Here is a 279,014-nt window from a genome sequence, read left to right as displayed (position 1 = left end):
TTAATTATTGCAGTCATTTTTCTATTTGGGTCTATATTGATGTGTTATCATTTAATTGTTTTAAATAATAATAATAATAAATAAAACATCAATGCTAACTAAAAGAGATAAAATCATGTAAAAAATCAAAATAAAATAATTCATATTAACGTTTTATTTAGATATTTAATGAAAATTGATCAAAATAAAATAAAAATATTAGTGATATTTTCACTAAAAAAATTAATTTTATGATCAAAATAAAAAAAACAATGGGCGGTGACTACTTGTACAATTTGCCCTTTTGTCTTTACGTCCAAAATACACCGACCAATGAAGTTGAAGCGGATCTTTTCACCGTTTTGCTATGCTCATGAATCAATACAAAGGGACAATTTAGAAGATTATCATGAAAATAAATAAATTATACAAGCAATTTATAATATGAGTTTTATTTTTAAAATGTTTATTCATATTTACAAAGGATTAATTCGAGTTTATTTTCAGTTCATTCATATTATTTTTTATTTTCAAAAAATATTTACTATATTCTTATTTAATATTTAATAATTTTATTTAAAAAATATTCTTTATTCACGAATAAATTGATATATTTTTACTACTTATATTATAAAATTATGCATTATTATAAATTTAAATTAAATATAATATATTAAAATAAAATGATAAATATATTATAAAAATATATAATGAATCGGGCCGAGCTAGACCCTTTGAAGCGGAAGATACTAGAATGCATGCCACATACACCATTAATTTTTATGATAAAATTTTTAAATGGTCATTAAACAATGTTAAAATAATCTTTTTGAACATTTAACTTTTAAAAGTTATATAATAGACATTAAAATTTAAATTTTATTACAAAATGGATACCACATTTTTATCTACCATTAAAGGTGTAACATAATACGTTAAATTAATAAAAAAATCTTATTTGATCTCTCAATTGTAACTAAAATTTTATTTTGATTTTGTTCAATATTTCTAAGTAATAATTCTAAAAAATCAATTATATATATAGTAATTTACAATTTATTTTTAAAATTATAAAATTATTTTTTAAAAATTAAAAAATTGTTAATTTATAATTAATTTTTATTTATTAATGATCATATTTGTAAAATTTATAATTTTTGACCCAAAAATTATAATATATTAAACACGGATTTTCACCCAAAAAAACTGAGTCAGGTGGAAGCTTCCTAAATTCGGATAAAGTAGGGTGCGAGCAGAAGAATTTACTTTCTAAGACGGGTTCGGGTGGGGGAAAAATCCAACTCAATCCCACCCATGATCATCCCTAACAGGGACAGTGCAGAAAAGAATATACTAAATACACATTAAAAATGCAAACTAGACAAACATGTCAACCTTTTTCCTATTAGAAACAATTATCTCGTTAATGGCCGGTTTGGTGTGAAAATCCATTTGCTGGCCAACACAATGCAATGGGCCTGGATATGCCCTATAACTTTGTCACAAGTGTACATCTAGTCGGTACAAATAATCTACCTACTTCAACAGCAATCAATTGAACCAAAGGTTTTAAGATTCATAAGTCTGTTTCTAATGGCATAGAAGGAAGGAGGTGTTGTGAAGAAAGGCCATGAAGAGGGAATGGAAATGGCCATTGCTATTCTCCAAGAGTTTGGCCTCCCATTGGGACTTCTCCCTCTTGCGGATGTTATCGAGGTCGGTTTCGTAAGGGATACGGGCTACATGTGGATTGTGCAAAAGAAGAAGGTTGAACATAACTTCAAGATTATCAAGAAATTGGTCAGCTACGACACTCAAATTACAGGTTTCGTCGACAAGAACCGGATCAAGAAGCTCAAGGGAGTCAAGGCTAAGGAACTCATGTTGGCCCCCGGTGAATGAGATCATAGTCGATGACCCACCTACCGGGAAAATCCACTTCAAGAGCCTTGCAGGTGTCACCAAGACATTTCCCGTCGATGCATTTGCTGCTGGGCAGTAAAAATTGAACCATCTTGGTCTCGAGATTCGAGAACCACCTGCAATGTATGCAATTCACTCTATATGAATAGTTTCATAATCATGCAAGTACTCAACAAAGAACAATAAAAACTGTTAGGATTTATGAAGCTCAAATTAACAATCGAAAATAAATAGGTGAATTGGCTTTTTGAGAGTTTAGGGAGTAAAGAGTAAAAAGATAGGATAATTTTATATAATGATTTATAGTGGTTTGACTTCTCAACTAAGTCTACATTCACTACCTAAACTCATCACTTAGGATTTTTCAATAAATCCACTAATTTATTCTTTCTTTTTCAATAACAAAGAGAACATTTACAAGCTCCCTATCTTTCCAATGGTTAAGATAAACAAGAAAACCTCATAAGGTAGGTGTTTACAAAATTAAGCTCACAAAAACACTAATATTTACAAAAGAAAAAAGAATATAAACAAGAAAACCTCATAAGGTAGGTGTTTACAAAATTAAGCTCACAAAAACACTAATATTTACAAAAGAAAGTAAAATTGGAATGAAAAATCCTTCTCTTGTGTTTGATTTCTTGGATAGGTGTTCTAATCTTTTTCAAGTGTCTTGATGTATTTATAAGTTAGAACGAATTTGTGGTCGTTTCTATCCGTTAGGGATGTTTTTTCTGCAAAATAAAGCTGACCAAAATATAGGGTATCGGTACTATCTTTGTAATATTTAAATAAAACTAGTCGTTGAGTCTGATGGTATCGATACTGTGACCATGATATCGATAGTAAAGTAGTATTAGTACCCTTTGGGTATCAATACTTATTTTGCATTTTGGAATTTGAGCAAGTTGGTAGTATTGATACTACCTAGAGAGTATCGATACTTCTCTTACTTTTGGTATCGGTACCTTATGAACAATATCGATATTGTTCATACAGTATCAATACTGTAAGACATGTATCGATACTACGTACGAGAAAATTTGTTTTTGTGCTCAAATTCAAGGTGAGCTTTGAATTATTTTTGAAATCTTTTGAAAACTTTGAACAAATTCAATTAAGTCCAAAAACATTTTGTCATAATTTGTTATATCAAAATATTATAAAACTTGATTCAACAAAAACCAAGTGACCTTTTTTCACTCAATGGCTAATCCAATCTCCATAAATTTAATTTTCATAATACAAATTCAATCATTAAAATTCAGTCCCTCTCATTTATCATCCAAGCTCGAAAGTGATTATCCAAGACTTCCATGTTAGAGAGTGTACTCGTATCCGGATATGCATTGTATACACTTCAAGAAACACGAGGAATCGGAGTAACATAAAGAAACAGAAGCAGCAATTAATAGAAATAACCATCCCTTACAACCTGATAGCAGTTTATTGGTTATTGAATAATCTACGGATGTTAATCTCCTACAACAAACTACCAAATTCATTCATGGAATTTACTAAAATTAGTTCATCAAGCAACATAACAATCCTGGTTCTTTAATTCCTTTTTTCACATATAGCAATCATCTATCTTATTCTTAAGCAACTGAAAAGCAGGATTCACCCAAGCTCCACAATTGCATTGTATACTTGCCCAGTTAAACGAACCCAGACGAGCTTTACACCCGATACACTGAAGCTTCTCTTCGACGTACCCATCTTGAACCGGATGCATCCAATTCAACGGCTCGACGAATATGGAGCAACATTGGGTCGGCTCCTTCTCTTCGTCCCCAACGTTATGCCCACTCCTTTTTCTCCACTTAAAACATTGCCCACCTTGCCCTCGTTCGTGTGGAACTATGCTTTCCTCTGAGGCAACGATCCTTCGACATCTTTTGCAGCGGTAGATCAGTTGTGGCTTTGAAACGGGCTCCGAATTGGAATCATTTGTCGACTCCATCTGTTAGACAAACGGAAAATTCAACATTGAAACAGTGTCTTATTATTAAGAAAAAACTGGGTTGTATTACAATACATTCCAGAACATGAATCGAAGCAAAAACAAGTAATAATTTAGGGTTTGAGAAGGATGAAATCAAATGGTAACCTTGGCAGAGAATCTTCAATCAATCGTTGGCTCTCAGGCGTTTTGGTTATTTATATGCGATCTTGAGACGCGGCAGATTAAAGCGGTGACGTTTGAAGATGTTGGGCTGGTTGGCCTTGTCTAGGTTTTCAAATTCGGTCCAGTGGGTCAAGCTGAGCTCAATTTGGATTTTGGTATGGATTTTTTTAAGAATGGATAAATTTAACATTTAGGCCCTAAAGGCTTTTTTTCTAACTGGTCTCTGAACTTTTTTTTGTTAATATTAGTATAGGACTTTGACAACTTTTTAAATTTGATCCCTCAACTTATGTTTTTAGTCCTTTTGATGATATGGTATGAAATTTTTAGTTTGGGTAAAGAACTATTTTCAAATGATTTTTTAGGTTATTGCACTTTTAAAAGTTATAAAGCGATCATTAAATTTATCAAAATATAACAAAATGATCACCGTGGTGTTATAATAATAATAAATTTTGATAAAATTAATAATAATTTTTATAATAATTTGACAATCTTAATGACTATTTTGGAACATCGTAATGACAATTCTATAACAATGCGACTAATTTAATTATCATTTTATAACTTTTGAAAGTTTAATAACAAAAAAATCATTTGAACATAATTCAATGAATAAAAAATCATTTGTAACTTTATTTATTCGAATTTTATTCTAGATTTATTTTTTTGAATCGAATCAAATTTTATTTACCCTAAAATAGATTATTAAAATCTCATAGCTTCGTCCATCGAACAATAAAAAAAAGAGAGGAATTTTAAACTTTATTTCAAAGGTCAAGCAAGTGGATATATAATATGAAGTGGTTATAACGATGATTTGAAAGAACACAATTTGTACCTAAACCATGTGTTAGATGGGAGAAGAACATAAAGAACGATGTTTACAATTTGTATAATAATGTATTCTTCAAGTGGCCCTCCACTTTAACACTACAATTCGTCTGCTAAATTGTATCACAACCTTATCCAGCTTTATATTATTTATTTATTTATATAGATGTATAAGAAAAATTTGAAATTCAAATAACAGATAATTACGATATTAAAATTTGAATTAAGATCTATGTTTTATATTGACCAAATTATAATTAATAGTTAAATCGGAGCACATTTTATTGATAATGTCCACCCTATAATGTAATTTGTATTTTCCATCAAAAAATTTATATTGTTAACATATGTATACTCGTCTTCAAAAAATGTGTGAATCCACAACTGAGTACGCATTGTTTAATGCGTGATCATATAAGATTGTGATTTGAGAGACTTGTCTATAGCATTGGATCTTGTTCTATTCTTAAGTCTGAGTTATGTGTTATTTCTTATGAGTTGCGAGTTATTTGACTACACATTTTTTTGTCTATCGGTGCTCTGTTAGATCGTTATTGAAACTTTCTATTTATGTGTCATATGAATGTAATAAGGTTAAATTATATAATAAAGTGATTTGATTATAACTGAAAAGGTTAGCATCCATTTTATTGTTGGTATAATGTAAAAAATAATCCATAACGTTTATCAAAATAGTTATTTTGGCATCTATTCTTTTATTGGAATATTTTAACATCTAAAGTTTCATTTTGGGTAAAAAACACTCTCAATAAATGAAAACTATTAGTTAACACATAATTAACACTCCACAATAGGAACCTTTTTAACATAAAATGAAACGTTGAGTGTTAAAATACCTCAGGAAAAAAAAAGAATAAGGGACAAATTGATTATTAAATCAAATGTTAGAGAACTTTTTGCCCTAAAATCAAATGTTGAGGTCCAAAATGCTCCAAAAAATAGAATAGAGGACAAAATAACCATTTTAGTTAACGTTGGGGGATAATTTTGACATTGTGTCTTTATTTTTAATGGTAGAGTGATTTTTTTGTCGCAATCAATTAGTTGAATGATTTATTTATAACTTTTTGAAATACAATGACCCATTTGTAATTTTATTAATTATTAAAAGACTTTATGATGCAATCTAACCAAAAATCATTTTGTTTCCTTTCTCCTTTTGACCACTTTCACTTTGTAATGATATTTCGGGAAACCCAAAGTTTTCTTTGGCTGTCCCTTTTTTCCCTAGGTAGGAGGAGGTAAGATATTAGGCTGTCCTAAATACCAGGTTGAAAGTAGCTTTCATAGGAGACCTCCGAATTATGAAATACCCTTCGTGAGACTCGATCTCACGACTTCAAGTCAAGAACTTTGTGTTCTACCAAATTAAAAGTTTTCAAATTGCAATAAGTTGCGAAACTTAGCGAGTGCATCTTCATAGTTTTCAAGTGCTTTTTCGGTAAACAAAGGTGGGCTGGTAGGATAGATTCAAATCTTAACTTTTCTTGAAAACAATTGAAGGAGTTCTTTAAATTAAAATTCGAGTTTAGGGATGAGGTTTATTTTTTTTACACGTCACAATTATCTGTTTTTTTTCTTTCTTTTTTTTACAAAAGGATTATTGTAATTTGAGTTCTACTTATTTTAGGTGTATGGAATTTAGAAGATTGTATTAATTTTAAAGGTAACATCCACTTTTAAAATAACATCAATCTAAATAAATTATTTATAAGATAATAATTTACACGCCACAATACTTTTATCCTTTATTTTTATTTGTTATAGTTATTTACTTTTTAATACTAATATTTTGTTTTGTAGTAATATTTTTATTAACATATAGAACCAACTGTATCCTCAATGATTGCATCTAAGATGCTTTCAGTTCTGTGAATCATCCATAACTTTCAATAAAATACTAGACATAAATGTTATTACAAAAATGATATCTTTAACATCGCGATCTAATTAATTATTTAACAAACTATACTTTCCAAAAAGAAAAAATCAGAAGAGTTAGCGATCTTAACAAAAACTAATAATTAATGGAAGTATTACTCGTTGGAAAAGCTTGAAATTAAATAATGAAATTGGATGATTTTCATTTAAAGAGAATCCTTTTGTGCCTCCACAATGGACTGCCGACCTGCCCTAATAATGCGACGACAGTCCACCACTTTTTTGAGGCAGGACCCCTCGATTAGGAACCGAGGTGCCCCACATAGCCAGTCGAGATCCATTAAATAGAATGTCGATTTAAGCTCAATGCCAACCGCAGAAGTGGTGGGACTCTTCGCATGCGGTGGTGGCTCAAAAAGAAACTGATTTTGATAATGTTTTTAAAGGGGAACACCCTCTTCGTTACAACAGCTTTGCCACCGCACTGCCATCAACAATAGGGTTGAGGGGGGGGGGAAAATTAGGAATCGATACAAGACTCGAAATTAATAGATTTCGATCTGATCTATTTATAAGATTGATTTTTCTAAAATTTAAGATCAAGTCAGTTTTAGGGTAAAATGTTTTTAACTTGATTCGATCCAAAAATAATAAATTTATTTTTATATATAAAGATAATTGTAATAATATTAATCTCTATATATACGAGTATTAATTTTTACCCAAAAAGTCAGATTTATTTAGGTAGACCAAAAATCCGAAAAATAATTTTGGTTAAGGAACCCACAATCTTGGTATATTCTAAAAGCAAGTTTTCTCTATCAGGCTGCTTTTGATTCACTTGTCTTCTCATGAAAATAGTTTTGTTTTTATTGTAAAAGGCAATGTGCCAACGTTGACTTGAGGTCTTCACATAGGCCATACTATGGGACTATGAAAGGGAATTATTACCCAATTCATAAGCTGAAACGGAGCTTTCTTCAATTTTGTTGGCTAACCAATTCATCATTTGCCATTTCTCTTCCACAAATTCTCATAAATATCAATTTATGTAAGTTCTCTATCATTCGACATTACAAATTACGATTTTAATATATTATAATTTCTTTGAAATAGATGTCATTATCCTAACTTTTGAAATAAATTAAATTAGCTTATCCTATTCTCATATGTAATGGGGTGAGGAGGAGGTAAGATAGTAGGCTACCCCAACGCCAGGTTGAGAGCAGCTTCCGTGAAAGACCTCCGGCAGTCAGAATTATTCTAACTTTTGAGATGTTAACAAAGAACTTCAATCATTCATTATCATTAAAATAAAATCTCACGAAATCGATGTTATATTTTCTTCTCACTTAAACTTATTTTTAAGAGAAAATAACATCAGTGACCAAAAATATCTTATAATATACGATTTTAACCAACTTTTTTTGGATTTGCCAAAATGACCAACTAAATCGCAATGCGATCGATAATTCACAATGCGATCTCCGGTATCGCAAATCAGTTTCCAGATTCGCAACGCGAACTTCGACTATCGCATTGCGATTTACATATTCACATTGCGATAGTCCAAGTTCGCGTTGCGATTTATTCGAAATTCGTTGCGATAGTCCAAAATCGCAACGACGGTATTGCATTTGTTTCTTAATAATTTTCTCTAAAAAGATAGTATTCGCGCGGACGTGTAGAAGACACGTATTACCACGACCACGACCACGACCACGACCACGACCACGACCCGACCCGAGACGAGACGACGGCGGCGGCGGCGCGCGAGAGTCCCCCTTGTTCTCTATCACTCAACAAGGAAGTGGGAAAGCCAAGCCTTAAATATCATTCCCAATAGTGTTTCCAATACTATATGGGATTGAGCATTACCAACACTTGTTCCCAATACTATGTGGGATTTAGCCTTAAATATTGATATTATTTTTGAATGTTTTGCTTAAAATTGCAATAATCGCGATTGATTGTTGATTGACTTTTAATTATGACATATTTAATCGTATAATACTAATGTAATTGGTTGCTGATTCAGTTGTTTTAAGGTGCATGATTGTTAATTGTTTCCTGAATAATCACATTGTATTGGAAACAAGTGTTGGTAATGCTCAATCCCACATAGTATTGGAAACACTATTGGAAATGGTATTTAAAGCTTGGCTTTCCCACTTCCTTGTTGAGTGATAGAGAACAAGGGGGACTCTCGCGCGCCGCCGCCGCCACCGTCCGTCTCGGGTCGTGGTCGTACGTGTCTTCGACACGTCCGCGCGAATATTATCTTTTTAGAGAAAATTCTTAAGAAACAAATGCAATACCACCATCGTTGCGATTTTGGACTATCGCAACGAATTTGGAATAAATCGCAACGCGAACTTGGATTATCGCAATGCGAATATGTAAATCGCAATGCGATAGTCGAAGTTCGCGTTGCGATAGTCGAAGTTCGCGTTGCGATAGTCGAATTTGGAATAAATCGCAACGCGAACTTCGACTATCGCAATGCGAACTTGGACTATCGCAATACGAATATGTAAATCGCAATGCGATAGTCGAAGTTCGCGTTGCGATAGTCGAATTTGGAATAAATCGCAACGCGAACTTGGACTATCGCAATGCGAACTTGGACTATCGCAATGCGAACTTCGACTATCGCATTGCGATAGTCCAAGTTCGCATGCGATAGTCCAAGTTCGAATTGCGAATCTGGAAACTGATTTGCGATACCGGAGATCGCGTTGCGAATTATCGATCGCATTGCGATTTAGTTGGTCATTTTGGCAAATCCAAAAAAAAGTTGGTTAAAATCGTATATTATAAGGCATTTTTAGTCACTGAGGTTATTTTCTCTATTTTTAAAGTTAGATCGGTGTATTTTAATTCCTTCTCACATAATTTTACGAGTATTAGAAAATATGATTTGAATTCTATTTGACCCTAAATTCTTCGTTTCTTAAATGGTGTAAAACTCAAGCTACCCATCAAACACTAAATTCTTCGTTTCTTCGCATTAACTCGCCTTCTTATGAAAGCAAAGTGCATTTCTAGATAACTTAATATATAATACAAATAAGATAAACTACTCCTAACCAACCTACGTTGAGTTATATAAATATATAATGTTATCTTATGATAGGAATTTGTCTTTGCAAGCAATTGGAAATATATAGGGTTAGAATACACTTACACAATATAAAACTCTTTAGTTTTACACAGATTTAGGACTGTTGGACGTGTGAAAATAGATGGTTGAGATTATCTCCTTGTATTTTTTCCTCCGTGAATATCTTCTCATTTTCCAATGTTAATATCAGTCATCTATTTTTACTCATCCAACGGTCTTAAATCTATATAAAACTAAAAGAGTTTTACATATTATAACAAGATTATATCCTATATATAATACCGTTTATAGGAATACCATCACCCTTCACATCAATTAATACTTATTGTTTCAAAATTTAGAATAAAAAATCAATAATTATATATTTTTATACAAAAGAGATCAAAATCCAAGATCATGGTTACATTTACTTGAATTTATATTACAAATTTATTGCACGAATCAAGAGATTTCTGTAATTAAAAGATTTATTATTATCTATTACAATCTCAAGTTAGAGCATTGCGTATGTAAGGGTATAAACATTCCTTTATTGAATGATTGAGAATCTTGAATTCAAATGATAAAAAGACTTTTGAGATCTCTCAAATATTTAAAATGTTATAAAATAAATAAGTACTTTGCACGTTTCTTTAATGATTTTTTTAACACACGTTGTAGTAAAATTTTCAAATATTATAAAATAAACATTTGATTTTAATTTTAATTTTAATTAAAAAATTAAATACTTATTTTATATTAAAATAGAATAATTTACTCATTCGTAGAATTGTAAAGAAATTCTTAGTTTTATTTAATGATTCGAATTAAATTATCATTTTCTTACCAGATTCACAGTCAAAAAAAAAAAAAGACGTGCGCTTTTGGATAACACTACATTAATAGCATTCTCCCGTGACATAATGGCAATAGCATTTAATCCACAAAATACAATTAAAATAATTATGTGATCAAATTTTATCATATTTTAATCAACATGTTAACATATATTTTAGACGGTGACCAATTTTTTAATGAAAAATAAAGAATTTAGAACATATTAATAACCGAATGATTATTTTATAACTTTTAATAATTTGTGAACTCAACAAATTAACATTTTATAATCAGATGATTGTTCTATAAATTTTAATAATCATTAGACTTAATAAAATAATACCATATAATTAAAAGATCATTTATAAACCTTACTTTAAAATAAAATAAATTAAAAATATTATTAGATAACTGCTTTTTTTTCTGTACCTAAATCCGGATTTTTCAACTAATATATATATCCACTAGCTGTGATACGAACCCACCAAGCAGCCTCTTGCCTTTTTTTTTTTTTCCTTTCTCCATTTTTACAGTGCCCCTCACACAGTGTTAGTTGCCTCTCCCACTCTATATAAGCTCTGGGAATACAACAAATTTTTATCGTTTCATATCCATGCTTTTGCTGAAATTCCCAGATGGGTTTCAGCTACCAAAGCATTCTGCATTTCTTTTTCACGGTTTCGCTCGTGTTCTTTCACCGAGCAAACGCGAGCCAACAACAACAGTATTACAACGAGAGTGCATTATCGAGAGGTAGAAACCAAGCGAGGGGATGCAATCTGTTCCAAGGGAAATGGGTTTTCGATCCTTCGTACCCGTTCTACGATTCCTCGAAATGTCCCTTCATAGATCCCGAATTCGATTGCCTTAAACACGGCAGACCCGATAAACAGTTTCTTAAATACGCCTGGAAACCGGATGCTTGTAGTTTGCCTAGGTAAAATTAACTGATTGCAATCTTTGAACTGTGGATTTCGATCTCACATTGGGGGTTTTCTGTTTTGTAGGTTTAATGGGGTGAGTTTTCTGGGAAAATGGAGGGGAAAGAAAATCATGTTCGTGGGTGACTCACTGAGTTTGAACATGTGGGAATCATTGGCGTGTATGATCCATGCGTCGGTGCCTACTGCCAAGACGACAATTGTCAGACGGGACCCTTTATCTTTTGTTATTTTTGAGGTGAGTTATTTCCATTTTTAGTTATCTTTTCCATATTATCAGAAATATATATTTTTTAAAGTATACACATATGTTAATATTATAATTTTTTTAATAAAATGGACATAAATTAAACTCTAGAGTAAATAATTAATCAAAATAATTTAAATTTCAGGATGAACACATACTAAAAAAAACTATAATCGAACATTGTATTTGATTTTATATATAAATATATTCACACACATCTATTGACTAAATTGTTCAAACTTGAATCACTAAGAGACATATTATCCTCTATCTCTGAAATCACTCCTTAGATTTATTGGTATCGAAAAATATTACATATATTATTTTTTTAAAGTTAATTACATGCTTTGTAATTAGAATTAATTCTAGATTTTGGGATTTCCAATTTTTAATAATTTTCAACATGCCATATTTTATAACTGAATTTACACATTCAGGGGCGGATGATAAGAAGGGGGAGACTTGACACTCTCAAAGTTTTGAGAAATTTGTATTATAATTTTAAAATACTTTTAAATTTTCGTTCAAGTCCTCTAGTTTTTTTTTTAATTTTTTTAGGAAATCTCAAATTTTTGAATATTTTTTAATTAAGCCCCTTTATATTTGTTAAAAAGAACCATTAAGTCTTTCAGAATTTTTGAAAATTTTAATTAGACCCTCACATTTTCAAAAAGTTCTCACTAAATCCTTTAAGAGTTAGTTTAAATATATCAAATCTTTTACTAAACCTACCATTTTTTTATCATTATGTTTTTTCCCTTTTTTTATTAAAGTTTTTTATCATTATATCCAAATCTTTTATTAAACCTACCATTTTTTTATCATTATGTTTTTTCCATTTTTTTATTAAAGTTTTTTATCATTATATAATAATGATGTCTTTTTATTTTTTATTAAAGTTTTCTATTAAGGTCTTTTTCATTGTTAAAGTTTATTATTAAAGTATTTTTCATTTATTTCTTCAATATGGTAATAATTATTTTTTTATTTTTGTTATATTTTTACTGATTTAATTATACATATATGTATAAAAAAAGCAAATATTAAAACATTCATTGATAAATATTAAAGGGTATAGGCGTGGTGAGTGGAGCAAGGCGTGGTAAGTGGGAGTATGAGTGAAGTTTGCTTGGTTGTGGTGCTAGTGTGGGGAACATGGGTGGTGCTCCAACTTTTTGCAAAAAAACAACTCTATAAATAATAGTTTGACCTGGTACGTTTAGTAAATGGTGCCAAAAGTTGGTTTGATCTGGTACATTTAGTAGTACCCAATCAAAATCCATATATATAATATTTACATACGCTACATCGACAGCGCGTACAGTGATATATCTTAACAGTATAATTTGGAGATCAATCAAAATTTTCAAAACATTGGGTACCATTTACTAAACGTACCATGTCAAAATCCATATATATAATATTTACTAAATGCTAGCACCACAACCAAGCAAACTCCACCCATACTCTCATTTACTCACCACGCCCTGCTCCACTCACCATGCCCATGCCCTTTAATATTTATCAATGAATGTTTTAATATTTTTTATACATGTATGTATAATTAAATCAGTAAAAAATAACAAAAATTAAAAAATAAATAATTATTACCATGTTGAATAAATAAATGAAAAATATTTTAATAAAAAACTTTAATAATGAAAAAGACTTTAATAGAAAACTTTAATAAAAAATAAAAAAAACATCATTATTACATAATGATAAAAAAAATTTAATAAAAAAATAGAAAAAATATAGTGATAAAAAAATGGTAGGTTTAGTAAAAGATTTGGACATAATGATAAAAAATTTTAATAAAAAAAAGGAAAAAACATAATGATAAAAAAATAATAGGTTTAGTAAAAGATTTGATATATTTAGACTAACTCAATTTGATTTGATGTTTTATTTACTTAGTAATAAGTAAAGAATGTTTCTATATATAGAGTGGGCAAACCTTTTGCATCCATTTATTTCTTCGTTTATATGCTTGTCTTCGCAAGTAGCAAAAACAACTGGGGAAATAATGTATTCTACTTTCTTGTTTTTTTTTCTTCATATAAGTGGAGCACTGCTGAAGTTGAAGCTTATTATTGTCAGTCCAGATAGATTATTGTGTGTGTATATATATAATATTTAAAACCATCTATGAAATCATGGCAGCTTCATATTTTAAAATAGGGTAAATTATACTAATGGTCGATGGATTTTTAGGGTGTTTATACTTTGGTCACCGCACTTTTATTATGCTTCCATTTCACCACACTTTAATGTTATAAGATTATATCAATTATCTTTAATAAAAATGATTAAAATAAAAATCTGGTGACTTTAATATAACTTTTAAAACTCAATGGTTAAAGTGAAAAGGTCTTATGTAAATTTATATATCTTATGTGAATTTGTATTCTTTATTTATATTAATTCTTTTCGTGTCATGTTTATTAATTATTTGTGACATGTGGGGAATAAATGTGAGAAAATCAAAGCTTGAATTCTCTGCATGATTGGTAGTTCGGTTCCTTTAAAGGACCACTGACTTACAGCTGTTTTTAAAGGACCTATTATAATTTCATGCAACTAATTGAACAACATTAATTAGTAATTTATTTGTTTAATAAGTTTGAATAATTATATATGTAGGTTTTGAATGTTGTCTATAGTTACGAATGATTGTGAATAGATATTATTTTATAATCATCTCATGCTATTTAATTTTTTTAATACGAGTTTTGTTTATTTAAATATAATTTAATTATCAAAAGGATGTTATGTTTGTAGGGTTATGGAGTAACCCTGTATATCTATCGAACACCATACTTAGTTGATATAGTGAGAGAGAGGGTTGGTGCAGTGCTTCATCTGAACTCCATCAATGGCGGCAATGCATGGAGAGGGATGGACGTACTGGTTTTCAACAGTTGGCATTGGTGGACTCACCAGGGAAAATCTCAAGCGTAGGATTTTCTTTCTTTTGCTTTTGGTTTATCAAAAACATTTTACCTACTTAAATGAAAAGTGTGAATACTTTAAGTATTTATTTTTAATTAAACCTTTATTATCATAAATTACTTGTTATTAAATTAAATTTGAAAAATGTTTTGCAGATGGGATTATATTAGAGATGGGCGTGGATTGTACAAAGATATGAACCGGCTTCAGGCGTACTACAAAGGACTTGCTACTTGAGCTTATTGGGTTGACACCAATGTTGATCCTACCAAGACCAGAGTCTTCTTCCAAGGCATTTCTCCCACCCACTACGAGTGAGTTTCAAAACATACCTTTATATGTATATATATTACTTTCTTCAAATCTTCAACATAATCCTTTGACAAAATTACTGACAAACCTATATAATCTGTTAGAGTTTAACATATCTAATTAACTTGTTAGTCCAGAAATAATCATCATGGTATGATGTTTAACACTAATACTAATATCAAATTAAAAAGGGTGAACTGTCCACGACTAGCACAACTCATATTTTACCATCAACATGTACATTTATCGAGTCAAATGGTAAAGAATTTATCAAATCCTGGTTCCATTCATGTATTCAGTTAATCGGTTAAATTTAGAAATTGGTTGGTTAAGTCGGATCATTCGATTTTTTAACTGAATCGATCGTAAAAACTAATTATTATGTTGAATGAAAAAAATAAAAATAAAACAGGGGCCGGGAATGGAACCATCCGAAAGGGAGCTGTAATGGAGAACTGCAGCCACTATCAGGGTCAAAGTACCCAGCAGGAGCACCACCAGCGGCTGCAATTCTGAACAAAATCCTGGGGAACATGAAGAAACCTGTGTATCTGCTTGATATCACCACACTATCTCAACTCAGAAAAGACGCCCATCCTTCCACTTACAACGGCCAACATTCCGGCAACGATTGCAGCCATTGGTGTCTCCCCGGTTTACCCGATTCATGGAACCAGCTCCTATATGCAGCTCTTGTTATGTGACCAAAATGGTCCAATCAGTGATGGCTTTTATTTTTTATTTCTTATAATTTGTACATTTAGGATTAAGTGCGGCCAAAGATCAAATGTAAAGTGATTAATTCTTTAAACCCAAAAAAAAATGTTCAAATTTGGATTGTTGCTTACTCCCACGGTGTTTGGATGTGTGATTGCTCTATTATCATGCAACAAGTTCGAACTTAGAAATCTATACGAAATATGTCATGTATCATCCATTCCAATCGATTTTGTGGAAAGACTACCCATACAAAGAAGTTTATCTATAAAATCATGGAAATTCTATGAACTCGCATCTTAGAGAAGTACCCGGTAATGGCCACATCCCATGATTTCGTATCAAGCTCTGAAAAATCCGGCAGTCGCTCGTAAACTACCGATGCAACCTTGGTCAAAACGGCGGCGGTGAAAGCCCATATCAGATACTTGGCATTTTCTATTTCATATTCAAAGTAATGGATTATAATATTTTGTCCCATCCATTTCATCTTCTCCGTCCTACGGTTTTCATCCTGTATTCGGTACAAAATAAACTCGAAAACGTAACACGATTCCTTGGACCAATAATGACAACAGAATAGTACCTTGAGAAACATCTCCAAAGGAGCATCAAATATCGCTTCCACTTCATCTGCACATGGACATGGATCGAATGCCTTCGCATCCGATAATATACCCACCACGGGGACGACTATAGTTCGATGCTGCGATTGGAAAAAACCGGCTCTAGATTAATGTTACGTATACCTAGAAAATTGCAGCTACCAATTTCATTTTCATGCAACCTAAGATGCTTAAGGACCTCGATGAAGCAATCTCGACACATGATACGATATGTCATGATACAAAGAAAAACTGACAAGCAAGGCATGAGTACACGAACATGTCGAAATATATAGTTATACGGATTTCGATTAATGAAACAATAAAAGTAACCTTGTTGAGCATTGGTTCGAGGACAGCAACAACATTGACAAGTGAAGGGTCCAAGCCAATTTCTTCATTGGCCTCCCTCAAGGCAGTGTCTACATCAGTTTCATCACGTTTCCCTCCGGGCAATGCAACTTCACCTAAAATCAAACAATTTGTAAACCCCGGGAAAAAAGTTAATATATGTTCAGTCTTTATACTTTTCACATATTTTGAATTTAGTCTCTCTGCTTTTATTTTTAAGCATTTAGTCCCTCTGTTTTTCGGATTCAAATATTCAAACCTGATTGTTAATATTGTTAAATTTTTATTATTAAATGAATTTAACAAAAAAATTATCACGTTAAAATTTGAACTCGAATTTTTTATTTTGAGAAATGGAGTAGGGGTGGGTGACCAAAATACTTGAATTCGATACATGTCGAGACAAGCTTTGTGAAGGAGAGAGTCGAGATTGAGATTGAGATGAAACCGGTTTTAGGGTAAAAAATCTCTAACTCGATAATTACTATAATACCCCTCTACATATATATTTAGAGATAATTACTATCATTTATTTTTGTATATTTTTTCAATTATCTCTCTATCTTGCTGGAAAAAAAATGAAAGAAAAATATTTCACCTAAAGTTCGGGATGGATTAGAAGAGGGTGAAACATCACCAAACATTAGGGCGAAAAAGGATAAGATGAAAGCCTTCAATTTTCAGGTTGAGATCAGGACCGTCAGAAAATCAACCAGCATCACCCGTACTCGTTCATAAAATAGTACTAAATTTCTGAAAATAAAAGTATAGACTAAATTCTAAATGCATGAAGAGAACACGAACATGGAGTATATTTAACCAAAAAATGATGACATACTGAGGGTCTAATTACGAATTTCATCCCTCGTGTTTGAAAAAAAATGATGAAATCTAACAGTTGAAGAATCTGGACTCACCGGAGTGAGACGACAGAGTTGAAGAACGTTTGGTGAGTATGAGACGGAGATGACCATTGTTTCCTTGGAAAATACAGACAAGAACTGCGGATCTTCTGAGGTTTTGAGGATGTTGGTGATCTGATTTTGAATCGGAACAGAGAGGAAGTGAGCCTGTGATTCGGTGAAGACGAGTTGATTTATAAAGGCGAAGCCTTTGAGCCGAGTTTTCAAGGACATCAGCTCCATGTTTGAGATTGTCGTAAGAACCCCTCATGTCTCCGTTTCTCACTTTTGTTCAATCTTATTTATGGTTTTACAGCACCCATGTCCGACCTTTCCATTATGAAAGGTAGTAAAGGTAAAATTTTACACTGACAAAAAAAAAAAACGTTTTAATATTTGATTGAATTTACCACTTTGATTATATATTAGTATTTTAACTCTGAATATTTTCTTTAGGACAAAATAATTTTGGTTTGATAAAAATAGCTAGTTAATTATCGATCAATGTTTTCGTTGACGTAATAAGTTTTGTGTGTCTAAAATGATGACGTGATATTTGTCATATATCATCACTTATGTACACATGACATATGTAATATCATCCCTTTGAAAACGTAAATTTATCATGTCAACGATAAATATTGATTGTTAGTTAACTACTAATTTTCACCAAACTAGAAATATTTTACTCTAAAATAAAAATATTGAAAACCAAAGTAATTTTTTTTAAGTAATGATCAAAATGACTATTTTATCGAACAATACGATGAATTTTGATATTATGCCTTTTGATTTCAATCCTTTTACTACGTTAAAATTTAAGATTTAATTCCTCTATGTTAATATAACATAATTTAGTCCCTTTACTTTTATAATGTGATTAATTAGTTCAAATTAAACATGCTTTTTAAAGTAATAAAGTGATTTATGTACTCACTGTAGCAATAGCAACCAATAATAATTATACCGAATAACAATAAAAGAGCTTATTTATATATAAAAAAAATAAAAGAAATTACGCATTACTAAAATTGTAATTATACCAAATGGATTAAAAGAGGCACTAAAACAAGTCCAAATGCACCACGTGGATTAACCTTTTTGGCTAAAACTATAATTAATTAATATGCTAATTAATCCTGCCATTCAAACATACCTAACTACAATTACAAATATTTATTTTTAATTAATTATCGATTGGTCTAACAATATGAAGTATTAGATGTCTTAAGTAAAGGTAGAAGATCAAGTATTGGCATTATAAATGGAAAAAAAAATTAGATTAAACGGATCAGTCTATAACAAGTTTTTGTCATATTCGATCCAAACTTAATTGATCAACCGATCAAATGCGAGTAGTTATACAAAAAATGTTTATAGCTAACATTTTCTAGTTATTCTTCCATTTCTTAAAACGTCAAATGATACAGAGGTATGGAAAAAACACAAAAGGGCACATGAACTGCCGCAACCGCAATTTAATACTATGCTTGTGCCCGTCTTTCTAAATATAGAATGATTTAATATTTTTCTTAGGAATAAAAACCAAACCTTGTGAATCATGGGACTTGATTTACCGCATAACAGTGTTTTTGTCGACAGCCTCAGGGAACTTGAACTTAGGGTTCTGTTCCAAGAAAGCCGGAGGTCGCCGGTAAACTAACGATGCGGCTCTTATCAAAACTCCGCTGGTTAAACCCCAGATTACGTACTTCTTCTTCTTCTCGGTTTCGTATTCGAAGTGGTGAATCAAATACTTCTCCCCCATCCACTCGCTCTCTTCCTCGGTCCGGTTTTCATCCTGAATATGTAATTCATGTGCGGTTTACAAAAGGGTAAACGATTATACGAGCATAAAGCGTTGAAAGAGACGAACCTTAATGAACATTTCCAGGGGGGCATCAAATACTTCATCGACTTCCGCAGCATTTGGAGTCGGCTTGAATGCCTTTTTATCGTAGAGTATGCCGATGACCGGAACTACTCTAAGGAGATGCTGCATGGAAAACCATACAATGTGAATTGCAGCTATGCAATACCTATTAAAATGTTTTTAACGTGTCAAATACACCTTTGTACCTGCACTCACCCTTGAGTCAGAGTGGCGTAGATTAAAACCGAAAGATTAAGACAGGTATGTCATATTTCTATAACACAAGTAATCAACAATTTTAGGTCAATAAATTTGCTGCCACCTATGAACTAACAGTCTACCTCGAATTAAAGAGAGTGTTCTTCGCTTTTAAGCTAAGGTTTGGAGATCGAGTTGTAAGACATAGAGACAGACAATACCAATCAACAAGAATTTGAGTTTGAGATTCCAACAAACATTACCATTGGTGCATAGAGGGGAAAATGTCATGATCACCGAAAAGGGAACACAAGAAAATCAAACAAATGTCATTAATCAAGAGGATCAACGGTCGATGAAGACACTAGAAGAGCTTTGAAGAAATATTTCACTACCTTAGACAAAAATGGTTCGAGAAGAGTTACGATATTCACAAGCGAAGGGTCCAATCCAATCTCTTCCTGAGCCTCTCTAGTAGCAGTCTCAGCATCATCTTTGTCCCCCTCCTCCGATTTCCCACCCGGCAATGAAACTTCACCTGCAACAGATTACACAAAAGAACAATCAATTAAGTCCCACAATATATCATCAATCACACCAAAAAGCACACATTTGGTAGTCACATAGAAGGGGGGGGGGGAAACAAGACAAACCGAAAAATCACAATCTTATATTCATCAACTCAAATATTGATAAAAACTCGACTTATGAGCCTGAAGCAACCATGTCGAGTGAAGGGAAACACAGGCACCTCCTAAGGATGTCAAAATATAATATACCCAACATCATATTCGTTTTCGTTCTATTTACGAAAACCATTTGATTGAAGTCCCACAATATATCATCAATCACCATTAAGGTCACCTCAAGGAAAATTAAGAGAAACCAAAATCCCGAACTTAGTATCACCTCAAGTTTGAATAACGCCCAGCTTGACTAAAATTGAAGCAACTAAATGAAGTGAACACCATCACCTTCATAGTATGCCAAAATATAGCATAACCATCTTTATATTTACTAAAACCACTTGACTTGATTATAACTCAATCAAAGACACAACTTCATCTTAATTTCTCGCCTTAATAACCTTAGTTGATTTCCAACGCTGAAAAGAGAAAATTTACTGCAGAGAACCTCACAATCACATATGCAGAAAACTCAAATGATTAAGGTTAGATACCTTTGAAAGGATAACACTCTCTTCAATGGCTTGAATTTTCTTTCTAACCAAACAAGGTGTTACGAAATAATGACAAGCAATCGATCGTATAAGTAAAAAGAGAACGAACATACAATGTCGAGTTCACTATGATCGACGACAAACTATAGGAGAGATGTGAAAAGCACATAAAACACACACAAACACTAGGTACATGTTGGAGAGTAAGTTTCAGCAGGAAGGTGTGCCAACTGGATTGGTTTGTTGCTGCATTTTATAACTGCTTTCTGTTAAGGTTGTTAGGTGGTTAAGCCAGCTGTATATTGGGTTAATCTCACAGTGATAACTCAGCAACCAGCGTGGCTATATTAATAGATCTTCGGATCAAGGCTAGATAGATTTTTTCGTTTAGCCTACATTCTGTTTTTCCCTTTTCTTTCTCTCCTTTTATTTCTGGTTTTGAACTGTGTTCATAACAGTTTTAACAGTACATATGTAAAAGTGAGAATTTAAACACAAAAATTTACGCAAAATCCACCAATAAGTAATTCTATTTTCCTCAGAATTGTCCAATTAAACCAATCAACTCATTCCGAAATCCAGACAATTCAAGGAATCAAAAGGCAAACGTTTCGTTAACCATTAAATGTAAAAAATTTAACAAAAACTAATAGAGAATCAAACTAACCCGAATGAGTGGACATTCTGGAAGACCTTTTGGTCAATATGACACGCAATTCCCCAGCATCACCTTCAAAGAGACAGATCAAAACAGCAGCTCTTTTGGGTTTAAAATTTTCCGGGTTTTGGGTAATTGGGGTCGCAGATTCTTGAAAACCCAGTTGGGAAACAACTTTCCCTGTGGCTTCCTCGATGATTCGTTCCTCGTTGTCGTCGTCCTCCGAGGAACAAGGTGGAGGCTTGTACTGACTCAGCTGCTGAGCTAAGGTTAAGAGTCTTTGTGATGAAAATGAAAGAGATGAGCTTTTCAAAGATCTTGATGAAGCCATCTATAGTGAAGACGATTGTTGAAGAAACTATATATATATGGGTAAGTACGAAGTATACAAGAAATCACCTAAATATACTAAAATAATTATTTTCATCAATAAATTTTTAAAACTTATTAAATAACCATTATAATTAACAAAATATTATAAAATAATCATTACAATATTATAATAAATTTATTTGATTTATTCTACTATCAAAATTATTTAAATCTAATCTTATAAAATAATATATATTAAGAGAAAATTTAACCAATTAATAACGCATATACACTCTATAAACGCAATTGCTTAAACATAAGATCTCTAGAAAAAAAATATTTTCTTTTACCATTGAAAATATTTGTTAGGTTCACATATATATGTATACTTAATTGCATCATACATATATTTAAAGAATTAATTGCATCATTCATCTTCATATTATGATATTTATTTTAAATTAATTTAAATCTTTCAAATATTTTAATTTTATCTTCAAATTATGATTGTTATTTTAAATTAGTCATCAAACTTTTAAATATTCTAATTCCATCTTCAAGTTACAACTCTCATCCTAAAATGGTCCCAAAATTTTGAATAATTTAATTTCATCGAAATATATAATTAGTTTCAATCATAGTTTAACCTACATTTTATTTTTTTAGACATATATTAGTATAGCTTGACTTATTAGTTTTACCAACGGAGATATGATTAGCATATATTGATAGTTTGAAATAAAATTAACATATTTAAAATTTTGGAACCAATTTAAAATGAGGGTTACAATATAAAATTGGGACATTAAAAAATTTTGAGGTTTAAATCAAGGTGAAAATCATAATTTGAGGGGAAAAAAAGATGAACAAAAGTTTAGAGACTAATTTAAAATAAGAATCATAGTTTAAGGAGGTGGGATGAAATTAACTCATGTTCAAAAGAAAAGTTGGATATATCTACTGAATTTTAGCTTATAAGGTTAATTGGGCAATTTAAAAATGGTAAGAGATTGATTTATGTCAAAATTGTATATCTAACATGTTCGTATACACGTGTTGTGTTCATGTTAGTTTTGGTATCGTGTCGGGTTTTACATAATTTCATCTGTGTGATTCAATATATTAAAAGTTTGAATTATCACCTTGAAGAAATTAGTTGTGTTTAAGATATAACATTGAAAGGACTGTTAAAACAGCATGCAATGAACTAGAATACCCAACTCTATCCCCATCCGACTTTAAAACCAATCTGTAGAGGACTAAAATGGCTGTTGTTAGTTCAAAATGAATCTACTCGGCACCGTCTTTATTGAACAAAATTTTCCCTGAAATGAGAGTAGGATTTTAACATGTTAATGACTTCTCTTCGAGGCAAAAACAGATCCTTAAAATCTAAGTCTTGCTCCGTGCATCAAGCTACCAGTAGCCTCTTCCTCTTCCACGTCTTGTCCAACCCCTCCCACCATATGATATGCCTTCCAATGCTCTATTAACAAGCTGGTTTTGCATGCCACTGCCTCCACGACCCTTCTTCGTGGCTAAATGATTGGACCCATTACCAGCGGCACTTCGCTTCACCCTGCACAACAATTATTCAACAAAAATCGATTTGCTTCAGGGGCACATTCGACACATATGGACTTCGGTTTTATTCGCGTGTTTTCTACTTCTCAGTAAACCCAGAAATTTAGAAACAATTTAATCACAAGTCAAAAATAATGGTTAAAGACCGAACAGGTGAGTTACCCAGTTGCAGTTGCACCGGAGGGCACAGAAGGTTTTAGTGCGTCTTTCCAAGAAAGGTTGACACTTTTATCTCCGATAAATGCAGGTGTTTTTGAATGTAAGGGCTGTATAGGTAAATAACAAAAGATAAGCAAAGGAGGGTTTAGGCAAACGAGGTAAACACTATATAATTCGATGAAAATTTTCAACCTTACCTTTGTCATACCTAAAATGTTATTGCAGGTACGCAATTCGCTTTTGTGTTTTCTGCTTTTGTGTTTTCTGCATGTGGATAATGAAAGGTAAAGTCAAAAAGGAAACTGAAAATAAACTAAAACATGGAGTTTTTAAGAATAAACTCACAATGTTATCCTTTGCTTCATCGGATTGAGCAGCTGCAATTGCTTTATTATGCTCGGCCTTTCCCTGAGTTAATTTTTTAATGGTGGCCCTAGTTAGGTCTTCAATGCTACTCAACCTGGACCGCACCATTCATCTAAAAGTTAGCAAGAACAGTAAGCACACAGTATTATCAACAATGACAACAATAATTAGATCAAGGATTAACGGTTCAAGGGCATTTCGAAGTTTATTTTCCCTCGGGGTATATTAGGCTGATTAATGGAAGTTAGCTTGCAGTCATCTGGACCTTTGTATTGAAGTTAAACAATGGATTACAGCCCTACCTTAGGCATCTCTAAAGTGATTCTTTGTTCCTCAACCAATTGCACATGTTTGTTCGGAAGATGGTATCATTTTGTTTTCTCTTTAAAAATAGGAATGGTCGCTAAACATCTCAATTAATTCATTGATGTAACATATATTGTGTTTAAGGACTTCCTCAAAGCTAGGAACAAAATGCAAGCAAGAAAGAAATAGGTCATTAGCAGATGTCTGTTTATTCATATAAAATCCCTATTGCTCAACTTCTTTTAACTCATAAAGAATTTTGAAGATCAGCGTATTAGTATGTACTTCACCGATAAACGCAAACAAATTATGACTTATAAACAAAGCAAAATTTCATGAAGTAAGAAGAAAAGAATTCATTTTTTAAAAAACTTATAGCATAAAGGAGAAGAGATGCAATGATACTTTTCAGTGAAGTCCTTATAATTCTCTGAGAAGTCCTCCCCCAACCTATCTGATGGTTGACCAGTCACGATCTTGTATCCACATAGACTATTTGTGGCATTAGGAGCCTATTTAACAATAATAATCAAATAAGCATAAAAAAATAATACAATTTTGTGCAAAAGACACAGCGAGAAAGGATTTAAAAAAAAAGATTGGGGAAAAGAAAATACCTTGTGAGCTAAATGGTGAAATGAAAACAATAAGCATTCAACATAAGTAAAGTTTGTCTCTTCACCAGTCTTCCTCCGAGGCATATACTTCTGAGGAAAAAAGAAAAGACATAAATAGTCAACATAAATATAAACCTACATGAGACAATTACTATCACGAAACTCCAAGAATCCAACATGATAAGAAAATGAACGCTCATACCTTCAAAAGCTGAACAACAGAAGGAAGAACCTGGCACGAATCCTGTGGTGTTGTGTAAGGAGAAATTTCTGCAACAGCTTTAAGCAAATCCAGCTTTCGTTCCTCGGGAAGCTGTAAGATTCGACTATTTTAGAAGATATCCTTTACCAGAGTACTAGACACTCAATAGAACAAACAGAGGGTCGTGCCCAACTCTTCATAAAACAAAGTTCCACAAGAATTTCCAGTAAGGTTTTTCCATTTTCAGGGAACAATCAGATATAAATGACCAAGAGACATCTCATCATATTTAAGAGGAATTTCTAGAACTTCTAAGGTATTAATACACAGGATGCTCGTAGATCTTAAGGTATTAGTAAACTTTATAACAGCAATAATATGGTTGCCCGCAAGTTTATTTCCAGTGAATTCTGATGCTTTTCAAATTTTAGCCAGAAGAATATAACATGCAACTTTTCATTAACACTTCCACACCTTCCGGATTTCCAGCCAATAAGGAATTAGACTAAAATAAACATATTGTTTAACCAGATCAATCCCGACTTCAGAAGCCAAATAAAGAAATTTAAGGACTTGAAATAAAAATAATTTTGTAAGATAAACAAATAAATGCAAGTTCTAGAGCTCAGAGAAAACTTATAAGATTCATTCACATCGAATACAACATGCAAATTTTTATAACCATAAGCACTTTTCATTCAGTATTCAAATAAGTAAATAACAGTGCTAACAGCAAAGAAGAATGAACTAAGTGGACTTACATGTATATATATACAGTACTTAAATAAAGTTTAACACAAAAAAAACTTAGATTACACGTGTTGCAGTAATTGACGACACAAAATTGTATGTCACCTTATCAACAACAGGAATAATGTGTTTGTTTAGGTAGTTCATGAACTTGCTGCCAGATGCACCCCTCTGTAAAATGATTTAGAGGTGAGAGACAGCTCAAAGAGCTCATACATCAGAAGAATATTTCATGGATAAAAAACAGATTCAGTAATATAAAATGCAGTCCTTACCACAAAAAATGGAAGAGCCATGAACAAGCATGATAGCAACCTATCTATATGATCTTTATCTGAGACCTGCATCCAAAAGCAATTCAAAGAGTTTTATGATTCACAACAAAAACAATACAATGGTGAACCTCAGAGACAATGTTGACTAGTAGAATTATTTTTAATATTTTATGGTACAACATCCCTTCTAATGAATATCCAAACTAATTTATGTAAAAGAGGTAAAGTATTGTAGCTTTTGCAGCATTAAGAAGAGATCTAAAAATATTCAATGAACTCACATCAAATTGTGTATCTAAATCAGCCTGTCCTTCAATTATTCCAATAAGTTCCGTCAAGCGCTCAGGAGGAGCTTTCGCCCCAAATATGCTCAAACTTTTTAAGAAGTCTATAAACAGTCTGAATTCGGCTCCAGTTACATCTCCTAAACTCTGCAATGGAATTGAATAAAATCAATTCTGCATCTTCCACTCCAAGCTCAAAATTGGAAGTTCACTATGCTGGATGGAAGAAGGACTAGGAGAGACCAGGTCGATTATGAATGCTTAAGTAGAAAATCAAAATACATTACCATTTTAATTAAATCAGTTATGTGCATTTCCATTTCATCTTGAGGTCTCAAGAGTTCATCTTTAAGAGGAAAAACCTACAAATATAGTGAATTCCCCCTCAATTATCAGCACAGAACAGAACACAAGAATAGCAACAACAGGTAAACAAAGAAGCAGTCTTCACCTTATCTCGTATAAAGCACAAAACCTTGTCACGAATCGTGTCATCTTGACTTGATTCCTCAATATTCCAAACGTGCTTGAATAGTGCTGTCAAGGACTCTGCATTCACAAGACAATCTAATCAATACGGCTAAGGACTCAAACATGTAATACTACCCATAACTTGTACTAAAATTTCCCCATTACTAAAACCTTAAAAAGACCTCATGAGAATGCAACATTACCTTTCACATCCTGCCTCAATACAGACATCACAGCTTTATGAACAGCATCACGCTCCACAATCTCATCTATAAGTAACAAAGCAAAGCCAAGGTTAAATACAGAGTTGAAACACATTCTTCGAAATAGTAATAGTACAAAAAAATTATTAAAAAAGAATTATAGTTTTACCAGCAGTAAGTAGTTGCCCTAAAATGTCTACTATTTTAGAAATATACTCCTTCTTATCCTTGCAAAATAAAGGGAGCCGAATAGCTTGAACCCGAACCTAAAAGCTCGAATTTAATTAGATTGAAGAGAGATACTAAAATTCTACTATAATTCACCAATCCTTGTATTGTAAAAGTTCTTAGATTATATATGAACTAACCGCCAATTCTTCTTCTTCAATCAAATCGAAATGTGCATAGAGAGCACGGCTGGAGAGGTTAGGGAAGAACTTGAAGAAGCGAGGAATTAGCTGAGCGGCCAATTGTTTTGCCTTTAAGCTCGTTTTAGTGGCGTCGATGATTCCTTCGTAGTCTTTCACATTCTGAATTAGAAATTAAACAAGTTAGAGACAGAGAGAAGTAAAAACCCAGGAATAGAAAGGAAGAGGGAGGAAGGGCGAACCTGAGACTTATCCTTGGCCTCGTTGAGGCGTTCGCCGAACTCGTAGAGCTTCTCGATTTGCTTGGCTTCTTCCTCGGAAGCGTCAGTCATTTGGTGGATTTGAGGATCGAAAATAACTGAGAGACTCAAATTCAACAATCTTAACACCGTAAATAGGGAATTTAAATGAAGAAATTAGTGTTGTGCATAGAGAGAGATTGAAAATACAGAGTACTTTGAGTGGGCTTTTCTCTTCTCTGTTTGGCTACCTGAAAACACAGACATTACGAAACAGTGGAATTTGAACTTTTGGCATAACGATTTGGTACATGGCTTCAAAATTTAATTTGCCATTTAAATTCTTTTATCATTGAATACTTCTATTTAATTTTTTTTATTCAAATTGATATTTATTTTTTTATTTAACCGGATACTTAGTTTCTTAAAATTTAAATTAACATTTAAATTTAATTTTTCTGATTCAATTATGATTATTTTAGATCTAAATTTATTTGCATCAAATACACTTATATGAATTCAAATGATTTTAAAATTAAATAAAAAAAATCAAGTCAAATTTATAAAATCAATAATTAATTTTTTTTAAATTAAATAAAAATAATAATTTTATTCATCCTAATACATCTCTCCCCTGAACATGTGTATATTAATAAATATTTTTAAACACGTTAGACATAAAATGGCATCATCGAACCTGAAACTTAGACCGATAGAAATACTATAATAAAATAAGACTTTAATTTGAAGATTTGATAGGGATTTTTGAATTTCAAGATTAATTTATAATTTTCCCATAACTTAGGGATGTGTTGAACAATTAACCCTACACTTGTTGACACCAAGGGTAAAAGAAACTTGTAAAGTTATTCCGGGTGTAATATATATATATATATAGATTTGGGCTAAATTATTAATAAAATAATTTTTTATTAATATAAAATAAATACAAGACAACATCTATTTAAAAATAATTATTAATATCTCAACATTAAATGATCACACACCCGTGACATATATAATATTCGAACCCGAATCTAACAATTTCTTTACGGTCACTTTGTTTGTACTATTAATAAAACAATGAATGTTAAGGATTGTCCTTTTTTAATACTAAATTGGATCACACTTTTAAATGGGTCATTTTTGGCTCATTCCACTTCAACTTGGGTCTCTGTGCGAAACCCCAACAAAGACCTGCCAAATCATTGATGATTTTTTTAGGTTTAATGGTACTAGAAGTCTTTTAATGTTGAAAAATTAATTATTTTTTATATTTGATTTAACTATGCATTCTAAAATTTCATAATTTAACTTTTAACTAATGTTGAAGTTAAATATAACGATTTTTTATAGATTAATATAATGTTTTAGAAAAATTCTACGATGCTCGTCGAGCGTAAATGAGCACCATTAAATTAATTTATAAAACGTTAAATTATAAAGTACTAAATATATAATTATAAATTAGTTGAAAAATTAAATATAATTTAATTAAATATAATATTTATAAAACATTAGTTTGTATAATCTTATTTTAATTATAATTATATCAAATATTAATTTAAGAAGTTTATAAATCTTAATTTATTTTCATGGCTTTGAAACTCTCGTCGCCGCCATCGCTGTCACCGTTGTCGCTGTCACCACCACAGGTATCGTCTTTGTCGTTCGTCAGCGGTGAAAGATGATATCGATGCGATGGTGGTGACGACGGCGACGGCGACAACAAGAGCTTTCAAATCTATGAAAATAAATTAGGGTTTATAAATTTCTCAAATTAATATTTGATCTAATTATAATTAAAATAAAGTTACAAAAACTAATGTTTTATAAATATTGTATTTTAATTAAAGGGTAAAGCATATAAATTGTCAATGAACTTTTCATACGCTTGCATTTAGGCCCCCTAACTTTTAAAACTTGCAACACAGTTATCAAACATTTAGTTTGTTTTCAATGTGGTCCTCGACGTAACTGATCGTTTCACTTCCGTTAGAAGAGGATGACGTGGCACGTGAGGAAACCGTTTGTAGCTAAATAAAACCTCAATTGAATCAATCTAAAAACAACAAATTCGATTTTGTTCCCCCAAATTGAAACCTTATACCCTAAAAAACAAAATTCCTCTTATTCTCTTTGTTTTGTCAACAATTACAAGCAATGGATACACCACCAAATGCAATCCCAACTTGTTTTTGTGGAATGTCAGCTATTTTACGCACAGAATGGACAAATAAGAATGCTGGAAGGAGATTCTTTAGATGAGTTAATTATGGACGTTCTAAGAGAAATTGTAATTTCTTTGTTTGGTATGATCCCCTATTGAATCCACATTCACGTACTGTTATTGTTGGTTTGCTAAGGAAGACGAGAACCAAGAAAAGAGGAAGAAGGCTTGAGTGAGTGATTTGGGTAGTTTGTTTGGGGGAATTTCTTGTTGTTGATTATGTTGGGTTAAGTGGTGGGGAAATCTAGCATTTAAGGTTATGTTTTGAGGGTTTAGGGTTATTGCTTCAAGTTTAGTTTGATATAATAGATTTTGATAATATATTATGAATTTAGGATTGATCATGTAATTGAAGTATTTTGGAATTTGAGGTTTATAATATAATTGAAGTATTTTGAAATTTAGGGTTTAGAATGCAATTGATGTGTAACACCCCCAACCCGTATTTGACCCGGATACGAGTCCGAAGTGTCACATTGACTTTTCAAACATTTATTCGTATAAAATATTGAGTAATTTAAAAACTTTTATAACATTTAACTTATTCAAAACGATTACAAAACTATTCAGAGCTTATACAATATATCTTTTTGAATACATGCCAACTAGAACTTTATATATTAAAGTACATATTAATCACCTCTTTTCTGATCTGACATTGAGTAAGGATAATTGACATGTCTTACTCCACATCGCTCTTTACTCTTCTCCATACCTACGTGTAAATCACTTACACGCTAAGTCGTTGACTTAGTGAGGCATATAAAACATATAATAAAACCACAAACCATTTCATATAACATAATGCATACTTATACATATATCATTAATATACTTATCAGTACTCATATCATTATTACTAATTTCTTTCTATCATGTAAGCATATATTGAACCTTTCTATACTCACCATCGAGTATCCATGTCATTTCACAACAAAGCATATATATAGTATCATAACAAGTTATTTATTATCTTTAAAGCCCTTGCATTAGCCCATGTATACATTTGATAACTTAAGGTATGTGAGTACATTGAGGTTGTGCACTAATGCTGTCACCACAACTCGTATTAATTCTCTCATGGGGCACCGAACCTTAGTTCAGTATTCGTCCCGAAGGACCAGTCCATAGATCCCGAAGAACCTAGGTAAACAGTCCATATGTCCCGAAGAACATAGGTAAACAGTCCATATGTCCCAAAGAACATAGGTAAACCCTCGACCCTTGGCATGCCAACTATACCACTAGCTCTCTTATCACATAACATGGGCATTAACATTCATAATAGTTCAATTTACTTATTCATATCCTTTCTCTTATGAACATATATCTTTTCTTTTCAGTCACGTACCAAATATACGTGTAATCATTGATCTTATAATCACATGTTCATTCTCTTCGGTCACATACCATATGTATGTGTAAACATATATATAATATCATATAACACGCATCACAAATGCATGTATTCACATAAATCATTTCTTATAGCTTTATTCATATCACATATTCATATAAGCTCATATCTTATTTCACATATACTTTCCATATAACTTATATATCTCATAATCACACAAATCATAACATTGATCACCAATCAAATAACATTTTAGGAGTTACTTCTTACCATAGTAACTCCATCAATGGCTCATCGCAAGCCAAATGTTTATTCAATAATATAAGTATAAATTAAATTGCACTCACCTTAGCTTTGTTTTGATTCGATTATAATCCTTCAATTGATCTGGAACGGGATCACGTTCTATATCTACATCATCATACATAGATCTATATTAGTATTATAACTAATATACTCTAATGGTTCACTCTTTAGACTAAGAGAAAAGGCAATTTCATCTTTTAATGAAGGTATGCATCAATGCACTACTGATGCATCGGTGCATAAAATGCATTCGATGTTGTATTATTACTGGGATGCATCGATGCACTACTTATGCATCGATGCACGAATTGCATTCGATGTATTTATTTTAAAAGAGTGCATCGATGCACTTCCTGTGCATCGATACACCTTCAAACGATTTCTGGGTTTTAACCTTGATGCATCGATGCACTATGAATGTGCATCGATGCACTCTGTCCAGAACCTCTTTTTGAACCCGAAAATTCATTCATTTTGGATTAAATCATTCATGTTTCATCCCCTTTTTCCTTCTTAACTCTAGTACACATACTTAAACCAATATATACTCATTTATTTCATCTTAAACCTTAATATTCTCCCATCTTTATTAACTTCAAGATTCATACCAGATTTTTAACATGTTTTAAATCTAATTCTAACACTCCATATTCCTTAATTAGATTGATGACAAGTCAAATTCCTTCTCAAAATTCACTTACTAACTCTTTTCCAGAATTTCCTTAAGAAACTCATTTTCTTTAATCATTCATAACTTCTTTATCTTTTGATTTTAGGACAACTTAAGCTTTCCATAAGCTTAAGTATTACCTAATGATCAAAACCCACTCTTAAAATTAACAAATAATCAGCTAACAGGAATCTTACCTTTGCAAGCTTGGTTCTTCTCTCTCTCGTACATGAAGAAGAAGAAGAAGAAGAAGATGAAGAGAATATCTCTTCATCCTTATCCCCTCTAACATATATATCCTTATCATATCTATTTTTAATTCATTTATTAGTCAAATGACCATTTTGCCCTCTACTTCATTTGATAATTACTAACAATTTTTAGGATTTATTTCTAGATAAATCATTGAACTAATCCATTCTTCTACTTTAATCACCAAATTTCTAAAACTTTACCATTTAGTCACTAACTCATAGTTTGGGATGTTACATGATGATTGTGTTGCAAGTTTCAAAAGTTGAGGGACCTAAATGCAAGCGCTTGAAAAGTTTAGTGACCATTTATATATTTTACCCTAATATTTATAGCTACAAAGGGTTTCCTCACGTGCCACATCATCTTCTTCTAACGGCCAGTTACGTCATGGACCACATTGTAAACGAACTAAATGTTTGATGAATGTGTTGCAAGTTTTAAAAGTTGGAGGACCTAAATACAAGCGCCTGAAATGTTCAATGACCATTTATATACTTTACCCCTAATTAAATTACATTTAAATTTTTAACTAATTTATAATTATTCATTTAATACTTTATAATTTAACATTTTATAAATTAATTTAATGGTGTTTATAATTAAAGGTACTCATCTGTGCTCGACGAGCGTAACATGATCATCCAATGTTTTATATTACGATGTTATCGAATGATAATTTTAGAATTTTTATTTCTAATCTTTACTTTTATTTTTATTTTGGAATGAATATAGTATCAAGATTTTTTTTGTTGAAATAAATCACTAATTTTATACAAAATAGGAAATATCCTAAATTCAAAATATCTACAATTATAATTGTGAATTAAGTACATAATTAGGATAATTTCCTATAATAATTGAAACAAAATTAGCAACTTAAGATCACATAAGGACCATACAAGAAAAGATTAAAATCTAACCAAGAAAACTCGAACAAAAATATAGATACAAACAAAATTGATTGCATCGACAAACGAACCACAAAAATGAACTGAAAGACCACCGAAAAACTGCAAATCAGACTCGAGCGACGTGAAAAGCTATCCACAAATGCATAACAGGTATTCAAATTCAATCTGAAGGTCCAAAGCGGAGAAGATAAACAATATATCAACTAAGCGTCATCTTCATCAGTCGTGGCGATATCTAATCAACCATAAGAAAAAGATAAAAGCAAACAATGACCAAACGACATAAAAATATGCCATAAAGACAAAAAAAGAGTATCATAAAGTATAGGAAAACAATATAAAATAAAAGGATAATAAAGAATACTGATGGTCGACAACCAAAATTAAAGTTGATGTCGCCGCTGATCAACAAAGACAAAAAGAAAAGAAGATGAACGACTTACTAATGAGAAAAAATTAGAAGAGAAAACTAAGAGGACAAAGAAATAGGGAAGAGTTGTAATGAAATAGTAATTTAGTATTAAGACTAAAAATTAAACATTGAATCGTAAATAATTTCGTTATCAAATTAATCGATAATCAAAATTTTATTTCTTTTAATTGTTTTCTAATCAAATAAATTTTGATAACCAACTTCCTAATTGAACTAGTTCGATTCAATTGAACAATACACTATCACATACCATAAGAATGAAAAAGATATCTTTGTTTAAAACAACCAAAAACAGCTTTAATTATAAAATCAATTGCACGGGCTCCATGTTGAAAAGGAACCAACAACAACCATCCAACGAGATGCCCCGGTGGGTAGAGTCATGCTTGCCTCCAACGCCCCCTGGGTGCGTAGAGTCATGCTTGCCTCCAACGCTTCGGTGAGTAGAGTCCTGAAAGTCTTGAATTCGAATACAATATTTATAAGAATGTTTGAACGTTTATTATCAAACGATTGAAAGTCTTTTGAATATATATACTTTGTAATCATCCCATAATAATAAGAAAAATCATTTTTAGGGATAATTTTTAAAATTCAAATTTTAATTCCTTAATTTTCATTTTAGTTCTAAAACTACAAAAACGAAAAAAAAAATAGAAAAAGTCGTTAGTGGGACAAGTCAACTTTTGTTATATTGTCGCCGGGAGGTGACGATTTCGACTTTTACTATAACAATAATTCTGTTTTCCTAATTAATTTCTCATCATCCCCATTTTTTTTATTTTTTAAGAGGATTATTTCCCTAATTTACTGATCGAAGAGAGTAGTCAAAAGATTTCAATTCTATGAAATTCAGTAGTACCCATTAACTTTTCACTTACCAGCCGTGGTACTATATAAGCAATGTCAAGGATTGCAAAAGGCACTCAAATTTATCTTCTAATTAGAAGCATTTGTATTGTTGGAGCATTTGCAGCAACACCCATCCATTATGGCAGAGACAACCTTCCACGTTGCAATGTACCCATGGTTCGCCCTAGGTCACATTACTTCCTTTCTTCATATGGCCAACAAACTTGCCAAGAGAGGCCACAAAATTTCCTTCTTCTTGCCTGCCAAAACTCTAAGCAAGGTAAAGGCTTTTAATTCTCATCCGGATCTCATAACCTTCATTCTGATCACCGTTCCGCATGTCAAAGGTCTTCCCCTCGGTGCCGAAACGACAAACGATGTTCCGTTCCCTTTGCATCACCTCATCATGACTGCCATGGATCTCACCGAAGCGGATATAGAAGCATCCCTCCGCAAACTCAAACCCCAATTCGTTTTCTTCGATTTCACTTGTTGGTTGGCTGCCTTGACTCGCAAGCTAGGCATAAAGTCCGTGCACTATTGTGCCATCAGCTCCGCGACTATCGGCTTTCTTCTTAGTCCTTCAAGAAAAATTCTCGAGGGAGGTTTCAATGAACTTGATCTCCTTGAACCTCCCGAAGGTTTTCCATCCTCGAGAATAAAGCTACACGCACATGAAGCTCGAGGATCAGCCGCCGGTGCAGCAAAGGAATTCGGGAGTGGTATTTCATTCGTAGAGCGCCAGATGAAGTCATTGATTGATTGTGATGCTATTGGTTTCAAGACATGCAAGGAGATTGAAGGGCCTTATTGTGAATATATCCGAAGCCAATTCAAAAAGCCGGTGCTTTATGCTGGTCCGGTCGTGCCGGAACCACCGAAAACGACGTTGGAAGAACAATGGGAAAAGTTATTAAGCAAATTCGGAGCCGGGACTGTGATATTCTGTGCCTTCGGAAGTGAGTGTGTTCTCAAAAAGGATCAGTTCCTAGAACTGGTTCTAGGGCTCGAGTTAACAGGTCTACCATTCCTGGCTGCCCTGAAACCACCAATGGGAGCCGAAGCAATCGAGTCAGCCTTGCCGGAAGGGTTCGAAAAAAGGGTACAAGGAAGAGGGTTCGTCCATGGAGGCTGGGTGCCACAACAATTTATCCTGAGGCACACTTCCTTGGGGTGTTTCGTGACCCATTGTGGCTCAGGCTCGCTGGCTGAGGCTATGGTGAATGACTGTCAACTGGTGCTGTTACCCCACGTCGGGGATCAAATAATTAACGCAAGATTAATGGCTCGAGAGTTGAGAATTGGGGTGGAGGTTGAGAAAGGCGAAGAGAATGGGCTGTTTACAAAGGATGATGTTTACAGGGCAGTGATGACCGTAATGGACGACGGCAATGAGTTGGGAAAAGAGACGAGGGCTAACCATGCTAAATGGAAAGAGTTTCTTCTAGCACCGGGGCTTGAAAATTCTTACATGAATGACTTTATCATGAAATTGCATGCCTTGCTGTGAAGAGGGTGCTTCATGAGTTGAATAGTTCGTGAGTTGTTCGAATTCGATTTAGGTTCATTCAACTCAAGATCTTAATAAGTTGAGTCGAATATAGTCCAATTCGACTCGATAAGTTCGCGAGTAGCTCATTAATATTTAATATATAATTTTTTAGTAGTTATCTTAAAAACTATTTCATTCAAAAAAATTATTAATTTACTGATAGATAATAAAAGAGATGATAAATTGTTAATTTATTAGTTTTCTAATAAACAATAAAAAAATATTAAATTGTTAATTAATATTTTACTACACTCAAAAATCAAACCTTATTTATTATTCTAATATATTTGTGGATTGTTACTTTGGAGTTTAGACTTTAAAATTGTTTCATACACTCTTTTAATAATTTTTTGGTTAAATTTATTAATTTATGTTTATATTAATCTCTATATAGTATTATAGTTAAGAAAATAAGATAAAAATTTTAGTGAGCTCAATGAGCATTGAGCTTAACGAGCAACAAGTTTTTTTAACAAGCACAAGTCGAGCAAAATTTTAATGAGCTTAACAAGCAATGTGTCGAGATGAGCAACAAAAATTTTTAATGAGCACAAGTCGAGCACTGCTCAACTCGTAATCGACTCGGTGGACAAGCATCCATGGGTACGAGATTTATTTGGTTTTCAAGTTGAACTTTCTTTATGAAATTTGCTTGTAACCTAGGAAATAATTGAATTCAATTCAAAAAGTTATAATCCGAAACCCTTAATTCGGAGATAATTATGTTAAATACATTTTTAACTCATGTCATTAAGAGTTGTCAATCAAACTAAAATTCAGTCGATCGTTATGAATATATAAATTTATATTAATTAAGACGGTGTTTTGTGGAGGAAAATTAAAATTTTGAAGATATATAATCAACATGGATTGGTTCAAGTGGTAAGCAAATTGATATTGCTTAAGTAAGGTTTCGAGTTTAAGTTCTTCTGTATGCACAACAAATTCCTACTGGGAGACTCACCTACCAAAGCCAGGGGTGTGACGCAGGTTGATCCTGATTAGTCAAGACGAAACCTTTGAATCGGGAGGGAAACCAATTTTTTTTTCTTTTAAAGATTTATAAAACATCATCATTTATATAGTGTAATATGTGTCATATCAAGTTTTTAACACATGGACTATGTTACAATATTATTTTTATACACATGATAGTGTTATGTCAACACGTTGGGCACATATGATATGTCACGTCAAAAACAAATATTGATCATTAGTCAATTAAAGACTTTTATCCATTTAAGGGTCATTTTGATCTAAAATGAAATGTCAAAGATTAAACTACTTCAAAAAAAAAAGGAAATATAGTAATTGTTCAATCAAATGTTATGGGTGAATTTTAGTATTATGCCTTTAAAAAAAATATAAAGTTAGACTAATATTTAATTGATAATGAGATGAAATACTAAATTTATTAAATAATATCATGTGTTCGAGGTTTAACGTTGCGAATTGACTAAACTATATTGGAAGGTTACCCTATAATAGGTCCACGGTACTTGATTAATAGTGACACAATTTTTTTCTTTTTACTATTATTTTTTTATACAACTCATATTATATTATATGAAAATCTAATCAATCAGACGTATAATAAATTTCATGCTACAAATGTTAAAAGTTATTTAAGAGAAAAATATTTCATTAATTTAACAGCTGCAAATTACGTGTTGTGAATTTGAACGTGCTTATAACATTATAATAAAAAATCAAATTACGATAAATTACAACAGAAAAAATAAATCTTAAATTCAAATATTAATGGACTAAAATCGTAATTAGACCTTTCGAACTATGTCCCATCTCCTGGGACAAGTTAAATAATTAGAAAGGTTATCTTAACGTAAAGATGAGTAAATATGCCGTAAACATCACTAATTCCATTGTTTTCCCCCGCTTCTTTGTTTTTGAAGATTCAAAAGATTGGTGGGGTAGCAAAAGAGCAAACTAATATGTGGTAAGTCGTTATAAAGCACAAAGGATCAAATATTGTTTTCTTTTATATCCGATATTTCATTCATTGATTGATTAATTCAGAAAAGATATTGTATAGACTTATTACAATAATGATCGTCCTAACTTATTATTTTCTATTTACAATATAAAAATTCGAATATCTTACTTAAAGTATTTAACGTTTTATTCCGTTAAACCGACACTGATTCGTGAAAGGAAAAATGTTGAGTTTTTCCTTTGTCCATATATCCCTTCTTCAACACTTAAACCAACTAACACACCAACACCAAACTCCACTTTAATCACCCATTATTGTTGTGTTTTTTTCATAACCATGTTCTTCCTCTTGAAGGAATCAAAAGGTCACCCATTTTTCAATCATTCTAAAGTTTTCATTTCTTTCTTCATATAAACCTCACAATCCCTCAACATCTTCTTCGTTGAAAATTGTAGTCACGAATCGAGTTTAGGGTCGTTGAGAAGGCCGCCGCCACGGAGAAAATGAATACGGCGAGGTTTATCAAGTGCGTCACCGTGGGCGACGGAGCAGTTGGGAAGACTTGTATGCTTATTTCGTATACTAGCAATACTTTCCCAACGGTAAGCGTGACCCCATTTGGAATGTTATTTATGAATATGAGCAATTTGTTTTATTAATCGAATTCCGATATTATAATAATATTTTTCTCTTGATACAGGATTATGTTCCTACAGTGTTTGATAACTTTAGTGCCAATGTGGTGGTGGATGGAAGTACAGTGAACCTTGGCCTATGGGACACTGCCGGTAAGTTCATTACCCTACAGCTAGGGATCGAGGGGAAAAAATTGAAAATCGTTTCGAATCATAGTGTTCAGCTTAGTTTATGTTCGATTTTGACTTAGATAGTAACAGAATGTTTTGAAACAACAGTTATTTGAACTACACCTATTTTATAGTCTATTCGGTTCGATTCGATTCGATTCAATTACAATTTATTTTATATAATAACCGGTGAAATCCGAACAGATCGCTTCGGCTTTTTAAAATTAAAATCTGTGAATTTCAGGACAGGAAGATTACAACAGGCTGAGACCTTTGAGTTATAGAGGAGCCGATGTGTTTCTGCTGGCCTTTTCTCTTTTAAGCAAGGCCAGTTACGAAAATGTTCACAAAAAGGTGATTTATTGGTTTTCATTTCCGTTTATCGTTAAAGTTTATGATTTGAATTTTGTTTTATCCAGTTCACAAATTTACGATATAATTCATTTAATAATAATAAAATAAAATAAAAAAGAGAATTTACGGTGGTCAGGGATGAAATCTTCATTGTGTGGTATCATTTTCTGTTGATTATAGTAAAAATTTTCTTCTTTATTGATGATTTTTTTTAGAATTTAAATGTCTATTCTTATTTTTTATCCTTATTACTTTACAATCGTTTGCTCATTATTATACGTAATATATATATATATATATATAATCAAGTTCTTTTCTTCGACTTTTAACATAAATTTTATGTTTGATTGCTAGCAGTGGATTCCTGAGCTTAGACATCATGCTCCTAATGTGCCAATTGTGCTTGTCGGAACCAAGCTTGGTAAGCTTAATCCGACTTTAAATTATTACATAGACGAAGTAAATTAAACCTATCCAAAAATCAGATGATTGATCCCGTTTGATAGATTCTACTTATTAAATTAGATTCTGGATAACTTCTTTTTTACTTTGAGCTAGCTCGAGAATGTAATTTTATTTATGTATTAACTTATAATTTTTTTAAAAAAAATAAATTGCAAGTTTCTCATTTGTAAGGATTAAAAATGTAATTTTGCCAGATTTACGAGATGACAAGCAGTTCTTGAGTGACCACCCAGGAACGACATCAATAACAACATCTCAGGCAAGTTAAATTAGCATCTAAGGTTAAATAATTATGTAATTTTTACTAATGCTTATGGTTCATTAGCTGGTTCAATAATAATAATGGTGAACAGGGAGAGGAACTGAAGAAGATGATAGGTGCAGCCACTTACATGGAATGCAGTTCGAAAACCCAGCAGGTACCCCATTTCTACTATTGTATTGATTTAGCTTTTTACGGTTTTTAAAGGGATTAAATTATAAATTTTTCATAGTTTAGAGGACCTAAAGTGTTTAAAAAAAGACTAATCAAGCTTGATTTGTTTTTCAGAATGTGAAGGCAGTTTTCGATGTTGCAATAAAGGTAGCATTGAGGCCACCAAAACCAAAGAGAAAGCCAGCAAGGAAACGAAGATTATGCGTTTTCCTTTGAACAACCAAATGCTATTCGCTATGCTTTTATTATTATTTACATAAATTCCCCCATGAAACTTTGAAGGATCTCTTAAAGGGGATTGGACACACCGTCAAGATGAATTCAATTACAATGCTTTCAAATTTTGTTCGTTTAGGTCACTTGGCGTTAATTTTTTTTAATATTGTTTAATTTTTTTATAAATTTATACCCAAAAAAAAAACTTCAAAAAACTTTCCTTTTAGACCCATATTTTCATAATCTTTTTCATTAATTGATGCTATAGTACTATCTTCTAAATTTAAATGGTGGAGAAATTGAGAAAAAAAAGAGAAAAATAATATATTTTAGATTTATATTGATCAAGTAGTGGAAAATATAAATTGTAGCAAGATAAAAGTGTAAGTTTTGATTTAAATTTTGTCGATCTTAAGAAAAAAATAGACTGAAAATTAAAAAGAGGAGAGAATAGGGAACATTTTGATATCATACATATCATAAACGATGATCAGTAGTGAAAACTAGCTAGGAGGACTATATCAGGATATGTATAGTGAGGGATTATAGGTTTTGGTTTGGTTGATTTGTTGATTGTTGCCGCTGAATGTTATATTTTCTTTGGATTTAATACATACATTTTATCCAAAAATGATGACCAGTAGTAGAAAAGGACATTGACTACCAAGAAAAAGGGTGAAAGTTTAGGATATTTTCATAAATAAAATGCCCTAAAACTCAAAATTTTGGTGTTGGTATCAAAGATTTAATATGCAAATGACTTAAACAAGTACAATTTGAAAGTTTAGTAATTAAATTGAATTTTTTATAATTAGACGATTAAAATAGAAAAAGTAAATTGAATTTTTTATAATCAGATGATTAAAATAGAAACATGATGAAAGTTGAGTGACTACACATGGGTTAACCCAAAATTTCACTATAGTGGGTTTTTAGGGTATATTATGCTAATCATCATTAAACTATGATTGGGTTTTTTTATTTTGGTCACATAAAAAAATCTATTAAGGCACATATGTTAGAAAAATTGATCAATCAAATCATCAATCACTAAATCAATAATGATAATGATAATGATGGTGTGTCTCAAATTTTTAATTGGGATTATGTCAATTTTAATCTTTTATATTTATACATTCAATCAATTTAATCTTAGTTCTAAATAATTTAACAAAATTAACACCCATATTTACAAAATCTATCAAATCAATCCTCAAACACATCCTAATCATCATTCCTACCAACCCACCAGAACTACAGTCACAACCACCGCCGCTCCCACCCCACTCTTCAAAGTCGCCACACAATACTTTATATATTTAAAGATAATTGTAATAATATTATTTTCTATTTTTTTCTCAATTAGATACATTTTTTACCTAAAAATATAATTATATATATTTGTGTCGGATCGGTGTGGATACGTGATTTCACCCCAAGATTCGGTTTAGATGAAGTCTCCATAAACTTGGATCGAATCTAGTGACAGGTAGAAAGGTAGAATGTCCAGATCAGGTTCGGATAGACTAAAAAACCTAGTCCGACCCGATCCATCTCTATCCCTAACTATAACTGATTTAGATTAATAAATCTAAATTGAAATTAACACAATGCTAGCATGTCAATTTATTGTGCTATCGTGACAGTCCACATGTAAACGATTATACGAGAGAGGGATTGAATTAATTTTTTAACTGACTTTGAAAGTATAATTAACTTTTATCCTAATTCAAAGATGGTATTTATCTTAATTAAAATTTTGGGGAATTATTTAATCTTTAAACTCGTATTAAACATATTCAATTGTAACTGATTCCAACTAACATTATTGTTTAGTTAATCTAAATTAAGATTCATAATAATGAATAATGTATAATATAGACTAACCCCAAACGTAAACCGCATGCTATATGTAACCTTGTAAAATATTTTGTAAGTTATTAATATCTCAACACACAAAAACCATTCAATATATTAGAGGGTTAGAACAAAGTAAATTTTGCCCACACAAAGTTGTTTCCAAAATCTCGTGAAAAGAGGTTAGTTTTGGTTTAATCATAGCCATTTGCTAAGCTTTCTACCTATTTCTATTCTTTTTTCTTCACACCAAACATCCCAAACCCAGAATCAAAATCAACCAAAGCAAGGAGAAGAAGATGCTAAGAATAACAATTAAGATACCCAAATAACATTGGGTTTCTTTTTTGTTTCTCGTTTTCTGGAAATTTGTATTTGACGCCAATCGAATACAAACAAGCATACAGAGACAGAAATGGGAGCTTACAGGGCTGATGATGATTACGATTACTTGTTTAAGGTTGTCTTGATCGGTGATTCCGGGGTCGGGAAATCCAACCTTTTGTCTAGATTTACGAAGAACGAGTTTAGCTCCGAATCGAAATCGACCATTGGCGTTGAGTTCGCAACTCGTAGCATTCATGTTGATGATAAGGTCGTTAAAGCTCAAATCTGGGACACTGCTGGGCAAGAAAGGTAAATAGTTTTGTTTGCTGTTTTGATCTCTGCTTTTATGATTTAACGCTTTGTTTTATGTTTGCTTCATTTATGGATCTTTGGGATTCTTTTCAGGATTCATCCTTAATTTTGCATGTAAAAATTTACACGTAAACTTAATGTGATTCATAAATTTACACGAACATTGAGAATTTTTATTTTATTTTTTTATAATGTTACTAGTAAATTAAAAATAATGATATTTAAATTTTTATTGTTATCTACGATATTAGAGTCATATGAAAACCTAATTAATCATATTTATCCACTCATAAATTTACATATTAGTTGAACGCTTAAAGTTGTTTATGGTCGTTATTTTAATGATATCAACTGATGATATTATCGGTTTAGATATACCGATAAATATTATTAAAGTAGAAGTATCAAACTATGTCAAATTAAAGCAAAGGGATTAAATCTCAAGTTTTAGTATAATAGAGGGATTCAAAACCATAATTAGATCAGGTGAAAATGTGCAATTTGAATTTATTGCAAAGACATTAAATTTTCAAAAAGTTGGTCTAACGTCCCTGTTTTTACCCTGTTTTGCCAAAGATATCGTGCAATTACCAGTGCATATTATCGAGGTGCCGTTGGGGCTCTACTAGTCTACGATGTTACCCGTCGCGTTACATTTGAGAACGTACAGAGGTGGCTTAAGGAACTCCGAGACCATACCGATCCCAACATCGTCATTATGTTAGTCGGGAACAAGGCTGACCTGCGTCATTTGCGAGCCGTCCAGGCTGATGATGCCAAAGCTTTCGCGGAACGGGAGAACACCTTTTTCATGGAAACATCTGCACTCGAGGCTATGAATGTCGAGAATGCTTTCACTGAAGTGTTGGCTCAAATTTATCGTGTTGTAAGCAGGAAAGCTCTTGATATCGGAGATGATCCAGCAGCTTTACCTAAAGGTCGGACGATTAATGTCGGAGGTAAAGACGAGGTATCAGCTGTGAAAGGAGCTGGATGTTGCTCGTCTTGATTACGGAGACGTAGTCTTCAAGATGATTCATATTTTGAATTTTTTCATGCCCTTGAAAGCACAAACAAATGAACATCATGTTTAAATACTAAAAATAATATATACAGTAAAGTTTGTTTAATTTGGTTGGTTCGATTGTAAAAATTCGTAAACGATAAATAGCCACCTTAACTTGTTTTAATAGCATATAAAACATAATTAATCATTATACTCGACTCGATCAATATCTATCTATTAATTCGATTAAATTGATTTTTCTCCTATATCATTCACTAATAATTCCTTTAATGACATTAGATTTTGATTGTATAATCGATCGTGTGATTGTCATATATGTGAATTTTTGATTTGTAATGAAAGTGAAATTCTTATTTTAATTTACTTCTTTCATATCGTTAAAATTCAAACCTCTTTATTTTTGTCAACAATCTTTAGAGTATATGACTAAAAGCTCGCAGTTGACACCTACTGTTTATCATAGGTTATGAGTTTAATACTTATTAGAGCAAAATTCCCTTTCTCCCTCTTCTAGATAGGAATTGTTTAATAAAAATCCTTTATTTTGTTAGAACAACTAATAATTAATTTAAAGTATTTTTATATTAACTTATATATCGTTATAAGATTATATAATATCACCTATTAAAAATAAAGTTTTTTTTGGATAAACAAAATTTTATTATTCAATGAAGAAAGTTTAACAACAAAACATCCCAATTGGGAGTATAAACAGCTACTTACAACAAAAAATGTTCAGTCTATACCCCAATAATTACATAAATTAATATTAACATTGTCAGTTCTATTGAAGTTTCTGTCACTGAGTTTGATTCGAACAAGGTCCTTTATGGTCTTTAGGACTTGATCAGGTGATATTGACTCTCTTCTGAAAATTTTTCGATTCCTTTCATCCCAGATCGAGTATATGTAAGTTGTCCATGAAAGTTTCAGAATGGTGGAAAGAAGAGATTTACCCTTCCATTGACCATTGTTGAGAAGCCAATCCAATCCTTGATTCCCAAGTACTATGCATGTTGCACATGTTAGTAAGACTCATGATAGAGTTCCACAGTGAAGTAGCAAAATAATAGTCTACGAACAAATGGTTTCTTGTTTCAAGCGACTCGTGACATAATATACATAAATCATCTTAAACAATTCTCATTCTAGAGAGCCTATCCCGAGTAGGAAGTCGATCAAGAATAGCCATCCATGAGATAATATTTAGCTTAGGGATTTGGAGTGGAAACCAGATAACTTTGTGCCATGGGACCTTTGCTTTGTGGACTCTCATTTACTCCCATAGTTCTTTGGTCTTCGATATTCCATTGCTAAGGATAGGGAGGACTTCACTCCTTAGCTTAATAAGTTTCCTGAAACACCAGCTATAAGAAGAGCATTCTCTGATGTCAGTGAAGTTACTGCTTTTAATCACATAGCAGTGGATCCATGCTACCCACAATGATCCTTCACCAGCAAGTATTTTTCGAATGAGATGAATCATGCAGGTTTTATTCCATGATCTGATATCTTTTAAACCAAGACCTCCTTCAGATTTGGGACAACATATTTTATCCCAACTGATCCTTGCTCCTGTAGTAGCCTTATCTGATCCTTTCCAAAGAAATCTAAAATAAAGAAATTTTATTAATTCAAATACTTGAAAAATTATTATTTATTGATAACGTGGCAGATTTTTGGCCGATTGAAATTTAATTTGAGCAATGTACCTCTCATTCGACCCAACATAAATACTAAATATTTTTATTTAGGATCTCATTGACCTAAAATTGATTTTTTTTAGAAAATGACCCTATAAGATCAAGTCAGAACCCATTAAATTCATATAAAACGTCATTTATGTATATATAAATGAGTTATGATCCACTTTCGTAGTCTAAAAGTTTTAAGTTTTACACATTTTTTTAGATTGTCAAATTAGCTAAACTTTAAGGTTGATCGCTTTTAAATTGAGTATAATCTAATTTATTTCGTAAAAGTCTCATCCTATCGTAATATTAATCTCAATCATTAAAATCAGTTAATCTAATAATTCAAAAAATATATAAAATTTAACGGATCTTATCCCTATAAAAATAATATAATATAAATTTAAAACACCAGTCGGGTCAGCTGGGATTTTGAATATTAGAATTCGAGTCCGGCCTATATTTAGAGTTCGAATTTAGACGGATACAAAACAAGCAGGTATAAATGCAGACGGACTCGACGAGAATACTATAAATATCCATTAATAAAATCCTCTGTTTCATTTGTAAAGCATCGGAGCTCCCAGTTGCTACTCTTAACGCTAATTGGAATCAACCTCTGGTAATTTCAATTACTTTTGCTCGTTTATGATATTCAAATCTTGTTCTTTGTCATTCGTTTTTCCAAATAAAAATTGTATCTATGGATATTGTCATCGATCGAATCGACCAGCCTTTGAAATGCGCTTTACATTTTATTACTTTTTTTTTTGCGAATAATTAGATAAGAATCTGTTTTTGATTGAATTGATCAAATAATTCGTTAGGTTTTCAATCGAAGAATCTGATTTTTGGTAAGGAATTTAAATTTACCGTGAAATCTGGAAATTTTAATGCCGGTTTTGATCGTAAGTTGACCTATTGAATGAATTGAAGCATGGGAAAGAGGAAATCAAGAGCAAAGCCTGCTGCTAAGAAGCGAATGGATAAACTTGATACTGTTTTCAGCTGTCCATTTTGTAACCATGGCGCACCAGTGTCGAATGCCGCATGTAAGTATTTGTTTTATGATAAGGATTCGATCCTTTCAAAAAGCTGTAAAAAATAGAAAATCTTCTTGTGTTAATACGTCTGGGTCTAATGAGCCGGATTTTCTTGCTGAATTGAGGTGTGTAATGGGTAATGGAAATAAGATTGATTTTTGGACAGAAAAGGCTTCTCTAAAAAATTCTTTTCCGAGAATATATGGTTTAGCTGTTAAAAAATGCAGAAAGATCAGGGAGTTCGGGTGTTGGGTACACGGAGTATGAGAATGGAGGATTGAGTTGAGAAGAGCATTTTTTGAACAAAGCTGTCAGTGCAGAACAAGGTCTTGACAGATTAGTATGGTTTGGTGTGCAGGATGGTAGCTATAATCCAAAATCATTTTGTTTAAAAGTGGCTTGCGTTGGTAAGATGAAAGACCCAATTTGGAGATTGGTTTGGTTTAAATTTGCACCTCCTAAAGTATCCGCCTTTGTGTGGAAAGCAGTTTATCATAGATTGCCGGTCATGTTAGAGCTGGAAAAGAGAGGAGTCATTTGCAATGATCAGTCTTGCTGCTCGTTTTGTAAAAGTGAACCGGAAGCAATTAACCATGTTCTGTGTCATTGTGATGTAGTTTGGCAACGTTGGTGTAGCATGCGGAAAGTAAATTTGGTGTTCCCCAAGAATGTAAAACAATTATTAGAGGCATGGTTTTCACAAAGAATAAGGAGGAGAGTTCGGGCTCTATGGCAAATTGGTTTTTTTGGTATGATTTGGGTAATTTGGATTTACAGAAATAAAACCAGATTTAATGGAATTTTATTTTCGGCAGATCAGATTTATAAAGCTATGCTCCAGATAGGGGTTTGGGCGAATTACTTATGGCCGTTGTTGATTTCATTAGTGAATGACTTTGTTCGTAATTCGGAAGCTATCGTCCGTGGCGTATGATGACTGTGAGCTCTAGTGTTGTGAGTTTTAGCTCAGGTTGGATTTATACTGTTAGTGCTTCCGAGTTGTGTCTGTAATTTGCTGTTTGATGCTGAATTATTATTCCAGTGCTTGTTTTGGCTCCAGTGAAAACTGGTGTCTGTTTCTAAGGTTTGTTTAGGAGTTAAATTTGTTGGGTTGTGGTCTGGTCTATGGATATGGTGTTCCTTAGGGTGGAGCACTCTTTTTCCTCCGATTTGGTTTAGGGAGATTTTTAATAAGGTCTTTTGGGTGATATACTTTGTAATTACATTAATACAAGGTACCTTTTTCAAAAAAAAAAGTATTTGTTTTATGAGAAATTTTATCCTTATTTGATCTTGAGATGATTTTGAAACAAAATTCTTCCTATTAGATGATTAGAAAAGGAATGCATTGATGTTTATCTATGATCACTGAAATTTGTAGACTATCCTTCTGTAGATTAAACGGGAAACAGTTAATTGAACTCTACGTCTCCATACTATAAATCATATTTTAAATTTGTCTTTGAACTTAAAATTTTTGTTTTAATTGAATCTCAAAAATATCATTTTCATGTTATTCAATTATTTATATTAGTTTGAGCATTAAATGCATGAACAACTTATATTGGTGTAACAAACAGTGGCATTAAAATTTAAGAGAACTATTTTTAATATTTTATATTCTAGCTGACAATGTGATACGTACAAATGTATATAAAACGTGATCCACATATTTTAAATATGCTCAACATAGATCCGAACAAACATCTAACGCCTATGCTGATAGATAAGTTGAAGGAATGACCTGATTGATACAATATTGATATAACAAGGATTCAATTAGAATGTTTAGGACTACTTTGGGATCAGGGCAATAGTTTGGAGACATCTAGTGCAATTAATCAAAAAATTAATTAAAGATGGTATTGCTTTGTTTTAATAAGTTGGTGGTGTTTTATCTGTTCCAGTGATATGAACAACTTGATCGGTGAAGCCTCGTGCAGGATTTGCCAAGAAAGTTTCAGCACTGTTATAACAGGTACTTCTGATGATGTTGACTCGTTATCATGAACATCTCTGTTACTGGGACTCTTCAATATTCATGAACTTGGTTTTCTGATAATGAAAACCTGCAAAAAGGACCAGAGAAAATACAGAATCTTACTCGCTGGTGCCTCTTAAGCCCGTAATCGAGCCCTTCACTCGTTGGCGCTGCCACATTGAGAGTGGGATAAGGATTTCCAGCACCAACCTTTGCCTTACTCTTATCCCTTCCTTTTACAGAGCGCTTGTTATCGGATGTGAACTCTGCCGTGAGTCTTCCCATCGGTGTCTCCAGATCAGCAACCATGTCGTTCGCTGATTTCCCTTTGCAATTTTCTTACCATCAACAAGCTTCAATTCCGAACTATGCAAGGCACAAGCATCCCATTTGTTGATCTCGCATTCATGAAGGTGGCACTCAAAATGGTTCAGTGGCTGTGGATCCATGTAGTATGATCTCGTCAGTTCTCCGAATTCATTTATCACTTGCTGTCTCGACTCATGCCCGCTGTAATCGGGCAAAGGCCTCTCCTTTCATGTATTCTGTACTAAAATTCCAGGGCTCAGTCTTACCACCTCAGTTAGATAAAATAAGATGGCAGTAAAGCTATTAATTTGATAGGTATCGGACGGTAATAATGAAATCCGACACCACCAACACCTTAATCAGCTCGATTCAGATTCTCAATGGAGATTTTTAAAGGAACGACAATTCGTCTCAGTCATACAAGAGAGAAGTCACCAAATGCCATCAAGCAATAAAGAAATCTCATCCCTTTGGACGAAAAACTTAACTCGAGGTTCATCCTGGCTTAGGTGTGCTAAAATAAAACATGTACGCTTATTTAAATTCAATTCAACATAAAATATGTTTAAATTCAACTCAACACAAAAGACGAAGCTTAAACATTTCAAATTTGAATGAATAATTCATTTTTAAAATAGATGTCATGCCTATTGATAGATTCAAATTTTGATATCTAAATTTGTTCTTCAAAAAAGTACAACGAATTCGAATAATAAGTAGATATTTGAGCATTATTATACGTATCCGTTACAGATCCAAAACAAAGAGCAAACTTCAGCCATCTTACTTTACACACATGTAGAAGGGAATATATATATATATATATATATAAACAGAATCTCTAATTTTTAAGTCTGTATTTTCAAGAAGCCTTTGGCTACCAAACTGTCCACGGTCTCACGAACAGCATCTTCAACCGGGGTGAAGACTAAACCCAGATCGATTAATCGCTTGGCCGCGTCTTCGCAAGAAACTAAGCCCGGTTGTGTTTCCCCTGTAAACCTGGAATGTTCAATGTTGTTCACCTATGTTAGAAATTCCCACCAAGTCTAACACAATAACAATATGGGGGTTTGGGGGGTTAAAGAACAAGCATGAAAATCTTGATAGCAACCATCGAAGGGAGTTGCTGAAAATTTCACTGTCGGAGTTGCAAAATCATTGTTCTGTCGGCATCATAAATAAGGGTTCGAATCTTGTAACAACCATAAGACAAGCTATATAAACAACAACGGGGTTGCCAACGAAGTCACAGTTGCAATGGTGGCATCACTGATCAGGGTTTGGGTCCCGTGTCCACCATCTCCTACTCAAATTAGTAATGATCCGAAAAGAAAAAACAATGGAAATCTATCAAGACAAGGAAACATCAGCTCTCAACAATCCATTATACCTTCCTCCAAATACATGGATAGCCTTCAAAAAGTCTAAACGTACTCACGTCAGATAACATACTCGTATTTGACACTCACAATAGGAAATCTATCAAGATAAGGAAACAGAAGCTCTCAACAATCCATTATTCCTTCCTCCAAATACATGGAGAACCTTCAAAAGGTCTAACCATACCCATGTAAGATAACATACTCGTATTCGACACTCACACCCGAGAGAATTACCATGAAAATTTTGAAGAAAACATAAGCCATAAACTATAACCAGAAATAGTTATGATACCAAAAGCACGTATAGGTTTAGTACAACGAGTGAAAATTAGAACATAAATCATAGTCAAGTGAAACGAATTTCAATAGGGTAACCTTCTCTAGTTCGTTTTTACCCAAGAATTCTATGATAAACTATATGTTAATAGAATTGTTAATGATCAAATTCGTACGAACTAATTCGAAAATCGATTCTAGAATTGTGAATTTAACAATGAGCACGTGATAATTGCTAACCTGTGGACAGGGTATTGAGGGAAAAGTTCAGAGACAGTTTGAGCAAACTGAGAGAACTGATAGATGCCATTGGTGCAAAGGTATCTACCGGAAGCAAATGGAGACTCGAACAACAAAATGTGTGATTTAGCAACATCTCTAACATGAACAGCTCCCAACCAATGATACTCCTGAGTATCTTTCGAGCCCTGCAACAATTGTAGCAGCACGGCACAACTTGCATTCAAAATGGGTTGCAACAAAGGCCCTAAACAAGTGGATGGATTGATCGCCACTACATCGATGCCGTGTTTCGCGGCATATTCCCACGCCGATTTCTCGGCTAAAGTCTTGGAAACCGGATACCATTTATGTTGATTTCTGCAGTATTCCAAGTCTGTCCACGATGACTCGTTGAAAGGTCCTTTTGTTCCATGATCCCAATTGGGGTTAGGCACCATTGCCGATATCGAAGAAGTGAGGACAACGCGACGTACCTTGGCTTTTCTCGCGGCTTCGAGCACGTTGAGGGTGCCCTGCACGGCTGGTCTGACGAGTTCGGTCTCTGGGTCTTTGGGATCATCGAGGCTGCAGGGGGAGGCGACATGGAAGATGCCTTGGCAACCCTCGACAGCCTTGAGGATGGCGTCGGGATCCAAAACGTCGGCCTCGTGGACGTGGAGATGCACGAGTGGGGAAGTGGCGCCCGGTAGAAAGAAGAGGTGGGTGGGATCGGAGGACGGGTAGATGGAGGCGTGGATGGTGGTGTAGCCTTGTTCGACTAGGGTGCGGACCAACCATGAGCCTATGAACCCATTGGCTCCGGTCACGCAAACGGCTTCTTTAGGTTTTGCTGCTGCCGCCATTTTTTTTTTTTTTTTGTGGAGGGGCTTGGGAGTGTAGGCTGGAAAAAACTTAAATAAGGATTTTTTTTTCATTATAAACTTTTAAGAGTTAATTGATTCATTTTATGATTAGAGTAAACTATAATGTTAGTCACTAAACTTTTAGGATACTTTTACTCCTGTCATTAAAGTTTTAAACCTTGTAATTTGCTTTGTTTACCGTCATTGTGGTTAGTGCAATTAAGAAATGATGATGTGACACATTAAATTTTTTTTTATAAAAAAGTTAATTTTTTAAATTAGTAATTATCGTAAAGACTATTTTTTAATGAACAAAGCGATCATTAATCAATCCAAGCAGTGAGAAGGTTTTATTTGACCAAAATATTAACATTTTTTAATTTTAAGTTGACCTGACGGTTAACCTTGACAAATAAAAAAGTTTTACTTTTTAAATTTTTAAAGGATTGTTGCCTCCTTTTGCCATCATAGTTCACTTGATCAAACGTGTTAATCAAACTACTCATTCTTTCTTCTTCTTCTTTTTTTCAGTTCAAACTCGTCGAAAAACACTTTAATCTCCTCAAATCTCAATTGAAACTAAAAGTTAAAACTGTATGATATGTCATTGTTAATTATTGGACCAACTTAAATCAAATCATGTTAATTTTTTGGTCAAACAGAACCTTCTCACTATTGAGACTAACTGACAATCCCTCTGTTTATCGAAAAATTAACCTTTACGAAGATAAAGAAGAGAATTTGAAAGAGAACTTCAATATATCACGTCAGTATTTCTTAACAACAACTAACAATAATATTTTGCAATGAAAGTGAATTAGAAGTATAATGATTGTAATATAAGTTTTAAAAGTTCATATTAAAGTGAAAACATCCTAAAAATTCAATGACTATCAATATAATTTACCCTTAAAATTATTTTTACTATTATTATATAAATAATAATGGTAAACTATCTATTTTTGTCACTCACTTATTTTCTTAATTTCTATTTTGGTCACTCAATTATTATTTTTTTACAAATCATATCTAATGTGATGTTTTGGTTCTATTTTGATCACAACATCAAAAAAATTAATGGTGATGCTGACATGACATTACCTTATGGTGACATATCAGTGTCACTGCTAATTGTTTAACGACATGTTATCAAAATAAAACTAAAAGTAGTAACGTTAAGTGTGATTTTGAAAGAAAAAAATTGTTGAGTGACCAAAATAGAAACTAAGCAATAGGTGGGTGACCAAATAGATCATTTACCCAAAGAGAGACCTAACATTATAAAAATTCAGAAGTATGATATCACAGTGTGAAAGGATGATTCTTTGAAGTAAAAGATGGAAAATCATGGGCAGCTTTTGGTTGTGACGCCGACTTAACTCCTTTAAAAGCAAAAGGAAAGCTAAAATTGGATGGAAATCATACGAATAATTTTGTGAAAAATTCAAGTGAAGTAATATTAGATAAGAGGATACTCACGTGTTTTGTTGATGAAACAAACACGAAGGGGAAGGTAAACTCACTCTATACTTTAAGTGTTTTTGCCATATATTTCGATTTTATAGAATCATCGTTATTTCTTTCGTATTGGTTTGACAATTATTTTTGCCTCATTTTTTTAATTTTATATATATATAATATATAGTTTTGAAAATATGTTTCAAAACATTTATATATTATATAGTTTTTAAGGCATTTTGAAAATTAATATAATATATAATTTTCAATTTTTTTTTGAAAATATATATATTATATAATTTTTAAAAACATTTTGAAAATTAATATAATATATAGTTTTTAAAACATTTTTGAAAATATATATATTATATAATTTTTAAAACATTTTAAAAATATATATATAGTTTTAAAAAAAACATTTTGAAAACATATATATATATATATTATATAGTTTTGAAATCATTTTGAAAACATATAATATATAGTTTTAAAAACATTTTTGAAAACTATATAATTTTGAAAATATTTTTAAAAAAAATATTTAATATATAATTGTAAAATATTTTTAAAAATATATATTATATAGGTTTTGGAAAATATTTTTTTATATATAATATATTATTATTATTTCTTTTTTTTCCTTTTCTCTGTTTTATTATTATTAACATTTTATTATTTTTTTTGTAGGTCCAAAGTTTAGGTCCGAATAAAAGGGTCCAAGTCAGAGTCCAACAGGCCCAACCAGGTAGCCTGATCCAGTTGACCCGGTTAGGCCCAAGTGCATGAAGATTACACAGCAAGACTAGGGTTTCTGGAACCCAAAACGGTCAGCGCTGCATAGAGGGAAACAGGGAGCAAGTCAAGGAACGTCATGAAAGGCCGAGATATCCGACCAAGGGAATCGGTACTGACCCATCTCGAAACCCCCGGCCAACGATGGGGTGGTTACCGCGAAGATAGGAAAAGAAGAGCACCGGTGGGGTATAAATACCCTACCACAAACACTGCCAAGATCATCAAGTATCATAGGACACAACCAACAACAGTACACACGGAGAACGAACCATCGAACCCAAGAAACGGTCACAACAATACCAACAATACCAACACAGTGAACGAGTAAACCAAGTACCATCAACACAGAAAGCCAAACAATCATTCAAACCACAAAACCACCATCATCAAGCCACGGTGAGTACACCGAGAACAATCGAAGCAACAGGAAGCACAAAAACAAATAACCCAAACACAGTCAAGCCAATAGTAACATCATCAAATCGTACACAAAAAAAAACCAAAAAAACAACCCGATCTAAACTCGGGAAGAAGTCGCCGGAAAAGCGAACAGACGCCAGAGAAAGGTAAAAAACCGAGACTTGTTTGCTAGATCTACGCCGGGATGGCTCGAGTTTGATGTTTTGGGGTTCAGATTTAGAATATCGACAGCGGTGCGGTGGAGAGAGGTCACCGGACGGTGGCCGGGCTACGATTGGCTTAGGAGAGAGGGGAGTGTGTTTAGATTTTTTGTGTTTTGGTGTTAAATGATAATTTTGGGGTTTAAAAGGGTATTTATATGCGAGGAGCTTGTGTGTAATTAGAAAATAGTATAATTCTTTTTGTGGTCCCTATACATTTGAGTCCCAATTCGATTCAGTCACCTACTTCAATTTTACTTCTAAATTTTCAATTTAATCAATTTAATCTCTGCTTATATTTTTATATCTTGTGAATGTCTATTTTCTTTATTATTATTATATTAACATATATATATATATATTTATTTATTTATTTATCTAACACATTTTGTTTCAGTCGTAATTCTAACTAGTCAAAAGGTAAGTAATTCGAATTTAATACTTTTAAATTTTAATTTTAATTTTAAATTTTCGTAATTAAAGACAACCAACATATTAATTGATATCGAAAGGACGGTTCAAGGGTGCTAATCTTTCCTTGACCATAACCGACTCTCGAACCAAACACATTTCTGGTAAAGCGCAGATCAGGTAAGATGGTCTCCGATCTACCTAAATGTTTTTAAAATGATCAGTGACGACTCCAATTCGTTTAATCCAAGTCGAAGCCTAATTCTGGGACCCAACCGAAAGACGGTCGCGACAATATGAATAATCATTTTATTAATTCTTGATATTTTATAATATTAACATCATGAGTGTTATAGTTGAGGATGCTGCTGCTAATGTGATCAACTACATGTTTCACCGACGCCTCGACTTATTTGTGGTGAGTTTTCACTAGCAAGAAGCTCGAAAAGGTCTGTTACTTCCAAGAAGATGGAGGCATCGTTTGACACCCAGAACTGTCGAATTTGCAGCTTTTCATGTTCTTTCACCGGAGGGATTAACAATTCTAGAACTTGCAGATAAGATTGGGGTGAGTTTGGATTACAGTCACAGAAGCCAAAGCCTGTCAACAAACATGTATGCGTCCATCCGACCAAGTCGAAAATGAAATCCCACGAATTTTATCATGAGGATAAGTTGTTAATGCACATACTGGACATGAATGCAAATATCAGAAACAACTTCCCTACACAAAACTGATACGAAAGTTGCATCCTGGGATTGTTTCTTACTAAACCGTAAACCAAGAACATCTCGAGATATATATATATATGCAGCATTTGTGGACATTAAAAAGTGAATTTGCAATGATATATTTAAGTTCAATGTCATTAAGTTCGACACTCCAAAGCAAACATTTTGATGAAAGAACAAACGAGAATGAATAAAGCAAGGAAGAAACAAAAACATCAATGCTAGAAGGATTTTACTATCATCACTTGAATATTCGGAAGCAGTTTCACGAGATAGAAATAGTATTTCTTCATAACTAAACCATTTGATGTAAGAACAAGGCATAAAGAGCAGCAAACCGCAACATTTGTATACCAAACCTGAGACTTTCGCAGTGAAAATTTGTTCCGAAACAGCACCACCACGACACTATGGAGATGAAAGAATCATTAGGCCAACATGATAAGAACTCCTTCAGGATCTAATCGCGGAAGTCCATGCATGTCTCTTATCATTCTTCGACAACGTTAACCAACTCATACTCGATGAGTGATAGATTGTTATCTTCTTTGACAACAAAGTTAGCAGGGTCGGTGACCTCGATACGGCCCCATTTGTCGACAGCCAACCTCATGGAACCCTTAAACATATCGATCTTTGCATTACGAAGAATTACAGTACTACCAGGCTTCATCAACTCAACTGCAAAATGATTCAAGCATGATTATCATCAAACTCCATTGATAAATCAAGTCACCTTCTCAAAATAATTTCTTCAGGCAAAACAAAATCGAAAACCCGAAAACAGTTTCCGGTTTTTGTCAACGAGTGTGGGCTATAACATATAGAATAGTTCATTTCACGTAACAAAGGAGAGATCAAAGCTTTTGGCATCAATGACAAAAACAAAATGTACCCTTTTCGAGACGAATTAAAATCAGAATGGTAAATTACTCAAAAAAATAAAATAAAATAGAACAGTAAAGCATGAATATCCTTAAGAAAATTTAAAAACAAGGAGGGGGTTTGTAAATGGACCTTGATCGTTACGAGCAGTGAATAGGATGGTGCCGGTCTCGTCTCCGATAAGACACTCGGCGATTCGGTTTTGTCGGAGATTTTGAGAAGCGGGTCGGTCTTTTTGAAGGACGGTGTTAGAAGACAAGACCTTGGCGATTAAGGTATGGCCATTGGTACCTGGCTTTAATTGGTCCACTTTTACGAACACTGGCTTTCTCTTCTCTGTCGTTTTGTTCTGTTGCTGTTGTTGCTTTGGTTGTCCGCTCGTCGCCATTGATTTCGATGGTGTTAAGCTCTTTTCTTCTCTGCTCGGTTTTCTAAAGATGGTGTGAGAATGAGAAAATGGGGAAGCCCTAGAACAGAAATCGAAACTCGTCAAAATCGGTGTCGTTTTGTACTTTAGAAAATTTGTGACATCAATGATTATATTTAGGGCTAATTACATAGACATCCCAAATTATAATATAAATTTTTCAATTTGTCTTAAAATTTCTAAACATTTTAATTAATTTCTCAATTATCAATACCATATCAATCAACAATAGGTCCTTGTTATATAATCACTAGTACTTAATTTATTAATCGAACTAATTTGAATAAGACACTGTAAAAATTTATTATAAATTAAATAAATCTCTGACCTTATTTAAAAAATGTAACGTGTCATTTGTTATACCAACTAATAGTCGATGAATCATCAACCAGGCCCTGATATTATCGTCCTCTATATATATATATATATAACATGTTACTACTATTCCAACATACGAACACCTCTATTAAAAAATTAAATTTTGAGAAAAAAATCACCTTATAATTTTGATTAAAGGAAGCAAATGGTAACATTTACAATGACACAAATAATGCATGTTAACCAATGAATATTTGAGGAGAATGGCCTCACAAGCATCTGTTTTTTCTCACATTAACATCATACTTTCTTCTGACATTATTGTTAACAACGAATATTTTGCTTTGATTGAGATTCTGCCACCTTCTACACTAAGTTTGGCCCCGGTAATAACCCAATATCCCGGTGAGTCCTCCGGTTCCCTAACCGTCTCGTTTGTGTCTACAAAGTTCGTCATTTTCGGTGCTCTCAGTGGTGAAGGCAGACCTCCAGGGAAAACAGCTGAATTTAAATCCACTTTCGTTGGCTTCTCTGGTTGAGTCAGCCCTGAACTAAACCTTGTGCTGATCAGCGTCGAGAAACCCCCCGATTTCCGTGACAATGTCGCGGGGCCATCCCATTCGGATTGACGGATCTTAGCGAAGGCGACCATGGAGAACCCGAGCCTCAGGAAAAGAACTTTCCTCATCCCGACAACCTTTACCTCAAACCAAGCCTTGGTTACAATAGCAGCTGTATCATCAAAGTGGCTTCCATTGTATTGCATAGGTGCGGTGAATACATGTGAGAATATGCTGCACTTGACAGGCTTGATGTACCCACGTTCGGACTCGTCGATAGGCTCATAACTGTGATCATCCGAGAGTAGGAGGATTGTTGGAAGAGTTGAAAGATGCTGAAGATGGATTGCTAGATGGTCACTCTTCTTACCTTCCAAGTATAAGCGTATTCCCGTCACGGGTCGATTTCCACTATCAACCTGCAAATGGAGGATTCAAGAACAGGTCGGCAATTTGGGACTAACGAATGAAAAAGGTAATCACAAGCATGAGTTCCGGTAGAACAAGTTCAGTAACAGTGAATGTAAAACTTCAATAAGCAGCAAGCAATCATAAATAACTAAAATATCAAAACGAATAGAACAAGTATTATTGAGTGTTGCAATACGATACCCGTGTTGTATTAACATAAAGTTTAGGCCCCATGAAAGTGAACTGAAGCGACGGGGATGCTTGTTTTCTTCGCTTGAGACCGAGAGGAAGATCGCCGTACACAGGAGCCCATTGTCGAGGTAATTGAAACTCGAGAAAGACATGGAGTTCCTCTATTGGTGGTTTATCTGCAAGATATTAGTATATCACCATTCGATGCCAGTGCTCACATATGCCTTCACCATACACTCAAAGGGGATACAATATGTATCTAGATGTTTAGCATCGGAAAGATCAACCGGAACGTACGATTATGCGAACTCACATCGTAAGTATAAGTTCACGGCATGGCTTAAAAATCCATTTCCCCGAGCACCACTCAGTAGAGAAGTAATAGGCACAAAGGACATTGATATAACTTTGGGAGACTGATATCGTCGAGAGCCACCGGCTGTGACTTTGACTGAAATCAACACCTCCCCTTCGAATATAAACAACCACAATATCCTGCAAAGTTAAATGAGAGAGTCAACATTACCAAATGCAGGTTGCTTCTTAATTGGTGCGGTTCCGGAATAGCAGCTAAAATAGACACTAAGAAACTTACATTATTCTTCGAGCGAGTAATAACAGGTGGTCTAATTGATGCAGCAAGCATTCCTTGAAGGTCCCAGGGCATATAAGGCTCATCCTGAAGCAATAAAATACAGTGCAAAGTGAGCATTCCCCGGAAATTCATCGAAAAACATAGTTTTGCCTACTCTAGAATGCAAAAAACAATAACAGACTAATAAGTATGCATCATTTGTACCTTCGGTTTTCCTGAGAATTCAGGAGTTTCGCCGTTTTCGGAGAACCTCTCATCAGCTAATTGCTTTAAAGTTTCTTGCACTTCATTCGGATCAAGATTTGAATTCTTTGATTGCTTTATGTGTAAAACATCTTTACCTCCCATTTTAACCCCAATGATAACGTGAGTACCATATTTTTCAATGAACCTGGAGAAGGAGAAACATAATCGGTAAGGATAAATTTAAGAAAATCAACACGAACACACATGGTTAACCCAAACGGAGACACTAAAGTTATAACTGCAGCCATCGTGCTTGTGTTATAATCGGAACAGAGAGGACTGCAATTCATTACAATATAAAATCTTGATTCCAAGCAGGCCTTTTACTCCAAAACGTACTCAAGCATATGTAAAAAAAAAAACTTACTCGGCAATGGCGGCAGGGTCCCATGTACTAGGCACCTCTTGCCTCACTCGCTCGGACAAAGTTATGTGAACCCTTTCAAGCTCGACATTGTACAGAGTTATGAACCAACCATCGTAAGCAAGAGTTTTTGTGGCGCCGGCATCCTTCGGCCAGCAGCCCTTGAACTCGAACATGGCATTGAATAATCCTGACGGAATCTTGCCGGATAAAGAGAGATCCTGATTGAACTTTTCCGAAATCAAAGCACACAATGAAACCGACAAGTTAAATTCAGCGGAAGTGAAAATTCCACGAGGCAAAGACTAAAGAAAACACTTGAATTCGGAGCTCGTTTATTTTTGGATTTCTGTTACTTTCTTTATACTACAAATGTTTATGGACAAGTTAAACTGCAAAAAAACTTCATTAGAACAAAGAAGCACGAAAACCAGCTAAAACAGAAACAACATATACATAGGCATACTTAATTTGCAAAACAACCTACCAAAGAACAAAGATGCACAAAAACCAGCAAAAATAGAAACAATACATACATACATACACAAAGCACGCAAAATAGATAAAAATTACCTGATTGAAAGAAAGAATATCAGAGCGAAACCTTGTACGTTCTCCTTTATCGCATTTAATCAAATTGGGAACGTCTTTAACAACAACCCCACCAGGAAAAACCAGGTCACGACTCACTGCTGTATCAAGTTCGATCAATCTCGAACCATAAGGACCCGGCTTGCAAGCGGATAGTCTTATATCCTTGGATATATCGTACCCGAACCCAATAACCGAAACCACCTTTTCTGCCGCCGTTTGAGGGTCCAATTGAAGAAGATTTCCGGCCATGGATTTAGCAGTTGACGCTGACCGGGGTTGCTTCAAGGTTTAATGGAACTGAGTTTGGATTTGTGGGGATTTTAGTCCATTGCTGATGAAGGAGACGACAACCCATTGAAGTGGTCTACGGGTCGATTAATTATTTTATTCTGAAAATTAATATATTTGTCTGAAAACTGTGAAGTTTGACTTCAGACTAAAGTCTAAAATGTAAAAGAGGAACGAAAAGGCGGCTGATCCGAAAAATGCTTACACGTGGCGACTTGTCTAATAGCTTCGCGTTTTTTAATTGTTATTTTGCTAAAGAATAATACGTCATATGTCATTAGAGAACAAGTAAGACAGACCAAAGAGATGATCAAAGCGTCCACAAAAAATCAACATATTTCACGCCAGTTTTGATCCATAATCTTGGAGCATAGAGATCATGAATATCAATATCCGTATCACCATAACCATAGAGCTCTTATGTTCCATATTGCAACCCACCTAAAATTTTCTTGAAAACTGCAAGGCACTATGATATAACTCTATACTTTTTAACCATTCCTACCTTATATCCATGAAAAGTGTTGCTTAGCGTACAAGTAACCTCGCAACTAACTATCTGTTCCATTTTACTTCTAAAATGTTCAGCTTAAACTCCAATGGAAATCTCCCAACATGCAAGCTAAGAAGAATAACATATTCTCCTAGACTTGACAACTGTTAGGAAGACACGTGTCTTGCAGAAATTCGTTCTACATACAGCTAATAAAGAAAACAAAAACGAATATTTACGAAAACATTTCATGAAAAATCCAGAATTTCATGATACTCGGTTTAAATTGTATACGACTTTCATTAATAAAAATGTGCAAAAGATACATAAGCACTCTACCTAACATCTCAAGATTTTCTGTATTTATCGATATATCCCTGCAAAATAGAAAAAATAATGTCAAATTATGAATAAATTACATTAAAAAAAATACATTACTAAATAATTGTTCACTTAATTGATAGAGAAAAGCAATGTTCACACTTTGGGGATGTGGATCTATTTTAGTTGGATGAAGGGGATTGGTAGAAGAAACAGAGCATTTATTTTATAGAACTTGCACAGAATAGTGCCTCTGGAATCAAAGACTCTCTCCTCAACAAGTCTTGCAATTTTTGGTTGGGCTGAAGAAAGATATTGCTTAACTGACTCGAAGGTAATTGGAACCTGACGAGGTTGTATGCTACCAAGAACTTTGTCAACTAATTTTCTGACTATAGTATTATGAGCATCTTTACTGAGATGACCCTCACGCCAAGTTGGTTTCAACAGTTCTTTAATTGAATCTACAAGAGCAGCATGAAAATGCCTCGTTGCTTTGAAATGTCTGCTATCATGATCTGTATCAATTTTATTTTCCTTATTTTCCCTACAACTGTCTACTTCTAAGCCTTTTTTGCATCTAGTCCCGCCTCTTCGATGTCTGCTATCATGATCTGTATCAATTTTATTTCCCTTTGAAATGTTTTTGACACGAGAAGCAACCGAGGAGATCTCTTCTTTCAGCAGAGTTCCATTTTGCATCTCAGCTGCAGAAGTTCCATCATTTGCAACAGTTGCTAGTGAATCTTTTCCGGAAGGGTAGCAATTATTGTTGACCCAATTTTCATGGTATCCATTTTGACAAGATGCTGTTCTTTTATCATCATTACGTTCAGGGATCATTGGCCCTGTTGATGTGGAATCACCATATGCTAGGAAGGGGGAACCAACTTGCAGCAAACAAGCTAACCTTGATGTACAACGCTCGCTGTCATTGTCCAACATCTTTTGAGCACCAAGAGAGCATGCACTTGAAGAATAATTTAAAGGCAGTGATGCTAGGCATGTCGAGACATGGTGAGATTGATTCTCATTATATGCATTGCCCAATGACGTAACTGAGCCGCTTAATGATGATATATTCTCAGGAATAAAACTATTCCTGAAGGTACCTTTATCACCCAGTGAAGCAGGCTTCGCATAATTATCATCAGGAAAATTCTGACCTATACCATTTTCCCTTACATCCTTAGGTGGTCCCAAACCATTTATAGATGCAGAAAACCGCTGAGAGGCAGGGGAAGTGTCCATGGATTTCTCCTTACTCTGGAGCAAAGGGAACTTATTAATTCCATGAATTTGATGCAATCTTTGATTTTCATCATGCCCCAATGGCAAGATTCTTTCTGGAAAGAACTGAGAAGATATTCCGGCCTTATTCACAACTGACGAAGGCCGTGTATCAATAGAAGAAGGAGAATTTGATCTTTCAGCAGCATTTCTAAAACCTGATGCATAAGGTTCTTATTAAAATAGCACGTAGAGAAGATTCTGGATCTCTTTAATGCAGAAGATATTTATTACCTTCATCAAGCTCAACGGTTCTTTTCCCATATGCTACAATTACATCTTCCTCGGGCTGTTGTCCAGGATTTTCCCCATCTTTTATGTGAAGAAATCTACATGAACTCCCTTTGATACACCATCCTCTAGAAAAGAAGTCACATATAAGCGCAGGGGTTTGTTCTCACTATTAATGCCAGGGGTAGACTCCCAGCACTAGTCTGAGAAGCAGCAGACCCGTGAAACCTATTGATTAGTAAATCAATGGATGTACAATCTTTGGAAGGCAAAATTTTCATGATTCGGAACTTGGATTCATTTTATGTTATAAAAGGCATATAGGTCTCCACCCACCTTGATTTTATCTTCCTCTTGCCATCCTCTGTTTGCACATCCATTTGCTTACTTTTTTCCTCAAAACCTAGACCACTCTGAAATCCTTCACCTGAGTGATTTCCGACCGGAATGGAATTAACCTCATTGACAGCAAGCTCTTTAGTATGCTGATCATGGTAGTCTTCAGGGGATTTTCTTTCTAAAATGGCTTGGGTGTCTTTTCCAAGAACCATATATTCTTGAATTGCCTTTTCCTTTGCAGGCTGTTTTCCAGATACTGAATACTTAGAACCATCATATTTTGTGCATAGATCCTCCTTTTGAGTTGTCAACAGTTCATTTGGAAGACTAGAAATTTAATATTAGCACTACCCTGTCCTACATCAAGGGTTTTAGATGATATTCTTGTTCCACAATTTGCAGGAGTATTAAACGAATCTGACCCAAATTGTCCATCATGCTCACTGGACTCCATAACAATAGTAGCATCTACATGGAAGAAAAAGACCATCACGATGGCAAGAAACATCCAACATTTCCAGTCACACAATGAAATAATATTGAATAAAATACGAAGTTTTTACATTTTCTTTTATTGTAATCTGGGGACTTTTAACATTTAATCACCAGCCAAAAGAAAGCGAAAATATATTCAAGTGCCTGCACTGATGTTTCAATTGCAGTACTGCAGCAACAAGATAAAGATAGACCAACCTGCTGATGCAAAGAGGTCACAGCACTGTGTAACAGTGTGTTAAAGCTAACTGCAAATCACAAAAATGGTTACAAAATTTCTCAAAATACTAAAATACTTAGGTTCAATTGTAAATCCAATCTTGTTGAATGAATGCACAGAAAGGAAAATATATAAATCTTTTTCCACGTTGAAAGTCAATGTCATTTTTCTTTCTTTTTAATTTCCTTGCTCCCAAAACAATGCAATCTTCTAAAAAAATCAAAACTTCGAACAAATGGAAGTATTTGATCTCCTACTAGAAAACTAAATTGTCATAAATACTGAAACAATTCAAAATCAATCCACCCAAAATTCGATAGACTAACCATTTCGATTCGAAGAGCTGTTAATTTCAGGCTCGGCGGTCGAGGCAGCGCGGCTTTCATCATCGCTCCCGGCGCGTGGGGAGGCGTTGTAGGCTGAAAGGGACATCGACGGAGGAGACCGGGGTGGTGAAAGTCGAGATGCGAATTCTTGAGCTGCGCGTGAGCTTTACTCTTGTTTTGCCATCTGGCCGTCGATCGTTCACCTGGACGAAGAAGACCCTTTCCCGCTTACTTATTCACGCGCGTGCTTCGAAGATGATAAATTAATTAACCCGTCTCTTTGGGCAACTATTGGATTTTAGTAGGCTATTATCTGCTCTTTGGGCCATATGTTATTAAAAATTTATGGTCAAAATTTCTTTTAAGTCCCTCTTATTCTTGAAATTATATAAATCGACCCTTTCGAAAAAGGAAACTCTATTAATTTCGAAAAAGATAAATTATGGAATATTAATAACATGTTTGCCCGATGGTCTTGATATTACATGGAACCATGACGTGAAACTTTTGAAGTGGAGATGGATAATTTAGAAGATGTTCGAAGATTTAACTCCTTTATTCAAATAAACGAGATAATAATTATCAAAAGAATTCGGAATTATTTTCAGCGATCAATAGATACTCACGATAAAATACGCTTCACATGAAGTCAATAGCCTTGTTGATGCCTTGGCTCGACTTGGACGCAAGACAAACCTGGGTCTCTCGATCTTACAACCACCCCATAAAGAAATCCAAAACATTCTCACTCTAGACAAAACTATTCCGAGAAGAAATGTGGACACTGTTTATATAATGACTCTCTCTTTACGTGTACATAATTTTGGTTTACATAATAAAAAAAATTATCCTTCAACATTTACGCATCATAATTTTGGTCATTATTAGTACACATTAACGATATTTATAAGATAGATATAAAATAATTATATTTTTAATATGTTTGATATATATTTCGACAATGAACTAATAGATAATGAACATATATTTGTCCAGATTACTATATGATTCTCAGTTTTTTTGACCGAGTATTGTGTACTTAAGGATGGTATAATTATATATATTTATATTTATTTTATACAATAAAAAATAAATATATTTTTATATTTTGATAAATCAGATAAATTTTTGATCCCTTTGAATTGTCATTAAACAATTTGATTCGAGATAATTTGATTCAAAAAGGAAATTTTTAATCCCCGATTGAGTTTTTTGGAGCATAAAATCGGATTGAGTTCATGTTTATGGTAAAAAATCAGATCTGATTCGAGAAAATAGTGTAAATTATCTCTTATATATGTCGAGACAATTATAATGATATCTCTATATTTTTTAATTATGTTCTTATTTTATCAAAATAAAATAAAAATTTGTGTTGAATCCGATGGGTGTGTGAGTTTTAACCCAAAAATCGAGTTGGATAGAATTTTCTTAAACTTGGATTGGATCGTAATAGGTGAATAGCATAATACTCGAATCAAATTTGAGTAGATAAAAAACTAATCCGATCTAACCCGTATTTATACATAAGTTGGGTTCACATTCGAATTAGAGGCATTGATAAATGAAGGGCGTAAGAGATGGAAAAGCCCTAGAAGAAATCAACTTTCTATAAACAAAAACTGTAAACCACGAATTAACCCTCTAAATCTCTCCATCTTGACTCTGCTTTTATCTCTTTTCCCTTCCCTTATCAGGAATGCCAAACCTTTGGCCTCATCAACCTTCTCCCTCTCATCACATTCCACTAACTTTAACATACATTATTTTCATTCTAAAACGTCCCCGAAATGGGTTTCAGAGTCTTGCTTATGTTGATGCTTTTGTCCATGGCGACGGCTATCGACGAACCCTCAATCACCACGGTTAACAGGGCTGCCTACGATGACTATGTCCATTTCGAAAGTTGTCGCGGCAACAACATTTCGGAGTCGAAGCGTCGGGTACTTCTAACGAGAACAAAGCACATTGGCTATTGTGTACTGAATGCTAGATATATCCTGTGCAGGAAACGAGGCGTGTCATACTACAACTGCTAGCATGGGAATCAAGTAGCCCTATTACTTTTAGACAATATATTTCTAGAATAGAGTCGGACACAGGCAAAGAGTATAGAGTCGGACAATATATTGCTAGATATATCTCTTTTTGGTAGGAGCTCCTTGAGTTTGTAAGTTGTAACATCCTCAAATTCGTGATGTTTGTACTTCTGAAATTCCATAAATACGGTGAAATAAAATTTTAAAAAGAGTTCGAAATGTTAAATTTGTGAGTACGTGAGATACTTAATTGAATAATTTGAAATGTCAAAGGTCCAAAACTGAATTTAAAAAAAATGAAAAAACAAAACTCTCTAAAAAAATATTTTCATTTAAAAGGTTTGAATTAAACCCAACATTTAAGACATTTTTTGAGTCGTAATTCCATCAATTCCAAGCATAATTTCCCATAATTGACGAGCACCAATCAATATAAATTATTGAAAAATATAAAATTGAAATATATTATAAATAAAAACATTCATTCCACCCCAAATATGATTGAAGCATAACGTGAGCCGGCAATTTTTTTTTATAAATTTTCTGCACTAAAAATATAAATTTATTTTTAGAGTAATATATTTAATTAAATTTCTTTGAGCTATGTGTTTTAATCGATTTATGAATATATTAATACATTTTCTTAATATTATTTTCATTTGAAATAATATCAAAATGTTATCCATCAATTTTTAAATTTGTATTTTGTGAGATTATGGATTGAATTATGATTTTAGGTTGGAATTGATTAATTAATTTCATAATAAATTTTTATATTATTTTATCAAAATTAGTTTAACAACGGATATAATAATTATAAAAAATATTCAACTAAAAATTGAAATTAAAAAAGTAGAAAGACAGCAATCATTTTCATTTTTCAGTTCACATACTGTTGCAATGTTCACTGAAAATTTGTTTAGTCGTTTGGCTTTTTTTAGGGATAAAATAACTTCTAGTCCTTATATTGAATAAAAACTTAATTTAATCCCTAATTTTCTTTATCCACAATCCGTAGACTCGATAACCTTTTTTTATTGTCATTTTTAATATTGAAACATTCCAAATTGTGCCGCATAACCACTCCAAAAGTGACATATTATTATAATGACAAAAAATTTTAATAGAAAAAATTGAGGGATTAAATTAAAAATATTTAAAAACCCTTTATTTTTATTACAAAAGCGAAAGGTGAGTCATCAGTGTCCGACGCAAGGACATCATGCGCACATGGAGGTGAATTAGCCTGTCAGGGTTTAATTACACGTCACATTCATGTCATAAATTTTTCATATATAAATAAACTTCGAATTTTCCTGACCCACCAATCAAAAACTTAAAAAAACCAGATTTTTGCCCTTCAAAGTAGTCAACTAAGTTTTAATCACTGGGATTGTTAACAAAGAGACAATGAGTGGGGGTTCATTGGGGATTCGTTCTGGGAGTTATGGTTCTTTAGACAAGCAGCAGCAAAATGGAGTTTTGCCGATTCAAGCCCCTTCAACGACGACCAGGACCAAGCCTTTTAAACTGTTCAAAGAAAAGGAATCGTTGGTTCATTGGATCTGCAAATTCGCCGGTCGCCAGAACATTGGATTGCTCATCCTTTTTCTCATCTCTGCTGCTGTTTTTGTTCGGGTCTTATACGTTGGCAAAGGTTCGTTTTCTTACCAGTGGAATTAGTAAGTGTTTCTGGTTTTGTTTACTGTCTGAAACTTTGATTTGAATTGAAGAATGTGATGATTGTTAGATTCCAGTTTCCAATTGGCTTTAGTTGTTTGAGGATGTGATGTTGAAATCGGGTGTGTTTCGGTTGGTTTGTTTAAAGGTGAAGATCAAGAAAATGACAATGCTCCCAAGGTAGATGATAGCTTGCCTATGAACAATTCGGTGACTCCATTGATAAATGATGTGCAAAGTGTCGGAATCGAGAATCGGGTATCTTTACCGGTCGACGACGAAGGTACCGAAGTTCGAGTAATGCCGCCTCCGCCTCCATCACATTTTCTAGGCTACACTCTTCCTTCAGGGCATCCTTGCAACAGTTTTAGTTTACCACCTCCACCGGCGGACAAAAAACGATCTGGACCACGCCGTAAGTTCCCTTTCTCGGTTCGAATTCGGGTTTTCCATGTTCGAAACATAGTTTCTGAGTTTGCTTGCTTGTATATGTAACAGCCTGTCCTGTATGTTATATTCCTACTGAGGAAGCTATCGCCTTGATACCGAAAGTCCCGTCATTTTCTCCGGTAGTCAAGAACTTAAAGTATATTTACGAGGAAAACTTGAATAAAGAGACGGAGTTCGGTGGTTCCGACTTTGGTGGATATCCTACTTTGAGGCAGCGGGATGATTCATACGATTTAAGAGAGTCTATGGATGTACATTGCGGGTATGGTTCACCTCTTCGGATTCCTTTACCCCTAGTGAACATGGTACGGTATCATCGATTTAGTTTATGTTCGATTCGTGTTGTGCATTTGACAGATTTGTCAAAGGAAGCAAACCTGGTCGCAGGACGGGATTCGACATCAATGACAACGATCTTCTTGTGATGGAGCAATGCCATGGAGTGGTAGTTGCATCTGCAATATTCGGTACCAAACTGTATTATACTTGTTTTATTGTTCAATTCCTATGCTGGAGCCAATGAACTTTCATCGAATGATTCGATTACTTTCTCAGGAGCTTTTGATGTCATACAACAGCCAAAGAATATCAGCGAATACTCGAAGAAAACCGTATGCTTCTTCATGTTTGCGGATGAAGAAACTGAAGCTGATTTGATAGCTAACGGTGGTCTGGACGAGACTAAGAAGATCGGTGTATGGAGGATTGTTGTCGTGCACAACCTTCCTTACACCGACGGAAGGCGCAACGGAAAGGTAACTATTTATATCGTGGACAGACATATCGTTTGCGTTTAGATCAGAGTTAGAGAATCACAATTAATATGGTCTGCATTGCTTGATACATTCTGTGCCTGTATGACAGATTCCAAAGCTTCTAACGCATCGGCTATTTCCAAATGCTCGTTTTTCTTTGTGGATTGATGGGAAACTTGAGCTTATTTTTGATCCATACCAAATTCTCGAGAGGTACTCGGAATTTCCGCCCGGTTTCGTGTATGTTAGGCAGGTTCCGGGAACAATTTGTTTATTCCAACTCTTTCGATTCTTTCTTCAGGTTTCTGTGGAGAAAAAACGCCACTTTCGCGATCTCTAGGCATTATAAACGCTTTGATGTGTTCGATGAAGCCGAGGCAAATAAAGCTGCTGGCAAATACGATAATGCCTCCATCGACTTTCAGATCGACTTCTACAGGAAGGAGGGTTTGACACCGTATTCCGAGGCTAAACTTCCTATTACAAGTGGTAGGGTTGCATGATAACTTGCTCCGGTTAACTTAAGTTTCGACCCTGCCTCTTTCGGTTTTAACGAGTCTTTTGCTTTAATGACTGCCGACTGGATCTGCAGATGTTCCCGAAGGATGTGTGATAATAAGAGAGCACATTCCTATTAGCAACCTCCTTACTTGTCTCTGGTTCAATGAAGTCGATCGGTTTACTTCTCGGGACCAAATCAGCTTCTCGACGGTTAGAGATAAGATCGCGGCCAAGACCGGTTGGACCGTGAACATGTTCCTGGACTGCGAACGCCGCAACTTTGTCGTTCAGGTATTCATTTTCCGGCTTTCGTTTATGTTCTGCATTATGAAATATGCCGGAAATTTAACAATGCCACTAACGTCTCACTTTGTGTTTTGCTGAACTTGGTGTGTGTATATACTATATAACAATTTTAAAATCCAAGGGGGACAAATATATTCTAGTCCCTCCAAAAACTTAATAGTTCAATATGATCCCTATTAACCCTTTAATTAAATGGAAAAATTACATTTTGGGATCCTCATTTTTTTATTTTTACCTTGACCCCAAAGAAAATTCCAGGGTCGACCCTTTCTCTCTCTCTATAGCTTCTATCTTTACATGATGACAGGCCAATGAAATCGCCGTTGAATCTCCGAATATTTGTTGTTTTCATAGTGTCAAACTGTTGGCAACCCGAGTATCGAACATGCTTCGATTATACTACATGATAACCGATTCTTTTTCTTGCAGCAATATCACAAGGAAGTTTTAGCACGTTTGGCTCAGAAGGCCGCTCCGGTCATCAATCCGCCACCACCGCCAGTCTTTGTCCGATGATCCGCCCAGAATTTTTGCACTCGAAACTTAAGATGAAAAAACCATCAATTTCTGCCAAGTAAATTCTTACCGAGACATGGAAGGGATGGAAATCAGGTGCAAGGCATTATGACAAAGTTGACAACAAAATGAGTTTAAGTTGGCAAATTACCATTCTTTTTTCAACCCATTTTCATTAATTTTTTGTTGTATATATATATTATAAATTATAGTTCCAAATAATAAATAAATAAATAATTATAATTATATATGGGATTACCACATAAATCTTCACTTGGTAGCCCTTTTTGTTGTTTTATTGGATGGGACTGAAATTATTGTAATTTAATAGCCTTCTTCGGATTCACTTAAATATTATTTTCTTTTGATTTGCTGCTTTTTTTTACTTGAACATCTAATTGGTTAAACTACATGGCAAGTACTTGATCTCTATATCGAAGAGCAAAATAGTCTCTTTAAAATTAAGGAAATATGTTAAATTGGAGAGGGGGAAACGATTAAACGTTAATAATAGAGATAATTGCACAAGAGATCTTCAAATTAATACTCTCATTTTAAATTGATCCCTAAATTTTAAATATTCTATATCAATTTTCAAATTATGATCCTATTTTAAACGACGGCAGTAGGCCTGTAAACAAACCGAATGCACATGAACGGATGTATGTTTATGTTCATTCATTTAATAAATAAACGAACATAAACGAACAAATTTTTTTTGTCCATGTTCGTTCATTAAGGAATATAGTTTATTCATGTTCGTTCATTTAATAAATAAACGAACACGAACATAAACAAACATAAACCTTGGAGACCCTACCTTCCATTGTTTTTTCATGAAAAATAGTCGACAATTGAAATCAACCAAATCTACAGTGATAAATAGCGTAAGAGATGATTAGCAGTGTTGAAATGTTTGAAGATATAAGATATTTCGATCGATTTTTTAAAGATATTAAATGATTCACAGTACTTTAATTTAACGCTATAACATTTATCTTAGTGGTCCATGATTACATATGAACAATCATTTTCCACTACGTTATTCTAATAAATTCGTCGACTAAAAATTTTGTGACATCAATGTCAGACTTTAGTTAGATTTGTTAATAATGGTACTTTCCGTTGGCAGAGTAGAAAATTTAACAGCATGAAGATTTTGAACGGTACAAATTGGACTACAAGGCAATAACATAGATTTGAAATTCCTCCGATGCTATATATCGTAACTGATATTATTGCTAAACCACCATTCAAAATTTTAACGTACCTAAAGTCTACTTCACAACTAAATGTTACACAAGAACTATGAAAACAAAAGTTCATTGTCAAAGTGCATTTTCTACTTATTAATGGGTTCTTCTTGGAAAACCCATTACTTCCGCTATTACACTCTTTTTCCGAAATTGCATAGAAGATTGAGTTAAACATAAATGAACGAACATAAACGAACATAACCGAACGAACATTCACGAACATTCACGAGCGTAAATGAACGAACGAGACCTATGTTCGCGTTCGTTCATTTAATTAAACGAACACAAAATCTTGATCATGTTCGTTCATTTAATAAATAAACGCACATAAACGAACTTCCCACCGCACGGTTCATGAACGTTCAGTTCATTTACAGGTCTAGACGACAGTGAGTACGATCCACAACTAATCGACAGTGAGTACGATCCACAACTAATCAACGACGACGAAGAAGACGAGGAGATAATGCAGGAAGATGCGTGGGCGGTCATCTCTGCTTACTTCGAAGAGAAAGGTTTGGTGCGTCAGTAGCTTGATTCGTTCGATGTGCTTATCCAAAACACGATGCAATAAATCGTTGACGAATCGGCCGAAATCGAGATCAGGCCCGAGTCACAGCACAATCCTAGTCACCAGTCTGGCTTCGCTGAGGTCCTCTTACTTTCTTTTCTTCCTCTACGTACCTATTTTGGATAGGTAAACTTCATTTGTCCAAAAACCAGGCCCGTATTTGAGCATGGACAGGGCCCCTCTTGCCCGGGCTCAAAACTGTAAAGTTGAAATATAATTTAAAAAAAGGATAAATTATCTATATAGTCACTTACCTATTATTTTATTTTTATTTTGATCATTCATTTTTTTAAAATCATACTTAACATTACATTTTATTTCTTTTTTATTTGTCCATCATTAAAAAATTAACAACGATGTTGGTGTTGTATGTTTTAATTATTTTTCACGTTTCATTTAATTATTCTTTTATTAGTTTTTTGACAAGATGGAGAAGGTTAAATTCAAATACGGGCCATCTTAAAAGAGGATCATACTTATTTTGTGTGAGTAGTTGGATGTTTAATAAAATTTATTGATGTTTTCTATTTAAAATTTGATGTCTTTGTTAGATAATTTATTAAACGTAATAAAGAAAAAAATTTACAAACAATTTTATTTATCTTTTCTTTCTCTTATAATTCATTTTTTTCAATACGTAGAGACCTAATTTCTATGTTTATCCGAGGCCACTAAAATCTCATAAACAGGCCTCCAATTCAATTTAACTACTAGTACTTTAATTTAACTAAGCGAATGGTTCAAATATGAAACCAATTCAAACTGAATGCTTCTATTTTTTTTTTGGATAAGTAACTGAATGCTTCTATTTGAAGAGCAAATTATGCAAATATTATATTGAGGCTTAAGTAATACCTTGAAACTATAAAATTTTAGAAACAGATGAAGAGCGGTCGTGTATTTTACTGATTGCTTAAGTAATATACAAGTCTCCGGAAACAAATGGATGAAATGGAACTCCTAAACAATAGAACAGAAAACAGTAACTAAAGAATAGGTGAAAACTAAGGGATAAAAATTTGCTGTTCGCCGCTTGTTTGAGTGTTTCCATATGACACAATTTGCTTTTTGCAGGGAATGACTAATGAGGCATGGCTCTGACGATAAATTGGATGATGATGGTCTTGCACCTCCTGTAAGTGCAAAATTTAGCATGCTGCTTCTACTTTCATTGCTTTGTCGTACAAAAGTAGTTGACTGTGCTTTCCTGAATTTAAATTATTGTTGTCCGTTTGGGAACAAGAGTTTCAGGTGAGGACGTCATCATTGGAAAGACCACGCCTATTTCACAGGAGGAAGCTCAGGGTCAAGCATCGCGCTATACAAGACGTGATCACAGCATAAGCTTACGTCACAGTGAAACCAGCATTGTGGACCTTTTCAAATTGTTGTTACTAATAATTTTTAGTGGAGGTTATTGCACTCTCCTTTGTTAATCCATGCAAATAGATTAGGTGCATTTGTTTCAGTGATTTTGTTATTGAACCGACTTTCTGTTCTTGTGTAGGTTCTGCTGACAACTAATGCTGATGGGTTGCGATTTGTGAAAGTAAGAGTAAGATCCGTTCGGATTCCCCAGATTGGAGACAAGTTTAGCAGTCGGCATGGTCAAAAGGGGACAGTTGGCATGACTTACAACCAGGAAGACATGCCTTGGACTGTGGAAGGCATCTCACCTGATATCATTGTGAACCCACATGCTATTCCTTCCCGAATGACAATCGGTCAGCTTATCGAGTGTATCATGGGGAAAGTTGCAGCTCACATGGGCAAGGAAGGGGATGCTACTCCGTTTACAGATGTCACTGTAAGTTGCACTCCTTAATTTTGGATTCTTGAATCAAATTTCTCTGATGTTCTTGGACTACACTAATTGCTTATACCCGCTTTGGGACTATTGATGGTGGGCACTGCTCGCGTGAAGTTTAACGTTTAGAGACTATATATATACATTTTAATCCCATTCGGTTTGATGTTATAGGTGGACAATATCAGCAGATCACTTCATAAATGTGGGTATCAAATGCGTGGTTTTGAGAACATGTATAACGGGCACACAGATATTCTTGGGGCCAACATATTACCAAAGACTGATGCACATGGTCGACAACAAGATCCATTCGCGTGGTCGTGGTCCTGTCCAGATTCTAACAAAGCAGCCTGAAGAAGGACGATCTCGTGATGGTGGTCTTCGTTTTGGAGAGATGGAAAGAGATTGCATGATTGCACATGGTGCTGCCCATTTCCTCAAGAAGAGATTGTTTGACCAAAGTGATGCATACAGAGTCCACGTTTGTGAGCGGTGTGGGTTGATCGCCATCGCCGATCTAAAGAAGAACTCTTTCGAGTGAAGAGGATGCAAGAATAAAACCGATATCGTTCAGGTAACCCATTTCTATCCCTTGAACAAGTCAAAGCTTGAAATCAGGATCGGGATTATAATTACTATCCCTTGCAGGTGCACATTCCTTATGCCTGTAAACTGTTCTTCCTAGAGCTAATAGCAATGCCAATCGCTCCGAGAATGCTTACGAAGGAATTGCCTGAAGACCAGAAGAAGGGTGGGTGAGATGCGCGTGATCGACGCTTTCTCAGACATGAGTGTTGCTTTTACCCTTGATCAAATAGTAATGTGCTCTGTTGATACAGTGGTTGGACTGTCGTATTCAGAGACCAAAGGTTGAACCCTATTCTTGAATTTCTTTGTACCTTTACCAAATCTTGTAAGAAGATATGTACGAACTATACTCACATTCATCCTTTTAAATTTTGTTTTAGTTATTGAAAAACAAGTTGATATAATGATACGAAGTTTGCATTTTCTCGATCTAACTTATTTCATTTACAATATCTGAAGATTTAGTATGGGAATGATTTTAATATGAAACACTTTAATATTTCAATTTATTAAATCAATCTACTATTGGTTTATACAAATAATATTTCGTGCAGTCATACGGAATTTTATCATTTTGTTCTCGTTCTAAAAGTATAAAGATCAAAATGTATTATGTACCATAACGTAAGGATTTGTAGAGTGATTTTACCAAGTTATTTATACTTTCCTGCTATCTACCCTAGATCCTCTCTCCTAGGCGAGAGGTCTTAATTTCATACTCCCAAATTCCTATATTTGTCCAGAATACCCTTCTCTTCATTTAAGGTCAAAGCCGAGTTAACGTCATCGCAAAGGAGGCTCGGCCAGGCGACCATGATCGTTAGAACCTACGGCCGCCGCAACCGTGGTTTAACCAGGACGTTTTCCGACTCCCCATACGACGACGTCTCCGACTCCCCTCCACTCTCCCAAGAAACGGTTCCGTCTGAGGACACTTACAGCTTCCCTTTCTCCACTCAAGAGTCCTCTTCCTTCTGGCTCTCCTCCCAAGAATTCAACGACGACTTTTACAAGGACAGCGCAGCAGCAGCCTTCGAACCGTCTCTAAGTGATTTCGGTCTTGACGACCCGAGAAACGGCGTCGTAAGGAGATCCAAGAAGCAGAAGCAAAGGCAGAGCAAGAAAGAGGTAAGGGATTCTTCTATTCCCTGGATTTCTCCCAATTCGACTTTGATGGAAGCTCAAGAGTTTGGGGAAATGATGGAACACGTTGACGAGGCTAATTTCGCGCTTGATGGGTTGAAGAAAGGTCAACCGGTGAGGATCAGAAGAGCGAGTCTCCTGTCTTTGCTTTCGATTTGTGGCACGGCCCAACAAAGGAGACTTTTGAGAACCCAGGGGTATGTTTGGATTCTTGCTGAGGTTCGTTTGCCCTAATTTAGTGATTTGGGCATCTAGGTAGTGTTAATTATGCGTGGATTTTTGAATTTTGGATTCTAGCATGAAATTTGCGTGGATATCTATACTCTTTAATGCTCCATTCGGAAACATGAATTTGAGAATTAGATTTGGATTTTATTTGTAATGTAAATGGAATAATGAAATGTATACATTATGAGTAAATATGTAGCATTCAGTATAATTTATAGTTGAATAGTATAGAAACATGGATTTACCAAATCCAAATTTATATTAAGAATTTCGAACTCATTAGTAATTAAGCATCTAATAAATCCATGGATTTAAGATATAATCATGAACGTTGCACTTCGAAGTATTTTATTAGTCATTTACACTATATTTGAAAATCCAAGTTCCCAAACCCGACCTGAAGTAGGTTTAGCAATTTGGATTTCAGGATATGAATTTATTTTAAAAACAGTGTAAATTTTGAAAGGTAGCTTAAGCAACTTCAACATATAAGGTAATCCCTGATTAAGCTTTTCTGCTTGTTTATTTTTCCAACTTTATTCATAAAGTTTTTACAGTTAAGTACTTGCTTCATTATCTTTCTTAAAGAATGATATAGATGAAAGATTGAGTGGTTTTCCGGAGTAGCTTTTGTCTTATTTTAGTCCATGGATATACATGATTGTACTATTGTCTTCTGGAGGGTAGATTTACTGTGATCCACTCTGTAATCCTTACTCTGGCCTTGTAAAAATGTTCATTTCAGAATGACAAAGACAATAATTGATGCTATTTTGGGTCTCAACATTGATGACATCCCAAGTAATCTTGCTGCTGTTGCCCTTTTCTATGTCTTGACTACTGATGTAAGTTTTTCAGCCCTTGAAGTTGCGAGAATACATTATATATCATTTATGCATCTTAATTGGGAGTTGTAGCTATATGTTTTTTCACTTATTTGCATCAATTTCTTTTAGATCACTATTTACATATAGGTGAAGCGAATGTTTTAAACATGTTGATAATAGTATTAATCAAGATTTGTATGAATTTATTATATTAGGGTCAAGATGAGTGTCTCCTGGAATCACCTAGTTGCATTCGCTTTCTACTTAAATTGTTGAAGCCAGTCATCCCCATTGCTAAAGAGACCAAAACAGGAAAAATAGGGTATAAGCTTTTGGCATTACACAAGGATGTCGGCATCTCACGGAATACGACTAAAGTGTTGGATTCAAGCTCTGCTGTCATTGTTTCCAAAGTTGAGGAAATTCTTGTTAGTTGTAAGGAAATGAAGTCAACATGTGGGGATGATAGTGGTTTAAAAAGGTCTGAGTTATGCCCGAAATGGATAGCTTTGTTGATTTTGGAGAAAGCTTGTTTGTCAAAAATTTCTCTTGAAGGTATCTGCTTGAAATATCCAGGAGTTTTAAGCATTTATATATAAACTGTCATGTTGGAACTGTAATGGTAGCTCAAACCTGAACACAACACAACCACATAATTATGTACATATAATACATAATCATATAGTTGGGTACTTTTTTCCCTATTTGCTGACTACTTCCATGTTTTTACATTGGTTTATTTTTCAGATGCAACTGGCATGGTAAGAAAAACTGGCTGCAATTTGAAGGAGAAATTAAGAGAGCATGGAGGACTTGATGTTGTCTTTGAAGTGGCCATGGAGTGTCATTCTGGTTTGGAGGTGTGAGCTTGTATGTTATATCTCATTTCTGTTCTATTGCATTTCAACTGAAGGAGATTAAGAAATACCACTTTAAATAATGAGTCATATTTTCTACCTCTTTTACATGAATGAAGCATTCACCCGGAAATGGGAATTAACAAATTGTTATACATATATATGTTTGAAATTGTTCATTGTTAGTATTGTATAATGTATTGCATTAACTTCTCTGCAGGGTTGGGTGGAGCAGAGTTCATCTTCTCCTCTTATAGAAGATAAAAAGGATGTGCAGAGGCTTGCGCTGCTTTTAAAATGTATGAAAATCATGGAAAATGCTGCATTCCTCAGTAGCGACAATCAGGTACTAATTATGATTTTTAGTATTTTGTATTTTATTTTCATATTTCCAACTTGGTTTCTCCAACTTAACACTGCCATTTATATAAGCTCCAAGACTCTAATTGCTTTCTTTTTCTTTGATCGTAGAGTCATCTGTTAGAAATGAGAGGGAAATTGAACTCCAATGGATCTAGAATATATTTTGTGAAGCTTCTTATAAGTGTAATAAAGATTCTTTCAGGTAACTGGTGGTGCAATTACTACTTCAAAACACCTTTTTTCGTTATATATTTTCTGTTTTTTTTTTATAGAAGTTGGAGGTCTCATTAAAAACTCTCTTCGTATTCGTTCACATACTAAGAAGTATGTTAACGAACATTGGAAGGAAGAAAAGAGTACCTCAAAGTTTATTAATAATAATACCCAATACAAAAGATAACACCGGATTATCCTCCTATGGTGATATACACCATTACAACAAAACACCTTAACCTCATATAACCTCTTCCAAAATCACAGTTGAATCACCTATTTCTAATTACACCTCCATCAATAGGATTAAAACAGCGCAAGAGAACATAATAAAAAGAGAAGCAACACCTACAACCATATAAACTAAATCAAACCACAATTGGAGAGACGAGATCTATTGGGATTCGTCTTCTTCAGGAGCCCAAGAGTTTGGCTTGAATGAAGGCTCTATCTCATGCACCATGATCTTGAAGGAGTTGTCACCAACCTTCAATTCCAATGTCGCATCAATTCTCGCTCCAACCTTTGCGAGGACTTGAATTTTTGCCCGATCAAAGGATAATGGTGACTGACAACTTTCATCGATTGCTAGCAACTCCAACTATCAACAATGTTCTTGAAAGTATCCCAATTCCATGCGTGAAACGGAACACCCTCGCAGACTAACCATACTCGGTGACACTCCAAAACCAAACTCTCTGACCAAGCTTCTACTATGGAGAACCACTCTGCGAGAGTCTCTGATTTATCGTTCTTCACACTTCTCAATGAAGCAGAGTCTTCGAAAATCATTAATACTGCATTTCCAGCAGCTCTCATTAAGGAGAAGCCAGTGAGGCACTTCGCATGCATTTGTCTAGCGAGATGACCGATTTTGATAAAGTCTTTGCACCACCCCACTAGACAATTGCCCAACACTTGAAGTTTTTCTTCATCTATAACGCCTTCAACTTTATAATGATTCTTACTCGAATCATCTTCTATCTCGGACTTGCGGAGAACCCCTGTCGAAGACTTTCTCCAATAGGAATGACGAGGTTTGAATTTAGCCAAAAAAACACCAATTTTGCTACCGTCGATGTAAGAGCCATTCATTTTTGAGGTCGCTCTCCTTGCTTCTTCGATAGAAGCGAAGCAAATGAAACTAAAGCGAACTCCTTTTGAATTTCTTTTATTTGGAATAAAAGCATCAAGTACCCGATCGTGGGAGCAAAATAAAGATCCAAACCTCTTCCAATGGATCTTTTCTGGTAAATTTTCAACAAATAACGTGTAGCATCCATACTTGTCATTACTGAAGCCCTTTGTGATGGACTCCTTGGTTCTCTCGAGGACACCATCTACTGCAGATTTTCCATTGCAACACCCATTTTTACCAGACACATGAAAACTAGGAGATGCTACAGAAGCTGAATTTGGCATTGACAGTAATGGAGGAACATGATCACATCCATACTTGTCTAAACCATCAGAAGCTGTAACTAATCCACTTTTAACAACAAGATTCTTCCTTGCCATTTCAATGTGCAGAAAAGACTTCAACTTAGCATCAAAAACCATTTTCTGAAGGGCATCCTTGGCAGCAACTGCAAATTCTGCATTTGAGAATAAAGCGAAACCCTTAGGCTTTTCTCCCTTGTAGCTCACTTGCGAAGCTTCAAAACCTGGAAGCCATCTCAATAGATTCTGCAGCTCTCTCTCTTTGACATCTTCAGGCAGACCCATAATGAAGATCGTACGAACCACGTCATTATGAGGAGGGTGAGATGATGGAGAAAGCGCAACTGCAGAGGGCGGAAGAGCTTGGACCGAAGGACTCTGCTGAAGAAAAAGTTCAGCACCCGGCATGAGAATATAAACTGTTTTTTCTGCACCTTCTGGAAAATCTCTTAGGCAATTGGAATTTCGAATGTTTCAATTCTTGAATGGGACAGTCCTTGAACTTCCGGAAAAACTTAGGTCTGAATTTTCCTTAAACCACAATGAGAGTCAAGGTTAAACACATCAAAACAGCCATGCTTTAACCAACTCGGTACGTGACAGAGTTCATGGCGCGCGCCCGGCGGTGATGAATGTAGTGACTGCCGGCAAAGAAGAGAAGGGTGGAGATGATGAAAAGAGTCCAACAGGTAGAAACTTGAACCTGAGGAAAGATGAAACTACGTAGTTGTCTTTCAACCAAACCCTCAGAAATGGATTAGATCGGGAGAACAGCTTGACAGACCCATGACTTGTTCTGTTTTGACAAAACTTCTTGCATTGTGAGTTACCAATGTCATTGTTTTTAGGGCTTTATATCAAGACTTCTTCTGCATCGTCTAGTACTGAAAGAGCTTGCAATAGTTCTGAGGCAATTGGTGATGCTGATAAGTTTGCTCTAACTGCAGACTGTAAAGGTATTTATGCAGTCTGATGTCATTAAATATACCTTTCAAGTGGCTGTAATTACTGTTTTGATTGCTTTAACTTTGCAGTGGATAGACATGTTGCTGTCTTGACTAGTTCGTGTGAGAAGTCCTCTAGCTTGGAGTTGTCCTTCCCTGGAAAGAGCTTCAATACATCCCAGAATGATCCAGGACCGTCCACGCAGTGGCCAGATCATTCTGTATCTAGTTTTCAAACCGCAACTTCATCTTCGAATGATTGTGGTTTACTAAAGACGAGAATCCATTCTTCTAGTGGGAAATCAGGAAATTTGTTTGATGGAATACCTGGAATAAGCAATGGGTCAGGGACCTTTTGTGAGAGATCTGATCGCAGTAAAAATGGCAATCGACAACTTTTAGAGGATAGCCAAGATCCTTTTGCATTTGATGAAGATGATTTTGTGCCTTCGAAGTGGGATGTACTATCTGGGGGAAAAAAGATACTCCGAACTAAAAAACATGAGAAAATTGAGCCAAGAAATAGAAAAATCCAAGTTGGGCATCGTTACCAATTTACGATGAGCCAACAAGAATCAAGTCCTGAGGAAATTTTCCAGACAGAATTTATCGATGAAGAATATCATCATTCTAATGTAACTTCTGTTTCTCACAGTACCGAAGAATATTTTAGCCTTGTCTCAGACTGCCTTCTTGCTGCTATTAAGGTATTATTGAATATTTAGTAATCATTCCATCCAACCATTGGCAGTGCTTGTTTCTAGCTTCAATTGGTTGTTCATACCTTATACTGCTTCTTGAATCATTCTATAGTATTGGTTGGATTGAATGGCCAGTGCGTTTTGATATACGAAATAAAACTGGATTTGCTGTGTACATTTTGATATCCTATATGTTTTCTCTTACACTGGTTTATATCAAATAGTGGGGTGTTATCTTGGCAGGTTTTGATGAATTTAACGAATGACAACCCTCTTGGCTGTCAAAAAATTGCTGCTTCTGGGGCCATAGAGACCTTGTCTACATTGATTGCGAGCCACTTCCCTTCATTCTGCTCATATTTGCCTTGTGCCAGGGAAATGGAAAAGGCTTCTCTTAGTGTAGATCTTGATGACCGGAATGACGTACCTCTTAATGATCTGGAATTGGATTTCCTCGTAGCCATACTTGGTCTGCTTGTAAACCTAGTGGAGAAGGATGAACAGAACAGGTTAGTTTACCTTTTTTCGTACTTAGCGTAGTGCCTTACAAAGCAGTCTGGAAGTCTTTTCTTTTCTTACACTTTTTGGCACTCGGTGACTGGCATGTAACGGTTACATGTCACGTTTCCATGCAGATCACAGCTTGCAGCAGCTTCTGTTTCTTTACCATATTCAAAAGGATCAAGAGAAGGGAGTCGAATGGCTGTAATTCCATTGCTGTGTTCCATATTTCTCGCAAACCAAGGAGAAGATGATGCGGCTGAGGAAGTTCTTCCTTGGGTGAGGACTACTCTGTGATTCAGAATCATGTTTTATGCTAGTGGGTTGAATATTTTATCATGTTTGATATGCCTTAAATCTTCCTATCTGTAGAATAATGAAGATGTCTTGCTACAAGGAGAGAAAGAAGCGGAGAAGATGATTTTAGAAGCCTACGCAGCTTTACTACTTGCATTTCTTTCTACTGAAAGGTTGGTGTGTATTCTTTTATCTTTCCCAGTACTTCTTTCGATGCTTTATAACTAAACTGTTTTTCTCTACTCTGTCATTGACAGTAAGAGCACGCGAAATGCAATTGCCGATTGTCTTCCAAATCGCAGTTTGTCGATTTTGGTACCTGTGTTGGAGAGATTTGTGGTATGTCTTTAATTTAAAAATACCATCAAATACTGAAAGTAGCAGAGCAACATTAGCAGTAGGTTGGCATCATCTGAGAGTTGATTGAAACTCATTCATTCTGCCAAAAGTTAAAAGGACTTGAACTTTGAGCTCTTCATTTTCTTTAAGTGCTCATGTCCGACACAAGTATCGAGATATAACCCTCCTTGCATTGTGTAAATACATGGGAAAACTTGGACAAAAATGAACATACCCGTGTTCAGTGTTCACATCCGAGTCCGAGTAATAAATTTTAATTACAATCGACTTGAAAGTAATTTACTGCATTTAGGCTTTTGAATCCCGATTTCGTAACCGGTAATGCTCTTTCATCTCTCTTGGTGCAGGCATTTCATTTGACGTTAAACATGATTTCTCCGGAGACTCATAAAGCTGTGAGTGAAGTGATCGAGTCGTGTAGGATACCATGAGAAACTGATGAAACATCTTGTACAGCCGAAGTCCTCATTTTAGGTTAGCAGTTTGTTTCCACACAATGCCGGTGACATCCACCGATGAGGATGGGAGTGGCCGGCAAAACTTATATCAAACTGAACAACAGATCCATTGACCCGTTTATTCTTTGTTTTGTTTTCCTGATAATGTTATTCTTTGTAAGCCTATTTCATCGTCTAGAAGCATGCCAAGACTCTTGTATATTAAGGTCATCTCCAGTCCTCATCTCTACTCTATAGCATCTCTATCTCTACACAGAAGATGAAATATTAATTTATCTCTGTATTACCACCAACTCTACTTGATTTTAAAATTTAATCTACTTGAATTTATTATATTATATTTAATTTTTATTTTATTGTGTAGAAATTATAATAAAAAATATAAAAGTTAGAATAAGAGAAAATAATGTAATAAAGAAAAGAAAAAGGAAAAGAAAATAACAAAAGAAAGTAAAAAAATAATAAAATCAAAAAATTAGAAAAAAATATAATATGTAGCGTAGTTACAATGCATCGTCAGTTATAACGTATAACTGTAACTGTCGTCACAATTCAGCATTAAAATAGCTACGGACTGAAGTTAAAATTCATCTTCAAAGTGGAAATTGTAGTCACTCTAAAAATGCGGAGTTGGTCTAAAGTCAAAGTATCTTCAACAAGTTCTCATATCCCTGTGTTATACAATATTATGAGATATATATATATATATATATATATATATATATATATGCATTCGTACATACATTGAGACACATGTATAGAAATAATTAGCATTTTTTAATAAAAATAATCTTTAAATATATTACAATTATTATTTTAACATTTTATAATAATCTGATAAATATAATCACTATTTTGAGATTTTTAAAATTTTGATGGTAAAATAATTATTTTAACATGATTTAATGATCATTTGTTTATTTTATCTAATGTGATAGTTATATTTATTTTTAGTGATTTTATAAATTATTCAATCTATTATTGATGTGTTAATTGACTACATATGAATTTCTATACTGATACAAATCAATTTATAGGATCATAATTTAATTTTAATTTGACTAGTGATTTTAATTTGTTGTCATATATTTTATTTGATTAGATATTAATTAAAGATATTGAATTAAATTAAAGATATTAGATTGAATTAAAACCACTATCAAATAATTATAGAATATATACATACATACGTACAAGCATAGTTGAATCCTAAATTTGATGATTTTCTCGAACTTGATCCCTATATTTTCTTAATCCACATTAGTCTCTGAATTTGATAATTTTTCTTATACTATCAAAATGGTACATTATCAAAATGATTAAAATTTTAAATTTAAGATTAAAAAATATTTAGGAGCTAAATAAAAAAAAATAGATATTGCATTATCATGGCTATTATTTGATACGCAAATTATATAACATTGATTTTACATAATTTATTTATTTCCATTTTAAATCATACAATCTAAAACTTACCCAAACCACCCTAAACTCTAAATAACAACTTTAAATTCATATTTCACATATATGAAACTCAGAAAATCAACATTTTTCCCTAGAAAATAACACAGATTTTCTCAAACACCAAGCAATAAGTGACTAATTGGCGGCTCAATCTTGATCCCGCCAATCATGATATTACCATTTCCACATTTCGGCACCAAAGTCACGACAACACTATCATCATCTTCAGCTCCCAAATCATTCATCAGTTCATTCAACCAATGTCAAACATGTCTTCAATGTCTTCCCATGTTTATGCTTGTGTGGGACATTAACAAAACTTCCCGTGAACTCGGTGTTGTCGTGTCCGATGTTTGAATCTTCCTCCTCGTTCACATAAACATCGAATTTCACGAACCTATCTCCCTTCAACTCGATGGTAATTATCAGTATTTCCTCTTCGTCTTCCTTTTCCTTTTCGCTCCTCGATTTCTTCGGCCTTTCGACTTTTACCCTCACGATTTTATCCAAAACAATCGGGAAATCGTTGCTGGAAACAAGATTTTTGTCGTTGTTTTCTGCTGCTAATGCAATCCCTGAAGTACCCTTTAATGGCGGCCTTCGAGCTGGCGTCGGCTTTGCTTTCAGCCATGGAAGCTCAACATCTTGATAAACATAACCCAAGCTTCGAGTCTCGAGGCAATCGCGAACTTTAACACGGACGAGATTCGCATTCTCATCGTAGAAAAGAAACGAAGAGTTAAGCCAATCTTGGTCGTCATAATCCTTCCGATTACCGTTTCCGATCATCTTCCAAATACTCCACATCCGATCGACATTCGAGTGATGAGCGTAAAACATGGGGTCTCTTCCGGCGGAGTGAAAGGCTCCCATGTCTTCACCATTCGGCTGCCTAAGATCACCACACCATACATGAAGTGGTTCATGAGGCACGTTCTCGATCGAACCTTACTTAGAGATAAATAATAGTAATTTTAATTAATTAATAACTCTTGTATATCTTATTATATTCATTAACATATAAATACTTTACTACCTGGACCTGGATACGGCTCATCGCCGGCCCGGAGCGGGCCGCCGAGGAAAAGACTAGTCGTTTTGGCATTCGAAACCATTTGTCTATACATGATTCTAAGATTGCTCTGTATCCGTGCTTCGTTTGTTGTTGTTTCGTCAATGCCATTGTAATCAAGGTCCACCATTGTTGGTGGATAATGCCTTGAGTTCCGTCGCTCATCGTATAAACTCGATTTCGTATCCGTATACATATGGGGTATAAGCATACCGGCGGGTGAATCCCAGTTCCAAAACGGCAAACCGAACGTCGGATCATCGATCAAATGAGCCAAAATTCTCTCAAAATAGTATAGATAATATCTATGAAAGGGGAAGAAGAGCCATGAATAATGAATTTGGAGCTCAAGACCAGGGAACCCTACTTGATCATAAGCACCTGCACAATACGTACAATGGATATTAGCTTGTTGCGTGAAGCTACGTGGATCATCATCCGGTAGAGCTTTCATAAGCTCAAATGCTTTCGAATATTTCCTTATATAGTCTTCGTCCACTAAATGAGCTGCCGGCCGGACTTGTAATGGGGAGTTCGATGTTAGGGATGGTTTGAAATCGACGATCTTTCGTGAAACCGTTGGGCAACAATTGGTCTTTACTGAACCCTCTGGGATGTTTGCTCAGCAGCATTTTTCTAGATCCGGTGCTGATACCGGTGCCGCCATCACATCGCAGAGGGTAGTTGCTCCATAGTAAAGGCCACCAAGGCCCATTAGAACATCTCTTCGACCAAAATTGTTAAGATTAGGTTTTCTCTTGTCACCATCATCAATGGCTTTGCATGACACTGTTAAAAGTTTCAAAGTTTGGCAACCAACTTTGGAAAATATTTTTTCAAAGTTTGGTAAATGTTTCTTTGAAAGTTTGGTAAAATTTTGGTAGATGTTTGTTGAAAATAGGAATGGGTAAATTCACTTTAGTCATTGCACTTTAGGGTATTTTCAAAGATTAGTCCCTAAGTTTCTACTATAAATACCCTTACCCATTTAGCTTCAAAATCATCCCAAAACATTTCTTTCTTCCTATACTAGAGAGCTTTCTTGTGAGTAGTGAGTGTTTTGTAAACACCTGTAAATTTTCTCTCTTAATAAAAGATATGCAGCAGCCCGGAGACGTAAGCACAATTGGCTGAACTCCGTTATCAATTTTCGGGTATTATTTTTCCGCTTTTAATTCGCATTCTCACTAATCTGGTTATAGGGAAATTACTTGTACTCGGTTTATTTTCCTAACAACTGGTAATCAGAGCTTTTGGTTGTGAATTTTGTCAAATTATCTACGAGGTTACTATTCATTACTATTCATGTGAATAGTGAATTCGTGAATAGTGAAATTCGGTCGACGATACGAGTTTGTCGACGGTGGTGTTCTAATACACGGTGATTCGCAAGAATTGTCAGAAACGCTCCAAACGAAGCCAGATTCGAGTGGGAGCGATGGCTGCAGACGAAGGGAAGGTGAAAATTGAAAAGTTCGATGGTGCGGACTTTGGCTTTTGGAAGATGCAGATTGAAGATTTTTTGTACCAGAAAAATCTATATCAACCTCTCTCAGGAAAGCAACCAGAGGGCATGAAGGATGAAGATTGGGCTCTTCTCGACAGACAAGCCCTCGGAGTTATCCGACTGACGTTATCCCGCAATGTTGCTTTTAACATAGCAAAGGAAAATACCACAGCGGGTCTTATGGCGACTCTCTCCAGTATGTATGAGAAGCCATCGGCCTCAAACAAAGTTCATTTAATGAGGCGATTATTCAATTTGCGGATGACGGAAGGAGCATCGGTGGCACAACACCTAAATGAACTCAACACAATCACAACCCAGTTGAGTTCAGTGGAAATTGAATTCGATGATGAAGTTCGAGCTTTAATTCTCTTATCATCTCTACCAGACAGTTGAACTGCTACTGTTATAGCAGTTCGTCAGGAAACAGCAAATTAAAATTCGACGATGTTCGGGATCTGGTATTGAGTGAAGAAATTCGACGGAGAGAATCGGGTGAAGCATCAACCTCCTCAGCCTTGCACATGGAGTCTAGAGGAAGAACTTCAAAAAGATATTCAAATCGTGGCAGATCAAAATCCAGACGAGAAAAATCCAGAACGGGAAAGAAAGATTTTACCTGTTATAATTGTGGCAAGAATGGTCACTTTAAAAGAGATTGTCGAGCACTGAAGAAAGATACCAGTGCACAGAAATCTGCCAACGTGATAGAGGAGACAGGTGATGCCATGATTCTAAGCGTCAACAGTCCGATTGAATCATGGATCTTGGATTCAGGGGCATCATTCCACTCCACCCCATGCCAAGAAATCATGGAGAACTATGTCAGTGGTGATTTTGGGAAGGTTCATCTTGCTGATGATGAAACCTTGAAGATCGTCGGAAAAGGAGATATCCGATTAAAGCTGCCAAACCAGACCACCTGGAAGCTGACAGGAGTGAGACATATTCCTGGCCTCAAAAGAAATCTGATTTCTGTTGGACAACTTGATGGAGAAGGATATAGTACAACCTTTTCAGGCTGTGAATGGAAGATTACCAAATGAGCACTTGTCATTGCTCGTGGTAAGAAGACTGGTACTCTCTATGTAACCTCAAACTTAGAGAATATCATTGCAATAGCAGATGCTGATGGAAAATCAAACCTATGGCACCAAAGGCTTGGCCATATGAGCGAGAAAGGAATGAATATACTTCTGTCAAAAGGGAAGCTGCTGGATCTAAAGAATGTAGATGTCGGACTATGCGAGGATTGCATCTTTGGCAAACAAAAGAAAGTCAGTTTTACAAAGATTGGCAAGACTCCCAAGGCAGAAAGGTTAGAATTGATTCATACTGATGTATGGGGACCATCCCCAGTTTCATCTCTTGCAGGCTCACTATATTATGTCACCTTCATCGATGATTCAACAAGGAAGGTATGAGTTTATTTTCTAAAGAAGAAATCAGAAGTCTTCGATACCTTCAGAAAATGGAAGGACATGGTGGAAAATGAGACTGGTTTGAAAGTCAAGCGGTTAAGGTCTGACAATGGAGGAGAGTACAGAGACAATAGATTCAGAGATTTCTGCGCAAACAATAGGATCAAGATGGAGACAACAGTTCCCATAACACCGCAACAGAATGGCGTAGCAGAGCGCATGAACAGAACTCTGAATGAACGTGCCAGAAGCATGAGAATACATGCCGGATTGCCCAAATTTCTATGGGCTGAAGCTATCAACACTGCAGCTTACCTGATCAACCGTGGGCCCTCAGTTCCTTTGGATGGCGGAATACCAGAGGAAGCTTGGAGCAAGAAAGAAATAAACCTTTCACACTTAAGAGTGTTTGGTTGTATTTCTTATGTACACATAAACTCTGCTGAAAGAAGTAAACTTGATGCCAAGTCCAACAAATGTGTCTTTGTTGGTTACGGTGGTGATGAGTTCGGTTACCGGTTTTGGGACTACGAAAATCGGAAGATCATCAGAAGCAGAGACGTCATTTTCAATGAGAATGTGATGTACAAAGACAAGTTAACCGCAGAATCAAGTAATACCGAGGCTGAAACAAAGGAATTTGCTGAGTTCGAGGAGATTTCTGGAAATGATGTTCAGATCAGTCCAGAAGCAGTTCAAGAAGAACCAGGCACACCAGAACTGAGACGCTCCTCCAGATTTCCTAAACCAACCCAACGGTATTCGCCTTATTTGCACTACTTGTTGCTGACTGACAATGGTGAACCAGAGTGCTATGATGAAGCAATGCAAGTGGAGGATTCAGTCAAGTGGGAGTCTTCCATGAAAGATGAGATGGACTCGCTTATGTCAAATCAAACATGGGAATTAACTGAGTTACCACCAGGCAAGAAAGCGCTCCACAACAAGTGGATTTATAGGATCAAAGAAGAGCATGATGGGAGCAAACGCTACAAAGCAAGATTGGTAGTCAAAGGTTTTCAGCAAAAAGAAGGTATTGACTACAATGAAATTTTCTCTCCAGTCGTAAAACTGTCTACAATCAGACTGGTGTTGAAAATTGTAGCTGCAGAGAATTTACATCTTGAGCAGTTAGATGTAAAGACAGCTTTCCTTCATGGTGATTTGGAGGAAGAAATCTATACGAGGCAGCCAGAAGGCTTCATAAAGGCAGGAAAGAAAAACCTGGTATGCAGGTTGAAGAATAGCTTGTATGGTTTAAAACAAGCTCCTAGACAGTGGTACAAGAAGTTCGATAGTTTCATGGGTAGCAGTGGTTTTACTAGATGCCAAGCAGATCATTGTTGCTACATCAAGAGGTTCGACAACAGCTTCATTATTTTATTATTGTACGTTGATGACATGCTCGTTGCAGGTTCAGATATGCAAGAGATTATAAACTTGAAGCAAAAATTGTCGAAGCAGTTTGCTATGAAGGATCTGGGCGCTGCAAAGCAGATTCTTGGGATGAGGATCAAGAGAGACACAAAGTCGGGGACTTTGATGTTATCACAGGCTGAATACATCAACAAAGTACTCTCCAGGTTCAACATGCAAGATGATAAACCAGTAAGTACACCTTTAGGTGTTCATTTTAGACTTTCCAAATAACAGTCACTAAAGACGGAGGAAGAACGTGCACACATGGTGAAGGTGCCGTATGCCTCAGCAATTGGAAGTCTAATGTATGCCATGGTTTGTACCAGACCAGATATTGCTCAAGCAGTGGGAGCTGTTAGCAGGTACATGAATAATCCAGGCAAGGTACACTGGGAAGCAGTCAAATGGATCCTCAGATATCTGCAGGGTACCACAAACAAAGCACTTTGTTTCAAAGGTGGAGATACGATATTGACAGGATATGTAGATGCTGACTTAGCCGGAAATGTCGACATCAGAAGAAGCACTACAGGGTATGTCTATACTCTAGGAGGAACCGTAGTGAGTTGGGTTTCTCAACTACAGAAGATAGTTGCTCTCTCCACAACTGAAGCAGAATATTTCGCTGTTAAGGAAGCCAGCAAGGAGATGTTTTGGCTCCAAAGTTTCTTGGAAGAGTTAGGCAAGAAACAAGAAAACAATGTCTTGTATTGCGACAGTCAAAGTGCTATCCATCTAGCAAAGAATCTGTCTTTTCATTCCAGGACGAAACACATACAATTGAGATATCATTTTATCCGGTCTCTTCTGGAAGGTGGGATTTTGAAACTCGAAAAGATTAGTGGAGCTCAAAATCCGGCAGACATGTTGACAAAGACGGTGACTACGGACAAACTGAAGTTGTGTTCAGCTTCAGTTGGCATGCTAGAATAACAAGACCAGACATGCTGCTGCATTGATCAAGGTGTGAAGACATATTAAAATCAGTCTTCAAGTGGGAGATTGTTAAAAGTTTCAAAGTTTGGCAACCAACTTTGGAAAATATTTTTTCAAAGTTTGGTAAATGTTTCTTTGAAAAATGTTTTTCAAAGTTTGGTAAAATTTTGGTAGATGTTTGTTGAAAATAGGAATGGGTAAATTCACTTTAGTCATTGCACTTTAGGGTATTTTCAAAGATTAGTCCCTAAGTTTCTACTATAAATACCCTTACCCATTTAGCTTCAAAATCATCCCAAAATATTTCTTTCTTCCTATACTAGAGAGCTTTCTTGTGAGTAGTGAGTGTTTTGTAAACACCTGTAAATTTTCTCTCTTAGTAAAAGATCTGCATCAGCCCGGAGACGTAAGCACAATTGACTGAACTCCGTTATCAATTTTCGGATATTATTTTTCCGCTTTTAATTCGCATTCTCACTAATCTGGTTATAGGGAAATTACTTGTACTCGGTTTATTTTCCTAACAGACACTGCGTGCTTTGGGTTTCTAATTATAGAAAGTTGGGATCTTTTCGGAAAGAACGAAGAGATGATCTGTGTGGGAGTGGTGGCGGTTGACGATGAAGATGGGAAAAAGGATGCCATGGCTATTGATATTGCCACTTTGGTGATGAACAGTGCTATTGCATGCCTTTTATTTATAAAGGATCAATCAACTTTTCAGTCCCTAATTAGTTTTATAACTTTTTTTTAATTTGGTCCTTAAATATTTTCATCCGTATTGATCTTTGAATTTGACATTTTTCTCAATTTATAGTATTATATCAGTGTCACGTCATAAAAAAACTAAAATTAGAAAGAAAAATATTAAGTTTATGGATTCAAAAATTAATTGGATGTCAGAATAGTCGTCTACCTAAAAATTTCATATTCTCATATACTTTAGTTCTTTTTTATATATTTTTTATTGATAATCTAATTTCACGTTCCTAAATTTATAATATAACTTCTTAATTAGAAAAACTTAGTTTCAAAAACTAAAAGGTATACTTTATCTTATTTTATAAACTAAAATTTGAGTTAAAATTTTCTATGAACAGAATTATAGAATATCACACACGCGAAAGTTCATAGTTGACAAATATGAGAAATGACAAATTACAATAGAAGTTACCAACTTGGTAACGATTACTGCTTTTATATTGTTGTATAAATTTCAACTTATCTTGTGCGGCTTCAAATTCCTTTATTTAGTTTATTGTATTAAATGAAAATTTAATATGGGATGATCGGTCGAGAACTCCACGACGTTAATGCCTTAAGAGGAAGAGTGAGGAGCGGATGACTATGGGAGGTTACAAGATATTGAGATTTAGGAATTTAATTTTTTTTAAAAATAAAATAATTTTTTTAGAATTTTTCAGATAAAAAATCAAATTAAATTAAAATTTAGATCTCATGTTAAATGATGATTAATTGATATAATCTTTTAATAGATATTAACGATTTAACTTTAAAATATAAAATTAAACATAAGACATCTAATTTAAAAAAAAAATTCTATACACCTAAAGAATAAAAAAAATACAATTTAAGCACTTATTTTTCATTTGAACTTAAATGTAAAATGCATATTATTATAATAATATTTTATATTTTCATTCTTTTAAATAATCTTTAAATAAATCACATAAAAAATCATTATTTAATAATATGAAAATATTACGTTTAAATTAAATTATTATTTTAATCAAGAGTGGATGTACGTTATAGGTGTGATGTCATTGATAGTTATAAAACCATTATAATTAGGTATTTGCCCCTTCTAAATTTATTTGATAAAATTACTCTTAGGATATTGTAACTTTTAAAATTAATGGAATTAAATCTTTAGCCCGAATTTATGCGATTTAATTATTTTTTAAGGCCTTTAAATTTTAGATTTAGTGAAACTAAACCCCTCACCTTTTAATTTTATGGTTTAATTATTTTCTAAGACCCTATTTATTTTAAAATCAAGCAATTTACCTACTCATAATACAATCTTAGTTCCATCCTTGATTTTAATTGAATATTGGAAAATAAGTTTGATAAGTTATTATGGTCAGTTTGGGAATGCTTATGGCAATAAAAAATGATTTTTCGCTCCATAAATAATTTTTTTTATTCAGCTAAGGTGATTAAAAGTAATATATATTCTAAATTTCATAAATAATGTTAAAAACTCAAAAATCGGTTTAAAATTATGGTTAGAAAATTGATTTTCAACCTAACCTCAAAAAGCTCAAAATTCTAGTTTTTGCCGTAGAAAATTAGTTTTTTAATGAAATTACATTTTTATCCTTAAAAAGTATATTTTAAATTTATAATATAATGTATAAAATCAACGTTTTGTCTTTTCAAAATTAACCTTTTAGTAGTAATTCTAAACAATTAAATTTTAGAATTTACTTTTTAAAAACACTTTTTAAAATATTTTTTTAAAAATCACCTCTCAAAGTAATATCAATCTCGTCCTAAATTTTAACAAAAAGTACAGTTGAAGTGTATAACATCTTCACCTATCTACCAATCAATATATATTATAATATCAAACTTGTTAGGTGATGTGAAGCAAAAATGAGCAAACGTGCGTATTCTATGTAGAACCGGTAGGTCCGGCCTATTTGAATAAATACTTCACAAATTCAAGTCATTTTCATTGTTGTTTGATAATATTTTTAAATATTATTTTATTATACAAAATGTTTTTAATTTATTTTTTATTTAAATAAAATTTCAAAATTACATTCAAATGCATGATTTTTATTGGTTTTCAACCTATTCATTAACTAATATAGACTAAGTATTGCAAATGCCAATTATGAATACGTCATGTATAATTTCATTTTACAATGTCCAAATTACACAAATCTTTTTCATTCATAAATTAAAGGGTTTTAATTGAAATGCAACTGCAATTGCATGTTTCCAATCCTTCTAATATATTAAACTGAACGTATTTCACTGCAAATGTATTCTTCGGCTGAGAAATTCAATGGCATATATCTTACATGTGATGTGAGAAAAACAAATCCATATTTCACTGTACAAATTTGAAACTGAGTTCAGATAGTATATTCAAATCTTGAATAATAGATATTCGAGTTTGTTCATGCTTATTCCAATCTAAATATTATCGGACTTTACTATATCCGGAAAAAAATGTTGACGGACGTCAAACAAATATCAATACTCATGCCATCGCCATCCCTAATGGTTCTTGAGCAAAGTTATAATCGTTGGCAGCAGTGGCAAAAGGATAACGATTATCAAAATTATGGCAGCAATGATCGCTATACACATCCATTTCCTGGAGCTCTTTTGCTGTTCCCTCGCTTCTTGAAGCTGCTCCGTCCCTCGTCTCACGAAGGAGCTGGCATGTGCGACGTTGCTTTCGATGTCGTTCAGCTGATGACCCTGAGCTTCGACGAGTGCCGCCATGTCGAGAAATATCTGATGAAGCTCGAGCAAATTCTTTTCGATCTCTTTAACGGCGTCGTGTCGCTCTTGAATCTCGGAGATGGTGTCCAAGATTTGACCTCTCCCTTGTTCTTGGATCGCCCTTTGGAGGAAGCTCTCGCTTTCGCCGCTCGATATCAAATTCTCGATCGTGTCTTCGTCGGGTTTTTGTCCGGTGATGGTGAAATAGCGTCGTTCCACGGTTTCTTTGTACTCCGCTTGCATCCTAGCTCTAAAGCCTTGGAACTCATCCATCATCGTCTTCAGTTTCTTACCCAACCCGCTAACGACCGAGGTCCGGGTCCTGTCAGAGGACGATCCGGGTCCGCAACCCGGAACAGTACGGGCGGCGACGTTGGATTTCTCAAGAGCTTCGAGCTTTCCTTTAATGGCTTTCACTCTCTTGAGAACCTGTTCGACGTCGGAGTCCATTCGGGCACGTAGCTGCTTCATGGTTTTGGCATTGTGCGTCGTCTTGCATTCCTCGTTGGCTTGCTGTAATGCTTTATAAAGCCCCTCGACGACTTTCATGTCTTCTTTAACATTCTCGACATCCTCGAAGAATTTGTCGAGGTTAACGGTTTCGGTGCCGGCTTCCACATCGTCCATGTACGCCTGTTGTTTCAGGTCCGTGTATTTCCTGAACGAACTCGAGATTAAATCGTTCATCTTGACTCAAATTCTCAATATAATTACTCTTTGCGAAAAGGGTTGATGTTGGCGTGTGATTGACTAATCTAAATATTTTATTTGTAATGACTTTTTACTGGTTGGGTTTAAGGCTATCTTCCCCTTCATTGACTGCTAACTGGTGGGTGATTAGCAATCTAGGAGGAAGACAAGAGGAAAACAAAACTGTCGGAAATCAAAGGGAAGCAAGACAAGAGGAGTTTCCCTAGTTTTTTTGTAAGGAAAAAGATGTGAGAAATAGTTAATCCAAAAATGGACTTCCTTTTGTTGTTCGCCATTGGTGGTTGACCTGGTCATCCCTGTTTCTATCCACCAATCAGCCATGGCTAAAATAGATATGCTGCAATTCACGCATATCTTACGGGAGGCTAATATGACGACAGACAAGAAGACATGAAATATCAGTTCATGAAGTTGCACCAACTGAACTACTGCCAACCAGTGTTGGGTTAGTGGATAACTAAGTTTTGATTTTTTGTGTGGTTAAAATCTTGTTTAGAACCTCCGAAGAATGCTCATTGTTCAGTTAGGTCCCCAGCAACTCAAGTACATTACAGGCGGCCCTAGGAGCTAGGAGGCTCTTCTGCGTGCTTCGGCTTCTCGTTCTTTGCAGTCTCTGAAACCCCACTTTTTATCATGTTGCAGAACCCACTTGTTCGATTCTACGACTATGACGAAGAAGAACAGCAGGAGCCATTGAAAAGCCTCCGAAGAATACTAGACTCTTGCAACAAATATTGTCTTCTCAATTACAAATCAAAGCATAAGAAAACTTGAGTTTCTTGATCACTTCTGTTATGTACAAAACTGTGTGAAAAACTAATTAAATTGTCACAAAGGTCCTTTAGAAGGCATAAAGATTGGATTAATTCCCACAAAGGTCCTTTAGAAGGCATTCTTTGTACCAATTAGCCATAGCCAGTCCAAAGCAACCCCAGCAAATATGCCACCCAGTAAGCATAGTACTAATAAATTGCCCAAGGCATTTTGCTCAGGTCCCTGCAAAAAAGTTCAAATGAAGCCCTTAATTTCTCATAAATTACTACAGACTTGTAGTAAACTTCAATGAAAATCGAAGAATCGAGTACAGACCTTGTAACCTTTAGGAGCTTCTGTAAGAACGCATACGGTAAGGTGGCCGTTTGTTAATCCGAGGAGGGAGACAAGCATTATCATCCATCCTTGGTCACCATACTTGGCAGTGAAGTAAAAGGAGGGGATAAGTAAGAAACGAGAAAGTATCGCGATCATAAGACCTTTCCGGGATTCAATCTTGAGGAATTTCAAGAGGGGAAGATATCTTGATACCAGATCCCACAAATTGTATGCTGCTATAAGTACAAGTGGATACCTAAAGAAAATACCAATCATAATGTTTAACATTCAATTACTTGGACAACAAGTAATGCTTATTTCATTCAATGAATGAACGCTTACCATGGACCCAACTTATGTTTGCCGGTGTTTTCGAACAAGAATCCTGGGAAAATCGACAGTGACAAGACGTATATCAGAAAAAGGCCGAGCGCGTAATCAATATTCTGGAAGAACAGCTGTTTGTTGCTCAGCCTGTTACTCCGTTCAGCATTGTCTTCATGCTGTGGAAATGCCAAAACCTACGAGTTTTTATGGAATTCCTAAAAGCAAAGTTTGATAAATCATAAATATTATCCTAGAACAAAGTTGCAGTACTCTTTGGTCTTCTTTTGTTTGAATTCCAGCTGCAGCAAGATCGGCTTGAACCGTTTTCGCTCCTTCGGAAGCTGCCTTCGAGCGAAAGTACTTAACTATGGGCAATTTGGGGAAGATAAATGCATACAACAGGACGCAAAGGAACTCGATGAATGTAGAAATGGCTAGGAACAACACTGCAAAACGAAAACAAAACTCGATCAAAACCGAATAAATCATTTGTTCTGATTACAGATAAGCATCAAAAGACAGAAATTCTAAGATGTTTTTGTAAAGAGAAATCACTTACTTGTCCCCTTGCGAAGACCATTATTGGAATTTTCGAATGCTGCTTCAGTGACAAGCCTCAAACCAGAGGTTAGTGCACCAGATGCAGCCAAACCAGCAAGGAAAGACTGAAACACGAGATTAAAGATTCAGTTGACTGCTGAAAAACATTAAGACAAATCAACAACTTTGCAAGAAAACATCAAAGAACTCGAAGATAAACCAACCTGGATAAATTCGGGTAGCATGAAAGATATTTCACCAACAACTCCACCTTGAACGAGCGCATCCGCAACTCCGAAACAACCAACAATTGCACATAAACCGATAAAAGATCCGACTCCTCCTTTCCCTGATGTAGCTAAATCCAACTGTCGACAAAATCGAAACCGGCAATGAGAGAATCGAATGAATGGGGTGAGTTCTGCCACATGGGATATTAATGCAAAACTTACCACTATGAGCATGAAAGAACTTGCAGTGAAAAGCAGGTATCCGACTATGTTCCGCAGTCTGGTATTGATCTTCGATTCATTGTATGCGAGGATCGCCATTGTTCCAATGGCGAATGGTTGGTAAACAAGGGTAAGCACCCTTGAAGGATGATATTTCTTCAAAAAAAAAACATCATCATCATCATGGAGAAAAACTATGTTTATCGTAAAAGCAAGGTAATTAACGTAGTAATGTGTCTGAAAAGAAAGTAAGATTATGTTACGTACTGGGAACAAATTGTAATAATAATCACCAATCGTGAGCATGCTATTCCAAGCGACAAGAGATCCAAGTCCAAGAACCCAACAAAACACCATGGCACTGAGCTGTCCCTGATTAATTTTCAAAGAAAACTGAGTGAATCTTTACATATTAAGAAACAGAAGAGAAGGAAACGCGAAGCACCAACCTCAAGCCTTGTAGGCAACTCTCCTCCGTCAGAAATAGTCATGGGGATACTGAAGTTTAAAACTCTGGGAATTTTAATATGAGAAAGAAAGAAAGGAAGGAAGAAAGAACTGTTGATGGAGAAGAAAGAGAAGTTATATCTGCTTAAAACACTTAGTAGGTATCGTTTTAACAAAGGATTCATTTAATATATATATTATACCGTTTTGGAGTAGAAGGATTTTCTTAAAAACGAACACCTTTGTGTTTAGATTATCCTACGGTTGTCTTAGCAATAAGTGTTGGACCAAAAGCCCTAGGATCTAGCGTGGGGAACGAATGGGCTCAAGCAATCAACATGCCCAAATTCAAGCATCTTGATCGAAGCCCATTTCTCAAAGTTTTAAGGGTCTAAACTAGTGATGGAAACAAGATGTGACCGGTCGATTTTTTCCATCCCGATTCTGATTCAAAAATTGAAAGTTTTCATTCGATTTCAATTTATTTCAGCATTTGATTGTTTTCAATCCGCTCGAAATTCAAAAAAACGATTGTCCTCACCTGCCTCCTTTCGATCCATCCCAGCCAATAGCTCGTCTTTTGTAGATCTCCAACCACACGCTGTATGGTAAGCATCCTTAAAGCATTAAGAAAGTGATTTATTATATATAAACTAGTGTATTTACATACAAGGTTAAACTAATTCGTATGTTATTAAATTTAGGGTTTGAATCTATTTCATCACCGAACTTTAAATTTTTTTAATTTTAATACAAGTTTCGGTGTAAACATTGAACCATTAAATTGTTAACGATGTAATGATCGGATTGTTTTCTTTCCTATTACTTTTAGTTTGTGTATATATTTTGTCACAAAACAATAAAATATTTCAGTTTAAACATTGAACTTTAGCTTGTATATCATTTTAGTCTCTACAGTTATGGTCGAATCCTCCAATCATCATTGTCGGTCAATCTTTCTCATCATCAATCGTCACCCACGATAAGATCGATATAAAAATATTTGTATTTCACTCATCTTTATTTTTCTTAAATTGGTTTTCCACAAAACCCAACCAAATCGATGAAAAACTACATAAATAATCAATATTTTATTACTTCGATCTCCTCTAGTGATCGTTCGATAAGGTTAGTTTAGACAACTATCCATCAAACCCTTCATAATCTACTCCCACGATCTCACCATTTCCGAGAGGGAGAACATCTTGATTATGGTTTTTTAAGGTAAAGGGAAACAAATTTAAAGAAGGGAACAATTGGTGGGAAGCTACACCGAATCGATGGTGTAAGCTGAATTTCGATGGAACTTGTAAACTGGACACAGATATAACGGCATGTGGCGGAGTGCTGCGAAATAATAAGGGCAACGGAACACGAGTTTTACCAAAGCTCTAGGACGATGTTCGACCTTCGATGCTGAACTCTAGGGGTAGTCGTCGGGCTTGAAATTGCTTGGAATATTGGCATAAGAAACATTATAGCGGAGACGGATAGTAGAGAGACGTTTAAACTCCTTTCACAAGGCATGCCAATGGATAGACTATCACTGATAGTGTCGCATATTGTACGTTTAATTCAGCTAGAGAGAGGTTTAAACTCCTTTCACAAGGTATGCCAATGGATAGATGCTTTTATTTTTTATCTTAAAATGGTTGATGTCGATTTTATTTTAATAAAATATATACATCTTTTAAATAAAAATATTTTTAAATCTGACAATAATTTTAATAAAATCAGTTTAAAATTCAGTGATGACATTAATACAAACCCAAGACTTAGTGCATTTGAGATAGTTCAAATTATGAGGTCAATATGCATTGAAGACAAAGGTCATTATGTTGGGAAGAAAAATAAAGAATTTCAGCCACCGGCCAAGCTACCTATAAAATATCGACAAGTCCTCTCCACCGTCCACTCTACCGTCCACTTCTACTTGCCTAATAACAAAATAATACAATGTCATGCTTATGCTATTATTTGTTCTAGGGCCGGATGTATTAAATTCTTTATCTATTATTTAAAAAATAATTAAATTTAGTTTGATGTGTTAAAGAAAAAATAAAAAAAATTTATATACTCATTATTTTTGGAAAATACTATTTAAATTTTAGACTCTCTAAATTTTTAGATCTGTTACTAATTTATTTAAAATTATATAATTAGTTTAGCTAATAATCTAATATACTTTGTGGTCCATTAATTCAATAATTTCAACTTGCTATTAAGATGTATTATTTAGTGCCATTTCAAGTCTTAAAAAATACATCAATTTCTCGTAATTATCTGATTTATATATTGAATTGAGTTAAAATATCATTAGGATGAAAAATATATAATGGCATAATATTTTCTTTCTTTTTCTAAGATAATTGCAATGTAATATTTGTATGGATGACAGTTTAACCTGAAATCAACGATTCCGACCTGATTCAATTAGATAGTTTCATTCTTTAAAAAAAATGAGTTCTGGTCGACCCGGGGTCAGGGTCGGGTGGAGGGTGAAAATTCCCTGACCCGACCCAACCCCAAAGTAATAGTGTAATTTTTCATATAAATTTATGGATAATTGCTATAATACCCTCTATATAGTTTTTTTAATTAGGTTCTTATTTTACATCGGGTTCAATCGAGTCGGGTCGGATTTATACTCTAAAAACTCTTGTCGATTTGATAAAAAATTGACCCAACTCAACCCATTGTCATCCCTAAATATATATTTTTAAGATTCTCAACCATTTTAAAAAAATTAAATATCCTTACAGTTTTTGATACTGAACTTAGAACCTTTAGGAATAATAACAATCCTTTAATACGATTTGTGCAATGGTATAACAATTTCAAGAATGCATCATGCAAATAAGAATAATGCATGCTTATAATAATTAAAGGTACACTACTTATATTACAGACGGTAATGATAATATATATATATATATATATAATGAAAATTATGAAAGAAAAAAGTTACAAGAAGAAAAAAAAATTAAAGATGATTTATGGTTATAAGGTTTCATATAGAGCCACCTATTATCTATATACAAGGTTAATTATTTAATGAAAAATTAGTATTACTATGAATTTTTTTAATATGGATTTCTATTTAAATGAAAAGTATATTTGTATATGATTGGATATACGGATATCATCACATCCATCATATATATATATATATATATATATATATATATATATATATATATATATCTTTCAATTTATTTGTTCTATTAAACGAGTCGTATCATGAATTTTTTAAATCGAATTAAATTAAAATTTAATTATAAAACACTAATAGTTACAATTATAATATAAATCAATCTAGTTTAATCAAAATTCAAACTCAAGTTTGAATTTATATTTGATTTTAATTTTATTTTTAACTTGAAGTATATTTAAAGTGAAGTGGGATCGTAATTCAAAATAAATGATAGATTTTTATTATTTTTTGATCCGTGAGATTTTAACCCTGTTTGGTAACATAGGACAGGCAGAAGCCGATGGGTACTGAGAAATGTTTTGTTTTGTATTGTCTAATTCTGAAGAATCATTTCGTCATCAACGTTTGGTTTACAAAAGCAATAAGTTACGTGGAATGATTTGGTTCCACGGCGGCACGGCCTACCACCGCCGACTAAACCATCTGTTTTTGTTGCATTGCATGCTTTTGTCTTACTCCCGCAATCACTCTCACCATTACATCCCTTCATCCACATCATCTGGGACAATCCCCATACCTAAAGTAGATTAAGGGTCCAGATTCGACTGTCGTATCTGATTTCTCACAGCCACGTCTTATTTATTCAGTATTCCACTCGCACACATTAACTATCAGCTCAACAAACATGTCATCGCACCACCTCTATGAGCTCGACTCCACCACCGATTCCGTTGCTTCCTCGCCAAGATCCGAACACCATGCTCCTCACGATGCACTTGCTTGTGTACGGTTCGTGTGCAGTTTCGGCGGCAAGATCCTTCCTCGGCCTCACGATAATCAGCTGCGGTACGTCGGAGGCGATACTCGCATCGTCGCCTTCCATCGCTTCACCCCCTTCTTATCGTTCCTAACCAAGCTCTCCAAACTCTCAGGCAATCCGCTAAACCTTAGTTTTCTTTTAATAATTTCTGAATTCATATTTACTTTTTGATTTATTTGGTTCTTTGATTAGGAATTGGCAACGTGAGTGTGAAGTATCAATTTCCGAACGAGGATCTTGACGCTTTGATTTCAGTGACGACCGATGAAGATCTGGAGAACATGATGGAGGAATATGATCGGCTAGCGCAGAATCAAAACCCTCGGCTGGCTCGGCTTCGGCTTTTTCTTTTCTCCAAAGGCGATGACGATTCACGAGCCAGCAGTATCAGTTCACTTCTCAACGGCTCCGTTAATAGTGAAAACTGGTTCTTCGACGCGCTTAACGGAGGCGCCGGTGCTTCAAGGCTCGAACGCGGTCGTTCCGAGGCTTCCTCGATAGTATCCGAAGTGCCTGACTATTTATTCGGATTGGATAACTCCGATGAGACCCAACCTCCTGATCCGAAATTAAGGACACGTCAGCTTATGTACGAGAATAACTCGGTTTCGGACCCCGGTTCTCCTGCCCCCGTTTTTTCTTCTTCTTCTTTCTGTTCCACGTCATCAGTTCCTATCGTACCTTCCGTGAGTAAATCGGATAACCCCAAACCGGTTTTGAAGTCAAAGCAAAATCAAACCGACAGTTTCGTGGAGCAACCCGTTTCGCAGCCAACGACATATTCTGGTAATGCTCCTACGTGGCATTATGTTCACGATTCTCATTATTCTGTTCCTGCTGTACAACCAATACCCGTTTATTATATACCGGGTCATGCACAACCCGGAAATCCTCATGCTCAAGTTCAACAACAACCCGTTCAAATCCGTGCACAGTATGTCCAACAGTATCCGAGTTCATCGGGTCAAACATCCGTCGGGTATCATCAGCAAGTTCCTGGTGTGGGTCAAGCATACGGGGCGGCATCGCCCGTGGATCCTTATGATCCGACGTGGAGAGTGGGTCCTGATGGTGCGACACAACAAGTATATTATGGAGTTACAAATACGGGTCCGATGGGAGTTTACCCACGTATGGTGGTCCCCGGTGGGTCGGATATGACACAGGTTCGGAACTCCCAGTCAGGGCAGTGATTATTAGTTATATATATTAAATACGGGTGATTATGCTTTTAAGTTCACCATGTTGATTCAATTATATAATGAATTTTATGGAGAATTTTATTGAAAAGATAATTATAAATTTGAATATAAATTTTATAAATAATGTATTTTTTCGATCAGTAATTTATCATTTTATAAATAAGAAAATCAATTGTTTTATTGATTCATTGGTTGAGTTAGGTGTACATAAGAACTGTCTTTGTTTATGCTTATTTTGTATTCCCTTTGATGTTATGTTATTTTTAATAAAATTACCTCGTCGCTGGGAAAAAACACGTCGCTTCGAATAACAATTTTATTAATACAAATATAAAATAAAAACAATTCAAAATTTTAATGATGAAATTGAACATTCTTAAAGTTGAATGCAATAATATAAATGCAAACAAGGGTGTGAGTAGGGATGGCAACTCAACCCGAATCCGACGGGTTCCGACCCGACCCGATCGGGTCGGATTTTTTAAAAAAAATTCGGGTTCGGGTTCGGGTCGGGTCGGGTCGGGTTTTTTTAAAATGTACTGTTCGGGTCGGGTCGGGTTTAGGGTGAAAAAAATCCGACCCGACCCGACCCGAAAAATATATATAATTTTATCCTATATATTTAGGGATAATTACAATAATGTCCCTCCATATATAATTTTTTTCAATTGAGTCACTGTTTTCATTGAATAAATTTTTTTTATTATTATTTCGGGTCGGGTCGGGTCGGGTCGGGTTTCTAAGTCATATATTCGGGTCGGGTCGGGTCGGGTGAAACCTTAATTTCGTCGGGTCGGGTCGGGTCACGGGTGAAAAACCCTTTCTTCTCGGGTCGGGTCGGGTGGCCCAAAAACCCGACCCGACCCGACCCATTGCCATCCCTAGGTGTGAGTGACAAAAAAAGTAGTTTACACTTGTTATAAACTTGCATGAAAGAACAAGTCGCGAAAAGTTGACGACAAACAAGGGCTTTGATGGTATTTCCTTCTTTTTCTGTCTTGGTTAGAGTATGTTCACGACCCTGCTTCAAAGATGTTGGTTTAATTGGGTAAAAGAATATTTAAGAAATTAATTAATTGTTAAAAGAAGTTTCATGTACTTTTAAGCTTATTTTTAGTATAATATTTATTTAAATTATTATAATCTTACTTTACCTATAAATAAACATATTTGGATGCATTCAAATTCACATTATCTCAAATAGTATACATATCAATTAAACTAAAATTCATTTCTACAGCGTGGAATTTGTATTTCTTAATGATTGACAAACGATGACTGATCATATATTTGATATTATACATTGAACATTCTTTTTACTAGTGCTTCATTATAAAAGAATTATTAACAAAGCCCAAATAGTACACCTCACTACTTTCACTTGTTTGTTCTTTTAATTTGGTCAGAGTTTAATAATAATTATTTCTTAGGATCAACTTAATTTTTTGGTATATGTTTATTAAGTTAGTTGTTAAAAGATAATTTTCAATATATTATTATTAAACTTTTATATGAAATAATAATTCTATTAAGTAAGTTCCTTTATTAAGTAAGTTGTTTGAGTTGTACTTCAAAGAGATTAGGGATGGTAATATGACCCGAATCCGACGGGGAAATCCGAAACCCGGTCAAGTTCGGGTCGAGTCAAGTTGAATGATATCGGGTCGGGTATCGGGAATTTTTTTGGGGATTTTTTCGGGTCGGGTTCGGGGCAAGGTATCCTAGCCCCGACCCGCCCCGATTATATATATATATATATATATATATATAATATTTTATATTTTTTATATTAATTATATATATATAATATTTTATATATTTTATATTAATTATATATAAAATATTTTCGGGTTCGGATATAATATTTCGGCTCAAGTTCGGGGACGAGGTAAAAAAATCCCCAACGGGGCGCCCGATAAAAAACCCGTCGGGGATCGGGTCGGGGTCGAGGATTCATTTCGAGTTCAGGGACGGGGTGAGCAAAACCCGCTCCGAACCCGACCCGTTGCCATTCCTAAAAGAGATTAAATTTCAGGGATTAAAAATAAGGATAAATAGTTTAAAAAGTCGTTAGTAAATATAGGAGGTTGGTTTAACGTATCTATTATAAGCATTTGCTATTTGAGAAAACAACTGATTTGTTATATGAAAAATAGCCAACAAACCCTAAAAAAGAGCGCAAACAAAGGCATTAAACAATGTTAAAACCCCCCATCTTGCTCTTCTTCTTCCACACCGAATAAAGCTCAAAGCATTTCCCATTTACTTCTCTCGTTTCAAGCATCCCTCAAATGGAGTCCAAGGTAAGGGCGACGTTGGGTCTCATCCTAGCCTTGGCAATGGTGGTCGAATGCATCAAATGTCACACGGTCAACCGGGATTCATGCAGTCGGGACGGTAACGGTAGCATCGAATGCGAGACTGATGATTTAATGGATACCGAGATGTATGTTCGACAACTTGCAGGGGGGAGGAAAGCCATCAGCTATGAGGCAATCAGACATAATTCAATCCCATGCAGCCGACCTGGACAGTCTTACTACAATTGTAATGGACGAGGAAAGCAGGCTAACCCTTACACTCGTGGTTGTACTACAATGACCCATTGCCGCAGGATATATGAATGAAGACAACATTGCCCAACACCGAGGATCAAACATATATATATATATATATTCATACGTATAATATAGTTTTGTAAAATCCTTCAATAATGTTCATTTGAAATGTGAAAAAAATGGGAGAGAGAAAGAGAAATAATGATATGATTACTTCTATCTTGCTTTGAATGTAATTTAAAGTTGTATGGTTTTTATATTTCAATCCAATCCATGAATCATTGAATTTCCAAATTGTTGTTAATAAAATATCAAGCAAAAATCTTTCATTTATCGTATTCATCGATACATTGAATCCATGTGTACCATGAAACGTTATCGATTTCAGTACATCTTCTATATCCAATCCCACTACAAAGGAAGCAAAAAACACATTCTAATTATTTGGTGATCAATTGAAAAATTTTAAAGTTGGGTGATTAAAATAAAAATATATTAAAAGTTGAGTGACTTTTACCTTTTTAAGTTAGGTGATACACGTGTGTGATCTGTTTACTCCAACATCTAACTTGGAATATTTCATTTTCAACTGCTTTAAATTTTTAGCTTAATGAAAAAAACCTCTTAAAGTATAATTTTTTTATAATTGTTTGGAAAGTTTAATAGCTATTTAGTGATTTTTGAAAGTTTAGTGAACAAAAAATTTGTATAGTCATTTTGTTAAAAAAGTATTAAAATTTTTAAACTCTTATGTTTAAATTTATTGATCCACCGTTAATTTATAGTTAAAAAAATTCTGAATAAATATTACGTTATCAATGGTTAAGAAATAAGGCTGTGGATGAAAAATATGTAATTTACATATTATATTAGACACCTAACATATATATAAGGGGTATAATTTTGATACACAGTTTGATCAAGAAAAGCTTAATATTAAAAATCGTGTTTAAGCTATACATCTTTTCTCATTTACGTGTCTAAAATTTTGGGATTAATTTAAGTGTCTAACATTCTAATGTTATCATTTATGTGCCTCGATCGTAACAGATGTTAAAAAATTCCGTCAACTACTCATAATGTGAAATGTGACACCTTTATAAATTTTAAAAAGTTTTATTTTTTAAAAAACTTAAAATTATTATTATTAAAAAACCAAAAATATTTCTAAAATCTTAAAAAATTCTAAAACCCTTAATCCCAAAACATCCATCCCTCCCGTTGGTCATCCACCGCCACTGTCGTTCCTACTGACCGCCTACCCACCCGTTGTTGCCTACCCACACATTATTAGACGTCAATCTAAACCTTATATCCTTAAACTCAAACTCCTAAATCTAAACTCTAAATCCCAATACGTATCCATCCCAATCGACGTGGAATGATCAGAGGGTGGTCGACCAGTGAGTGATTGGTGAGTGTGTGGGTGGCCGGCGACGGGTGAATTGAAGGTCTTGGGATATTTTATGGAAAATAGGAATTGTTAGATTATTTTTTGTTGTTGTTGAAAATTTATGAATTTTAATTTTTTTTTAAAATTACATGAAACAAAAACTCAAAGCACGTGTCAAATATTGAATGATTAGCTTATTTTTAATATATTTTTTAATGGTTGTTAAGTCTTAGACACTTAAATGATGACATTGAAAACGTTAGACATATAAATTGAAAAAAACACTTAGACACCTAACTAGAACAAAATATATTATTTGGATATTAAGCCATTAAAGAAAACAATCTAGATACTTGTATGAAAAATAGAGTTTAGGGGGTGGTTGTGGAATTAAGCCAAACTTAAAACCCAGTGGAGAATAAAATTCTGACTCAAAAAGGTGTTACTTTTTGACATTTTAAACGGTGGAAAATTCGAATAGCATTTTGAAGTTGATAACCTTTAGTTTCTCGAGGTTGATTCAAATTCACCAATTAAATTCCATGGCCACCCTTTGAATATTCTTTGCTGAAATTCATACAAATATTCCAACAAGTAACAATCTCTGCACTTCCTCTAACGATATGGAAACCAACAACAGAAACAAGAACCCAGTTTCTGTTTTTCTTTCTTCGTTATTCTTTCTTCAATGTTCTTTACCTCTGTTTTGCCATGGGGTTGACATAATCCAACCAGGTGACACCGTTAAAGATGGAGAGACGTTATTGTCTGAAGATGGGATTTTCGAACTGGGATTTTTCAGCCCTGAAAATTCCAGTTCGAGATATATCGGAATATGGTACGAGGTTGATGTAAAAGCAGTTGTATGGGTTGCAAACAGAGATAAACCGATATCTGATAGAAATGGAGTTTTGAGGATTGGATTTGATGGTAACCTGGTTGTTCTTGACGGGAACAGCACTTCAATTTGGTCCTCTAATGTTTCAGGCTTGTCATCGAACAACACAGCTGCGATTCTCCGAAAATCTGGGAATCTTGTGCTATCAAACAATGATGGTGGTGGAACCATTTGGGAGAGCTTCAATCATCCAACTGATTCATTTTTGCCTGGTATGAGAGTGCCAGTGAATTCTGCAATAGGAGAGTTTCGATTTTTCAGATCATGGAAATCGGCTAATGATCCTTCGCCGGGAAACTACAGCGTCGGGATCGATCCTAACGGAGGTCCTCAGGTTGTGATATGGGATCAAACGAGAAGAAGATGGAGAAGTGGACAGTGGAATTCGGTGATTTTCACAGGTGTTGTCAATATGAGTAATGTGGCTAGTTTCTTATATGGATTCAAGCTTTCTCAGGCTGATGAAAATAGGACTCGGTACTTCACGTATGATCTGTTGAACCCTTCGGATCTATTGCGGTTCCGAATCGGTTGGGATGGAATTGAACAACAGTTGAGGTGGGATGATGGTGAGAAGAAATGGACTACTGTGCTATCACAACCTGACCCCGCTAACAGATGTGATCTTTACAACCATTGTGGGAATTATGCAACTTGTGATAACTTTGTTTCTCAAAGTACTTGCAATTGTTTGCAAGGGTTTAGGCCAAAGTTTCCAGATCAGTGGACAAGAGGGAACTGGTCGGCCGGGTGTGAACGGATGGTCGAACTGCAGTGTCGAAGGACTAATGGAACTGCAGGGGGAAATGGAGATGATAAACCGGATGAGTTTAAGCGATTAATGTGCATGAAGTTTCCTGATTTAGCAAACTTGTGGTTATCAGCAAGGAGCTTAGATGCTTGTAAACGAAGTTGCTTGGGGAATTGTTCATGTACTGCATATGCATTTGTTTCTGGCATAGGATGCATGATATGGACTGGAGATTTGGTTGATGTTCAGCATATCGAACAAAGTGGACGTTTACAGTTCTTCTACCGCCTCCATCATTCTGAATTAGGTCCTTTTCGATACCCAAAAGTCGCCCTTTCTTTCTTAATTGCTTCAAATTTGCAGAATCTACATCATGTTGGTGACATGATTCTTTGATTTATTAGTGAAATCCCATCATTTAGAGGCTGAGCTAAACCAAACTCAAATCTTATACAGGAATTTGATATTTCATGTTAGATCTTTAAACAAATAATGGACATGACATAATTGTACAATTATTTCGATATTAACACCTTTGATCTTCACTTCAAACACAGATGACAGGAGAAAGATACCCAAAGTTGTGATTCTTATAGTGTCTCTGGTGGGGGCATGCTTCTTGGTGGTGTCTCTATGGCTGCTAAGGAGATACAAGAAGGATCTTAAAGGTATGAAACTTTATGTTAACACCGGACTCTTCGAAAATATACCCGTATTTGCTACTCATCCGAGTTTAAAGTAGGCATGATTTGCAGAGGAGGCAGCTTAAAGCTGTCTAGTGTGTCATTTGGTATTAAATTGTGAGCTCTTTCCTTCAGGTTTGTCTGCAGTTTCATCAATGGCATGTTGCAAGGAGAAGGATGCATCGGTTTTCGATGAGTCCAAATCGAAGAGCAAAGAATTCTCAGCAGATCTTTCAGGAAAATCTGATATCCTTACAGATGGGAATCAAGTTAATGGACCAGAGTTACCAATTTTTAATTTCAGCAATGTGGCAGCTGCAACAAACAACTTTTGTGCAGAAAACAAACTCGGGCAGGGAGGTTTCGGTGCCGTATACAAGGCGAGTCTATACGCTAATATTGAACTGCATATCAGGATTTGATGGACATCCTGATCTTAGGATGTATTTTCCATGTTGAACTGCATATCAGGATTTGATGGTCATCCTGATGTATAGTGCAACACAGGGAAAGCATCCTGAAACCCGAGTCTATACGCTAATGTTGTCGAGTTTAAAGTGATAACAGTTGCTGTTTGTCTTGGTAAAACAGGGAGAGCTTCCTGGAGGTCAAGAAATAGCTGTAAAGAGGCTTTCAGGACAGTCAGGTCAGGGATTAGAGGAGTTCAAGAATGAGATTATCCTGATAGCCAAATTGCAACACAGAAACCTTGTTAGATTATTGGGATGCTCCATTCAAGGGGAAGAAAAGATGCTGATATATGAATATATGCCCAATAAAAGTCTGGACAACTTTCTTTTTGGTATGTTTCCCCGATATTGCTCCGTATTTGATTCATATTCGAAATTCATACCTGATAAAACTCTTTCATGGTAGCCAAAAAGGCACGGCTTGACTGGAGAACCCGACTTAGCATCATCGAAGGCATTGCCAGAGGGCTTCTTTACCTTCATCGAGATTCGAGACTTCGAATAATTCATAGAGATTTAAAGGCCAGTAACATCTTGTTGGATGCCGAAATGAATCCGAAAATTTCAGACTTCGGAATGGCCAGGATATTCAGGGGTAACCAAAACGAAGCAAACACAGTTCGAGTAGTTGGCACATAGTAAGTACTAACATGCTCAATTTTCTGACAATTTCACTGTCAAATCTAACGTTTGTCTTGAATTGCAGTGGATATATGTCTCCTGAATATGCCATGGAAGGCCTGTTTTCAGTGAAATCAGATGTTTATAGCTTTGGCGTATTGTTGTTGGAAATTGTTAGTGGACGTAGAAATACCAGCTTCCGCTCATCTGAATATGCAAGTCTTATAGCATATGTAAGTGAAAAGGCCAACTGTGAAACAATATAATTCTATGGAATTTGTTTGAATCGGTTTGTTCTTTTTTTTTTTCAGGCATGGCAACATTGGAACGAAGATAAAGCCATGGAAATCGTCGATCCTTCGATCCGGGATTCGTGCTCTCCGAGCCAAGTGTTGAAATGCATACATATAGGCATGTTGTGCGTGCAAGACTTGGCAACGCATAGGCCGACGATGGCTGCTGTGGTGTTAATGCTTGAGAGTGAAGCTCCAACACTTCCAATGGCAAGGGAACCCACATTTAGTTCCACGAGAAATTCCATTGATGGTCAAGACGTTTTGAATGGTCAAGAAATTGTGTCTTCTAATGATATCACGGTGACGATGATAGACGGAAGATAAATTAATTTCAAGATCCAATCGTACTCCTACCAGATATATGCATATTATTGATACCAAATTGTAACACAGTATGTGTACATACAAACTTGAATAGAATTATATTTGTAATTATGAAAGTTTTGTTTTTGTTTAAAGAATAGAATTATAGTATAGAAAATTGTTATATCTATTTTCAAATACAAAATCTAACAAATTTAAAACATGATTCACAATTCAAGAATTAAATGTGCTTGGATTCTAATTTCCAAATATAATTCATAATGAAAAATCTATCAATCTCCACCTTGTCTAGGATTTTTGCTGCCATAATTGGCAAAGTTACAAAGAATTCTTCTATAAAACTCCACATCACGAGACGCTTTGTATATCATCAACATCTACAACACAAAGCTACAAAGAATTCGATCTCATCATCTTCTCCCATCAGCTTCAAAACTATATCTACAAAGAGATGAAGATGTCTTCTTGTCATCTTGATCATAGCTTCCTGTCAGTATGAAATACATACAATTTTTCTCCCCTTTAGTATCTGAACAAGTTGTTTACAAATGTAATTTGATTAAATTTGCAGGTGTATCGAACTCGGTAGCACAAGAAACAACATTGGGGTGTACGAACGACAAAGAGTGTGCGGATATATGTGCAGGTGTTGGTATTGGGTATTGCGAACGTGAGCCGCAAATGCAGGTGTGATCACCCGATCATGGGTGCTAAATGCAACAACAGACGCCAATTGTGCCAAGGTTGGTCCACCGAGTCGCAAAATCCATAATTGTCACTCTTGTATGTTGAAAAATAAATAATAATAAGTGAAAGAGATAATTTACATACTATTTTTACATCTTTTTCAATAGATTTGTCAAAAGGACGAGTCTGATGAGGGTTGATTGAATTTTTGTCTGCTACGGAGGTACCCTTTTCTGACCGCTATTAATTGCTTACCAATTCCAGTCACTTGTTCATATTATTACGGATGTAACAAATGTTATAGCAAACAATCAAGATAAATATTAAAATAGAAAATTGATTAAAAAAATCAAACTCGAAAAGTATTATGGTTCGAATTGGATTTCTCTGTTTTTGCTCCGCTCTAGCAAGGAAGATCCAGAGGTTATAGACTGATCGGATGCAAGAAACCCTGTTCCGGTCCCGTCCTGATAATTGAAGATTGATCCGACATTGTGACAAATCTTGCTGCCGAATAGGGAAGTGTTGATGGCTGAGGGAGATTGATCGATTTGCTCTCGAGCATGAGAATAACCGATGACATTGTAGGTCTGACTGCAGGGTCATCCTGAACACACAACAATGCAATGTGTGTCCATCTTACAACCTCGGAAACCGGACAATCATCTGCGATGTTTGGATTGATCAACTCGTCTCCTCCGCCTTCGTTCCATACTATCCATGTCTATGTAACACAAAGTCCTAATTAGGGACACAAGGCTTAAGTTCAGGTGCCCCAAAAATAAGGAAATAAAGAGAGAATGCATACATATGTGACAAGGGTTTGTCCACCGTCCAGGTAATGATAGAATCCCCTGTTTCTTTTATCACTTATTATTTCTAGCATTAGGATACCAAAGCTGTAAACATCAGTCTTGTTTGAAAACAACCCTTCTAGTGCATATTCCGGTGCCATGCATCCGCTGCACAATACATAAATTTAGACTCCTTTCTCATTTCGGTTCGAATTCGGTTAAGGAACCAAAATGAGGTACTTACTACGTGCCGACGACATGAACCGTGTTGGCTTCGAGTTGATTGCCTCCAGCTATTCTTGCAGTGCCAAAGTCTGATATTTTAGGGTTCATGTCATCGTCTAACAAAACATTGCTCTCCTTCAAGTCCCTATGGATTATTTTAAGTCGAGAATCCTCGTGTAGATATTGCAGCCCCCTTGCGGTTCCAATAATGATGTTGGCGCGTTTTTCCCAGTCTAGCACTGCCTTGCTTTTCTGTGGATCTGCCTTCGGAAACATAGCATAAGAGCAGAGCAACATTCTTAGCTATTGGAAAACTTGTATCGAACCAGGTTCGACACATATTCGAAAATGAACATAGGAAAACATGATGTGTGAGGGACAAGAGCAAACCGAAAAGGAAGGTGTCTAAGCTGGTGTTAGCCATGAACTCGTAGACGAAGCATTTCATCATTCTCTAAGCAATACCCCAATAGCCTCACGAGATTTTTATGTTGAAGCTTAACGATTAACTTCACTTCATTCTTGAACTCTCCTAGACCCTGCTTTGATCTCATTGAAAGCCTTTTAATAGCTATGACCTTCTCATTGAGCATTTTCCCCTGAAAAAAAAATCGAAAAGTCCGAAACATGATGTTAACTGCAAGTTGCTCTAGTAATCCTACCATAAACAATAGATGAATGTTCCTACTTTTTTTTGGATAAATCAGAATTTATTACCCAAAATAGCAATGTTATGCTACAACAAATCAACTAACAAAAGAGACAAAGCAACCTATTACAAAAGAACCAAAGATTGGTTACACGATACCCCAAGCATTACAAAGCAATTTATTAGTACTATCAAGTCTATTAATAGTTTTGCCCCTAAGTCTAATGTTAACAGTTTCAATAATGTCATTAAGCAAAATGTCGATCGATCTTTGCCGACCTTGGAAAATACGTTGATTCCTTTCCTACCAGATGAAGTAGTTAAAAGCATTCCAAGAAATCTTCAATAAGGTGATGATAAGAGACTTCCCTCTCCAAGTAGTGCTAGCCCAAGACACCATATTTTCCCAAGTAAGGGGAATAAAAGTCATATCATTCAGTTGCAAAACAGCTTTCCAAAGTCCAACAGCAAAAGGACATTGAGAAAAGAGATGATCCCTCGATTCTTGGTCTTGGTAGCAGTTAACACATGTAGAATCAGAACATAAACCCAATTTCTGCAACCTGTCTCTGGTTGGTAACCGATTCAATAAGGCCATCCATGAAATCAAATTGTGTTTTGGAATATTCAAAGGGTACCATATAAGTTTGTGCCAACAAACTTTCATGCGTTGTATCCGAATCTTGTCCCAATCTTCCCTGATCGGCTGAGGAGCAGCCGAGACAATAGGGAAAGCAATTGATCTCAACTTGAGAATTCGTCTAAAGCTCCAGCTAACGTTAGATCCAACTTCAAAATTCTAGAAATCGTGCTCCTTAAGAACATAGGATTTAAGCTATGTAACCCATAAAGATCCGTCGTCTGCTAGAATTTTTCTAATAAGATTGATGGTGCAAGCTCTATTCCAAATAGCAGTGTTTTTCAGGCCCATACCTCCTTCAGACTTCAACAGACATATGGATTCCCAACTGACTCTAGCACCGGCTGCTAAAGTATCAGCTCCTTTCCAGAAAAACCTGGAACAGAGTTGATCCACAGTTTTAAGAATAGAAGCAGGAAGCATGAGTTGCCTGCACCAAAAGTTACAAACACTGAACAAAACATAGCGAATTAGCTCAAGCCTGCCAGCGTAGCTTAGGTTCCTGCTGGACCAGTGTTGCAAGCATTGTCTGATTTTACCGAGTAAAGGCTCGCAGTCTTTGGCAGTTAATTTCCGAGTAACGAGAGGTATGCCGAGGTATCTTACAGGCAAGGTCCCAATCTTGAAACCAGTAATGAGTTTAAGCTCCTCTAACGTCCTTGATGGGATACCCGCTGCAAAGAGTTCGTTTTTTGAAGAGTTTAGTTTAAGACCAGAAATTTGATGAAAATGATCAAGAACATTTTGGACACCAACCACCGAATCAACATTGTCTTTGCAGAAAATCATGAGGCCGTCTGCGAAGGAAAGGTGAGTTAGCCCAATCTTCTTACACTTAGGGTGGTAAGCAAAGATGCCTTTAGCAGCAGCCAAATTGAGCATATTAGAAAGGACGTTCATTGCTAAAACGAACAAATAAGGGGAGATGGGGTCCCCCTGTCTGAGCCCTCTAGCTCCTTTGAAATAACCAGTTAAAGATCCATTGAAGGAGATAGAATAACTAGCTTGGGTGAAGCAAATTTCAATTCAATTAATGGAAATATTTGGGAATTGAAGGGCTCGGAGGATTGATAAGATGAAACCCCAATGCAAGGAGTTGAAAGCCTTATGAAGATCTATTTTCATTGAGCACCTTGGAGAAATAGCTTTCCTACCATATCCTTTGACCATTTCTTGAGCAAGAAGAGAATTGTCAATAATGTTTCGTCCTCTAATAAAAGCAGTATGATTCATGGTAATAATCTGAAGGAGGTAAGCATTCATTCTATTGACAAGAATTTTAGTGATGGCCTTATAGATAACTGATCAGCAAGAAATAGGCCAAAAGTCCTTGACAGCACTGGGATTGAGAATTTTAGGAACAAGGGCAATAATAGTGGAGTTAAAAGACGGATGAATAAAAGCATTGCTGAAAAAAAATTTGATAGCTGACATTACATCATTGCCCACAATAGCCCAGGATATTTGAAGAAGTAGGGAGTGAATCCATCCGGTCCAGGGGTTTTATCGTTGCCTTGGCAAAAGATTGCATTTTTTATTTCCTCTTCAGCAATTTCCTTCACGAGGTTAGAAGAAGCTTCAGCCGGCATGGAAAAATTAAGGAGGTTTTTGAGAAGAGCAGGATCTGTGTCTTTGACCATAGGGTCTGAAGTACCAAGAAGCTTAGAGAAGAAAAAAACTTCTTTAGACATGTCTTCATAAGTCTCAAGTCTGTTCCCATTGTCATCCGCTAGAACTCTTAGAGTGTCCCTCTTATTTTTAAAGACTACAATCGAGTGGAAAAACTTGGTGTTTCTGTCACCATCTCTCATCCAATGTGCTTTAGCCTTTTGCTTAAGAAGATTAATATCAGCCTCTTCAAGGATTTTCAGCTGATCTTGTAATTCGAGTTCTTTCTCAATGTTCCTACTTTCAACCTTGTAAACAGGGCCGAAACCGCCTTCTCCGATCTTGTTTTCCTCGGAGAAGTTGCTCATTGCAGCATGAATGGTAGCTAAATCAAACTGAAGCATCTCATCGTCTTGATCCTCATCTGATAGATTAATACCCAACTCCATCAAATGTGGAGACTCTGAGGAACGATACCTTCCTAGTAAAATCTTTTGTTTAGTTCCTTCATCTGAGTATTGAGTCACAATGTTCAAAATATTTAAGAAATCAATATATATATATATGTCATATAGCCTGAAAAGATAAAGGGAAATTACCTTTAAAACGTCTTCTTCTTCTCTGATACAGAAAAACAACTAGAGCTGCAACAACTAAAACGCCTGCTAATGATGATACGATGATTATTATGATCCTTGTTGTGCTATTGCCCCCCTCTCCTGCTTTTAAGTCGACCAAAACACCACGCATGAGTATACCGTGTTGGATATATACTTGTTCCCGATGTTGATACTTGAGTCCAAGTAACATAGTCTACGAAATAAGCCTGTTTGACTTACCTTCATTTGCCGGTGGTTGATCGGATATCGGGTTCGTGTCATACCTCAAATAGCATGTTGGATTCAGAACTTGCCACCCTGTTTTGTCCATGCAGCAAGCCTCGGTTCGGTTCAACAAATCTCTCAAACAAGTAGAACAATAACTAAAAGTAAGATCTTTGCTGCACTGTGCCCTGCCATATCGACGTCCCGATCCATCTCGCGCATCTAACCCGCCTTCGGCCGACATATTCGCAGAAAATATAGCTTGTTCAACTAGAGAATAAACAAAGCCTCGGGTACCGATATCTCCTTCGGGAGGTGAAGTGGTGTTCCCAGGATTCCACCTTAAATAGAATGGTTCGAGCGTAGCTTGTCCGAATATCTTACCATGCATAGTTCGAACCACATGATTGCTCCTTTCATCAGGACAGTATTGTTGGACCTGTTGAGTAATATTGTTCATACAAGTCCGGCGAACATCGCGTGAAACATCACTTCGGCAAAGAAAGAGACTGTAAACTCCATTATAGCTATCGTTATAGAATGTGTTTTCGGAAGCTATAGCGGCCATGGAATCCAGAAGAGTCGCGACGTTCGATCTATAATCGACGGTGGCCGTCTCGTTATCCGGGCCTTAGCAATAGTAATCAAACAACTGGGAGCTGGTGCAGTCGATAAGCACAAGGATGGTAATAAAGCATAAAGGCAAGGCTCAGGGTTTGTGGCAAAGGAGACGACTAGCCATTGCGTTTGTAATTAGTGATTTGATCAAGATCAATACAGAAACCGTGTTTATACGCTCTGTCTAATGGATCTTTTATAAACACAACTCCTTTTTGTCCACCTTCCACGGTTAGCGCTTCGCTTTGACCGGCGGCTCCGTCAGAGAGTGTCCAACTGCACGCAACTATTTGACTTTCTTGGTCCCACTCAAATAGAAAACTGAATTCCTTCGCAGACATCAATTATTATTAGTTTAAATCCCCAACGCATTTACTATGCTTTATAATTCTATGGTATATTTGCATATGTATTATCATTTTATTTGTATATATAAGTGTATCTTATGCTTGTAACTTCAAAATAAAATCATCAAGAAAAGTATGTATTATATGAATTAGATGTGAAATCTTAGTTAGTTTTATGAATAAATAAACAAGAAATACTATTAAAAAATACAAAAAATTATGATATAATTTTATTATAAAATTTAAAACACACTAATCATATTAACCGATCATTTATCCTAAAATTATGAAAACATAAAAAATTAATCGTTAAATAATTAAAAATATCACACAAAAGTTATTAAAAACTATAAATATTGATTTCAAACATATGGTTATGTCACATCATCACTGAAAATAAAAAAAAATCACTTTAATAGATCTATTAATTTTTTAACAACGGGTATCAAGTTAAAACCTAAACTAAATGTTATGTATGATTTAAAAATATAAATTTTAGATATCAAAATAGAATAAAAATAATACTTTAGATACTAAATGTATAATTTATCCTATATTTATATGAGATTTATATTACTTAAAATATATACATATTGTGCTTATAATAATTATCAACTTGTATTTTCGAAAGAGAAATAACGTTGGTTATGTTTTCATTATATTTGGTTTGTTCAATTTCTTTCCGGTATGTTTCGTTCCAATTTTATTGGATGCTCTCGAAAAAATTCTTTTTTTATATAGAAATCACTAATTTTATTTAAAATAAGAAATATCCTAAATTACAATAAATATTTATAATTATAATTGTAAATTAAGCATACAATTAGAATAATTTTCTATAATCATTGAAACAAAACTATCAACTTAAGATCACATAAGGACCATATAAGGAAAGATTAAAATCTAACCAAGAAAACTCGAATAAAGATAGATACAAATAAAACTAATCGCACCGGTAAATGAACCACAAAAGAGGATCAAGCTATTAAAAGACCATCGACAAATCACAGTCAGACTCGAGCGACGTAAAAAGCTATCCACAAATGCATAACGAATATCTGAATCCAATCTGAGGGTCTAAAGCAAGAAAAATCAACAATATAACAGATAAACACTATATTGATCAGTCGTGACGATGTCAAATCAACCTTTAGAAAAAGATAAGTGAAAACAACGACCAAACGAGTAAAAATGTACCAAAAGGTAAAAGAAAATATGTCATAAAAACATATGAAAATGTGTTATACATGTAAACTTATTAAAAAGAAAAGAAAAGAAAATGAAGATGTAATATAAGAAAATAAAATGACAATAAATAATATCGACGGTCGGCAATAAACATTAAAGTTAGCGCCGCCGCCGATCAACAAAGATAAAAGGAAAAAAAATGAACGACTTAGCAACGAGAGAAAACTATAGATTCTTGTTCTCGAAAAGATTCTTTCTAATATATTAAATGGAGGATAAGCACCATCAATATTAATATAAAAATAAAACAACGACGATGTAAAGATAATTAAATTTATCACAACTTAAATATGATAGACGTGGGGTAGTTGCATGCAACTATTAATATGAGATAAATACAGACCAAAAGTCTAAAATAATAATAGATAAATAACATAAAGTAAACAAACATTAGTCAGAGAGATTATGATATATTCAACTCTACATAAAAAATATGATACGGGCAAAAAAGAAATATATTATTTTTTTATAAAAGAATCTATAAAATAAAATAAAATAATTGAACTCAGATATATGCAAGCTTTGAGCTATGAGAACTTCCTAGTAATACTATAATGTTCAAATTTTGTAGGAAATCAACATATATATTATATATATATATATATATATATCATTGTTCAAAAATTGATGTACGAATATCTTAACATGCATTGGTCATACCAAATGATCACTCGTTTATCGGAAGGGAACCTTTGTGTGCGCAGTCGAGTAGCATAGTCCACACAGATGTGGCAAATATTGCTCGAAGAAAGATTGCCTCCGCAGAGGTAGATTGAAAGGTTCTTCAACGAATTGAACTAAAGGAAAAAAGAAGAAGAAGAAGATTATTAATTTGGTGATCTTTTTTACTATAAAAACTACCAAACGACAGTAGATACGATGAAGCAAGAAGGCATATTAGTCTAATAGAAACTACTATTAATCTGTCATCAATAATATTTCAATACACATAAAATTACAAAAATAAAAATAAGAATGATAATACAATAATAGAATAATCAATAGAAAGAAAGAACAGAATGCAAGAATCAACTAAAATAGACAGGACATTTCTTGTTCTTCCACGTCGGCTGGATCGACCCATCTTGTCCAACTGCAACATCACAATTGACATGCATCTTATGACGCTTACTGTCCCATGTAGTAACCTTGAATCTAATCACCGACGTTATCTCCAAACGGAACACCACCGTCCCTTGTTGCCTAGCGTCCATGAACTCCTTCCAACGATTGCTGCTCACCGTCAGTGTCGCCCCCGTGAATGTACCGTACATGACCGTAGTCGTCTTTGGTTCCTGGAAGAAAGAGTCCATCAATGGAGCCGAACCGATTAGTTGATCCTTATAGAAAACCGAACCGTGTTAAAAGTTAGTTTCAAAGTTTGGCAACCAACTTTGAAAAATGTTTTTCAAAGTTTGGTAAATGTTTCTTTGAAAAATGTTTTTCAAAGTTTGGTAGATGTTTGTTGAAAATAAGAATGGGTAAATTCACTTTAGTCATTGTACTTTAGGGTATTTTCAAAGATTAGTCCTTAAGTTTCAACTATAAATACCCTATCTCATTTAGCTTCAAAATCATCCCAAAATCTCAAATCATTTCTTTCTCCCAACACTGGAGAGCTTTCTTATGAGTAGTGAGTGTTTTGTAAACACCTGTAAATTTTCTCTCTAGTAAAAGATCTGCAGCAGTCCGGAGACGTAAGCAAAATTTGTTGAAATCCGTTATCAATTTCGGGTATTATTTTTCCGCTTTTATTTTGCATTCTCACTAATCTGGTTATAGGGAAGTTACTCGTACTCTGTTAATTTCCCAACGACTAGTAATCAAAGATTTTGGTTGTGAATTTTTTCAATTTTTTGCGAGGTTAATATTCACGTGAATAGTGAATTTCGTGAATAGTGAAATTTTGTTGGCGATACGAATTTGTCGACGGAGGTGTTCTAATACACGACGGTTCGCGAAAATTGTCAGAACGATCCAAAGAAGCCAGATTCGAGTGGGAGCGATGGCTGCAGACGAAGGGAATGTGAAAATTGAAAAGTTCGATGGTGCAGACTTTGGCTTTTGGAAGATGCAGATTGAAGATTTTCTGTACCAGAAAAATCTATATCAACCTCTCTCAGGAAAGCAACCAGAGGGCATTAAGAATGAAGACTGGGCTCTTCTCGACAGACAAGCCCTCGGAGTTATCCGACTGACGTTATCCCGCAATGTTGCTTTCAACATAGCAAAGGAAAAGACCACGGCGGGTCTTATGGCGGCTCTCTCCAGTATGTATAAGAAGTCATCAGCCTCAAACAAAGTTCATTTGATGAGGCGATTGTTCAATTTGCGGATGGCGGAAGGGGCATCGGTGACTCAACACCTAAATGAACTCAACACAATCACAACCTAGTTGAGTTCCGTGGAAATTGAATTCGATGATGAAGTTCGAGCTTTAATTCTCTTATCGTCTCTACCAGACAGTTGGAATGCTACTGTTACAGCAGTCAGCAGCTCGTCAGGAAACAGCAAATTAAAATTCGACGATGTTCGGGATCTGGTATTGAGTGAAGAAATTCGACGGAGAGAATCGGGTGAAGCATCAACCTCATCAGCCTTGCACACGGAGTCCAAAGGGAGAACTTCAGAAAGAAATTCAAATCGTGGCAGATCCAAATCCAGAACGGGAAAATCAAGAACGGGAAAGAAATATTTTACCTGTTATAACTGCGGCAAGAAGGGCCACTTTAAAAAGGATTGCTGAGCACCGAAGAAAAATATCGGCGCACAGGAATCTGCCAACGTGACAGAGGATACAGGTGATGCCATGATTCTAAGCGTCAACAGTCCGATTGAATCATGGATCTTGGATTCAGGAGCATCTTTCTACTCCACCCCATGCCGAGAAATCATGGAGAACTATGTCAGTGGTGATTTTGGGAGGGTTCATCTAGCTGATGATGAAACCTTGAAGATCGTCGGAAAAGGAGACATCCGATTAAAGCTGCCAAACCAGACCACCTGGAAGCTGACAGGAGTGAGACATATTCCTGGCCTCAAAAGGAATATGATTTCTGTATGACAGCTTGATGGAGAATGATATAGTACAACCTTTTCAGGCTAGAAGATTACCAAAGGAGCACTCGTCATTGCTCGTGGTAAGAAAACTGGTACTCTCTATATAACCTCAAATTTAGAGAATATCATTGCAGTAGCAGATGCTGATGGAAAATCAAACCTATGGCACCAAAGGCTTGTCCATATGAGCGAGAAAGGGATGAAGACACTTTTGTCAAAGGGGAAGTTGTCGGATCTAAAGAATGTAGATGTCGGACTATGTGAGGATTGCATCTTTGGCAAACAAAAGAAAGTCAGCTTTGCAAAAATTGGTAAGACACCCAAGGCTGAAAAGTTAGAGTTGATTCATACTGATGTACGGGGACCATCTCTAGTTCCATCTCTTGCAGTCTCATTATATTATGTCACCTTCATCGATGATTCTACAAGGAAGGTATGGGTTTATTTTCTGAAGAAAAAATCAGAAGTCTTTGATACCTTTAGAAAATGGAAGGCCATGGTGAAAAATAAGACTGGTCTGAAAGTCAAGCGGTTGAGGTCTGATAATGGAGGAGAGTACAAAAATTGTAGATTCAGAGAATTTTGCGCAAACAATGGGATCAAGATAGAGACAACAGTTCCCATGACACCGCAACAGAATGGCGTAGCAGAGCGCATGAACAGAACTCTGAATGAACGTGCCAGAAGCATGAGGATACATGCTGGATTGCCCAAATTTCTATGGGCTGAAGCTATCAACACTGCAGCTTACCTGATCAACCGTGGGCCCTCAGTTCCTTTGGATGGCAGAATACCAGAGGAAGTTTGGAGCAAGAAAGAAATAAACCTTTCACACTTAAGAGTGTTTGGTTGTATTTCTTATGTACACATAAACTCTGCTGAAAGAAGTAAACTTGATGCCAAGTCCAACAAATGTGTCTTTGTTGGTTATGGTGGTGATGAGTTCGACTACCGGTTTTGGGACTATGAAAATCAGAAGATCATCAGAAGCAGAGATGTCATTTTCAATGAGAATGTGATGTACAAAGACAGGTCAACTGTAGAATCAAGCAGCTCCAATACCAAAGCTGAAACAAAGAAATTTGCTGAGTTTGAGGAGATTTCTGGAACTGATGTTCAGATCAGTCCTGAAGCAGTTCAAGAAGAACCAGACACACCGGAACTAAGACGCTCCTCCAGAATTCCTAAACCAACCCAACGTTATTCGCCTTCTTTGCAATACTTGTTGCTGACTGACAATGGTGAACCAGAGTGCTATGATGAAGCAATGTAGGTGGAGGATTCAGTCAAGTGGGAGTATTCCATGAAAGATGAGATGGACTCGCTTATGTCAAATCAGACGTGGGAATTAGCTGAATTACCACTAGGCAAGAAAGCGCTCCACAACAAGTGGATTTACATGATCAAGGAAGAGCATGATAGGAGCAAACACTACAAAGTAAAATTGGTTGTCAAAGGTTTTCAGCAAAATGAAGGTATTGACTACAATGAAATTTTCTCTCCAGTTGTAAAATTGTCTACAATCAGACTGGTGTTGAAAATTGTAGCTGCAGAAAATTTACATCTTGAGCAGTTAGATGTAAAGACAGCTTTCCTTCATGGTGATTTGGAGGAAGAAATCTATATGAGGCAGCCAGAAGGCTTCATAGAGGCAGGCAAGAAAAACCTGGTATGCAGGTTGAAGAAGAGCTTGTATGGTTTAAAACAAGCTCCTAGACAGTGGTACAAGAAGTTCGATAGCTTCATGGGTAGCAGTGGTTTTACCAGATGCCAAGCAGATCATTGTTTCTACATTAAGAGGTTTGACAATAGCTTCATTATTTTATTGTTGTACGTTGATGACATGCTCGTTGCAGGCTCAAACATTGTCGAAGCAGTTTGCTATGAAGGATCTGGGTACTGCAAAGCAGATTCTTGGGATGAAGATCAAGAGAGACACAAAGTTGGGGACTTTGATGTTATCACAGTTTGAGTACATTAACAAAGTACTTTCCAGGTTCAACATGAAAGATGCTAAACCAGTAAGTACACCTTTAGGTGTTCATTTTATACTCTCCAAAGAACAGTCACCAAAGGCGAAGGAAGAACGTGCACACATGGTAAAGGTGCCGTATGCCTCAACAATTGGAAGTCTGATGTATGCCATGGTATGTACCAGACCAGATATTGCTCATGCAGTGGGAGCTGTTAGCAGGTACATGAATAATCCGGGCAAGGTACACTGGGAAGCAGTCAAATGGATCCTCATATATCTGCGAGGTACCACAAACAAAGCACTTTGTTTCAAAGGTGGAGATACGATATTGACAGGCTATGTAGATGCTGACTTAGCCGGAAATATTGACATCAGAAGGAGCACTACAGGGTATGTCTATACTCTAGGAGGAACTGCAGTGAGTTGGGTTTCTCAACTACAAAAGATAGTTGCTCTCTCCACAACTGAAGCAGAATATGTCGCTGTTACGGAAGCTAGCAAGGAGATGGTTTGGCTCTAAAGTTTCTTGGAAGAGTTAGGCAAGAAACAAGAAAACAATGTCTTGTATTGCGACAGTCAAAGTGCTATCCATCTAGCAAAGAATCCGTCTTTTCATTCCAGGACGAAGCACATACAATTGAGATATCATTTTATCTGATCTCTTCTGGAAGATGTGATTTTGAAACTTGAAAAGATTAGTGGATTTCAAAATCCGGCAGACATGTTGACAAAGACGGTGACTACGGACAAACTGAAGTTGTGTTCAACTTCAGTTGGCATGCTAGAATAACAAGACCAGAAATATTGTTGCATTGATCGAGATGTGAAGACAGATTAAAATCAGTCTTCAAGTGGGAGATTGTTAAAAGTTAGTTTCAAAGTTTGGCAACCAACTTTGAAAAATATTTTTCAAAGTTTGGTAGATGTTTATTGAAAATAGGAATGAGTAAATTCACTTTAGTCATTGCACTTTAGGGTATTTTCAAATATTAGTCCCTAAGTTTCAACTATAAATACCCTAGCTCATTTAGCTTCAAAATCATCCCAAAATCCCAAATCATTTCTTTCTCCTAATACTAGAGAGCTTTATTGTGAGTAGTAAGTGTTTTGTAAACACCTGTAAATTTTCTCTCTAGTAAAAGATCTGCAGCAGTCCGGAGACGTAAGCAAAATTGGCTGAACTCCGTTATCAATTTCGGGTATTATTTTTCCGCTCTTATTTCGTATTCTCACTAATCTGGTTATAGGGAAATTACTCGCACTCTGTTAATTTCCCAACAAACCGAGTCGTAATAGATTCCAATGTGTTGGTTGGATTTCCTATCCGTGACATTGAACGATATCAAAGCATTCTCGAACCCCAAAGGTTGAACCAAACTGGGAACCGCGAAATCCACGACGTAGAACCTCGGTCGATGAGGGCGTAAACTAAGCCATAAAATGAACAACACAATTCCAACAAGTAAAACAACAGACAAGAACATGGTACATAGTACTTTGATGACTCTATTGGTGAAGCTTTCACGAACCCGATGCACATAGTAGCGGGCGGTGCGGTGGAGCTTGAGTGGTTGTTGGGGTTGAGGGTTTGGTTGAGCCGGGTTGTCTTGTAGGGTGTATCGGATCGGCAAGTTGTCGGAACCGCCACCGGACATTTTTCCGGCTGATTAGAAGATTTTCAGGGTTGGTTTTCGGTGATGATACAAAAGGGTGTTTATGTAGGATTTTTTACGTAATGTAGAAGGGAAGGGGACATTAAGGAATTAGGAGTCTTCTTGCATGGCGAAAGAAAGGAATATGAGCATTGTTTAATGAATAGGCTATCGATGTTCATAAATGATCTGTGTTGGTATAAAGTTATCTCTATGCGTAAGGGAGCTGAAAAGTATGTGTACAGTTGGGATAAAGAATATGGTTTTCAAATTAGGGTATAAGTTTTGTTTGCATATTACATTATATAAAAATAATATGAACATGCACGAACCAAATGATTTTAGTGATTAATATTTTATTGTTATTTATTGAGGTATCGGGTTTAAACATGACATCTACAAATATTATCTTATATTCATATACATATTTTGATAATATTGTGAGACAGACATATTTAATTTTTGCAAGATTTGTTACCTTAAATTCCTGTATTGATAGTCTTTCTTTATATTTTTTTATATATTGTTAAGTCTTGAAAAGAGTTATGATTTATGCCTTAGACTTAACTAATTACTTATATTCAAGTGATTTTAGTTACATATTTAATCCATTGCATTGACATTTTCGTAGCATTTCATTATAGAATTTGGACTGATATACTTGTGGCTTTTAACTGCTTTTAGAAAAGACTTGTGGTGTTTGGTTGACAAGTGCAGGAGGAGGGAAGGAACCACTGGACAGTGGATTACAAGACCTTAAAATAGAAAAATCAACAAACGCCTAGAAAAAAGGTTAAATTACAAGTGTAGTATCTAAACTATAGTTTTTGTCCAGTTTGGCATCTAGACTTTCAACTTTTTCAAAAACATACCTAACGTTTAGATTTGTTTCATTTTACTACCTTATCGTTAAAAAAAACTACACTGCAATTTTTAAGAGTAAATTATATCATTCATCACTCAACTATCATCTCACTCCTATTTTGGTACTAAAGTTTAAAATATTTCAAATTAACTACTCAACTTTCAAATTACTCATATTTTAGTCACTCAAATTTATTTTATTAATAATTTATGTGACATGACATTTTTTATTAGTTTATTAATATATAATTAAAACTAAAAATAAATTTGAAAGTTAGAGTGATTAAATTAAGAGTAATTTGAAATTAAAAAAATAAACTTTAGTGACTAAAATCGGAGTGAGAAGATAGTTGAGTGATGAATGATGCAATTTACCCATAAAAAATATGATGTTTTATTCAATTGTTTTTAATGATTTTATGTATGTCGTGTATCGATAAATATACAATATGTTAGTAAAGAGAGTTTAATTCTGACAGAATCAAGTTAATTGGAACGAAATTGAATAACACAAGTAAATGTTTAGTCAATATTCATAACAATCTCTATGCATAGAGTCTTTCTCGATACGGAAAAACTAAAAATATTAGTAGATGTTCAACTTAAGTCTATAGTTGCTATCGAAGGAGGCAGACCATTGTAGGAACCTTTCGGCAGTAGATTTATTCCCACCTCGTCACGGCATTAACTGTAGTAAGGGTGAATTCATTAATACTCCCAACTGTCTATCAATATTTGTTTCCCTTCATCACTTTCCCTTAATCTTTGCGGAGATGATTTCATTCGTCATTTTGTTACTTGTTCGACGTGTATACTTACATAATTTGCATATTAGATTTATGTATAACACATATATAATTATTCAATCATATATACACAAGAATGAATGCATGATCTTATGTCAAGAGTGTGAATCTCTAAGAAAATATTTTAGAAATTTTAAGGGTGGATAATCATATTATCAATAGAAAATACATAAAAAAAATACTCGAGAATTTAAAATTTTAAGGAGATACAATTATCCCGATATTTTTATTGATCCATTCTTATATACATGTATGCCTGATAAGATAGGGGTCCTAAAAGAACTAATTCGACACCTAATTCAAATGATGCGCATATGTATTAAAGGAAATTCCGTAGGTGACCTCCATGGTAAGAGGCACAAAAGTCAACAATTTCATTTTCCCATTTAATTAGACAACGAATGTTACCATGTTTTCTTCTTTCCTCTTTCCGATCCGTGAATGTAAGGTAATAAACCTTTTCATTTTTCTTAATATTTCACGATTCCATTTATATAACAACACGTATTTGATATAATAATAAGACATATTAAAATATATAAATATAAGTAAATACATTTAGATCTAATTATTTGGTCACTTTTACTTTGTTATTCAATACTCTATGAATAATTGAATATAATGATTGATTATGATATATTTTGTTTAAAACAAATCATAAAAATCATTTTAAAATCAATTCATTATATATATTTTTTTTAAATTTTATTTATATAAAATATTATTTCTAGAGTAAAAAAGCTTTTTTCAAATATAAAATTGTTGAGCTAAATATTTTAAGTGATGTCATGTTTGCTCATAAAATCTTTTATATATTTTGGATGATGTTGTCATGCTTGACGAGTATGGATGAGTACGGTTAACGATGAATATCATTAACTTAATTTATAAAATGTTAAATTTTAAAGTATTAAACGTATAATTATAAATTAGTTAAAAATCTAAATATAATTTAATTAAAATACAATATTTATAAAATATTAGTTTTTATAATATTATTTTAATTATAATTAGATCAAATGTTAATTGAAGAAATTTATAAACCCTAATTTTTTCATAGTTTTGAAACTCATGTTGTTATTGTCGCCGCCGTCGTTACCGTCACCATTGTCGTCGTTACTCATGTTGTTGTTGTCGTCACCACCAGCGAACGACAAAGATTAAATCAACGGCTGCAACAGTGACAACGGTAATGGCGACGGCGGTAGTGATGACGACGACGAGACAGTAATGGTGACGATAATGATAACGACGGTGATGCAGTGGCGGCGACGGCGATTTCTAATCTATGAAAATAAATTATGGTTTATAAATTTCTTAAATTAATATTTGGTCTAATTATAATTAAAATAATATTATAAAACTAATGTTTTATAAAATATTGTATTTTAATAAAATTACATTTAGATTTTTAACTAACTTATAATTATACGTTTAATACTTCATAATTTAACATTTCATAAATTAATTTAATAGTGCTCATTGTTAACTGTGCTTATCTACGCTCGACAAGCATTGTAGAATTTTTCATAATTTTAATATATGAATTTTAAATTCATTAAGTGGATTCAATAGTAAATGAAATGTTAATTTTAAAAAAATAGATTCGAGAAATTATAATTGTAAGGTTTATATGTATTATCGATTACTAAGAAATTTTTTGAATAAATATTATCTTTTAATTAGGGGTGAGTGTTCAATCAAGTCGAGTCAAAAAATTTGAGTTATTCGAGCTGACAAGTCCTATTTTATAATTTAGAGTAGACTTAAAAAAATTTTTGAGTCGAGTTGAGTCAAAAAAATTTTGAGTTATTCGAGTTGACGGGTCTTATTTTATAACTCGGAGTGGACTTGAATTTTTATGAGTCGAGTCAAAATTTTTTGAGTTATTCGAGTTGATGAGTTTTATTTTATAACTTAGAGTTGACTTAAAATTTTTTCGAGTCGAGTCAAAATTTTGAATTTTTATTTAAATTTAATTGTAAATATTTACAATATTATTACATTATTTTATTCCAATTTAAATATTTTTTTATAACCATATACAATACATATATATATTTTCATATTTTTCATATGTAATTTATATATATCATACAAAGACGAGGGACTCGACTAATAATTCAACTCAAACTTAGAAATCAATCTACTAATTATTAAAAAATTTAAGTTATTCGAGTTGTATTTTACAACTCGAATTGAACTAGAAATTTTTTCGGGTTGAGTTGAATCGAAAAAATCAATTTTTCGAATCGAGTCGAGTTTTGCTCACTCATACTTTTAATCACTTAAACTATTAGTTAAATATATATATATATATATATATATTTATTATTTATTTAAATTTTATGGTATACAAGCTTCGAATATAAGAGATAAGAGCCCTCCTAAAAAAATCCCAAAATGTCGAGGTCCACACAAAAAATTCTGCAACTAGAACCATTCATGCTTCTGTGCTTTAAAAGCTAATTATAACATTTAATAATGCCCAACTTGTATAAAATACTGATTAATTTAGCTAAACCACTGTTATTTTAACTTAAAAACACACACGTTCATGTTGTGTAATTATTATTAAGCGATAGTGGAGAATACATGAGCCACCAGCAGCAACATATCCATTCTCCAACCGCAAGAAACATTGCCTCCACGACATCTGCTGCTCCATTTATCATTATTATTAGCCAACCATTTTTCTTCTTTAATCATTTATAAATTATATGATATTAAACTCATTAAACGACCTAAGTGGTAAAAATGAATATCATTCTTCTTAAATATCTCGAGTTCAAGAAGTTGCATCTATAAGATGTGTATACATTATTAATAATTGAAATTCTGAACAAATATTATATCATAATTACTAGAACTATAAAAAAATAAAAAATTATGTCAATAAAAACCATATTATTTCGATAATCATATATCTAATGATATCAAAATACGAGGTTGGTTCAAGTACTAAACAGTTCGATATCGCTTAAAGTTCAAGTCTTTATGTATGCAGAAAATTTTCGTTGAGAGATTTATCTACCAAAATCAAGTGTGCGATCTGAGTCGGTCAGAATTAATTAGAACGAAATCTTGGGACCGGGAAGATAAATAAAACAAAACTTATAACCGATAACAAGATAAAAGTACAAAATAACAGCAGTTCACAGTAATCAAAATCTGTTGCGAAAACTGGAATGGAACAAGAACCAAAAAACAAAACAAAAAATAAGACAAGAGTGAGTAACCGTAGAAATCGAAAGATGCAAGAAATCTTCACCAATTAGATCATCACGCCACTCTGTCTGTTACTATAAATAAAAACAAAATGCTAACCATTTTCAACATTTTTTTATTTATAAATTATTCATCTTTGTTAAATTTCCTCATTGCGTGTAATACCAACTCATCATATGAATATATAATACAAAAATCCTCTGCAAATTTCAAATCTTCTTCACCAAATTTCCATTTCATTTTTCTCCCTTGTATAACGGTGTTTTCCTATAAAGTCGGCTCATTTGCAGCAGATAACAGCTACATGACAGGATTTGTTTGATTTTAAAGAATAGTTTATTCGGATTTTGACTGTATCTTAAAGGGTGTCTCTGTTTTCTTTTTATGATTCTTCTCTCCCAATCAGATGCTTTGATTAAGATTTCAAGAGTGTCCCCATGGAGTACGCAGTTGTTTGACGCTCTCTAGAGTCCTAATTCCACCTCTTCTTTCATCGTTTGTTTCCCTTTCTTTTTTTAATCTTCTCTTTATTTTCCGAGAAAATGTTGAACCTAACGGAAAATCCAAAGCTGGTAAGTATAACCTCTCTGGGGTTTCTTCAAATATTTCATTTTTTTCATCTCCTTTTCGTTGTTACTGTTTAATTGATTTTCGTCGCCATCATCAAGTGTCTTAATTTGAATTTGGGGTTCTTGATTTGGTGATAGGATTCAACATCTTCCAACGAGATATCCACACAAAAAATATCAGTTTCGGATCATATCAATGGCTTTCAATACTCAACCGATAATAAATCCGATAGCTTTGTTCTCGACTTGGAAGGTTTCTCTCATGGAGGATCCAATAAAGAAATCAATCAGAATTCAAGATTTACAGTGAGTTTTCCTCTTTTTTTCAAGATTTTTTTTTGCGGGAACAAGCTGAATACATTTATTTCTAAATTACACGTGTTTATTTACAGCTGAATGATACTGTTTCATGCAAGTCCAGAAAAATTCAGTTTTTTTCCTTCTTAATTTGCAGAGAAGTCTTTCTCGGAAAGGGTCCCAGAGAGGAGGGGACAAAAGTTCCAGTTGTATAAATTCAAATTGTAAATCCTCTCTCAATGATAAATATGCTTTTGTTGCCACCTCCCAGAGATTTAGCATTAATTGCTTAGATTTTAGCATGTGCTGGTTTTTTAACTTTTCCCAGGAAAATTTTCCCGGAAAAATTCTAAAAGCGGGACATTTTGGCTCTATTTTAACCCAGTTTAGTGGTTCAGACCATGCGCTTTTCTGCAATTTATAGTTAAATTCATTAAAGCACCTGAATTTAACTTGTTAACTACGTAGAACAGTTCTTTAGTAGTATTTAGCTATGTTATTCGGACTTGAGTGTGTGCCGGATATCGGTATACTCGAATATGCTCATTTTCGAATATGTCATGTTTCTCTTGGATGCATGTTCTCATGTTTTATGGCAAATTTCCTGTTTGTATAATTTATATCGTAAGATTTGGGCTGGAATTATTGAACTGCAACTTCTCTTGTAGGGTCTAGCACGGCTGAAAAGCCGGTGACAGCCGCTGTAGTGTCAACCGATACGACCAACAATCCGCAAGTTCATCATCAGATCACCATTACCACTGGCAATATCACACCTGCAACCGAGAGCAGATTCAATCTACAGAGAAACAATTCCCGTCGTTTTTCTTCCCCGTGGTATTTCGATCCCAAGAGGATTCTCTTCATCTTTGCCACACTGTAAGTTTCCGAAATGTTCCTATTCCATCTGCAAAGGCTTTGTTGATACTGAAAGGAAAAACCTTTTCGGGTTCTTTTAACAGATCGAGCATGGGTACGATTTTGCTGATATATTTCACATTGTCGATTTACAAAACGAACGGAGATAGGGATGCATTCGATTAGTACGTAGCCGGAGACTATACTCACCAACTTACTGCTAACTAAAAGCAACATTGCAAGTTGCAACATGACATACACATGGTAGCTCAAATCAAAAACCGATGGGAGTGGTTGAGAATGAAAAGGAAGACTGAAGAAAGAAGACAAAAGGGAATGCTTATATTAAAGATAGCTTCATGTGTAGAGTTAAAAAAAGGTCAAATGATGACAAGTACATCACTCCACTGTGACAAAGATCTGGAATCTTTCCTTTTTTAATATGTATGTACGTGTGTGTATTTATGTAAGAGATGGAAAGAAGATGATATGTTGAACTTTGTTGTGCTGTCAGATGGATGAAATGGAGGGTTCAAAAAGTTGCTTTGTGCCTCATCTCTCATTTCTTTTGGCTTTCACTTGGAAATTCATAAAGGAGACTTTAACACTAAAGCCAACAAACTTGGGATCAAAGCAGAGAATAGTTAGTTGGATGTGAGTTTTCCACGAAAATTAGTGAAAAACACAGTCGCAGATAGAATCAACCTAATAAAAATGACTTGTTTCTGGGTAGAAAATGAAAACGGCACCTCCCACTATCATCAAGCTTAAAAAAATAAGATGTCTGAGCCCGGGGACCTCTAGTGTGTGAGACTAGCGAGATAACCAACTACACCACCTAGACGCTTGGTATATGATCTAAATTAAATCTTACAAAAATTGTTATGTCTCTCCTTACAAACCAGGTTAAACAAAACTTATATTCGACTCAAATAATCGATTTGTTTGAGTTTGTGTCAACTCAAATTTTTAGTTAATATTTCAAGTTTTAATTTATTTATTTTTCCATTAATTCTTTGACACTTTTTTGAATAGTCTGAGTGATTACAAAGTAATATTTATTCATAATTTTCTTAATCTATTAACAACACACATCTTATAAATGCAGATATCTAAACCTAAAACTTCAAAAAATAATATCATTTCCTTTTACTACTAAAATCATATTTGAATCTAAAACCTTTAAAAAGAATAACATTTACTTTTACCACTTAATGAATTTAATTATTTAACTATTTCATTCTATCATATATACTTTTTGTTTCATTTTTTTAAATCATAATATTATATAATTTTGTACACATACTACGCATACATAATTGTTCGAATTCATGACCTCTATAGAGGTGAAAACAACCTTCCTTTCTACTATTAAGACTATTTGATGTTTTCAACGTTACAAATCTTATTTATACATATGAAAAATGAAGAAAAAAATACATTAATGTATATATTTAAAATGAGTAGTTTAAATTAGAACCAAGCAAATATTATAAATAATTATATTTAAATTCAAATAAATATATTTAATTCCATTCAAAAATATCTTAAATAAAATTTTAATTATAAAATAATACCCGTCAACTTTAATCATTTAATTTTTTCACTCTATTAAACTTGGTGGAATATTCACCTCATTGACCACACAAGCTTTCCAGGGCATTTGGACTTGTGAGGCAGAGAAAAAAGATGGGTTTACATTGAGGAGTAGATTATTGAATCAGCATCCGAATCTGAAGGATGAGAGATCGGAACATCACCATCATCACTAGTTCCATGGATGGACCCTGCAATAGTTTCACTGCAACCAGGGGGTTATCTTCATCCCTTTACATCACTCTCATTCTTCATTTTATAAATACAAGGTAATTTGAAGGAGACTTCTTTTTAAGAAAATAGCCACCTTTCTTACCAAGTCAGCTCAATTTGTTCCCGGTTCCCCACTAGCCTTTAAATTATTCCCTCTACCACGAACATCCTAAAAGAGTCAACTCTCCACTTCGATCGTCCTCCGTTTACGAACCGGTATGAAGATCTTCATCGAAACACTTTCCACCGGTAAAACCATAACTATCGATGTCGAAAGCTCCGACACCATCGATAACGTCAAGGCGAAGATCCACGATATGCAAAGCCTTATCTTCTCCGGGAAGCAACTCGATGATGGTTGTCGAACTTTGGCCGATTATAACATCCGGCAGGACTCGACGCTTGGTTTGGTTTTCACGTTTCCTCGTCGGATGCCGATCTTTGTCAAGACTTTAACAGGGAAGAAGATTCAATTGGAGGTGGAGAGTTGGGATACGATCGGCAACGTGAAGGAGAAGATTCAGGATAAAGAAGGGATTCCATGGTATCAACAAGTTCTGAGTTTTGGTGGGATGCAGTTGGAAGATGGGAAAACATTGGGTGATTACAATATTCAGAAACAATCCACTCTTCACTTTGTATTGCGTCTTCAGAGTAAGCTTCTAAGCTCCCCCATGGAAATTGGGTTTTAGTTTCATTTCAATCAATTGCATGCTTTGTGTTCTGCATTCTTTGATGTAATCCTACAAATATTTCCATGCCCAGAGGCGATGTCACAAATCATATCAAGGGCTCAGATTTTAACCATTAGTTTATATTTTAGAACTTTTGTAGGGATTACCAAATTATTAATTTTGATTCTACTTTGATTAATGGAAATTTTTTATCAAATAGGTTATTAAACTTTTAATTTAGTTACAATCAAACCACTAAATTTTAAGTGTCAACGAAATTATTGATGTTGTAGTTAAGTGAATTTGTACAATACTACATTTAGTCCACATAATTTATGCTTACCTTATGTTTAACTTAATGATAAAAATAAAATTGATCTTATAGTTAAGTGGTCTTCGAGATAGTTTACCTTATGTTTTACCGTTTAAGATATTTACTACAACTTTTAACAAAGGTCACATATCCGATAGGGTTTGAATTTGTATTAAAGATGCTCATGTTTTGAGTTATGGGTGCTCTAAATCTAAGCAAGCATGTTTTAGTGCAGCACTTTGTTGCGAGGAAGATACAAGTGAAGAATCAAAGCTTAAATTCTTTGAAGACGAGGAAAGAAATGTAGCTAGCATGCATAATTTCATTGGAAACCGGTACGTTTGTTCATCTATATTTTTTATTATTTTTTATTAAATAATAAAATTTTATTTAATGTATTATGAAAATAAACCTAGGGTTTTGTTTTTCTTTCTTCTTTCAAGTCTTCAATTATCTATTTTTTTTTATTAAGAACCGTTTATAAACATTTTTTTTCTAATAATATTCTTTCTTGTTTCAAATTCTGACATTTAAGTTGTTTGATTGGTATCTACTGGAAGTTCAAAATCAGTTGATGGAAGAAAGGCTATTCGCTGTACAATCATGGAATTTCTTGCCATTGTTCGAGGGTAGAGTTGAAGTACGAATCGAGGGTAGAGAAATTCGAATTGAGAATTTTGACCTGAAGAAAATGGTAAAAATAGATGAAGTACAAAGGATAGAGAAGAGGAAAGAGAAATTAAGAATCTACAAAGTCGAAATAGAAAAGGTAAGGAATGATGCAATGTTGTGTAAGGCTGCTTTGATTGTTTCGTGGCTACTTTATGTTGTAATTAAATTAGTCTTTTAGTGTAGTGGTTTAGTTATTGATTCTAGTGATATAAAACCGATGAAAAAATTTACAAAGTTGGTTTAATCTTGTTATGAAATGTGATGACAGATGGTGTACTTTTATCATGAAAGTTTGATATATTACATCTGAAACTGAGGAAAGTGTTAACGAACGTAGAAAATCTAATAAATATAACGCATATTGCATCTGAAAACAAATATCTCGGACATTAAACGGATCAAATTGTCCCAGAATAACATCAGAAGTTATAATAATAATACTATTACAAGATAGATTTAACCCATAGTTGTAAAAGTGCAAACTGAATTAAGTAATAAAAGAAGTATGACCCATAGCTGAACACCACGTCAAACGAGGACCATTTTCCGAACACCACCCGAGAAGGGGCACACAAAAATAAACGGTCCCTTAATTCAACCTCAACTAGGGATGGACATAGGATCCGAACCCGACGTGTTCCGATTCGATCCGATCGGGTCGAATTTTTTTTAAATATGGGTCAGGTCGGATCGGATTTTTTAAATGTGATGTTCGGGTCGGGTTCGGGTTTATGGTGAAAAATACTCGACCCGAAAAAATTATAATTTTACCTTATATATTTAGGAATAATTATAATAATACCCCTCTATATATTATTTTTTCAATTAAGTCATTGTTTTTATTGAATAAAAATAATATTTTTTATTATTTTGGGTCGGGTCGGGTTTTTTAAGTTATTTATCGGGTTGGGTCTTGTGAAATCTTGTTTTGGTTGGGTCGGGTCTCGGGTGGAGGACTCATTGTTCTCGGGTCGGGTCGGGTGGACCAAAAACCCGACCCATGCCCATCCTTAACCTCAACCATGTACACAACCTATCTTTCGTTGCTAACCGATCCAAATTTTTCTAAAAGTTAATAAAACAACATCAATTACATTATAACTAAAGGTCTAGAAGTTGGTATGAACTTAGGCTGATTTCTTTGAAATTAACTTGGGAATTTTACTTATAACACTTTGAAAATCGATTAATTTTTTTTTACCTTCGAGGATTGAAAAATAATTTTTTGAGGACTTATTTGAATATTTCAATCTTTGAATGTGTGTTCATTGAATATGCTTTGATTCGGATTTGAATCGGGGAATAAATTATAAGGATTTAAAGTTTAAGAATTAAAATGTGAATAATGAAAGTTTTGAAGTCTGAGTGAAAAAAAAGGAATAATGGGATGACCATCCATCCATGTAACTATGCCCTTTGTCCTAATTGTGGATTTTGATAGCAAGGCAGTTAGGTGCCATGTTCTTATAATTAAATTCTATTTACATATTTTGTTCGTGCAAAAACATAATTAAATAAGCAATTAAACGCATGCCGTAACCTACCTCGTATCTGTTGCATAGCCCAATACTAAAATTTAAATTTTGTAAAAATACAAAAAACCTGTTGGTTTCCCGAGTAAATCAAAGATTTATTTTCAGAAAATCATTAAAAAATGATTTTAAAAGTTAAAATAGTAAAAGCAAGTGGACTAACTTTATAACTATATCCATTGTTTTGAAAACTGTACTAGATCGGTCGGTTCAACCGGTTCAATCAAAAATCGTTGTCTAGTTCGGTTCAATCTAAACCGGTTGAATCGTTACTAGTGAATCAGCCGGAACCGCTAAACCGTTCAAATTGAACCGGCTGAAAACCGGGAAAAATCGCCAATTTTGTTTTTTTTTTAAATTAATAAACCAAACGACGTCGTTTGTTAAACGAGCCAAGTCGAACTCGAGTATTGTTGAGCTCGACTCGAACTTGAAAAATTTAAAAGTAAGTTCAACTCGATTCAAACTCACGAGCTAAAAATTATGAAGTTTAACTCGAACTCAAAATATAATATTGAAACTTGAACTCGAAAAGGCTTGAACTCAAAAAAAATTTAAAAGCTCGATTGAAGCCTAAAATTCGAGCTTGATTGAAGTGAAAGAATAGTTCACTCAATGCTTACCAAAAGGCTCTATGATTTGAATGCCAAATTACCTCTATTATTTATAGAAGTTAGTTGGGATGATTTTCTATGTTTCTTAGCCATGTGGGATTGTTTTTAAAATAAAATTAAACCAAACAATATCATTTTATTATGATTTTTTTAGCCCCAAATTTATTTTTTAATTATAGTTATATAATTATATTTATTATTTAATATGTTTTACCTTAAATATTATGTTGTAGTTAATTTGAATCATTTTGTTTCACTTGATTTTATGGTTTTTAACTTATATATGTTATGACTTGCTTTGAATATGAATTGTTATATAAAAAAATATTTTTTATTAAATATTTTTGGTATTTTTATTTAAATTTTTAATAAATTATGACGTCGTCCGATTCTTCCGACCGATAAAACCGATTCGACCGGTTGAACTAATGAATAGGTAACATAATCGGTTCGCTAACCGGTCCGGTTCTGAAAACCATGATTATATCTCTTAGATCTATACACATTATATCATGCCAAACTTAGGATTTTGTGCGTATAGACTATAGACTCACATGGAGATGTGTATACCACCTACTCAAAGATAACATATATTATTCTCCCACTTTAGTTTCAATAACACTTTATCAAAAACTTAGGAAATTAACCATATATATGGTAACCTACTATTGATATCTAATTTTTCTCTGAATTTATTTTCTTTGTGAAGGATTGGGAAGTTCTACTGTGTGAACCTAAAATTAAATTACGACGGGTTTTAATTTAAATATATTTTTGTCTAACTTAAAATGTTATACAATCGGTAATCATTTTGGTTATAAACAAAAATATTACATTGCGTTAGGTTTAACATAAAATGTTATATGTGTATTCTAAGAAGTTAGACAATTAATAATAATTTCAGGTACAACCGAAGATGTATCGAGGACAATTTTTTATGTTACAACCATAAAAGTTATGTAATTTGCATGGATGATTATAGAAAACATAATATTATTTTAGATTTCAACTTAAAATGTTATTCAATTTAATTTAAAAAATTAGGCTTTTAGTAAAATTTTCAATTACAACTTATTATTGTTTTTTTTTCTTAATCTTATATTAACCTAAACCTAATATTTTTGGGTGATTATAAAAATGGATAAGGAGATGGTGCGATTGGTCCAATATGAGTAGACAAAACTTCCCCTGGACAGCTGCATGCGATTAAACAAAAGCCATAGAATCTTTCTGTCCATTAATGCCTCAGCCTTCCAACTACCCATCAACCTAGCTACACCATATGAATCTGCCATTCAACTACCTTTCGTACCATTTATTTATGTTTCATCCTCGAACACTCTGTTTTTCATACATTATTTAACCACTCCCCATTAGCTCTGTTTACTTCAGGTCTAAATAATCTCCTCCTTTCTGCATATGGCTGACTCTCAACATTCCTCTTCTGGTAAAACTTATGTACAATCTCCAGGTAAACTCTTCACTTTCACTTACCCCTCTTGTTTTTTTAAATCTGTTAATTGTAACTACATTTCATCATCTGTTCAGGGGAGGTAACAAGTGAAGAACCAAAGCTTAAATTCTCTGAAGATGAGGAATCACTTATACTTAGGATGTATAATCTGGTTGGGGAGAGGTGAGTCTCTTAATTGCTTTTACCTTTTCTTCTCAACAAAGCAAAAAAAAAAAAAAGTTGAATTTTTGCTTGATTTTTGATTGGCAGGTGGGTTCTAATTGCTGGAAGAATCCCTGGTAGAACGGCTGAGGAGATTGAAGAGTATTGGAATACCAGATATTCGACAAGCGAATGAAGAGGAAAAAGGGCGAAATATTCGTTACTTCGAGAGAGTCGGTGCCGATTATGGCCGACGGAGCAACATTGAGTGAGTGAAGAAGACGATAATGGATTCAACTGCGTTAGAAAACTGAGATTTGCCTCTTCTTTGTTAAGTGTTCAAGCAAAGTGATGTGTATGATATTTTTGAGGCTTCACTTCTTTAAGTGCTTACTACTTGTGTTTCCATGGATCGAAACTTGATAGTTAAACCAAATGATATTGTCTTTTTAACACAAACGAATCGAAGAGGGAGTCCAACCAGTTGGATTCAGAAATTGGGTCGAAACTCATAAGTCAAACCGATTGAATCTTCAACTCCGATTCAGTAGGTTTTTTTAAACAATTTGATAGCTTCTTTTTCTAATGTTCAAACATTAATTTCATGCAAAACTAAACCAAAAGGTTGATTTATATAACTACAGAATCAGATAGGTCAATGGTTCCACCGGTTGATCCGATCTGACTTTTCACTCCATGCTTTGGTTTTACAACAGCAAAAATAAATGGCAAACAAGTTCGATCAAATTAAACAAAGCATTGCCTGCATACATGTAGCAGAACAAAGACGAATACCATAACTTGAATTAAAAAGAAAAAAATCAAACATGAGGTTTTGTAGGGGTGTAAATGAATAGAACGTTGATAAATTATCCGTATAACATTCATTTATATTCGTTTATTAAGTTAAATAAACGAGTAAGAGCAAAAAAAATTATGCTTTGGTTTTACAACAGCAAAAATAATGGCAAACAAGTTCGATCAAATTAAACAAAGCATTGCCTGCATACATGTAGCAACAAAGACGAATACCATAACTTGAATTAAAAAGAAAAAAATCAAACATGAGGTTTTGTAGGGGTGTAAATGAATAGAACGTTGATAAATTATCCGTATAACATTCATTTATATTCGTTTATTAAGTTAAATAAACGAGTAAGAGCAAAAAAAATTATGTTCATTTAATAAACAAATGAACACAAACACAAGTGTGTTCAAAGTTTAAGGACTAGTGGCATAATTTCACCATTTTTCTTTGACCTTGCAAATATAAAGTTAAAAAGAGTGTTGGTTGCAAAAGGGAATCAGACCATATAAGCGAAGATGTTAGCAAACTTTTAAGGGAACATGTTAGCAAACGTTAAATGAATATGTTAGCAGATGTTAAATGAATATGTTACTAAAAATATAAATGAATATACATTAAATGAAACATGTTCGTGAACGTTAAAGAAACCAAACACAAACACCTTCAAAAATAAATAAGCGAACACGAACATAATACTAAAAATTTAAACAAACATAAACCAAAACACACCTTCAAAAATTTACACCCCTAAGGGGTTGTTTGGTTCAAGGGATGTGGGATTCTCATGGGAATGGAATCCACATTCCTATGTTTGGTTAGGCGGGAATCTCATTTCCGGTAATGTTTTATTACCAATAGTAGATTTTTTGGAGTATATTACCGTTAATGTCATTACCTCCATTTCCTTAGGTATTGTTAGATTACCGACGTTTTAGGCTAAAATGCCCTTAAAAAAATTTCTTCAAAAATATCTTTTTTCTGTCATTGAATAATAAAAATTCTACAAAAGTTAAACTACAAATTTATCCTTAAACTATTTTAGATTTACAAAAAAAAATCTATAATTAAAATTTTATATGAAGTTCAGAGGTTAAAATAAAATTTTACCCTTTTAGTAAACCTTTTTATATTTTCAATTTTGTAAAAAAATATAAATTTTATGAATTAAATTTTTTTAAAGAAAATATATAAATATTTTTCAACTTGTTAAAAAAACAAATATATAATAAGAATAATTTAGTCAAATATACATTCCAATAATCCTTTATTCCTTTAACCAAACACGGTAATCTTACATTCCTGCTAAGCCAACCAAACACAAAATACAACATTCTCAGTAATCCTATTCCCTGGTAATCTTACATTCCTACCGTTAATCTTACATTATGTGAACCAAACACTCTAAGGGTTTCTTTGATTCCAATTAGAACCCTATATAAGGGAGTGCAGATAAAACCAGATGCTTTAAGCAATACATCATTAATCCAGCCAAAAAGCTTTAAGAGGCACAAAGTAACCATATAATGAAAGCATAATGTAACAACTTGTGCAATCATGCCATCAAATAGAATCATAGAGAATCCAACTGAAAGTTTAGCTTGATTGCAATGAAGACCAACTTTAAAGGCAATTACTACATACTTGTTAGTCCACCTATAGACATTATTAGTTGCACTTTCTAGTCAAATCACGCAAGACCAGTAACACAAATGATCAGAGAGAAAACTTCAAAATATGCGGAGTAAACATTAACATTTTGATGATCTTTTAGCAGTTATGAAATCTACTTGAAGACCGGCTTATATTCCCTTCGATTTATACGTTGCTCTGCTTGTAAAGTTTGGTGTCAAGCATTTACTTCCCACGCATCGCACATATGCCTGCACTGCACACAACGCCCATCAGAGGCCACATTCACACCAAAAAACAGAAAATAACCAAATGACCAAGTTGTAGAGTATCAAGTTATCAATATAACATACCTTTCGAATAAGCACAAGTGTGACAGTACTTGGCATCTTGATACACTTGCTGCTTACATATGATACACTTGGTATTTCCATAAGGGGTCCATCTGCAGGAAATGGATTCCAAATCAAATCATGAAATTTGAAAAAAATGCAATCCAGAATCATGCATAAAAAATAAGGGAGACACTTAATCTATGTTACTCAAACTTGGGTGTGAATGTCAGATACAGCTGCTTATCACGAGCTTTGTTAGATTTTCCTAAGTTTCGCCATATATTTGGAGTCCTATATTACTTTTTCATCCATTAATATCCAATACAATATTTAATCACCAGTTACAAGTTGATTTAAATCACCGTTAATATAAGGGTCTTACACATTTGAATGGTGATGATCAGTCTATTGGATATTAGTGGATCAAAAAGGAATGAACTGGATCCAAACCCATTCGGCGGATTCATATCCTTCATATCCAATAGCAGCTAAAATCCTAAACACTAAGTTATGTTCTTGACCAAAAGCTTCAGTAATTAAGAGAACCCTAGAAAACGTAAGCTTGGAAGAATCAACGACAATTTACAGTAATAATCAAGTAATTCCCTAAAGAAATAAACTTATCAACAAGTATAGCTAAGAATTCTACCCAATTTTAACAAAATTTAAAATTTGCTCATGTTTTGTAAATTAGTAAATAAAAATTTTGTAAGACTGAATTAGGAGATGGCGAAAGAACAAACAGACCTTTGTTTTTTGGATAGGAAGTTATTCTCGTTGGTTCCGGCCACCGCTTTCGTTGGTGTTGCTGGCGCCTTACTTCCACTTATCTGGCACGATCACCTTCGATAGATTCTTCTGGCCTACAAATTAAATTGATCTAACACATGGGTTCTTTTTCTTTAAAATGTTCAGAGATTACACCAAATTGATCTGGAAATTAGTTAAAATTGCAGAGTAGAAAACTTACACTTGTCGCACACCATTGGAGTTAATTGTTTTTCTCTGTAAAATTCCCCCCTTTCAGTATTTCGAAATCGGAACCTAAGAAATATTTTGGGCGTTTGATTTAAGGGTAAAGTTCACATATGTCATTAAAGTATGATAGAACTAACTTTTTGTCTACTAAACAGTCTAAACTTTTAAAACTTATAAATCAAACATTAAACTTTTTTATTTGAGAGTAAAATATGCATAGTACTTAAACTATCAGTTTTAATCTGTTTTAGACCTAAACTTTTAATTTTTTAAATTCATACCTAAAGTTTAATTTTTATTTCATTTTAGTACATCATCGTTAACTTTTGAAAATAAAAGTCTAGGTACCAAAACACGTTTAGCACCTAAATCATACTTAAGTTTTGAAAAAAATTTAAAAATTTAGGTACTAAAACAGATCAAAACTGGTAGTTTAGCTACTAAACGCGCTAAGTTTTTAACAACAAGGTATTAAAATGAAACAAAAAGTAAACTTTAGCTATAATTTTAAAAAAATTAAAAGTTCAGGTATTAAAATGGACCAAAACTATAGTTTAGTACTAAATGCGTAATTTACCCTATTGGTGTGTTTGTTCCATGGTTTCCTGCTAGATGCTTTAATTTTGGTTGGAAGTTCATCTTTCGTTTATTTTTGTAGGTTTAATGCCCCTCAAAGCAGGTTCTGAAGAGTATGATGTGTTGTGTGTTTTGGAGAACAAGGCTGGTGACATTGTTGATAGGTAATGGTCGAATTTGGATGTCGTGGAAGAAAGTCTACAATTTTAGAGACTGTCTTGTTACTCATCACTTCGTTTCTGATAGAATATTCGTTGCTCATGTTTATAGTAGTAACGATGGGATGCTGAGAAGATCCCTTTAGCGTTAATCGAAGGATGTGGAAGATGCCTCTGTTTTTTGTCTCAGAGTTCTAATTTGGCTTAATATAAAAACAAGTGGTCAAATTATATCGTTTTTTTTAAATAGGAATAATTTTTTATATCAATCTAGGTGCCTAACGTTACTACTTTAGGTGTTCGGGCCGTAATCGCCTTTAAAAAACTCCATTATGTGACACGTGTCACGTTCTGGTAATTTTGAAATTTTTTATTTAAAACAAAAAATATATATAATTTTTTATTAAAAACCTAAAACTTTTGAACCGGTGACACAACCACCCGAAGAACCCTTTAATCGACGATTTAAAATTGACAAAAATAATCACAAAATTGAAGCTACCTGACGGCTCTGACAGCAACCACAACGGTTGGGACAAGGACGATTGACAATGGAGATAACAATGACGGCGACGACATCTATGGATGTGGTCGAAAATGAAGAAATTAGGGTTAGGGTTAGGGATTTGTTTGTTTAAGTTTAACTTATTTTATTTGTTTATGTCAAAAATTTATTTTATTTATTATATTTTTTCGAACTTGAGATCCAAATCAACTTATTTAAATTCAGTTTAATATTGTTTTATCAATTACTTTTCAATACACTAACCATCCAATACATCTGATTTTATTTATAATAAGAGACAGATGCGCCTAACGTGAGGGCAACTATCAACGTTTGATGTAATAATTAATCCAAATCACCAAACCATGTATCATGATGTCCAAAACCATAAAGCTTACACCCTTAGCTGTATTAGATTGCAATTTGACGTGGCCACAAACAAAACAAGTATTTTGTAAGATATGGAACATCAATCAAAGTTGCTTGACAGACATGAAAGATTCGCCCATGGGTTCTTCTTCCTCACTACCCTCAACAAGCACATATAAAACATCCCTTTCCAGCACCACATTGTTCTTGCAACCCTAAGTTTTAACTTCGGTTAATTGAACCGTCTTTTCGGAGTTTGAACTTGAATTCTCTCCTTAGTCCGCTATCATGGCTACTAAAATCAAAAAGTTGTACAAGAAATTCAAGTTCATTTCCCGAATCTTTGGTGAGTCTCGATATTTGATCTTAATTCGATTAGTCTTGTACGAATATGGGTTTGAAACTGAAATTTGAAATGGCGTTGTTATTGTTGCAGCTGTGAAGGAGCGAAGGATGGAAATTGGGCACCCTACTGATGTTAAGCGTGTGACTCACATCGGTCTAGATACCCCTTCCGACACCGCATCGAGTTGGGTATATCTCGACGCAATATTTGAATATTTAAGATTGATGCATGTCGATCGAAGATTTAAAAATTTCGTGTTTTACTTATCTCTTCCGGTATTTTATACAGGAGGATGAATTGAAGAAGGGCTTCTCCACCGATCTTACTGCAACTTCGGTCCATAATTCGAGAAGCTCGAATTTTACACTCTCGACGACGACATGGTCCTCTCAAGGTATGTTTTCAGTTTACCGATCACATATCATTCTGATTCAGGAAGACAATGAAAGATTATAGAGTTCTGATAAGATTTTCTTTTAACAGATTTTGAAGAATCAATGGGATGCAAATCTGCAACAGAGGAGGAGGAGAGACCTGCATTCCTTGGATCCTCCAAGTGTTTTTCAAGACGCAAAAAACAAAGTGTTTATCCTTAAAATCTTGGACAACATAAGAGACCAATGCTACAACAGATGATGGTGGAAGAGTGTTGCTGTTGATTTGAATGGATGATCAGTGATCAATATGTACTACTCAGGATCAAGATGCACGTGTAAGACCCCAAAAAATTGTGCAAATTTTATTCTTTAATATTTAATTTTAGAAAGGATACAGTATGTTAAGCGTGTATTACATTAAAAAATAGGAAAGAATTAAATTATATTGGTAGATCGTTCCCCCCCCCCCCAAAATTATCGAACGATATACAAACATCGCTAATGACGTTGAAAAATAAATAATTTTAACACTATCAAATATGTATATAAGAATGATGTTACGTTCACAATTTAATTTTTTTTCGCAACTTAATCACAATCATCAATAAAAAAATTATTTTGATGCTTTAAAAAAACTATTTTGATGCTTTAAAGTATGAGTAGATCAAAAAATAAACGAAAACCGGAGAGGCGTGTCAAATCAAACATTAAAAAAAGAAAAGAAAAAATGTGTTATCATAGTAGACAAAGAACATACTATAAGAGGAGATAAAATTATTCATCATTTTCATACGAAAAAATAGAGACTAATTAAACAAAATAAAAAATAACATAAATCAACATACCTCAGTGGTTAAAGAAATCGTTGTTGTTTCTAGAGGTCACGGGTTCAAGCACCAGTGACTATAAGGATGATTAAACGTTCATTGTCAAACAATTGAAAATAATTAGAACATATTAAAAGTCAACGGATTAATCTATTATTAGAATAACTTATATTAAAACTTCGGAGAAAAATAATAATAATTCAGAATATTGGGCTCCAAACTCATTATTGCAAATGTGAACTTGAGTAGAACAAGCTAACTTCAAAATTCAGTCATACGTTAATTAAATGGGCCGGGCTCCGTTTCGGCTCCAAGCTCGAGCGTCTTCTTCAACATCCTTTGTGTAATAGGTTCGAAGTATATTGGATCAATTTTAGGTAGTCTTACATTTAATGGATACTTCATTTATATTTACTATATATAACCTTTTGTTGATATAATGGATTGACCGGAAATAATCAAAATATTTTGAATAATAATATATTTTTTTATCTTTTCATATTTGTGTAACTATTTAATCAAATAACTAAGAATCATTGCTTAAATTTCGAACATAAGATCAATGAATCCCATATACACAAGGATGGATGGAAGGGACTGGGTATAGATCTGATAAATTTGACTTATATCCGATTATGTAAATCGATTTATTTGATCCGAGATATGATATAGACTCAAATAAGATGACCTAAAATTGATTCGAAATTCGAAATAGTTCGAATCAAATTGAAATTGACCTGAATTTTAATTGGACCAAAAGCAAACCGAACCGAAAGCAAACCCAATCGAAAGCAAACATGATTTAGTTTGCAAATATCATATTAGAATCAAATTTTGACCTGATAATTGAGTCTAAGTGAATGAATAATTTATTTATTTTATTATTAATCTATTTTTAGCATTGACAAATAGTAAAAATATATATTTTTATTCTCATTTTATATTATACTACTCGTTAACCACCACTTCTAGTAATAGTTTAATAGTTCAATATAATATTTCCTCAGTTAAAAGACAATCTCTATATATGATGAAATAACTTATAGTCTGAATTTTGACTATGACAATATATATTCATATAAATTTCTTGATTTTAAAGATTTATTTTTTCGATTGATTAAAACTAAAACTTCTTGCTCTGAATTTGAGATGTGACAATACATATTCACATAAAATTCTTGAATTATAAGTAATAAAGAGAAACACCGAAAGTTATGGCACAAAGAGCGTTAACGATTGACCTGAAAATCTAAAGGTTGACTCGAATTGACCCAAAAGCTAATGGTTGACCTGAATAGAAACCAACTGATATGATATTAAACCGACTCGAAGCTAACCGATTCAATATTAACCCGACCAGAAAATCAATATATTCAATTGTGACCCAACTCGAACTAAATTTTCATAGACCCGAACCAGATCTGATCTGACCCAAACCAAATCTAAACTAAAATAGTCTAGATCCGAAATGACCCGGCCAAAATCCAATCTGAATGACTCGATTGCCACCTCTGGTGGGGGTAGATGTCTCTTGAAAATTTCAAATTCTTATATATTTTAGATTTTTGTTTATTATTAAAAATTTGTTTTCGTCCCCTAAAATTTTATAAGTGTGCTTCTCTTTATAATTTTATAAGTACACTCCTTAAAATAAAATCTTGTTCCATGCATATATATATATATATATATATATTACTCTAAAATTTATATGCGTAGTTTTGAGAATATTAATCCAAACATATATGTAGCAAGTTTCAAAATCTTAAAATTTTAAATTAAAAATTGATTATGTGAATGAAATTTTTAATATAAGGTTGGAAATATTTATACTTTAAAAAAGGAAATAAGATTTAGAATGAACCCTAAACGGCGAGGAACCCTAAAGTTAATTCCAGGAAACCATGGATCAATGCACGATCCAAAACTTTTATGATCGACTGACGCTCTTGATAAAACAATATAGTTTTTGTATTTGGGTATTAAATATAATTGGTACGTATATGTATTGTATAGTAAATGCGTCTGATTAAAGAAATTAATACACTAAGATAGTTGGTGGAACAAATTCATTATATTCACTCTCCTTTCCCAACACAAACTCATTGTAGTAGAGAACAAAAAAAAAATGGAATTGCTAGATCTTTTCATCATTTGTTTCACACTCATCTTCCTCCGTCTATGGTGGCGCCACTGGTCAACCACCGGTGGCGTACCCAAGAACCTCCCTCCGGGGCCACCTGGATGGCCACTAGTCGGGAACCTGATTCAAATCATCCTCCAACGTCGGCATTTCATTTTCATAGTACGTGAGTTACGTAAACTATATGGTCCGATTTTCACCATGCAAATGGGGCAACGCACCATGGTGATTGTTACGGACTCCAGGCTTATCCATGAAGCCCTAGTTCAAAGAGGTCCCGTGTTCGCCTCACGGCCATCGGACTCACCGATCCGTCTCGTGTTCAGCGTTGGGAAATGTGCCATCAACTCGGCCGAATACGGACCTCTATGGCGAACCCTAAGGAAGAACTTTGTTACCGAGATGATAACACCTGCGAGGGTGAAACAATGCAGCTGGATCCGGAAATGGGCAGTGGAAAACCACATGAAGAGAATCAAATGCGATGCTTTCGACACCGGTTCCGTTGAGGTGATGAGCAACTGTAGGCTCACTATATGTAGCATTTTAATCTGTTTATGTTTCGGTGCGAAGATCTCCGAGCCACGGATTAAGAAAATCGAAAGCATATTGAAAGATGTAATGATGATAACATCGCCACAGCTACCGGATTTCTTGCCGATTCTAACTCCATTGTTTCACCGGAAAATGAAAGAAGCTAAGGCACTAAGGAAGAAGCAGTTGGAGTGTTTGGTCCCATTGATAAAAAACAGAAGAGCTTTTGTGGAGAATGGTGAAAACCCTAACCAAGAAATGGTGAGTCCGATCGGTGCAGCTTATATAGATTCGTTGTTTCGACTCGAACCGGAGACCCGGGGTCCGTTGGGTGATGAAGAGTATGTTACTCTATGTTCCGAGGTGATTAGTGCCGGCACCGATACGTCTGCGACAACCGTGGAGTGGGCCATGCTTCACTTGGTGACCAATCAAGCAATCCAAGAGAAATTGTACCAAGAAATAATTGATTGTGTAGGTAAAAATGGGGAAATCAAAGAAGAAGATGTGGAAAAAATGACATATCTTGAAGCTGTGATTAAAGAAACATTCAGGCGACACCCTCCGAGTCATTTTCTTTTATCCCATGCAGCTATAAAGGACACTGAGCTCGGCGGCTACACGATTCCGGCAGGGGTCCATGTTGAGTTCTACACTGCATGGATCACAGAGAATCCGGATATATGGTCGGATCCAGGAGAGTTCCGACCTGAAAGATTCACGGACGGTCATGGGGTTGACGTCGATGTGACCGGGACTCGAGCAGCAAAGATGTTGCCATTTGGGGCCGGACGACGGATCTGCCCGGCTTGGAATCTAGGCGTTTTGCACATAAAGTTGTTGCTTGCGAAGATGGTTCAAGCTTTTAAGTGGCTGCCGGTACTGGATTCTCCGCCGGACATGACCGAGACTTATGCTTTCACTGTTGTGATGAAGAACCCTCTCAAGGCTTTCATCTTGCCTCGGCAAGGAATTGAAGCTTGAAGAACTCCACCTATCCACGTTAATTAGCAAGACTTTTTATGTTATGGTTTGTTGGGGTGTTTAGTAATGCATTTCACGTTTGATATTAATTAATCCCTTATAGTTGTTTTCTTTTTCCAAATTATAAAATTTTCGGAATAGGGTTTAAACTTTCTAAATAATTATTGTTGAGAATTTATATTTGTTTTCTTTTACCATGATTTCCATAACAATGATTCATACTATAGTTAGCATGGATTGATTGATGACCAAATCCTATGGTTGAAGCCAATTCCATAACAACAATGGGGAAGAGTGAAATAGCTATTGGATCATTGAACCAATTTGATTGGAACTATAAAGTAATAAAGAAAAGAGTGTGGATCCGCTGCCATTAACATTAATGCGAGTAGAAGCTCTACTTTGTTGCTAAAACAATTAGAACTCCATTGAAGAATGGAGGTGTTGTTAGCTGGGGAAAATATATACTCCTTGCTTTACATGTTCTTGGAGACCAAATGCATAATGTTACGAGTTACGCAAAAGATAATGATAAACAAACCATTAATATACATTAATTTATAGTATTATGGAGTTAAGAATAGTAGTAATTCAGTGATAAGGTAGATGAAGGTAATAAATGTAGGGCCAGAATGCAGAAGAAAAATGGCAGCAGTACCATTGACGATTTGCTTTGATGTACACCCAACTGCTACCTGCCATCGCTGTTAATGATCTGCCAACAACAAACAAATCAACCACTAAAACAAGTAAATGTACGCACTGTCTCTCAGCATTGCCCATTCTTCCGGACTATATAAAATTACTTCATATATGATCGAAACAGAAGACAACATATATATATAATCTGTCTGCCTGCGTTTACTTTCCCACATAAAATATTGTCAGCCCTAACGGATAAATTTAAGATTTGAACATGTTTCATGTTAATTAGATCATAATTAAGATCCAATGCTGTTGAAAAAGGTTAAACTAACATAAAATTTTGATTAATATAATTATTTTTTATCCCATAAAATTATTTTTCTTCTAAAAGTCATATGTAATAAGATGCGTTACGTCACTACTTTTAAATTTCAATAATTTTCATTTTCATATGAAAGCTATATACACTTATCACCCTTGTAATCAGTTTATATATATTTTTTTTGAAGTGCAAGGCGTGATATTCTCTATCACTTAATTTTGTGATACTTTTATCATAAGTTTATATTTATAATTAATTTACCTTATCTGTCAAAAAAAGATGTAAAATTAGACAAATCGAGTTAAATTGAATTTAGATAACAACATAAATGAAATTATTAATGTAATATTGTTAGGTTAATAAAGGAGTAGAGAGAAGGTAGGTGAAAGAAATAAATTGGGAAGTTGGGGGCAGAGTTAAAGTGGGAAGTGGTACGATATCTTATATTTAATACCGAATCGTGCCTTGTTTGGACCCATTGAATTTTGTTGATGTGAATCAAACAACATTATACATTTGCACTATCACAATCAAATCACTGCCCAGTTTATAATGATACTTATCTATAATTTAATTTTTTTTATTGAGAAATTAGTTTATGAATCATTTCCATCACATCATTAATAATCCCGATCAATTAAAAGAAGTTATATCAATTTTTTCCATGTCATTTATGGTCTAAAGTCGAGTACTAGAAACATTTGTTGTTGAGAGATTGTCTTTTGATAATTCAAAAATCTCATCAATCAGAAATTGAAATCGTCGACTATCACGATTTTCATGTATTTCTATCATGGTTTCCTTTTTCCTTAGCTTGTTCATCCTTTTAAGTGAAATATTTCTTTTGCCTGCAATTTTGAAACTTCACCATTAACACCAAAATCATCTTCATTGTAAATTTCTCCATGCAAAGTTGAAAGAAAAACTTACAAAATATGATGGTTTAAAGACGAGCACTTAAAAAATTACTTGAGTTTGTATAGACATGGAGAGCAATATTTCTGTTACAACTTAATTGCTTATTTAGAGCACTCAAAAACCACTTTGCTTCTTTATGTTGAACAATTCATCCACTCCGATCAAAATTCACAAATTCAAGTTCATCAACGTATTTAACCGATAGGCTGCTGAAAAGGTTACGGGTTAGTTGAGTTTGGAGATTAAAGTGAAGAAAATGGAGATGAATGGTTTAGGAATAAATTCCATGAATCGAAGAGCTGTGGATACACTCAAGCATCCATAAAAAAATGGCCTATTTGTCTATGTGCAACAAACTAAATCATCATCATCTAGTCATCCACCACTGAATCAATCAACTAGTTCACCTCGGGAATGCTTTGTAACTCCGGCTTCCACGGCCGAGGCTGCTCCTCCCCGTCGTCACCGTTAACCATATTGGCCAGGACTTGTCTAAGTGTCAAGCCCTGCATTTCCACCTGCTGCGCCAATACCTCCAGCTCCTTCTTCGAAATAGTTATCTTCATCTCTCTAGTAGACGTGTTTGTATCCCGCTTGCGGCTGAGCAACATCTCCTTCTCCACCGTGCTCGTACCCCCACCGTTATCTCCTTCCCTTTCTCTGTAAATGGACAGCAAAGATCCCCAGTCATCATCATTATCATTAACCCGAGACGCCTTTTGCCGCCTAATACAGTTCCCCATGACTGGTAATTCTTTGTGCAGCAGAGCAGTTGTAGGGAGAAGAAGAGATTTTTAACATGGAATGGGTTACTGTATTTATAGAGAAAGAAAGGTCAGGTCGCCGTTCAAGGTGGAGCATTAAACACGTTAATTAAGAATATAAATAAGTATATAAAACCAAATTTCTTCGGGATTTCTCATATTAATATGTGGAAAATTTCTCATATTTTCGTGTTCAATTTGTGGGTCGTAAACTTTGACCACCGTGGGGCTTGGAGATTGCATGATGAAATATCCAGGTAAGTCATGGGTTTGTCACTAAAGTCAAAGAAGGATGGCCTTCGTGAGGGAATAAATTGCTTCCTTTCTTGTTTCTTTGTTTGTTTGGTCGGTCTACGTTGCTTTTCTTCCTTAACTTTTGCATGCAATTACTTCATTAACATATAGCGTATAGATTTGGTAAATTACAAATTTATCTTCGTTCCTGATTTGATTATTAAAATTTATATATATTTTTGAACTAATTATTGGAATATGATTTATTAACCGACTAATCTAGATCGGATACTGCAAATGTAAGCGCGATCTTCCCAACCTAGCTTGCTCTATTCACAAACGCTATGGTTTAAACATTGACCTTACTTAAAGAATATGATGTCTCGTACTATTAGACCAACATGTTGTTGGTAAAATTTATATATTTTAATTTAATAACTAAAGTTTAAATTATTCTTATTTTGAACATTCTATCATTAAATCTTGAAAGTTGTGATGATATGATTTATTTTATTAATATTTTATTATAATACGATTTATTTTAATAATATCTTATGACATGTAAGATTTAAAATAAACAAATTAAAATTTTAATATTCTAATCTTAAAGCTTCATAAGTCATTACAAACCTCAAATCTTTACTGCTTTCGTCTTTATTATCTCAAATCATAAATCGTCATCATACTACCCTAAACTACAAACCCTATTATAACACCATAGCCCGTAAACATCTAAGAAAAGGATACTAAACTATTTTTAAATCTTTCTATTTTCAACCTTTTTAAACTAAACTATCTATATCTACTTGAACTTTCGTATCATTTAAAAAACATAATATTTTATTAATACATATTTTAGGCATATTAAAAACTGATAAATTAAACAAGTCAAATTAAACAAGTCAAATTAAACAGTACAAATTTACTATTACATACCATATAGTCATAGCTGATAAAGCAGACTATTAAACATAATTATACATGTCACCACTAGTCAAAAAATCAGTGATGTCTTACTGATATTAATATTATAGATGATGTGCACGCGATGCGTGGGAGGCTCCTCACAAAACGTCTGTGTCTCAATCCGACCCTACACATGAAAATCATCATGCACTAAGTACAACTTAGTGAGACAATAATTAAAGGTGAGAATAAATAAATAAATTATCGAAATATATAAAATCATTAAAAATAAAATAGGCGGAATTTTCAGAATGTTCAAACCCTAAACCCAAAACCTCTTCATTTTAATAACTTGTAAATAATTCCCCAAGGTTTTGGGACCTTTCGAATTCCACCTCTAAATTTTACCAAATTTGCAATTTGGTTTCCAAACAACTTTCCAACTAAATTTCAGCATTACAAATATCAAAATTCAACATTGATTCCTTCAAATATTACATTCTTGCAATAATATCCCACAATTTCAAAAACTTGTAAACTAGACCTTTTACACTTTTAAGGTTCCAAATCAATCTCCAAATCACATGGAACACTTCTAATATCATTTCTATTTCATAGGAAATTTTTCAACATTTTCCCCTAATTTTCTTCCCTATGGCCAAATACTTTATATCACATAGGGGGAACTTTTAGTTTAATTTCAAGCATGAACTCAACCTCATATGATCAAATTCATGCATTTCCAATCATCACAACATCAAATTGAATAAAAAACCTAACACTTCCATAAACCCTAATTAAGCCAAACCTTATATATGCATGTACAATTAATTTTAATCATCATACATGCTTTGGAAATAATCAATAACATCAAAAACATAAAAATCCTCTATCAATTCTTCAAAATCACTAAACCCTTAAACCCTAATCATGAAATCTCATCACACAATCATCTTCACCATGAAATATTGGTATCAAATGATAGAGAATTTCATGTAGATTAATTCTCTATCTAAAAGCTAAATCCAAAAATCAAGTATATTCCTTCAAAAAAAAATATTACTTATGGAGAGCTTGAAGTTTCGGCAAAATGAAGAAAGAAGCTGAAAATGTGTTGATTTTCTTGATTATTCTAGTATATAAAATATAAAATACATGACATTTTCTTATTAATTGAATTTAATATTCAATTAATGAAAAATCTCAAAAATACCCTTAATAAATCTTGAAAATTACCTAATGCCATTGTATTATCTTCCATTAAAATATTCCTTGGTCAAATATGAATCAAATTGGCTTTGAATTACTAATTTAGCCATGCAATTTTCAAAATTGCATTTTAGTCACTAAAATTCCACTGTTCCGAGTCAAATTTCTCTGATATAAAATATGAAAATAATATTTTCAAACATTTTATAACATCCTTCAAATTTTTGTATAATTCTAGTTTGATTTGATTATCCAATTTCAATACCGAATTTTACCGCTTTTTAGCTTTTAACACAATTTTCGTACCGAAAATCTGATTCTCATAAAAATCCTTGTTTTAAACCAAACTGTTCATTTACAGGCTAAAATATATAACTTTTAAAAATTACAATTTCGTACCTTAACTTTCAAAGTTTATACTTTAGCCACTAACTTTTCAAAACTTACATTTTAGTCACTAGACAAAATTTGGGATATTACACTTATTAACATCGATATCCTATACTCTAAATCACATCACCAAATCAACAAATGACAAATACATCTGATCATGGAATTAGTATTGAAATCCAACATTGTAACCAACTAAGTGAGCTCTTCACTCACACGTGCGGCCAGACCTTGATCTATAACTAGATTCTATCAGCAATGTATGATTTTTATTAAAGAAAAATGATCGAACAATATCACCTTATACCTCATCAAAAAAAACTCTCCAATTAGAGGAGGAAAAAAAGCACATAAAGATGAACGAGGTTACAAAAGAAACGCCTACAAACAACACCCTTGAATACAAATGCAAAACCCAGAGAAATGGACACAAACGCATAATCTAAAAACAAAAACAACGAAAAAATCATGAATAAAAAACCAAGTGACAAGACCACCAAACAAATACGATTAAATTTTTCAAATGTCGAATTCGCTAGAGGGAAATGGTCCTAAATAACCATCAACAAAAGCTGAAAGTTTCTCCCCTTCACTATCCAACATAAAGATCAAGGATTAACCTGCAAAAAGAATACAACCTCCCAACAGACTTATAATACTAGATCCTAATATGGTAGAAGCATAATTTGCGAACTCGCACCAGTCCCTACTTAGCCTGTCAACTACTACTCGACATCTAGTATAATATTTCAACATCTTATCTCATTATATTCATAGAGTGCGAGATGATTTGATTAAAGGATATAAAATTTGCATTTAGAAGTACATAATGAATTTAGTAAAAGAATTTAACACTCATTGATCTGTTGCGGAAGACGACTATCTGATAGAGCAAAATCGCAACTGATAATTTGAGAAAATAAAATGAAGATAAAGAGACACAAAATTTAATTGGAAAACCCCTAAATAATATAGGGTAAAAACCAAGGGCAATGGTAGAAGAATTTCACTATGAGAAAATAGAATTACAACTTCTCTCGATCTAAGGAGAAAACAATGATAATTCTCTCTTGATAAAAAAGTAAACAACTCTCAAGAACTCTCTAAATCTTTAGTATTGGAAGAAAGCTAGAATGCTTTGGGATGGTTTTGAAGCTAAATGAGCTAGGGTATTTATAGTTGAAGCTTAAGGACTAATCTTATAAATACCTAAAGTACAATGACTAAATTATGATTTTACCATTGTCCAAAATTCAACTAAAAATCCATGCTAACTTTCGGTGCCCTTAAAAGTGTGTGACAATTTTAATACTTTTTTTATAAACTTTCCACCGAAAGTTATCTGGATTTTTCAATAATCTCCCACTTGAAGATTTGATTGAAAATCATATTTTCACACCATTCTTTCTACCTTGTACCTTCATATTGCTTACGTCTCTGACAGGCCACAAGAGATCGACCAGGTAAATTTATCAGCATTTATTGCCTTCATCATGAAATCTGCTATGTTATCTTTGGTATGGATTTTCTGCATATCTACTGTCCATTCTTCCACTTTTTCACGAATGAAATGGTATTGAACTCGTATGTGCTTTTTCCTTGAATGAAATATTGGATTCCTTGCTAAATGCAAGGCGCTTTGACTGTCACAAAACAGAGACATACTCTTGATTGTTCCCAAGCTCCTCCAATAGCATCTTCAACCAAATTGCTTCTTTACTGGCTTGTGTAGCTGCTACATATTCTGCTTCTGTTGTGGATGTAGCCACAACTGACTGCAATTTTAAAACCCGACTTACAACTCCACTAGCAACTTTGAACACATATCATGTTGTAGATTTACTTTTATCTAAATCCCCTGCATAGTTAGAATCTACATACCCATTGATTAGTAAGTTTGATCCTCCGTAACATAATGCAATATTTGAGGCCCCTTTGATGTATCTCAGGATCCTCTTTATTGTATTCCAATACTCTTTGCCTGGATTCGCCATGTATCGACTAACCACTCTCACTGCTTGTGCAATGTCTCTTATGCATATCATAGCGAACATTAAACTTCCCACTACCGATGCATACGGTATTCGAGACATCTTCATCCTCTCTTCTTCACTGCTAGGACTCATACTGGAGGATAATTTGAAGTTAATAGGAAGGGGTAGAATTGGCTTACAATCTTGCATGTTAAATCTTGACAAGATCTTCTTCAAGTAATTCTTTGTGAAAGCCAAATCTTCATATTAATTTTGTCTCGGTGAATTTATCCCTAGAATCTTGTTTGCTGATCCCAAGTCCTTCATTTCAAATTCCCTAGCCAGTTGTCCCTTCAATTCTTCAATATGATCTTTGTTGGGTCCTGCAACCAACATGTCATCCACATATAACAATAATATAACAAAATCGTTATCACCAGACCTCTTGAAATAAGCACAAGGGTTTGTATTAAGTCTGTTGTATCCAAGGCACATAATGAAAGAATCAAATCTCTTATAACAACACCTCGGCGCCTGCTTTAGACCGTACAGATTTGTTCAACCTGCAAATCAAGTTCTTTTTTTCTTTTCTTCAAAACCTTCAGACTGGAGCATATAAATCTCTTCTTCAAGATTTCCATGAAGAAAAACTGTTTTAACATCTAGCTGCTCTAGATGTAAGTTCAATGTAGTACACATTACCAAGACTACTCTAACTGTTGTTAGTCGAACCACATGAGAAAATATTTCATTGAAATCAATACCTTCTTTTTGAGCATATCCTTTGACCACCAGTCTTACACGATACCTCTCAACTTGATCGTCACCATTTCGCTTGATTTTGAAGACCCATTTTTTACCAATTGGCTTCCTTCCTTGTGGTAGTGGCACAAGGTCCCATGTATTATTTTTATAAAGGGCTTTAATTTCTTCTTGCATCTCCATCATCCACAGTGAAGCATCTGAGATGTTTATTGCCTCTTGGTATATTGATGGCTCACCGTCCTCTGTTAAAAGGCAGTATGCAATATTACCTTCTATAATATAATCTGAGTGCCAATTTGGACGTCTTCTCACACGATCTGATTAACGAGTTGTTGGAGCTTCAGAACTCTCTGGTTCTTGTTCATCATATGATGGTTCTGCTTCAAAAGAATCTCCTTGTTCAAACTCCTTTTCCACATGTATATGTGTAGTCTCTGACTTTTCAGTGCTACTATCTTCTTCTTTTCTTTATAGCTTATCTTCTACAAAGATAACATCCCTGCTAATGATCACTTTGCGGGAAGTGAGATCCTACAAGCGATACCTCTTTACACCATCAGTATACCCCAAGAATTTGTATTTTCTGGATTTTGAATATAGCTTTGAAATTTCTTGGGAGTTGTACATCACGTACACAATAATTCCAAATACATGGAGGTTTGAATAATCAGCTGGTTTACCAGTCCACATCTCCATTGGTGTGTTCAGCTCTATTGTAGTTGATAGAGCTCGATTAACTAAATAACATGCGGTATTGACTGCTTCTGCCCAGAATGATTTTTCTAGGCCTGCATCCCTCAACATTGTTCTTGTTCTTTCTAACAAGGTTCTGTTCATCCGCTTTGCCCCTCCATTTTGTTGAGGAGTGTTCATCACTGTGAACTATCTTTTGATGCATTCTTTCCTGCAAAAGTCATCAATTTCTTCGCTTATGTATTCTCCTCCATTATCTATTCTGAAACACTTGATCTTATTTTCAGAATCAAGTTACACTCGCGCTTTGAAGTTTTTGTAAGTTGAAAACACATCTGACTTCTTCTTAATAGGGTACACCCAACATCTCCTGTAGTAGTCATCAATAAATGAGACAAATTATTTTGCTCCACTTAGGGATGTAACTGGTGCTTGCCATACGTTAAAGTGAACCAATTCTAGAACACTTTTGGCTCTAGAATTTGATGTGTTGAATTTCAACCGGTACTGCTTACTTGTTATGCAATGCTCATACAAAGTAAATGATACATTTGTTAAGCCTGGATGTAGCTTTTGCTCCACAATGACATTTATTCCTTGTTCTGACATGTGTCCAAGTTTCTGATGCCATAACATTGCAGAATCTGAACTACATGAGGCAACAGAGGCTTCTGTTTTTACCAAAGTCTCTCCCTTCAGCTTGTAAAAGTTTGCAGCTATCTTTTCGCCTTTCAGCACCACAAGCGCTCCACGGAACACCTTCATGATTCATTTTCGTGTTTCAATCTTGCTTGCATTATTATCCAAAAATCTGTAGGATAATAAATTTTCTTTAGGCCTTTCACGTGCCGCACATCTCGAACAACTTTAATTGTTCCATCATACATCTTCAATTTGATGATCCCCACGCCAACAATCTCTAAGGCATGATACTATACACAGATCCTCCTGAGACAGGTTCATAATGATGGAATCATTCTCTTCTTGAGGTCATGTGATATGTTGCTCCCGAATCAATGAGCCATATATCTGCAAATATTTTTCTGCCTTCCACGGTGGTTGACGCTTCACAACATAGAGCATATATCCATCATCTGAAGTGTTTGCGATATTGCCTTATGGATTCGAGTTTTTATTTAGACTTCAACAATCCTTCTTCAAGTGACCCTTCTTTCCACAGTTGTAGCACTTTAAATTCTTTTTGCTTCTTGACTTCGATCTACCATGTTTGTGACTACTGCTTTGGCCACGTTCCGTTGATCTCTCTCTCATCGTTGTTAACGCTTCTGCTTGTTGCAGATTTACTTGTTTGTCTTCCTTGTTCTTGCGCCGATTTTCTTCTTGTAGAGAAATAGTTGCAACGTCATCAAAGACTAGACTGGTGACATTACTGTTTGTCAAGTTAATGATGAGTTGCTCATACGAATCAGGTAGACTTTGAAGTAGAAGTTCAGGACGTTCTTGTTTTCCTATTGTACATCTTAAGGATGTAAGTTGAGAAAATAAAGTGTTCAGTGTGTTTAAGTGCTCCGTCACTAAAGTAGATTCTGGCAACCGGAGAGTGTACAATTTCCTCTTAAGGAAAATTTTATTGTGCAACAATGTGGCATCGTACAATTTGGTAAGATGATCCCATATCTCCTTAGATGTCTTCTTCTCCTCGGTACTTGACAATACTTCATCTGCTAATGCTAGATGAAAGTTTGCCATAGTATTCCCATCCATTTCGATCTATTTGTTGTCATCAGTAAAATCTACTGGCCTTTCACTGATAGCTGCTAGACAACCGTCTTTCCTCAGGATAGTCTTCATCTTTAATTTCCACAATGAGAAATTTCGCCCATTGAATTTTTCAATATCAAATTTCATTGTCATAACTTCTATTACAGATAGTTCCCACTATTTCACTATCGTGAATAGTTCTCTAGAACCTTCAAAGAATGAGAAATACCTTCTTACTTTCTTATGTTGGAGGATCCACCTTTTGGTGGCAACCACAAAGACAATAAGCATATATTACACACTCAAATCTGGCTCAGATATCAATTGTTGCGGAAGGCGGCTATCTGATAGAGCAAAATCGCAACTGACAATTTGAGAAAATAAAAATGAAGATAAAAGAGACATAAAATTTACGTGAAAAACCCCTAAATAATATAGGGTAAAAACCAAGGGCAACGGTAGAAGAATTTCACTATGAGAAAATAGGAATTACAACTTATCTCAATCTACCAAGGGGAAAACAATGATAATTCTCTCTTGATAAAAAGAAGTAAACAACTCTCAAGAAACTCTCTAAATTCTCTAGTATTGGAAGAAAGCTAGAATGCTTTGGGATGGTTTTGAAGCTAAGTGAGCTAGGGTATTTATAGTTGAAGCTTAAGGACTAATCTTATAAATATCCTAAAGTACAATGACTAAATTATGATTTTACCATTGTCCAAAATTCAACTAAAAATCCATGCTAACTTTCGGTGCCCTTAAAAGTGTGTGACAATTTTAATACTTTTTTTTATATAACTCGTTTAATATAAAGTTGATTTTTAAAAAAAAATGACATCGTTTTGATATTATCTATTATGTTGTAAAGTTGTTACTATTTAACGATATTTTTTAGAAGGTTACTATTTAACGATAGAATGATAAAAGAAAGGTCAATCTAAAGAATTAATAATAAAATTATAATTTAACCTAATATATGTTAGCAATATAAAACAATTCTCTTCTTGAAGTATAACAACTCCTCTGCCGGGCAATATATGAGTTGATATGTTATTAGAGAAGATAATATAAATTTTTCAAAATAAACAAATATATATAATATATATATATATAAGAATATTAGAAAAAGTATGTCATTTACCCCTAAATCAATAATTTAAAACAATTTCAAATTTGATGACATTGAGTATCTAGAAAGCCTCCATAGAAATTTTGTTCTTTAACAGAGAGAATTAGTAAAAATTATTCCCAGAAAGAATTCGAAATCAATACTAATTCAAATTTAATTATTTATTATTATTTTATTTGCAATTTCTACTAGTTATTATATTTTAATACCGAACTGTAACATATCATAATCTCATGTTTCGAAAAAATATATATTTATATGTTGCATAGGATATATCCATTAGGTTAATTAATTTCTTGATACAACAATTAAGAAAAAAAATCTAGAAGAAAAAAACTTGTAAACATTTTCTGGTCAATGACTTAAAATTTCTCACTTGGCATGGTTTTTTAATGTCCACGTTAGCCAACAAAAATGGTAAGTGAATTTATTTTTGCATAATTTGAAAGGGTCTTGATGTTGGAAATATAAGGGAATTGAATATTAAAGGTAGATTGATTGGAGAGCCACGCAACTTTAATAAACTTTCATTTTAATTGCAAAAAGTAAGATTATAATATAGTCACCGTTAAAAAAAACAATTATTATAAAATATATTATTGTATCACATTCACATATAAAACTTTGTGTTGTGTTTGCTTAATTAAATCTTTCATCATACAAAGGTAAACTCCTTTAATAAACTTTCATTTTAATTGCAAAAAAGTAAGATTATAATATAGTCACCGTTAAAAAAAACAATTATTATAAAATATATTATTGTATCACATTCACATATAAAACTTTGTGTTGTGTTTGCTTAATTAAATCTTTCATCATACAAAGGTAACTCGAAGAATAAAATGCCTAATCCTTGTGCAAGGCATCATCCAATTCTACATCCATTCCAACACGGTTTCGGATTGATGCGGAGGCATCGCTGCGACTTGCACTTGTTTTGCAGCTCCTTCAACCTGTTAAGATCGAGATTATGCTTCTTAAAAAACCTTTCTTTGCCTCGACAGAAAAGCCTCTTCAACAGATCTTGATACGTAGGATCCCTCGAAGTAATAATGAAGTAAGCATAGCCTATGACTATGCCGGTGGCCGTGGTGAAAAAAGCAATAGGTTCCATACATCCCATGAGAATTCCCAAAACGTCAGCCGGAAGAATAGTCCGACTTGTACTACTGCTATCCGACCACTCCAAGTGGCGTCGAACTTGCTTATGCGCTTGTACGTCAATTTCTTCCTTCTTCTCCTGCAGCCTCTTTAACTCATCTCTAACAGGGTCATCATCTTCGGGAGACAAAGCAAGAGGTACTGCGCTTCTAATCAAATCCACCACCTATGCATGAAACAATGCTTTAAAGCATTAATATAAGGAGACTAATGAGAGCAAAAATCAAAGAGGGATAAGTACCTTCTCAGGATGAAGATAAACCTTGTCGGGAAAATAAGTACGATGCCTGCCTCATCGAGAACACGTGCAAAAGCGTTGGCCTCGACTAGAGACACGCCCGTGCTCTGGCAGGCCTTCAATAACTCCGAGTAGCCAATCACTTCTTTTCCTTCCATCCCTAGCTTGGTCTTAAGCGATCCACATTGACTAGCCTCATCAACTTCCTGGCCTCCGCGAATGTTACTGGTCCACTCCTTTCTTTTTGGAATCAAAAGTTGTATCGGCATTAGAAGATGAAGAAGATAACCAAACTTTCAATGTCATTCTCTCCAAAAGCAGCGGGTTCCGTGGAGACAGCGGAGGTCTCTTCTCAACGGCAACAGACACGCCCTGCTTCAGAGCCTCGCACCATCGCAACCTCCTCCACATGTTTCAATATATCTCTCTATATAGAAGTATTTTTTTTAAAATATTCTAGGATATATGCCTCGTGTTCGGATTCAAGTAGATAAACTCCCAAGATCAGTCGATCTTAACAAACGGATCTAGCTTTTTTTCCAATAAGAAAAACAGACAAAAAATGAAAACAAACATCATTATTTTCTAAAATAATAACAATAAAAACCATGAAAATGAAGCTTGCACTGCACTCGAAATAAATGGTTTCTTTCTTCTTTTACCTCTCTAATCAATAGAAAAAAGAGGAAAAACCACGTTCTACTTGTTAATTCATAATTTTAGAGCTCTTACGTGCTTACGAAATTATGGTTTTTGTTTAGAATTAGGAGAATAAATTAAACAATTGCAGGTGACAGAGAACAAATCAAGCTTCATAAATTGGGTTTCTGATCTTAGCTTGCTCAATCTGATAACAGATCACACTGCCATAGACAATAAACAACATTTAGCATTTACCTAGACAAATTGTAAAATTGTATATAATCAATCATCTGCAGTACTAATATAATCATCATCTATTGATCGCATTCACAATATCAATGTGTGAAATTCAGAAGCCAAGTCACAGTAAACAAAGTGTAGATCCAGAAAATCCCTAGGAAAAATTCCTAAAATTTTCATCATAGAGAGAAACATTTTGCGATGTTAAAAATTAGTGAATCGTCGATAAATTTCCAGCACATAGAGAAGAAACCTAATATATCAATAAACATGAAAAAAATTAAAAGAAAAACACTCACAGCCATGGAAGCGCCAATAGAGAGCTAAGCAGCGGTTACACAGGTGAGAGGAATAGTGGCCTTTGTTTTTAGGGTTTTTTCAAAAAGAAAGGGTCATAATAACCCAACGATTTCCTCTGTTTGCCCAATCACTCCTTGATGGGCCCGACTGTGAAAGTCCTTCAAATAAATTAAATTTATTTTTATAATATAAATTACAAGAACAAAAATAAATTACCAAATATTTAATGTTGTTGTAATTTTTAAAATTTAATTAAATTATAATAATATTGTGCCAATTTATACAAATACTTGATGATAATTCAACATCAACTTTAACCTCAATTATAAAATGAATTTATGATAATTAATAAAAGTTTTAACTAAAAATAAATATTTAAACTATATTTTTATTTAAAGTGTCTTACATTTTTTAAGTTAAATTAGATTTCTATTTTTTTCAAGTTGATGTCTATTTTATCATTTAAAGTTTAATTGTCACGTACGTATAAATAATATATAATTCAGTATATTAATTATATGTGGTCTAATTTTTAAGGCACAGTGATAAAAAAATTCATAATGTTTGTATAAATGGTTACTTTATAACTTTTTTTTAACATTTTATTTACTAGTGTTTCAATTATTGATCAAAACATATAATGTTTGATGGAAATAATTAATTGACTAATGGTTAATCCATATTACTTTATGACATCTTCATGTGTGTTCAATTATTAACTTGATATATGTCACACCATCATTTTTTGTGATATATTTTTTATTAATCTGGGATAAGTATAATATAATATATGTTCAAAGATAACTCTCAACCATTTGACATTAAATGCTCACATCCTTAACATTTATGATGTTCGAACCTGAGACCTCAAAGAACTATTTATCATCTATGTTACTTGATTTTATAATTTTTGAATATAATGATGTGATATAATTAATTAAGGAAAAATGTATGGGCTCTATTAGAAAATTATATAATTTCATTATGGAAGGGATTAAGTTAGACAAAGTCTCGAGGGAAAAAAAAAACAGAAAATTTTCAAATAACTTCATTGTTAAACAGATCTACCCGTAACCCATTCTTTTGTAGTTTAGGTAAAGAAGGAATGGAATGAATGATTATTCAACAATTTGATTGCCACTAATGACAATTTCAGGAGCAAATAAAACCATTGAACATCCATGGAGTGCGCTTAATTTACTGAAATTAACAACAAAAAAAAAATTAAGATCAACAACACCAAACAATCGCTGGGTTCATTCTTTTCCTAATTTAACAAAAGAAAGCATTCCAATCTCATCCTCGAATGCTCTTTAAGAGACCAGCTCGACAAATTCCAAACATCCTAAAGGAAAAACATAACTGGAGAGAGAACTTTTAACAATTTTTCTCTTTTTGTTAGTTTTGTTGAGGATTTTTTTTTCTTAGAACGAGGAAATGATACAGAGTGGATGAACATTTCAGGAAATTGTGGCCTTTGTTAAGACAGCAGAATTTTGTGAAAACAGTGGATTAACATTGTCAAAAATTCTGGGTTTTGCCTGAAAAAAATCCGGTTTTTCTCTTTTTCTTTGTAAAGTTTTGAATTTTTTTATTAAAAAAAACAGTTTTCCAAGCCAAGGATGGACTGTTGTAGCCGCAAGAATAGATTTTTCGGAGCTGATCTCAATGGCTACACGTCAATCAAAGATTCAAAACCAGTTAATCAAAAAGAACAAGTTCTGAAGTCTCAAACACAAGCTCCACAAGCAAGACACCGTCACCAGCAGCAGCAGCAGCGGCCACCGCAATCGAACCCTTCATCGGAATGCACAGAGGCAGTTCAAGTGAGGCACGAGACAGTGTTAGGGAAGCCATTGAAAGACATTAAGGAACACTACACACTCGAACAGGAACTGGGTAGAGACCAATATGGGATAATTTACCTGTGCACCGAGAATTCAACAGGCAACACGTCGCCTGCAAATCGATATCGAAACGAAAGCTGAAAACTAAACAAGACAAAGATGTCAAGAAAGAGGCTGAAATCGTGAAGCATTAGTCCGGTAAGCCTAATATCGTCGAATTCAGGGGTGTTTATGAGGATGTACACTCTGTTAACATCCTGAATGAGCTTTGTGCTGGTGGGTGAGCTTTTCGATAGGGTCATTGCCGAGGCCATTATTCCGAGAGCCGCTGCAGCTATTTGTAGGCAAGTCCTAAACGTGGTTCAGATTTTCCATTTCATGGGAGTGATGCACCGTGATCTAAAACCGGAGAATTTCTTGTTGTCTAGCAAGGATGAAGGAGCTATGTTGAAGGCAACCGATTTTGGTTTATCCGTCTTTATCGAAGAAGGTTGGATTTCCACCCTTTCCTATTTGATTCAGATGAAGCTTTCCATTGCTGCTCATGTACTAACCCGTTTGAACTTGGTCGCAGGGAAGCAAATCGCGACATAGTCGGTAGTGCTTATTACATAGCTCCTGAAGTTCTGCGACGGAGTTACGGAAAGGAAATCGACATATGGAGTGCAGGATTATTTTGTACATTCTACTTAGTGATGTCCCTCCATTTTGGGCTGGTAATTTAGCGAATTGACATGTTTTAGCTAGTTATTGCTATTCTGTTTCTGTCATATAATGTTTGTGTTTTTCTCAACATGTACTGCAGAAACTGAGAAAGGGATACTTGAGGCTATTCTTGAAGGGTACTAGAATTCGAAAGCGATCCATGGCCTTCGATTTCCGAGAGTGCCAAGGATCTAGTGAGAAAAATGTTGACAATGGACCCCAAAGAACGGCTTAATGCACAAGCTCTTGGTCTGTAATGGTTTCTTTATACAACTTTTGATTCTGATGCCTTTGATTAACAGTAATGTTCATATTGTTAGAGCATCCTTGGCTGAAAGAAGGTGAAGCATCAGACAAGCAGATAGATTCCGCTGTTCTAACCAGATTGAAGCAATTCAGGGCAATGAATCAGCTGAAGAAGCTTGCATTGAAGATACGGTATCTAATTGGATCGAAGAAGCTTCTCCTGATGCATGCAAAACACCCATCTAGACAGTTTTTCTTTCGTTCTTCATCCAGTAATGTTGGTTTATATGAAATTCTCCAGGTCATTGCAGAAAATCTATCTGAAGAAGAGATTAAAGGTCTTAAGAAATGTTCACAAACATTGACACGGATAATAGTGGCACAATCACTTACGAAGAACTGAAAGAAGGTTTGGCTCGTCTTGGATCGAAGCTCAACGAAGCCGAAGTCAAGCAACTAATGGAAGCTGTAAGTATCTACCCAAATTGTTTACACTTTTGCTCAAGCTGATTATTGAAAATTTATGTGCAATGCATTTTCAGGCTGATGTGGATGAAATGGAACGATAGACTATATTGGATTTATCTCAGCTACAATGCATAGACACAGACACGAACACCTGTACAAAGCATTCCAGCATTTCGACAGATAACAGCGGGTGAGTTCCGAGTTTTCATGTTATCATTATTGTAGTTACATCCTTTTTACTATCAAATGCTAAACTGTCTGCAACGCCGCATTATACATCGAACTCACTGTCTACTATCTCTGTTTTGGTTTCGTACTCTCGTTTACGACTTTCTGGATCTTCTCCTGGACGCTTGAGTATTTTTTCAGGACAAATTCCTGGACTGCCCTTTGTTTGATTCATATAAACTAAACGTATATCGTTGTTTGCAGGTTCATTACAATGGACGAACTAGAGGCTGCTATGAAGGAATATGGAATGGGTGATGAAGCCAACATCAAGCAAATAATCACCGAGGTGGATACCGTTAACGTAAGTTTGTTTCCGAATCAAACTCGGTATTTTCTTATAATTACATTACCTGTACTGATGGCGTTTATATTAATCAGGATGGGGGAATCAACTACGACGAGTTCTGCATGATGAGAAGTGGAGCACAAACCGGAAGGCTTTTTAGATGCCTTTTGGATGTTCCATCACGAGCGCTATAGCTGAGTTGCTTATGACTAAAGTAACCTAATTAACAGAGTGCCACCAAAGGTATCCGGTGTCTCTAATGTTGAAGAATCGGAAAAGTAAACGAAAGAACACAAGAATTTTAACGAGGTTCGGCAATGTGCTTACGTCCTCGGTGCCTAGGCGTTCGCTTTTCTCACTCCGCTCCATCCCCTGTCCTCTTTACCGGTATATTTATGAGTCATACCTTACATCTAACTATCCTGATCCTAAAACGGGTAATTCGAGGATACGAGAGTATGAATTCGGATCCGTTCGAGTTGAATTCTTGTTTATGTATATCTACATTCTGAATGTATCTATCATTTTCCGAGTTCTATTATTGATTATCATCTTCTGTCCTTTCATTACTCACGTATATGGTATTTCAATGTTACTATACTGAACCGCATCGGTAAAAAACTTAGCTCCGGTGACTGCTAACCCTTCTTCCTTCTTTATAAGAACTTAGGCCACCGGAACCACGTAGATTATAAAGTTCTCTGTTCCCCCATTAAGCCTTCAACAGTTCGATAATAATACAAATACGATTAGAGTACTCAGTCTAAAGATGTAATACCTCAAACACGATTATAACACATGAAAACAACAATACGAACACGATAAGAATACTCAGGTCTAAAGATGTTTATCTTTCGTTTCGCGGTCGTAACTGTGAGCTATGTGTTGAACCCCAGTACTTCTCGATCTCCTCTGCTGTCCTTCCAGGGATTCTCCCAGCAATCAAAGACCACCTGATGCATGCAAATACACCATTAAAATTACAGAGACACATATGTATACATCTTGTGTAATGATGGATAAACCTTTGTCCAACTAAATTAAACATTCTGGCAATAAGCATCTCTTCATCCTCAGAGAATTCCACCATCGTCTCCTCAGTTCTTCCCTCTGCAACAATATAAACAAACAAACATTAAAAGAGAAACGAAGCTCAAAGATTGTAAAAGATTATGCAATTATGAGACCTTTGGGGTTGGTCGAGCCGTGACGATCGGAGTCTCCCATGGTTTCCCCACACGAAGAGCCTGTACTGCTAGTAGCCATGCATGGTGTACTGAGACCATGAGTTCGCAGTATTTATGTGATTAAAAATCAACAGTGGAGAAGACTGTTAGTTCCGAAAGTTGATAAGTCGTTGAGGTTTCGGCCTAGTGCTGGAGTTTGGATTTTAGTGTCTGAAAACATGCTGCTGCTAAGTGCATTGTTGCTGATTCCTTTTGTCCCTGCAAAAGATCATCAAATCCTTTTTACATCATTGACTCCTGGTTATATCTGTTTGTCATGTTGTAGCCATTGCGTTTTCATCCGCAACTATATAATTTGGCATTACCTGACGGAGATGAGGTTCAAATCATTACTGAATTATTACAACAAGACAAGAGAATATTATAAACATGTTTACACACATGAAACGTTATCAGAGAGTTTAAAGCATGTTTACACAATATCCGGCATGAAAGTCTCGATATCGACTTATGTTATTCGAAATCAGGAATAAGTTTTGAATATATTTAGTATAATAAGAATCTTACCTTCACAGGTATCCACTTTTAACATGAAATAAAAAGTTATCGCTAACCAAATTTAGGATGCTGCTTTTGAGAAATACATATAAAAATGTACATAGCTAAAAAGGGAAATGAACCCGAAACTCAGCATTCTTGAAAAGATAACGTCCAATTAGTTCAAAGTTCGAATCTCAACATCTTCAATACTTTTATGTGCTCGAACTAAAAAAATATTGTAAATTAATAATTAAATAATCCTAAGTAAAGCAAATACTATGGTAAAAGTGTTGAAAGTGGTATAGAAAATATCACAACATATATGAGGAAAGGGGCTTTGATTATTACCCTAATGTATCAACATTTTGACTATTCGGAGGGTCTCTTTTTTTATTTATATTTTCTTGCAAAAGAAGGCATTAATTGGTAAACTTTATGAAATCATTAAATTAACTTGGGTTATCTTAATTATTTGTGTATTTGGTCTTTGAATTTGTAAAATTTATTTGATTACGTAATGTTCGATGTATGAATTACTTATTGAAGAAGATAGGCTATTACCTATTTAAAAAAGAAGCAGAAGAAGAAGAAGATAGGCTTATATATTAATTTATTTATTGTTCCATATAAGCTGAATGATTTTATCTAATTTTTGATGAAGTTGATCACCCAATTTCATTTAAATAAATCATAGTCGGTCCTAATTCTGTCTAAAGACCTAATTTTCATATAAAACATGTTTTGACTTTCTGCCACTTTGATCAAAGTTATATACAAAATGAATAAAATATTATAAATATAGCACAAGATGAATAAATTATATACAAATTTTTTTTATCAAAGTATATACAAAATGAATAAATATATTTTTATGTAAAATATTATGATTGTAACGATATCCAATATTTATTAGTTTTAAACTTATGTAGGGCATATTAAGTGCTAATCAATCAGAAATTTGATGATACTTATTTTTAATGATTTTATCAAGATAATAAAGTTGATAGAATATTGAATTATGATTCATAAATTTCTTATTTGTAATCACATATTGTTTTGATTTAATTATATTTCCATATTTTATAATTATTAAATAGATTATTTTATTACTTAATATAAATAAATAATATTATAAAAATAAGCTCACACGTTCAAAATAAAATTATAAATCAAGAACGGACAAATATAACAACAACAATTACTTTCTTATTCCAATTTGCAAAGAATATGGTTAGGGTACATCTATTTTTATGCATCAACCATGAAATTTCCACATGTAAATTCATGATTCAACCTATATGTGTAAACATCTTCCTCTTACAAAAATTTTACAAATCTATACCATGTTTAATTGAATGAATCAAAGAATTAATCAATGGTGCCACCTTCTACACGAGAATATCTGGATTTTTTATCCATCCCTCAGTTCTGATAACTTCCCAGTTGCAATGCCACCTTCATTTCAAACAACTCCCCATTTTCTCTTCTCTCCAGATCAGATTCATCCAACGTTGATTCAATCGATTCTTGTACAAGCTTAAAGAATCCCGCGTTGTTCCTATACATCTCGAACACTACCCACTTGTGCACCGTGCTCGAACGTGTTAACAGTTGAAGCTAAAGCTCCTGCGACGGCCGCCATTGTTGCAGCCCAAGGATTGTTGGAACAAACCATTAAAGCAGATGCAAATCCAGTAAGTAATGGTCCTGTTTTGGCTAAAACCTTGTTTATCTTCAATGCTTGTTGCCTAATCTCTCGTAATCTTCACTGTCTTTTTTCTTTATCACCTCAACCCACTTCCCTCATTTCCATTTCCAATTCCTTCGTCCACCCGTTGCTGTTGCTTTTCACCTCTCCATTGAAACGCTTCTCTGCTTTGTTTCTCGGCCACCAAACAGCAGGCTGTAAAGTTTCTGGGAATTTTTCAAGCATTACACCGAGCAAAGGGAGAGGGTAAGCTTTGTCAAGTGCCAACACTTTCTCCATGGCGTCGTTCACATCTTCTTGGGTGGGTGATCCAACAGCAACTAGGGTTTTTATTTGGTTTTCCAGCTGCTTAAACAATCTCGTGGCATTGCGTTGCTCTTCAACAAGCTGTGAAGGTTGCATCGTGTTCTCAACACCACATCCCAGTGGCTGATAGAAACAGAACAGTGGATGCCAACTTTAAACCCACCCCAGAGCCGCCGCCGCCAGTGGCAGCAGCAGCAACACCAGCCATGGTGCTTGCAGTGAGAGTCACCATGTTGATGGAGTTAAGCAGAAGGGTGTTCCAGTTAACCCGTTGTTCTCCGATGTTTTGATGCATCTCCACTCTATCAGCTACCGCTTCTAAGATAGCATAAACTTGTTCTAAAGTAGCCATTGAAGCAGACGAGCTTTCTGCTGCAATGGTGTCTCGTTAACCTTTTTTTCGATCGGGATTGTATTGATGAATCCATAAGCTTGTAAGAAGCCATATGATTATGGATTTGACGAAAGCAGCAGAAGAAATTAGAATTATTTTGAGATTTGATCTTCGAGCAAAGCAAGAATCAAATATTGGATGTTTAGATGATTTTTTTAGAGATGAAAGGTTAGGGTTCATTGGAGGTGATTTATATAGCAACTCATGGATACTGGGTCTGGTCAGGTCATCTGTTGGAAATTTTGACTGAACGATTGAATTGACTAAGCCGTCCCATTACATATTGGCTGACCTATTAAACTTTGTTTTGTTCAATTTTTATGTCAAACTAAAAAGTATTTGACTGCGTTTCAGTTGATGAAGAAGTAAAACAGATAAAATTATCGATAAGCATGGAATGTTGCAATAAATAATTATAACTACTAATTATATTAAACAAATAACCTCTTAATTATATTAAAAAATTATATTACTAATTTATTTAACATTCAATTTTCTTAAATATTAGTATTTTTTGAAAAAAAAATTGAATCCATCAAATCTCCATTCAATAATATTAAATCATCTACATTGTTTCATATATATTTTCTTGCAAAAGAAGGCATCCATGTAAACCAATTGAATTAAACTTGAGTTCGCTCTGTCATATTTATTTATTTTATTTTTATTTTATTTGGGAGTAGTTGAAAATTATATATATTTGGATAAAATAGTTGAAACCTTTAGATATACATATATTATCGTGCTTTTGTTGAATTTGTAAACTTTATTTGATTATGTAATGTTGACCTCACAAATTAATTTGAATAATCATAGGCACCCTTATTTTTCTAACATTTTTATTATATTACTAGACTTCTCAACATATTTATTCAAATTTCGGTTTACTTTTATTATAATTACTCATTTAACCATTGTTATAATATATTATGATCGTAATTATTTATTATAATTTTTTTCTTCAAAAGTTTCAAATTAACAAAACTAACGTGTATGTTTTTTTTTGGCATGCATGATCGTGAATGTCCTGATCAATTAAATTGATTATTTGATTTGAATTTTGAATTCTAATATCAATTAATATTTAAAAAATTAATTTTGAACATTCACGAACCAAAAAAAATAGTCTGTATGGATCAAAAAACGGATCTAGATAATAGCTTAATTGTAAAGGGCAAGCAATAGGATGGATTGTTGAATCGTCTTCTTGAAATTTTTAAATTATCATATATTTTAGAAATTTTATTTTTTATTAAAATATTTTTGCTCCAAAAAAATTTAAAAGTTAAATCATTTCAAAATTTTAAAGTTTGATCCTTTAATATAAAAATTGTGTCTATCTCTATAAGCAGACATGATATGCAAGGGGCCTAGACAAATTAAAAGGGGTGGTGCGGATGGGTTGAAGGGGAGTTGTCTGGGTTTTGAAGTTGTATTATTGCACGTGTCATTGGCGAAAGTCAGGTGACCCGGTCAGTTTGGTGACATACCATTACCATCAACTGGTCTAATTTGTAACTCTAACATTTAAGCATGTCATTAAGTTTCAAAGATTACACCTTTTCCTCCAAACCAAACATGTTCGATACAATCCATGCATGCAATTGCAGAGGCGTTGAATGCTTCAAGCAGCCTCTTCTTTCTTTTATTTAGTTGTTATTGAATTGAAAATTATAATCTGATCGATTCAACAAACATTAATCCAATTCTTACGACAATCTTTATTATCACTTTTAAAACTAATTCAATCATGATAATATGATCGATTCCTCCAACGGTCCAATTTATCACCTTTGGCACTAAGATTCAGATCATGATATTATAATCTTCTTCTGTAATTATCAACGGTAAAAAATAGTTTATGCGATATGATGTTTATTGCTTTTATTTAGTTTTGTTGATGATAAAAAGTAAGTTGTGACAACTTTCATAAATTTAATCCTTTTAATTTAGACGAAGAATCAAGATTAGTAGTTCAAATGAGCTAAAGAGGAGACATCTGGTGTGGTGATAGACATCTAGATAGGGAATCTCCCTTACGATTCATTCTCTAGTCATGTGTATTGGTTTTTATATTGACTCTTAATGCTGGTGTCAAGCATAGAACCATTATAGTTACTCATAGGTTGATTGGGCAATTAGATTTGACTACATGACAGTAGATTTGACTTTGATAGATCATGTGGGCCTGTCAGGGGTCATGTTATGAGATTGTAGCCGTTTGAAGGATATGAGACTTTGGAGGCTTCTAGGAGCTTAGGAGGTCTCAATTGACGTAGGTTTGACAATGGAGGTGTGGCTTATGGAGGAGAACTAGAAGAGATGTAACAATTTTCACTCTTTAATTGAGATAATTCCATAAAATGGCTTGATCAGAGACTCGTGTACAAAAACATTCATTACATTTAAGGATTCGTTTCTTGAGAATCATCGTGATGATCACTTGTAAGCAGCTGGTGGCTCATATGTGTAGCATTCCATTATTGGCGTAGTCTGGAGGCGCAACATGCGATAGCTAGGAGAAAGTTGTGTTGTGACTATTTAAGGGGAAAATTAGGGCAAAATCTCCAATTCTACTCTCTTTTGCTCTTGATTTTCATTCGTTCTATGTGAAAATTTCTGTAATTTTTTCTTTTTTCCTTTAAATTTCTTCTTGACAAGATGAATAAGAGTATCACAAAAGGAGGAAGATTGTAACGCAGAAAGTAGAGATGAATCAACTGTTCCTGATGGTTGAAGGTTCCTTCATGTGCATGACTGACCAAAATGAGGCCAAAAATCTTTTAGTTATGGAGTTGGGTCCAAAATTTCTTAAGTACCATGCCGTCTGGATGATTATAGTAAGATCACAAAGTAGGGATCGAGAGTGATTCTATATGCCTCTGTTCATTTTAGAGACTGGATTCCATCTCCCTAGTTATTATTTTGTTACGTGTATTTAATTTTTATATTTTTAATTATTATATATATCAAATTTATAATGATTAATATCATCTGTACATAGCATGAGTTTAAAATTAATCTTATGATTTTGTATCTTTTAAAGTTAATATTTTATGCAATAATGAAGTATATATATTTTTTAACATTGAAATGAAGTATATATTTTATGTATCATTAGTGGTGATGACACACATAATTAATAAATTAAGAGCTGATTCAGTTTTTACAGCATTCGACAAACCCGTAAATATGATCCATCCAAATACCATATATTCGTTAAGAATGATTAAAATTTAAAACCAACATAATTTATATTAAATTAATAATAATAATTCATTTCACAGTAATATTAGAGATCATAATATTAATTTAATATTAAATGATTGAAATTATTTTAACATTTATGATCTTATATTCAACTTAGATTAATAAATAATAATAATAATAATATTCATTTCAAATATATTATATATATTAGGGGGTCTTTGATAAAATAACAAAGAATACTTAAAAGATCAATCGACGACTCGTCGTTGCCAACGAGAATGGCAGTCCTTATTGACTCCTTTCCCTCTCTTCATCTTTAACTCTCAGAATCTCACATTGATCCCATACTCTGCAGATTCACAATACTTACTTTCACCCTCCACTTTTCTTTTGGTTTTTGACCCTTTTCTCTATTCGGGTTCCTAAAAAAGGCATTTTAAAGATGATTCAATTTGTACATGATGATATTCTCGGAGATGGCGGTGATCATGGTATTGTCGTTCAAGAACCCGTTTAGGAAGTTGGTGATAATGGGTCTGGATCGGCTCAAGAGGGGACGAGGCCCGGTGGTGGTTAAGACGGTGGCCGGAACGGTGTTCGTTGTGATGATGTCGAACCTATACAGCGTGATGGAGATCCAGAAGCGTTGGGCCGATGATGGAGTGACTAATCCAACGAACCAGATTCTCATGGTTACAACCCTCCTCGAAGCTACTCTCATGGGTAATTGAATTCTTTCTTCGATTCTCTTGAAGTCTAGCTGTTGACTGCCAATTCTCGTGTCTAATTGGCATCTTAAAGCAAAGGAGGAAGAAGCTCTGATTTTTTTATTCAATTGCCTTCTTTTCTCCTGCTGGTTCAATTGGCTGAAGATTGAAATATAAATTAGGCAGGCTGCTATGTTATAATTGTGATTATTTTACCAATTCATGGAGCTCGATGCTTTCTAAGTAAGGTTTTAGATTCGAATTTTGTGAACGAAATAAAAAGGGAGAGTTTTCCCCTGCTCAAGGGTCCTACCTTGTTCGAGTTCAGATATAACTTCGTTTCCCTTAATTTTTTAATATAATTTCCTAAATTCGTTCAAATAATATCATACATCTATCTCTGTCGGGTAACATAGTCTAGGACTACTTTGTGAAAATGTATTCTTTACCTTAGGGCAGTGCAAAATTTTCATTTTCTCTCTGGGTTTTAATGGTAACTTGTTGCAGGGGGCACACTTTTCCTATCACTAATGATAGATAGATTCACCATTATATCAAAGAACTCCGGATAAGGAGGAAAAGCATAGATGCTCTCAGGAAAAAAGTTGATTTGGACAAAGTTAAATCTTTGGAGGAAGAAGTAACCACTCTGTGTGGGAAACTTAAGCAGTCGGAGTCCGATATCGAGACAAAGACTAAACAGATCAGTGCTGCAGAAGTTAATTCAGTTGCTTTAAGGAAACAATCCGAAGGTTTGCTTCTCGAGTATGATCGACTGCTCGAGGAGAACGAAAACCTCCGGAGCCAATTGAAATCTTTGGACTGGAAATTATCGCAATCAGATAGTAAGAAGAATATGTAAGGAACTGAGCATTTCTTGCTAATTGTGCTTTCGATTCCATTTTTTTATTTTCAGTATAGTCTCGGGAGTTGTCGAATAGAATTGTTGGTTGCTGATTACTTGAATACATGCATTTTGAAGTGTTACAAACTTTTAAGGCTAAAGCAATTAGCATCTGTCAGTATTTTGGGGGATTAATGTGCATTACTTAAGTGGAAATGAAATGTTGAATGGATGAGTTTTGGAAACCATTCCAAGATTTTTCGTGTTAAGTTTTTGCTGTTAGTGTTTTAACTCAGATCGAGATCGGGTGAGTTTCAGTTATATATACATGGAATTCGGGTTGGGATCGGTGTCAGGTATAATAAATGGAAGTCGGGTCGGAATCGATGTCGGAAAAAAACTACCACAGTACAATTGAGAGTGAACTGTAACTTGATTTTGACTCGATTTAAATTTCAATATAATTTAATCTGTTCCGAATTCGATCTCGAAAATAAATAGTATATCCGATCCAATAAAGCACATAAGTTAATCATCACATACATACATATTGTCCTCAAACCTTCTTAAACCGTTAAAGAACAAAAGCAAAGTATATATGTCAGAAAAGTATAAAAGAAAAAGCAAAAGTGAGAAACAGCATACATATTCTCTTTGTTTCTCTTTGAATTTCTTGACATTAAAACAATACATATCCCTGTGGAGAAGCTAAGAACACAGCTTCCGCTATTACTTCAATGGATTCTCTGATCTTCCCCAACAATAAAATTACTTCATTTCTCTGTTTATGTTCCTTGATCATTCCATTTCTTAGCCTCATAGAAGCTCAAGCAAGACTTTGTAGAACAACCGGTGGTGATATCCCTATAAACTACCCTTTCGGGATCGACGATGGATGTGGCAGTCCTTATTACCGACACATGCTTGTTTGCTCCAACCTTGGTAAGCTTCAGCTCCGTACGCCTTCCGGTCGGTACCCTGTCCGCAGCATTAGTTACTCCGATCCTCAGATCCTCGTCACTGATCCATTGATGGAATTGTCAGGACGGTGATAACTTCCGTCCCTCGCCTTTAGCCTCGATACGAGCACGCCTTTCACGCTGTCCTCTCAAAACGATTTCCTCTTCTTCAAATGCAGTGAGGAATATGTGATCGTTGAGCCGAAACCTATCTTCTGCGAGAGATTCCCGGACCAGTGCTATTCGTCATGCGACAGCGCTAGTTATCTTTGCAGGCATTTACCTGAATGCGCCACTGCACTTAATGGTAGTTCTTGCTGCTCATACTACCCGAAAGCAACCGAGTTCCTAAGGCTGATCTGCGGTATTGCGCCTCATATACGAGTGTGTATTGGAAATCAGTTGGATCAACCACTGATTCTCCTTATAGCCAGGTGCCGGAATACGGAATCCGGGTAGATTTCGATGTTCCGGTCACAACACACTGCCTCCAGTGTCAGGATCCATCGAAGGGTGCTGGAACATGTGGATTCGACACACAAACACACAACTTCCTTTGTCTATGCAAGGAGGGAAACGTCACCTCCTATTGTAAAGGTATGTTTGTCATGAGTCGTGACCCCTTCAACTTTGAGGGTTAAATTACATTTTAACTCCCTCGATTTTTATGGTCTAATTACATTTTAAGACCATATTCGTTTCAAATTTTATTAACTTAATCCTTTCATTGTTCAATCCTGGCTACGCCCTGATTTACCTGAGTTTTCCCCCCTTTTTATTGATCTGCTATAATCACTTTATTTTATGTGTAGATCATGACATTTCAAGGCACAAAAGAGCAGGTGTCATTGCAGGTGAAAATATCAGTAATTATGATCGTGTATGAATTCTTGGTTGTGTCGTATTTATAGTGATTATCGAGCTTAATAGATGTTATTGTAATGGCAGGGACTGTAACAGGAGTTTCAGCGGCTGGGATCATAGGAATCGAGGTAGGTGTGTGGGTGTTAATTTCATTTCATGAATAATTATTGCTTGTGATTTTTCATCCAAATTAGAAGGATGAACCGCCTACGATCGTCACAATCCCACTTATTCCATCAATAGATAACAATTTTATTTTAAAACTTTAATTTAATTATTTTATATAAAAATTCTACTAATAGAATAAAAAAATTGAATATCATAATAATACTTAATCCACAACAAATATATAATGATATATATTTTGCACAACAATTCAAATTACATAATTCAAAGATATAACTTAAAATAAAAGTTTAAAAAATAAAGAAAAACAATTAAATTTAGAATGGTGGAGATTAAAATAAATAATTTGAGAAACAATTTAGAATCTTATGATGAAATAATTTAAGAAATTTAGAATTTAGAATGTTATGGTGAAATAATTTAACAGATTGAGAATTTATAATGTTAGGGTAAATTAATTTGAAAATTATGAATAAAAAAATTAATATAAAATAAAAATAAAAAGTTGAGAACCCGATACTTGCTGGCTCGAGGGCCAAAAATTTTAGCCCTCAACCGACCCTCGACTCATGAAAAATAATAAATTAAATACTTGACCTGAAAATTCAAAAAAAATTATCTGAATCGACAGATAAATAGATCAAATAATTTTAAATACCGTAATCATGACGCTACTTTCCTCATCAACAAATAATAATTCAACTTTCAAAATTTAATTTAATTAATTTATATAAAAAATTACTAAACAAATAAAATGTTTAAAATGTAAATAATAATACTAATTATCCACCTATATATATATATATTCTAACCATTTGCTTTGTTATTAGGTTTACGTGACGTGACCAAAGCTTTTTCTTTATCCGGCACATAAAACATTATGGGTTTGAATCAACAATACATTGTTGATATTTCTGTAGGAATTTGATTTAAACCAAATGATGAAAAAAAGTGAAAGGCAAACCATTACCTTGTGATGTCATCTGGGATTGTATAATCTATGATGGCGAAGACAAAGAACCATGAAAGATTTTCAATGAGACTTATTTAAAACCTTTTACGTTTCACAAGTTGATGAAGATGCAAGGGAAGAGCCAGTCGGATCATTGGTTGCGGCACTTGGAAAGCTCAAAGAACCAAAGATGTTAAAGATTCCAACAACCACCTTATAGGGTACAAAAAACTTTTGTTTTCAGGTTAAAGGTTTGAATGGTTTCAACAAACTTTGGCTGATGCGTGAGTTTTCACTTGTTGGAGACGATCAAGTAAGTTCCGTATTATATTATCTTCGTCAGTTGTGGAATTTGGTGATAGAGTTTGGGGAATCTTAAAATTTTTAAAAATTCAGAGGTTTAAATTAAATTTTTTGAAGGGTTTAGTTTACATTTTTTTCTAAAAATTATGATATAACTAAAATTTTTGAAATTTTAAAAGACTTAATAATTTCTTTTTAAAATTATAGGATGGGGTTTAATATGATTTTCTAAAAATTCTAAAAGGGATAAATTATTTTTTTTGAAAATTTTTAATAATTTAAATTATAATTTTAATATTTTTGCCTTAAAAAAGGTGAGGAAAAAGCTAGTCTAGGTACATTCTTTTTCACTCTTATTACAATGATAAAACTCACTCCTATTTATACATTTTAGTGGTCATTAGATTGTTAATTAAGGTTAACATCTTAGCCATTTAACATTACAAATATCTAGATTCTTCTAATAGATAATTATAGACATAAGATTAAATAATAAAAATATCTAGATTATTTTATGGATATATCTATACATCTACTCTTTCTATATTAATCTAGAATGTTCCCAAGATATATATCCTAAATGATAATTATATATTTACCTATAAGTTTTATTGGATTTCAACAACAATGTTCAATCAACCTTATCTTAAACTATTTAATCTTTTAGTCCCTAAATTTAGTATGATCCTGATAAAATGCATTGAATACCCCATAAACTGTCATATAACATGCTTGAAACAAAGTATAACATGTCTCAAATCTAAGTATATAGCACATATACCCACCATGTTTCATAATAGACCATCATTAAAATGTATTCGTCCATTTGTTTTGAAATTTCATTCTAATCCTTGTTTCATCCAGCTCAGTTAGTAGAGCACAAGGTTCTTAACATTGAGGTCGTGGGATCGAGTCCCACGGAGGGCGTTTTATAATTCGGAGGTCTCTTACGGAAACTGCTCTCAACCTGGTGTTGGGGCAGTCTACTATCTTACCTCCCCCTTACCCCATACATATGGGAAAAAGGGACAACCATTTATTCTAATCCTTGTTTCATTCATGCCAATATTTTGGGCATGAAACATTATTTATAGCTCTACTATTGTGTCACAACCAGAGACATAGAAGAAGTGTGTGTGTGCTCGTACATGAGCCTATGTGTATGTGTAATCTTTTAAAAGTTAAAATTCATGAACCCACATAATAAATATATATTTAAAATAAAATCATATATATATATATATATATATTAAATTAAAAAAATACTTTTAAAAGAATTATCTTTAACTAGGATGAAACATTTTATAATTTTATTAAAGTCACTTTATAATTTTATTGAAGTCATCAACTTTAAGAAGATGAACAACCAAAGAAGGAAAAATACATAATTTTTTGTATTTTAAAATAAAAATGACAAAAGAAATAGATATATTATTTTTAATAAATAATATTTAATTGATTTTTTTAAATAAATACATAAATTTTGTATTTTAAAATAAAAATGACACAAGAAAATGGATTAATTGTTTTTAATAAATAATATTTAATTGATTTCTAAACTTTAAAGTAATATACATATGTTTTGCAATCGATTTTTTTTATTAAATAAAGAAGTATTATATTATATAAATATTGAGATTCGAACTCACACATGAGATGAATATAATTAACTACTCAACCGATTAATAGATGCATGAAACAATCGAATTTATGCGTTCTTTCTATATATGTATATTGGTTCACTAATATCATCATCTAAGTCTAATAAAATATTAATTCCTTTCTACTTTTTTTTTATTTTACAGAATGATTATGTTCTGTGTGCAATCAAAAACAAAATTGCAGTTGATAATGATGAGCCGCCAGAAAGAAGACAAGAAATAGCGATTCGATTGAAGAAATCAAGCTACGCCAACACCATCTCTTCCCACGTCAAATATTGAAGAAGAATTTGCGGTTCAAAATATTGATGACACGATTAATTTTTTGGAGTCAGATCATTATGAAGTACTTGGAGATCTTCTCGATGATAAAAATAATGTTTATTTCACTTTTGTAAATTTGATTTAGTTGTGTTGTATTATTATCCTTTAATTAAGATTACAGAGGTTTTTAACGAAACACACTATTTAAATATGTGTTTTATTAATAAAATTATTTTTCTAAACAAAAATTGTCTGCAGACTCATTTTCAGCAGCTTCCCTTTCCTGTTCCTCCAACACAGCAATCTGCATGCCCAACCAATCAAAAAAATTATATGTTTTACAAACCGATAACTTAACTGATCCCTAAAATTTGCTATAAAAAGCCATTTGACAAACCTCTGATTATTTAACCCAAAACATAACACGAATACTCGACAAAAGCATTTGTCATACATGTTACAAATGAACAAAAGCAGAAGCACCGTGCATAATGCCCATGGAATGCAATTAGCAAACTCGACAACACATCATACAATCAGAATATTAAAGGGATTGAAAACCGAGGCAAGGCTTCCCACATCAGATGCCATATGGTTTAGCTCTGTCATACAATTTCACAGTAAGATTACCACAACCAAGTTACTTAAAGCAACTACATCAGATGTTGTAGACTAAAGGATTGTTTCCAAAACTCGTATCCATGACCTCTAATCACAAAGTATCCTGAAACTGCATTATATTATGGTTTTTAAAACATTCCCAAACCTGAAACTGCATCTATAAGCATGAACACAACAAGAAACTTGATTCTCTACATCCTTTAAGCATAATTTTCACATTAGCTTTGCAATAAAAAATTGATATAAGCAAGCCAGGAATAGATTTGGTTAATACACTGAAATCATTGATTTCCTAAAATTTTGCCTTAGAACTTTTGACCCAAAGGAATAAAATCAAATAAACATTAGAGAATCAATAGCAAAATTCCACCTACCCAAATCTCCATTTGTCATAATAGTCTTGAGAAATCCTTAAAAAACTTCAAAGCAGCTAATAACAAGCCAAATCAAGGTTACCTTGGTTTGAAAGTATGGGTTAATTGTGTGTGGGCAGTTGTAGATTGCACGGGCGAATCAGAAGCGCTTAATATTAAAAATTACTAAGTAAATATTATAAAAATTAAAATTTATATAAAAAAAAATTACCATGTTTATTTTTAAAAAAATTCTTTCAAAATCTTCATCTTATCATGATTTAGTGTTCAAATATTCAATTATGTTACGATAAATGAGGTTTTTTTTTTACTATCGCCAAGATTGTTAAAACAAAATATTTAAATGATTAAATGTTTTCATCCTCGTACATTAATGCGGGGACAATAAATCTGAAATACGCGTTGATTGAACATTTAACTCCCTATTAAGGTTTATTTATATTAATCAACGATTTATGGCTTAATATACTTACAGAGTGAAAAACATAAACCAATGCCACTGCCTAAAGCAAATGAAAAACAAGATGTCACCATATACAAAATCGTTTTCGAAATCATGTATCGTACATGCTTGGGAAAGGAATGAGACGATAGGTTGCATTAGCCACATACATATATATTAAGGATGTCCGAGTCTTTCCAGCAACACCTGCTGAGCTTTTACGACAGATTCTGCTGCTCCTCGAAAGTAAGGTTTGTCAAGATCTGCATACCAAGAAACAGTCTAACATCGTTTAAGATTATAGTTCCAAAATAAAAACAGCCTAAAAGATCTTTTACTGGTCCAAGATCACTTCAACCGAGATGCCTGGCTTACAATGAATGACTGGTGATAGATGTATGCAAAGACCGCCATCACCATCTATATGTAATGATCGAACAAGTCAAGAGTCGCATAGATATATTGAAGCAGTGCTCTATGAAAGACTCTTTATGTAGGTGGAAAAACTTCAAAAATTTGAACATATCTGTATAGGACACAACCTATATCTCACATTGACGCTCGAGTTTGAGTAATATAGACTGACTCGACATTAATTGAAACGTTTGATTAGGATAAAAAGTTGGAATTTTGCCTGGCAATCCATTCTATCTGTATTCCACCGTGCCGGGAATGCTATCACCAAAGTCTATAGAAAATATTTAAAGTTGGAGTTAACACAAGTTATAGCAAAAATCTGAACAGAGAATAGGAAAGAAGTTCACACCTTGATTTTAAAAGCTCTTTTGAAACCACTTGCAAAAAACCCCCCGAAAGGTGCTATGATTGATGCAAACAAACCAAGGCATAAAGCATGCCACTGAACTGGCAAAATAGAGATCCCCTGCCAAGGAAGCTGCAAAAAAAAATAACAAATTAACCTTTAAACCTGTTCTATTAAAGTTCCCAGCGTTTAAATATATGCTAGGACTTTTCATTCTCTCTAAAGTACCCATGTCCGGCGTACACATATCCGAACATGGAATAGAGTCTGAGTAGCATAGCTTAGAATTGACATCAGGACTTAAAGGACCAAGCACTTTGACTTGAGATGATAGTCATTCAACAAACAGACATAGATGACACTAAACCTATATTCTACAAGCAGATCTCGTCCACCATAGCGGTTAAATTTAGTAAGAGATGCATCCAAATCGAACAAAAAGTTTTCTGTTGACAGTCCACCAGAATTGAAGCATATAGTGTTTCCCTTTAAACCAGGAAGTTCGGAACTATCAGACTAGAAATCCATGCTGAAACTTTTATGGGCAAGTTAAATCACAATCCTCTCTTTCAAGCAAAACCAGATCATACCAACTCAAGGAATAATTATGGCAATAGATTCATATACAAATTGTAAGCTTACCAATTGACGAATCCATTCTGGTAAAGTATAATACTCTGGCTTAAACAGAGGACCTGGGTCACATTGAAGCCAACCAGTTGATAAATCCTGCAAACAGTACCCTCACACCCTGAGTTTTCTGAAAAAGAAAGTGGAATGCTATGCTTCTTGAAGAATCAAAGAATAGGTTTGTGATCAATAATTACCTTCCTTGGACAGGTTAGCCACTGGAAACGACCCAAGATATTTGCAAGCTGCATGTGCAAAAACTTACACCATGTTATGAGCACATTTAGGATGAAAATATGAAAATAAAACAAAAGGAACATAACTTTAACAAGATGATTAAAGATTTAAAATGAAAATATGCGAAGAAAATGAACACAAAAATGAGTGTTTATAGCATACTTGTTCTTCAGCACTGTTATCAAGGCACTAACACTGGATATTAAAGGTTTAGGAAGAGCTTCAAATTCATGCTTAAGAGAACATGGCGCTCAATAAATCCTCTACAATTAAAGGTTGAGAACGATGCTTGTCACTGCATAATCTATTAAACTTGTCAGGCATGTAAACTGTCAACTGTAACTAGCGTTCATACCACAGAGAAAATGCTACTACGCATTAACCTTTTCATTAAGATTGGATTTGATTATTATACAGTCACCTGGACTACAAAGAAACCCTGACTACAAAGAAGATGGAGTCAAATGCAAAATAGGAAAGTAAAAAGCAATGCTCACCACAAATGCAGAGATCATAGTTGTAACAGATGCTCCAATGAATCCCTCCCATGTTTTCTTTGGAGATAATTTGATTAATGGTGTTCTTCCAAAGAAGAACCCCAACAATATAAGCAAAAATGTCGTTGATAACAATAAGCGATGCAGGAAGAAGAAACCTGGGAAGAAAGGACGTCTTTGGTTAAGCAGAAGAAGACAGCGGTGAAGGATAGGGAAAGAGAGAATACAGTAAGTTTCACATTCAAATGATTAAAATTACAAAACAGAGATCCTTCTTTATTTTTCATCTTGACTGTGTACATCTGTTATTAACTGACCCAATAGGAAGCATGTTCCAGAAGGAAAAGTTACCAAAAAATTCCTTCAAAGATGGCCACAGTAAAGGATGACTGTGTGAATACCACAATCAGAATCATGTGTCCATGCATACTGGCGAAACTGATACTTGTACATGTTCTTCTTCAATGTAAGTATAAACCACATAAAACCTGATCCCAAGAACCCATCACAAAAAAGGAAAAGATATCAATGGCCTTGGGTATTAATTATACAAAAAGGTGAAATCCATATGACAAGTAAGAAAACCATCTAGGACATAAGAACAAAATATAGGCATTCACAGAATAAAGAACAACTAGCCCCACTTCGGTCCAAACTGAAATTTTAGATATCAATTGATGCATCCTGGACATTATTATTCTTCCATATTTGAATCAGAACAAATAAAATAAAAAGCTTAGCAAACCTGCAATACAAGAAGTAACAGATAGCCATTTGATACTTGAAAAGGCTGCTGGCAAACTGATACAAATACTTGTCCGGAGTTACAGAATTGACAAGTGGTTGATTGAGAAGGCGGCCATATACAAATAACATTGCAGTGAAGAAGAAGTGCCTGCCATAAAACAAAGTTGTTCAAGACTAACTTCTACGAGGCGAAAAATCTTAGTTGCTGTAGGCAAATATTCTCACCAATTTAATAGCCTAAATCCCGGAAGGTGCCTATCTTCATGTGCTTTCCTGAGTAGATTAAATAGTTCTCTCGCCATAAATATTTGGATAACCCACCACCATAGCTGTAATATAGAGATGACCCATGTAGACAATCAATGCAAAACCCCGATCATCCAAACAGTAGAGTATGTCCGGATCCACATTGATTTGTACTTGCTACGGTCATCAACAAGAAAAGTTCCACCATTTGCTTTGCTAGGTTCTGGAATAACCTGACAGCATATTTGAATGTTTAAGAAGTAAGGTAAAGGAAATTGCTTACAGAGGGAGATTTCCCTTTCAAATGTGACATCAGGAACCCATGATCATAAACATTGAAAAGAACAAAACACGTCAGCATTTGAGTATCCAACCTCATTAGATCGTTTACGATGCCGAACCCGATTAGTAGCAGCAGATGAGAGGGCTATATTGTTCTCCTTTCCATGGCTCTTTAATGACAATGTCAATGGTCAAAGAAACGCACATGCATATATTTGTGGCGCAAGAAAGATGACTTTCTGCCTGAGCTACCAAATTACACACTCTTGAAAGAGATGACAGCTGGGCTCACTGAAAGAGACATGAACAATTCTATCACCCCAAGTGATATACAGAATATGAATTGATGAATGTTAGGAAGGAATCCACGCATATAACAGGGATAAATTTCCAGCAAAAAAAAGCTATAATCAGTTAGCTGAAGTTCTTTCATGCAGAAAGTAAACAGAGGCACAGAATAATCACTTAAATATGCCTGCACTTGGGCCTTTGATTTTTCAGAAACATACTTCAACACAGTCTAACAGATCCAATGAAAGCCTTACATTCAAATTAGGGCTGTAAATAAACCGAGTCAAGCTTGAGTATTGCTAAGCTTGACTCAGCTCGAAAACTCGCGAGCCTAAAATTTTCAAGCTCAACTCGAACTTGAAATCATGAATTGAAGCTTGAAAAAGCTCGAGATAAAAAAAATCTTAACTCGGTTAAAGCTCAAACTCGAACCTTAAGCACATAAAAACCTTATACTATATTCTTTTTAGAAACAATCAACACATAAATGTTAATATTATTAACAATTTAATTTTTTTCAAAAATAAAATTTTAATATATAATTTTTTTCGAGTTGCTCGCAACCTTTTCAAGTCGAGTATCAAGTAGCTCATTTTGGCTCGTTAAGAATTCGAGTTAAGTCCATTCGAGTTAAGTATTTGTCGAACTTTGACTGAATCGATTTCGAGTAACTCACTATATGTCTCATTTACAACCCTATTCAAAATGCCCAACTTAAGGCTAACAAATAGACATATCGCAGGCAGAAAGCACCGGCTGGTTCAAAATAAGCAACCTTAAAAAGACGAGAGAATTCCATCTAGGCCAAAAACAATGCACACCATAGGTCTTTATATGCCTTCTATCACTCAAATTCAAATCTCTAGCTTTCTCCACTCATTTTTTAGACAAATATTGATATTCCTGCAAGATGAAAGAACCATAGAAAGTGCACAGCAGGTCTAAGTAACAATATCACATATTTGTTCCTTCTTTGAAATAAGCAACATTAAAACTTTAAACTAATCTAAATAACAATTAGGCACAAAACATGAGTTAAGTATCAATTAGGGAATATATACTCGCTAAGCTTTAAATGGTCAAGATTCAAAATTTCGAATTCCGGTTTCCACCAGAAGATTTAAAAAATAGAACTACACTCAAAACTCTTAAGCTAGTTATGCTTCTCCCACTAAGCTTTCCATGGCCAAGATTTAAAATTTCGAATTCCAGTTTCACCAGAGGATTTTAAAAATAGAACTCCACTCAAACTGTTAAGCAAATTAATCCCAAACATCAATAGAAACTGAATCAAATAGCACAAAATCAGAAAAAAAATAAACAAACAAAGATTAAATTTAATAGAGTAAATAATGAAAAAACCACTCAATCAAATCTGAAGCTGAACGAAACTCAATACCTGGAACTCTAAAAGATAGAAGAAAAGCCAGAGAAACACTAACAGAGGCTACTACAAAAGCATTATGGGAGCAAGAGAGAGAATTAGAAATCTGGGTTTTAGCTTTTAGTTGCAGTTATTAAAAAAAACACATGAAGGCAATCGAAAGAGTGGCGGAGAGAATAAGAATAAGTAAAAGGTAAGAAGGGCAAGCAAAGCAAAAGGGTGACGCTTTATTCTATTTGGTGACTAATTCGGGAAATGAAACAAATTTAATATACGGTTAAAAAAATAGGTTATCAATTTTATTATTATTTAAATAATAAAATAAGTAATAAATTATCGAAAATATATTATTTCTATTGGTTTTGTTATTATTAAGTGTTTTATCGGTTTTATTATTTTTTCTATCGATTTTATTATTATTAGGTACTTTATCGGAAATATTAAAAAATATTGATGTTTTAGGTAGAAATAATAATATTTCAGATAAATTTTTACCGATTTTTTATTTAAATAATAACAAAATCGATAGTATTTTTTTAATCTTATATTAAGAGTATCGTACTGTAGAACTTCCCTACTAATTCTCTTTAACATCAATTATTATTAAAATCACTTTTATGTTACAGGGCTAAATACCACTTTCACCACTCAACTATACTCTATCAAATAATGTGCCCATTTAATAATTTTGTCTATCAAATTGGCCACTCAACCACACCCTACCAAATAATATGTCCATTTAAAAATTGTGCTATCAATTTGGCCACTCAACTTTCTTGAAGTCACCCACATCACTCATTGTTGTGACGTGATGCTGACGTGGTATAAGTTGACCAATAGATATGTGACATGTGTCATTTTAAAAAACTAAAAAAAAATCTTTATCTTGTCAATTTATTTATTTTTTAAGTTCCTACTTGGGAATTATTTTTTCTCTCACAATTACCTTGGATGAATGCAGCATTCCATTTTCGATCGATTTGCCAACATCGTTGGTCAGCATGAGGGCGAGTGGTTCCAACATGCTGTCGATTTCCCATACACCTTCCTCATGTGTCGATGCATGGGAGCACTTGTATCAATCTTTCAATTTTAACAATACCCAGTCGATCATTGATGTTGTCATGGCTTTATCAATCAATTGCTTCAAAGATTTGACACAATTCCTATTAACTACTGAAAATTCATGTTTTTTTAAAGTGACCCAGATTAATAGCATTTTATGATGATAATAAGTAATATGTCGACGAAAGAAAGTTGAATGGTAAAATTAATAGTACAAATTCTTAAATAACAACATTATTTGACAAAATATTATTGAGGGTTAAAATGATAGCAAACGTTCTTAAATGGTCACATTGTTTGATAAAGTGATATTCAACCCTATATCAAGCTAAATTATTTATTAAAACTATGTTATATCAAACTCCTAGCTCTCTCACACACAAAAGGCCAAGGGTGGACTACGAGCGTCAATAATTTTCTGCCCCTTGCAAAGTTCGTTGTTAACATTAGAGCGTAACTAATAACTATTATGAACTACAAACTCAGATGAAACATGTAATCAACCTTGTTTTAAACTACAATTGTTATCAGTATGCCACTAAAATATGAATTCAGTGATGCAAATCAAGAACCGCCACTAAAACTATAGTATCACCGACGATAGCATTCTCTGAAAAACACCGCGTAAAAATTACTCTGAAATGTAGGGGATTTTTTTTTTGCTCTATACAACTTTTAGGGTACACTAAAAAAAGTCACCCGACTTTTAAGGAAATGTATTTCGCTCTCAACTTTTAAAATTTACAATATAATTTCTAAAATTTTAATTTACCTTAATAACGGTCACTATCCCCAGTTGTCTTTAAAAATACTAACGTAACACATTAAAGTCATTTTCTTCCCTAAAAAACCCCAAAAGTCTTCTTCTAAATTGGCCATCGACCTTCTTTCACTTATACTATCATTTTATGACGTTCTTTAAATCATCATCGCCATTCGACACAACAGTTATTATGCTCAATAGCTTCTTCGTAAAGAATAATTAGAGCAAATCCCTAAAAGAGCATATTGCCATCAAAGTCATTGGAGCAGTAAGGGATTTTTCTAACTTGGTCATTATCAGGGTCGTGGTTAAGTTGTTGGAGGTCATGTGTAAATTCTTGTAAAGGGACCTTTAGATCTCGACCTTATTTTTCTAAAATAATAAATGATTAATTTTATTAACTTAAAAATAGGGGCCCACTTGTATTGTTTTTCCCAAAATTAATTTTGATTGTTAATGATATTCGAATTTAGGAAACAAAGTCATGGGTCCAATAATCTAACTACTACTCTATACCTATTTTTCTGCTTTTTAATGGTAACAACCGATATATACTCTATTTCGGAGCTCCTGTGTTTTGAAACTCTACGTCGTCGCACACTATGCGCTGGCTCAGCCACGCCCGTGGCCCTTATATTTTTTATTTGTCATGAACTTGATTCTTTTTATTTTATTGATGTGATTTGGTTTCATCACTGTCCTTTTTTTAAGAATTATAAATAGAGTTTGATTCAAACATGTAACTATTCCGGACAATGTACTGTCTTTACAAGGAGGAGAATCCAAGGGAACTGTTGTAAGATATGTTGGTAAAGAGAACCCTATTATCGTATAATTTCTAAGTTGAAGATTTTCCAAGGCATGTCCTAAGCAATCTTTGTTCTTATTGACACCAAAATCTAAACTTCTCCGTCTCGCCACCCCCTTTTTGGTCCTTTAGAATCCCTAAAAAAAAACTAATCCGAGCTTTCCTAGTTATCGACGGTATTAGTTTGGTTGGTGATGTTATATTTTCTGAGTGATTCAACGGGGCAAAGGGAAGCAGACACTCAAGACCAAAGCGAGCATCCAAGGCGTCGGTGCTCAGTTCGAATTTTTCATTTCAAAAACCACCCATCGTTGGAGTAATCAAACCCCAAGAGGAAAATGACGGGATTAAAAGACCGTCGCAATTACCCGAGAGTAAGAGTACAAAAGCAAGGAAGTTGAAGGATTTATTTTAATGGAGTTGAACTTCATGTTTAATCGTCAAGGGAGATTAGAGTCGATGACGACGGTTTTGACTGATATTTTGAGGTCTTTATTTAGTAGAATCAAAAGTGGAAAAAAATCTTTGAGCTTGATTGGATAGTAGATTCTTTCAAATGTTAGATAAATCCTTGAACTTGAATAAAACTACTCATAATATTTTGGATCGATTAAATGAGAGAGAGAAAACATAATTTTATTTGGTTGGTTTTGTAATGTTATGGAAAGATTATAATACAACATGTAACTCTTATATTAGGAAGAAGGGAAGGTAAAAAAGACAGATTGAAAAGTAGGTAGCCTCGATTGATGAACAATGATGATCCTTTATCACTTACCTACCCCTATCAAATCAGATGGTTATGAACGCCTTTAAATATCACATGCATGGAAACTCACTCCTCACCTCTGCCCCTCTACTTCCCCTCCTCTCTTGAAACCTGTTTCTTTTTTTTCAAGAGACATAAATGGCTTTGAAGTCGTTCATCGATGTCCATCCCGATTCCCATTTCCCCATCCAAAACCTTCCCTATGGAGCTTTCAAAACCCAACCTTCCACTGAACTCCCCCGTCTCGCCGTCGCCATCGGCGACTATGCTCTGGACCTTTCTGAGATCGCCAAAGCCGGTCTTTTCAACGGCCCTCTACTCACCGGTTCCGATTGCTTCCTTCAGGTTTCATTTCTTGCTTTGGTTATGGGAGTTTGTTAAGCTGAACCGATTGATTGTGATTTGGTTGGTTTTTGTGTCAGCCTACTCTGAACAAATTTTTGGCTATGGGGCGACCTGCTTGGAAGGAAGCACGTAAAACTCTTCAAAAGCTATTGTCATGTATGTCTTCCTACATATTGATCTTTTATATTCTACATTTTTAGACATGGGTATGTCGAGATCCATGTGTTTCTAACTTCCTAGACTTATATAGTCGTAAGTCATAGGTCTATTGATGTTTCTGCCTTTAAAAAATTATTTTACCACTTTTATGCTCGTATTACATTAGTCACCCCCGAGGTAGAGTAGCTTGATTTTGCTGATAGCATGAAATATATCAAGTATTATTAAAGTTGCAATAATCTAGTCCTTCAAAAGCACAATGTAGTTTTCAAGTGAAATGAAGATTCATTTTTTATACTTGGAATGGGGAAAACTGACCATCATATGGATCTGTGCAGCTACAGAACCAACCCTGCGTGATGATACGGTGTTGAGGCAGAAGGCACTCCTGCCAACGGTAAGATTATACACATGAGATTTCAGTATGTTATGAAAATGCTCTTGCATTCAATTTTATTTCAGTTTATTTGTGAAATCGTTAGAGCAAGGTGGAAATGGTTCTTCCTATGGAAATTGGAGACTACACGGACTTCTTTTCATCCATGCATCATGCAAAGAATTGTGGAACCATATTTGTTGGACCTGAAACCCCGATTCCACCAAACTGGTAATCTTATTTTCGAAAGTTTTAACAAATGAAAGAGTTGGTGGCTTATGTACCTTCTCTCATTTGGGAACTCATAAGCATGGACGTTCTGCACTGTCCAGGTTCCATCTTCCCATTGCATATCACGGACGAGCATCATCTATTGTCATCTCCGGAACTGATATTATTAGACCAAGGTCAGAAGTTCAAATTACTTATTCCTTGTTTTTTAACCTTAAAATTTAGGTCAGTGTATGGAACTTCATCTATGATTTTTGTCAAAATGTCCAAATCGTTTTTAATTAGGGACAGAGATACTAGCATAGCTCATAGTTGTCAACTCCGCCTTAGAGTTTAACTGGCTTGATTCTCTATTCTTTTAGGGGTCAAGGTCGTCCAACTGGTAACTCTCCACCATATTTTGGACCTTCATTGAAGCTAGATTTTGAACTTGAAATGGTCAGCCTTTCATTTTACTGTTATCATGTTATTCTCTCTTTCTACTTCACCACGAATTATTCTCTTATATGGTTTCCTTCAAAACTGGCAGGCTGCTGTAGTTGGTCCAGGAAATGAATTAGGGAAAGCTATAGATGTTAATGAGGCAGCAGATCATATCTTTGGAGTTGTCTTGATGAACGATTGGAGTGGTATGCTTACGTTTAGTTGCTTTTCTGCATCATCCTCTCTCTCTTTTTTTATCCAACAAATACCATATTTTAAACAAACTATTTGGTTGTGGCAGCTCGGGATGTTCAGGCATGGGAATATGTCCCTCTTGGACCCTTTCTTGGAAAGAGTTTTGGTAAAGAATGAAAACTTGTTCTTGCTTTTGTTCTGAGGCTCTTAGGAGGAAGTTCAAATTTAATTAACAAGATAACGAAGAATTCGTAAAATTATAGGGAAACAATAAAGCTATCATATTGGATTCAACCGGTCAATATCCTGTGTTCAACATATATTCAGACAAGGTATTGGGATATGACTTTCAATGGACCCTCAAACTAAATGAAGAAACTTAGAAACCTATGAACGTGCTCATATCCAGCAGTCACATCTGACTCTGAGTAACATAGGATGGTTATGTGATTCTCCACAGATTGTTATACCAGGAATTTACTCGCTTTTCTCTCATCTTTCAGGTACTACAATATCCCCATGGATTGTGACCCTAGATGCTCTGGAGCCATTTGCATGCAATGCTCCTAAGCAGGTAGGTGTCTATTAGTTGTGTTGGATCTTAAAGCCATTGGAGCTCCTAGCTTTTTCCCTATTCTCTTTCATAGTGATTATTCTTAATGGAAGTAGCTGAAGATGCCTGCTGTCAATGCAGGATCCCTCTCCACCGCCATATCTGGCTGAGAAGATATCCAAAAACTATGATATTGCGTTGGAGGTAGCATCTACCAGCTTAGTGGATATATCCCATTGGATTTTCAATACTTCATTATCCAACTTAGTCTTCCATGTTATTCTCTAATAGACTTTTCCCTAGTGTCTTGAGATTCTATCTTGTTTCTTGCTGCTAGGTTCAAATTAAACCTTCCGGACAAAAAGATTCAAGTGTGGTTACAAGAAGTAATCTCAAGAACCTGTAAGAAGTTCCAAGTCACTTGTACACTTATTATTCTGAGAGCCGTCTTTTCCCTTAATGAAATAATGAACCAATGAATCAAACTGCCTCATTCTATGCAAATTTTGGTGCCTGGGTGAAATATGGAGCATTGCTTGCCGAAATGAAATACTTACTGAAGTTTGTATAACCTTTTGTAACAGATATTGGACGTTGACTCAACAGCTAGCACACCATACAATCAATGGTTGCAACCTGAGGCCTGGCGATCTCCTTGGAACTGGGACCATTAGTGGACCTGTATTTTTCTTACCTACCTTTCAACATTCTTTCTTCTTTCCTTCAAAAATATCTGCCAATCCACACAGACACAAGTAAGCATGCATGTTGTGTTGATGTCTGATGAACAAGCCAGCAAAGTGGGTTCTTTGGACATATGGATGAATGTAGTTCTGGTGTATGTAACAGGATGATGGCCACTGCAAATGAATCTGGCAGTGTTTGCTCATAGCTTACCCTTCTCGTGTTTCGAACAGGAGCCAGATTCTCTTGGTTGCTTGCTGGAACTAACATGGAATGGACAGAAACCACTGTCGTTGAATGGGACAGCTCGAAAGTTCTTAGAAGATGGGGATGAAGTAATATTCACTGGTTGCTGCAAGGTAATTTCTCTGCTTCACTAGTGTAGAGTGCTTAACATTAGTAATTTCATGTATTTGTAAAGAGTTTTAAATTGCATGAAGCAGGGGAGTGGTTACAATGTTGGTTTCGGAACCTGTCGTGGTAAGGTTGCCCCGCCACGAGATTGAGGACTGTGTTGTGTTTGGAGATAAGAAGCAGAGTAGTGTACTTTGCCAACTGAAAATGGTCTTTTTTGTTGTGTAATCCATTTGGTTTGTAAACCCTTGAATGTATGTTGAAACCTGCAACAATAATAATCTCTTGCACTAAAATTCCAAGCCTGATGCATTGAAGAAACAAGACATTAGGCATCAACACTTAACTAAGTGATACAAAGCTTGATGCTTTGTATTCCGAATGAATACAGAACTAATTCTAGAACCATACCTTGGAATAAAAAGACCAATTCAAGAAACACAACCGCACTTGCACCGCGACATGCATTTCTTACAATCCGAAAAACTCGGCTTCGCACTGTTGCAATCACAGCCGCCGATACATCTCGACCTGGAGGCTCCGCCCCACGTCCACATGCACCGGTGTCCACCGTATATTTATTATTTATATTTTTATTATATTATTGATTTTATTTTTATAGCGGGTGTGAAATTCATGGTTTGTAGCGTGCTGTGAATTGTAACATCTTGGTATTGTACGCCCACCAAAGAAGGTGGGACAGATGAGAAAAACGGTGATTGGTAGAAGAGAAAAAGAGATGCATTTCTTCTTGGTAAAATGAAAACACCAAGTCCCAACCACTCTAAACAACTTTTTAATCATTCATGTGGTAACTTGTTTCAAAGAAATATAATAAGTATTTAAATTATTTTCATTTTTGATGCTTATGCTTGTTCAGTGTTTTATTGTATTCTCGTTTTCAAGCCAATTTGTCGCATTCATTAAATAATTGTTATCCATCGTTAATGAGATTCGAACTCTATATTTTTCTTAACTCGTCATTATAAGTAGGGGTGTTCAAAATTCGGTTTTAACCGAATTAACCGACCGAACCGAATTAATTCGGTTAATTCGGTCGGCCACCGAATTAGTTCGGTCGGGGAACGGTTAAGGTTTTTTTGGATATTCGGTTAACGGTTAATTCGATTCGAAATTGGTTAATTAACCGAATTAACCGAATTAACCGAATTAAAATTTTAAATATTAAATATATTATATATAACATATGGGCTCAGCCCAAACCATTTAAAATCCAATTAATAATTTAAGATCCAATAACTTTTAAACCTAAATCAATATTAATTAATTAATTAAAAATTTATATAAAATTTATATTTTATAATTATATATTATTTAAATTAATTGTAAATTGTTTTTTTAATTAAAAAATATTAAATATATTATATATAACATATGGGCTCAACCCAAACCATTTAAAACCCAATTAATAATTTAAGATTCAATAACTTTTAAACCTAAATCAATATTAATTAATTAAAAAATTTATATACAATTTTTATTTTATAATTATATATTATTTAAATTAATTATAAACTGTTTTTTTGAATTATAAAATATTTAATTTTTATATAAATTAGAAAATTTTAAAAAAATCCGGTTAATTCGAAAATTAACCGAATTAACCGAAATTTATTCGGTTCGGTTAATATTTTCGAAAAAAAGTTCGGTTCGGTTCGGTTCGGTTAACGTTAAAGAAAAAAAAAGTTCGGTTAATTCGAAAATGGTAGTTCGGTCGGTTCGGCCACCGAATTAACCGAATGAACACCCCTAATTACAAGCACATAAAATAGAAACCAAAAAGAATTTTAAGGGATTAGGGTTTTATTTCACTCTTAAATAAATACATTTTTAATTGAATTGTTTGTAACTTGTGATTTTTTTTTATTTTATAAAAAAATATTCGTTCATCTTTTTAAGATTTCATAAATTTTTTTCTATTTAAGACAATAAATTAAAGAAGAAAATGGCGATCACGTGTCATATATTTATTGGATACTAAAATATCTCTAACAAATTGATCTTAAGTTCATCATAAAATAAAATATTAAACATCTAAAAAGTATAATATAAATAATTATTTTACAATCAAACCCTTTGTTTTTGTTAAAATTGAATAATACGATGAGTGTTGAGTACTGAATTCTTTTTCTTCAAAGTCTCAAATATTTTTACAACCAAGCATTTATTTTTTTCAATTGTGTACCACCTGCCACCGAGCTTCAACTTACGATTCTACCCCATACTCCACCTTCGCGTTTGCCTTTGTTCCCATATAAAACACAATTTGTAAAGGCCATTCTTGTCATTGCAACTGATTTTAAAGCGAGGGAAACATTAAAAGGGAAGCAAGCAACTTCGTTCAAGTACATTTCTACCCCCAACAACCTTTTCTCTCGAGTAAACTTGGCAACAATCCATGTATTTTAATATGTAAACAGGGATGATAATTTTATAAAAAAAATTATTCAAGAAAATAATATAATTATTTTTTATATTTTGAAAGATAATTTTTATAGTGTTATTTTTTATATATTTTCAACTAACTTCTTATTTTATTAAATAAAAGAAATTATATTAATACTGAGTTAGGTTATGGGTGAATTTAACTCTAAAATTCGAGTTGAGTGACTAATTAGTATCCTTAAATTAATATCAAGTTGAGATAAGGTTCTGGATGAATTTTAACTCTAAAATTCGAGTTGAATGATAAATTATTATCCTTAAATTAATATCAAGTTGAGAATCGAGAGGAAAAATATAATACTCATATTAGTCAAAAATTTAATTTGATATAACCCATTATCATTTTTGTATATATTTGTCACATTATAATTATATTTTAAATATTTTATATTTATATAAATTATGATTTATATTTGTTACAATTAGAATAGTGATACAATATTTAACATACAAATTATTAAATCAATTGATAAAATTTTAATTTGATGATAAAAATTGAATTTGATTCTGTAAAACTAAAAAGACACTCTACCTTATTTATTTTATTTTATTTTATTTGATAATACTCCACCTTAAATTTTAACTAAACTATTTAACATTCTTAAAATTTAACTTCATGTTTCGAATCGGATCGAATATAAGTAATATGAATAAGGGTAGGAGCGTCATTTCCTTATAAATTTGAACAAAGGTATGGAGAGAGGGGGACATTTACGTCATTTGAGTGAATATAAAGAGAGAGAGAGAGAGAGAGAGAAAGACAGAGCAGTAGTTGGATAGAGAGATAGAGACAAAGGGTGAAGAGAGAAGACGACGTTTGTTGGATGTTTCAGTTGAGTATTACTTAAAAGGGTATATTATTATATGAAGGAAGGAAGCATGGTGACGGACCAAGAGATAGCCAGAGGGGTCGAGAACTTGCTCCGGCATTCCGACCCCTCCGTCGCCACCACCTTAAACGGCGTCGTTCAGCAGCTGGAAGCCAAGCTAGGTGCCGACCTCTCCCATAAAGCTGGCTTCATTAGGGACCAAATAAACCTCCTGCTCCGTCCCCCACAAACCCAGGCTGAGTCTCCTCCTAAAGACCATTTTAACCTCCAACATCAACCCCACGAACATTTTCCTCCCCATTTTGCCTTCCACCCTCATCACTCTCAATTTCCTTCCCACAACCTCAACTTCCGCCACCCCCATCCTCCTCTCACCGCTCAACCACCGCCTCAGCTCCTGCCCCAATTGCAGCAGCTACAGCCCCAGCCGGTTGTCACGAAAGCTGAAGTTTCCGCTCAAAATGTCGCTCACATTGCCACCACTGAAGTGCCCAAAGAAAGGTTTGCCGCTTTTTTATCCTCCCTATTTTTCAGTAATCTCTTGGTTTATCTTTTAATGAGAGGGCGGTCATGTGAAAATTAGTTTGTTTTAGGTTTCTGTTAATACGTTTTTTTAGAGGGGGTTAGGCATTTTTGTACGCTTGTACAACTTAAGTTGGGTTTTCTTATCCCCATAATTTAGGGTTTTGGTGTCATTTCCCCCCTCCGGGGATTTAGGTTTAGATGACCAATTTTACCACTTCATATGCTGAGTTGTTGGCTACGGCCTGGGGGTTGATAAATTAGTGTGCAATTATGCGTTGCCTATGCTAGCATATATGTATCTTATCAGGTTTTGGCAGCTTTACTTACATTCTTTGGATCATGATGCAAATTCGAATGTTGTACCTTAACGTTTTATCACGAAACAGGGATTAATCGCTCAACCGATGACTGAACTATTTGTGTGTTCTAAAATGTCACTGCAGTGCTCCAGTTGCACCCAAAAGAAGAGGTGGGTCAGGGGGTCTGAACAAAGTTTGCAGTGTTTCACCAGCACTTGAAGCCATAGTTGGTGAGCCAGCTTTGGCGAGGACCGAGGTTGGTTTCCCCATATTAACATAGATTACTTTTAGTCAGTAGCGCATGATTGTTTCTGTTCTAACATGTTTTTGATTTAGATTGTCAAGCAGCTGTGGGCATATATAAGGAAGAACAGCTTGCAAGATCCGAGTAACAAGAGAAAGATAATTTGCGACGAAGCCTTACGTGTAGTGTTTGAGACAGACTGCACTGACATGTTCAAGATGAACAAGCTGCTGGCAAAACATATTACCCCACTTGACCCCTCAAGTACATTGTTGATACGTGCAATATATTTTTCTTCTATGATGAGTTGAATTTGATGATTTCTTCATTAGGTTAATAATTTTGCTAATCCTTGCAGAGGAATCAAGTCGAACAAAAAAAGGAAAGGTAAATACCAAGTCCACCACTGAAGGTGTCAAACCAGGTCCCAAACCTGTAATTATATCTGAGGCACTTGCCAAGTTTTTGGGTGCTGAAGGAAGGGAGATGGTAGCAGCGGAGGCAGAAAATCGTGTTTGGGAATACATAAAGGTTAATCATTTGGAGGTAGGAGCTGGCGCACAAATTTGTGCAACCTCTTCCCATTAAACTTTAGGATTGTTTATGTTCTTTATCACTGGTATTTATCTCCTAGGCGTTTTTTGCTATTGTTTCAGGATCCATCAAACTCAATGGTGGTACTGTGTGATGCCAAACTTCGTGAGCTTCTCGGATGTGAAAGCATATCCGTGATGGGAATACGTGACTCACTACTACATCATCATTTACTTAAGCAGTCCTGAGATCTCTGATATAGATCTGCCAATGTTGACTGGTTGGTATAACTGCTTGAAAAAGTTCATTATCATATAATGCATCTGTAATGTCTTGACCGTGACTTTTGATAGAATGGTTCATTCTTGTTTCTTGCAGGGGGTATAGGACCTTGGTAATTCCAGCTATCTCTGATGGTAGAACAGATGGTGAAGACCTTTCTCGTTTCTACTTGTTTGTTTGTTGTATTTTGTGCATTCGACGTCTTTAGATTCTAAGCTTTTGAAGTAATTTGCTTGTTTATGGTCGGAATGAAAAATGTACGACGGGCATCAAGGCAAGAATATTTTGTGGTTTTGCCATTAGCCCAGAAGTCTAGGTGTAGTTTGTTTATTTTGTTGTAGACCGTCATCTTTCGGATGCTAACCTTGAAACTGAACTGGAAGTTGTAATGGAAAATATAAGTTTTATCTTATCAGAATGATCAGTAATGTATTCAGTATATGCACCATAACTATGGAGCAAAGTGCTGTGCCCTAGCACCATAACCATTAGTAACCCCATTTCCATTAGCACCATGCTGCAATTTCCCTGCACTTTCTGACCTTTTCCTCTTTGCAACGCGGAACCACGTGTTCACTTCCAACACAACGGCACTGGAAGCCAAGACCACGATGACACCGATGTATGCATTTTCCATTTCGTGTCAGGTTTCAAGATGTCGAATCCCTTGAATACATTTATGACACTGAGGATTATCACGGTGCATCCCACCAGATGGTGGTATATGTTCCAGTACAATCTGTATTTGTTGTCTGCTTTTGGTTCAGAAGTAATGTGAATACCTGAAGTGTTTCAAGGCCGAAAAGGGCAGTCCCGATGGTTTGATGGTTGTCAAATCGAACACCGGGCAACTCACCGATGAGTTTGAGACCAGTACCCCATCCAACGACAGGCCGAGATACGACATGATGCGTGGAGGTAATGATAATCATTACCTCTTATAAGACCTTCATATATAGCAAAGAGTTCTGCATGTAAAACAGACGATGGGCCAATATTCTTACAGTAAGATGAAAGAAAGTTACCGAGATGGTCGCGAAAAACACCCCAATCAAATAACTTAGCCCACGATATGGAGATGTGAAGAGTGGATTGCGGGTTCAACTAATATTATTGTATAGTAATTATGGAATGTGATGGGGGTCATTTCAACTAATAATTGTTTTTAACTTCTCAACCACCGCCCTATTTGGAATTATTGACTTGTTTAAGATTCAATTGTGAACATGAAAATACCATTTTGGGCATTTGGGATCATTCAGGTAAAAAAAAAATCAATGGGGGAAGAATTTAATGTTTGTGTCATGGCCAGTCTCAAGAGGTAATAGCAGCGACACCGCTCCACAAGGTGATGGAATATGAGACTACCCGTTGCCGGAGGAACTCCCCCGGAGAGGAGGACCTTCAACGCCAACGAGCATTTTTCTATGGCGTTGTCTTCGGGATTTACAAACACAATCTCGGTTTGCCCCGTTTTCATAGATAATGATTTTCAAATCCTCCGCCATACATAGGATCGAATTAAACGCAAAAAGAAGAAAGCTACAAATTCCCCGTTTCCTAGCGTTTTCAATGAAGAATTTCGTCGTGAAGTAACAAAAGTGGTGTTCTAATGATAATTTATAGCGCAACTCGCAGCCACTCTATTTGGATGATGCTAGGGTTTTGCATAACAGCACAATAAATTAGGCCATTATAGACCTAAGCCAACAGTTAAACAACCCAAACAATATGAAATCATAACTAACCCAACGTACATTTTATAATCCATGTTTGGAGTTCCAGATAGTAACATTCTCCAAGAGAGTAATCGTGGTATAGTAAATTTTGCTTCTTCTTTTTTTATAACTCAAGTTCGAATAACATAATCTATACGTATGTGTGAGTTTAAATCTAAGTTTTTTTTATATAAAAAAGGTTCTCCAATGTTTGGACTTCACTTTTTTCTTTAGAAATTTAATATACCATATCATTAAATCAATAGATACAAGAGAATTTTAAAATCCGAAGTTGGTATCAATGGAAAATTTGATAATAACTCACTGTCGTTTCACCTTGAAATTCAGTGCAAACAATAGAAAATCATAGGTTAAAAATCAATTGTACTAAAAAAATTAAATATTGATTTTCTAAATGTTTAGTTCATTAAGTATGAAATTTGAATACAAAAATTATTTGGTATGCAGGAGAAATTAGTTGATCACTATAAGTGTTGAATTTTGAATACTTTTATTTTTAAATTTTTATTGAATTTTATGTTTTTTTAAATATTCTATTAAAGTAAATTTTTACAGAAGTATATCTTTTTCACTACTTTTTCTATTCAAAATGTTTCCATTAAGTGGCTTTTAATATGTCATCAAACCCTTTTAAAAAAATCAATTGTTAAAAAAATTTAATTTGCAATGATTATATTTTTTTCAAAACAAACAAAGTGTCGATTTGGCAACAAAATTTTATATTTAAACAAATTACCTTTTTTATCATAAACAAAATTAACATGATCTATAAACAAAGAAAAATATAAAATTGATAAATCAAATATTGTAAGATAGTTTTCATCCAATTGAATAACAAAACAGCAGAGGTGATAGCACTGAGATTGATCCAAATGAATGAAAAAAGTCATTAAAAATTGTGTGTCAAAATCAACCCCTAGTATATGGTTCGTTTCATCATCATCATGCAATTCTATTCTAAACTTCTCTGACCTTTTGTACAGCAAGTTGTCTATATCGGTGATGCTTGTCTACCATTGCAACCATCTTTTTTCTCCACCCTGCAGTCTTATATACCATACAGAAATCGACAAAAGAAAAGGGTTTAATTTATAGCATGAGTTGTCGAATTCTTGATAGTTATATGATGTGCACGACCCTTGAACCAAGACTGCTATTCTGCTAAGAACTTTAGTTTCATACATAAATTTCATCCATTTCAGACAGTTTTGATGTAACAAGTGAGCATAAAATGCAAGAGCAAAAGAATCTCAACTATGGAAGAGAGACGTAATAAACTTACAAATCTTAAATTGAAAGAACCTGGGGAGGAGCCGAAATAAATTTGTATACGACTGATTTGTATTTCTTGAGATGTTCACCCTAAACATAATAATAGCAAAAACATGTCATAATCCATCTAAAAAAAGTACGCAGGTTGAACCAACAAAATTACATCGTAAAAGCAACTATTAGTTTATCTGAATCCACCAAAATGATAATGTGATACAAATAGCATCCTCAACTCTTACTAAACTGTTTAAAGTTGCATAAATTATCATCAAATGAATTTCTCTTTAGAGATGACACTTCTCAGCTATTCTAGAGATTGCATTATCAGTCTGATTTTTCGAATGCAAATACTTTTAGCAAAGAACAATGAATTGTGTGTCATGGTACATTATATATATGTAAATGTGAATTCTTATCTTTTGTTATGCTTTGATTGCTTTGACTAAGAGTGTCTTGCCCAGCAGGACTTACTGTTCGAGCAAGATGTTTAATACGATTCAATCGCAATCCTTTGGATGTTAAACCAAAACAGAAAATTTTTATATGCAAACACATAATCCGAGATTGAGCAGTTCATTAATAAATGGTATCAAAGATATACAAACTGAATCATTGACAATTATCCATATGAATTGTTAAACTCACAATTGGAAGTTCCATTTTCCTTCATCATTCCACCAACTGCAACCCCATTACCAACAGGATCATTTATCACTCGAGCCAGATGTTTTATGCGATTCAGACGTACCTTTGCAGGTAAAATAGCTAACTTATGAGCAGGGATTTCCAAACCTGTATGAGTTAATGTGACAAGGAACTAATAAAAACACAGTAAGAAAGTTTTTTCCCTTCCAAGTTAAACATTAATTGTAAAGTAATGGGTGCTGACAGTGGGAGCTTTTGTTATCGAGCATTGGTCTTTGTTGTTCATCACTGGATCTTACAAAAGCATTAGCAACACAAGTTAAGGCATTACTTAAAGGCAATTGAATTGGCAATGGAGGAGGGTTTGATCGAGCAGTTTCAGCCCTTTGCCTCCGCAATTGATAATTTCTTCGGCGTCTAGCGAGATGCTTTTCTTTTTCCTCAAGGCTCATAGATTGCCTTCTTTGCCGGTCCCTCATACGACGACGTTCTCTCTCTAATTCCTTCCGCAGCTCTGATCTGCTTGCTAGTTCTCCCATCATAATTTCCCAGCAGAATTCAACACAATCACAATCCTAATCCTAATTCAAAAACCGAGTAAGTTTTTTCACGCAAAAGCAAATACCAAGAATAAAAGAAACCTTTGTAATTCTAATGAGAGGAATCATATACATATACAAATTATTTCACAATTGTAAGAAAGTAAATTACAAAGAGAGTATTAAGTCTACTGATTAAGCTGCAAACATTTCTGATCTCATGGATGAAATATCTTCAATTCAGATCATTACAAATTAAAAAAAAAACTGAGTAATGGAAAATGAAAATGAAAACGAAAACGCTAACCTGAACGCTGGAGTTGAAGGTAGGAAGAAGAGAAGCTGGAAAAAAACCCCCAAAGATCAAAGACAATAAGGCAAATGTAAGAATGCAAAATGAATAGAATAGCTAATTAGATCGAATCGGTGCTTTTATTTTTCTCTCTATTAGTATTATATTTTTGGGCAAATTGCTTCTGTTCTTCGTACAAATGGATTCACGAACTGTTAAATTTATTCATGTGTTATTCATTTCGATATTTGATTTTTAGGAAAATAATTGTCTTTTAAATTTTAATTTATTTGTAATTATATAATATATTTATTTTAAACACTTTTGATTTTATCTGATTTCCCGTCTAAATAAAAAGGGTTAACTTGTCAGATTTCCTCATAATAGCTTAGATTCTAATTGGTCCCTAAACTTTATGTTGTGATTAAATCCTCAAAGAATTAGTATTGTACCAATCATGTTCTTCTATTAGTGTTTTTACACTCCACATTATATTTGAGCTGACATTACAAAAGAACCTAATTGATTTATCAAAAGTTTAATTACAGTATTTTAAAAGTTAAGACTTAATATAAAATATATATTATAATTTTAAGGATGTTTGGTGCAATTTACCCTAAAATGTAATATTTGTGTCTGGTTGATAAGGAAAGATGGCTCTAGTATACGTTTCACTTTCATTTTCATAGCCTTGTTTACATCTTGTCTCAGTATGCTGGGGCAAAAAGCTCAACACGACGTCGTCTTAGTATTGATTAAATCGATCATGTGATTTAACCAACGATAAGTTTCAAGATTCGACTCTCACCAATAATCCATAAATAGCACTTTCAACCCTCAACTCTATCAGTCCATAAGTGACTACATTCATCAGAAACGTACAGTAATATTTTTGTCATTTCGGTCACTTTGTCTAATACGATAAAAAAGAAACAACACAAGCTAAGCTCATATTTCTATGAATTTACAACACACTGAAAGGTTGATGCTATCAAATTGAGAATGAGGGAAGAATTTACAGAATCCGTGGAGGAATCACTGCTGGTAACGAGATTTTTCACCTCCATGCGGAAGAGGTTGCCATAGCTCTGTTTCCCCACCCAAGATATAGAGCCCCATCTCTCTCTGCAAGTCAATAGTTATTGTCATATTCCTTCAGCATACCTCTTACAGCTATAGTAACCGAGGAGCTTAATGGATATGGAGAAAAGCCCCCCATCATAAATCTTGACCTCCACTTTCCGAGAAGTTCGTGTCTTTCCACCCTTTCTGGCCCCTCGCAAGCAATCATATTCATGATATCGCGAGCCACACAATGCTGCTCTGCATTGATCCTTTGTTTGTCGTCTCTTAGACAGGCTGCGTCTATGGATTCAAACATAGCAGTGTAATAGTCCAGCGTCTCAACGTACCTTGAAAAGAACGGGGATGTGTTGGTATTGGACTCTTGCTCGACGAGGGTGACAACCTTGGGTGACAAACTCTTCACCAATCTCAACAGTCGGTCTCTGTGATTCCAGATGGTTACGCTCTCGTCCGGCATGTGATGCAATACATACGGAAAATTCACAGCTAGAGCTTCCCCAAGACAAACTTTAAGGTGCTCTAGTTGAATCTCACTAGTAGTAACATTTGTATCATGAAATTCGAATGGCACATTGCATGACTTGGCAAATTCTGATAGCTTCTGCCTCACGATATTAAGCCCCCCACCTCGAGCACGATTTGATTGAGAATCGTCGATGCCGGTTATGCGGATAGACGGGGGCCGACCTGGGCGTTTCACAAGAGCTGCAATAAGGAACATCCACTTGGTGCCTTGTGCTATTTGGAAGTCAATGATGTGAATTCTTGGCTCATATTGCATGACTTCCTTGATTACAGTATTAGCAGATGTGTATGCAAACTTCCAGTATGGGCAAATCCTGAAGAGAATACCCATGTAAGACATTAGTCGCATTTCAGGGCTTTGTAGATATTACTCCCCGAGGATTCCAACCTTGCCCTAAGCCCTTCCAGCACATAAGCACCCAATCGTTGGACTGGATCCCCGGATATCGAAACCATTTTCTCCAATACATGCATTAAACCTGCCACTGTCGACATATCGTTGTCATAAAGTGCTCGACCACAGGCAACAAGCATCTCCTTCAAGTTTAACCTAGGAATCATGTTCATTAGTTGATCGTGGTTCATGTCTACCATTGAACCACCTTGGTGGGCTCCACTACTGAAGCAACAATTGCAGCTGTCTATAATATCAGATTCAGGCCCCAACAAGGAAATTTCCAGCTCCCGCAGCTTGTGCTTCAATCCATTGCCATCATCAACGGAAGAAGATCCACTGAACGGTGATCCATGATTATTTTGAGGGGAATGATGAGGATCAGACATCCATGATTGAGACCCTTGCGAAGAGAAAGGACTCCTGCCCGATTAGATGCTTATAGCAGAAGGGGAATCATAGCCAGCAAAACTGGCAGTCGTTGTGGATGACTCCAGAGTAAATATCTGGTCATTGTAGGCTCGGAAAGAAACATCAGTTCCTTGGCTGCCGATATCAGAACATATATTGTTCTCTAATATCTGGATATGAGGCAAACAAAACTGATCGCTTTCCTTAACAGGTTGGCTATACAACCTGTGGATAGTGGCTGGAGCTCTGTTTTTCTGAGACGTTTGCATCTAAGATCAACCCGCTGATCAACTCCCTCCAAAAAAACTCTGTTCTTGACTGATTTTCGATGCGACAACAGGATTAGTCAATAAGTACAAGTAACACCTTTTTTTCCTAACAGCAGCAGTCAATTGGTTGAGCTAAATAACTAATTAACCGAAAAGGGAATAGGTTATGTAAATCCCCATCCTAACTATCAAATTTCGACCATCAATAGCTTTACTTGTGCAAGGTAGAAATATCAAAGGGCAATCATAATCTGGTTAAAAGAAATCCAATAAAATTCAAGAAGTTATATTATATAACCAATAGAGGAAGCATAAAACCTCAAAGCAACTTTCTTTCAAATCAGAAGCTAATCGACGAAGCACGAGACATCAACGAAAAACATAATCTAGTGAAACAACAGATGGTAGCTAGAAGTCAAAGATTAGATGAGTGGCTAAAAGGAAGTCATAGTTCCTCCAAAAGATGCAATCAAGCCTCAAAATTCACATGCTAAAGCTTGGTACTAAATTAAATCTGTGTCCAAAGCAAACCATATAAAGGCACAAAAATGTTGCATAGAGATCACGATTAATTAATTAGCTCCAAGATTTCAAATCTAATATCTCCATTTTCTTCATATATAATCAAAAGCCCAGAATTTCATTTCCTAAGCTAAAGAAAGGGTCGGTTGTAGCATCAGAAAAACAAAAGCAACCCAAAAAAGAAGATCATTTCGATTGATTCTAGTGCTAACCCATATTCCTAAATCATTAATTATGAACATAAACCTCGTATTGAACTCAAAGAACAACATCAGAGAAGGCGTTGGCATACCTTAGTCAACAATCAGCACCTATTAGGTCCGGTTTCTGTCATAATCGTCAAAGCCTATTTTATGTGTCTCTCGGGTAAAGATTATCGTTGCTTTCCTCTCTGGTTTCTGGTAAATCAAGGTGAAAATTGAATTATTTTATATGTAGTCACCGGTGAGATGGATTTACCAGCCCTTTGGAATCTATTGAATTACACGAGTGCCACTCTGAAATTTCTGAAAAGGAATTTTGGCGCTTGCTGACGAAAATATATCCCTTTGATCGCTAACAACGTGTAGGCCGTCGTGTGGCTCAATACTCTGTGCTCAGCAGCAAACAGAGTGTGCGCGCAGATTGTGACCGACTGCGATGGAACGAAATAATAAATTTTTTGTGATATATTCTATGATTTTAACTCGATTGTAAGAAAAATAAATCTCCGAACAATATTCGATTATTTGTATGAAAGAATTTAATAAAGTCAACTTTTTCCAATTTTTAATTTGTAATGTTTCTACTCGGAAGTCAATTTTTAATTTTTAAGAAAAAAGAACCCGAAACAATTTGTTATTTGTAGTGGTGGAATATATCATTATTTATTAATATTTTTGTTTAAATATTTAAATTTATTTGGTGAAAAGAAAAGAGAAGATAACTCTTGATATGGGTCATCGACGGCAAAATTTGGTAAAAAATAAATTCTCGACAACATCATGGGACGTCGGCGGTAGGATTTCTAGGTCAACAATGAACAATTGTTTGGGTTTCCAAATTAAAATCAAATTAAAGTGATATATTTAATATACTTTATATTGTCCACTGATATGGGTCATCGGAAACAGAGATTGATAGAAAAAGAATAAATTTCTAACAACATAATGGGTCGCGACTCGCGGGCGATTGGATTTTTGGGACAATTTTGTCAACAATGGATGGAGGATGAACAATTGCTTGGGTTTTCAAATAAAAAACAATATTAAAGTGATATATTGAATATATTTTATAATTAAAAAATGAATGATTTAAGTATAATTATATTATAATTATAATTAAATTTTACAAATAATTAATTATAAAGAGGTCCTTTAACTTTTTAATAAAAGCAATTTATTTCGTAGTATATTCTGGTGTGCTAACGATATACGTTGATGTGCAATGTTCATTGTAAAATAAAATTATGTTTGAAAATAAGTAAAACGATGATTTTTAAATATTTATTTCTTTGAAAATAAGTAAGTTAAATGCACGTTAACTGTTAACCGTTAACCATTAACCATTAACTGTTAAAGTAGATTTCTGAGACACCTGAATCAACAAAAACCTAGAAATTACAAGAATGGCAGTTGAGTAGATATGACTCTATGAGGGGCATTTCCAAATAAACCGCACCTTCCTGGAAGTATGGCTCTTGGCAAGACAGGTCGCTCATTCCCCGAAACAGCGTAATCTTTCCCGAACGTGTTTTTTAATAATTTTCTGTATTAAGATGACGTGGCAACGTGTAAATGGCAGACAGTCTATCTCTCTACTTTTCGACTTCAGCGTGTCATCGTCATTTGCGGCAGCTGCTTCTTCTAGAATCGTATGTACGACGAGGCGAGGCGAGGCGGTGCATGGGATTGCGATTCAAAGTGAGGCGTACATACGTAGTATAAATATGACTATATGAATATGATATATAAAAATAATTAAAATATAATATAACATGAAAAACAATATTTTTATACCAATTTATCATATTTTAATATATCAGTCGAAGCCCAATTTCAGGTCCAAATGAAGAACAACACCATAGTTTTCAAAAATTGGTGGTCACCGCCTCACCGACCGTCACTCATTTGCGGTGGCCCTTCAAAAAATTATGTTTTTTAAAAAGCTTTTTCACCCACAGTTCGAAAATCATGTTGGTTTTTTGAAGAAAAAAAATGTCTCGGGAAAGTTAGATCTAGAGTAGATCTTTTCAAAAAAAAAACCTCCCCAGATCCTCGACCGAACACTCTTTCGAGTCAAACAAAGAAAAAAAAAACAAACATGCAAGCCTCGAAGCCGAAAAAAGTACGAACTTTACCTCTTATTTCACTTCGAAAATGTACAAAAAGCTTCGATCTCACTATGTATTTTCTTGTACTTTTTTCGTGACTTTTCTGTGTGTATTTCGTATGTCATTTCTGAGTTCGATTTATATTAATTTATAACCTACAGCATCCCCTATTTAAGGTGGATTTAGAGTCCTATTCAGACTCAAAAACTGACTTGGTTGTTGTGTTTGTTGGTGATGGTTTCGTGTGCTCTCCTTGTGCCAGACGGTTTGGGGTTGATCGAAAGATGCGAAGGCTGTTGGGTGAGAGGGATGTGGCATTAGAATGAAAGATAGGGTTAGGGTTTCAAAATCATAACCAATTCGGGTAGTTCTAGTGGACCGGTTCGGGCTCCAATCGAGTCGCGTGTTACTGGTGCAATTTGGGTTCACTGTGGGCCACTGGGTGTTTTTGGGGCTGCTTGTACTTGGTTTGTTGTTGGGCCAGCAACTTGGCCTATAAAAAACATGTATCATTTTGATATATATATATATATATATATATATATATATATATATATATATATATATATATATATATATAGTGTCCACAATATCAAAAAAAAAACATATGTTTCAAAAATATATGTATCTCGAAGAAACATATAATCAATGTATTCTTATACGTAAAGCGTATATGTTTTTTCTTATACTGATTTGAATTCATTATATAAAAATAAGGGTAAACTATACGAATGGTCCCTTAAATTTTTGGTACGATCGATTTTGGTCACCTATTAAAAAAATATTTTTAGTCTCTTATGTTATCGGTCACGTTATCGATTTATTCGGTTTCAATTTTTTAGCTGTTAACTTTCGTTAACTCTTTAACAAAAATATTATGTAGCAATTAAAAATTTAAAAAATCCAACATCGATAGCTTCCTCGACGCTACTACCATAGGTTTCGCCATCTCCATAGTTGTTGTGTCGTCTTTCTTGCACAAGACGAAAACCCAAGAATCTTATCAGTAAGAATCAAAAAATTCTTCTTTGCATCATCCAACGTGGTTAAGGCGACACAAAAGCTCTGATCATTGTAGGATTAGCCATCGTGGGCAATGTTGGCACAGTGTTTTCCGTCATAACATTGTTGAAGTTGGGATCTTTTTGCTCTTTCTCGTCTTTCCTCCATTGTGTTTGGCAAGAAGGGAGAAGATCAACAGTTGGTGATAAGTGAAACACTTTTCTAGATAATCAATTTTTGGAGAAGAAGAAAAATCACGTCTCGTATAGTTTACCATAAAATTAACTAATGTACTGTCACGTAATATTTGTGTTAAAGGGATTAGCAGGAGTTAACATAAAGGATCATCCCATATAATTTATCCTAAAATTAACTAATGTAAAATTTGTTTTTTTATTTAACGTACCTTGGTTTTTTTCTTATTTAAAAGGGACTAAAATATAACTCGTGCTATAATATAGGGATTTATACAGTACTTTTGCGAGACGAGGAAGATCTCTAGTTGTTATTTTTCCATCCATGCAAACTCAAACGTAGGTCATGTTTACGCAGCAGAGAAAGTACCAGTTTTGCATAGATCAAGTGCATCCCAAAGATGCATGCAGTTCACCCAAACAATGGTGCTTTCTAACAATTATTCGAAGAGGTAGCCGACGGTGACGGAAACGCTGGTGATGGTAACGAAGCGAAGGTAATCGTTGGTGTTGAATTTGCCAACGATTTTGGTGAAAGGAGGGTTTCGATCTTCAACTGGATGCTATGGCTTGGCCGAAGCTACTATGTCTGTGTTCATCTTTGATGTTTTTTTTGGTTGCTTTTTCCAACTGCATGTGCTGTTTGTGTTGCTTTCGACGACTTCACCTGAGGACTTGGACTTTGGTTATGATATGAGAAGGGTGAGATTTACTGTTATTGGGTTCATTGGCCACAATTTCATACATGGGTTATGCAGTTCTGGTAAATGGACAGAAGCAACTAGCTAGCTTGCACAGTAAGATGGTTGCTGAGGATATTGTACCTGATGTTGAAACTCTTTAACATTTTCTTGGACGCTATTAGTAAACAAGGAACAATAGGAGAAGCTCATGAAGTGCTGAAATGAATAAGCACTACAAGAAATTTGACAAAAAAATATGAACAAAAGTATGGTGTATAAAGTGTGATATGAACAAAGTAAACAAATGTTATAACAAAAAAATATTGAGGTCTGGATTACAAGATAAGATAACATAATGACTCTCACAAGTGTGAAAACTCCCAAGTACGACAAATGGTTGGGTCTACTGTGGAATCTTATATCTTGTCTTCATAGATGTCTAACAACTATCCTATATACAAATTCTCGATAGAGTATTCGAAGGTGTTCTACACTATCTCTAGCAAGAATTTGACAGTGAAAATGCTACATCAATACCTCTTAGCGTGAACCATAACAGTTTAATATCTATAAAGCTCGACTCTTCTTAGTCGTTGAAACTTTATCCTTATCTCTAAGGTGAGTTAGGATTTACCTCTCAACACCCCCCTTTGTTCAAGTATATCTAAGCTTAACTCTCTCGAATATTAAGCTATCAAACAAGACTAAGGCTAACTCTCGAAAGCTCTTACAAATCATGCATTCAAAACAATGAACAAAGCAAGTATAAATCTGGAAATGCTTCAACATCCATTAAACAAAATATAATCATCCACAATAAACCCAAACCAAGCTAAGTTATTTCATGGTCGGGTTAATAACATCCATAAAATCATTCATATAAAACAACCCAAATGAAATGCTAAAAACGCAGAAACAAACTAAAAGGAAGAAAACTCCTGAGCATCAGTGAATCACCCTAGCCAAGCTGCCTCTCTCAAGGTCTAGCTTGTTGTTTTTCTTGGAGCCTTCAAAAATGGAGAACACCCACGAAGAAGGAGAAGAGAAAAAGAAGGAAGAGTAGTTGCCTTTTCTCTCTCCCCTATCTCATAAATTCCAGCCTCCTTTAAAAGTGTGGTGTCCTTAGCTTTATATAGTGGGAACTCCTAGGGTTTTGTACCCTTTAATTCCTTGTACCCTAGGGAAAAGATTCCTTCACGTGTAGGGCACAACTGTCATAAGATTTATGAGTAGGGCAAACTGTCATGAGATTCACGTATAAGCATGAAAAATATCTTCAAATTTTGTCCTTTAGTGCATCCAGGAAAAATGCAAAGAAATGCTACAACAAAAGTTCGTGTGCACCTAGTTTCTAAATCTACGCACACACAACACTATAACACTACCTTCCAAACATTAGCAGCACTATTAATCAATGAAATAAAGACCATTCAGCCCAATCCACCACATGCATGAAATATGCAACTAGATGCAACTAATATGCAACTAAATGAGCTAGAGAACAAACAATAACCTAACTAAAAAGACCTAAAATGTATTCTTTTACGAGGTTATCAAGGAACTGAGAGGGTAAGTGGGGGAAAAAAGACTCACTTTATTATTGTAGAATTTATGTATTTTTAAAGATTTTTTTTAAAGAAATTGTTAAAATTTTAAAATGATTAAAAAATTATTAAAAATAATATTTTTAAAAATATCATTTGATAATATTATGATGTGACATATGTCATGAATTGATTCAAAAAATTATTAAATTTATTAATCAACATTGACCAAAAGATAAATTGATAAAATTTAAAAGTATAAAGACATAATTAGATACAAAGAAAATTCAAAGGCTCAATTAATTTTATTTTCTAAAAAGTTGATGGTTTTTGGCACCTTTAAGCCATAATGTTCTAAAAATATAGAGATAATATTATGTTAAATTAAAAAAAAAGACTCAATCTAAAATATTAGCATAGTATAAGGACTAAAATTATAATTAAACATTATATTTTCGACTTAGTGTAAAAGTAGATGTCCAAACTATACCTAAAATTAACTTTAGATACATAAATAATTTTTAGTTAAAAATAGATGTCTAATGTTTTCTGCATTACACTTTTAGGCGTCTAACGTTTTTTCTATTACACTTTTAGGCGTCTAACGTTTTCTCTATTACACTTTAAGTGTCTATGTAGTAACGACCGTCAAAAGAGTGTTAAGTGACACGTGTTAAGTTTGTATTTTGGCTTAATATAAAAATCAATTAATTTTAAGTGCCTAAAAAAATTTTCGTTAAAAATAGATGCTTAATATTTTTTCTATTACACTTTTAGTTTCTACACAGTAACGACCGTTAAAAAATCTGTTAAGTAACACATGCCATGTTTATATATATATTTTTTAAATAGCTGATACTATTATTAATTTAAATCATTGTAATCTAAAATCTCTCATTTCAACCTCATTAGCAGATATCAGCGGCCATTACGATCGTCGCTTTCACCATTGTCAAACAATCACTCACCCTTCATTGAATTTCCACTATCGATCATCCCTCTTGTCGTTGTTTTAATCCCCATAAATCTAAACTTAAATCCCCAAACCTAATATCCTAATCCCTAAGCCCAGTATCAAAATTATCATTTTCACCCTAAATTAACTTTAAGGATTTATAGGGATAATGGAGGAAGTTCTAAATGTAATTGAGGAGGAAGAATTTTTTTTTATGCAAGCGAGAGTGGGGAAGAATTTTTCTTTTTTAAAAAACTAATTTTTAAAATAATATTTTAATATTTTTTAGTAAATAAAAATTTATATATATATATATATAAACGCGTTACGTATAAAATAACAGTTAAATTTAATAATTGTTACTGCAAAAACTTCTAAAAATATTACATCGAAAGCATTAGACATCTAAAGTTAACTTAGAGTATATTTTAAATATTTATTTTTATATTAAGCTAAAATATAAATATGATATGTGCTTACGAAAGCTGCTCTCAATCTGGTGTTGGGGGCAACTTAATTCCATTATTTATATGGGAATAAGGTCAACTAATTTTATAAATATGATATGTGTCATATAATAAATTTTTTTAATAGTTGTTGTTGTGTAATCACTTAAAAATGTAAAAAAAAATGTTATACACCTAAAAATACAATAAAAATAGTAAACTTTTATTTTTAATAAAAATATATTTAAATATTTATAATTAAATTATAAAATAATTTAAACACTAATTTTTGTATTAAACATATTAAAAGCATAAATCTTCAGGATAGTATGTATGAATTATATATATATGCGTTTGTGGTCGGGTGCCAAATTCATAGTTAAAAAGAAGTGCGAAATACACACGCCTTTTGCTGGCCTCCCTCCGGTGACGGTTACGGCCTTTGACCTACCAAACTATTTCAAGCTTCTTCAACCTCAACCTTGTTTTCCCAATCAATTCGTTGCTTTATATTATCGATTTCTAATTGTATAAATAGTAGCTTCTAAATTAACGATGTCGGAGAAGTTCTCGCCGACGCTCAGAATCGGAGATCTCAGCGATTTCATTGCACCGTCTCAAGCCTGCGTCGTTTCTCTCAAAGGTCTCAAACCAACCCCTAAGAAACCTGAACCTCAGGTACTTATTATACCTTTCCTCAATTATCATTCTTATTTCGTGATTTTAGCTAACTTTGATTCGGAATTAGATGCTATAGTTTGTTTTTGGTTTGTAATTGGCTCCTTCTATTTTAGATTGTGATGCTTTGGTCTGGTAATGTTTTGTAATCTCATAAGCTTTATTCTACTAATTATCGGATTATTTAGCAGTATAAGAATATGAATTTTCGTTATTTTTGGTTATTGTTTTTCTTATTTTGAAATACTTTACTGAACGAAGGTTTTAGCTTCTAAGAGTCGGCAGACTGAACCAGTAAAAATTTCGCTCAAGGACTGCTTGGCATGTAGGTAATAATTCCCTCTATCTTCGATTTATCCTTCTTGTCTTTCAACTTGCTTAGCTCGGAAGGAATTTGTTTGTTTATTAACAGTACGTTTCGAGGTAATTATCAAAATTGCTGCAGGTTGAGTTAGTAGTTTATGACTGCCAATTGTTTTCTTGAAAGTGCTTTATTTGCATTGAAGTAAATTGTTTTTTAGCTATGTTGATGATCTGTTTCTATTTTCTTTGCAATGTTGCAGCGGGTGCATAACTTCAGCGGAGACTGTGATGCTTGAGAAGCAAAGCCTAGACGAATTCCTTTCCAATATTAATAAAGGGAAAGTTGTATTTGTATCAGTTTCTCCACAGTCAAGAGCCTCCCTTGCTGCTCACTTTGGCATCTCTCCACTAGAGGTAAAATGGAACATTCAAAACCCTGAATCTAAGATGCTTTGATACTGGCGTACTACCTCTGGCCTGTTCTTCTGTTACGTTCCCACAATAAGATATAAAAAGCAGAGTGGGTTAAATCAGTCAATTTTCTCTTACCACACACGAATGCACATTGCAAAACCTCCCTAGTCCCTACCTCTAGTTCCTTTGACCAAATCTGCGATTCCTAGTATATTATTTTGTTTTCATTATGTTTGAAGTACATGAAATGTTGCCTATATGTTATTTAAGTTGAATGTTTATAATTATGGAAGTTCTTTTCTCATATTCAGGTTTCCAAGAAACTCACAACATTTTTGAAGTCATTGGGAGTAAAGGCTGTTTTTGATACTTGTTGTATTAGAGACTTAACGTTGATTGAAACTTGTCATGAGTTCATTGCTCGGTATAAACAAAGCCAAGCAACTGATGACGAGAAAAGCAAATCCTCACTCCCAATGCTGTCCTCATCATGTCCAGGTATACATCTTTCTGTAAAAGTTGAGCATTCATTTAATAGTATTTTCTCTCCCTCAACCCCCAAAATGTTTATGCACTCCGAACTTGTATATTTTACATAGAGATGGGATGTCATGGTGATTTATAGAATTCCTGTGATCAAAATTCAAAAGTGTTTCTTCTGTGCGGCATTCTCTAATTGCAGGTTGGATATGCTATGCTGAAAAACAACTAGGATCCTATATTTTGCCGTACATATCCACAGTAAAAAGTCCTCAGCAATCAATGGGAGCTACTATTAAGAATCATATATGTCAAACAATGGGTTTCAGGTAGCCTTGTCTGTTCAACTTTTATACATCAGACTTCTGTTTTCTTTTGGTCATGATCATGCTATGAACAACATTTCAGCAAGCAGAGAACTTAAAACTTGTAATGTACACTGGTAAATGACATTTAGCTTTTAAATTTTAGATGAATTGCATGAATGGCAATTTTCTTATAATTTTATCCAGAAAATTAAAGCCTTGCTAAAATTTTTTGGTTACCAATGAATTAATGCATACTGTTCGAAACTACGAAGCCTCCCACCCTTCTAATGATATCAGCAAAACTAGCATTTGTATCATGAAGCCATTTCCATGGCCTGAGTATCTCCACATAAATGAGCATAATCAAAGGATTGTTCTAATTTCTTTCTTCTCTACAATTTCAGTTGTAGAACATCTCTCCACTCACTTTTCTCTTTTTATATACTATTTAGTGCTATAAAATTTTCTATGGACTGACATTTCAGGAAGGACGATCTTCAGTTTGTATCTTATGAAAATTTCTAGTTTTACTTGATACAATCTGAATATTAGAGGAAATAGCGCATGCCAAAAGCTTTATACTATTCTTTTTTTTGATAGGAATAGTAGGTCTCATTAAAAACCTCCTTCTTAGTAGTCCTTTACCATGAGGTTAGAACCGACTAGCGGAAGGAGGAAAAGAGTACCTGAATATATTGATTATAAAAAGATTACATAAGACTTAAACCACTCCATGTAGATACATAAAACTTAACCACACTCTAATAACCCCCTTGGAATAAAACATCCGAACTCAGTACAACAAAGTGAACCACTATCCAATCCCCTCCTTTGCAAGCAAATCTGCCTCGCAATTGCAGCTTCTCGGAATCCACCTCACAATGACCTCATTCTTAAATCTTGAATGACTGGATTATTCATTTTACTTAATAGGCCAGAGGAGATTTACCATGTAACCATGATGCCTTGTTATGATAAGAAGCTTGAGGCTTCCAGGGATGATTTTGTTTTTCAAGTGGAATCTAATGATGGGAGCCCTACAGATGAAGGTGTTTGTATCCCAGAGGTCGACTCTGTCTTGACCTCTGGAGAAGTATTAGATTTGATACAGGTGAGGTCAAGGTTGCATGTTATCTTAATTTTGATATTCCAATGTAACAATTTTATATTCTTTATTTAATGGCTTCATGTAATTATTTTTTAATTTATATGGTCAATTTTTGCAGTTGAAAGAAGTTGATTTTAATGCCTTGGAAGGGTCACCTCTTGATAGACCGTATGTCCCAATTATCCTCATTAAACTGACCCTTTATTCACCTTGTCACGTACAAATGAAAAATATTATTGTGCTTCTGCAGGTTGACAAATCTTGATGAGCAAGAACATCTTTATGGTGTCTCAGGAAGCTCTGGAGGTTATGCAGAAACTGTCTTCCGCTATACCGCAAAAGTTCTCTTTGGAAGAGAAATTAATGGCCCTTTGGATTTCAGAATTATAAGAAATTCTGATTTCCGAGAATTGAGTCTAGAGGTAAGTTTGCTTTTTTAATTTGGTAGTGTTGGTTAGCACTGTAAGTCCAAATATAAAATAAAACGTGCCTTTTCAGCTTTGAAGAGTGCCCTTCCTGCAATATTAGTTCACAAAAGTTGTATTGAAATTAAATCATGGCCTTATTATTTAATGCATATGGCTCAAAAAGTCATGGTAACAACTTCAATACTACATTTTATTATTTAATGTAGGTGGAGGGGAAAACTGTGCTGAAATTCGCCCTATGTTATGGCTTCCAAAACCTGCAAAACATCGTCAGGAAAGTAAAAATGCGGAAATGTGATTTTCAATTTGTGGAGGTCATGGCATGCCCTTCAGGTTTCTGTTTCCTCGTATTCTTTTATGCTTTTTTTAATAATGACTGCGTTGTAATTTAATATAACAAGGTATTGTTAATATATGCAGGTTGCTTGAATGGTGGAGGGCAAATCAAGCCAAAGCCTGGACAATCTCCAAAGGAGTTAATCAAATCGATAGAAGCCGTGTACATGGAAAACGTGAGTTCCTATCTTCGATATTGAACTTGTTCACTCATTTTTGAAAACTCAAGATGATTCATCAAACTAAAAGATTTCGTTACCGTCAACAGTTAAGCACCGACCATGCTTGCAATGCTGACATGCTTTTACAATTAAGCTCTCTTTCGAATATGTTCATAGCACAAAAGTTCCAAGTAGGGAGAAACTATGCATTTATTCCTTTTTGGTTTACTTTTTCTTTTAATCGAGTCATCTTTATACCTTTAGGTTCTGGAAGCTGATCCTTTTAAGAACCCACTGGTGAAACGGTTGTATGACGAGTGGCTTGAGCACCCGGGTTCTGAAAAGGCTAAAAGGCACATGCACACAGGATACCACCCTGTTGTAAAAAGTATCACTGCTCAGTTGAACAATTGGTAAACGCTTTCTAACATCTGGCCTTGTACAACACGGGAAACTTTCCCTCTGTTGTCTCTCCATGAGTGCATGTTAGACATCGTCAGCCAACCAGCCATGGCACATTGTTGCTGGTTATTCGGTCCTCTCACTGTTGCATTTTGCAAGGAGACCAAATTTTGGTGAGGATATATTTTGTTTTGAAGAAAATTATTTATTATCACACCTTTCTTTGCTTCTAAGTAAGTATCGAATATAATATATGTTCGATACCAGTATACTCATTTGTTTTAATCTTTTCATGTATTTGAATCATACTCATGTCAGAAGGTATGTTTTGTACAACTGACGGACACAGTTTAGAGAGAAAAAATAATGTCTGGGTAACATAGCTCTTGTATATGTTGTGCCTGTATTAGCTATTAACACAAAAGAAGGAATCAATTTGTGTTCTTAATAGTACCTTGAATCATTTATTAGCATCTGTTAATCTGGAGAGGTGAGTAAATAGTTAAACCGTTCGATTTCTTATACTTAAATCGAACCGATTAATATCAACAACTGAACCAACCAATCTTCATGGTTTAAACTGACCCAATTGAATAGATTATAGATAAGTTCAGTTGGTTAAATTTGTTAACCAACTCGTATATTTGAATTAATATATTAAGTCAATTTAGTTGGTCGTATTGGTTTAAAAACTGACAACCGATTGGCAAAATCATCAAAAATAATGCAAAAATTGCTATAATCAAAAGAATCAAGCTCAGATGCTGAGGCTGAAGCTCGAAAAATATTGCATTATTGAAAGAAAAGGAAAACAAAATGGCAAAAAGCATTTATGATTAAAATCAACAAAAATAACGTCCCATGCTACAAAATTTTTCCACCAATTAAAATAGGGAATGCTAAATATAGGAAAGAGAGTTTTGAGAGAATATTTCTAGACATTAATTATGGATGCAAAGACGGAAGAACTGGCCTATGATGAACGTTTCTTCATGAGCACACTACCTAAGCAACCACCAAGTCAGGTGTACGTCTCGACTCCAACCATGACTCGGCAGCAACTTTTGTCGTCAAAAACCAGCCAGCCTTGTCTGGGGCTTCATGGAATGGAGCATCTAGTTCCTTCAAATGTGACTCGATGACAGTTGCCAAGCCTTTCTCCGAGTATTTATGTTTCCCATGTCCAGTATTGATCCCGAGCAATGGGGGAAGCTCCTCTCCCAACTCCGGTGCTTTTGCCAAATCATTAATCCAAACATGCAGTGCAGTTAAAGCTGCCCCAAGAGAGAGAGACTTAAGATTCAAGGACCACTGAGTTGGAGACCTAGATTGTATACCAGCATAAATCTCTAGAGAAAGCCCCAGCTCTAGCAGCTCACAAGCTCTTTCCAACAGATCTAAGTTGACACAGAGATCAATCAAACAGTTACAGTAGGCTTTCTTTACATCCGAACTGATACAATTAAAAAGTTCTGATGCTTCATTCTTAAAATCCCCTTCGTCGTTTTGCTCCCCTACCAAAAGTTTCACCACACCACCTAGTTTTGGATTAGCCTTCCCAATGCAATCATTCAGCTTAGCAAGTTCTTCTCGTGGTGTATGTGTCATCACATTCAGAAGACAACCACAAAACCGATCATCGGGAGCTATCCCCAATTCATAAACTTGATTAAACGTCCTCACAACGTCATCGACACATTGGGCTTTCCCATAGCATTGAATAAGTGATGTCAAAACAAAAATGTTGGGTTCAAAACCGGCTTCCAACATATCATTCAAAATCCCCTCCACCTCTGAAACTTTCCCACTGCAAGAATATATGGTGATCATTGATGAAAATGTCCAACTGTCAGGCTTGCAAGTCCAGGAATTTTTCATGTCTTCGAAAATTTCAGCAGCTTCATCTGCCAAGCCAACATCAGCACACATGGCCAAAAGGGTATTGTAAAGAACAACAGTCAACTCCAACCCCTTGTCTTTCATCTCTTTATATACACTAAGAGCATCCTCACCATACCGAGCTCTTCCGTAAGCACGTAAGAGTGAAGCATAGGTTGCCCAATTCGGTGAAAATCCATTAGAAATCATCTCTTTGTAAATAGACTTGGCCTGCCAAGGCCTCTTGGCTCTCCCCATGGCATCCAACAAAGTATTATATATAACCGTATTAGGTTTAGCACCTAAGACCTTCATCTCCTCATAAACATTTAAACAGCCGTCATAATTTCCAGACATCCCGTGTATCTTAATCAAAGTTGAAAAAGTAACAGAATCGATCCTCCATTTTTCCGTTCTAGCACGGTCATACAAGGTGAAAGCCATATCAACATTCCCAGCACGGCCATAGGCATCAATCATGGCCGAGTAAGTGACCTCATCAGGATTACACTCATATGTAGGCATTTTCTCAAACCACTCAACAGCCTTATTGGGCAAACCACAGACCCTAGAACAACTAATCAGCGTGGAAAAGGTAATGTTGTCGGGCTTAACCCCTCTCTGAAGCATTTCATCAAACAGCTTCTCAGCACCATTCAAATCCTTAGACTTCCTAAAAACCTTAATGGTGACATTATAAAGAATGACCTCTCGAGTTGTTTTCGTTAATATCCTTCGAAAGTGGCCGAGAACAAGCGAAGCAATTTGAGGGTTCGACATGTCATTGAGAACAACCACAGCATCTTGCTCAGAAATATCGTCACCTAAACTAGTCAGAACAGCTAAAACATCTTTTTCATTGGCATTGCAAGCATCCAAAGACTCAGCTGCCTTGAGCAGAGAAGTGTACCTGGAATTGTAAGTCAATTGCCTGAGACGTGAAGCTTTGGGACTTCGAGGATTGACCCACACATTGCTTTTCGAAGAAGCGGTTTTTCCATTTGGATACCGGGGGTTTTGGGATTCTTGAGCTATGGGGTCCTGCAAGGAAACATGGGTAGCTTGGATAGAGGATTTTGATTGAAACGCCAAGGGAACAAGCCTAAGAGAAAGAGGTGAGGTTCTTAAAGATTTAGGCTTGGGTGAAACAGAGAGAAAGTGAGGGTCACGTAATAGAGTAGAAGGTGAGGAGCATAGATACGCCATAGTTGTGTTTGTTTAAGCCTTTAGCTTAAACTTTATAGCCCTCGACAGTGGAAGAGAAGAGAAGAGTGGCAAGTCTGAAGTCTATCTTGATACTGGAATAACCTTATCTACAAATTACAGATTTAGAGAGATTACATTGTTTCTCTCCGTTTTACCATCACAGCCTTGTATGGCCTTCCATATTATGATTTCATTTTTTACATGCCTAACCTATCATCGCCAAATCTCTCAAAATTTAAAATTAGAATCAATTATGTTTCAGAATATTTTATTTTTTTAGAATATTTTAATTCATGTTGATAAATATATTATTTAACATCAAAGATAATAGAAGCGAATATTTTCCACCCAAGTATTACTCGTCGTTTGAATATCCTCCCCAGTTTTTCAGTGACGATAATCCAATTGCTTGCTCTCTTATGTAAACTTTTTACGTATTTTCCATGCAATTTTGCAATTAGTTTATGTACTTTGTAATAAGATGTTCAGACACAAGTGAGTGCTTAATTGTGACATCTTTTGACATAATGTTGTGTAATTATAGGTCTTCTTGTTTCCCATCATTTGTAGTTGTAGAACGATTTTATGTACAGTTGCTGTAATATTAATTATACTCAAACTTTTCGGTAAAATTATGATTTGGATCCCTCTGTTATGTTCTAATGGAATGTAGTCCAAGATATTTCAATATTTAAACTAATGACATTATAAAAGTAAATAGATCAAATTAGGGCATAAAGACAAGCACAAGGGAATCTTCAAATTACTTATATATAAAGCATGGAAACAAGAAGAGATTGTTTAGAAGTTCTGAAATGTTGATTCCTTCCTAGGCCATAGTTAAAAAGTCCACTACGGCACAACATCTATACTCGCTGATAAATTATATCGACCACAATCATGTGATCACCAGACTACAAGATTCCATAGAGGGACACCCGTCTAATACTACCGCTGCACAGGTTTGTACAGCACCACAGTAACATACTTGGCCCGAAATCGATGAGTTGAACCGAGTGCCACCACGGGCTGGCCATTCTTCCCCTTTTGAATATACAGATGATTGAGGATTACATGCTTTGGTCTTGACAGAGGAGGTGGTATCTCCATGTGAGATGTAGGCAGATTGAGGAGTGGCAGTTGTAGGTGAGGAGGAACGAGCGGTGGTTCCTTTGCAAAATCTTCAGCTCCGAGCGGCAAGTTACTGTAACTTGAGTCGGGGGACTGAGGGGGTTCAAAACTAGATATACTTTCAATATCTTCTGGAACATAATCCTGCAGGGTGTTTATTCACAATTGGCATTTCTATTTAGAAAGTCAAGGAAATAAAGGCAAGGCCACGGAAGACAAAATGCAAGAAAGAATTCATATTAATGCTCCCGTGAATCAGCGGAGTGAAGATAATACATCAATATTTACCATTTTCATATGGAGTTGATTATAGCAACAAAATAGAACATACGAAAAAATGAATGTTATAGCTGAGTGTGGGTGCTTTTGATCACACGTGGAGCAAAATGCTTTGATGCTTTAGCTTAGCAATATATGGATCTCAATCATCACAATAATGCCAGCTCGATAAGCACAAGTTATAAGTATCCATGGATGCCAAGGAATTAATTTATCCCATGCTGATATCAATTTGAGACCGATAGCTCAACAGAAAAGTTTTCCAAAAAAATGGAATTTACCTCATCAGGACAAGAGTGGATATGTACATGGAACTTGCTCGTATTTTATGAAAACAAATAGTGGGGAATCCTAAAACCACAAATGCCAAACTCAATACAAGATAAAGGGAAGAACTTACCTGCAAATCCAAAACATTGTTAGCATTGCCAACACCATCTTGAACCCATGGCAAGTCAGGGGAATACCTCCACTGTCCATCAACAATGAACCTATACTGGTAAACACCTGATGGTAACACTTTCATAATAGTGAAGTCTTTTCCACATCTCTGCAAAGGAATTCTGATCCAGACCGCAAATAAGTTAAATGTCAGACCAGCAATAGCAGTTCATAAAGAGCTAACTATTTTCCTTTAAAAAGAAACTGTAGAAGGCAGGGAATATCAGGAACCTTGACTTCCAGTTATCCCATGATCCCTCAACAGCAACTTCTTTGCCACCGTAGTTCCATGTAATCATTGTTGGAATTCCCTTCTCGGGGAAGCCATCCTCATATCCTATTGTATTCTGCAACCATGACGGGCTTGATGTGTGCATCTCATCAGGTCTCTGTAAAGGAAGAACTGGAACCTGGAATGAAACAAGGCACAGTGGATAAAACTGGCAGCTTTTACGGAGAAATAGATCCATGTTACTATACTGGCATACTAGAAAACTAAGAAAATATCAGATTTGAGAATCTGTCTATGTGAAGTATGATGGGCTTAGGCTTGAAGAAATTTACGGCAGGACTTGGACCATAAAGAGAAAAAGGTTTTAGGATTTAGAACTGGATAGGGGAAGAAAAGGGACAATGGGAAAAAATGTGTCTCTTGAATTAGGAAAAAAAAAAGAATCCAAAACAAAGCATGTGGGATTATTACATATGGAAATGGTGGGAAAGCTATGATGTGTTTAAAGAGATTAATAAGAATTAAAAGTGACTAAATTGAACACCAAGAGAATTATCTAAACTCTAAGCTAAATCGTTCAAAAGTCAGTAACTTGCATAGATTGCAAGAAACTACATATTGCCCCCTATTACCCACATGTGTTAACAACTGCATAAACTGTTAACGAAGTCTGCATCAAAGACAACCTATAGATTAGGTTAGTTTTATCCACAATGCAACCTCGTGGCTTAATGTTACAACAGGAAAATTCATCCAGCGTGCACCAATGCAGAACCCTACCATTTTCTGCATCAGAGAGCATAGACAAAATCCATCCAGTATGCATCAATTTTATGGCCATTCACATTATACACATGTAATTTCCACACAAGAAGTTCTCTCTCTACCTGAGGGCCTTTGAATACTTAAAAATTATCGCAAAAGATAAATGAAACGAACATTATAACAACCCAATAACATCTCTTTAAATTGAAAAAAGTAAAGGGATCACACTAAGACTCCGCCAAAATTGCAACTCACAAACACACGCGCACACACACAAAAGAGCGAACATGGAGTTTATCAAGGAATTAGATACAACCTAGGAATGAATGTTGAGAAATAGATTATATATTTTCTAGTTGGGGAAGGAGGCACCTAAGATCCACTCTTCGAGTGAGAGGAACCATGCAGCAAACACTAAGTCAAATACTATAAATAATCTAAACACTTCGTTTACCTGAAAACCACAGATCAAAATTTATACTCATACTATAATTTTAAGAGCTTTGATTCGTTGTTTACACGGAAATCTTGAAATCTTTTACACTTGGAACATTGATCTAATTATAACTTTTATAGGTCAAATTCACAATATTTGTTAAAAAAGTACTAATTAGTTAAAACAAGTAATAACATAGATCCACAAAAAACTAATTTAAAATTCACTTTCATAATCATTATTTTTACTTAATTTTATGCACAGAACATATATACATGATATGAAGAAGCCAGAATCCCATGCAACAAAATCAAATCACGTTCCATGAAATCTAAATCCCCAAAAAAACGTACCTGGGGAGTAAACATGAGAGGGGAGTGGGTGGATGTGGGACTGTGAGGAGGTGAGTGACCCATGGGTGCAGCCAAAGCTTCGAGAATACTGTTACCCTTTTCTTCTTCTTCTTCAAACCCAGATGGACTGTTACTCACATCTTCTCTTCCATTCACATTCCCCATTTTTTTCTCTCTAAATTATTAAAATTAATTATTGTCTCTTTATTGATGATAAATTTATCACCTTTTCTTTTTGTAATATATAATTAACAAGGCAAAATAGAGAAAACCCAAACTCCCACCACTCACAGAATCTCACAATTGATTCATAATTCCCCCACTATAACAGATGTCCATAATTTTAAAAAAGAAGGGGAAAAACCCAGATGCAGAAATCGGAAATTAAAAAAATAATAATAAGAGAGAAAAATTAAGAGAATTATGCGATGAGTTATGAGTGCTGATGTAGTAGTGAGGGGGATCTGGAATGGGGGATGAATGGATGAAGGTCACGTCATCGTTTGACAAAGTCTTTTGATTCTCAGTTGGTTTTTGTTTTGGTTTGGAGGTTTTAGAGCTATAAAACTATGAGCTTTCCCCCCTTCTTCTGTCTCTCTGTTTGTAATGGCTAATGCCTGGCTTACCCGTTCTCCTGCACTTTTCAGCTCTGCTTTATATAATATCTGTTCTTACTTTTATAAAAAAAAAAGTATTTAACAATAATTATTGCAATTATTACACTTTTCTTAAATAAAAATCAACCATTTACACTTTCCATCTCTATTATAAAAATATTAAAATAAATATTCATCATCTAATAATTAGATATATGTAAATAAATATTTAAAAAAAATATTATGTGATATTATTTTAAAAATTACTAGTATATGAAATGTAGCTAATGTTTATATTATGTTTATGCAAAAAAAAAGTTGCTATCATTGTGAATTGATAAAATATATTCAAATATATCTCACAATATTAAATTCAGAATAAATCTATGATAAGATTCAGATATGATAATTACGAATAGTAAAACTCAGATAGGTGTTCAAGGATTCAAAATATCGATATGAAGAACACCACCAAGCAATGCAAAAAAATTATTATCCATGGATGAATTCATAAAGAATTGAACAAAGTGGGGGAAGAAAATGACTTATCAGCATGAGGGAAGCACCAAAATGGTAGCCCAGTTTAATGGAGTGGTCCATAAGTAGCGAAGCAATTAGGTGGGAAGGAATCCAATCCGAGCCCGCGTGTGGTACCGTACTGCAAATTACTACAACACAGGGTTAGCAATAAAGCTGATGACATGACGATGCGAAATTTTCTTTGGGGAAATATATCAAACACAACAACGGAGATACCCGAATCGACATTAGCTGTATTTGGTGATATGGGGAGGAAAGCCCATCACTCTTATTCATAAAAGCAACATACTGAATGATTATTTTCCTTTACTGTCAATGCAGCACATCAGTGCTTATTTGTTTTCTTATGCATTTTCAACAACCATTCTTCATTTGGTACTCTACTTCGGTTTCTTACTTCTTCTCATCAATGAAAGATGGGCTTTAAAACGATGTTTATTGGGTCGAGTAGTAAAAAATTTAATGTTCTAAATAATATTTTAATTTCAAAATTTTGTATATAGAAAAAATAACATTGAGAGGACCTTTAATTATTACACTTACAAGTAACTTTAGATGCATCTCACCAATACGCCAAATATATAATCATTATACACTATGAAACTTTTAATTTAAAATTTTATAAAATAGTTAAATTAAATGCGCCGAATACATGATCTAAGGTGTATGCTGTAAGTTCTCACATGTAGAGGAGACGATTTACAGATTTAAAACTCAATACTGTGACTGAAGCGCCATCTAATGAGTCATGCATGATCATGTATATATCTCCAAGTGTTTCCCTCGTTTAAGCTATCTGTTTTGCTGTATTGGTAGCCTTTCTAATGCAGGATTTTAAAGGTTTAGATGCCATGTGCTGGAACCTTGTCTTTCCAACGGTGTACGTGCGTATATCGTCTTGGACCGATGAAAGTTTCAGGGGCTTGTGTTTCTTCACTGGTGCTGGTTGACACTTCAACTTCCTCGGTATTCGAATAACTTTAACTGAGCATATATTTTCCAAATTGGTAATTCCGTGGAGGTGAGATGGAAGATCGATGATGTAATCTCCGTATTCATCTGTCGTGGCTTGTGTTGTGTATGATATGGTCTTACATGGAGTTTCACATTTAACAATCACCATAGCCCCTATACATGAACAAACTAATTAGCATTTAACGAAATCAGGCAATTAAGAAGATGGTAAAAGCAAAGTTGAAAGAATCACAAATGATATATAGATATGAAATGGCAGAACTGAAACCTGAAATGGGCCATGAACGAAGTTGAGGATGATGGTGATGGTGGAGATGGCAAGCCTGACAAAGAACAGAGCCAGTAACGAGGACGGTGGATAGCTTCTCCTCGCCATATCCAGCCATATGCACCATCTCTTCTAGCTCCGCCGCCGCCGCCATTAATGAACTCTGTTGAAGGAACAATGAAAGAATGACGGCCATTGTCGTCATAGCCGGGAAAAAACTTGTCATCTTCACCTACTTTGAATTGATCTGCCCTGTGTTTCTCAAACTATATATTGCTCTGCAGGCAAAAGAAAAGACGGTCTAAGTGAGAGACGTGTATTTTATGTTGGATTTGGAGGGAAAGGGATTGCATGGGCAGATCAACTGTGAAGTTGGTCAAGCGCCGGTTGTTTGTTCGCCTACTCCTATCATATAATATTTGTCTAAATATGCCTTTACTCCTTCTACTATATTAATATTTGATGTTTAACCTCTTTACTTTTATTAAGCTATTAGCATGCTCAAATTGATAACATCAATTAATTGTTTTCATTAAAGTGATAAAGCGATTATTTTAATTATTCAATCATATAGTTAGGGTTATAAAATTTTATATTACTAATGATAATGATTAACATTATTATCAGTTAGGATCCATTAATAATAGTACGAACCAAGTTATTTCAATGATTAAAGGGGTGGTTGCTATTCCTAGAGGTTTCATGTTTAAAGTACCAGATACTACAAGGGTGTTTAAGTTTTCATTTAATTAAGAATCTTTATGGCATATATTATCTTATAATCACTATATTTAATAAAAATAAAAGATATATTAATAATATTATAAATTAGGTCGAATTAAATTTAATTAACTGACCATGAAATACAGGGAAAACTCAGTTTTATATTAATACAAACAAAACCTCCTCGTATATAACAATTATAGGTCAATTTTTTCATTAGTCCCTATACTTAATATATAATAATGAATTTATCCCTATGTTCTAATTTAGAAAATTTGTCCACAAACTTTTTCAATTTTTTAATTTTAAACTGCAAATTTCAATCATGACCCAACTGCAACAAAAACAATATAATTAAATTACAAAGATTGAAAATGGACAAATTGGAGCATAGTGACTAATAACACAAATTAAATTACAAAAAATAAATATATATTTTACACATGGTATAGGCACTAATAGCAGAGTTCGTCTTGATGGATATTTTTTGTCTTAGGATCTAAGTTTATTTTCTTTAAAAGGTATAGGGACTAAAAATATCAAAATAAGCAAAGGGTTAAATCTATAGTTTATGAATAGTACAAGGACTAATAGCATAATTGGACCAAAGATGTATATAAAAAGAGGCTTGACCGGGAAGAACAAATTGCCGCCCTTCTTAGTCTCAGTATTTTCAAGGCAGCCCCAACAATCACCCATCTACATTTTGCTCCTTGAAGCAAAATCTATGAGCTTTAATTAATTTCTTCTTACTTTGGGAATTGCTAATAATATATAAGTCGACAGAATTTGGAGTTGGTAACCTGCCAAAGAGAAAGATTGCTTCCCAAGTTTCTGTTTCTGTTTTCATTCTTTGAAACAAAACATCCAAATCTAAACTTAGAATGAATCATTCATGTAGCTGTGTAACATGTTGGCTAACAGATAGCAGCATTTGTGCTTGTAAAAGTCAAAAGAATTTATTTATGAATTTCAGAAGCTGGTATAAAGAGAAAAGCATAAATGGAGATCCCTGGTATTGAAAAACATAGAAACTGTATAAAGGATAAAACTGTGCATTGTAAGGAACTATTGCTGTATGCCTAGAAAGCAGAAACTTCCAAGTTGTAGAATGATGTACACTTGTTGTAAACTGATAAGTCATAAATCCGCATGCCCATTTCAGTGGAACTTGAAATGATGGATAAAGTTGCCAACTTGAATGCCCATGTGAATGTTTACGGCATTTACTTTCAGTGAATCGCATGGAAAAAACAATCTACAATACGGTGTAAAATTTGATGTTTTATGTACAACATCCACTCTGTCATCTCCATCTTCCTAGTTTGTACCGCTGGTAAGAGCTTGTTGCGGTTTGGCCGAATTCAACCTAAAATTAGAAGGGAGTGGTCCTCTTGTCGTAAGTTGATTCGATATTTTCAAACTCTGCTGCTCTTACTTGGAAACTGCTGATTGATTGAATTGTCATCGCTTGCTGTTTTATGGAAGATGCTCGAGTGTTTTCTTTTAGTTCCTGCCTCTCGTAGTATGGCATGGCATTCTTGCGATATCGAATCGTGTGTGAAGATCTGATAGAACTTATAAAAGGTGAAAAGTTGATCGAGTTTACTGTGTCGATATTTTATATGGTTTTGAAGCCTATTTTAATAAATTCATCACCATAACCATTAATGCAACTGAATGTCTTGTGATATTTTCCTTGTTTCAGCACATCTTCGGGAATGAACCTTTAAAGAAGAAGAGGAAGCGAAAAGATTGAACATCAGCTGAAAACTGCATTTGATACTACATCCTGTTGTGCCCAGTTCTTGTGGTATTTTTATATTTTGTTTTCCTGAGTTATAATTATGTTTTATGTTAAATCGAGTTAACATTTAATATTTTAAATTTTCGGAAAAGACTAACTGGCATAATACAATAATTAGAAGGTTCAGTTCAAATATCTAAAAGTTAATTTAATAAATGAGCCATATACATAGATATTTAATGAGTTGATCAGTTTGAGAGTTGCTCGAATTAAATTTAGTCAAAATTTCGTTAATACTTGATTTGAATTGATTTGATTCGAGCTCGACTCTAGACCTTAATTAGTTGAGTCGAACAAGGTCCTAAGTTTGCTAGCAATTTGTTAATTTTTTAAATATTTTTAATTGTTACCTTAAAAATTTATTCTTTTGGAAAAGGAAAGTCTAATTGATAATTACTAACTTACTTATAGATAATAAGAAATATGCTAAATTACTAATTAGTACTAATTTATTAATTTTCGAATGCAATACAAGAAATATACTAGATAATTAATTATTAATTTATTATATTTTACCTATAGTTAAAAAATAAAATAAAAATTTTAGTGAGCTTAACAAGCAACGTGTCGAATTAAGTGAGTCGAGCAAGAAATTTTTTGAATGAACACGAGTCAAGAAAATATAGACAATTAAAATTAAAAAAATATAATTTAAACATTCACTTTTCAATTGAGTAAAAAATTAAAATATATTCTTTAAAACTCTTTATTTTTTTTAAAATATAATTTATTTTCATAACTTATTATGGAACAAATCATTCTAAGTAGTATATTAGTATTTTGAGATGGGATAACTCCCACTTGAAGTCCACGTGGCAAATTTTAATGAAAAATAATAAAAAATCTTATAGTAGTAAATTACAAAGTACAAAAGCAGAAATCAGCATTTGGAGGGGAATTTAAGTTGCATTTAGAGCTCATTTGTTGCGTGGAACTTCATATCTAAAGCCTCGAATCCCGAAACCCAGAGGAGGGGCGAGAGCAAGAGCCATAAAAAACCAAAACCCCTTTTTCCCTCTTTTATTTTCTATCTCCATCTTATCGAGTTCGCGACTCATTCAGCTGGTACTCAGAGCTACACAGCGAGAGTGAGCAGGAGACGAAGAAGCTGCTGCTTTGCTTTGCCTTGCGAGCAGAAATTGGTAATAGCAAATGGCGGAGAAGCTGGAAGAGCAGCTCATGGAGCTGGGATCTAAGCTGGAATCTCCTCCATCCGCCAAGGACGCCCTTCTCAAGCTGTTAAAGGCACGCATTCTTCAACTTAATTACTTCTCCACTGAACTTCCTAGTTCCGCTAGGGTTAATTCATGCCTAAACATTTTCCTTCCCTTACTATTTTGGGTTTTAGGGTTGTAACCGTATGCTCTACCTGAATTAGATTGCTTAGCTAAAGTTTTTTCCTAATTGGTTGAATTAGGGTTGTTCTCACAATTCACAAGGTTTCTCCTTTGTTACATGTTACCCCCTCATATTTCCTGCCAACTTGAGTTTGCACTTGTATTGTATGCCCTTAATTTGCTACTTGATGTGATATTTAGGTCAGCCGTTATTTTGAGTTAATTCAAGCTATGGGTTGCTGTATTAGAATGTTCTATTGTTCTTGTCCCAAGTAGTTGTATCTTCAAACATTATGGTTCTTCTCGGCAGTGACCCAGGACTTAAACAAGCTGCAATGTGCTAGCCTCGAGACCTGAACTGTGTTTGACATTTCCCCCCCCACAAATTTGAATGATTGATAACCTCAATACTTCAAGAACATAAGCATGCCATAAATCTTTGGTTTTGGTGCCTTTCATGGATTACACCACCCATCTCTCGATTTGTGTAACAAGGCGAAAAGTGTGTAATGTCTGGCCTTAGTTTGGAATTTTCATCATGGTTTGCAAAGGGCTTTAACGGGTGTTGTGGTGAACATAATCAACCTTGAAAAGAATTCAACCTAGACTTGGAATTACTTCAATTGGATCCGTTAATTAAATCTCTACCTTCTGTTAGCTTGTGGGCTCTATCCATAAAATGATCTATGGAAGCTAACTAATCTTTACCAATCCATGTATAATGTTGTCTTACCCTCTCTCCTCCCTTAATTCATTTTTTGTCACATTGAATTACTTTTTGAAAACTCGAATGCCCGTTGCTCAACATTGAACTTGACTAAACATCATTGTTTTGTTCCTTCCGTTTGTGAATGATTAAGTGTCCGTCGATAAAATAAATGTTTGTCAATGGAGTAGCTAGGTTACTCAATCAATAGCAACTAGCTATTCAAAAAATTCTTGTCATATCCGAACATAGGCCAAAGAGATTTTGTCGAATATGGAATTATGGATTGGTTTTATTTTGGTCTCACATGGTGCTTGGAATCTCTAATGGTGAACTTGCTATGACATGAAGATATATCTCGTTATGCATGAAAGATGGTAGTTCTTATTTTTATCGACTCAAATTTATTGGTGGTTTAGTGGAAAGCTTAGATATTTTTAACTTTGAGTTTGTTTGAATCACTGATTGTGAATTTCATTTTTCCAAACTATTTTAAAGGTATGATACGACCCTGGCATTGGTTGATAATTCTTAATGATAGTAAAGATGTTTTCCTATATTTTTCTTTTATTCTTGTCTATTATACATATGTTCTTTATCATTTTACTTGCACACATCTGGCATCAGACCTATGTGCTAGGAGAATCGGGTCTTTGGTAATATGTATTACTTCATGAATCTTGTACATCCTGTTAGATGATTGAACTTGTGAATTCATATATATTATGTGTATCAAAGTCAGCGGCAGTCCTTTAATTCGGTTATTTGGCATATATCATGAATGTTTTCCCTCTAATCCGCAGCAAGCTGCTACATGTCTCTCTGAGATTGCCCAGTCTCCACCATCATCAATAATGGAAGCAATACAGCCTCTGCTTAATGCAATTGTCAAGCCAGAACTGCTGAAGCATCAAGATCGGGAAGCCAAACTTCTAGTTGCAACCTGTATTTGTGAGATAACTCGAATAACTGCACCTGAAGCGCCTTATAGTGATGATATTCTAAAGGTGCTTTTTCTTTCATGAAGATTTATTGTTTTTGGTCTTGATTTTCTTAGAAACTAATAAATTTTCAACTAAACTTCTGGTGACTGATACGTGGCATGCTTTCAGGATATTTTTAACTTGATTGTTGGCACTTTCAATGGATTGAGCGATACTAGTGGTCCATCATTTGGAAGGAGAGTTGTAATTTTGGAGACTCTTGCAAAATATAGATCCTGTGTTGTGATGTTGGATCTTGAATGTGATGATTTGGTTAATGAAATGTTCAGTACCTTTTTTTCTGTTGTTAGGTATGTTTTGCTCCAGTATTTATTTACTGTTTTGAGGGGAGTGCTTGCTTTGTGATCTTGGATCTTGAATATGATAATCTGAATATCTGATTAATAAAATGTTCAGTACCTTTTACTCATTAGTTTTAAATATGCTTTGCGAGTAACATGAATGCTTTTATTATTGTTGAATGTAGAAATTTGAAATGGCTCTATGATACATTTTGGTATTGGTCTTAGTATTTCACTTTAGTGTAGCGGCCAAAATATGCCTGCAACCTCTTTTTGTTCTTGTATGTATCTTGGCCATATCTATGTGTATATGCATTATTGTTGGTATAGTTGGTGCCTGAATGTTTGATCTTCCCCTAAATTGCTTTTACAGTAAGAATCTTCAGGTAGTTTATAGCTTTTCAGTCTGTATTTTGAATTATCATGGACTGAGAGACTGATTTTTACTACATATTGCAGGGATGATCATCCAGAAAGTGTTTTATCATCCATGCAGACAATCATGATCGTTGTGTTAGAAGAGAGTGAAGATGTTCGAGATGATCTTTTACTTGTTATATTGTCTGCATTAGGTCATAATCGAAGTGTAAGAATTTCATGTTTACTATTGGCTTATTGCTTACAGATTGTGTTGCTGCCCGTATTTATTTCTTAGAAGTTATAATTCTTAATTGGAAGGGGATTTATTTCTGGAATCTATATTTCAGGTTGTTACACAAGCAGCCAGGAGACTTGCTATGAATGTTATAGAGAAGTGCTCAGAAAAACTTGAAACCGGAATAAAACAGTTTCTTATTTCAGTGATGTCTGGAGATAATCAGCCAGTAAAAAGTGAAATTGACTATCATGAAGTTATCTATGACATTTATCATTGTGCTCCTCAGATACTGTCAGGAGTTGTCCCATACCTCACAGGAGAGCTGTTGGTATGCAAACAATCATTGTTTTTCACTTTTACTAATTACTTTAACTGCATTATGATTTTGTTCTCCATTTTAAGACATTTATTTGTTGTTTTTGAGAAATTTTGTTATATTCTGAAACAATTCTTATAATCTTTTTGAGATGAAATCTTTATAGTTATGGAGAGTTAGGTCCAACCTTCTTGGAAATGAGGGCTCCTTTTTGTCCTCTTTATTATGGATTTTTTATAGTTTCAGTCTTGTGTTTTGAAAATGAGTTCAGAGATGCTCGAAGTTGATGAACAATTTCTGATGTTTGTAAGTTTCAATATATGCAGACCGATCAAATAGACACTCGTTTGAGAGCTGTGAGATTGGTTGGATCCCTCTTTGCTCTGCCTGGCTCTAGCATATCTGAAGCGTTTCAGCCAATATTTTCAGAATTTTTGAAGAGGCTGACTGATAGAGTTGTTGATGTTCGAATGTCTGTCCTCCAACATGTTAAGAGCTGTCTATTGTCGGATCCCTCAAGATCTGAGGCTCCTCAAATTATATGTGAGTTTCTTTTGTTTTTTTAATACATATTTATTTGTATTAGTTGGCTAATTTTGTTTTGTTCTACAATTTCTAGCTGCCCTCTGTGATCGGCTTTTAGACTATGATGAAAATGTTCGAAAGCAAGTTGTGGATGTAATTTGTGATGTTGCTTGTCATTCTCTTGTTTCTGTCCCCGTTGGGACTGTAAAACTAGTTGCAGAGCGTCTTCGGGACAAATCTGTATGTTATTTTTCCTGTACTTGGATTACTGTTGTTACCTCTTTGTGTCCAGCGATCATTATCTAATGCATTTTAGCTTTTTCTTCTGTTTGGAATGTACAGCTGATTGTTAAAAAATATACCATGGAAAGGCTGGCTGAGATTTTCAGAGTTTATTGTGCTGGATACTCTGATGGCTCGATCAATCACAATGAATTTGATTGGATACCCGTGAAGATTTTTAGGTGTTTCTATGACAAAGATTTTAGGCAAGTCATTTGAGATACTTGCAAGCAAGGGTTAATTTTGCATTTGTTTAGAACATATCACATTATTTTATCTCTGTTTTCCTCGTTATTCAAAGTTTAGGGGCTATTTAGTTAATGCATTTAGATCTTTTATTAGGAAAGATGGTAGATTTAAGAAGGGATTATATAAGCTTATGGTTGGAGGTATCCTATATTTTCATCCCTTTATTACATAATATCTTCAATCAAAGCCATACAAAAGAGACTGGAAATCTTGTTTGTATAAATTTCCTTCTAATGATTATTTATTTATTTATTTATTCCTGAGCGTGTTTGCAATTAGTTAATAGGATGAATTGGTAATCTATTACTTTTTTTATTAGTACCTTAGTGAACACTGTTTTCTTATAGTAAAATGCTAAGTCGAAAATTTAAAGAGCTGTGACTCTTTGTTTGGTGTGTCTCACATAATCATATAGCATTTGTAACATGTAGATCTGCCCTGCAGGTCAGATACAATTGAATCTGTTTTATGTGGATCCCTCTTTCCTACTGAATTCTCAATCAGAGATAAAGTTAAAATTTGGATAAGAATTTTCACTGGGTTTGACAAAATTGAGGTCAAGGCACTTGAGAGGATGCTAGAACAGAAGCTAAGGTATATTGTAGTTTCTTATATGGTTTTTGAGTAACTTCCCCTTCAATTTTGTATCTAATGGATTCTAAATTGAGTTTTCGGGGTTTCCTGTTGGATTGCAGGTTACAGCTAGAGATGCAGAGGTATCTCTCTCTAAGGCAGAGGCATCAGGTTAGAAGCTTTGAGAGATGAAATAGTATCCTAATTCCTAAAGCACACAAGTTACACTTCTATGGTCTGTTAAATTGAAATAACTGGTTCTTTCTTCAATACAGGATAGTGATTCTCCTGAAATACAAAAGAAAATTTTGTTTAGCTTCCAAATCATGTCCCGCTCTTTTTCTGATCCTGTGAAGGCTGAAGAGAATTTTCAGACTCTTGATCGGGTTAAAGATGCTAACATTTGGAAGATTTTATTGAATCTACTGGATCCCAATACCAGCTCCCATCAAGCTTCTAGTGGTCGGGTAGGTTGTAAGATATTGACAAATGCAAATATAAATGGGATGTAGCTCATGAGTGAACTTCTCTTTGATGTTGGGGGAAAAATGAATTGTGATGAGAAGTTTGACCCATGAAATCCAAGTTTTTTCATTGTACGATTTATTTTTGATATATATGTTCGTAAATTGCAGGATGAATTGCTTAAAATACTTTCTGAGAGGCACCAACTCTATGATTTTCTAAGTATGCTCTCCCTGAAGTGTTCTTATCTACTTTTTAACAAGGAGCATGTGAGAGAAATCCTCGTGGAGGTTACTGTACAGAAGTCTGCCAGAAACACACTATACATTCGATCTTGCATGAATATACTTGTGGTAATAATTTGTATTCCTATGAAATTTCTTTTTCTGGGTGTGAACAAGTCCCAGCTGTTCAATTTTGTTTGGTCTTTGCTTTTGTGAGCGTCTTTCTTTTCCTATTCTCCAGTTTACATTGTTATTTAGAGTTTGCAAGTTTAGTGCTTTCAACATTGGTCCTATAAAGTTTATGTTCTTCTTTCTCCTCTTGGGAACATATTCTAATTTTGTTTTTAATGTCTTCTTGTTGCTTTCCAGATACTTGCACGATTTAGTCCATTGCTTCTGGGCGGAACTGAAGAAGAGCTGATTAATTTTCTGAAAGATGACAATGAAATTATAAAGGAAGGGATTTTGCATGTTTTGGCTAAGGCTGGTAGTACCATCCGAGAACAACTCGCAGTGGCATCAAGGTGCAACTTTGGGATACTTGACTTGTTAGAGTTTGTATGTTATCTTTATTCTTAACAACTTCGTAATGGTTGTTTGCAGTTCAATTGATCTTATATTGGAGAGGCTTTGTTTAGAAGGTAATCGGAGACAGGCCAAGTATGCAGTGCATGCACTAGCAGCAATAACAAAGGATGATGGGCTCAAATCTCTCTCCGTTTTATATAAGGTTACACAATACTTTATACTCGTTAGTTATATATTCAAAATGTGTGTATTTTTTAAAATATTACAAATATCACTTTCTTGATACATTTGCCTAACCAACAGTTTCTTTGCTCAACTTGCAGAGCCTTGTGGACATGCTGGAGGAAAAGACACATTTACCAGCGGTACTTCAGTCTTTGGGATGTATAGCTCAGACTGCAATGCCTGTTTTTGAAACTAGAGAGAGTGAAATTGAAGAATTTATTAAAAGCGAAATTTTGAGATGCAGTAATGTATGTTGTATCTTTCAGTTTTTTTTTAATTTCTGTCATATTTATTTTCATGCATTAATCTTCTTTGTTGCTTCAGGATGCAGATTGTAGTGCAAAAGAATGTTGGGATGACAAAAGCGAACTTTGCATGTTGAAGGTTGTGAAATTGTTGTCAGTTTGTTATTATCATTTCCGATAAAAGCAATTTTATTAATAGTATCAGTATCTGTCGGAACATGGAGTCCGGGTTTGAGTTTATGATTTTCGAGCTTTTTTGCTTTTATAATGTTTTTTTGTGATGGATCTCTCAGCCTGTAATATTGTTTGTGTGCCACAGGTGTTCGGGATAAAGACATTGGTCAAGAGCTACTTGCCTGTCAAAGATGCTCATCTTCGTCCTGCTATTGGTGACCTTCTAGGACTCCTTAGAAACATACTTTCTTTTGGTGAAATATCTGAAGATATAAAATCAAGGTACTATAGCTGATCTATGTCGATTTCCTCAATTGAATGATATGTGTTGCTTGTTGAGGCTTAAATTTCACGCACAAGTTTTTACTATCTTTCAGCTTAGTTGATAAGGCCCATTTAAGGCTTGCTGCAGCCAAGGCAGTTCTTCGTCTGTCCCGTAACTGGGATCATAAGATTCCTGTTGATATTTTTTATTTAACCTTAAGGGCAGCGGAGGTGAGGTCATTTTTTAAATATAAATCATTAATCTTGTTTTCTTTAACCTTTCTTGCTCAATTTGCCCGTTTTCTTATGTCTTTTTGGTTTTCTAGATCTCTTTCCCTCAGGCTAGGAAACAATTCCTCAGCAAAGTTCATCAATATATTAAGGACAGACTCTTGGATGCAAAATATGCTTGTGCTTTCTTACTTGGGATACCTGGAACCAAAGATCTTCAGTTTGATGAGGTTTACATGCTGAACTTTATTTTTTTAGTGTAGTTTGCTGTCCAATTTTTGTTCCTTTGTGGAGGGGTTTGTGAATGCCACTGGTATTTTCTGTTGTGTTTGAAACAGCAGGAAAAACAGAATTTAGCCGATATCTTTCAAATGTATCAGCAAGCAAAAGTTCGGCAGGTTGCTATACAATCTGATACAAATTCCTCGACATCATATCCTGAATACATCCTGCCTTATTTGGTCCATGCTCTTGCTCATCATTCACGTGCCAACACAGATGAATGCAAGGATGTCAAAGCATTTGAATTAACATATCGGTATATCCATCGTCTTATTCTGTCTTTGTTTTTTGTTTGAGATACAAATTCAGTCATTTAACTCATCTATTCTGTATTTTTCAGGAAATTGTACTTGACCATTTCTTTGTTGGTAAATAAAGATGAAGATGCCAAGTCAGAAGCTGGTGCTAACAGGGAGAAGGAGAGTATTTCTTTGATATTCTCCATCTTTAAGAGTATCAAGCGCTCTGAAGACGTTGTTGATGCAATGAAATCGAAGGTTGAGCGTTTTGTTTCCTTTTAACTAGTTCATAACTCTGCCTCTCTCGAGGATGAGATAAGTTAAAGCCCTCATTAAAACAAAAAAGCTAATTCGTATGATATCTTTCCCCAGAATTCACATGCTATTTGTGACCTGGGACTTTCGATCATGAGGCGTCTAGCTTATAAGGAGGAGGATTTGCAAGGTCTTATACAGTCAGTCTCTCTGCCTTCACTCCTGTACAAACCATATGAAAGAAAAGAAGGTGAAGATTCCCAGGTAAGGCTTCTATCATATTTCTCATTTTATCGTGTAGCTAACCCACTTGTCAATAATTTATGCAAACAGTGTTATGCTTCAACCATGCAATTACATGGTGCCAATTACATTCATTTATTTATTCATTTGCACAGCCTATTTGGCCTATAATTTTAGCACAATATTTTTTTTACGTCTCTTTCATCATTTTGATAGGATGGAGAAAGGCAAACATGGTTAGCTGATGAGAGTGTCCTGTCTCACTTTGAATCCCTAAACTTGGATTGTGATGGAACGGTATGATATGCTCCCTTTCTTTCATCTAAAGGGTACTATATGGTGATTTGTGAGGGCTATAAAAGAAAGTTCTTCAGAATTGGTACGATACTGTACTGGTGCATACCAGTTGGTACACCCTCTACTGGATGATACACGATTTTTTAGAAAAACTCTTTTCTCTCGGTTGATTCGTTTGACCAATTCCTAATGATATTCTCTCATGATCTTTTTCCCCCTTAATAAAACATGTTTATTAGATTAAACTATTGAACTGTTTGTAATACACAACAGAACTTGAAAATGAACTATAAATGTATATAAAAAAATTGAAAAATCTCATGATAAATGTTAAATGGTACAACGAAATACATTGTTACTGGTATGTATTAGAACGAAAGAGTACTTCCATACTGTTATGATAGTGACTACTTTGGTATTTCATGTTACGTTGTTTACCAACTTTTCCTGCTCTCCTTTTATCTTACATTTGATCCAGAAAGAGATTTCCAAGGAAGAGACTCTCAAGGACAGTGAAACTGAAAGAAATGAAGTGCCTCTCAGAAAAATGATTAAGCAATTAAAATCTAAAGAATCCAAGGCTCGGAAGGCTAAAAAGAACAAGTCTTCCTCGGTAGAAGCAAAAGATGCTGAAAATGATGATATTTTGAAAATGGTGAGGGAAATAAATTTGGATAGTCTACAGATGTCCAGTAAGTTTGAATCAACCAATGGTCATAGACATTTTTCAACCAAGAAAGAAAAAGTGGAGCAGGAGCATCAGAAAGGTAATAAGAGAAAAGTCAATGTTGCAGCTTCTTTCCCAGTGCCTAAACGCAAGAGGTCGTCGTCTACACATAGTGCTTTCAAGATTTCTAGAAGTGCTTCTAAGGTCCCTTCAAAGGATTCAGGAGATGACTGGCATGAAGCGAAAGGTTCCTCGTTTCTGTCTATGGAAATGGACATTGATAAATTACATAATTCAAAAGAGAAAATGCCTGCACGCAAAAGATGGAATGAGAATAATGAATCGGACTACTTGGTGCCAAGCATTCGGAAGAAAAGAAGCTTCTCTTCAAAAGGCAAAGGCAAAGGCAAAGGCTCTAAGTGGGGTCATAGTGACGAGGACGATGAAGATGAAGCTGCTGATGAAATTCTGGAGGTGTGATTTTTTTTTCTCACTTGGTTAAATTGCTGTCAGGAATGCACACATTTTATGTTCTCACAGTTCATTGTTGTGATATCTGTTTTATATCTCCATGCAGAAGTCAGAGACCAGCAAGTCTGCATTTGGATCTAGCAAGAAGCAGAAGAGGAGCATTGCAGGATTAGCAAAGGTCCCTCCCTCCCTCTTCTTTATGTCTTGGTATAGCTTGCATGCATTTTTTAATGCTTTCGCTAGAATTTATTATGTAACAATATTTGGAAATGCACCAAGCACCTGCCTTGCTTCTCTCTATTGTTGAGATTTAGCACAGATGCATACCATCTATAATCTACTTTGTGCATTTTGTAGTTCTATTGTGGCATTGTTGCCCTATAAGCATTGTCCTAACACATTTAGAATGGCTTCTTTTTTTCTCCGTTTAAATCCTCTTGGTTTTGGGCCCATTGTTCATTATTGATCTTCTTTGTTTCTTTTGATCAGTGCTCAACCAAGGAAGATGGAATTGATATTGCAGATTTGATTGGCGACAGAATAAAAGTGTGGTGGCCTTTGGATAAGCAGTAAGTAATCAAAACTTTTGCTGTTCTTTGCAGCAGATTCTAAATGTTTACTGAGAATCATACTGTGAAATAGATTCTATAACTTTTGCGGTTCTTTGTTATTTATGTTGCATTCACGTGTCTTGAGAATTCGCATGAGGCTTCATTTGCGTACAGTTGAAATTCTGAAAAGAGTGTGTGCTCTGTGTTGGTGTTGTATGACTATTTCAACTTTCTCCTTGCCAGACTTGCAAATTCATCATCTTTTTTTATTTTGTTTTAACGAGGGCCAAAATTTATTCAAAAAAGTGTTCTGGTCTTATAGCAACTAAGGTTTTTTATTTATTTTATATTTAGCATTGTATATGAAACATTGTGCTTATCCGGTCAACTTAACAGTTTCCCTGTGAGTATTAATTTCTTTCTAGTCTGTAAAGTAATTTTTTCACCTGTTTCCACGATGTTGTAAATGTGCAAAGTGCAATATTCTATTTGAACTGGTGCATTATCATTTTGCATAACATTAATCCTTATAGAGGTTCTTTACTGATTGTATCTTACTTCTGGAAATGCCAGGTTTTATGAAGGTACAATTAAGTCTTATGACCCAATAAAGAAGAAGCATGTGGTAAGATGCAGTTTTTTTCTAACTTGAATTAACATTTTAACATTTCTGTCACAGTGAATCGACTGTTAATCAAATGTATTTTCTCCTTAGATATTATATGACGATGGAGATGTGGAAGTACTTCGTCTGGAAAGAGAGCGATGGGAGCTCGTTGGCGCAGGCCGCAAGTCTGGAGAGGTTAAAACTTCACATCGTGCATACTGTTTCAGGCTAAAACAGGCTAAAATCGTTTTAGCTTTCATTTGAGCTTACTCTATATCTGTTTTGCTTGCAATTTTGACAGAAGGCAAATTCATCGAAAGTCACCAAGAGCCCTCTGAAGGAAGTGTATGTTCTATTAACTAATGTGGTTTTTAGATAATTCTTTCTGAATCTCACTTTGCTGTGTAGTTTTTTGTTTCGTATCCTCCTCCCCCCCCAAACAAAAGAAATATAAAGATAAGCCACTAACATAGAGAGTGAATGTTGAGGCTGATGCCTTAGCAAAGGCTGGTATTGGCTAGCTGTTTAGCCTTTTGGTTATGTTTGGGTCTGTTATTTTTTTACTATGGGTTGGTGTGTATAGGGAGTCTATATGATTGTTCCCTAAGTATTATGTAATTTATGTGTTTTAATGAATTAGAAGGCACTCTTTTCCTCCTTCAGCTGATTAAGGAGCATTTTATGATCCATTAATCATGAAGGGGTTTTTTAACGAGGCCTGTCATTCCTATCAAAAAAAAAAAAAAACATAGAGAGTGAATTCATATCTAGGTTAATTGCAACATTACGTTCAGATATGACATTTGTTTTGAGAATGGCTTGTTCTCATATTTAGTAATCAACTCTTATGTTGCTTCATAACTTGATTGTTGTACTATTGACAGGTCTTCTGGGCAGAAAAGTAAGAGCTCAGGTGGCTCACGTCAGAAAAAGAGTCCAGTAAAGACGTGAGTAAATCGCTAATAGGATAAAAAGATATTTGTCTTCAATTGGTTGGTGAACCTAATTGATATTTTATTCGCAGAACGAAGGGGAAAAGGACACCAAAGAAAAACTTGAAGCACACTCAAAAGAACATGTTGAAAGACGATGAAGAGAACACTGGTGTGTCAGAATCCAAGTCCACTGCTGCAGACGAAAATCCTAAGATGAACTCAGGTATTGTTTGTTGGGTCATTATTTCTCTTTCCTCCTCCATTTCACGTCTTTAAATGTATGTTTGTTTCCTTTTTCCTTGATGAATCTGAAGGAGCAGACACCTGTATGTTAGATGCGAACCAATTGGATAGAGAAGAATCTGGGAAGGAAGTGGCTTCAGTTTCAAAAGGGAGAAGTTCAGAAGATACAGATGGAAGCCCTAATAATGCCGAGGAGTCTGATGCTAATGGGAATCACTCTGGACATATAGATAACACTTCTGAAAATGCTCAAAAGGTAGATGAGGAAGAGAAATCACCCGATGAATTAAATGAAGACTCTAGAGAACCCTTAACTAAAGCAACTGAATCGGAAGGACCTTCCTTGACTTCAGATGTTGCGGATGCTGGGATATCTGACAATGAGCCCCTTGTAATCTACATCTAGCATTGTGTTCCGTATTTATCTTATAACTTGATTCAATTTGATCAACTTTTTTTCCTTTTCTTAAATGCAGAGCAAGTGGAAGCACAAAGTCGGAAAATCAGGTTCCAAGAAACTGCACTAGTGTTTTAAGTTGAACCTCAGTAGCAGTCTTCCTCTGTAGAAGTGGGAAACAAAGACGGTGCTGTGTCCGTTCAAGTACTGAGCAAGAACCTAACAAGATTGCAGAAGACGATATCCATCTGACTTACGCAAACACAGTAATAAATGTCCAACTAGTCGCCCTAGCCCTAGACTAGAACTTTGTAGAGAATGTACTGTAAAATTAACTGTAGGCATATTCCCTGTAGTGCATGGATGGTGTAGATGATAGAGGATTCGTTGCATCAAATTGATAGGGCACTCTGTATAGTTGGTTGTATTTTGGGGATTGTTTCACTAGTTTATCTGACTTGTCAAATTGATTATTGTTTCACCATCTTCTGCCCAGCCAGCGGCTGGCAATGTGAACACGAACAGTTTGATGTATTGTGTGAATCGAAATTTCGTCAATTCAAGTATTTGTGTGAATGCACGGTCGTGAACGTGTGCAATAGTTTTCCCTTTTCTTCACGGATAAAGGAAAACTTTACTAATTCATCTACGAGCATAAGGTTATGAACCATAAAAAGTTACGGTAATTGTATAAAGATGATTTTATAATAATTAAAACGTTTGGTGACTATTTATCCGAGAATAGTTTGATTAGTAGGTAGAGAAGCAGTGTATTATAAGCGAAGGGACCGGGAAAAGAGCAATATCAGAGTCAAAATGGAAGACCACACAGGAGCAGATAGGTTTAGATCCAACAAACCGAGTAAGGCGTGAAGCCAAATACCAGACTAGTCTGACCATCGACCGCTAAATTTATGTCTAATAATAATACACATAGTATGGATACAATCTGATTAACTGTAATTAAAAAACAACCCTTGTCAAAAATAAATTATACAATCCATCATTTTTCACGTTTAGGGTCATGACCCGATCTAATCTGATCAGGTAGGGGAAATTTTTTAATCTGACCTGGGAAAAATATAATTTTATCTCATAAGAATAATTATTATAATACTCATTTATATATTATTATTTTTATTTAAATTACTGTTTTTATTAAATAAAAATAATATTTTTTATTATTTTAGGTCATGTCGGATAAGGTTCAAATTTTATCTCAAAAAATCAGATTGGATTTGGATCGGGTGAACGGGTATATTTTTTATTATCGGATTGGGTTAGCTGAAACAAAAGAATTTCATGTCGTAATCGTATTTGTATGAGCGTGGGTGTTTAATTTAATTTCCCTTGCTTTTTCTTTTCAATTCCAAGGTGGTCTAAACGTTGTTCTACGCCTTTTCTAATCGGTGATTTTCGTTAGGCTACTACTCACTAGAGAGATTCCCCTGCCTTCTTTTCTGACAGCGATCCAGCAGCAGCTTCATCTCCCTTTGGATACCACTTCAAAGATAACCAAAGGTAAAGGTGACCTCTCTTTCTTTATCTTTGGATCTGTTTCGCTACAGCCTCATCTTTGATGGTGTTCTTTTCTTTTTCCATTGCTCCCTCTCTTCATCCTTTTCTATGCTTATCTCTTTGCTTTCCCTGCAAATTATGGATTCCTTATTTCGGCTTAATTTATCATTTTTCTAATCGGTTTCTTTCTGGGTTGGAATTTGGGTTCTTTTCAGAAGTTTCTGCTGTTATAGAACTGAAACAAATGGGTGAGGTTTTGGGGCTGCTAAAAGTGGTGGTTGTGCAAGGTAAAAGGTTGGTTATCCGGGATTTCAAGAGCAGTGATCCTTATGTTGTAGTCAAGCTCGGTGATCAGGTTTGTTTAGCCTACTTTCATTTGTTTTTTGTTTTTTTACCGTACTTGTCAATATCTTATGCTCCCCTTGTTTCGATACAGTGTTTTGCTGATGTTGCGTCCTATAAAAATCGATGATACTCTACCATTCAAACAATTTGCATAACTCATGTTTTGCATTGGCAATTCTACAGTCCTGCACCAGAAGCTACTGTTTTTATCTTGCTGTGTATTTTGAATCAATGTTAAAAGAAAACATAGAGAGGAAAGAAGACCACGTGATTTGCTCTTTTCTTTCAATGTTTTTTTAATCAGCCGTACAGATTGTTGGATTTTCTAGTTTTTCTTGCTTAATGAGCCGAGCTTTTAGTGCCGCCAGTTTGTTGTAACACAGGCTTAGCAATTTTTTGCTGGCAGCATTTTTATTCCCTGGCTACCTTTTCTCTCCTTTGATTTTGATTGCTTACACAAGTTCCTCGTTTTGCATTCTCACAACTCTAGGTGGCAAAAACTAAGGTTATCAACAGTTGCCTCAATCCAGTATGGAATGAAGAGCTTACTTTCTCCCTCAGCGAGCCTGTTGGAGTTCTAAATTTGGTAATTTTTTTATATATGTACTTGAAAAGTATTCTGTTCCACATGTTTGATTTCTTATCTTATCAATTATCATTCCTTATCATATAGCACTTCTGTTCTTTGGTATAGGGACCATTTTTCTTTGTTCTGACCTTTACCAGGTGTTTAGTATATCTGATCCATAGTTATCCTTTTCAAGCTGGTTTGATTGGAATCAATATATTTGCATACAATGTATTTACTTTTCCTTTTGTCTTGAATCATTTGGTTTTAGTTCACCTTTTGCCTCTTGGTTTATGATTGCCTACACTTAAAATTCACTCATTTTGCATGCGTTTGTTGGAGTGTTATCTGTATTCACTGAATGTTGATGAGTTGAGATGTTATTAGGCCGGGAGATATAGAATTTCAGAAATTTTTTATCTAGAGATTCCTCTAAATAGTGGGAGATATTTGATGTTTTTTATATCTTGTTGATATTCAGATGCTTTACAACATTGTATTTAATAGTTCTCATCTGACATTTCAGTTTCGATGTGAGAGAGGCGACAACATCCAGCATGCATTAAATAATAATCATTTAGGCTTCATCTTTAAAGCAGATTGAATTTTCTGCCTTAACCCATGATTTGCAGCTTATGTTATTGTTTGTCTTCTTTTCCGAATAAGGAAGTTTTATACGAGTGATGAACTACTTTGTAAGATGTTAATAAATTCATTGATATCATTAGATTTTATGAAGAGTTGACTAAAGATGCTTTTCTACGCAGGAAGTATTTGACAAAGACCGTTTCAAGGCTGATGACAAGATGGGACACGCTTATCTAAACCTTCAGCCACTTGTCTCTGCTGCTAGATTAAGCCATGCTCTCCGAGTTTCTTCTGGTGAGATGACATTGAGGAAGGTTGTACCTAACACTGATAATTGTCTCGTTAGAGAGAGTTCTATTAGTTCTGTAAACGGCGAAGTAGTTCAGAGTGTTTGGTTAAGGCTTCACACAGTCGAGTCTGGGGAGATAGAGCTAAAGGTCAGGTTAATTGAGTCATGCGATGGATCTTCAAGATAGTTGAGCTATCTGCTGATGACATAGTGTTTTTGTGAGCTCAGGCTCGGCTTTCGTACTGGTCTTTTGGGGTTGATTCTGAAGAACATAAGGTCAGTGTGGGCGTTAAATAAGGTAGATGGTTTGCATGTGTCAAGTTTCCAGTGTAGATTAGCTTAGGTAATCAGGCATAAAATAGGTGATCTGAAACTAATGTGGTGGAATGAAAACCCTGCTTATTTAATCCCTGTTTGTAATTTTCAGGATGGCAATGACGGCCAACACTTGACCTAAATATATGCATTCTGAATGTTATTGTAGTTTGTGTTCCAGCAGTTGGTTTTAATGAATTCTAGACAAGAGGGTCCAGTTGTTTTGTTTCAATGCTCAAGCTATATATGTTACAACAGTTGGTACAATATGATTTATGAATCATTTAGAGAGATATATACAACTCGAATTATTAAACCCTGTTTAAATGTGTATATATGCAATAAAATGTATAAAAAAAACTATATAAAGTGTATATTAGAGATCGTGGTTCAAATTTTATTTGGTCAATATAACCCACTTGTTAAAGAATTATTTTGAGGAAAAAAATTGATGGTTTATATAATTTCGATTACAGTGAATCCATTGTTCATTTCCATTTTCTTTTAATTTGCTATTATTATCTTATCCAGTCATATGACATATATAATATTTTAAATATAATTATTGTCTATAATATTATAGATATAAAGCATCAAAAAATAAATAATTAAATTTATGAAGTATGTTGTGTCCATAAGGAAGAAAACAATATATGGTGGTTGTATTATCAATTATCAATTTATTATGGACTAGATAATGATGGTGGCCAGTCAATGTAGATAACATAAACATGTATAATAAATACTACAAAAAAAGAGATAAAATATGTTTAAATGATACCTTTAATATAATAAAACTATGATGCTTTAAGAGAGGAATGTAAAGAAACAGAGCGATTTAGCAAGAATAATTTAAGTATAATTATGAATTATAGTTTTGAAATTATTAAAATGTTAATAGTTTCTTCATGGAGAATAAGAATCTGGCGTAAAAACTAAAGAGTAGATTACATCATAATACTATTAAACTTTAGATGTCGTATCATTTATACTATTGAATTTTTAATTTTGTCAATTATAAAATTAAATTTTGATTTTTGTTTCAATTATATTACTGGGTCATTAAATCATTAACAACCGGATTAAATCAATGTCATTTAACGGTTAAATAGTATAATTAAAACGAAAAATCAAAATTTAATATTATAATTGATTAAATTAAAAATTTAATGATAGAAACGATACAATATCTAAAGTTCAGTGATATTTGATATAGTTTAACCAAAATTAAATCCTGATTGGAACAGGGGATGCGAGAAGCGAGTTTTGTCCCAACAAGACATGTTTGCATTAAATACGTAAGCGTTTACGCTTTCCAACGTTTATGCCTTATCATCTCTCTCTCTCTCTGTATAAATATATATATATATATATATATATATATATATATATATATATATATATATATATATATATCAAAGCTATCGCCTTTTTGGTCAAAAACTCTTTCTTCATTCTAAATCCCCCTCCCCTCCCCAATTTCTTCTTATCTTGGGTATTCATTTGCTATCTGCACTCTTTTGCGATGGCTCCTACCGATTCATCAGATTTTATGATCAGACCTCGAGGTTTGCTTACAGTTTTTTTGGTTTCTACAGATCTTTCTACCATCAATTTACCATTTTACTTTACACCATTAGAGTTAAGCCAGTTCTATTTTTGTTTCCATCAAATGGGATTTTTTTTTTTGGTTTCTTCCCAAATTGTTAATTTTTCTGTGTGTATATAACCATAACTAATTGGATCATCTTCCGCACTTCACAAGATCACAACTGAGATGATAACGTTTTTACCGTGGGTTAACTATGTTTGACACAGATGTCTGTATCGTGGGCGTTGCACGTACACCGATGGGTGGTTTCCTTGGCTCACTTTCCTCGTTCTCTGCTACCCATCTTGGATCCTTAGCCATCAAGGGTAAACTCCTAAACCCCATTTTTTTCTACTCCCTGTGAATATGTTAGCTTCAAATTAATGCTTTTTTTACACAATTATGCAGCTGCTCTTCGAAGAGCAAACCTTGATCCATCACTTGTGCAGGAGGTTTTCTTTGGGAATGTTCTTAGTGCAAACTTAGGCCAGGCTCCAGCTAGGCAGGCTGCATTAGGTGCCGGTATTCCTAATTCCGTCATTTGCACCACTGTTAACAAAGTTTGTTCATCTGGGATGAAAGGTAAAATTCACTTTCTTGTTCATCTGGGATGAAAGGTATAATCCACTTTCTGCATTGAAGGATGTTGATTCTGTGATGTCATATTGTTTATTCTTTGTTATCCCAGCGGTGATGCTTGGATCACAAACTATCCAGTTAGGCATCAATGATGTTGTTGTTGCTGGTGGTATGGAAAGCATGTCAAACGCACCCAAGTATTTGGCAGACGCAAGGTGTGCATCTGTGTTTTTGTTCAGTCTTGAATTGTTTCGTGCTGTTTTTTGCACACACAAAAAAAATCAAAATTCATTGAATCAAGAGTGCACTTTGTATTGTAAATGTTGATGACATTTAATGAACTTAACAATAATTCTGTAACTAGTTTAGAGAGTATTCTGACATAAGCATTGAACTGAAATTGCAGACCCTGTACCTGTCAGGGTCATTAGCTGGATAATTAGTCACTCTTTTCAGTGTAGTCCATGTCCCTTTTATGGTCCATGTTCGGGGTTTGAGGCTCCCTTTCCCAGCAATGTCGTCTCCAAGGTTCGAACATGGGTTCTCTCCTTGCGAGTGCAACGTGCCTTGCAATTGCACCCAACACTTGCTGGTTCATTAGTCACTTTAGTTTGGAGGGTTATTTTTTTCATGAAAATTTCATTTATAGGAATAGATTGGTGCTTCATTTGACGGACATGTCAGTGAACTGATATTTACACCACAGAAGATTATTGTTTGGTTAAAAGCTGGTGTTTTTTTTTATTTGTTACTGTTGTATTAAATGATTTGCTGCTTCTTGCAGCTCTTAATAAACTGGATAATTTACTAATGTATTTGTTGATTTTTTTTTATCTGTATGCTGTTGTAAGCACTGAAAGTTCAATCTTCGATTTTATGGGCAGAAATGGATCTCGAATAGGACATGATACCATTGTGGATGGCATGCTCAAAGATGGGTTGTGGGATGTATATAATGATTTTGGAATGGGAGTATGTGGAGAGTTATGTGCTGACCAACACAACATTACGCGAGAAGAGCAGGTTTGGGTTCTTTGTGATCTATATGTTTAGCATTTCCATGTTTTTTTATCCATAGATTTTTCTCCTTCAATGGTATATAATCCACGTTGTTTCCAAATGCATTTTTTATGCTTACATTGTTTTCTTATTTCTGTCGTCTACTGTTTTACCCCTTGCATAATAGTATCTCTGGGGTAACTTTATGTCTTTCAGAGTTTTCTGCATATTAATGCTCTCCATATGTTATACTGTTCTCTTTTGCAGGATGCTTATGCTATTCGTAGCTTTGAGCGTGGAATTGCAGCTCAAAACAATGGCCTCTTGGCTTGGGAAATAGTTCCGGTGTGGTTTCTAATCTCTCTGTAATTAATTGAAATTGATAGTTTATGTTATTCTGTCAACATAAATGCCCAAATTTGTAAATTCAGGTTGAAGTTTCTGGAGGAAGAGGGAAACCGTCCACAGTTATAGATAAGGATGAGGGTTTAAGAATGGTATAAAGAAAATTTCTGCTCGGGATTTTACATTTCATGAAACATATGTTCTGTGCTGTGTTTTAACATTTGATTGTCTTAACTTATTGTCTAATTACATATAAGGTTTTGGAATCCGGTTTTCATTGTTAGAATTTTTGTGACCCATATCTATATATATATTGTTTCTTTATATAAGTGAATTAGTCTCAAGCAGCTGCAGTAAAAGAATATAGGGAAAACTAGTGAAGGTGTTGGCTCGTTGCTTTTCACTTTTAACCTGGTTGGAGGTGTATGCATTACCTTTAATGGATTCTAGACTTGCCTTGTAACTGTACCCCTCCTTTTCTTCTTCCCTCTAACTGTTCCTGTCCAAATCATTACAAACTACCACAAAGAACATGATTCTGTAATAGCAGTAGCATTTTCAGGTTGTATCATATAACATCCAGCATTTTGACGGTTATCAATTATTTTGGTCACAATAATCTAAACATAACTGCTCAAATAATAACGAATGTCCATACTTAATCTAAATACAGGCTTCACTGCCGATCATCTTTCTCATCTTTATCCATTTTCTAGTTTGATGCTGCCAAATTGAGGAAGCTTAGACCAAGCTTTAAAGCCAATGGAGGAACTGTTACAGCTGGCAATGCTTCTAGCATTAGGTCTCTCCTCTCAATCTCTTCCCTTCCATATTTATTATGTTATTATACCTGCAAAGCATTAGGAATGTGACCACAGTTGCATTCTCCTCCTATATTCTTTGTAATAATCTGCTCCTTGCAAATTGGAAGAATATGCTGTGTGTTTCAGCGACATCTCTTTTTCAAAGTATTCTTTTTTTATTTATGATAATTTGGCTGTTGCATATAACTTTAACATATTGGAGATTAATGGTATTCCTTTTTAGTTATGAGCTGATCATTATGTTGGGCAGTGATGGTGCAGCAGCATTGGTGCTAGTAAGTGGGGAGAAGGCAATTGAGCTTGGTTTGCAAGTGGTTGCTAGGATCCGAGGATATGCTGATGCTGCTCAGGTATTGCAAATAATAGCTGTTGTATTTGACTTCATGCTGGCTTAGTTTTAGATAAAATGCTGAAGGAGCTCGTCTTGACAGGCACCTGAATGGTTTACGACAGCTCCAGCCCTTGCCATACCAAAAGCCATAGCAAGTGCTGGTTTGAAGTCTTCTCAAATTGATTACTACGAAATAAACGAAGCTTTTTCAGTAAGTAAATAGGCTAATACTTTTTGATAGTCTAGTAGCCTGGTATTCAAGGGATTCATTTCTTTTTTATTCCTGAAATTCAATAGTTCATGTTTTAATCTCTTTGCAGGTTGTGGCTATTGCAAATCAAAAACTTCTTCGCCTTAATCCTGTAAGTCGTCAACTATCCTCTAAATTTTAATTGAATAGCTCATTAATGAAATCTGTAATCAACTCTTTCTTTTTCCGGGGTTTGTTTTGGCTTGTTCATCATGTTTTTTAAGCTTTGATATACGCTTTATATTATTTTTCAATGTCTCAGTCCATTTTTTCTTAAATGCAGGAAAAGGTTAATGCTCATGGTGGAGCTGTATCTTTGGGACATCCATTAGGGTGCAGTGGAGCTCGTATATTAGCCACATTGTTGGGGGTAATTCATAGGATTTTATATATAGTTTTAGCAACCCTATTTTCTGTTTAATGATCTATGTTTCTTCGATTCTTCATATTTCTTGAAGTATCCATGTTTGATGCCTCTGTTTGATACATTTTTGGACATGCGTATGGGTTATGACTTTCTAAGAGCCTTCCAAATTACGCAGAAAAATAGATCATACCTGTGTCACACGTCTATATCCAACACTAACCCCTAAGTCTGAGTAACATGGCTAATGATTGTGCTTAGATAACCCAGCCCAATTTTATTTTCACATGCGCACTTGCACACATGCAGCAAGTCCTGCTCTAACTCCGGTAACAGGAACTGATAGATGTTACATTGATTCTTTTCTTTTAAAATGGATAATAAATCAAAGAAAATATACAGTTAAATTTGGCTTTTGTCTAAGAGAATTAGATATTAATGTATTGCAGGTGCTAAGACATAAGAAAGGAAGGTTTGGAGTTGGTGGAATCTGTAATGGTGGTGGCGGAGCATCCGCCCTTGTTGTTGAGCTCATGTAAGCCCTCTATAAAATATTTGGTAACTTGTACGCTCTTATATTTAATAACTTTCCAGTTGCCCTTAATTTGTGAAATCTCGCCACATATAGCTGGTTCCTATTAGAGTTCTTCAGCTAAACCAAAGAAATACCATAGCACGATTATACTATTAACTTTTTGTGTGGGTGTTAGATGCATATATGTATTTGATACAAAGGTATTCGATTTCTTCTTAGTTTTGCAATATACTTGCCAAGTGCTGGACAAGGATGCATGTTTCTAGGTTCCTTGAGAAGATCTCTTAACTATAATATGGCCTGCTATAACTTTTTATGTATAACTGTTTGCTTTGGTGGTGATGAGAAATGTTAGTGACGAAGAATCTTGTATTTTGCAGGCCGGAACTGGATGCCAAAGTGGGACGGTCATCTTTATGAAACCAATATACATGTTATTGTCAAATTTTCCGTTGATTTGTCGTTTTATTCCCTTCAAATTTGATCAGAAAATAAAAAGTTATAGAGCAGGTTTTATGGAGGCAGATAGCTGTTGATCTTTAGAGCATTCAAGGGGCAGATCATGAGACAGCAGAAAAAGGAAGAATCCATAGTGGACATAAAAAGGGTTAGTTTGTCAGTTTAAAGCATGTCACAATGTAACATAAATTGGACAACGTTCATTGACAAAAGCTTAATGTTATATGTTCTGGATGCTGTCTTCTTCATTCTCTTGAGGCAATTGTACTCTTTGCGTTATGAACCGGAACGTGAGAAAAGTGGTATTATAAATAATAAGAATATGATATAAATATTCAAATGTTTTAAAATTTGTATAATCTAAATTATTAATGTTTTAAATATGTTTATAACAAGATAAAAATAAACCAATATGATTTTGGTACATAACTTGCCAAGTTTAGATACATTGGGGGCCTAGGTATTGGACTACAGGCATTGCTAGTTTAGATGCTTAACTTGCCAAGTTTGAATACATAAAAGAAAAGGCTTCATGAAAATGTCGACACATTATCGATAACTAAGGGGTAGCCATTGGCGTCCATCAAAGAAGAAGAAAGCAGTTTGTTTTCTTTTGATGTTACTGGCGTTTGGGGCAAAGGGTGAGGATCGTGTATACGAAGCGGTGGGTAAAAGCCACTCAAGTATGGATGCCCTAAGGTCCAAGATGTCCCATTTCGTCAACGCGTCCGAGACCACCATCAAATATCTTGATATCTGCTGTGCTTCTAAGGTACAGATGACCTAATTGTGATTTGTTTAACAGGTTAAGGTAGATACCGTGCTTGTTGAGAGTGATATGGTTGCAAAAGCCATAATAGATCAAATCCCTATTCTAAACATCACAAAACTAGTTGTTGGAACCACCATCTACAACTTCAGTTCGAGGTAAACATACATACTTGAAGTCAAGTAGAGGCTGTGAGATAGCTCATCACTTACTCAAAGATGAGATTGCCAATATGCTTGGATCGTTATTGTCGTAACCCTTGGACTCGCATGTATGCCGTCTTGGACGCTGTCCCCCATTCAATTGACTACTCCGCCAACAGCCTAACACCGTCACTGTGTTTCTCATAAATGTGTTTCCGGAGATTCATTACATCCTTCTCCGTGTAAGAAATAGAAAGAGACCAGCAGTGTGTTTTCCTTCAATAATTTTTCTTGTTAGCCGTTAACAGCTAAGAGTTCGATGAAAGTAGGAAAGCTGCTTAAGAGCCAAGTATCAGCAGCACAGGTGGAGTCCTACATAGCGCAAGAAAGGGGGGACGAGAAGACAACTTCAGAAATATTTTCATATCTGCATTGCATTTAATTATCACATATGAACTTGGCTAATGTTATCTGCTGCACAATATTTTTCCAAAACCGATGATTTTGAACATGCTACAATTTCTCTATGTTTGCCATTGCTATTTATTATTTTCCTCGACACAAGTTGTCAAGCATAGTGAGGCAGAGGGGTCCATGAAATAATTACGAAATGCAGATTAAAATTTGTTAAAACAGGAAGCAACTACGAACATACATCTTTTTCCATATAATGTATCCATCAACATGAAAACTTCATCCTCATCTTACCAGCAACCATTGGGGTGTTCGTGTTCATAATAATTCTTCCCGCTAAAGAGAAACAGACTGGGTTTGCAATTAATGGCAACAAGTGCTAAAAGAAATCAAACTCCAGATAATTGTCTGAACCTTTTTTATTATAAGCAGCTGCATTGACAGCAGCCTTTTCACTTGATGCCGGAGAAGCTGGTACTCGTTCAAGCTCGACTGGCTTTGGAATCTCAGGTGGGGTAGCACAACGAATCAATGCCCAATTCACACCTTCAAAGAAGGGATGTTGTTTAATCTCGGTTGCCCCTCGTTTATAAGCCAATCTATGTTGTGGTTCTTTTATAAGTAGTCCTCTTATGAGGTCCCTTGCTGCAAAACTCACAACGGGTGATTCAGGAAACCGAAGAGGCTGTCCCACAACATTGAATAACGTTGCCCGATTGCCAGATCCCTTAAAAGGGGTTTTACCAAACAAAAGTTCGTAAAGGAAGATTCCAAAAGTCCACCAGTCTACAGCACTTCCATGTCCCTCACCCTTGATGATCTCTGGAGCCAAGTACTCATGAGTCCCCACAAATGACATTGAGCGGGCATCAGTTGGCTCTGCTATTAGCTCAGGTAATGGGCTAATTTGGTTTGTAATTTCGTATTTTTGCTTGTGGTCTTTCTTGGACTTGATAGAAAAGAGACGGGGAGAAAAGCAAGTTGTCGAAGCAACGCAAGACGGCTGAATGCAGGAAGGTTCAATGCACGCAGGCTGAACACAGTAAACTGGGTTCTTTCTTAATGGCTCTGATTCGAGAGAAGATGTCCTGACAAGAGTTGGGCTGACAGCACAACGAAGGGAAAGATCAAAATCAGAGAGCATTATATGACCATCTTCCCTCACAAGAACATTTTCTGGCTTAAGGTCGCGATAGATGATCCCAAGCATATGAAGATATTCCAGTGCTAGCAAGACCTCTGCTACATAAAATCTACAATGCAGAACAAAATACAACATCACTGTAAAGGTGATAGAAATTTGCACAAATTTTAATCACACCCTGTTTGTGTTTCTACTGAAAAATGCAAATAGCTAAACGGAAATAAAATGAAAATTTTCCTTACTGAGCTTCCACAAAGTCTATCCTTTTAAAGGGATTCATATTCGGTCCAATATCAGCATACAAGTTTTTTAAGGCAAGGCGTCAAAGGTTTTTAAACTTTCTTGCATGAATCAAAATTTCAAACAAATTATTGCACTATCCTTTCAAACAATTAGCTACCCTTTGCACCATGGTAGATGGTACAATCCCATAACAGAAAAAATGACCTTGAATAGACAACTGTGGGCAATATGTTTCAACATTTCTCTATATTTCACTTAGGGAGATGCTAGCAAATATAGAAATTACAAGTGACAAGCACCCGAAAGCCCTTCAAGCAATCAGAAAACTTAGGATTGAAAGCAAACTCATCATAGATAGTTGAAAAGTAAGCGAACAAGAAAAGGCATGTACATGATAGTAAAGAACATGAAATATCTTTTCAGATTTGATTGTCATACTTTACTGCCTGCTCAGGGAAATATTTCCCGGCTTGCTTCTGCCTGAGGGCGTGCAAGTCTCCACCAGGGCAAAACTCCATTACCAAACAGGAAAACTTCTCCGTCTCAAAATGTGTGTAAAGTGTCGGAAGGAATGGATGATCAAGAGATTGCAGTATCTCTCTTTCTGTTTGAGCCCGAAGCAGTTTTTTACGACTTGCTAAAGATGCTTTGTCCATAACCTTCATTGCAAAATAACACTTGGTTCCACTCAAATCCGACAGATAGACACTCCCGATGTCCCCGCAACCCAACCTCCTTAGCAGTCTAAAATGGCTCAAACCAAGAATCCCATCTCTTGTCTTGACAGCTTGGATAGCTTCCCACCTCAAGTCATTCGCTTTGTGAGGCTTACTGATACTACTACTAAAGCTGCAGCATGTGCTTTCATCACTCACATCACTGCTTGTGCTACCTCTGCAAATGCTGCTCTTGCCACTCTCAAGACGGTCACTAATCTTGGCAAGACTACTAGTCCCATCGCTAACTTTGGCAGATACTGAGCTGTTTTTAACACTTCCATATTCTGATGTTTTCTTTTCTTGATTAGCAGAGATTTCGGATAAATCTCTAGTCTCATAAACGGAAGAATCTACTCTCTTTGATGTTTTTTTACCACATGATGTAAATGAGCACGACTCCAACTTCTTGGTTAAAGATTCAACAGAACCATTTTGATATAAATTCGGTGACATTTTATTTTCGGACGCATCAGCCACAACTTGTTTTGGTGTAGTCTCGACTGATTGAAGAAGGCACTCCGACATAGCCAGCTCAGATTTGTTCTTCTTCTGTTGCTGTTTAGGAGGAATTTTGGAACCATATTTTGAGGCCATTAGGGGAGACGAAGAATTTCAAATACTCTCATCAAATCTCACATAACCATAGTTCAAAACCATTACAAACAGCACCACATCTGCATTTGAAGTTCAACATAGCTGCCCCCTCTAACTCCACCAACAGCTAACCTAGAAAAAGTAAATATATATATGATTCAATTAGGTAAGATAGTATAGCTAGCTGATCCACAATGCGAGAAGAATCCTAGAAGCATTTTAAATACAAATGATACTAATGTGCCCAAAATAAAAGCAAAGAAACAAATCTATCACCCGAGGAGCAGAAATGATCTAAGCAAAGCTGGAGAAAATTCATTTGAGCCAAACAGTGAATATAGTGTCAGTCTGTCAGATTAAAAGGCACCGCCGACCACCACATGAGAAGAAAATATGTTAGTAGCCCACTCAAAGAGAGAAAATTAGCCATCACAGATAAAACATAATCAATCATAGAGCAACATGCAAGGAACAGAGGCTGCTCGATTAAATGAAACCTAGCATAAAAAAAGAGCAGATGACTGTAAAAAAATACCCAAAACAGTGAAAATTTGAACTGAAATCAGATCTCCATCACAGATACAAGAAAAGGTACGAATTTTAAATGAAAACCCAAGGCAGATCCCAAGCAGAAAAGAAAAAACCCAATCACTGAAAACCGAAAGAATAGGAGAGAAAGTAATAGCATTTAAGCAAATAGAAGCAAAAACGCCATCTAAGCTAAAAAGGCAAGAGAGGAGAGAGAGTACCAATGAAATCAAATTATGAGAGACGACGAGGGACGAGTGATTTGGTTGAAGGAGAAGGCAAATAAGACTTTAGAAGAGGAAATGTAGCTGCTTTGCTAGCTACCTAAACAGTTATTGCCGCACCCACCACCACCACCCAGATTTGGTATTTTATATTTGGCTTAAATACACCATTCCTCCTAAATTATACACCGAGTTCCTAAAATATTTTTTTAGATATTTTGTCGCAAAATTTTGATCGTTAACTCGTTTTAAATAATTAACTCTCTTAAAAAATATAATAAAAATTTACCTATTTAGTCATTTAATTATTCTAACAATTCTATTTTAATAATTCAATTATTTAAATTTTTAAAATTATCATTATCATTAAATTTAAATTTTTATTTCATTTTGACCATTTAATTATTTTTATCTTTATTTGTATATATATTATAAACCCTTACCCAATTTTTTAAAAGCAGTTCAATTCTTTCCCGACATATCAATAAAATATTTTTATATGACGAAAGAAAGGCATGAAAATATAAAAATATCAAAAATTGAAAAATATGTTTACCGACCCAAACTCCAAAATATACTGAAGTTTAGGTTTGTCAGACACGAGTTGCCTATAATAATCGTTAACTATTTTAATGACTAAAATAAAACAATTTAATTATTTAGTGAGTAATGTGGTAATTTATAATTGTTTTACCAAAAAAATTACTAATAAGATTTTTTTTCCTAATCTAGTACCTTTTATAGATTATTCCCTTGAATGATACTCATTCATTGATTAGATATATGTGACAAATCTAATCAGTGTGAAGATTATTTATTTATTTGAGATTTTATGTTAAATTTCTTTTATGTTTTATAATTTATGATTTTTATTGGTTAAAATTATTTTAAAATATGTATTTTAATTGATAATTTTATCAAACTTAAGTCACTAGAATTCAAATACAAATTAAATTATCTGTAGGGACTACACCCACACCAGTTTGATCGAATTGCTCAAATCTTTTATAAAAATTCAGACTCTGTTGCGACTACCTCCACTAATAGTACTGATTCGAAGGAGATGCATGAACATTCAAAAGCTGATGCTTTTGACGACAAGTCTGATGCTCAATCATCCTCTGCTTTATTTGAGGAAATAATGAAAACAATGGAATCTAGAGATAAGGGAAGTGAAATGCCTAGCAATTTACCTGGAGGAGTCCTTGTGGATGAATCATATGTGATCTCACCAGTAGAGCTAAACTCTCGACTTTTTTCACCTGATTCCAGTTTCCCTACGTCATTAGTAGCGCGGGGATCAACAGATCTATAGTTCGGGCCTTGGAAATTTGACAATGGTGATCCCAACTTGAAAAGAGTTTATACTTACATCAAGGCACCAACCAAATTTATTAAGGCTACAAAAGCCACTGAGGAGTAAATGTATCTAAGAGTTGATGGGAAGTCTTTTGCTGTTTTAGCAGTTGTGAGCACTCCTGACGTTCCATATGGGAGCACCTTCAAAACTGAATTGCTTTATTGCATTACTCCTTAACCTGAGTTTCCGTCTGGAGAACAATCTTCACATTATTGAAAATTGATTGCGCAAGTGGCACCGAAAGTTGCCACTTATCTCCACCGAATTGTGGAGTCAAAAAGGAAGCTGCAATTGTTGAAAATGTGCAAGGGTAAATTACTTAATTTAGTCCCTATATTTTAGGGTATTTATAAGATTAGTCCTTAAGCTTCAACTATAAATACCCTAACTCATTTAGCTTCAAAATCACCACAAATCATTCTAGCTTTCTCCAAATACTAGAGAATTTAGAGAGTTTTTTTTAGAGTTGTTTTCCCATTTTTATCAAGAGAAAATTGTTATTGATTTCTCCTTGTTAGATCGAGAGAAGTTGTAATTCCTATTTTCTCATAGTGAGATTCTTCTACTGTTGCCCATGGTTTTTACCCTATATTATTTAGGGGTTTTTCAAGTAAAATTTGTGTCTTTTTATCTTCATTTTTATTTTCTCAAATTATCAGTTGCGATTTTGCTCTATCCGATAGCCGTATTCCACAACAATTGGTATCAGAACCAGATTTGAGTGTATAATATATACTTATTGTCTTTGTGGTTGCAAACAAAAGGTGGATCCTCCAACGTAAGAAAGAAAGAAGTTATTACCCATTCTTTAAAGGTTCCAGAGAACTATTCACGATAGTGAAATAGTGGGAGCTATCCGTAATAGAAGCTATGACAACAAAATTTGATATTGAAAAGTTCAATGGGAGAAATTTCTCATTGTGGAAATTGAAGATGAAGGACATCCTGAGGAAAGACGGTTGTCTAGTAGCTATCAGTGAAAGGCCGGTAGATTTCACAAATGACAACAAATGGATCGAAATGGACGGGAATGCTATGGAAAACTTTCATCTAGCATTAGCAGAAGAAGATTTGTCAAGAATCGAGGAGAAGAAAACAACTAAGGAGATATGTGATCAAAAAAAAAATCCAGGAAATGCAAATTCTTGGGGTATACTGATGGAGTAAAGGGGTATCGCTTGTGGGATCCCACTGCCCGCAAAGTGATCATCAGTAGGGATGTTATCTTTGTAGAAGATAAACTACAAAGAAAAGAAGAAGATAGTAGCATTGAAAAGTTAGATACTACACAGATACATGTGGAAAAGGAGTTTGGAGAAGGAGATTCTTCTGAAGCAGAACCAACACATGATGAGCAAGAACTAGAGAGTTCTGAAGCTCCAACAACTCGTTAATCAGATCGTGTGAGAAGACGTCCCAATTGGCACTCAGATTATATTATAGAAGGAAATATTGCATGCTGCCTTTTAATAGAGGACGATGAGCCATCAACATACCAAGAGGCAATAAACAGCTCAGATGCTTCACAATGGATGATGGCGATGCAAGAAGAGATTGAAGCACTTCATAAAAATAATACATGGGACCTTGTGCCACTACCACAAGGAAGGAAGCCAATTGGTTACAAATGAGTCTTCAAAATCAAGCGAAATGGTGACGATCAAGTTAAGAGGTATCGTGCAAGACTGGTGGTCAAAGGATATGTTCAAAAAGAAGATATTGATTTCAATGAAATCTTTTCTCCTGTGGTTCGACTAACAACAGTTCGAGTAGTCTTGGCAATGTGTGCTACATTGAACTTATATCTAGAGCAGTTAGATGTTAAAGAAATCTTGAAGAAGATTGTTGAATTATGTTTCGATATAACAAATTTAAGGCAAAATGTTTTTGGACTTGAATTGAATTTATTCAAAGTTTTACAAAGGTTTCAAGAATAATTCAAAGTTCATTAAATTCGGATTTGAGCAAAAATGCTAAAGGGTGTCAAAGTGCATCCATGCACCCCTGCAGTGCATCCATGCACCCCTGCAGTGTATCCATGCACCTGCACTAGTGCATCGAGGCACCATGCAGTGCATCCATGCACTCCATTTCGAATGCACTTAGTGCATCGATGTATCCTGATGTCCATCCATGCACGAAGGTTGCAACGGCTAGTAACGACTAGTTTATTTGAATTTAATGAAGGGGTATCGATGCACCATGATAGTGCACCGATGCACCATGTTATGGGCAACCTTTTTTAGTAGAAAAATCATCCCCAAACGGCTCCAAAACATCCCCAACGGCTATATACAACATCAAACACATTCCAAGCTATAAATACAAGCTAAAGACACTTAAAGAAGAAAGAGAACAATTATCCAAGCAATCAAACACAAGAGAAGAGTTTTTCATTCTTATTTCATCTTTCTCTTGTAAATATTTTGTTCTTGTGAGATCAATCTTGTAAACACATACCTTAGAGAGGTTTTCTTGTTTACTTATTTTAGCCTTTTGTAAAGGGGAAAGGTTCTAGTTTATCCCGTGTAAAAGCTAGGAAAATGTTCTAGTTTAGCCCGGAAAAACTAGGGAGTTGTAAGGTTATCTATTTGTCCTCAAAAGAAAGAACAAATTAGTGAATTTATTGGAAAATCTTGGTGAGGAGCTAAGGTAGTGGACGTCGACTTTGGTTTAGAAAGTCGAACCACTCTAAATCGTTGTGCAATTTTCTATCTTTCAATCTCCTTACTCCATAAACTCAAAAACTGTTCCGACCCCTCTTTGCAAACCGTTCCGGTTGTCGAATCGAGCTTTTGAAAATCCCAACAATTGGTATCAGAGCCTAACTCGTTAAGAAGGTTTAACCACCTTGAGACGATCCTCAAAGAAGCTCTACCAATTCCCGACACAACCGAGAAGATGACTTCCACCTCCGGCTCGTTCTACATGGAAGACTCCCTACCAACGGACAAGCCTCCATACTTCAATGGAGTCAACTATCGTCATTGGAAGAAATTAATGAAGGTATTCATCCAATCCAATGATCTTGATGCATGGGAGATAATCGAGAACAACTACTCTTCTCCAAAGAAGAAGGAGAAGAAGCGGAGTGACAAAGAACGGAAGAAAGCTCAACTTAATGCCAAGGCCATGCACATGGTGTTGTGTGCATTTGGTCCTGAAATCTATGAAGGAGTTTCTTCATGTTCAAGTGCTAAGGAGCTTTGGAATAAGCTCAAGGAAATCCATGGAAACAAGAAAGAAGAACCAACAAAGGTGGTGTCTCTAATGGCTCGTGAAGAGCCCGAGGTATCTTCTAACTCAATTGAATTTAATTCATATACGTTTGATGAGTTACAAGATGCTTTTAATAGGTTATATTCGGAGTTTGAGACCATGAACTCTAAATATAAGAAAATGATTTCAAATTTTAAAATAGAAAATTATTTTCTTTTGAAAACAAAAATAGATTTTGAAAGCCAAAATGAAATTTTGAAAAAGGATTTAGAGCTTTCAAAAATAAAAATTGAAAGTTTTGAAAAATAAAATTTTGATTTAAAAGTTAAGCTTGAATGCTTAACAAAAGAAAAAGAAATCATTTTAAATAATTCATTTAGTTCAATAATGACAATATGCTCACATTGTCATTATCATGGTCACAAGGAACATACTTGTCCTTTGAAGAAAGGAAAACGTTTTAAAATTAGGCAAGTATGGGTTCCGAAAGGAACAAGGGGCATTGAAACTAACGTTCAAGGATCCAAAGCAATTTGGATACCAAAAGCTACTTAAATGTCTCTTGTAGGTGTGTGGGAGTAATGGTGATGAAAGTGATGATATTCAAGATGCTCTAGCCACACATGAAAAAGGAATGGGTAACCTTTAAGCTTAATGCTTTTAATTTTGGTTATTTGGTTGCTCATTTATTTTTAAGCATGCATGAGTTTTGGATTTAAATGATTATGTTTTGTTTTAATCTCATGTATGTTAAAAACAATTGGTATGATGAACATTTTAATGATTTTACATAATTCTTAGTTCATCATAATGAAATTTTGATCAAAATGGGTTTTAATGCAAATGATATTTCTCTAACAATTGATATCAATTTTTCAAAAATTTTGATTTTACAAATTTTAAATTTTTGACCTAAATTTAAATGTGTATGCATGTGATTTAAATGAAAATGATATCTCTCTAATAATTGATATCAAAATTTTCAAATGCATAACATTTTTGGAAAATTTTATGCACATGCACTTAATTTCAATAATTAATATTACATAAAGTATTTTAGACTTGGATATATTGAATTTCATGTACTACTAACATGTTTGTTATTCTTTGTTGAAATTCAATTTTGTTTAAGTGTCAAGTTCTTAAAGCTAAATTTTGTTTGGAATGAATTTATTGAGGGGGAGCTTTGATTTTTCAAATAAGTTTTAAAATGTCAAATTTATTACTTACTCTCCAAAGTTATTTTGAACTTCAAAGATTGAATTATTTTTGATATAACAAAAAGGGGGAGAAGTTTTGGTTTGAAAAATTCAATTTCTTAATGAAAAAGGGGGAGCAACGTTTTCATATATTTTCAAACAATTGGTATTTGTTACCAATTGGTATATTTTTCATTAAACATTTTATTAAGGGGGAGTTTTGCCAAAAACAATTTTTTAAATGTTTTGTTATATCAAAAAGGGGGAGATTGTTGAATTATGTTTCGATATAACAAATTTAAGGCAAAATGTTTTTGGACTTGAATTGAATTTATTCAAAGTTTTAAAAAGGTTTCAAAAATAATTGAAAGTCCATTAAATTCGGATTTGAGCAAAAATGCTAAAGGGTGTCAAAGTGCATCCATGCACCCCTGCAGTGCATCCATGCACCTGCACTAGTGCATCGATGCACCATGGAGTGCATCCATGCACTCCATTTCGAATGCACTTAGTGCATCGATACATCTTGCTGTGCATCGATGCATCCTGCTGTGCATCGATGCATCCTGCTGTGTATCCATGCACGAAGACTGCAACGACTAGTTTATTTGAATTTAATGAAGGAGTATCGAGGCACCATGATAGTGCACCGATGCACCATGTTATGGGCAGCCTTTTTGAGTAGAAAAATCATCCCCAAACGGCTCCAAAACATCCCCAACGGCTATATACAACATCAAACACATTCCAAGCTATAAATACAAGCTAAGGACACTTGAAGAAGAAAGAGAACAACTATCCAATCAATCAAACACAAGAGAAGAGTTTTTCATTCTTATTTCATCTTTCTCTTGTAAATATTTTGTTCTTGTGAGATCAATCTTGTAAACACCTACCTTAGAGAGGTTTTCTTGTTTACTTATTTTATCCTTTTGTAAAGGGGAAAGGTTCTAGCTTAGCTCGTGTAAAAGCTAGGGAAAGGTTCTAGTTTAGCCCGGAAAAACTAGGGAGTTGTAAGATTATCTCTTTGTCCTCAAAAGAAAGAACAAATTAGTGAATTTGTTGGAAAATCCTTGGTGAGGAGCTAAGGTAGTGGACGTAGACTTTGGTTTAGAAAGTCGAACCACTTTAAATTGCTGTGCAATTTTCTATCTTTCAATCTCCTTACTCCCTAAATTCAAAAACCATTCCAACCCCAATTTGCAAATCATTCCGGTTGTCGAATCGAGCTTCCTAAAATCCCAACAAAGAATTATATCTCCAGCCTGAAGCTTTTAAAGAAAAAGAAAAGAAGAACTTGGTTTGCAGGTTGAACAAATCTCTGTACGATCTAAAGCAAACGCTGAGGTGTTGGTATAAGAGATTTGATTCCTTCATTATGTGCCTTGGATACAATAGACTTAATGCATACCCTTGTGCTTATTTCAAGAGGTTTGGTGATAACGATTTTGTTATATTGTTGTTGTATGTGGATGACATGTTGGTTGCAGGACCCAACAAAGATCATATTGAAGAATTGAAGGCACAACTGGCTAGGGAATTTGAAATGAAGGACTTGGGATCAACAAACAAGATTCTAGGGATGCAAATTCACCAAGGCAAAATTAATAGGAAGATTTAGCTTTCACAAAAGAATTACTTGGAGAAGATCTTGTTACGATTCAACATGCAAGATTGTAAGCCAAATTCTACCATTTTCCTATTAACTTCAAATTATCCTCCAGTATGAGTCCTAGCAGTGAAAAAGAGAGGATGCAGATGTCTCGAGTACCGTATGCATCGGCAGTGGGAAGTTTAGTGCTCGATATGATATGCACAAGACCAGACATTGCACAAGCAGTGGGAGTGGTTAGTCGGTACATGACAAATCCAAGCAAAGAGCATTGGAATACAGTAAAGAGGATCTTGAGATACATCAGTGGGACCTCAAATGTTTCAATATGTTATGGAGGATCAAATATACTTATCAATGAGTATGTTGATTCTGACTATGCAGGGGATCTGGATAAAAGTAAATCTACAACATGATATGTGTTCAAAATTGCTGGTGTAGCTGTAAGGTTGGTTTCAAAATTGCAGTCAGTTGTGGCTACTTCCACAATAGAGGCAGAATATGTAGTAACTACACAAGCCAATAAAGAAGCAATTTGGTTGAAGATGTTATTGGAGGAGCTTGGGCACAATCAATGGTATGTCTCTCTGTTTTGTGACAGTCAAAGCACCTTGCATCTAGCAAGGAATCCAACATTTCATTCAAGGACAAAACACATACGAGTTCAGTACCATTTCATTCGTGACAAGGTGGAAGAATGAACGGTAGATATACAGAAAATTCATACCAAAGACAACATAGCAGATTTCATGACGAAGGCGATAAATGCTGATAATTTACTTGGTGTCGATCCTCTTGTGACCTGTCAGAAACGTAAGCAACATAATGGTATAAGGTAGAAAGAATGGTGTGAAGATATGATTGTTCCAATCAAATATTCAAGTGGGGGATTGTTGAAAATTGATTGCGCGAGTGGCACCGAAAGTTGCCACTTATCTCCACCGAATTGTGGAGTCAAAAAGGAAGTTGCAATTGTTGAAAATGTGCAAGGGTAAATTACTCAATTTAGTCCCTGTATTTTAGGGTATTTATAAGATTAGTCCTTAAACTTCAACTATAAATACCCTAACCCATTTAGCTTCAAAACCATCCCAAATCATTCTAGCTTTCTCTCAATACTAGAGAATTTAGAGAGTTTTTTTAGAGTTGTTTTCTCCTTTTTTATCAAGAGAGAATTGTTATTGTTTTTTCCTTGTTAGATCGAGAGAAATTGTAATTCCTATTTTCTCATAGTGAAATTATTCTACCGTTGTCCGTGGTTTTTACCCTATATTATTTATGGGTTTTTCACGTAAATTTTGTGTATTTTTTATCTTTATTTTTATTTTTTCAAATTATCAGTTGTGATTTTGCTCTATCTGATAGTCGTATTCCGCAACACACATTTGGTCATTTCTTGGCGAATGAACTTTTTACAGAGCACGATTAAGAAAAGTATGATAGAAAATGGAGCTCGACAGGGTCTAATTTGAGCATTTCACTACCTTACTAATTAAGTCCATTAAACCAGTTGAATCAACGGATATTGGGTTAAACAAAGAACAGATTTTGGGATCATTGCAAGCTGAACCCGTGTCATGTTGGAAATTGGCAGTTCAATACTTTGCTAATTTTACCACGGCTTCCACAGTTTTTATGGCCTTGTATGTAATAGTTCATATCTGGCTGAATTCACCTGGTACTATTCAAGGACTAGAGTTTGTTGGGCTTGACTTACCCGATTCAATTGGTGAATTCATTGTGTGTGGTGTTCTGATTCTTCAAGGTGAAAGGGTGATGCAGTTAATCTCACGCTTTATGCAGGCCAGAGCTCAAAAAGGTAATATTTACATCCAATTAGAACTCTGCTCCCAGCAAAAAGTGTTGCCAATTGCTATGTTTGATTTCCATTTCTTTTGTCTCTACAACTATAGGAAGTGATCATGGAGTGAAAGCACAAGGAGATGGATGGTTACTAACAGTTGCCTTGATTGAGGGAAGTAATTTAGCAGCTGTAGATTCTAGTGGGTTCTGTGGCCCATATGTGGTGTTCACATGCAATGGGAAAAGTAGAACCAGCTCAATCAAGTTCCAGAAATCTAGTCCCCAGTGGAATGGTGAATTTAGATTGTTACTTTATCTTTCTGAATTCAAGTTTGCCTGTTTGCACTAGCATATTCTTTAGTAATGATTTTTAAAGTCTCTTTAGATCAAAACTTGTCCAAGAATTATTTAAATCTTACTTGCAATCAATTGTTTATAAACTCCTCCGATCTTTGCAGAAAGATTTGAATTTGATGCAATGGAAGAGCCTCCTTCCGTACTGGATGTAGAAGTATTTGATTTTGATGGACCTTTCGATGATGCTACATCTTTGGGACAGGCGGAGGTTAATTTTTTAAAAACTAACATAGCAGATCTAACTGATCTGTGGATTCCTCTGAAAGGTAAGTTGGCTATGGCATGTCAGTCTAAACTGCACTTGAGAATTTTCTTGGACAATACAAAAGGTGGATATGTGGTTACAGAGTACTTGAGTAAGATGGAGAAAGAAGTGGGGAAGAAGGTACGATTCTTCTCTTTAGTTTCACGCCACAAATAAAATATTATTGTTATTTACTTGCAATCAAAAAATATATTTGCAGATAAATCTGAGGTCTCCTCAAACGAATTCAGCCTTTCAAAAACTCTTTGGGCTTCCACCAGAGGAATTTCTTATCAATGACTTCACCTGTCACCTGAAAAGGAAAATGCCTATTCAGGTTCTGTTTGTCGGGTTATATAATCTTTTGTAAAGCACACTTACTGTGCGATGTTTTCTCTGAGTAATTAATTTATTGCATTACCTTCAAATATGTATGTAAATAATGCATTTGTCTCTTTTTGTTAATCTGCAGTTGCATCTATGCAGGGCCGCCTGTTTCTATCAGATGCAGGGCCGCCTGTTTCTATCAGCAAGAATTATTGGGTTTCATGCCAATATATTTGGGCACAAGACAAAGTTCTTCCTTTGGGATGACATCGAGGACATTCTAGTTTCTCCTCCTACGTTGGCATCAATGGGTAGTCCAATTATCGTAATAACTCTCCGTCTAGGAAGAGGGATGGATGTGAGACATGGAGCAAGGACACTAGATGGAGAAGGCAGGCTGAAGTTCCATTTCCAGTCTTTTGTATCTTTCAATGTAGCTCATAGGTAGTTATATCAATCATTTTCGTTGGCTATCAAATGATTTAACTAGTTCCTAATGGGGATTTAAATTGCAATCATGAATTCATTTTCCATTACAATGTGTTTATTGCGATTACGATGCATCATATAGTATCGCAGTTAATTGCTGTAAATATTGATACTACAAATCGGAGAAGAGAACTCTGAAAATGCGGAAGAACCATAATGTTGCTTTGCAACTACTATCAAGGATCTATGATGAGAAAAAAAGAGGATAGGAAAATCTTTGTTGTCTAAGTTTAGAGTGAAAATGTCAAAAAAATGGGGGAAAGAATGATAAAATGTCTTTTCTTGATTTTCAAATATTTTTTGTTGACTAGGACAATCATGGCCCTGTGGAAAGCCAGGTCCTTGAGTCCAGAGCAGAAAGTGCGAATAGTTGAAGAAGAGTCTGAAACCAAATGTCTCCAAAATGAAGAGTGGATCCTTCTTAGGCGTTGAGGACGTCAGCATGTCTCAGATTTTTTCAGTTACACTTACTGTTCCCGTAAGTTCCCCCTTCTCTCTCTCTCCGAGTCTATGAACTAGTTTTTCTGTTGCATGCATCCAGTTAAGAATTTTTTTTTTAATACCCATCTTTTGTCTAAGGTACTTCCAGTTCTCTCAATATAGCTTTATCATTAGAGATTCTTCACATCTAAATGTACTACATTGATGCATGTATTTTAGATGTATTTTGTCCGTATCTGATCATGGTAATTTCTTTGTTGGTGATTCAGATTAGTTCAGTCATGGAGATATTCAGTGGTGGTGAAACAGATCGTAAAGCTATGGAGAGAGCTGGCTGTCTTAACTTTTCTTGTAGTCAATGGGATTCAGAAGGAGCTGATGTATATGAGCGGCAAATTTATTACAGATTTGATAAGCATGTGTCCCGGTTTAGAGGAGAGGTGACTAGTACTCAGCAGAAATCCCCACTTCCTGATACAAAGGGTTGGCTTATTGAAGAAGTTATGACTCTTCATGGTGTTCCACTTGGTGACTATTACAATGTACAAATGCAAGCCGGCCAAGAGCATTTTCTTAATCGCATCCTTCTTGTGATGCTTAAGCTTACCTTGGGCCTGATTTAGAAATTATTCTAAATCTCCCTCAGTATTGGTCACTTTGAGTTTTAAACTTTTACTTTTTGCAGCTTCATGTTAGATACCAAATCGAGGATTTAAAAGCAAAGGGATGTCAGGTGCGAGTGTTCGCTAAAGTTGCATGGTTGAAAAGCACAAAGAATCAGAAAAGGGTTGCCAAAAACATCCTCTCAAACCTAGAAGAACGCTTGAAGGAACTTTTTAGAATTTAGTAAAGACAGGGTTCACAGATAATCTTAGATATCGCCTTCGGGAAGTTGCTATAGGATATCTATTCATTTTTTTCTTAGTTCTTGTTAAGTTTGCCGGTTTGAGTTATATCCGGATTTGCATTATAGTGCCAATAAGGAAAAGTATCTCGATCAAGTAACCCCAAATTTTGATTGGAAGTAAATGTGACCATTGGCATCAGGCAGGTACCTTGTCTATGACTCGGTTCCGGAACCCAGCAGCGTTTGTCTGATGGTTGTAGAGACCAAATCCCCTGCCAAAGGTTTAGTTTTTTGATTTAGAGGTCTGCTGCGGTACCTTTTACCATTTCTAGACTAGATGAACATATTCTTTTTTGCCATTTTCAGGAACCCCCTCAAACTGTATTTCTGTTGTACTCTGACTGGAATTGTGAAGAACAACTGTTGTTTCTTGACAAACTGCTCTGTAATCATAATTTAACTTCAAAAGCAACATTCATATTTGATAGAACTTGTTCTCATGATCTTATGATATACTGATATTTATAGAGGTTCTTAAGAGCAACATACATCCAAGTGTTTTGAGTTCTTGCCTAGACTTTGTAGTAATTGCTAGACAACATAATCTATTTCCCAATACATGAAATCTGCATCTTCACTCTTGCGCACACACATATAATATTTTACATCCCAACTTAATTTTAAACCACATGGAATGTGTTATTTAGCATCTGCTAAAATCTCAACAGCATATAGGGATCCTGTCGAGCTTGGAGTAGGGCAATTTTGCGTTTTGCTGCTTCATCGAGAACTTATATGTTAAGGAAGGATAATGCAGCCCTATTTCCTCGTCCTCCACCCCCACTGAGATAAATCTACCAGCTCGATCCTTCTGACGAAGAAGCTGTTCTAGCTTATAATACACTAATAAACCATTACCGTTTGGGTAAATCTAACCAAAGACAACAAACAGCCAGAGAGAGCCACTAAAAGAATGAAGAAACTAAAAATAGCCTGTAGGTGCAGATGTAGAAACAGAAACTGGGCCTGTAGCCTATAGGTGTGAAAGAAGGGAGCCTTATTGGAAAATATGAATCTCTTGTGCAAATAACAGTAATTCCTAAAGGAAAGGATCCATCTTCCCCAAAAGAAGACGATGTTTCTCACAAAGGTTTGACTGATAAGCTGCAAGAAGCAGGGTTTCAAATAGCGGTCGCGTTTTCGGTTATTTCGGATTTACCGTGATTGCGGCCGTCGCGGGTAACTCGGACGGCGGCGAAACCGCTATATCGCTTCCGAAATCGCGGTCGCGGACCGTTTTTTAAAACCTTGGCAAGAAGTGTTGAACACGGTAAAAAATGCTCCAAAAGGTGGGAATTTACGGAGAATCTTTATTCCAAAAAGTGGGTTTTCTTCCTGGGACATACACTTGATTAAGTTCTCCTACAGAAAAAGATGTTGGTGCCTTGGGTAGAAGCAACCCTGCCTCATATGGTGATTGATTGAATGAAAGCTGAAATGCAGGTGTAATAGTTTCCCACTTGGTTGTTAATTTTTCTGTAGAGTGGAGTTTACTTTAGTGTTGTGTGGTTCAAGACAGAAGCCTGATGTGCACTCCAAGTGCGGTACAATGTTTGCTTTTTTGCTTATCCTTGAATTATTCTTGTGGCTTTGTTTAGTGAACACACAGGCATGGTTAAACGGGTGATAAGATTTTCCATTAGTGGTTCAATCAATTTAATTCTGTCGGAAAGCATTTGCACTCCACAGGAAAACAGAATATCTACTCAGCTGTTAGGCACGTAAGAAAACTGAAACTGTTAGAAACAAGTCGGATATCTTCAAGGAATCTTATCAGAGTTATGGTTCCATCTTGGATGACTTAACTCCCATGTGTGGTTACTTCACGTTGATCAAACCTTGCAAATGCCATTTTTTGAGGTTGGGAACTGAAATCTACATATTACACTTAATCTCATCTAATTATGATTTTAATAATAAACAATTCATTCCCCCTAGAATAAGTCATTCAAATATTATTACAAATATGCCACTCAATCGTTAAATATTAGACGAAATAGTAATATGGTCTAATATAACAGTTTTAGTCCTTGAGCCCTATATATTTTATCAATTTGATCTTAATATGAAACAATTCAATAAACTTGATTTTTTTATTTTTAAATGTTAACGAAGTCGAGAGCCATTACATCAATAAGTAACTTACTGTACATGGGTGGGCTATTTCAATCTCTGTGAAGAACACTTAATAAGTGTACAGAAGTAAAATCATAAACCGTTAGGTGATCTGTAGAAGGGGCTTTTGTTATTCTATCTGCTGTTTCATCTGCTTCACGTCATATGGGGGCGATATCCACGCACCAAGCCTTGTTGGTGATAGCAGCAATGGCTCGGACAAGATTATAAAGATTGTCGACAGGATCACAAGATAAGGGATTGAAAACCTTCGTGCTATCAATTTGGAGAGAAATTTTCTCAAAATCATGGGACCAAGCTAGTTTGAGGCCTTCATAGATACCCCATAACTCAGCTTGGAGTACTGTCGTAATTCTGAGATTTTTGTTGAAGCCTAAGATGAAGTTTCCGAGGTGATGTCGAGAGATACCTTCTGTTACACGGATATTATTATTCAAAGAAATTGCACCATATGTGTTGAGACTAATCTATCCATCTTGAGGGGTTGCCATGAATACATTCAAATCTAACCTCTTTGAACTTCATATTTTAATTTTTTATCATTTTAGTCTTTGTACTCCTCCTAAATTACTTATTCTTCTTCTGAAAATGTTGTATTAGTTTACTGTTATGTCAACAGTTTAACAATAATTTATTACTACTTTGGTTTGATGGCCTTGTTTGGTTTGATTGTATCTAAAAAGAAAACTACATTAATAAAATTTTTACATGTGAAATGTTAAATTTATTGAATTATTTCATATTAGGATCTAATTATTAAAATATATAAATTTTGAGACTAAAATTATTATATACCAAGTTATATAAAACGTGGGTTTTAATTTTAACGATGAAATGATTTATTTGTAACAATATTTTAATTAAATGACATATTTCTGACGTATTTATTATTATTATTATTATTTTGAATAGATCGTGTTTACTATTAAACTCATAATTAAATGACTTTGAATATAATTTATTTTTTCAATATATATATATATATATACTTATTGTTGACCACCTAAACAAAATTATTGATGTTTAGTACCGAAATGAAAGTTTTAGAAACAAAAAAGCTAGGTTTTAATTATTACTTTGTTAAACAATCAACAATTCAGATTAAGTTAACTTGTCTATTTATACGATTGAAAAGCATAAGCAAGACGCGTGCACCAGCAGCAGCAAGCCACACATTATATATATTTATATTTAGTAGAAAAAATTTCAGAGGGAAAGGTCATTGCCTTTATAATAGAATAGGCGAGAAAATTTGTAAACGTGAAAAAGAAAAAAAGGGACATAGAGGAGTGGCGGTGTAAAGAAGCTTGTCTGCATTTGGCCTGCGAAACAACCAACAGGCAAATCAGCCCCCAGGCCCAAGGGAACCTGAGAAGGAGAATATAGCTACGTAGTGGGATCCTTTGCCCACTTGCGTTGCATGTATTCAATCATGAAGCACCAATATATCAAGCCTCTTCCCTTTGTCCTCTTTTTCGATTCCTTTTCTAATATGTGTTTCGTCTTAATTTCTTTTTTCATCTTTTGGGATTCGATTCATAGTAAGTAATGATGTGAGGACACCTTTGATGATACATTACTATGTTGACTAATCCCAACAAACCACTTTCTTTTCCCTGTCCTAGTGGTGAGACATTTGGGGACACCCATTTTCCCTTTAGTTGGTGTTATGCGTCTCTCTACTTCAACTGAAACCCATAAGCCATAAGCATCCCCATTACAAGTTATAACATGCATGGAAGCAATTAAAACATCCCTTTCATGTCTCATCATCATATCATATTACATTTCATCTCATGTCAGACGATGTAAACTTGTTAGCTTCTGGCTTATTATCACTCCCTCTCTCTTTTCATTCATATATATATATATAGAAAGTATTGATTCTTTTTTGTTCTGCTCTGGGCTGACCATCAGCTGGGATTAATATTAGTATAATTGCAGCTTTTGGCATCTAAGTTGATAACAGCTACCTGCTGCTATACATGCTCAGCTCAACAAGCACATTATTAAGGGTATGTCTTTCTTTTTTTAATTTTCTTCATTACTTATATTTGAAAAAAAGAAAGAAATTCTGAGTGGGAAAAAGGACAAGAAGTAAAGGGTAAAAACTTTTTTAAAATCTCTGGGGTTGTATGGAGCAGATCTGTATGAGTTTTAGAAAAGACGGCAGATATTCATAGGCTTATATAGCTAACAACCTCACTAGATTGCATCATGTGTTTTATCAGAAACTTTGGAAGTCATTTGAGAAAATGCCTGCCCATGAACAAAGCATATAGTAATGGGATCTTAGTGTTCATATGGTAAAGCAGTAGGCTTAGCCTTTTTAGAAACAGTTGTGGGTCTCATTTTCCTTTTATGCTAACCACACCTCCACCTCATTTTTTTTCTCCTACTTGAATGATTGTCCAATATGGATATATATTCGATTTAAAAAGGATGATGATGTTGGATTAAGTGTCGGTCAACCAAGTTGTTGGCATATTCATTTTGTGTTGGCATTCGTGTCTCAAATCACTTGATGACAACTACGAAAGCAAGCCTCGGCCACTTATTTTATAGTATCCTTTCCAAAGTATAAAGAGAGCATAACTCATACTATACGATTAATTTTCATCATTAAGCCTCGTAATATTCTGAACTGATTAAGATCATTTCATCACGTCTACTCCGAGAACAACAGTATCACACGTCAGTCTACTAAAAGATGAGATATTTTTTGTTGATATTGGATATTATTTCATTCCATATATGATATCTTCTCGGAAAAACACGTAGGTATGTATATCTGCGCTAAAGCAGGTTGAAAGTCGAGTTGATTATCCACCAAAATTTATGTAAGTACTGAGTTATTGTTTTTAGACAGTGGATCTATGTATGCCTTTATTCATTAATTTGAGTTCGTCTTGCTCGCTGATTAAAGAGTGTGGCGAAAGCATAACTTGGCAGGAAATTAGGCCCGAAAGTAGTATCAATTTCCATGAAGAATCATGATGTTTTGATATATCTGCAGGTCCATGCTCTGGTCTTGTCTTGTATCAGTCATGAGTGATATAGGAAATAATACACAGGCTTTCACTTTCCTAAATTATAGAGTATGAGCTAGGAAATAGATGTATTAGATCAAATTCAAGAGAGTTCATCAACTGGGATCAACTGAATTTATGTGATTTAGAATGAATTCACAGACTGCACTTATTTTCTATAATACCATGCTTCCGGATTACAAATACTGAGATTTGAACTCTAAAGTCTAGACTGGGACGTAACCAAGTAGGCAGTGGGAGGGGTCTGCCCCCCTAAAATGTTTTGGTATGATGGACTTTAGGTCGCTTCTGGTTTACATATTAGTTAAATTAGGCATTGTCTTCCCAGATTGTGAGTTTAAATACTTAATATTTTCTAAAGTCTAGACCCTACTCAACGTAACCTCTTAAAACGATAGTACGAATCAACCAAACTAAACTCCAAGTCCGGACTATATATATGTGTATAAGTAGATCACATGGCTGTTGGCTTGAGTGTTAACTTCACTGGGTGGGAACCGGATTCCCGGGGTTTTCAGTTTCTTGTACTAACATGTGTCCGGGAATTGGCAAAACAAGTTCACAGTGTTAAGTATTAACTTGAATGAAACCGCCAAGGATTGTAAGGTATTGGAAACAAATGTCATTGAGGAAGACTTTGAGGAGAGGTTTTAAAGTTAAGTTTGAAAAAGTTGGGATTGTTTCCTTCAAGACTCTTCTGGTTTCCAAGCCATCAAATCCTCAATCTCTTGCAGTGCATGACAGCGAAGAAAATTAGGTGAATTTTATCTTTTTTGATTTTTCAGGTAAAGACATGTTACTACAGGCTAAAGGGCTTTGTAGGGTTGTAAACAGGAATGGTGAAGATGATGGGACCCTTTTGTGTTGAATAAAAAGTTAAGGTAAACAATACATTTGCATTTGCATTTGTCTGCAACACTTTTACATACTGATTACTGAAGCTCTCCAGTTACTTAGATCCACCACATCACTCTTTCATACACCTTGAGCTTCTTGTTTCTAACATTTTCCTCTTTTCATCTTCTTTTTGCCATGTTTGTGAACTGCATGTAGGTCAAGTTTATTCATTATATTTGAAGTTTCTGGGCACTCAATTTTAGTATTTTTTTTTTTGGGGGGGGGGGGAGGGGATGCTTCAGTTTCTTTCATGTCACTTTCAGTATATATCAGCCAAATACCAAAATCCAAAAAGCTGAAAAAAAAACAAAGGGTTACATCAGCGTAACCGTAGTTTAATTGAGTGGCTGCCTTGCCTTGGTTTGGTTCAACTGTTCTTGTCAGAGTATGCATATGCACGTGTTGCTGATTGTGGGTTTTGTTGTCTGTTGTTTGTGTAATGGAAGCATATGATTTTGAGCTATTTCATTTTTTGTGTTTTACGTAGCAGATCTTAAAATCTTTCAAGAAATTGTCTTTCAATCAAATATTACAGTGTTGCAAAGGGAGAATTTGATCACAAGGGAAAAAAAGAAAAGAAAAATGAAGTTTATGAAAATTGGGTCAAAGCCAGACACCTTCTACACAGAAGAGGCTACCAGGACTGTGATTTCAGACATACCAAGTGATCTTACAATAAGGATTAACAACGTTTGTTTTCTTCTACATAAGGTATACTTTATCGAGTTCATAATAGATATCATGAATTCTTGCCTTATTCTGATAGTTTCCGGCATATGCATCATGTTTAGGCTTGTAGATTCAGCATTTTGGGGAAGAGAACTAGAGATTTTGGGGTTGGTAGATAACTTAGCCTCTTAATTAATGGTGTTATTCTTAGTTGCAGGTTCCACTTGTTCCCAAGTGTGGCCTTCTACAACGTCTCTGCTCGGATTCTGATGACTCCGACATTGTTACTATAGACCTTCACGATGTTCCAGGGGGTGAAGATGCTTTTGAACTCTGTGCTAAGTTTTGCTATGGGATAACAATCAATCTCAGCGCCCATAACTTTGTGCCTGCATTTTGTGCTGCTAAGTTCCTTAGAATGACTGAATCCGTTGAGAAGGGAAATTTTGTTCTAAAACTAGAAGCTTTCTTCAATTCATGCATTCTTGAAGGCTGGAAGGACCCGATCATCACGCTTCAGACTACGATTAAGTTACCGGAGTGGTCAGAGAACCTTGGAATCATTAGAAGGTGCATTGATTCTATTGTA

The 279,014-nt window shown here is 34.6% G+C and overlaps 37 protein-coding genes, 1 long non-coding RNA gene and 14 pseudogenes across 52 annotated transcripts in view; 27 read left to right on the top strand and 25 right to left on the bottom strand.

Annotated features, from left to right (window-relative positions):
- Positions 1–3,387: 3,387 nt before the first annotated feature.
- Positions 3,388–4,077, bottom strand: LOC120146706 (probable inactive dual specificity protein phosphatase-like At4g18593). Of its 2 annotated transcripts, none has more exons than XM_039160204.1 (2): positions 4,013–4,077; positions 3,388–3,865 (listed from the first exon to the last, which is right to left on the bottom strand). In XM_039160204.1, exon 2 carries the CDS (start codon positions 3,863–3,865, stop codon positions 3,473–3,475), a length of 393 nt encoding a protein of 130 aa, XP_039016135.1. In that variant the 5' UTR covers positions 4,013–4,077; the 3' UTR covers positions 3,388–3,472. The 2 variants fall into 2 exon arrangements, with proteins under 2 accessions (XP_039016135.1, XP_039016136.1); XM_039160205.1 differs by having other exon boundaries at positions 3,388–3,868; positions 4,013–4,052.
- Positions 4,078–11,326: 7,249 nt separating this feature from the next.
- Positions 11,327–15,985, top strand: LOC120146781 (annotated as a pseudogene).
- Positions 15,986–16,133: 148 nt separating this feature from the next.
- On the bottom strand, positions 16,134–18,037 carry LOC120146783 (nudix hydrolase 15, mitochondrial-like). Its single transcript, XM_039160278.1, has 4 exons — positions 17,749–18,037; positions 16,814–16,947; positions 16,462–16,581; positions 16,134–16,389 (listed from the first exon to the last, which is right to left on the bottom strand). The coding sequence occupies exons 1-4, from the start codon at positions 18,002–18,004 to the stop codon at positions 16,141–16,143; spliced, it is 759 nt and encodes a 252-aa protein (XP_039016209.1). The 5' UTR covers positions 18,005–18,037; the 3' UTR covers positions 16,134–16,140.
- Positions 18,038–19,211: 1,174 nt separating this feature from the next.
- On the bottom strand, positions 19,212–22,003 carry LOC120146782 (nudix hydrolase 15, mitochondrial-like). The gene is made up of 4 exons (XM_039160277.1): positions 21,652–22,003; positions 20,200–20,342; positions 19,610–19,729; positions 19,212–19,534 (listed from the first exon to the last, which is right to left on the bottom strand). The coding sequence occupies exons 1-4, from the start codon at positions 21,971–21,973 to the stop codon at positions 19,307–19,309; spliced, it is 813 nt and encodes a 270-aa protein (XP_039016208.1). The 5' UTR covers positions 21,974–22,003; the 3' UTR covers positions 19,212–19,306.
- Positions 22,004–23,355: 1,352 nt separating this feature from the next.
- On the bottom strand, positions 23,356–28,005 carry LOC120146777 (annotated as a pseudogene).
- A 6,915-nt stretch (positions 28,006–34,920) lies between these two features.
- Positions 34,921–36,312, top strand: LOC120146778 (cyanidin 3-O-galactoside 2''-O-xylosyltransferase FGGT1-like). Its single transcript, XM_039160276.1, has one exon. It carries the CDS (start codon positions 34,932–34,934, stop codon positions 36,300–36,302), a length of 1,371 nt encoding a protein of 456 aa, XP_039016207.1. The 5' UTR covers positions 34,921–34,931; the 3' UTR covers positions 36,303–36,312.
- A 2,405-nt stretch (positions 36,313–38,717) lies between these two features.
- LOC120146785 (rac-like GTP-binding protein RAC9) lies at positions 38,718–40,615 on the top strand. The gene is made up of 7 exons (XM_039160281.1): positions 38,718–38,900; positions 38,999–39,086; positions 39,349–39,458; positions 39,816–39,879; positions 40,118–40,182; positions 40,277–40,342; positions 40,474–40,615. The coding sequence occupies exons 1-7, from the start codon at positions 38,802–38,804 to the stop codon at positions 40,573–40,575; spliced, it is 594 nt and encodes a 197-aa protein (XP_039016212.1). The 5' UTR covers positions 38,718–38,801; the 3' UTR covers positions 40,576–40,615.
- Positions 40,616–42,570: 1,955 nt separating this feature from the next.
- LOC120146784 (ras-related protein RABA1f-like) lies at positions 42,571–44,119 on the top strand. The gene is made up of 2 exons (XM_039160280.1): positions 42,571–43,068; positions 43,648–44,119. Exons 1-2 carry the CDS (start codon positions 42,848–42,850, stop codon positions 44,078–44,080), a joined length of 654 nt encoding a protein of 217 aa, XP_039016211.1. The 5' UTR covers positions 42,571–42,847; the 3' UTR covers positions 44,081–44,119.
- A 2,217-nt stretch (positions 44,120–46,336) lies between these two features.
- LOC120146786 lies at positions 46,337–48,831 on the top strand. Its single transcript, XR_005518254.1, has 3 exons — positions 46,337–46,411; positions 46,726–46,841; positions 48,740–48,831. It is a non-coding gene; the product is annotated as an uncharacterized LOC120146786 (long non-coding RNA).
- Positions 48,832–49,829: 998 nt separating this feature from the next.
- Positions 49,830–51,894, bottom strand: LOC120146700 (cinnamoyl-CoA reductase 1). Its single transcript, XM_039160200.1, has 2 exons — positions 51,024–51,894; positions 49,830–50,124 (listed from the first exon to the last, which is right to left on the bottom strand). The coding sequence occupies exons 1-2, from the start codon at positions 51,866–51,868 to the stop codon at positions 49,971–49,973; spliced, it is 999 nt and encodes a 332-aa protein (XP_039016131.1). The 5' UTR covers positions 51,869–51,894; the 3' UTR covers positions 49,830–49,970.
- A 4,260-nt stretch (positions 51,895–56,154) lies between these two features.
- On the bottom strand, positions 56,155–57,228 carry LOC120146804 (uncharacterized protein At4g28440-like). Its single transcript, XM_039160297.1, has 2 exons — positions 56,902–57,228; positions 56,155–56,565 (listed from the first exon to the last, which is right to left on the bottom strand). Exons 1-2 carry the CDS (start codon positions 57,155–57,157, stop codon positions 56,375–56,377), a joined length of 447 nt encoding a protein of 148 aa, XP_039016228.1. The 5' UTR covers positions 57,158–57,228; the 3' UTR covers positions 56,155–56,374.
- Positions 57,229–57,788: 560 nt separating this feature from the next.
- Positions 57,789–60,844, bottom strand: LOC120146800 (annotated as a pseudogene).
- Positions 60,845–61,470: 626 nt separating this feature from the next.
- LOC120146803 (protein FRIGIDA-ESSENTIAL 1-like) lies at positions 61,471–64,755 on the bottom strand. The gene is given in 4 exon segments (XM_039160296.1): positions 61,471–63,026; positions 63,103–63,266; positions 63,268–63,906; positions 64,480–64,755. Coding segments are annotated over 3 exon segments (1,548 nt in total). The 5' UTR covers positions 63,381–63,906; positions 64,480–64,755; the 3' UTR covers positions 61,471–61,755.
- A 3,144-nt stretch (positions 64,756–67,899) lies between these two features.
- LOC120146802 lies at positions 67,900–70,883 on the top strand. Its single transcript, XM_039160295.1, has 9 exons — positions 67,900–68,175; positions 68,347–68,613; positions 68,697–68,910; positions 69,006–69,115; positions 69,204–69,403; positions 69,513–69,616; positions 69,705–69,892; positions 69,996–70,195; positions 70,640–70,883. Exons 1-9 carry the CDS (start codon positions 67,929–67,931, stop codon positions 70,724–70,726), a joined length of 1,617 nt encoding a protein of 538 aa, XP_039016226.1. The 5' UTR covers positions 67,900–67,928; the 3' UTR covers positions 70,727–70,883.
- Positions 70,884–73,637: 2,754 nt separating this feature from the next.
- Positions 73,638–74,647, top strand: LOC120146865 (DNA-directed RNA polymerase II subunit RPB2-like). Its single transcript, XM_039160346.1, has 4 exons — positions 73,638–73,688; positions 74,061–74,360; positions 74,535–74,583; positions 74,643–74,647. Exons 1-4 carry the CDS (start codon positions 73,638–73,640, stop codon positions 74,645–74,647), a joined length of 405 nt encoding a protein of 134 aa, XP_039016277.1.
- Positions 74,648–75,716: 1,069 nt separating this feature from the next.
- LOC120146768 (wings apart-like protein 1) lies at positions 75,717–83,516 on the top strand. Of its 3 annotated transcripts, none has more exons than XM_039160264.1 (13): positions 75,717–76,291; positions 77,068–77,167; positions 77,365–77,704; positions 77,897–78,009; positions 78,227–78,352; positions 78,478–78,571; positions 80,871–80,978; positions 81,057–81,673; positions 81,911–82,176; positions 82,303–82,447; positions 82,541–82,638; positions 82,723–82,804; positions 83,173–83,509. In XM_039160264.1, exons 1-13 carry the CDS (start codon positions 75,765–75,767, stop codon positions 83,254–83,256), a joined length of 2,700 nt encoding a protein of 899 aa, XP_039016195.1. In that variant the 5' UTR covers positions 75,717–75,764; the 3' UTR covers positions 83,257–83,509. The 3 variants fall into 3 exon arrangements, with proteins under 3 accessions (XP_039016195.1, XP_039016196.1, XP_039016197.1); XM_039160266.1 differs by having other exon boundaries at positions 76,175–76,313; positions 83,173–83,516; XM_039160265.1 differs by lacking the exon at positions 80,871–80,978.
- A 1,344-nt stretch (positions 83,517–84,860) lies between these two features.
- LOC120146864 lies at positions 84,861–91,747 on the bottom strand (annotated as a pseudogene).
- Positions 91,748–94,354: 2,607 nt separating this feature from the next.
- Positions 94,355–95,272, bottom strand: LOC120146863 (syntaxin-124-like). Its single transcript, XM_039160345.1, has one exon. It carries the CDS (start codon positions 95,270–95,272, stop codon positions 94,355–94,357), a length of 918 nt encoding a protein of 305 aa, XP_039016276.1.
- Positions 95,273–96,178: 906 nt separating this feature from the next.
- Positions 96,179–98,198, bottom strand: LOC120146703 (equilibrative nucleotide transporter 3-like). Its single transcript, XM_039160202.1, has 9 exons — positions 98,157–98,198; positions 97,975–98,079; positions 97,708–97,863; positions 97,480–97,623; positions 97,275–97,380; positions 96,986–97,161; positions 96,731–96,891; positions 96,386–96,644; positions 96,179–96,292 (listed from the first exon to the last, which is right to left on the bottom strand). The coding sequence occupies exons 1-9, from the start codon at positions 98,196–98,198 to the stop codon at positions 96,179–96,181; spliced, it is 1,263 nt and encodes a 420-aa protein (XP_039016133.1).
- Positions 98,199–101,977: 3,779 nt separating this feature from the next.
- On the top strand, positions 101,978–103,350 carry LOC120146702. Its single transcript, XM_039160201.1, has 2 exons — positions 101,978–102,240; positions 102,321–103,350. Exons 1-2 carry the CDS (start codon positions 101,994–101,996, stop codon positions 103,319–103,321), a joined length of 1,248 nt encoding a protein of 415 aa, XP_039016132.1. The 5' UTR covers positions 101,978–101,993; the 3' UTR covers positions 103,322–103,350.
- A 2,271-nt stretch (positions 103,351–105,621) lies between these two features.
- On the top strand, positions 105,622–105,957 carry LOC120146862 (protein RALF-like 19). The gene has a single exon (XM_039160344.1). It carries the CDS (start codon positions 105,622–105,624, stop codon positions 105,955–105,957), a length of 336 nt encoding a protein of 111 aa, XP_039016275.1.
- Positions 105,958–107,904: 1,947 nt separating this feature from the next.
- LOC120146861 (G-type lectin S-receptor-like serine/threonine-protein kinase B120) lies at positions 107,905–111,358 on the top strand. The gene is made up of 7 exons (XM_039160343.1): positions 107,905–109,237; positions 109,488–109,598; positions 109,749–109,993; positions 110,205–110,415; positions 110,490–110,721; positions 110,790–110,937; positions 111,016–111,358. Exons 1-7 carry the CDS (start codon positions 107,905–107,907, stop codon positions 111,322–111,324), a joined length of 2,589 nt encoding a protein of 862 aa, XP_039016274.1. The 3' UTR covers positions 111,325–111,358.
- A 1,018-nt stretch (positions 111,359–112,376) lies between these two features.
- Positions 112,377–117,710, bottom strand: LOC120146860 (annotated as a pseudogene).
- Positions 117,711–119,981: 2,271 nt separating this feature from the next.
- Positions 119,982–125,685, bottom strand: LOC120146752 (NDR1/HIN1-like protein 2). Its single transcript, XM_039160247.1, has 3 exons — positions 125,283–125,685; positions 121,963–121,967; positions 119,982–120,323 (listed from the first exon to the last, which is right to left on the bottom strand). Exons 1-3 carry the CDS (start codon positions 125,652–125,654, stop codon positions 119,993–119,995), a joined length of 708 nt encoding a protein of 235 aa, XP_039016178.1. The 5' UTR covers positions 125,655–125,685; the 3' UTR covers positions 119,982–119,992.
- Positions 125,686–130,908: 5,223 nt separating this feature from the next.
- LOC120146728 lies at positions 130,909–132,781 on the top strand. The gene is made up of 5 exons (XM_039160219.1): positions 130,909–131,121; positions 131,257–131,424; positions 131,573–131,639; positions 132,084–132,294; positions 132,378–132,781. The coding sequence occupies exons 1-5, from the start codon at positions 131,092–131,094 to the stop codon at positions 132,457–132,459; spliced, it is 558 nt and encodes a 185-aa protein (XP_039016150.1). The 5' UTR covers positions 130,909–131,091; the 3' UTR covers positions 132,460–132,781.
- Positions 132,782–134,227: 1,446 nt separating this feature from the next.
- LOC120146729 (polyubiquitin-like) lies at positions 134,228–135,947 on the top strand. Its single transcript, XM_039160220.1, has 3 exons — positions 134,228–134,736; positions 135,305–135,404; positions 135,630–135,947. The coding sequence occupies exons 1-3, from the start codon at positions 134,301–134,303 to the stop codon at positions 135,700–135,702; spliced, it is 609 nt and encodes a 202-aa protein (XP_039016151.1). The 5' UTR covers positions 134,228–134,300; the 3' UTR covers positions 135,703–135,947.
- Positions 135,948–139,246: 3,299 nt separating this feature from the next.
- LOC120146733 (MYB-like transcription factor ETC1) lies at positions 139,247–139,835 on the top strand. Its single transcript, XM_039160221.1, has 3 exons — positions 139,247–139,358; positions 139,436–139,523; positions 139,611–139,835. The coding sequence occupies exons 1-3, from the start codon at positions 139,307–139,309 to the stop codon at positions 139,696–139,698; spliced, it is 228 nt and encodes a 75-aa protein (XP_039016152.1). The 5' UTR covers positions 139,247–139,306; the 3' UTR covers positions 139,699–139,835.
- Positions 139,836–142,011: 2,176 nt separating this feature from the next.
- On the bottom strand, positions 142,012–143,376 carry LOC120146732 (annotated as a pseudogene).
- Positions 143,377–145,008: 1,632 nt separating this feature from the next.
- On the top strand, positions 145,009–145,984 carry LOC120146730 (annotated as a pseudogene).
- Positions 145,985–148,511: 2,527 nt separating this feature from the next.
- LOC120146793 (cytochrome P450 77A2-like) lies at positions 148,512–150,161 on the top strand. The gene has a single exon (XM_039160287.1). It carries the CDS (start codon positions 148,536–148,538, stop codon positions 150,066–150,068), a length of 1,533 nt encoding a protein of 510 aa, XP_039016218.1. The 5' UTR covers positions 148,512–148,535; the 3' UTR covers positions 150,069–150,161.
- A 2,190-nt stretch (positions 150,162–152,351) lies between these two features.
- LOC120146859 lies at positions 152,352–152,696 on the bottom strand. The gene has a single exon (XM_039160341.1). It carries the CDS (start codon positions 152,694–152,696, stop codon positions 152,352–152,354), a length of 345 nt encoding a protein of 114 aa, XP_039016272.1.
- A 9,836-nt stretch (positions 152,697–162,532) lies between these two features.
- LOC120146936 lies at positions 162,533–178,492 on the bottom strand (annotated as a pseudogene).
- Positions 165,917–168,377, top strand: LOC120146935 (annotated as a pseudogene).
- Positions 168,867–169,498, bottom strand: LOC120146938 (MYB-like transcription factor ETC3). Its single transcript, XM_039160420.1, has 3 exons — positions 169,290–169,498; positions 169,128–169,212; positions 168,867–169,055 (listed from the first exon to the last, which is right to left on the bottom strand). Exons 1-3 carry the CDS (start codon positions 169,366–169,368, stop codon positions 168,950–168,952), a joined length of 270 nt encoding a protein of 89 aa, XP_039016351.1. The 5' UTR covers positions 169,369–169,498; the 3' UTR covers positions 168,867–168,949.
- LOC120146858 lies at positions 171,252–172,264 on the bottom strand (annotated as a pseudogene).
- LOC120146937 lies at positions 175,692–177,117 on the top strand (annotated as a pseudogene).
- LOC120146856 lies at positions 177,657–182,145 on the top strand (annotated as a pseudogene).
- A 2,164-nt stretch (positions 182,146–184,309) lies between these two features.
- On the bottom strand, positions 184,310–187,157 carry LOC120146855 (annotated as a pseudogene).
- Positions 187,158–192,135: 4,978 nt separating this feature from the next.
- Positions 192,136–195,536, top strand: LOC120146766 (fumarylacetoacetase-like). Of its 3 annotated transcripts, none has more exons than XM_039160261.1 (14): positions 192,136–192,391; positions 192,469–192,547; positions 192,889–192,947; positions 193,033–193,157; positions 193,259–193,333; positions 193,520–193,595; positions 193,687–193,786; positions 193,882–193,941; positions 194,279–194,349; positions 194,470–194,532; positions 194,666–194,730; positions 194,913–195,009; positions 195,246–195,371; positions 195,456–195,536. In XM_039160261.1, the coding sequence occupies exons 1-14, from the start codon at positions 192,185–192,187 to the stop codon at positions 195,516–195,518; spliced, it is 1,266 nt and encodes a 421-aa protein (XP_039016192.1). In that variant the 5' UTR covers positions 192,136–192,184; the 3' UTR covers positions 195,519–195,536. The 3 variants fall into 3 exon arrangements, with proteins under 3 accessions (XP_039016192.1, XP_039016191.1, XP_039016193.1); XM_039160260.1 differs by having other exon boundaries at positions 195,453–195,536; XM_039160262.1 differs by lacking the exon at positions 192,136–192,391 and having other exon boundaries at positions 192,481–192,553; positions 192,826–192,947; positions 195,453–195,536.
- A 3,077-nt stretch (positions 195,537–198,613) lies between these two features.
- Positions 198,614–200,958, top strand: LOC120146735. Of its 2 annotated transcripts, none has more exons than XM_039160223.1 (6): positions 198,614–199,163; positions 199,631–199,742; positions 199,823–199,994; positions 200,089–200,276; positions 200,387–200,544; positions 200,643–200,958. In XM_039160223.1, the coding sequence occupies exons 1-5, from the start codon at positions 198,697–198,699 to the stop codon at positions 200,510–200,512; spliced, it is 1,065 nt and encodes a 354-aa protein (XP_039016154.1). In that variant the 5' UTR covers positions 198,614–198,696; the 3' UTR covers positions 200,513–200,544; positions 200,643–200,958. The 2 variants fall into 2 exon arrangements, with proteins under 2 accessions (XP_039016154.1, XP_039016155.1); XM_039160224.1 differs by having other exon boundaries at positions 200,387–200,548.
- A 2,232-nt stretch (positions 200,959–203,190) lies between these two features.
- Positions 203,191–204,820, bottom strand: LOC120146690. 2 transcript variants are annotated; one of them, XM_039160187.1, is made up of 5 exons: positions 204,447–204,820; positions 204,203–204,349; positions 203,974–204,081; positions 203,568–203,647; positions 203,191–203,325 (listed from the first exon to the last, which is right to left on the bottom strand). In XM_039160187.1, the coding sequence occupies exons 1-4, from the start codon at positions 204,742–204,744 to the stop codon at positions 203,643–203,645; spliced, it is 558 nt and encodes a 185-aa protein (XP_039016118.1). In that variant the 5' UTR covers positions 204,745–204,820; the 3' UTR covers positions 203,191–203,325; positions 203,568–203,642. The 2 variants fall into 2 exon arrangements, with proteins under 2 accessions (XP_039016118.1, XP_039016119.1); XM_039160188.1 differs by having other exon boundaries at positions 203,198–203,332.
- Positions 204,821–206,041: 1,221 nt separating this feature from the next.
- On the bottom strand, positions 206,042–208,622 carry LOC120146688 (annotated as a pseudogene).
- A 7,271-nt stretch (positions 208,623–215,893) lies between these two features.
- Positions 215,894–220,371, top strand: LOC120146928 (protein NAR1-like). 2 transcript variants are annotated; one of them, XM_039160408.1, is made up of 11 exons: positions 215,894–216,053; positions 216,315–216,382; positions 216,617–216,770; positions 217,082–217,268; positions 217,453–217,579; positions 218,492–218,669; positions 218,785–218,834; positions 218,917–219,088; positions 219,301–219,427; positions 219,515–219,606; positions 219,856–220,371. In XM_039160408.1, exons 1-11 carry the CDS (start codon positions 215,931–215,933, stop codon positions 220,006–220,008), a joined length of 1,431 nt encoding a protein of 476 aa, XP_039016339.1. In that variant the 5' UTR covers positions 215,894–215,930; the 3' UTR covers positions 220,009–220,371. The 2 variants fall into 2 exon arrangements, with proteins under 2 accessions (XP_039016339.1, XP_039016340.1); XM_039160409.1 differs by lacking the exon at positions 216,315–216,382 and having other exon boundaries at positions 215,937–216,053.
- Positions 220,372–220,848: 477 nt separating this feature from the next.
- On the bottom strand, positions 220,849–223,103 carry LOC120146811 (pentatricopeptide repeat-containing protein At4g16390, chloroplastic-like). The gene has a single exon (XM_039160303.1). It carries the CDS (start codon positions 223,075–223,077, stop codon positions 220,999–221,001), a length of 2,079 nt encoding a protein of 692 aa, XP_039016234.1. The 5' UTR covers positions 223,078–223,103; the 3' UTR covers positions 220,849–220,998.
- A 744-nt stretch (positions 223,104–223,847) lies between these two features.
- LOC120146916 (SNF1-related protein kinase regulatory subunit beta-2-like) lies at positions 223,848–227,360 on the bottom strand. Its single transcript, XM_039160396.1, has 4 exons — positions 226,715–227,360; positions 225,160–225,338; positions 224,888–225,050; positions 223,848–224,352 (listed from the first exon to the last, which is right to left on the bottom strand). The coding sequence occupies exons 1-4, from the start codon at positions 226,877–226,879 to the stop codon at positions 224,026–224,028; spliced, it is 834 nt and encodes a 277-aa protein (XP_039016327.1). The 5' UTR covers positions 226,880–227,360; the 3' UTR covers positions 223,848–224,025.
- Positions 227,361–228,561: 1,201 nt separating this feature from the next.
- LOC120146805 lies at positions 228,562–229,331 on the bottom strand. The gene is made up of 2 exons (XM_039160299.1): positions 229,094–229,331; positions 228,562–228,978 (listed from the first exon to the last, which is right to left on the bottom strand). Exons 1-2 carry the CDS (start codon positions 229,317–229,319, stop codon positions 228,638–228,640), a joined length of 567 nt encoding a protein of 188 aa, XP_039016230.1. The 5' UTR covers positions 229,320–229,331; the 3' UTR covers positions 228,562–228,637.
- Positions 229,332–232,566: 3,235 nt separating this feature from the next.
- On the top strand, positions 232,567–245,174 carry LOC120146889 (sister chromatid cohesion protein PDS5 homolog A-like). The gene is made up of 34 exons (XM_039160367.1): positions 232,567–232,868; positions 234,470–234,673; positions 234,779–234,960; positions 235,411–235,537; positions 235,659–235,877; positions 236,192–236,408; positions 236,485–236,630; positions 236,733–236,878; positions 237,366–237,515; positions 237,617–237,665; positions 237,770–237,961; positions 238,130–238,312; positions 238,553–238,707; positions 238,787–238,913; positions 239,035–239,184; positions 239,261–239,320; positions 239,501–239,637; positions 239,733–239,850; positions 239,946–240,080; positions 240,189–240,388; positions 240,473–240,629; positions 240,744–240,890; positions 241,086–241,166; positions 241,645–242,090; positions 242,151–242,307; positions 242,411–242,482; positions 242,794–242,873; positions 243,429–243,480; positions 243,571–243,657; positions 243,764–243,807; positions 244,347–244,409; positions 244,487–244,620; positions 244,712–245,031; positions 245,117–245,174. The coding sequence occupies exons 1-34, from the start codon at positions 232,776–232,778 to the stop codon at positions 245,165–245,167; spliced, it is 4,881 nt and encodes a 1,626-aa protein (XP_039016298.1). The 5' UTR covers positions 232,567–232,775; the 3' UTR covers positions 245,168–245,174.
- A 1,232-nt stretch (positions 245,175–246,406) lies between these two features.
- On the top strand, positions 246,407–248,828 carry LOC120146792 (protein C2-DOMAIN ABA-RELATED 11-like). Its single transcript, XM_039160286.1, has 5 exons — positions 246,407–246,564; positions 246,771–246,910; positions 247,391–247,486; positions 248,236–248,594; positions 248,639–248,828. The coding sequence occupies exons 2-4, from the start codon at positions 246,800–246,802 to the stop codon at positions 248,530–248,532; spliced, it is 504 nt and encodes a 167-aa protein (XP_039016217.1). The 5' UTR covers positions 246,407–246,564; positions 246,771–246,799; the 3' UTR covers positions 248,533–248,594; positions 248,639–248,828.
- Positions 248,829–250,116: 1,288 nt separating this feature from the next.
- Positions 250,117–255,185, top strand: LOC120146929 (acetyl-CoA acetyltransferase, cytosolic 1-like). Of its 2 annotated transcripts, none has more exons than XM_039160411.1 (14): positions 250,117–250,228; positions 250,479–250,577; positions 250,660–250,833; positions 250,940–251,045; positions 251,682–251,853; positions 252,097–252,174; positions 252,261–252,326; positions 252,891–252,976; positions 253,249–253,348; positions 253,430–253,540; positions 253,650–253,691; positions 253,863–253,949; positions 254,393–254,478; positions 254,859–255,185. In XM_039160411.1, the coding sequence occupies exons 1-14, from the start codon at positions 250,186–250,188 to the stop codon at positions 254,896–254,898; spliced, it is 1,290 nt and encodes a 429-aa protein (XP_039016342.1). In that variant the 5' UTR covers positions 250,117–250,185; the 3' UTR covers positions 254,899–255,185. The 2 variants fall into 2 exon arrangements, with proteins under 2 accessions (XP_039016342.1, XP_039016343.1); XM_039160412.1 differs by having other exon boundaries at positions 250,118–250,228; positions 251,715–251,853.
- Positions 255,186–256,440: 1,255 nt separating this feature from the next.
- LOC120146830 (serine/threonine-protein kinase D6PKL2-like) lies at positions 256,441–259,831 on the bottom strand. Of its 3 annotated transcripts, none has more exons than XM_039160324.1 (4): positions 259,713–259,831; positions 258,755–259,095; positions 258,089–258,694; positions 256,441–257,516 (listed from the first exon to the last, which is right to left on the bottom strand). In XM_039160324.1, the coding sequence occupies exons 2-4, from the start codon at positions 258,961–258,963 to the stop codon at positions 256,643–256,645; spliced, it is 1,689 nt and encodes a 562-aa protein (XP_039016255.1). In that variant the 5' UTR covers positions 258,964–259,095; positions 259,713–259,831; the 3' UTR covers positions 256,441–256,642. The 3 variants fall into 3 exon arrangements, with proteins under 3 accessions (XP_039016255.1, XP_039016257.1, XP_039016256.1); XM_039160326.1 differs by lacking the exon at positions 259,713–259,831 and adding an exon at positions 259,240–259,267 and having other exon boundaries at positions 258,089–258,688; positions 258,749–259,095; XM_039160325.1 differs by lacking the exon at positions 259,713–259,831 and adding an exon at positions 259,240–259,262.
- Positions 259,832–268,655: 8,824 nt separating this feature from the next.
- Positions 268,656–271,671, top strand: LOC120146831 (C2 and GRAM domain-containing protein At1g03370-like). The gene is made up of 8 exons (XM_039160327.1): positions 268,656–268,924; positions 269,019–269,201; positions 269,367–269,650; positions 269,730–269,846; positions 270,021–270,280; positions 270,637–270,803; positions 271,036–271,308; positions 271,452–271,671. Exons 1-6 carry the CDS (start codon positions 268,741–268,743, stop codon positions 270,755–270,757), a joined length of 1,149 nt encoding a protein of 382 aa, XP_039016258.1. The 5' UTR covers positions 268,656–268,740; the 3' UTR covers positions 270,758–270,803; positions 271,036–271,308; positions 271,452–271,671.
- A 5,709-nt stretch (positions 271,672–277,380) lies between these two features.
- The window catches only part of LOC120146930 (BTB/POZ domain-containing protein At5g47800-like), a 3,208-nt gene continuing 1,574 nt past the window's right edge, over positions 277,381–279,014 (top strand). The window contains exons 1-3 of one of the 4 annotated variants that reach the window (XM_039160414.1): positions 277,381–277,616; positions 278,247–278,467; positions 278,637–279,014. The exon at positions 278,637–279,014 is cut by the window's right edge and continues 27 nt beyond it. In XM_039160414.1, coding sequence (XP_039016345.1) covers positions 278,339–278,467; positions 278,637–279,014 — 507 coding nt within the window. In that variant the 5' untranslated portion in view covers positions 277,381–277,616; positions 278,247–278,338. Of the gene's footprint in view, positions 277,645–278,187; positions 278,468–278,636 lie in introns of those variants that run through there. The other 3 variants (XM_039160415.1, XM_039160413.1, XM_039160416.1) reach the window with 3 other exon arrangements.

This window comes from Hibiscus syriacus, unplaced genomic scaffold (assembly GCF_006381635.1).
Source record: "Hibiscus syriacus cultivar Baekdansim isolate YM2019G1 unplaced genomic scaffold, ASM638163v2 tig00110931_pilon, whole genome shotgun sequence".
NCBI classification, from domain to species: domain Eukaryota; kingdom Viridiplantae; phylum Streptophyta; class Magnoliopsida; order Malvales; family Malvaceae; genus Hibiscus; species Hibiscus syriacus.
The sequence above is the reverse complement of the archived record's forward strand: the minus strand, read 5'-3'. Positions and strand labels throughout refer to the sequence as shown.

Excerpts from the sequence above, each read along its gene's own strand:
- LOC120146706 (XM_039160204.1), bottom strand. The coding sequence starts at position 3,865 with ATGGAGTCGACAAATGATTCCAATTCGGAGCCCGTTTCAAAGCCACAA.
- LOC120146783 (XM_039160278.1), bottom strand. The coding sequence starts at position 18,004 with ATGAGGGGTTCTTACGACAATCTCAAACATGGAGCTGATGTCCTTGAA. Across the intron at positions 16,948-17,748 it reads AACTCTGTCGTCTCACTCCG|GTGAAGTTGCATTGCCCGGA; the intron begins GTGAGTCCAGAT and ends GTTTGATTTTAG. Across the intron at positions 16,582-16,813 it reads TCGAACCAATGCTCAACAAG|CATCGAACTATAGTCGTCCC; the intron begins GTTACTTTTATT and ends TTCCAATCGCAG.
- LOC120146782 (XM_039160277.1), bottom strand. The coding sequence starts at position 21,973 with ATGGCTTCATCAAGATCTTTGAAAAGCTCATCTCTTTCATTTTCATCA. Across the intron at positions 20,343-21,651 it reads CAGAATGTCCACTCATTCGG|GTGAAGTTTCATTGCCGGGT; the intron begins GTTAGTTTGATT and ends AATCTGTTGCAG. Across the intron at positions 19,730-20,199 it reads TCGAACCATTTTTGTCTAAG|CATCTCCTTAGAGTAGTTCC; the intron begins GTAGTGAAATAT and ends TTTTCCATGCAG.
- LOC120146778 (XM_039160276.1), top strand. The coding sequence starts at position 34,932 with ATGGCAGAGACAACCTTCCACGTTGCAATGTACCCATGGTTCGCCCTA.
- LOC120146785 (XM_039160281.1), top strand. The coding sequence starts at position 38,802 with ATGAATACGGCGAGGTTTATCAAGTGCGTCACCGTGGGCGACGGAGCA. Across the intron at positions 39,087-39,348 it reads TGGCCTATGGGACACTGCCG|GACAGGAAGATTACAACAGG; the intron begins GTAAGTTCATTA and ends TGTGAATTTCAG. Across the intron at positions 40,343-40,473 it reads GCAGTTCGAAAACCCAGCAG|AATGTGAAGGCAGTTTTCGA; the intron begins GTACCCCATTTC and ends TTTGTTTTTCAG.
- LOC120146784 (XM_039160280.1), top strand. The coding sequence starts at position 42,848 with ATGGGAGCTTACAGGGCTGATGATGATTACGATTACTTGTTTAAGGTT. Across the intron at positions 43,069-43,647 it reads GACACTGCTGGGCAAGAAAG|ATATCGTGCAATTACCAGTG; the intron begins GTAAATAGTTTT and ends GTTTTGCCAAAG.
- LOC120146700 (XM_039160200.1), bottom strand. The coding sequence starts at position 51,868 with ATGGCGGCAGCAGCAAAACCTAAAGAAGCCGTTTGCGTGACCGGAGCC. Across the intron at positions 50,125-51,023 it reads CCTCAATACCCTGTCCACAG|GTTTACAGGGGAAACACAAC; the intron begins GTTAGCAATTAT and ends TGAACATTCCAG.
- LOC120146804 (XM_039160297.1), bottom strand. The coding sequence starts at position 57,157 with ATGGCGACGAGCGGACAACCAAAGCAACAACAGCAACAGAACAAAACG. Across the intron at positions 56,566-56,901 it reads CACTGCTCGTAACGATCAAG|TTGAGTTGATGAAGCCTGGT; the intron begins GTCCATTTACAA and ends ATCATTTTGCAG.
- LOC120146802 (XM_039160295.1), top strand. The coding sequence starts at position 67,929 with ATGAGTGGGGGTTCATTGGGGATTCGTTCTGGGAGTTATGGTTCTTTA. Across the intron at positions 68,614-68,696 it reads AAAACGATCTGGACCACGCC|CCTGTCCTGTATGTTATATT; the intron begins GTAAGTTCCCTT and ends TATATGTAACAG. Across the intron at positions 69,617-69,704 it reads CCATACCAAATTCTCGAGAG|GTTTCTGTGGAGAAAAAACG; the intron begins GTACTCGGAATT and ends TTCTTTCTTCAG.
- LOC120146865 (XM_039160346.1), top strand. The coding sequence starts at position 73,638 with ATGAGGCATGGCTCTGACGATAAATTGGATGATGATGGTCTTGCACCT. Across the intron at positions 73,689-74,060 it reads ATGATGGTCTTGCACCTCCT|GTTCTGCTGACAACTAATGC; the intron begins GTAAGTGCAAAA and ends GTTCTTGTGTAG. Across the intron at positions 74,361-74,534 it reads CTCCGTTTACAGATGTCACT|GTGGACAATATCAGCAGATC; the intron begins GTAAGTTGCACT and ends TTGATGTTATAG.
- LOC120146768 (XM_039160264.1), top strand. The coding sequence starts at position 75,765 with ATGATCGTTAGAACCTACGGCCGCCGCAACCGTGGTTTAACCAGGACG. Across the intron at positions 78,353-78,477 it reads TCCTCAGTAGCGACAATCAG|AGTCATCTGTTAGAAATGAG; the intron begins GTACTAATTATG and ends CTTTGATCGTAG. Across the intron at positions 82,448-82,540 it reads CTGAGGAAGTTCTTCCTTGG|AATAATGAAGATGTCTTGCT; the intron begins GTGAGGACTACT and ends TCCTATCTGTAG.
- LOC120146863 (XM_039160345.1), bottom strand. The coding sequence starts at position 95,272 with ATGAACGATTTAATCTCGAGTTCGTTCAGGAAATACACGGACCTGAAA.
- LOC120146703 (XM_039160202.1), bottom strand. The coding sequence starts at position 98,198 with ATGACTATTTCTGACGGAGGAGAGTTGCCTACAAGGCTTGAG. Across the intron at positions 98,080-98,156 it reads AGTTGCCTACAAGGCTTGAG|GGACAGCTCAGTGCCATGGT; the intron begins GTTGGTGCTTCG and ends AAAATTAATCAG. Across the intron at positions 97,162-97,274 it reads TGGTCTTCGCAAGGGGACAA|TGTTGTTCCTAGCCATTTCT; the intron begins GTAAGTGATTTC and ends TTCGTTTTGCAG.
- LOC120146702 (XM_039160201.1), top strand. The coding sequence starts at position 101,994 with ATGTCATCGCACCACCTCTATGAGCTCGACTCCACCACCGATTCCGTT. Across the intron at positions 102,241-102,320 it reads CAAGCTCTCCAAACTCTCAG|GAATTGGCAACGTGAGTGTG; the intron begins GCAATCCGCTAA and ends TTCTTTGATTAG.
- LOC120146862 (XM_039160344.1), top strand. The coding sequence starts at position 105,622 with ATGGAGTCCAAGGTAAGGGCGACGTTGGGTCTCATCCTAGCCTTGGCA.
- LOC120146861 (XM_039160343.1), top strand. The coding sequence starts at position 107,905 with ATGGAAACCAACAACAGAAACAAGAACCCAGTTTCTGTTTTTCTTTCT. Across the intron at positions 109,994-110,204 it reads GTTTCGGTGCCGTATACAAG|GGAGAGCTTCCTGGAGGTCA; the intron begins GCGAGTCTATAC and ends TTGGTAAAACAG. Across the intron at positions 110,416-110,489 it reads TCTGGACAACTTTCTTTTTG|CCAAAAAGGCACGGCTTGAC; the intron begins GTATGTTTCCCC and ends CTTTCATGGTAG.
- LOC120146752 (XM_039160247.1), bottom strand. The coding sequence starts at position 125,654 with ATGTCCGGTGGCGGTTCCGACAACTTGCCGATCCGATACACCCTACAA.
- LOC120146728 (XM_039160219.1), top strand. The coding sequence starts at position 131,092 with ATGTTGAACCTAACGGAAAATCCAAAGCTG. Across the intron at positions 131,425-131,572 it reads ATCAGAATTCAAGATTTACA|AGAAGTCTTTCTCGGAAAGG; the intron begins GTGAGTTTTCCT and ends CTTAATTTGCAG. Across the intron at positions 131,640-132,083 it reads CAGTTGTATAAATTCAAATT|GGTCTAGCACGGCTGAAAAG; the intron begins GTAAATCCTCTC and ends CTTCTCTTGTAG.
- LOC120146729 (XM_039160220.1), top strand. The coding sequence starts at position 134,301 with ATGAAGATCTTCATCGAAACACTTTCCACCGGTAAAACCATAACTATC. Across the intron at positions 134,737-135,304 it reads CTTTGTATTGCGTCTTCAGA|CACTTTGTTGCGAGGAAGAT; the intron begins GTAAGCTTCTAA and ends GTTTTAGTGCAG. Across the intron at positions 135,405-135,629 it reads CATAATTTCATTGGAAACCG|TTCAAAATCAGTTGATGGAA; the intron begins GTACGTTTGTTC and ends ATCTACTGGAAG.
- LOC120146733 (XM_039160221.1), top strand. The coding sequence starts at position 139,307 with ATGGCTGACTCTCAACATTCCTCTTCTGGTAAAACTTATGTACAATCT. Across the intron at positions 139,359-139,435 it reads AACTTATGTACAATCTCCAG|GGGAGGTAACAAGTGAAGAA; the intron begins GTAAACTCTTCA and ends TCATCTGTTCAG. Across the intron at positions 139,524-139,610 it reads TATAATCTGGTTGGGGAGAG|GTGGGTTCTAATTGCTGGAA; the intron begins GTGAGTCTCTTA and ends TTTGATTGGCAG.
- LOC120146793 (XM_039160287.1), top strand. The coding sequence starts at position 148,536 with ATGGAATTGCTAGATCTTTTCATCATTTGTTTCACACTCATCTTCCTC.
- LOC120146859 (XM_039160341.1), bottom strand. The coding sequence starts at position 152,696 with ATGGGGAACTGTATTAGGCGGCAAAAGGCGTCTCGGGTTAATGATAAT.
- LOC120146938 (XM_039160420.1), bottom strand. The coding sequence starts at position 169,368 with ATGGCTACTAGCAGTACAGGCTCTTCGTGTGGGGAAACCATGGGAGAC. Across the intron at positions 169,213-169,289 it reads CGGCTCGACCAACCCCAAAG|AGGGAAGAACTGAGGAGACG; the intron begins GTCTCATAATTG and ends ATATTGTTGCAG. Across the intron at positions 169,056-169,127 it reads TTTAATTTAGTTGGACAAAG|GTGGTCTTTGATTGCTGGGA; the intron begins GTTTATCCATCA and ends TGCATGCATCAG.
- LOC120146766 (XM_039160260.1), top strand. The coding sequence starts at position 192,185 with ATGGCTTTGAAGTCGTTCATCGATGTCCATCCCGATTCCCATTTCCCC. Across the intron at positions 194,350-194,469 it reads CATGCAATGCTCCTAAGCAG|GATCCCTCTCCACCGCCATA; the intron begins GTAGGTGTCTAT and ends CTGTCAATGCAG. Across the intron at positions 195,372-195,452 it reads TATTCACTGGTTGCTGCAAG|CAGGGGAGTGGTTACAATGT; the intron begins GTAATTTCTCTG and ends AATTGCATGAAG.
- LOC120146735 (XM_039160223.1), top strand. The coding sequence starts at position 198,697 with ATGAAGGAAGGAAGCATGGTGACGGACCAAGAGATAGCCAGAGGGGTC. Across the intron at positions 199,164-199,630 it reads ACTGAAGTGCCCAAAGAAAG|TGCTCCAGTTGCACCCAAAA; the intron begins GTTTGCCGCTTT and ends ATGTCACTGCAG. Across the intron at positions 199,743-199,822 it reads CAGCTTTGGCGAGGACCGAG|ATTGTCAAGCAGCTGTGGGC; the intron begins GTTGGTTTCCCC and ends TTTTTGATTTAG.
- LOC120146690 (XM_039160187.1), bottom strand. The coding sequence starts at position 204,744 with ATGATGGGAGAACTAGCAAGCAGATCAGAGCTGCGGAAGGAATTAGAG. Across the intron at positions 204,350-204,446 it reads CGATAACAAAAGCTCCCACT|GTTTGGAAATCCCTGCTCAT; the intron begins GTCAGCACCCAT and ends TAACTCATACAG. Across the intron at positions 204,082-204,202 it reads GGAAAATGGAACTTCCAATT|GTTTAACATCCAAAGGATTG; the intron begins GTGAGTTTAACA and ends TTTTCTGTTTTG.
- LOC120146928 (XM_039160408.1), top strand. The coding sequence starts at position 215,931 with ATGTCGGAGAAGTTCTCGCCGACGCTCAGAATCGGAGATCTCAGCGAT. Across the intron at positions 216,771-217,081 it reads TTGGCATCTCTCCACTAGAG|GTTTCCAAGAAACTCACAAC; the intron begins GTAAAATGGAAC and ends TCTCATATTCAG. Across the intron at positions 217,580-218,491 it reads TGTCAAACAATGGGTTTCAG|GCCAGAGGAGATTTACCATG; the intron begins GTAGCCTTGTCT and ends TTTACTTAATAG.
- LOC120146811 (XM_039160303.1), bottom strand. The coding sequence starts at position 223,077 with ATGGCGTATCTATGCTCCTCACCTTCTACTCTATTACGTGACCCTCAC.
- LOC120146916 (XM_039160396.1), bottom strand. The coding sequence starts at position 226,879 with ATGGGGAATGTGAATGGAAGAGAAGATGTGAGTAACAGTCCATCTGGG. Across the intron at positions 225,339-226,714 it reads CTCTCATGTTTACTCCCCAG|GTTCCAGTTCTTCCTTTACA; the intron begins GTACGTTTTTTT and ends GTTTCATTCCAG. Across the intron at positions 224,353-224,887 it reads ACAATGTTTTGGATTTGCAG|GATTATGTTCCAGAAGATAT; the intron begins GTAAGTTCTTCC and ends AACACCCTGCAG.
- LOC120146805 (XM_039160299.1), bottom strand. The coding sequence starts at position 229,319 with ATGACAAGTTTTTTCCCGGCTATGACGACAATGGCCGTCATTCTTTCA. Across the intron at positions 228,979-229,093 it reads TCGTTCATGGCCCATTTCAG|GGGCTATGGTGATTGTTAAA; the intron begins GTTTCAGTTCTG and ends GTTCATGTATAG.
- LOC120146889 (XM_039160367.1), top strand. The coding sequence starts at position 232,776 with ATGGCGGAGAAGCTGGAAGAGCAGCTCATGGAGCTGGGATCTAAGCTG. Across the intron at positions 237,666-237,769 it reads CTCTAAGGCAGAGGCATCAG|GATAGTGATTCTCCTGAAAT; the intron begins GTTAGAAGCTTT and ends TCTTCAATACAG. Across the intron at positions 243,808-244,346 it reads AAGAGCCCTCTGAAGGAAGT|GTCTTCTGGGCAGAAAAGTA; the intron begins GTATGTTCTATT and ends TACTATTGACAG.
- LOC120146792 (XM_039160286.1), top strand. The coding sequence starts at position 246,800 with ATGGGTGAGGTTTTGGGGCTGCTAAAAGTGGTGGTTGTGCAAGGTAAA. Across the intron at positions 246,911-247,390 it reads TAGTCAAGCTCGGTGATCAG|GTGGCAAAAACTAAGGTTAT; the intron begins GTTTGTTTAGCC and ends TCACAACTCTAG. Across the intron at positions 247,487-248,235 it reads CTGTTGGAGTTCTAAATTTG|GAAGTATTTGACAAAGACCG; the intron begins GTAATTTTTTTA and ends TTTTCTACGCAG.
- LOC120146929 (XM_039160411.1), top strand. The coding sequence starts at position 250,186 with ATGGCTCCTACCGATTCATCAGATTTTATGATCAGACCTCGAG. Across the intron at positions 251,046-251,681 it reads AAGTATTTGGCAGACGCAAG|CACTGAAAGTTCAATCTTCG; the intron begins GTGTGCATCTGT and ends TGCTGTTGTAAG. Across the intron at positions 253,541-253,649 it reads AAATAAACGAAGCTTTTTCA|GTTGTGGCTATTGCAAATCA; the intron begins GTAAGTAAATAG and ends ATCTCTTTGCAG.
- LOC120146830 (XM_039160324.1), bottom strand. The coding sequence starts at position 258,963 with ATGGCCTCAAAATATGGTTCCAAAATTCCTCCTAAACAGCAACAGAAG. Across the intron at positions 258,695-258,754 it reads AAGTTGGAGTCGTGCTCATT|TTTATCCGAAATCTCTGCTA; the intron begins TACATCATGTGG and ends TGAGACTAGAGA. Across the intron at positions 257,517-258,088 it reads TTCCCTGAGCAGGCAGTAAA|ATTTTATGTAGCAGAGGTCT; the intron begins GTATGACAATCA and ends TCTGCATTGTAG.
- LOC120146831 (XM_039160327.1), top strand. The coding sequence starts at position 268,741 with ATGGCCTTGTATGTAATAGTTCATATCTGGCTGAATTCACCTGGTACT. Across the intron at positions 268,925-269,018 it reads GCAGGCCAGAGCTCAAAAAG|GAAGTGATCATGGAGTGAAA; the intron begins GTAATATTTACA and ends CTACAACTATAG. Across the intron at positions 270,281-270,636 it reads TCTTTCAATGTAGCTCATAG|GACAATCATGGCCCTGTGGA; the intron begins GTAGTTATATCA and ends TTTGTTGACTAG.